The sequence below is a fragment of the Mobula birostris genome, chromosome 6 (genome assembly GCF_030028105.1).
Source record: "Mobula birostris isolate sMobBir1 chromosome 6, sMobBir1.hap1, whole genome shotgun sequence".
NCBI classification, from domain to species: Eukaryota; Metazoa; Chordata; class Chondrichthyes; order Myliobatiformes; family Myliobatidae; genus Mobula; species Mobula birostris.
In genome coordinates, this window is record NC_092375.1 from 38,680,410 (window position 1) to 38,953,066 (window position 272,657).

The 272,657-nt window shown below is 40.7% G+C and overlaps 3 protein-coding genes across 11 annotated transcripts; 1 reads left to right on the top strand and 2 right to left on the bottom strand.

Annotated features, from left to right (window-relative positions):
* Positions 1-817: 817 nt before the first annotated feature.
* On the bottom strand, positions 818-128,061 carry ildr2 (immunoglobulin-like domain containing receptor 2). Of its 5 annotated transcripts, none has more exons than XM_072260268.1 (10): positions 127,438-128,061; positions 67,910-68,248; positions 66,589-66,708; positions 43,331-43,387; positions 28,591-28,737; positions 20,836-21,000; positions 20,447-20,560; positions 18,518-18,713; positions 14,803-15,424; positions 818-10,439 (listed from the first exon to the last, which is right to left on the bottom strand). In XM_072260268.1, exons 1-10 carry the CDS (start codon positions 127,484-127,486, stop codon positions 10,404-10,406), a joined length of 1,845 nt encoding a protein of 614 aa, XP_072116369.1. In that variant the 5' UTR covers positions 127,487-128,061; the 3' UTR covers positions 818-10,403. The 5 variants fall into 5 exon arrangements, with proteins under 5 accessions (XP_072116369.1, XP_072116371.1, XP_072116370.1 ...); XM_072260270.1 differs by lacking the exon at positions 127,438-128,061 and adding an exon at positions 77,865-78,030; XM_072260267.1 differs by lacking the exons at positions 818-10,439; positions 127,438-128,061 and adding exons at positions 72,065-72,264; positions 74,022-74,074 and having other exon boundaries at positions 14,659-15,424.
* Positions 128,062-157,516: 29,455 nt separating this feature from the next.
* LOC140198963 (protein maelstrom homolog) lies at positions 157,517-214,314 on the top strand. Of its 5 annotated transcripts, none has more exons than XM_072260274.1 (12): positions 157,517-157,743; positions 160,563-160,664; positions 175,707-175,782; positions 183,230-183,385; positions 192,622-192,663; positions 194,079-194,209; positions 195,421-195,475; positions 198,188-198,332; positions 203,916-203,978; positions 205,420-205,549; positions 213,231-213,297; positions 213,934-214,314. In XM_072260274.1, exons 1-12 carry the CDS (start codon positions 157,612-157,614, stop codon positions 214,059-214,061), a joined length of 1,227 nt encoding a protein of 408 aa, XP_072116375.1. In that variant the 5' UTR covers positions 157,517-157,611; the 3' UTR covers positions 214,062-214,314. The 5 variants fall into 5 exon arrangements, with proteins under 5 accessions (XP_072116375.1, XP_072116376.1, XP_072116378.1 ...); XM_072260275.1 differs by having other exon boundaries at positions 175,710-175,782; XM_072260276.1 differs by having other exon boundaries at positions 157,668-157,743; positions 160,517-160,664.
* A 12,523-nt stretch (positions 214,315-226,837) lies between these two features.
* Positions 226,838-264,427, bottom strand: LOC140199759 (cell surface A33 antigen-like). Its single transcript, XM_072262240.1, has 7 exons — positions 264,268-264,427; positions 258,314-258,477; positions 248,970-249,183; positions 244,214-244,378; positions 243,299-243,415; positions 234,067-234,196; positions 226,838-228,388 (listed from the first exon to the last, which is right to left on the bottom strand). Exons 1-7 carry the CDS (start codon positions 264,299-264,301, stop codon positions 228,205-228,207), a joined length of 1,008 nt encoding a protein of 335 aa, XP_072118341.1. The 5' UTR covers positions 264,302-264,427; the 3' UTR covers positions 226,838-228,204.
* Between the last annotated feature and the right edge of the window lie 8,230 nt (positions 264,428-272,657).

The window sequence follows — 272,657 nt, forward strand, 5'->3', positions numbered from 1 at the left end:
AGAGCAATTCCACAAGCTACAAGATAAAAGAGTAGAGCTTTGGTTGAGATTTTTGACCCTTGGGGCCAGTTTAATACAGCACTAAGGCCCATCGATTGTTCTGTATGCTGGAGGCAAAATAGTTATGGATTTACTCGTTCTCATGAGATTTTGCACACAGAGATATGGCCAGGGGTAGAAAAGGGGTTTTGAAGTTAAGTATATCAATCTGCCTAGACAATAGGAGAGCTGAGGCAGGAGAAGGGAGAACAAATAATAAGAAAAGAAAGTGAAGAAGATGGTGGATTATGGATAAGAATGCAGACTGTGACAGGAAATGGAAGTAATGGATGGTGGAAAAGATGGACGAGAGAAGAGAGGGAAGAGGAATGGAAATAGCTGCCCAGTGGAATGAGGCTGGGTGGTGAGATAATAAGAGTGCCAGGTGATTATTTAGCTGAGAAAAAAAATAAAGGTAATCACTGTGGAGAGGAGACATTAGATGATATTTAGTAGAAAGATGACCCAAGACCTTTAAGAATGCTCAGTATTGGAGAAGGGAAGTGGGTGTTATAGAAAAAGGAATGCTTGGTGAAACAGCTGCTAAAAAGAATTGGGAATGAAGCTATGAACTGTTTAATGGTGAGAAATGGGCATGAGCTGTGCTGTGTCCAGTTAAATACAAACCAACGAGCTGAGAGGAGGTGTTGGAAGTTGGGCAAATGGCGTGGGAAGTACAAGCAAATGGAGGTGTGGGAAGTAGAGGCAAATGGCAATGAACAATCACACAGTGAGCTCAATGAGGAAAGGGGAGGCTGGCACAAGTAGTTGAAGACTTCTTTTTATTTAGAGATACAGCACAGTAACAGGCCCTTCTGGCCCAACAAGCCTGCATTACATAAATTACACCCATGTGACAAATTAACCTACTAACTCATACATCTTCGAAAGGGGGAAACCTCCATGGGTACAGGGAGAATGTATAAATTCCTTACAGAGAGCAGCAGAATTGAACCTGGGTCACTGGCGCTGTATAATGTTACACTAATCGCTATGCTACTGTGTTGCCTGTTGTAGGCTCCACCACTGTTTTCACAGATAATATTTGTTGATCATCCATAACTAGAAAGCAGGCAAGTGCCTGAAGTGCTTTGGAAATTTGGGGATGGGCATGGGAAGAGGATGGACTTGATTTACTTACTTAGGGATACAGATTGGTAACAGATCCTTCTGGCTCAATAAGCCTGGGACACCCTATCACACGACTATCCAATTAACCTATTATCCTGTATGTCTTTAGAATGTGGAAGGAAACCTGGATACCAGGAGGAAACACACACAGCCATGGAGACAATGTAAAAACTCCTTATGGATGGCAGCAGGAATTGAACCCAGGTTACTGGTGCTGTAAAGGCATGATGCTAACTGCTATGCTACTGTGCCACCCCACCATTTGATGGTGAGCAGGCTGCAGTTCTATATGTGTAATCAGCAAAAACAATGGTCTGTACTGGATGGTTGGGCTGCTAATGGATAAGACAGGCACATTGATCATTGGAAGAGGCTATTAGTATGATTCAAAGGATGTTCATAGTGGGTAAATGGAGTGAAGCCTAGGAGGCTTGTAAAAGGCCAAAACAATTGAATACTTAAAATCCTATTAATATTCTTTCTTTTCTTAGCTATGTCAAAACAAAAGCAGCTAGAAGAAGGTGGTTCTACAGTGACTCAGTCACCAGATCATGAAATTGGAATAAAACTGAACAAGTTTGAAATTGATTTTCAATATGGATAGTAGGAGCTTTTCTTTAAGGAGCTAATGATATGTGAAACTTAACACTGCAAGTTTCTATCACAGCATCATACACTGGCATATTTGGTGCTGGTAAACAGCAAAACCATAATTATAGTTCCTGTTTCAAAGAAATATATCTTTTCATTATGAATACATTTTGTGAAATAATATTTCTTTCTATTATTTATTAAGAATATTCAGGAGATATTTTGCCACAAGTAATAAGGCCCCTGGTATTGTCTTTGGCCACATTTTACATTATTCTATACAGACAGAAGGGGTAGAACTAATGTCCTTCCTAATGTAATACTGAGCTAACGAAAGTCTGCAAGCCTCTAAATTACTAAGCATATTTGTAGTTTCAGTTTTTCCCCAGAAATAATAACAAAGTGATTATGGTAAGACTTTAGTCTCCAACATCATAAGGTACAATAAAAAGAAGTATTCATAGAGAAATACTTATGTAAAATAGAAATCTTATTTTCATATCAGTATACAGGTCAAAGGTTCACAATGACTACCAATACAAGCTCTTTTAGCAATTACACTCTTATCACTAGTGTTCAGAAAATTATTAAAATTAAATACAGATTCAAAAAATTTAATATTTGACTACATAATAAGTACCCATAGAACTACACATTCACTACTACTGAGAGATGGATAATCTCACTGGTCATAGTAACTGCATTTTCAGATAACAACCACAGAAAATCACATCCATCTTTTAAAAATATCACTTTGATGATAAATTGGAAATTATATTAGACTGACGCTCCGACAATTCCATCATTGAATGTGTTAGTCTATAATATACATATAGATATCTACGTTAATATACGTTCTCTCCCAGGTTACATGGTGTTTGGCTGGGTTGGAGAATATATTGATTGTGGTGCACAAGACATTCCAGTCGTGTGGGACAGGTTGATTAGATGCTTGTTAGTTATTTTTCATACGGAATACATTTAGTCTTGAGAAAAAGATTGGCAAGCATGAACATGGAGAAGACATGTTTCATAGTCCATATTGCTATATTGATTCTCTTTTTTTGCTTCTCTAAGATTGTCATTGAGTTAAGCCCCTTTTTTTAATTCGAGTGTGGTTGCCATACCTCCAACTGTCCAATTTGAATTAAGATATATATTAGCTCATAGCACAGAAGAAAAGCAGCAGTGGATTTCAAAGTTAAAACAACTTAATGAGAAGGAGGTCAATTTTTGTAAATTGGCATTTTTTTATTTTGTGAAACTGAGACTGCAGAAATATTGTTTATAATGAAATCTGAGAATGTTTGCTCAATTAGAAAAAATCCTGAGGTGTGAGAGCTGCATTTGTGTAAAGGTTAAATAAGAAACTTCCTTTGCTGGTGTTTTATTTGATTAAAAATATAAGTGGAGATACAAGAGACTGCAACTACTGAAATAAGGTGCAAAAAGAAATCTGCAGGAGGAACTCGGTGGAAACAAAAGGATAGTCAACATTTCAGGTCAAGACCCTCATTATAGCCAAGTTGAGAAAAGGATGTAGAACTTGATATTCTAATGAGTTCCCAATCGAACACCAATCTCATGGCAAAGTAGAGCCTAGCCACTTGGCTACTGTGGTGAGGGGTTGGTGGACTGGGAGAAACTACAAAATCATTTGAGGGACTGAGGGATATTTTTGACACTCCTACACATCTCTCTGAAATTAAGCAACCATTATTGCTTCTAGACTGCAGGATAAACAAAATCCTGGAATGCAAGGCAAATCTAAGCATACCTCTGGCACATCAGTGAAGAATTCAAGTCAAGTGATCAAAACTTGAGGTGCAATTCAGTTGATAGTATTTGAGATCATGGTTTTCTTTTATAGATCAAAGGAGTAGAGAGTATGTGGAAGTGAGATTTAATGGGGTATATTTGTCGCAAAAATTTATGGAATTTGGTCAGACTAAGATATAAGAGGGGATGTGTTCAATAATGGTCTAACACGCAACTCCTTGATTACTTCTCATGTTAATAGAGTTAAGAAGATGGCTTTATTGATGAAAGACACCATGGCTGAAAGATCATACATGGCTTGAAAGTCAATAAATGGGAGGGAACCAATTACACTTAATATTGTACATGAACTATGAATAATATATCATCAGATACAGTGGATTCAGTAGGAAAGATCATACTTTAATAGACTTACCCAATATTGCGGAAGCAACAGCAAATCCAAATTTATTTAAGAATTTAGAACACCCCTATGGCTAACAAAGTCCATAAATGATTATAAAAGTATCAATTCTCATTGAGCCTTTATGCTTGCGCAAGCTTTTGGAAGTTTTATAATACCCTTTGAGCAATGGCAAAAAAGAGAAAACTTATGGAATTAGAAGAAAGTAGTTTGGGATTGGAACTGATATGTGAGAGGAGTGGTGAGTAGTGTATTCAGAAGGTGCAGGAAGATGAGAATTACATTTTAACAGTTGGGTTAGGACAGTACTGAATGAGGCTTAGGGGGTCTCGTCTGGAGGCAGAAGTATTGGAGATGAAGAACCTGGCCATGACTTTGCTGATATCTAGTTGAAGTTTTTGTTCATCCAGATATTTTGAATTTGATAGCAACTAATAAGAAGAAATGGAAAATTAATGTTGGACACCACTAGCACATACTAGTGAAAGTGATACCATGCATCAGTCTAGAATACAAGTGATGTGAATGAGGGCACATGAACCACTGGTGTTTGCTTAATTAACCATGCAGTGGCATAGTAGCTGTTGGGAGCAATAAATTTCCTATTACAGTTGGTTACAGCAATCTATAGGTAGGTTAAGAGGAACTAGTCTGCAGTATCAGAAGTGTTGGAGGTTAAGAAGGATCAAGAAAGATCATGATTCGTTGTTATGGATATACAAGGTATCAACTGAGATATTTATGTGAGATGCTGTGGGAACTCAGCAGGTTGAGCAGCATCAATTCTGTAGAGTTTTGACCCAAAACATCTAAAATCCCTTCCTCGCACAGATATTGCCCATCCTGCTAGGTTCTTCCAGTAGTTTATTATTTCTAAGTGAAGTATCAATACTTTGGTTAGTTAGCAACCAGGTTTGGAAAGAGTTGGATATGTAATTCCAAAAGGTAATTATTCTGAGTAGTTACAATACTTAAGGCAGTTTCTCAATCATGGCAAATCGATCCCTTTGGGATTCTATAGAAAATAATACAGGTAATTTCTTTGGCTACACAATTGTAATGAGTAATCTCTTAATTTATCATAAATATTATAAACTGCATATATCATCTGCCCCAGCGGATATGAATAAGAAATATGACAGAAAGAACCTACATTTAACATGATTGTAACCATACCAAAGGGAATAACATCCAGGTAAAAGAAAAACATAGTGCTAGGGCCAGGATTTCTCATCTCAATGTACACTAGTTAAAATATCTATCCTGGCATGAGCTGTGGCGTTAAGAACAAGGTAATCATTTTCTAAAATTGGAAAACTGTGATAGCGATATTGGTGGCACAAATATTAAAAATCAATTCCCTGAAAGAATGCAATTTAGGCGTGCTTTAAATGCATTGCAATTACTCCAACAGATTGAACATCTTTCGACCATCACAGCAGTAAAACATCCAACAGACATTTCCTAAAGTTATAGTAACTAAAAAGGAGAAATGGAAAATTGATGTTGAACACCACTATAACATAATGATGAAAGTGATACTGTGCATCCAGCACATCCCATCAGAGTGGCAAAGAGCTGTGGTGGTGTTCATCCCCAAAGACCAGAACTCCAGTTCTATCAACCAGTTTAGGAATATTGCACTGCTAAATGTCAAGGGGAAAACCTTCTTCTCTGTCGTGGCTAAGAGGATGACCAGCTACCTCATGGGAGTTCCAGGCTTCCTGGGATGTGTGGAGTATGCATCATTGATATGGGACCAGATCCAATGAGCCAAGCGTGAGAAAGGTAACCTACACATTGTGTGGCTGGATCTTGCAAATGCCTATGGATCTGTGCCACACCAGCTCATCAACTTTGCGATGGAGTTCTTTTACATTCCTGACTGCATTAGAGTCCTGGTTTCCGATTACCTGAGTGACCTGCTGACGGACTTCTCTTTTCGAGACTTTGCAATGGGGTGGCAGCAGCTTGAAGTAGGCATTGTAATGGGGTGTTCCATCTCTCCCATCCTGTTTGTGGTAGCCTTCAAGATTATCCTTATTGGAAAAAGGCAGAAAGTTGGAGGGATAAAGATATAGTTAGGGCAGAGGGTCCCTCCACTGAGAAGCTACATGGACGATGTCATCCATCAGAAAGCTCCATGCACAAGAAGGCTGCTGAAGAGGCTGGACAAGCTAACGACATGGGTAAGGATCAAGCCCAGCAAATTGCAAAGTCTGTCCCTCTGAAAAGGGGTCAGAAGTGACAACATCACCTTTATTGTAGGGGACAAGGAAATCCTATTGTTGGCCAGGCATCCCATCCAAAGCCTTGGAAGGCAGTACATCACAGAGCTCTCTGACAGGCAGGTGGGGAAAAGTAGCACAGAAGCAGCTTGCAGAGGGTCTGGCCAGAATTGACCAGACCCAACTTCCTGGAAAGTATAAAGCGTGCTGCTACCAGTTCACACTATATACCAAAGGGTGATGTGCAAGCAGGAGAAAACCCAACTGACCATTGAACTGAGGGAGTCCATTGGCCCGCTGGTGAGGAGCGCCAATGTCTCAATCCACACCAGCCATAAATGGAGAGCTCAAGACGATCAGTAGGCTGCAGCACCAAGAGGTTGTCGGCAGAGTCCAGGCTGGACCTGCAGGACTTGACTGGGGGAAGGCAGCATGCTTCTGGTCCAAGGCCTCAAAAAAAGAGAGGAAAGCCATGGTAGTGGAGGAGGTGACAAGGACAGAGCAGGAGTGCTGTAGGGTGAAGGCAGTGGCACAAGGCACCAGGGAAGTTGAACAACATTGAGGGCACCATCAACAGGTCATTCAATTGGTCTGACTTGTGGAAGACCCTGCAAGCCAGTCTCCGCTTCCTCATCCTGGCAACCTATGACACCTTGCCCTGCCCCCGAAATCTTCATCAGTGGTTTGGTAATGAAGATAGCTGTCTCCTGTGCGATACCACCAATGCCATCCTACAACATGGTGTGGCAGGATGCAAGACTGTGCTGTCCCAAGAGCACTATGGATGGGAGCACAACTAAGTCCTAAAGAAGCTGGGGAAGATCGTAGACAGCTGCATGTGGGATGTGAGAAGCAGCCTTTCTCCAGCGGGATGACAACTCATCCCATTTGTTAAGGCTGGTAAGAGCACTGAATGCACCTGCCCAAGAGCTCCTTCAGGACTCCTTTCCACAGGCAAGGCGTGTAACATGAGGGCAGATCTTGGCAGACAGCTGCAGTTCCCTACGGAAAACTCCATCACTTCCCTCTGCCCAGACATACCCACCAAGACAGTCCTCCTCATTGAGTTAACCATCCCATGGGAGGAAGGAGTTGAAGTGCGGGGCTGAAGTACTCATACCTGGCAGCTGAATGTAAGGAAACTGGCTGGAGGACCATCCTCCACCCCGTGGAGATAGGATGCCGGGGTTTTGGCGCATCGACGTTTACTCCATGATATGGCAGTGTTTGGAGCGAGGCTCAGGGGGGCCACTAGAGAGTTGGCTGAAGAGGCAGAAAAGGGCAGCTTTTGGCTGCAGCGAAAGAGGAAGGACAGAAATTGGGGGATCAACTATCCCCATTGGAAGCTGCAGTGGGTGCCATCAGGAGACATACCAGGGCTAGGGTCAATGAGCAGTGGGCCCTAGCTAATGACCTTGCACTGTTGGAGGTGTGGCAGGCAGAAATGCCAAGCAGGAAACAATATCTTCCTGTAAATCTTATAGCAAAACCTATTTCTAGGGCTGCTCTGTATTAATAGGATCTCATAGTGAAATGTGACTTCAAGTTTTTCCTCTAACCATTATCTCGGAAAAGCTTTAACAGGGAAGCAGCTAACTAACTTAATAATAGGCAATGTTATAGTAAACAAAAAGAGGCTATTATGTGACAGCATATTGCATAAGTTGTAAATTGAAACTATGGCAACACCAATAGAGATACTTTCCTGCAGACATGTTTCTGACAGCAGTGGATTATATGTGATAAAAAAAAGGGCTGATAAAACAAAACACAAAGAATCATGTTCAGTTTAATCTGATTCAAACAGAAGCTGTAAAGTGCAAATAAACTTAAAAGGACTAATGGCTAACAATTTTTGTTTAAAAAGAATCTGTTAACTTCAGAATAGTTACTTCATGACTGAGGATGCAGATCTAGATCTAGTTTGCATGGACTTATGAGAAGAAAGGAAGACAGAGATATAAAGTTAATATAAATCTAGAAAAGCAACTTCCTAATTTGTAGTGGAAAAATATTTATGGCAGTTCTAATTTGTCAGATTTAAGAGTCTTATGGCATTCTTGGGAAATAGACTGATACCTGAAGTGAATACTAACATTTTAAAGATAACTTTTAAAAGTTATACCCTGCAGCATGAATAGGAAGAGGAAGAATGTTAATGTTTCAGGTCAATGACGTCATCAATTTGAAGCATTGGCCTCTGGTCTTGTGAATGTACTAAGTGCTCATTTATTGTATAAACACAACGGGAATCTTTTAGTTATGCATTTATGCTCAACTGCATAACTAATAACTGCCAAAAATGAGAACCTGTTTTGAGCGATATCATTTATCTCCAGAGGGTGTGCTGTTTAGTCTTTTCAAAGTTTATGGGAAATCAATATTTTAATAATATTTTCAATATCCATGCCCTATTCTAAATGTAAATCCATTGAAAATATGAAACTTTTTGAATAAGATGTTGCATTTTAAAAAAGGCATGCCAGATAGTCTTTTTTCCACCTTTGAACACGCCTCCAGTTCTGAAAACTAATTTTATATTAATGGGGTCTCATTTGCTCAAATGGCCATCAAAAAGGAACATTAGAAGAATATTCTTTGTCTCCCAATTTGTTATAAATATTTTATAATCTGATTGGCTGATCAGCTGGCATTGATCATGGACACCAAAGATCCTCTTAAGGATTGTACCCAATTCAAAGTCATATTGAAATAGAAGAACTGCTGCATGAAAGCCCACTAAAAATTTCGCTGGTGCCTTTTATTCTGTTAAGTCACCAGAGATCACAGACCCTTTGAAATTGACTATAAAATCTGGGTTGTTAATTTTGTTTCTGCCCTCACGAATATTGTCCAACTTGCTGAGTCACATTTTCAATAAACTCCTATTACATGGATGAAAATGTATTTATAAAGTAATGTGTCAGGCATCTACTTCAAAAATTAGATATAGTGCATCTTAAAGATGTCAAAAAAATAGCTTTCTCATCACACTATAAAAATAAGAGTCATTCACTGTAGCATCTGTTATTGAAAGCAAACTGGACTGAGAAGCCGCATATTGAATTAGTTGGTTAGGTTTTGGCATGGCTCTTGTTAAATGTTTTTATAATTAACTCATTCTTCACTGTAGAACAAATAATTTATGTTCAATAGCGAGGGGTATAAATTTACTTTAAAAATGACATTCTTCATTTGTTTATTCACAAATCCATTATTTCCCTTAATTGAACAAACCTCCAATCCTGAGATAAGGTTCTTTAAACATTCTCTTGGGAATGAAAGTGTGAATTTACAGTTAATGTCCATCAGGGAAAATTAGAGTGGATTTCTTATCCTGAGGTATAAAGGTGGAAGGCATTGCTAACCAAAAATAAAGTGTTTAATATCAGAAAATATGCATGATCAGAAACTTTAAATTTATAAAGTAGTAGTTATCAGGAGAAACTTAAGAATAATGCCATTTTCATTCTAAGAATTCTAAAAGGTTTAAAAAAATTATTTTAAATGACAATAAAGTAAATGAGGAAACTGATCTAGGAAAGAATAACATTTTTTTTTTATTTAAGCCCTAAAAGAATTAATAGAGGCTGGTGTTTCATTTTTCTTAGGTAGTATATTGTTAAGATTGGGATTCCACACAAGAAAGTGAGGTGGAATTGTAACCCATAATGGCTTTTAGAAGTAAAGTAAGTAAATATTAGAAACATGAAAAATCTTAAAAATCCACATTTAGTGACAAATTGATTAGTTCCTTCAGAAAGCCAGCATAGGCAATAGTAAATGCATGACCTTTATTTGTGTCTGAATATTATGTGATTCTCTGGCTATAGTTTGATACTTTATCATGATATCAATCCCTGGGACAAATTGGCATAGTTATGGCCACACTCCAGTGAACTGAATCAGTCACCAGATACAAAAAAAACTATTCCTAAATTCCAGATTATAGCATAAAACATGGCATAAACTGTGTCATGTTTTAAAGCTATTTTATTGATACTGTGTACTGTACATGTAAACCAAAATGACAAATCTGCCAGATACTCATAATACTGCAGGTATTAAACTGTGCAGACAGCTCCCAGAGTTCTGAAACTTGTTTTTGCAAATGTTGTTGAGACCCACGTTGAAAATAAAACATGTCTCCAGCATTCTGACATCCTTGGCATTTCCCATTTGTCAAATATTACAACCTTAGAGGCTGAATCTTCCCTTCATCCCCTTTGTTTTTACACCACAAGAGCATCTCTGGCTGGGAAATGATTCTGCAAGATAAAAAACACAACGATTAACAATCTGTTACTTCAAATATTTTTGTTACATAGTGTCAGACAGAAATATCATACAGGCAACCCCTGAATTTCACTATTCAGATAATGGCAATTTGCCATTATGTCATTTTGTCACTACCCAAAATTTTGAGATACAAAATAAAATTCACTCTTACAGAATTTATGGGGGGGAAGATAAATAAACACAAAATATGAAAGAAATTACAAGTCTGGTCACTCAATACTGTGGGGCAATAAGATTTGAATATGTCGTCACAGTACCAATTGGGTTGGCAGTCACAGCTGAGTCTCTCCTTTGCCATGTGAGCAAATGTCTCATAGTGCGGCATTGTGGGAGCTGCTGTAGCCATGACCAGCTCCTTAAAGTAATACCTCAGCCTTTATTCCATTTCCACTAAATTACCGTGCTTTCACCCTTTACTCTTCTGAATTCTTCGTATGCCATTTTTTTCCAATGAACCCTGATTTTCAAATTCCATCACTTTTCCTGATATCTCCACTTCCTAGACCCTTCTCTAATCCAAGGCCATGCAGATGAAGAGAGTGGGAGTGATATACACTGAGACGTTTGTCAACATCCTCAGACTGGAGAAGGCATACCAAAGCAGAGACTTGGATGCGCCTGCCACTCAATCAACACAGTGATAACATCCAAAGCTTGTTGCCTCACAGTATTGAGTAAAACTAAAAAACCACAGAATTTTTTTTTTGCACAATCCTTGTCCATCTCCTGAATCCATTGTTGGCCTTGGTTGTTAGATAATGGTGATATGTCAATTTATCATTGGCAAAAGAATGGATTTATATTAGAGAAAAACAAACTGTAGAAATGTGTGTCCACTTATTACATTGAATTCACAGAGAAAAGGGGGCTTGATCACTGATGCACTATCAATTACTCCAAAAGACTGGAAGTACAGTAAATACTGAAAGGCTTTTATTAACAGTAAATGGTCCAACGTCCATGCTGAGTATCTGCCCTGGACTGAGAGGAGGAGCAATGGCACAATCGCCTTTATTCAGGGCTCTGTGGGAGGAGCCACAGGAGCAGTCAGCAGAGGAGCGTGTCCAGGCATATCCAGACAGGTAATTCAGTTACAACGTATATATATATGTGTGTGTGTGTGTGTGTGTGTGTATGTGTATATATGTATATGTATATATGTGTGTGTGTGTGTGTATGTATGTATATATATAGATTACCACAATCACCTGACAGGCAATTGTGACATGACATGGAAGATTGATCACGAATGTAGCCCCTCTGTAAAGAGTGGGCAGTCCGTATTAGAAACAAGGCCTTCAGCTAAACCATGTCCATGCCAACTATCCATAATAAGGTAAATTAGATACTGAATATTTATAATGCAATTTCTTTAATATTTCAAACTCTGGGTTATTTAAAACTCTGAAAAACATGAGTAAAAATTCTGCTCACATGTATAATAGAAAAACATAAGCAAGAATGACGACAGAAAAATGTGAAGATTTTGTAGAATTAATTAGTCATGCAGAGATACCGCACAGCGACAGGCCCTTCAGTCCAATAAGGAAGCACTGACTATTAAACATTCACTAACACAAACCCTAGAATAATTCTATTTTCTATTCTCACCATATTCTCAGTAATACCCCTAAGGCTCTACCACTCACCTATATTGGAGTCAAATTACAGTCAGTTAACTTACCACACTTGAATGTCTTTGGATTCTGGAAAGAAACTGTCACAAGGAGATTGTGCAAACTCCATGCAGATTTTTTTAAAATTTCAAAAATAGGTTTTATTCAAAATAAAAAAATATATACAATGCAGGAAACCTTTTGCATTTATAGTTGTTACATTCAGAAACTTATAGAGAGAAATAAACACAAACAGCACCTTTGCCACTTGTGTCTCCCTGAGGTTATACTGCTTTCATTGTTCACAGGTCTTCCACACTCAACTCCATTCCTCTATGTGCAGCAGTGAAAGCACTTTCCCCACAATGCCTTAACATTGGCTGCACTGAGTTCGAGGGAGTGAAGCACTCAACTCAGCATGTACTCCTACACCTGGACTGTGCCATTCTATAGTATTCCCTTACAGACATATCGCTGTGCTGGAAGACCAACAGGTTGTAGAACATAGAATAGTACAGCACAGTACAGGCCCTTCGGCCCACAATGTTGTGCCGACCCTAACAGCAGACCAAATGGCATCATTCACCGAGTTGATGACCTTCAGGCAGCAATTGATGTCTGTCTCAGTGTGTGCCTCTGGGAACAGCCCATGGATCATAGAGTCCTTTGATACATAGCTGCTGGAGATGAACCGGTAATCGAACTCTTACATTCATCTACACTCCATCTCCAAACCCACAGTCTGCAAAGAGGTTGGTGACCAACTCTTCTCCACTGTAGCCATCCCAAGTGCATTGGGGATGATATACAATCTGCAGAGGAAGGCTCTGATTAGCGGGCACATTTTAATGTCAGCCATGCAAGGTCTTGGTGCTTGTTGGTCAGATCTGGCAATGAGGCATGCTGCCATTTGGTTTGGACTGTTTACTCAGGGAACTAACCTACAGAATCCATAGTGCCCCAGTCCCTCAGTGTCTTTGGTACATTCAGCAGTGACCACTGCCTGATACACTTGTGGTAAAGGTTTTTTACTGGGAAGAACTTTTCCACAAAGGCCAGGTAGTGTGATAACATCCAGCTGATTGGGGTGTTGCATTGTAGAGGGGCCAGGCCTATTTTCCACAACGCTAGGGACAGGTAGAACCTCAGTACGTAGTGAAACTCGGTGTCCACATACTTTAGGTCCATCTATTGCCTGATACAAAAATGGTCATCAGGATGAGGGTAACATTGGGTACACTTTTGCCTCCATTCTCTGGTGATTTGTGGCCCTTTGAACCTGTTCCATCTCGAATACCGAGAAAAACTAAAAGACATTCCAGATGATTACCAAGGCAGAGGATAGGGAAAAGGACACACCTGGACTAAGTCCAGCAGCCCTGAGAGGATAATGTACTTGATAATCAGTGATTGACAGCAAACACTATTTCCACAAACATGATTTTTGTTTTCCCTTCCCAATCTGCTCCAGCCAGTTCTTGTTACACACAGATAGCACCCAAGCCCAGGAGTGAATTTAGGTGTGTGGTGCTTTCTTTCCTATGTGATGGGAAGAGCAGGAATGTCACATCTTTTCAGATAAGGATTGTTTGATTATGGTAAATTAAGCTCTAAGTACTAAATTGTTAAAGGAAGAGTTTTAACTGCTATGAAATTCATACATTCCTGAGGTAGACAATATTAAAGTATCATGAATATTTCAGGTAGTGCTCAATCTGCTAGTGACTACAGCAGGGCATTCAGTTATTCATAGTTGGTTTCTTGCCAGGGTCAGTGCTGTCTGTGGTCAAAGGCAGTGCTTAAATATACAACCTATAAGGCTGGAACTGTTTCTTTTGCTTCTTCAAGTAATTTTAATGATAAGCTTCTACAGAGACTGCAGGGGAATATTTTCATAGCTAGCATCACAGTTAGTTTATTCTAAAGTAAATAAAAATAACAATTTCAAAATTGTTACAATAACTATAAAATATAAAAATAGATCACTGCATAATTTTTACTGTTTCTAAATGTAACAGGCCACTTTTTTTTGTTTGGAAAAAACCTTAATAGTACATAATCATTGTTAAACACTGTCAAAAATGAAGATTCGTCTCACCATAATTTAACAGGTAAAACTTCAATGTTATTTTATCTTTCATATTGATGCCAATTACTAAAAAAGTTCCACAGTCTACCATGATTCCCATGCAAAGATAATTTCAAACTAACTTCACATTTTTACCCGTGCCACCAATGTGAAGAACCAAGCTGATAAATTTGTACTTTAGCACAGAGTGGAACATGGTTAAATGTATACACTATCAGTCACACTGAGGTACCTGACTTTAGATATTTTGCAATTCATTAAAGTTGGTAAAATATTGTTCATCAGAACTAACAGGCTACATCAGCACAAGATTCATAAACACAAAGCAATACCAAACCAAGTTTAAATTAAATGTATACATTTCAAAGAAGCTGTGCAAGCTCCTTAAAGGTATAATTTTATTTACACAAAAATTCTGCAAATGCTGGAAACTTTGAGCAAGATACACAAAATCCCAGAGGGACTGAGCAAGTTATACAACACCTATGTAGGGAAATGGTGAAGGGTCGCAGCCTGAAATGTTAACAGTTTATTTCCCTCCATAGATGCGGCCTGACTTGCTGAGCTCCTCCAGCATTTTATGTAGATTTTCTTTAACATTCTCCTGAAAGAAATCAAAGAACTTACGGCTTTCTTCTGTCTTGTTTGCTCTTTTCGCTCATGATAATAGATCCTTGCTGGCAGTTCTTCTGGCTTAACCTTTTGCAAATGCATTTCAGTGTACGGAGGCAATGTCTCTTCTTCTTCTGTCTTGTAACTTGGAGATTTCCCATAGTAGTGGTCATTTACTCGCTTAATACTAGTTTTGGAAGGCGTTTCACTGCTGTAACTTTCATTGTAAGGTTTACATTTGGCCTTTTTCTCCAGAATACTGTTCATGAAAGCATCATCATAGGTTCTACCACCATCGCTTGTACACCTTAATGGGCACTCATCCTGCTTATCTCTTTTCCTCTGACTGTTGTAAACATGTCCCTGGTCAGCTTCATATAGCTCATTCCTGCTTCGACTTCTTTTGTTGTAATAATCATCCAAGGAGCTCCCTTGATAGTGGTATCGATCTCTGAGTGCTCTGTAATACTGCCCTCTGTCAGCCTCTTTTCTCTCCCGTCGTTCTGGCTCAAGTGAATTACCTCTCCTCCCTCTGTAATGATAAGATTCTGCAAATTCTTCAAGTTCATCTAGTGAACTTGCTAGTTCTTTGTCGTGCAGTTCAATTCTTTGTCTGTCACAAGATCGAGAGCGTGACCTAGTGAATAATTAAAATAATCTTAGCATTTTTATAGCTCTTCAGAGTGAACTAAATTTTAATATACGGCTAATAAATAGCCAAATATTACTACTGAAATTCATGTGAATTTGTGAATTATATACATACTCTAAACTTATTCTGATTTTAGAGGTTTCACCATTCCTGGCAGATCTCATTTTAAACCTAGTCTTGGAGTAAGAAACTTTATTAGTGTGCTCAGAATTTGAAGTTACAGAATATAAATTAAATACATTGTTCTTGGAAATGAAACATGAAATGTTACAGATAAGTTCCATCTGTATTGAGAAGTGTGTGTAAAAATCAGAACTATTCAGACTAGAACTTGGACAAATAGCAACTTTCTTTCATTAGAACCAGTGTTCATTAGATTCACTTATATCCTTTCACATGTTAGGTAAAAATTGCAAAAAGCAATGATTTTAACGTTACCGTGGGTCTTCAGAATTTGTAAGTATATAAATTATACAATAGAAAATTACTTTCCAGCATAGTACTTAAGAGATTTAACCATGATCACATTTATTTATTGACTGTGGCACTGAATACAAGAGCTAGGACATCATATAACAACATCATAAAACATTGATTAGGCATTCTTGTAGTTTTGTGTGTAGTTTCAGTTACCACACTTCATGAAATATATGATTGCACTAGAGATGGTGCAGAGAAGTTTCACCAGGATGTTGCCTGGATTGGAGCATCTTAGTTATTAGGATGAATTGAATAAGCTGGCTTTGTTTTCCCCAGAACAAATTATTTAGAGAATAAATGGAGAAGACAGTAAGAATCATTACAGTAAGAATCATTTTCCTTTGGTGGGAGTGTCTAAGACAGTGGACCCCAACCACTGGGCCGCGGACCAGTACCGGGCCGCAAAGTATGGACTACCGGGCCGTGGCAAAACGATATGATTTGGCGATATGAGTCAGCTGCAACTTTCCTCATTCCCAGTCACGCCCACTGTTGAGCCATTACGCACGCGAGGTTATTACCCGCGCGTCATCCATGTCAGCGCGGGAAGGAGACCAACTCCTCGAGCTTGCAAATGACGGCGGGCTGAAAAGTGTGTGTGACATAACATCTCTGCCAGCATTCCAGATCAAAGTCAAGGCTGAATATCCTGAGATGGCCACAGAAGCTCTGAAAACATTGCTTCCATTTCCAACATATCACCGCGATGAATGCAACGAAAACTAAATTGCGGAATAGACTGGACATAAGGAACCCCCTTCGAGTATCGCTGTCTCCTATCACCCCTCGATGGGACCGTGTTGTTGCAGGGAAACAAGTATTCAGCCCAGGGCTCCCACTGATGCAGCGATATTGGCGCGTTGCAATGATTTTATATGTTCATACAAGGAAAATATGCGCTGTATGTTTAATATCCAAACGTTACTTAAAATGTTATGATGCTATTATAAGTGACTTATATAACCATATAATAATTACAGCATGGAAATAGGCAATCTCGGCCCTTCTAGTCCGTGCCGAAAGCTACTCTCACCTAGTCCCACTGACCTGCACTCAGCCCATAACCCTCCATTCCTTTCCTGTCCATATAGCTTTCCAATTTTTCTTTAAATGTTAATATCGAACCTGCTTCTACCACTTCTACTGGAAGTTCTTTCAACACATACTTCAAGCTCCCCGTCCTCCCCTGATGATTGACTTATCACTATATTCATGCAAGGAAAATAAGCGCTGTGTGTTTAATATTAAATTCGTTCGATAAACCCTTCTAGAAACGAAATTGAGTGTATTAGCCACTTATTACCAATATTCCGGTCGTGATTAACACCCCCCCACCCCCACCCCCGAACAGAATCGCCAAAAACGGTTTGCAGAGAATAATATAGGCAAGTCCACGCATGCGCACTGGTGCCCGCGCAAGGCTTCATGGTCATTGTAGTCTTTCTCAGGACTAACACTACTCTTGTCCGTTGGCAACCCTACCAACCCCCCCCCCCCTCCCCTTGGTCGGCCAGTCCGCAAGAATATTGTCAACATTAAACCGGTCTGCAGCACAAAAAGGGTTGGGGACCCCTGGTCTAAGACAAGAGGGTATAAGTTCAATGTGAGAGATCATTTTTAGAAGGGATCTGAGGAGAAATTCAATCACACAGAGGGTGGTAGGAAACTGGAAGGTTCTCAGATGGTGGAGCAGATGCTCTCTTAATGTTTAAGAAGCATCTGGACAAGCACCTGAGTCACCAAGACATTGAAGGCAACAGGCATAATGAGGGTAAATGGTACTAGCATTGATACATATAATGGCTGCCATGGACATGAGCACTGGTTGCATCATAGTCTGGTATAGCAATTCAAATGCACAGGAATGTAAGAAGCTGCAGAGAGTGATGGGCTTAGTCCAATACATCACTGGCACGTCCTTATCATTGGTAGTATCTAAAGACAGCAACAGCCATCATTAAAGATCCCCATTATCTGGCCCATGCTATCCTTTTGCAGCTACTACTGAGCAGGAGATACTGAAGCGCCCCACCACTAGGTTCAAGAACACCTATTTCCCATAATGCAACTGGCAAAACCCTTATCACTGCAGTTTATCAATACTATGGCCACTTAGGTTACTTTGCACTAAAATAAACCTTTTTCTTCTAATTGTGTTCTATCTTGAAAAAAATTCTGTTATGTTTCTTTTGTGAATGCTCCTTAAATAATGCTATGTGCCTGTAGTGATGCTGCTGCAAGGAAGATTTTCATTTCATTAGTGCACACACATACTTGTGCATATGACAATAAATTCAACTTTGACTTTGACCAAAGGGTTTGTTTCTACACTGTGCTGTTCTTTGACTCTAAAAGTATTAAGGTTAGTTTCAAATGTATTTGTAACTGTTTTCTACTTGTGTATTTTGTTTTGTTTAACTTACTTGCAGGAATGCTTATACACTCTTGGTCACATTTAAGACATGAATGCCAATTTTCAATTTTTGAAAGAAGGATATTTAAGAAAAAGCTGATGGGAATAATATGACCAAGAATAAAGATGGCTGCAAAAGTTATAGTGACAACTTTAACACAGATTGTAAATTGCTTTTATTGTACCTGCTACTGCAACGGTCATTGTCTCTCTTTGCTCTGCTCCTGAAATGTCCAGATCCTCTCATGAGCTGAGCCCTGAATGCCAAGTCAACATCCTGGTCAGTAACTGGAGATTGCATTTGTTTTCGAGCTTGGCAGAAGTTCTGGCAGAAATCGGCATTCTGATCATGCAGTGAACTTAACTCTGACATGTTGCTCGCTGTATAATATAAATACAGATAATTTATATTATCTTTCTAATACTTCTGTGATGGGTTAATGTTACAAACAAAACCAACATAGAACTTTTCAAGAACTAGTTCAAAATTCAAATCACTGATGCTGATTTGCATGTGAAAAGGGAAAGAGACACTGAGCTCAAATAAAAACAGTAAAGGCTGGGATTTCCCACAGAAGTGTTCTTTCAGTAAACGTGCAATGGCATCAATTTCATATAATATCATTCTGCTCTTTGTGAAACAGATACCTAGTGCCAGATCATTGTTCACAAGTTAGATCTTGAAATTATAAAGGCTGTGAAAAATCTAAAAAACTAATGTCCCAAGTGTAAACTAATAATCACATCAAATATTTTTAGAAGCATACAGATTTACACAGAAGTTCAAACAGCCACACATAAACCACAGCACATTAGTTTGAGATCCAGCACAAGTAGAGATTCCAACAATGAGGTTGGTGACTGTGGAATCAAATCTGTAAAACAAGCTATTTATACATTTTCCGAAGAACTGTACCAGTCGCCAGACCAAAATATCTCTGAAAGCAATAATGGCTACAAAAAGGACTAAGTGCTTATCATCAACTATAATTGTTCATGTATTGAAGTGCACAACACCCACACTGGTCATTCAGCCCATCCTGATCTTTCAATGATCACTTCAGCTAGTCCTAGTTCTTTCAACCTCTGTCACCACAGCTCTGACAACTTTCATCCTTCAATTTCCCAATTCTCTTTTTAAAAGCTACTGTTTGATCTATTTTCATCAAAATATGAGACAAAGCATTCCAAACTCTAATTACTTGTTTTGTAAAGAACTGTTTCTTCTGTCAGCCTCTCCTAAATTTTCACGACATCACTAAAGTTGACATGCCAGGTTTAGCATCATTCCCAACTCTTGTATTCAGTGTTTCTATTTATAAATGCCTGGATTCTATTTACTTTATTAATTGATTAATTAACCTGCCTTCTTCAAATATTTGTGTGACAAATATGTTTGGTTTCTCTGCACCCATGCCACTCCCCCTTAAAGTTACACCATTGCATATGAATATCCATTCTTCACATCAATTTGTTTCACCTCTTGGTTTCCTGCACTGAACTAAATTACCATATGCTGTGCAGTTCACCCACCTGTCAATTTCTTCTTCACCTCTATTGATTAAATCACTGATCATATACCTGCCAAGTTTTATCACATTAGGAAGCTTTGAAGTTGCCACTAGTAATTGGAATATTGCTGTTGTAATATTCAGTTTATTTTGTAGTATTAAGGATAGCTAAATTGTTCAGTACTTCTATCTTATATTTAAAACAACAGAGATATTGGTGAATAATTCACAGATGTATAATTATTAGGGAGACATTAAATGTTTCAATTGGTTTTTGAAGTAACTACAAACAAGTAACATTGATAGTAGTTGATTAATTATATCCTGAAATCCAGGTTGCCTGAAAGTCTGCATTTCAAATAAAATACTTCATAAACCACAAGGTTCCATAGAAAATTTTGGAATCAGGGAAAACATAAGGCAATTTAATTGTAAGACTTATTGAGAACTGAACCTTATTTGTTATGATGATTCAGACTGAAATAAGATAAGAGTGGCTGAAGGTTCTATGAAAACTAGTGTTTTGCTGAGGCAACAGATTTATACTTTGTACAAGAAATCAACCATGATCATCACTTAAATCTCAATACTTGTAACACGTACATTGTTCATACTTTCTCCGAGAGGGGTCAAACTGTGCCAGCTCCTTCTCCACATAGTAAAGGACTTTCATGGAGTCTTGCTCTTTGTTAGCTTGAATTCTGTATCCACTGCGTACTGAGGAGAAAATCGAAAAATTGATAAACCCTAGCCTCAAGTACGTTAATAGGCTAATTGTTTATAAAAACAAGTTATAGTACTATAAGTAGAAGTTTGCAGTTACTACTTTTTTTATATGTGTTTCTCTGTGACAGAACAAAACCACAATTTTAAAAAGGTTCAAGTAGCTGACTTGTATCATTGTGGCAGTTTAATATTATACACAGACAAATTGATAATGATGGTGTCTATGTCTTTAAGTTGATCTTTGTTTTGAGAGAAATTCTCCTTACCAGATTCCCCCATATCCGTGTCGACATGTGCTGGTGGAGGCAGAGACTTTGTATCAATTACACTTGGTGTGATTGGTATCCTAGAAACACTGGGAATGTAGTATGGTGGATAGTCTGCAACATTTGGAAGATGTCCAGCTTTTACTGCTTTTCCAGCTATATATACTGATAAAAAGAGGTTAAATGTATTAAAACTTAGAAAAAAATCATCTCGCCTACTTGTACATAGATATTTGCCTGTTGATTACCAGAATGAAGTATAACAGAACCCATTTCTGGAATATTTTGTCATTCAAGAAATACAACTGGCCATTTCCTGATATAAGTCACCAAAAGTTATTGATATGACTTTCAGACTGGGATCAAACAGGGTGACATTATTTCCCATATGATATTCCTTTTGGAGCACTACAGAAGAACTTGGACCACTCACAACACGCTGGAGGAACTCAGCAGGTTGGGCAGCATCCGTGGAAACACTGACTGATTGTTTCCACGGATGCTGCCTGAACTGCTGAGTTCCTCCAGCGTGTTTGAGTGTTGCTTTGACCCCAGCATCTGCAGAATATATTGTGTGTAGAAGAACTTGGACCATGTTTTCCTGGGAATAGTTGTCATTGGACACTCCAAGGACATTGTGGACTTCCTATCATAGCAGCAGACTAGAATGCAAGATTCAATGACCTGCTACTGTGCCCCAGTCCCACCCCTGATGCATTGACACTCCATTGTCTTCCCTTTGCATCGGCACGTTATCTGTTGTCTCCACAATTTCTCTCCTGACTGCGAGGCCAAGGTTCCTTTCTTCCCCCATTCCAAAATTTCCCCCCCCACCACCATCCAAGCCAGATATCATCATTAATATTCTGATGCTGCCAACGTCATTTCAATTTTAATACCAATATCCCAACTCCCTTCCAAATACACTCCAACCCCTGGCATAGCACAGACAGAGCCCGTGATCACCAACCATACTGAACTGGTGAGCAAACTGAGTGTTGAGGGACCTTAGACATTACTGATGCCATGTCAATCCAAAAACAATTATGATTAAATGTTGCATGGTTTGGTGTTTCAGTGCACACTCAGTGGACCTACTTTATTAGGTACACAGGTACATCTGTTCATTAATGCAAATATCTAATCAGCCAATCATGTGGCAGCAACTCAATGCATAAAATCATGCAGACATGGTCAAGAGGTTCAGTTGTTGTTCAGACCAAACATCAGAATGAGGAAGTAATGTGATTTATTGATTTTTCTATCTATCTATCCATCCATCTATTTATACAGCATAGAGTAGGCCCATCCGGCCCTTTCAGCCACACTGCCCAGGAATACCCCAATTTAATCATGGCCTAATCACTGGACAATTTACCATAACCAACTAACCTACCAACTGGTACACCTTTGGACTGTGGGAGGAAACCAAAGCACTCGGAGGAACCGACACGGTCATGGAAAAAACATGCAAATTCCTTACAGGCATTAGCGGGAATTGAACCCAGGTTGCCTGCATTGTAAACTATTTTGCTAACTACAGTGAAACCCCATTATAACGCGATTGTTTGGGTCCATAAAATGTCATCGCAGGAAATCAGGGTTGTTGTTACTGTAGAAATTAAACCAAATTAATTTTTAGTAAAGCTTTTTAATACACAAAACAACAAATAAAAACATTCAAGGTATTAGCAATCATCATTTACAGTTTATTTCTAAAAAAGTGATCAGGTGTTCCTTGCTTGAATGTAGCATGTCGCTGGCTGTGAGCAAAATCTGGAATGCTTCTGAGTTGGAGGTTTTTTTATGTGGTCCACCTCCTGGATCTCCAGCCAATGGAGACTAGCCTTGAGGTGTTCAATGGCTTCAGACACTTTTGGGGGTGGGGGAGGAGGCTCTTCATTATCATCTTCTTGTGGCTCGAGAACCGGTACACTTGCCTCCACTGGTGCTATAGTTACGTTACGGATGATCTCGGCGCCCGCCTGGTGCTCATATGTTGGGCATTCGTCATTGGCAGAGTACCACTGGTGTAGCTCTTCTTTGTTCCATTCAGACAGCTTCTCTGCCTCACGCATATCTTCCTCTGTGAAGCTGTACGAATCTGGCTCGTCATCATCATCTTCCGTGGTGGATTGGTGTGATGAAAAGGCTGGCCCCAGACTCTTCTCCCAGCATTTCTCTGCAAATGATGAGCTGACTGCTGCCCAGCCCTTCCCACCTAAGTGGCAAACCTCCTTCACGTTCAGGCTTTCCAGATAGGCTTCAAGCATTGTTAAGTCATCTATAATTCTACAAAATAATTCCCACCTGTAATTCTGCTTGAACACGGAGATGATCCCTTGATCTAGGGGCTGGATCTTGGATGTAGTGTTCTTGGGGAGGTAAGAAACTCAGATCTTTCCGTCACAGCTTACTAGGTTGGCAGCTGGCAGACGAGCGGGACAATTGTCAAGCAAAAGAAGAGCTTTGGGTTCTAGCTTTTGCTTACACAAATGAGCGCGGACGGCAGGGACAAAGGTTTTGTGAAACTAATCCTCAAAGATGACACTTGTCATCCAAGCATTGCTGCTGTGCGTGTACTCGAACGGTAACATCTTCATGTTGACATGGTGGAAACGGCGGGGCGAGTGAGATTTGCCAATCATGAGTGGTTTTAACTTATGTGTTCCAATCTTGTTTACACAAAACAACAACATCACGCGATCCTTGCGTTGTTTGAACTCACATTGGTGGGCGTCATCGTTGCTAGGCAGTGTACGGTCTGGGATCATCTTGTAGCAGAGGCCTGTTTCGTCACAGTTGTACACTTGTTCTTCCACGTAGCCACCTTCTTCTAAGAGAGTTTTTAGTTCAGCCGAGTATTCGCTGGTGGAGGCACTTGCAGCTGAGCAAATTTCTTCTGACACTAACACTTGAGAAATCCCGTGATGGCATTTAAATCGGTCTAGCCATCCATTGCTAGCTTTGAACTGTGAGGTTTCTCCGTTGATCTGCTTGTCAAACTTCTCGGCTTGAGCTTTGAGAATAGGACTGGAAATTGGAAGGCCTTCTGAGCGAGCTTGAATGAACCACTCGTACAGGAAGTCATCAAGGCTGACATCTTTGGCTGTCTTCAGGCGTTTGGCTTTTAGTCCTGCTTCTTCAACTTTGCAAAGCGATGCGCTGAACTTTTCTTCATGAGATTTCCAGCCACAAAGTGTTGATTCCGGTATCCCGAGGTCTCGTGCAACTTGAGTCTGACTTTTAGTCTTGATTGCATCAAGTGCGTGAAGCTTATCTTTCACAGAAAAAGATTTTCTTTTTCTAGCAGTTTGTTCCATTTTGAGCAAACAAAAAGGTCCAATGACTCACACAAAATGCTGGTGGAATGCAGCAGGCCAGGCAGCACCTGGTCGAGACCCTCCGTCAGGACTAACGGAAAAAAGAGATAGAAAGTGGGAGGGGGAGAGAGAGACCCAAAATGATAGGAGAAGACAGGAGGGGGAGGGATGAAGCCAAGAGCTGGGAAGTTGATCGGCAAAAGGGATACAAGGCTGGAGAAGGGGGAGTATGGATTGACATGTACATCATCGCATTATATCCGAATTCGCGTTAAATCGGGGTTTCACTGTACTACACCACCATGCCACCCTAAGTGACTTTGACCATGGAATAATTGTTGGTGCCAGATGGGGTGGTTTGAGTATCTCAGAAACAGCTGATCTCCTGGAATTTTCACACACGACATTCTTTAGAGTCTATAGAGAATGGTGCAAAAAACAAAATAAAATCTAGTGAGCTGCAGTTCTGTGGGAGAAAACGCCTTGTGAATGAGAGAGGTCACAGGAGAATGGTCAGACTGATTCAAGCTGACAGGAAGGCAACAGTAACTCAAATAACCATGCATTACAACAGTGACTTTTTAAAAAATTAATTTTAAGGCACAATTTTTGATTAGGGCACATGGATAACAGAGCGACTATCTACCGTCGCCAGATACTGCTACAATACAGAGATCACCCAAACACAAACCTTCATGAAGATCTGCCGGTTAAATTATGCGACCTTGGCTTGCTAAGGGGATCGGGCCCACAGTCCTCGGAGTTGTCTGATGCCGGTGGCCAGAGGTGGGGACGTTGTAAGCGGTGTGCGAGGAAGCGGAAGCGAGGCAAGCGGGCAGGAGTCCATGCCAGGCAAAAATCAAACTCTAGCCGGCCGGCTCTCCCGTCCATTCTGCTCTCCAATGTCGGCTCCCTGGACAATAAATTGGACTACATCCAACTCCAACGAAATACTCGGTGGGAGTACAGAGTCTGCTGTGCGTATGTTTTCACGGAAACATGGTTCATCGACAGAATCCCGGACGCCACCATTCAGCTGGACGGGCTCGTCTTGTTTCGAGTAGACAGAGATGCAGCTCTCTCCGGTAAGACTCGCGGTGGTGGCTTGTGTGTTTACATCAATACAGGATGGTGCAAGAACTCTGTGCTGGTTTCCAGATACTGCTCATCGCTCGTGGAGTTTGTGACTGTTAGATGCAGACCATTTTATTTACCACGGGAATTCACCACTGTCCTTATAGTCAGTGCCTACATTCCCTCCAGTACTAATGCTAAGGAGGTGCTCTGTGAACTGTATGGGGCTATTAGTGAACTGCAGAACACACACCCTGATGGACTGTTTATTGTCGCCGGAGATTTTAACCACGCGAACCTTAAGTCAGTGCTCCCCAGATTCCATCAGAACGTGGAATTTGCAACGAGAGGGGAGAATGCGTTGGACCTTGTTTACACAAACATTCTTGAGGCATACCGGGCAGAGCCCCACCCCCACCTCGGTTACTCAAACCACATCTCTGTTATGCTAATCCCAGCATACCGACCGCTCATCAGGCGCTCTAGACCAGTTCAGAAGCAGGTGAAAATCTGGCTAGCAGGAGCCATCTCTGCACTTCAAGACTGCTTTGGACACACTGACTGGCACATGTTCAGTGAGGCTGCAACGGATGGTGACTCTACCAACTTAGAGGAGTACATGGCATCAGTGACTAGCTACATCAGCAAGTGCATCGATGACCTCACTGTGGCCAAGACCATCACTACACCTGCTAACCAGAAGCCATGGATGACAGCGGAGGTGCGTGTGCTGCTGAGGACTCGTGACTCCGCCTTCAGAGCAGGCGACAAGGCAGCCCTAACAACAGTGAGGGCCAAACTGTCCCGGGCCATCAGAGAGGTAAAGCGTGCACACGCCCAGCAAATCCACAGCCACCTTCAGGACAGCGGCGACAAGCGGTGCATGTGGAAGGGCATTCAGGACATCACAAACTACAAGACAACACCACCTGCCTGTGCTGGTGATGCCTCCCTCCCAGATGCATTGAACAACTTCTACACTCGTTTTGAGGTGGAAAATGATGTGGCAGCAAGGAAGACCACCCCTCCTCCAAATGACAAGGTGCTGTGTCTTACTGTGGCCAATGTGAGGACAACCCTGTGCAGGGTCAACCCACAGAAGGCTGCTGGACCAGACAATATTCAAGGCAGAGTGCTTAGGAGATGTGCAGACCAGCTAGCTGAGATTCTCACTGACATCGTCAACATCTCCCTGAGCAGTGCCGTTGTTCCTACGTGCTTCAAGGCCGCCACCATCATCTCCATGCCAAAGAAGTCTTCAGTGTCCTGCCTCAATGACTACCATCTCGTTTGCTCTCACATCCATCATCATTAAGTGTTTCGAGAGGCTCGTCATGAGGCACATCAAGACCCTGCTGCCCCCCTCACTGGACCCCCTGTAGTTTGTGTACCATCCCAACCGTTCAACAGACGACACCATTGCCATCACCCTCCACCTGGCCCTAACCAACCTCGACAAAAAAGACACATACAATCGAATGCTGTTCATAGACTTCAGTTCAGCATTCAACACAATCATTCCTTAGAAACTAATTGGAAAGCTGGGCCTGAACACCTCCCTCTGCAATTGGATCCTAGACTTCCTGACTGAGAGACCTCAGTCAGTCCGGATTGGAAGCAGCATCTCTAACACCATCACACTGAGCACAGGTGCCCCCCAGGGCTGTGTGCTCAGTCCACTGCTGTTCACTCTGCTGACCCACGACTGTGCTGCAACACACAGCTCGAACCACATTATCAAGTTCGCCAATGACACAACCGTGGTGGGTCTCATCAGCAAGAACAATAAGTCAGCATACAGAGAGGAGGTGCAGCAGCTAATGGACTGGTGCAGAGCCAATATCCTGTCTCTGAATGTGAACAAAACAAAAGAGATGGTTGTTGACTTCAGGAGGACACAGAGCGACCACTCTCCACTGTACATCAATAACTCCTCCGTAGAGATCGTTAACAGCACCAAATTTCTTGGTGCTCACCTGGTCCCTCAACACCAGCTCCATAGCAAAGAAAGCCCAGCAGCGTCTTTACTTTCTGCGAAGGCTAAGAGAAGTCCATTTCCCACCCCCCATTCCTCACCACATTCTACAGAGGTTGTATTGAGAGCATCCTGAGCAGCTGCATCACTGCCTGGTTCAGAAATTGTACCATCTTGGATCACAAGACCCTGCAGCGGATAGTAAGGTCAGCTGAGAAGATCATTGGGGGTCTCTCTTCCCGCCATTACAGACATTTACACCGCATGCTGTATCCGTAAAGCAAACAGCATTATGAAGGACCCCACACACCCCTCATACAACCTCTTCTCCCTCCTGCCATCTGGCAAAAGGCACCAAAGTATTCGGGCTCTCACAAGCAGACTATGTAACAGTTTCTTCCCCCAAGTCATCAGACTCCTCAATACCCAGAGCCTGTACTGACACCAACCTACTGCCCTCTACTGTGCCTCAGGGTCTCGGCCCGAAACATCGACTGTACCTCTTCCTATAGATGCTGCCTGGCCTGCTGTGTTCACCAGCATTTTTTGTGTGTGTTGCTCTACTGTGCCTATTGTCCTGTTTATTATTTATTGTAAGGCCTGCACTGTTTTGTGCACTTCATGCAGTCTTGGGTAGGTCTGTAGTCTAGTGTAGTTTTTGTGCTGTTTTACATAGTTCAGTGTAGTTTTTGTATTGTTTCATGTAGCACCATGGTACTGAAAAACGTTGTCTCATTTTTACTGTGTACTGTACCAGCAGTTATGGTCGAAATGACAATAAAAAGTGACTTGACTTGACTTGAGATACGCATCTCCGAATGCACAACACGTTGAACCTTGAAATGGATGGACTACAGAAGACCATGAATGTATACTCAGTGGCTAATTTATTAGGTGACACCTAATAAAGTGGCCACTGAGTGCATCGTTCTTACAGTAGCATTTCTATTTCAGCTTTCATTAGCAGATAAAGCTTTTGGAAGTTTTTAAACTCACTTTTTGACCATCCTGCAAGCATGATTTTTATGGTGTCTTAAGATTTGTATTTTATTTTACGTGATTCAAAATGTTCCCATACATTTTTATTTTAGCATGTAACATCACATAAAGACATCTGCCTGATGAGATCCTTTTCAGCAGTTTCATTACTATATTCAATCGACAAAATTCCCACTCAGGTCGATGTATAGTTTATGGAAACTTTGGAAATTCACTGTATCAGTCACATTGCACGGCAGGTGTAAATATGGGAAAACATGGTCCTCCTTATAATGCATGTTAAACTAAATTAGAAAACCTTTAAAATACCAGAACACCAATGTAGAGAAAAATAAATAAGATAACAATCCTTTTAACAGTTGTAGGGTGGAAAGGTATACTTACAGGCTTGAGGGCAACAACAGGATTCTGGACAACAAGGGCAGCGAACATAACAGCAGCATGTGTGAGGGCAGCACTGACACCAACATACACCAAGAAGAATAAGGAGCAGAAAGGATCCGGAGAGCACTAAACCAACAAACGCCCATTCTGTAATACAAAATATTTCGCAATGCATTATACATCATGAATGGCTAAATAAAAACCATACTATTATGGCATGCTTTAAATAACTTTCTATCTGATTAATACACTATAAAATCTAATGATTATTCACTAACATTTTAAAAAATTGTGTTGCTCAGTATAGATTTTATTTCCTTTTTCTAAATTCCTATGTGTTTCCTAAAGTAATTAAATAAAAAACATTTCTAACATTTTGTATACCTGCAAGGTTGATTGTTCTTAAAATAAATTATGCTACATAATTCTGTAATCTGTTACTCTTACTAGAATATGGTTGGGAAATGATTCTACAAGGAACATTATTCAAAGTATTTTTTGTTTAGATTTTAGGGGAAAGGGTGACGCCACCCCAGATGTTTATTCAAAAGTAAATCCCAGAATCAATATGCTAGAGCTACATAGAAACAATGTTTGAATGATTTTCGTCCTACAGGTTTAATTAAGCTTATCTTTGCCCTTCCCCAGCATCTAGCTGATTTCCTTCTCTTTAAGCACTTGTCATGAGACCAATCACAGTAACCCATTGTATTGCTGGACAGCTACTTTGCGAGAACTCTGCAGACAATACTCACACAGGGAGCGCAAGTCTGAATCTGTTCAGCTCAATATCACAAGCTAAAATGCATGTATCTGCAAAGGCCTGGAAGAAAGCCTCCAATATGATTTTTATCACTTCTGTACCACACTGGCCTCTAATAATAAAAGATCACAGCAAAACTCTGAAAAATGTGGACACTTCCTATCTCTCATGAGTATCCTCTTGGGGAAAGCAAACATTGATAATAAAGTACAACATCACCTTCAATGATCTCATTGCCTTCATACTACCTCCTTGGTTTTATACTGTAGTCCTCTCAAAATGAATGCTAACACTGGATCTGCCTTGCTTACGACTGATTCAACCTGTAACTTAACCTTTAGTGAATCCTGCACTAGGGTTCCTGAGTGCTTTTGCATCTTGGATTTCTGAATTCACTCCCTGTTTAGAAAATAGTCCACACTTTTATTTTTTGTATCAAAGTGCATAACCACACACTTCCTTACATTGTGTTCTACACTGCCACTTCATTTGTCCGGTGTCCTAATCTGTCCAAACCCTTCTGTAGATTATCTCATTCCTCAAGTCTACCTATTCCTTCACCTATCCTTGTATCATCTGCAAACTTGGGCACAGGCCCTTCAATTAATCATCTAGATCATTAACATATAATGTGTAAAGGAGTGGACCCAACACCACCCCTGTGGAATATCACTCGTCACTGGCAGCCAACCACAAAAGGCCCCCTTTATTCCCACTCTTTGCTTCCTACCAGTCAGCTAATCTTATGTCCATGCTAATATCTTCCCTCTAATAATATCATGGACTCTTACCTTGTTTAGCAGCCTCTTGTGTGACATCTTGTCAAAGGTCTTCTGAAAATCCAAGTGAACAACTGACTCTCTTTTGTGTATCCTGCCTGTTATTTTCTCAAAATATTCCAACAGCTCTGTCAGGCAAGATTTCCCCTATAGGAAACCATGCTGACTTCAACCTTTTTTATTGTGCGTCCAAATATCCAAAAACCTCACCCTTAATAATGGACTCTAACATCTTGCCAACCACTGAAGTTAGGTTAACAGCCTTATAATTTTGTGTCTTTTGCCTCCCTCCCTTCTTAAAGACCGGAGAGATATTTGCAATTTTCCAGTCCTTTGGAAAATTCCAGAATCTAGTGATCACTACTAAAGCTGTGATTTTTCAGGAGGCAGTCACACCTAATACATTAACTGTTTCTGATTTGTTCCATGATCAGGGACAAGAGGGTATGACTGTGAATGAGGCAGGTATGAGGATCAAAGAGATAGTACTGCGGGAGCCTCAGCCCTTGAACTTGTCCAATATGTCTGAGATCCTTGCTCACTGTATGCACAACAGTAGGGACTGATGGGACAAGCTCCACTGAACCATGCTGGGACCAGATTCTTAGCGAATCACATAATTAGGGCTGTGTTCAGGTCTTTCAACTAATGAGTGGGGGTGGCTGGGGGGAATTCAGCAAATTGAAAAAGTAGTGTTAAAGTAAAAGGGAAATTAAAGCACAGGAGAAACTACTGAAGGCTCCAGAATGAAGCTCAAAATAAAATTCAGAAAGTGGTTAGAATCTAACTTCAAGTAATATGGAAAGAAGTTTGAGAAGAGGGGTGGCGAATACAGGAAGAGAGGTGTCACATTTGAATACACACAGTATATAAAATAAAGTGGATGAGCTTTAAGCAGTTAGAAATTGACAGGTGCAACATTGAAGGTATCACAGAATTATGGCTGAAAGAAGATCACAGCTGGGAACTAAACATCCAAGGACACACATCCCATCAAAAAGACAGACAGGTAGGCAGAGAGGATGTGGTAGCTCTGTTGGTAAAAATGAAATCAAATCTTTAGCAAAAAGTGACATAATCTCAGAAGGTGTAGAATCCTCGTTGTTGGAATTAAGAAACTATAAGAGTAAAAAGATCCTGATGGGAGTTATACAGGGGCCTTCAAATAGCCAGGATATAGTGTACAAATTACAACAGGAGATAGAAAAGACATGTAAGAAAGGCAATATTAAGGAAGTCATGAGGACTTCGATATGCAGGTAAACTGGGCAAATCAAATTGGTGTTGGATCCCAGGAGAAAGAAGTGTGTAGAATGCCTATGAAATGTCTTTTTAGAGCAGCTAGGGAAAAGGCAATTCTGAATTGAGTGAGGTGTGGTGAACCAGATTTAATTAAGGGGAAGGAACCCTCAGAAGGCAGTGATCATAATATGATAGCATTCACCCTGCATTTGGAGAGGGAGAAGCTAAAATCAGATGTATCAATATTACAGTTGAGTAAAGATGAAAGAGGAGCTGGTCAAAGTTGATTATAAGGGGACTGTTAGTAGGGATGACAATAGATCAGCAGTGCCAGGAATTTCTGGGAGAATTCAGAAGATGTAGGATCATTTCATCCCAAAGAGATAACAGCAAAAGAGAAGGCATAAATTGCTGCAAATACCGGCATGAAATTAGAAGATTGGGAAATTTCAAAAAACCAATAAAAGGCAATTAAAAATAGCAATAAAGAGAGAAAAGATTAAATGTGAAGTAAGCTAAGCAATAATATAAAAGAAGATACTAAAAGGTTTTTCAGATATATAAAAAGAGTGGCAGGAATGACATTGGACTTATAGCAAATGATGTGGAGAAGTAACAGGGAACAAAAGAAATGAGCAAATTGAATAAGTGCAAGAATCTTCACTGTGGAAGACATCAGCAATGTGCTAAAAATACAAAAGTGTCAGGGGCAGAAGTCAGTGCATTCACTATTGCTATGGAGAAGGTGTTTGGGAAGCTAAAAAGTCTTAAGGTGGACAAGGCACCTGGACCAGATGAACTAGACGCCAAGGTCCTGAAAGAGTTGGCTAAGGAGACTGCGGAGTGATCTTTCAAGAATCACTAGATTCTAGAATGGTTCTGGAGGATTGAAAAATTGTAAATGTCACAACACTATTTAAGAAATGAGGGAGATAAAGTACAGGGAATTATAAGTCGGTTATTCTTTGAATTATTAACAAGCAGGATAGACAAGGGACAGCCAGTGGATGTTGTTTACTTGGATTTTCAGAAGGCCCAAATGTGCTTCAGATGAGGCTAAATTAGATGGGAGCCTTTCAGAAAGGTACTCGCATGGATAGAAAATGGATTGACTGGAAGAAGATAAAGAATGGAAACAAAGGAAGCCTTTTCTGATTAGCTGTCAGTGATTAGTGGTGTTCCACAGGGGTTGGAGTTGGGTCTGCTACTTTTTAAGTTACAGTGCTTATAGAAAGTATTCACCGCACCCCGCCCCCAGAAGTTTTATTGGTTTACAACGTTGAATCACAGTGGATATAATTTTGCTTTTTTGACACTGATTAACAGAAAAAAAACTTTTGTGTCAAAGTGAAAAGAGATTTCTATGGAATTATCTAAATCAATTACAAATATAAAACACAAAATAATTGTGGAAGTATTCACCCCCCCCCTTTAATATAACACATCAAATCATCACTGTTGCAGCCAATTGGTTTTAAAAATCACATAATTAGTTAAATGGAAATCTGTTTTTGGAGACCACTGTGCAGTCAAAGTGTTTCAATTGATTGTAGTAAAAATAGACCTGTATCTGGAAGGTCCAACTGTTGGTGAGTCTACGCCATGAAGACAAAAGAACACTTCAAGCAACTCCATGAAAAGGTTATTGAAAAACATAAGTCAGGAGATGATAGAAGAAAATTTCTAAGTTACTGAATATCTCTTGGAGTATTGTTAAGTCAATCATCAAGAAATGGGAAGAATATTGCACAGCTGCAAATATGCCTAGAGCAAGCCAACCTCAAAAACTGAGTGACCATGCAAGAAGTGGACTAGTGAGGGAGGCCACCAAGAGACCTATGATAACTCTGGAGGGGTTACAAGCTTCAGTGGCTGAGATGTGAGAGTCTGCGCATACAGCTGATGCCCGGGTGCTTCACCAGTTGCAGCTTTCTGGGAGAGTGGCAAAGAGAAAGCCATCATTGAAAAAACTCACATGAAGTCCAGGCTAGACTTTGCCAGGAGGTATGTGGGAGACTCTGAAGTCTGCTGAAAGAAGGTTCTATGGTCTGATGAAGCCAAAATTGAGCTTTTTGGCCATCAGACTGAACACTATGTTTGGTATAAGCCAAACACCGTACATAATCAAAAACACACCATCCCTACTATGAAGCATGGTGGTGGCTGCATCATGCTGTGGGGTTGCTTCACTGCAGCAAGCCCTGGAAGACTTGTGAAGGTAGAGGGTAAAATGAAAGCAGCAAAATACAGGGAAATCCTGGAGGAAAACCTGATGCAGTCAGCAAAAGAACTGACTTGGAGAAGATTTGGGAGATCTGTTTTCCAACAAGAGAGTGAGCCAAAAGCTACAAAGGAATGGCTTAAAAACAAAAAAGTTAATGTCCTGGAGTGGCCAAGTCAGAGTTCAGTCCTCAATCCAATTGAGAATTTGTGGCTAGACTTGAAAAGGGCTGTTCACTCATGATCCCTATGCATTCTGACAGAGTTTTGTAAAGAAGAATGGGAGGAAATTGCGGTGTCCAGATGTGCACAGCTGATAGAGACCTAGCCACACAAACTCAAGGCTGTAATTACTGCCAAAGGTGCATCTGCTAAATACTGACGTGAAGGGGGTGAATACTTCTGCAAAAAAATTATTTTGTGTTTTATATTTGTAATTAATTTAGATCACTTTGTAGGAATCTGTTTTCATTTTGACACGAAAGAGTCTTTTTCTGTTGATCAGTTTCAAAAAAAACCCAAATTAAATCCATTGTGATTCAATGTTGTAAAACAATAAAACATGAAAACTTCCAAGAAGGTTGAATAATTTTTATAGGCACTGTATATGTTAATGCTCTGGATGATAGAATTGTTGGCTTTGTGGTCAAGTGTGCAGATGATACAAAGATAGGTTGAAGGACAGGGTGTGCTGAGGAAGCAGAGTCAACAGAAGGATGAAGACAGATTGGCGGAATGGGCAGAAAAGTGGTAGATGGCATACAACACAGTGAAGTGGATGGCCATCCACTTTAGTAGAAGGAATAAATAGAAGACTATTTTCCATATATGGACAGAACTGAGAAATTGGAGGTGCAAAGGTAATTATGCAGGGTTCTCTAAAGGATAACCTGTAGGTTGGTAGTTAGGAAGACAAATGCAATGTTAGTATTTGTTTATAGAAGACTAAAACAGAAAAACAAACTTGTAACGCTAAAGCAATGGTCAGACCACATTTGGAACATTGTGAGCAGTTTTGGGCCCCATATCTAAGGAAGGATGTACTAGGGTTGGAGAGGTCCAGAGGATTATGAGAATGACCCTGGGAATGAAAGGCTTAATGTACGAATGAAGAGTGTTTTATGGCTCTGTGCTCGTACTTGCTGGAGTTTAGAAGGATGAGAGGGCATCTCTTTGAAACCTATTGAATATTGGCACGTCTGAATAGGGTGGACATGGAGAGGATGTTTCCAACGGTGGGAGAGTCTAGGATCAGAGGGCACACCTCTGAATAAAAGGATGTTCCTTTAAAAGCAGAGATGAGGAGGAACTTTTTAGCCAGAGAGTGGTGAGTCTGTGGAATTCATTGCCACAGATGACTGAGAAGGCCATGTCATTGGGTATATTTAAAGTGGTGGTTGATAGTTCCTTGATTAGTAAAAGTATCAAAGGTTATGGATAGAAAGCAGGAGTTTGGGATTGACAGAGAAATATATATCAGCCATGATCAAAGGTAGAAAAGACTCCATGGGCTGAATAGCTTAATTCTGCTCCTATGCCTTATGGTCTTCCTATAGCAAAATGGTAATCCATCCATAAATAAGGGGAAAACAAACTCTATGGCCTCTTTTCCATCATCAATAGAGAGAATGAGGAAAAAGTAAATGCCTTCAATAGAAAAATTAAATTTGCACCTCTTACAATAGAGAGTATTGCAGTGGTATATTTGGATACTCTCCATATTCACCATGTCCATAGGTATTATAAGTCACACTGCACAGGAGTACAACATAGAAATAGTAGTCAGCCATAGTGAGGTTATTTTACTAATGACCTTTAGAAATAGAAATTCCTAAATAAGATACTTTGTTGATGCCAAATTTAGTATTTCTTTCTGAACCAAAATCAGTAAAAACATTGTTCATTACTTTTTGTCCTTTGTAAAATTCAAACTGTCAGTCAGTCACCTTTCCTGTATTACAGAAGTGACCATGTCAAAAGTGCTTAATTGGCTACAGGACATTTGGGGAGGTTTAGATGTTAGAACAGGCATATTCTTTCATATTATGTGTACGAAAAGCTCAAAAAATCCAGTCACATTTCAGCCAGCATAATGTTTATCAATCACACATTATAAATTCTACAGATTTTGGATCAGAAAAATATTGTGAATGCTCAGAGATTAGACAGAATAAGGAGACAGTTAAAATGAACTCACCAAAAATTCATATCCTAGAATGCTAACAATACTGCTGCTCTGTCCACATTTGAGCTGCTGTGTATTTCCAGCATTAAAATGTGAAAAAGTGTCAATCATTCCATTCTGTTTTCTTGTTCCCCAAAATTCAGAAATTTTTACCTTTTCAGAGAAAAATAACACCTTTTCCAAAGTAGATAACTGTAACAAATCAAACAGTGCCCAGTGATAAAAACCCTCTGGTATAAAATTGTATTCCTAACATTCATGGGAATCTTGATCAGCATGGATCATTGGGCTGAATGGCCTATTTCTATGCTGTAGACTCTATTTTTCACAGAGGGTATCTGAAGAGACTTTGAAAAGAGACTGACCAGATTAGCAGTGGGGGAAAAAATGCTTGTGATTCCTAATTGTTCACAAACACAATTTAAAATTAATATGTATACATAACGGAGTAGATTATCATTTATAAACTGAACACTATGATGTCAACTGACAACATTAATGGGAAGTTCAACTGAATTATCTCATCCAATTCCACTTGTTAATCATTGCATCATGTAATTGCTCATTTTCCATTATTGACATTGTAGCATGCTGTGAAAAAAATACATGCAGAAAATAGCTGGTATTTTTGTACTCTTTTTGTAACTATTTGTTTTGATCAGATCATTCTGATATAAATTACCACAATCTAGATGAGCAACATTAAAATAAAAACTGAAAATGCTAAATTACTCAACTGATCAGGCCACATCCATATGAGGAGAAACAATTATTGTTTCGAGTCAAAGATTCTTTCTCAGAACTAGAAAAGAAATAAAGGAAGCTTTATTTCAGCTTCTTTTGTCTTCCTCCCACTTCTGACAATGGGTCTTTAACCAGAAACATAAAACCTTGTTTTCTTCCCATAGATGTACTTATAAGTACTCCAAGGACTTTATGTTTTTATTGTACATTTCCAGAATGTGCAGTTTTTGTTCTAGTATTTTCATGAGTCACATTAAGAGAGATTTCTAGCTGGGAATATCAGGTATCGTACCACAAAATACACTTTCACCACTATCAATATAAAGCAGATCAAGAGGCCTGCATTCTTCTTTTCCCAGCTATCACTGGTTAGGATTTTTTTTTTGTTGCTTTCTGAGTATTCTTCAATGCACTGGTTTTTATTATCTCTAAAATAATCTTTACTTTCTCTATAGTGTAATCTTAGATTGTTGATGCTGCTTTTATCTCAGGATTCAAAAATTTATTTGAGGATTCTGGTCCATTATCTGAAATTTTAGCAAGTACTGAAGCAGTGTTCCTTATTGTAATTGTCATCATCAGATAAGATTCTATTAAATTGTAGCTCAGTCTCTCTGTTGCCACAATGTTGAGGATTGCATGTTAAGATTGGACCAACAGCTTTACCTCCAAACAACAGCTACAAAACCAGATTATGCTGTCAATCATTTCATTGTTGTCAGGGGCTAAATGCACAAGATAGGTTTCCATGTTTACCCGCAGAACAACAGTTACTACACTTCCAACAGCTATTTTAATGAGAGGTGTTTTGGGATATTTCAGAAGGATGTAAATAAGAATACTATATAAATGCACATTTTCAATCAACTTTGATTGTCTGCTGCTATAATTTATGTTATCCAGAAGTAATTATCTTTAGCAAAAGGTATTTCATAATAAGATCTTTTAAAGTAGCAATTCTGCATCCATGGTTGGCAAGTGTGTTTAGGGAAAGCAAAATTTTTTTTTCCTTGGAGCACATTAAATTATAAATCCATTTGCATTATCTTCCAGCATTCTAAGTAATAGTTGTAGCTTTGCTCCAATAATTATGCATTCAAGATTGCCTCATGGTGCTTTTAACACCAAATTGTTCTTACAGTACCGTGAACCTATTTAAAGTTTTGCTATTCAAACACACAGTCCTTGATCCTATGAAGTAAACAGCCAGACAAGACAATAACATTAAGTAGAATTGAAAGTATATAAACGTGACCAGTATTCCACTTTGTCAACAGTTGTGATCAATAGGAAATGCTCTGGCAGAGAATTAGTATTACTGCAGAAATCTGACTGCAGTAATTCTCAAGCTATGTGAACTAGAAGCAGGTGTAAGAGAAAGGAAAGCATCCAGAATTATAGTCACAGAACACCATAGCACAGAAATAGGCCCTCTGGCCATCCAGCCCGTGCCGAATCATTTAAACTGCCTAGTTCCCTCGAACTGCACCTGGCATAGCTCTTAATACCTCTTCCATTCATGTACCTATCCAACTTTCTCTTAATGTTGAAATCGAATCATTAACTACCACTTTTACTCGCAGCACATTCCACACTCTCACCCCTGAAATAAAAACATTCTCCCTCATGTTCCCCTTAAGATCACTTTTCACCCATAACCTATGACCTCTGTTGTGTTCTTTATATGTACCGTGGGTTACTAAGAACAAACCATATTCTGGAAGAATTAAAACTAGAACTTTTATTTACAACAGCAAACAGCAACCACGTTTTTAACATGCAGTTTCTCGATCATTCTGTCAGTTCTGCGCATGCTCTGAACTCTGTCCAATCACGTTCTTACACGTGACACGTGATATCACATCTTCCTTTCCTTAAAAAGAAAAACAATTAGCAACATTAATCAGAACAAATGCCTAATTTAACATGTCTCTATCAGTCTCTCTGAGGGTTTACGAACACGAGTAGACCTTCTAAGTGATTCACACAGTTCTTGTGTTTCGTTGTCATTTTCATGTGTTGTCTGGTCTGCATCAGTTAACTGAAACTCTGAAATTGACTCTTTCTTGAGGTCTTTGAGAAGAAATCGCAATTCATTCATTAACTGTGTAATCTCTTTTTTATGCTGAGACTTCATCATTTCAATAAAACTTCTCAATTCCTTCACTTGTGCGTTCACTTCTTCAATTGGATCCTGATTCTTGAAACTCTTTGGCTTCAGATCAGTATTGTACTGTACCGGCAAGTTTGGTCTCTGTATGACTTCATACTCTTTCGTCAATTCACTGTAATCTGACTCTGTGTCACTGTCCAGAACTAACTCTTTTCACCAAATTCAGTCTCTCACAGGCAGATAAACCCAGTATTTACTGTACATTCTTTGGCATCACCACAAATGAAAGCGTGTGCACCATATTTTTGTGTGATACTTTTGCCACACATGTTCCTTTAACTGGAATGTCTGCACCTGAATACCCAGTCACTTTTATATTTGTCTGATATAACTTTGGTCTAGGCTTTAATGCATTAAACTCAGATTCTGCAGGAACATTTACTTGTGCTCCAGTACCCAATTTAAACAGAATATTCTTTTGGTTCACTTGCAATGGAATAGTCCAGTCATTCTTACTTTGTTTGTTTTCACACAGCACATCTATATAAAACTCCTCACATTCATTTTCAAGCACTGCATTTACGTGTTTTATTTCCTTTCTACTTCTGCAACAGCGTGAAAAATGATTACTCTTATCGCAGGTGTTGCACATTCTCCGATACGCTGGACACTTCTTTAGATGATGTTGCCGCCCACAGCGATCACAAAATATTTTTTTCTTTCAGATGATGTCTTGCTCTGTTGTCACTGCATTAATTTTTCTAATATGTTCGCGCTTTACAGCGTCTACGCAGCCGTTCCTGATAAAAAGCTCTTTAGCCTGTGACATCACCGTCTCCAAAGCTTTGCAGAGTGCCACAGTTTTTGCCAAATTCAAATCTTGTTCTAACAGTCTTTCTCTCAGATCATTATCAAGAATGCTGCAAACAATTCTGTCTTTAAGGAGAGAGTCTGTAAGTTCTGCAAACTCGCATCTTTTCCTGTGATTTCTCAACTCCATAACAAATTGATCAATCGTTTGACCAGATCTCTGCTGACATTTGAAAAATCTATAGTGCTCATACGTCACATTATGCTTCGGTATACAAAATGCGTCAAATTTGTCGATTATCGCTTTTAGATTCAAATTATCTCCATTTTCAAAAGTAATATGGTTATATACCTCAATTGCATCATCACCTATAACGCGGAGTAGAATTGCAGCTTTAGTTTTTTCAGATTTTTTATCTGCTCCAATCGCCGATAAATAAATTTCAAAATACTGTTTAAATCTTTTCCAGTTTTCAGCTACGTTTCCAGTTAGCTGAAGTGTCGATGGGAGTTGCAAAACTTTCATTTTTAAAGCTGTTAGCAAACAATATAAAAGTTTGTGCTTTTTTTTTTCCGATTATCTTTGCTTCTCCTGTGTTAGTGAAACGTATTATTCTTCCAGACCAAGTTCTGACACCATGTTGTGTTCTTTATATGTACCGTGGGTTACTAAGAACAAACCATATTCTGGAAGAATTAAAACTAGAATTTTTATTTACAACAGCGAACAGCAACCATGTTTTTATCATACATTTTCTAGATCATTCTGTCATTTCTGCACATGCTCCAAACTCTGTCCAATCACGTTCCTGCAAGTGACAAGTGATATCACCACAATCTCTAATTCTAATTTCACCCAATTTCAGTGGAAAAAGCCTACTAGCATTTACCTTATGTATGCCATTCATGATTTTGTATACCTCTATCAAATCTTCCCTCATTCTCCTACGCTGTAGGAATAAAGTCCTAATCTATTCAACCTCTCCCAATAACTCAGATCCCCAAGTCCTGGCAACATCCTTGTAAATTTTCTCTGAACTCTTTCAATCTTATTGATATCTTTCCTGTAGGTGGGTGACCAGAACTACATTCAATACTCCAAATTAGGCCTCACCACCATCTTATACACTTTCAACATAACATACCAACTCCTGTACTCAATACTTGGATTTATGAAGGCCAATGTGCCAAAAGCTCCTTTTATGACCGTTTCCCAGTCACACCACTTTCAAGGAATTATAGATTTGTATTCCCAGATCCCTTTGTTCTACTGCACTCCTCATTGCTCTGCCGCTCACCATGCAAATCCTACCCTGCTTTTTCCTCCCAAAGACCAACACTTCACACTTGTTCGCATTAAATTTCATCTGCCATTTTTCAGCACGTTTTCCAGCTGCTCCAGATTCCGCTGCAAACTTCGATTGCCTTCCTCACTGTCCATTACACCCCAATCTTGGTGTCATCCGCAAATTTGCTGATCTACATTATCTGAAATAATTACACCAAAGGATTCCATAGAGATGAATGTGAAATAATGAATTGTTGGAACAGTGAATATTTATTAATTCACAATGGAGCACTGAAGTGGGGAATCTCAGGACTCCTACTTTTAATGTGCCAGCAGTCCAAGATCCTTAAGGCAGGCTGGTTGGCATGATCTGAGATCTGAATAGTTACTTACTATATTTACCAAATAAACTGGAGGTGAGGTTCCAAAAACAAATACAAAAAAGGAAAAGGACATTAATGATATTGCTAGACAGTCATTAAAATAAAAAGGACTTAAAATTAGTCTCAGCAAGTTTGGATTCATCTAAACAAAGTAGAATATTAGATTTACTTGATTGCAGTGCCCACAACATTCTGAATATTGCTGGAGGCATCAATATCCTGGCAAAGAAATATTTTTATGTGTATCTTCCAGAAAGAGATAGCAGAAACAGATTGAGAGCTTAGTCTATTTATTTGGTTCAAGATACAGTTTCTCAAGGATAGCCTATGGAAGTTTTCATCACAAGATTCAGCTATCAATATGCATGTTTTAAGCAAAGTCTTTGAATGACAACAATATCATATAGAATTTGCATCCTTAAGCTGTACATAGAATATTACACTCACTTAGACAAGAAACAGTAAGGATCTTCAACACAACTTGAAGCATGGTACCTATAGTACTGTGCAAAAGTCTTAGGCACATATATATATAGCTAGGTGCCTAAGACTTTTGCACAGTACTTGTCAACGTGGAGCAAAAAGCAAGTTCGTAAATCTGGCGCGAGCAAAGGATATTGGGAATGGTGAGGGCAGAGAAGGAGTGCCAGGCTGGGGGGTGGTGTGGGTGTAATCACACCCAGTCCTAAGACACCAGACAAGGTAATTTGATTCCAAACAATTGGTTTATCGATCATCACAGAATGTCTCTCTGGTGATTCCCACTCTCTCCCCTCTCCATTCCCCTTTTTCCAACTATGATTCCCCTCTCCCTGCCTCCTTCCCACTCTCAGTGCACAATAGAATCCCATATCAGAATCAAGTTTATCATCACTCACATATGTCATGAAATTTGTTTTTTATTTGCAGCAGTAGCAGCAGTACAGTGCAATACCTAAAATGACGACTGTACTGTGCAAAGTTGGAACAGTTCACCAAGTTGCAGAGTTCACTGAGTTAGTAGCTACAGCACCCTCCGCTCAAATCTTAAAGCAACTGTTGCAGTGAAGAACTACTATACATAAGCCACCAAATCAATAGAAATCAATGCGTTCTTGTTTCACTTTCTACATTTTAACATTTTTGTGATAACATTTTTGGGAGTTGATTCAAATGATAGCTAATCTAGTTGGTGAAAATGGCATTGACATCTGGATTCCATATTGTAAACTATCAGGTAAGATATATTAATTTCATCTTGAATAAGGTTAAGTTGAAGGCTAGTTTGCAACATGATTTAGTACAGTGTATGGCAGTCCTCAAATCATCTAGCCTACTAATCCAAAACACTTGATCCTTTCTTTTCTAAAATGTGCAAAAATGTTTAGGCCTTAAATGCTAACAAAATCCTGTCCCCTGCAAAACCTTTAAAGGTTTCTTTCTTATCTGTGCTGTGATCCATTCCACATATCACATTTTCAGTTTTAAAAAGGTTCTAACTGCATTTCCTGGTTACTTTATCTTAAATTTGTCCAAAGCATTTCATAAATAGAGTAAAGTCCCAGCCTGTATTATTTTATAAGTCAGTCCTTTCAGTTCAGAAATCAAACATACATGCAAAGAGTTCATACCCAGCCAGTAACTACATCGCATAGTAGCAACATGTACTGTATTTCAAAATTCATTTTGTTCCTTTGAAAGGAGAGTAAACATAAGACCACCACTAAACAACGTATTCAGTGTTGGTGATGATACATTTACAGAGGAGCTCCCTCTACCCCATCAATAATTGAAAATCATTGAAATGATAAAACTGCATGCAGAAGCCCAGATGGCCCCACGAAGTTAAAATGTAGATTGAAAGTGATCTTCTATGTTATGTATCTCAATATTTTGCTTCCTTATTTTAAACAGCCTGATAAAATTGGGATAATTTGCTAAGTCCTGTTTTTCAAAAATCTCTCTTCTAATTCAATACTGCAGATATTTTCAAAATTATGATATAATCTGCAGCAGCCGTTCCTCTGCCAGATCTCAAAATTTCCTGTGTTAATGCATCTGCCATGTCTGTCAGATTCATTTGGTGCATAAATCTCAATGCAGTTAGAAAAACATTAAGATAACAATTTGCTTTAAATGTCAGGTTTTGAGATACAAATAAACGGCATAATGATGACCACGGTTTGTTAGGAAGGGATGAGGCAGAGAATGGTCTTCATGAGAAATACCAGTACCTGGCATAATCTCTACATCAAAATTGGGTAACAGATCTGCAACCACTTCACTCCTACCTAGGAATTCAAAGAGAGAAGTAGAAAGAGAGAGAGAGAGAAAGAGAGAAGAAAGAAATATGATTACTATGCATGAAAAGAGTACAGCTTAATTTGTATCTGTGACAGATACATGTTCAGGCTTTGTAACTACTGCATGCTGGTAATTATAAACACAATAACACTAATGATTACATTAGTTCAAACCAATGTCATTCTCCATCCATTGTCTTCCATAAAATCAGCAGTTTTAGATCATCATACTGACAGAACAGCAAAACTAAATTCACCCAAAAGGCATATGGAAGAAATTGTCCACAATAAATTTGCCTTCTAGTTTAGTACAAAGGACACTAATAATTTTATTCCAAATTATTCAGAAATTTAGATTAGACTGTGTACTTTAATTAGTTTGTATATGCACCCAAGAATGGTCAAAGATATAAACTAATCTCTCCATTTTCCTTAACCAGTGGTCAGAATATGTATTCAGAGTTTCTTCTTTAAAATGGCTTAGAATGACAGAATGGACAACCCTCTCCAACCAAGAGAACAGTCACACTTTTGGCATTTCTCTAAATCCCAGGTATGTTCCTAATGTGTGGGGTCCATCAGTACTTCACTTTAGTCTTCACTTGTTACAGTTCTGCACCATTAACAGCTACTGCAAATTGTTGGAATTGCACCCTGATATGTAGTCAGGACCTGATGGATCATTCTGAGGAGAATTGGCTAGTGAGGTTATTGATGGAATGGATGGATCTTAATTGTCCAAAATTTGCTTGACCCATGCAGGGCTCCATTAGACTGGAAGAAAAAGCAAATTTTACGTTTAATTTTGATGAGTAACTCCAGCATTTTTTATGTGTTACTCTGGATTTTCAGCATCTGCAGAATCTCTTGTGTTTGTGACCAAGTTAGCAGAGTTGCTTGAAGTGGCACATGCTGTGGATTAAGGAGATCTCCAACACATAGTTTTACAGAAGGTATTTGATAATGCAGCAAGCATTATTATGCAAAATTTACAAGTCATGGGAGATAACATTTTGGTGTAGTTGAAAAATTGGCTGGCAAACCAGAAACAGAGACCAAGTCTAAAAGGGAATTTTTCTGATAATGCTTGGTTTTGGGGTCTGAACTTCATACAATTTATACAGTTGACTTGGCTGAATAAACTAATAAAAGAACAATGAGGAGGCTCCAGAAGGATACAGATAGGTTGAACAAGCAAGCAATAGTTCATATTTTTCACACTAGACTTCATTTGTCAGTTTTCTCCTTTGGCAGGAATTTGAAAAGAATGGTGCTCTCTCAATAATGCAAAATGAAGAGCTCTCAGATATCAGTTTCTAGATGCATGATTCAAGTTATTTCTTATTTATAATATAACTGTATGCACAAAACTGGGAGGTTACCCCTCAGTTATATAGTCTCCATCTGAAGTACACTGGTCATATTTTTTTGAAGTATGATGTAAATACACTGGAAGCAATTAAGAGATATACGAGCATTTGGAGAAGTGTTGTCTGATTAGGGATAATCAGCGTGACATTGTGAGGGGCAGGTTGTGCCTCATGAGCTTGACTGAATTTTTCAAGAAAGTGACAAAGCAAATTGATGCAGTTAGAGCATTGGATGTGGTATATATGGATTTTAGTAAGGTGCTTGACGGTAGGCTTATTCAGAACATCAGGAGGCATGGGATCCAGGGAATCCCAGCTGTGTGGATTCAGAATTGGGTTGTCCATGGAAGGTAGAGAGCAGTAGTTGATGAAGTGTGTTCTGCCTAGAGGTTGATGACCAGTGGAATTCCATGGGTATCTGTTCTGGCACCACTGGTACAGAAAGGGTTAATAAAGTTACAGTAGCATCAGCAGCATCACAAAAATCACTGCTTTTTGTGATTTTTGTGAGTAACTTGGATGAGGAAGTGGAAAAGTGGGTTGGGTGACATGAAGATAGGTGGTATTGTGGATAACGTTGAAGATTGTTGTAGGTTACGATAGGACATCAGGCCCTGATGGTGTTCCCGGTAGGTCACTGAAAACCTGTACCAACCAACTGAAGGGAGTCCCATCATGATAAATGACATAGATAGCGCAGACAGCCGGACACGTTTTCCCAGGACAGAAATGGAACATGAGGGGGGCATAATTTTAAGGTGATTGGAGGAAAGTATAGAGGGAATATCAGATGTAGGATTTTTTTTACACAGAGTGTTAAGTTTGTGGAACACACTGCTTGGGCTGGTGGTAAGGCAGAACATTAGGGTCATTTAAGAGTCTCTTAGTCACATGGATGAAATTAAATGGAGGGTAATGGGGAAAGGAAGGGTTAAGTTAATCTTGGAGTAGTTCGCCACAACATCATGGGCTGAAGGGACTGTACTCTGCTGAACTGTTCTAAGATAAACATGATTGCAAAGTAGAAATTAGAGTCAAATCTGCCATAATCTTATTAAATGGCAGAGAAACTCATGGGGTCAAATGAACTCCCTGTTTCCAATGCCTACATTCATAAAGGAAAGAACATATAATGAAAGAGCAGAGGTAATGGTCCAGAATTTATTTTGTATGTTTAGCTACTGATAAGCCTCATTTCTGCACCGCCATGTACTTATTTCTTTTTATTGGGATTGCTCCTCAGCCAAGAAGTGATCTACTAGTGCTCATGGTGTAGCCATTGTGGGTTGCCTATTATTAGCTGACTGGCCAATGTCATATTCAAGGATTTATTAACTACATCTTATAAATCCTCATCTGTTTTAATCAATGCTAATTTAATGAACTAAACTGAAATAAATGAAAAACAACTGTTAGGTTTATAGTACATTTCCTCTGAACATTCTAAGGATTTATTGAATTAAATCAAAGCAACACACACAAAATGCTGGAGGAACTCAGCAGGCTAGGCAGCACCTGTGGAAAAGAGTACAATCAACATTTCAGGCTGAGACCCTTCATCAGGAGGGTCTTAGACCAAATCATCGGCAATTAAATTAAATCATTTTGTTTTCAATGATTTGACTTAAAATACCTGAGCTAAAATGTTTTGAATAACTTTGTTTCATGGTTCTTTTTGGAATTTATTGAAATAGTAGGGGGCTGAGTAAGTGCTTGGGTATGTTAAAGGGCAAATTTCATTGAACCAAACTGGGCCAAATCACAAATGACACTAGAAATTGGAATTCACCCTCTCTTGTTATGATAAACATGTGCAGTACACCTGCTCACTGCCATTACCTAAAAATTTGAAAGGTTGATGATATAAATTTAGAACACAAATTCATTGACCAAAATGAGACCCCATCAGTCTCCACTGGGACCTGTATGTTTAGCTTACACCTGCCACATATTTGGCACGTTGGCTCCTGAGAAGCAAGTCAGCACTTAAGGAACTCTCTTGGCAACCAGAGCACAACAGGCAATTAGGCAAGGGAAAGCTCAAGAATTCAGAGAGAGACATTGTTCTTTTCTTTGTGTCTGCAACGTTTCCTGTACCACACAATCAATTGGCCTGGTACCAAGCCAATGATCACTGCTTGTAGGATATGTCATTACCAAAACAAAGGCTGGGATTAGTGAATGAAAGTTCAGTGAATTATTCAATAATACACAGAGATTGAAAACTATCCTGGGAGATATTATATGAACAATATCTATGTGATGGTGCAGATCCTTTAATTGAGGTCAAATATTCCCAGCCCCTACACAATGTATTACTAGATGTATTATGGGATAATAATGAAACTCAAAGGTTTCTCCAAAAGCTGCATTTTCTGCCAACAGTATATGAAATGTGCAGAGTGACCAGTGATATCAGGCACCCAATTGCCAGTGCTGCAAACCTTAGCCAGAGTTGGAGAAATCTTGCCCAAGCTAATCTCTTGATTGTCTATGATTAATCAAGAATGATTGGTGGTTTGATGTATGCAGAATTGCTTTTACTGTACATTAGATCAAACACAAACAGGTTCGGTTTCTAAATTGAAGAATGACAAAGTTGTTGGGAATATTATGGAATGTTCAAAACTTATTGGCATTTTCTATCATCCATGTCAGTAGATGGCAGTGCTGCATTAAAATGTGTTCATACCATGACCAAAACTTAAATGTTGCTTAAGATTTAAAAAATGGTTCAGCTTTTTCTTAGTCTGTTTGCAGTTGGTTTGATATATTGTGATTGTTTACAATAAGTTCTTCTTAAAATGGTTGATTAATTTTAATGGTCCACTATGGTGACTCTCTTCAAACTGATCAGAGTATTCTGAAGAGGCAAAATATAAAATATTATAAATGTGCAATTAAATCAAAGTCAACAATACTTATAAGAGGAAGCTTGCTTTACTTCTTACATAAATATAAAATGCAAAATCATCAATAATATATTAGAAAATCATGTTTACTACATGTAAACCATCAAAACTGGCAACCCCAAAAAGAATGATCTGCTTCTAAATTTATCTTACTACCTTTAAGGCTAACACAGCAATAATACAAACAAAATAGCAGATCTTGTGTCATGATCTCTCCGATATCTGATGAAGGGGCTTGTCGTGTTCATTCCAGGCAGCTCACTCACCTCTGGTTTCCACCAGACACTCAGCTCTCACCTGTGACAATGACCACACTCCGGTACATCGCTTCAACAGGTGGGCTAAACCAGGTGAGGGTAGCTGGCAGCCTCATATCCTGGTAAGATAGTGACATGCCGAGTGTGCAAATTCAGCTCCAGAGGTCTGGGCAGTGAGATCCAACGGCCAGGAAGGTGATACTGCAACACTCCGTGAAGAGCAAAGGGCAAGACTGGCACAGAAGACATCATGGTTATTCACTGCAACCACGGAGGTCCCCAGTTTTTGATGCTTGTTTGTACTGCTGGACCTGGACATCTGAGGTTAAGAGAGTGGAAATTCCCCAGTGCAACAGCTTTTCCAATTTAAAAATTCTCCCCACACAGGTTTCCTGTCATCATTGGACACGATGGATAACCAGTTTAACAGAATCTTCAAATGATTTCAACTGAAGTTACAACACATATTTGGCTCAATGATTCATGCTCATTTTTATTTTTCTCTGAACGCCTCCACCTATTCTGGTTGATCACTGAGAAAGCATCCAGCTGATGACTGAATGGGTTATAAAGTCTTCACAAACTACACCACAAAGAGTGGGAGTCTTATTGTGCATGATTGAATATAATGGGATGACATGTGTTTAAATATAGCCTCCTGCGAAGGATTAAAAACAGGCCTTCCTCATCTGTAATTCAACAGATTGTTTGCAAGAACTTGCTGTGTACAAATTGACTGCCATATTCCCTGTATCACAATCGTGGCCAGGATTAAACAAAGGTTCACTGGCTATAAACCGCTTTGAGATTTTATGAAGGGAGCATATATGGAGTTATCTGAATGCAATTCTTTGAGACTATTTGGGTTAAAATTATTTATAAGTGATTTCTATTTCCATCATGATTATAAAAGGTCATGTTAGGAAGTGTACATTTAGGCATGATACAAGCCATTTTTCTAAATAAATTCTATATAAAATTATACTTCAATCTTTAGCATACTAAAGCAGTATCTGTGTATTTCAGCTTCTTTTAATGGATTGGAAATTGTCACATTTTCCTATAGGACAGTATAATGGCACAGTTAATAGAGCTGATGCCTCAGTGGCAGAGACTCTAGTTCAATCCTGACTTTGGGAGCTGTCTGTGTGCCTCTCCTCACCCCAAAGATATGCAGTTTGGAAAATGAAATGGCCACTGAAAGTTGTCCCTGGTGGGTAGGTGATTGGTAGAAACTGAAGGGAGTTGATGAGGATATGGTGAGAATAAAATGCTTAATGTAGGATAGTATAAAATGGATGGTGACTGCCAGCATGGACTTGATAGATTATAGGACCCATTTCTGTGCTATATCTACATATCTATGAATCCTCTTTGCTTTTAATCTTGATTGCTCTTTTGCCATGAGCCATTCAATAATTGAAATGTTCCCCCTGAATTCAACAAATAAGCTAGGCTGATTTTTCCATTCAGTGACAAGTGGTGTTCTTAGCATAATGCATTAAGGCACCATGCTGGTTCAAGTGGATATATGAAGAGGAAGAAATGACTACCATTTTTATACGAGCCACAACCATAATTGAATAACAAACACCAAAGACTAATGATTGGTCATTAAGTTTGTCATAATGTAGTAGATGAGAGCATCCTGACTGGCTGCATCATTGCCTAGTATGGGAACTGTACCTCCCTTAATCGCAGGACTCTACAGAGAGTGGTGCAGACAGCCCAGCGCAACTGTAGTTGTGAATTTCCCACGATTCAAGACATTTACAAGGACAGGTGTGTAAAAAGGGCCCATAGGATCATAGGGGACCCAAGTCACCCCAACCACAATCTATTCCAGCTGCTACCCTCTGGGAAGCGGTACCACAGCATAAAAGCCAGGACCAACAGGCTCTGGGACAGCTTCTTCCACCAGGCCATCAGACTGATGAACTCACGCTGATTCGTGTGTACCCTATATTACATCAACTGTTCTATTACTCATTTGTAATTATAAATTACTGTGATTGCACATTAGATGGAGACGTAACATAAAGATTTTTACTCCTCATGTATGTGTAGGATGTAAGAAATAGTCAATTCAATTGACAGTACGGGCAACCCAGCTGCAGCCTGTAAATAGTTTGTACCCCTGACTGCATAGGTTTCCTCCAGGTGCTCTGGTTTCCTCACACAGTCCAAAGGCACACCAGCTGGTAGATTAAATTAGTCATTGTAAATTGTCCCATGATTAGGCTAGAATTACATCGGGGGAAATGCTGGGCAGCGTAGCTTAAAAGGCCAGATCATGCTATATCTCAATTTTTAAAAAATTAAAAAGAAAAAATTTCACTGCTTTTTTGAGTGCTCAGAAAGATGGCTGCATTTGTCTTCAGCGTACTTTATCAGTGGGTTATTTAACAAAGAAACTTTCAACTAGCTAGCTAAGGGAGCCAGATATAAAATGGAAAATGTCCTAATTTAAGTTAATTAAAGGCAATGAAAGAATATGAACTTCTACTATACGAGGGGTGATTGATAAGTTCGTGGCCTATGATAGGAGTCAATTTAGAAACCCCAGCACATTTATTTTTCAACATAGTCCCCTCCTACATTTACACACTTAGTCCAGCGGTCGTGGAGCACACAGATCTTGGACTTCCAGAAAGTGTCCACGGCAGAGGTGATTGATAAGTTCATGGCCTAAGGTAGAAGATGAGTTACACAGCTCTCGTTACATGCACATGCAGTTCAACTCTTTGAGTGATCATGCAGAAAGTTTGAAATTAATAACTTTAGGGGTGTTTGATAAGTTCGTGGCCTAAGATAGAAGGAGATGAGTTATTAACTCATCTCCTTCTACTTTAGGCCATGAACTTATCAATCACCCCTGCTGTGGACACTTTCTGGGGTGCAAAGATCCGTCTGCTCCACGACTGCTGGACTAAGTGTTTAAATGTAGGATTAGATTAGATTATGAGGACACGCAGTCCTCTTTTATTGGCATTTAGTAATGCATGCATTAAGAAATGATACAATTTGTTCCTCCAGAATGATATCACAGAAACACAAGACAAATCAAGATTAAAAACTGACAAAAACCACATAATTATAACATATAGTTACAACAGTGCAAAGCAATACCGTAACTTGATGAAGAACAGACCATGGGCACAGTAAAAAAAAGTCTCAAAGTCTCTCGAAAGTCCCATCATCTCACGCAGACGGTTGAAGGGAGAAACTCTCCCTGCCATGAACTTCCAGCGCCGCAAACTTGCCGATGCAGCATCCTGGAAGCACCAACCACAGTCCAACTCTGCGTTCATGGGAAAACTTCGAACTTCCGACCAGCCCTTCGACACCGAGCACCATCTCTGCCGAGCGCTTCAATCCCGGCCCCAGCAACAGGCAATAGGCAAAGCCGAGGATTTGGGGCCTTCCCCCTCCGGAGATTCTCGATCACACAGTAGCAGCGGCAGCGAAGCAGGTACTTCAGAAGTTTCTCCAGGTGTTCCTCCGTGCTTCTCAAGTTTGTCTCCATCAAATCAGGATTGTGCATGTCCCCTACTTAACAAATACGATATCAATTTTGAGCAGCCGCACGCACTGCGTCATGCCGCCATCTTCTCCAAGGGACTATGTTGAAAAATAAATGTGCTAGGTTTTCTAAGATTGACTCCTTCTACCTCAGGCCACGAACTTATCAATCACCCCACGTATAACACCTGTAAATTGTATGTAAGGGGTTTCTTCTTTTACGTTACTGCGCAGGCTAATTAAAATGGCTTCTTTGTTATGTTATGATTGAAATGGCTTCTTTGTTATGTTAAATGCTGAGAAAGTTCTCTTGCTAGCTGCTTGTTTGGGTTATATTACTGATAGAGCAAACGAACCAATTGGGATCGATGTTATTCTTTCTGTGTGTCTGTAAGTTATCGTGATGCATGGGTTTTTGGGCAGAAGGCGAGAGAAAGAGGATGGACAAGGTGCTGTGAGCCGGCAAACGGGGTCGGACCCCGTGCAGGAGTCCGAGGTCCAGGGTTTTCGGCGAGGAGAGGAGACAGAGACGGAGACGGACTCGTGTGGAGTGTCTGGTCGACCACCGTGGTTGGTCCCAGGCGGCAGGTCGAGGTGGTCAGAGGGGATCAAATGGTGAAGAGAGGATCGTTACTAGAGCTCCCACTGTTTGTGCACGAAGAGATTGAACTTTGATAAGTGTGATGCCTTTTATTTTCCTTTTATATTTATTTCTATTAATTATATAGTTCCAGTAATATCTATAAACTGTAATTCATTTAATCATATTTGGTGTATTGTCTGTTATTTGGCGGGGTGGGGTACATCACACAGCGTCCATGCAAACTTAATTAGCCAATTTGGCGGGGCTGAGGGCTGTTTCCCTAGACGATAGCGAGTTGAGCAACCCTGAGGCTTGCCGGGGGGCTACATGTATTTGTTAGGTTTTATATCATATTCATTTTGTAAATGGTGGAAGTGAAACAGACCCCTTCCTCCGTAGCAAGGAATTAATTATGATGAAACTCCAATAGTGATAGTTTATTGACATGAACTATTAACTTGTTTTCCTTCCAGAAATGCTGCCTAACCTACTGAATATTTTCAGTATCTTCTGTTATGTTTCAGATTACCTGCATCTGAAGACATTTAGCTTTGGATCTTAAATTCTTGTCTTCTTAATAATTATGCTTCTTATAAATGAAGCTTTATCAGAAATGCTGTCTTAAATATAGTTGTTTATATTGTAAATTTAGTAAAATAATTGCAGATATCTTGTTTACCCTAATTCTTGGACCTGGAAATTTATCAACGGCTATTTTTAAAACTGTTGGCTCATTGATCGACAATTCCAAAATGAGATTACTTGCAAATGCAACTTCAAATACATTTTAAAAATCTATATAAATTAATGCTTTACACATTCCTGCAGTGCTCTATAATGCAGCCAAGGATAAAAGTAGTTTAGGCATTCTTGAAATCACCAGTAGAGTTTGTGGATCAGAACAACTGGAGTCTATCACCATAGAAAATAAACAGCCTCTGGGACATTAAAGAGTGTGAAAGCAATTTGATGGATAGCCTAATTAAGACTTTCTATGGGAACAGGCCTAAATAGGATGGCTTAAATTGGAGGCGTGTCAATCCACCCCCACCGCTCCCCCTCACAAAGTCCTTGTCGCTAATTTAATTTGTAACAAAGGCCCATTGGATTCTTGAGGATGCAGAATGTTACAAATAGCTTATTTTAGCATGTCATTGCCTCACCTCTGCTGTCTAAATTCCTTTTCACACCTTATCTAATAATTTTATAACATGTCAGATTGGATATATTCTGATTTTGGGTTGTTATGTAAAGTGAATGATAACCATTCAGACAACTGTTACACATCTCATTTCCCCCGTGCAAATATGGTTCCTTAAGGTTGTTATACTGGGGTGGTAGTGGGAATACGGTCAAACTACCTATGAAACGCTCCCAATAGCATGTGTCTCAAATAGCCTCTGACAACTAAGTCCAGCTACTAAGCCTGGCAGAACCATTGCTACTGACAGAAGAAGGGGCAAAAAGCAGGTTACTGCTGCCTTAAAAGAAGTTGCTTCAGGCAGATGGGTCAGCCATGGTTGGCAGCTCATCTGAAGTTAAACTCTGATCTCAAAACTCCACTGTCTTGTGGCTATAGGGGAGGTTTCATGAATAAACCTCAAGGAAAAATCTGGAGCTGGAGTCCCTAAGGCAGTCCTATATTGAATTCAACACTGACTGGCAACTCCTGCCACTGGTGCCAAACTGTATCGGTTTCTGCCGTTTCTTTGCATTCATCAGCTGAATGGAGAGAGGGAGCCTGCTACATGGGCAACAGCTTGCTCTCCATATCATATTACCCTGGCTTGCATATCACATCGAGAGCTAGGAAGCAATATCCATGCTTGACCCCAACCAACAGGGGGCCTCTAGTGCAAATATGTCCTGGGCATTCAAATTCATAATTACCGGGTTTACTCCCTCTTCCGAACAAGATGACCCACGATGACAAAATAAAACTTAGCTGTTCTCAAAGTATGCACAGGCCAAATTTTTTAAAATCAGAATATGGGTGTATGCATTTCAGTTATCTGTATTATTCTGCAGAGTTGCAGTAAAGCCCTCTTGTTACCTTTAACAACAACAAGCTTATTTATCTGCTTGCTGTGTGCCACAGACATGGAGCAGTAAAACCAACAAGCAAAGAATAGCCCATGTCTGGAGGAGAGGCTGAAAGAATTCAACAACCTATGACAGCTCCTCTGCTCATCTAAGCATGTTAAGATAATGAAGACACTGTGTTATAAACAAAACTTTAATTTAATATAGGTTTAGATAGCTAATAGAGAGTTAGTGTGTGAAATGTTGCATGTATTTCTTAACCCAAAAAATTTAATTTTAGCTTAACTGCATTGATCTAATTTGTTTTACTAAAAAGTGAATTATTCACCAATAGCTGTTAACTTGGTTAGCTATTAAAGGTGCTTAATAATTGTTACTAATGCAAATCACCAGAAGAGCACAGAAAAGTATAATTTCTGCAATGGTTTCACAATGTAATCAGTTATATGTGTACTGATGTATTAGTCACACAGGAAATTCAAGCTACTGAACCATCTCATGACATCTCTGACCAACTGTGTATCCCAATACCCAGTTACACACGTGACATCATTGAAATAGAACCATGATATCCTTTGGTAGTTTTGGCAATCTGGGTCTGAGTAATGCTGATTAATGGACATGTTGATATAGCACTCCACTGAAAGGAATTATGTTGCCTACTGCACATTTACAAAATTAGAAAGCAAATGTCCATGTTAGGACAGAACAATTATTTAAAAACTTTTTATATTTTAATATGTGGCAACAGCAATTATTTGTTCCCAGATGTGGCAAAGAACTAATCACTCATTCTCTACCTGTTCCAAACAGTACAATTAGAAATGGTGCCAATGTTGGGATATGAAAGATGGCACAGGCAAACAGTTTACGAGTCACAGTTTACAAAAATGGGAATATTAAATATTGAGCTAGTAAATGTATATTCATATTAAGTATACTGCTGCCCTTATTCAGAAATTGAGGTGTCACAGCTAATTAATGTTAAAGTTCAATTCAAGGATTCGGTACTAATTTCTTTAACATGCCTTTGTGTATAGCAAAGTACATGCAACAATGTCATAAAGTGCTTATAATTAGCTAACTGAATGACTAAAGGAACATTATCTTAAAAACTTTATCAGAGACTGCAAATTGTACATTAATGGATGTATTTTTCATATTAGTTTTCTTATTTTATCACAGCAATCTGAATACAGGAGTCCAATTCATATTTGACCCTTGGCTCGAGCTGCTGCTTAACCCAACTGTCGTCATACCAACAGTAAATGTCTTTGAGAGGCACAAATGAATGAAAACTCCTTGATTGTAAATTGGATTTTCTTTGAACTCTTGAGCACAGCAGGTCACCACAGACACTGGTGTGTTTGTTTATCTAAGGAAACGTTCTCCACCGTATGATAGAAGATTGTTACAGATTTGTTGCCAGATATATGTTCAATTAATTTGTTTATTTCTATTTTCCTTATTTTGGTCCTCGGCAAGCTTTTGCAGCCTTCAATAAATCAGTAGAGGGAGGCAGGGACACAACAGAAATACTTTTGAAAAGATCAAAGGCCTAACAAGCAACAAGAGCCTTGCAAATGTGGTTGCCATGGAAACCCTGGAAGCAGAGACCTTAATCAACAAAACCTTCACTGCTTACAGCTTATATTTGTATTCTTAAGAATAAATCTGTGGCTGCTGTATCGTAGGATTACAGAATTTCTTCACATATTATTTTGAGAATTATTGGAGAGTGGTTGATGAGATGACCAAAACATTAGCCTTAATTGCTGTTTTAGGAAGGTCTGTACAATTGCTCCGTTCATGAAAATAACTTAACTGCCTTAAAATTGTATAACTGTATATTGGAGCTGCATTTTAAAATCCCATTATTCCAAAGGACTTTCCATTAATTGCTATACCTCGATACCAATTATACCTAAATTACTCAATACTAGTGACAGACCACTATAATTGATGAACATTAAGTAGACTTAATCCACTTTCAACCAAGATTTTACTTGGTTCTTTTGCTCATCTCATTTGGAAAAATGATTCCAGTCAACCTAATTTAGTATGGATGAAGCATTACAGAGAAGAAAGGTTTAGAAATTTAGGAGTGACTGGGGGAGGGGAGCAAGAGGGAAGCAAAGAAAAATTCTATGGAGACTGCCTCTCCTCAGCCCAGACACACACTCATCAACACCAGCTGCTATAGAGAACAATGCTGTAATGCTAGGCACTATTGCCTCGCAGCTTGTGGCCTGTCCAGAAAGGTTTTGAAATAAGATGGTGCAGAACAATAAAGAGATAAGCTATCAATTATAATTTTAAAATTTGCTGACATCCAGTTAATGAGTAGCAGATTGTGGTTAATTATCTCACTCTCAAATTTGGAGGCCAAAATCTGTATTTCAAGAGCTGGTAATTCATTACTGCCAATCCTAATAAATTTTGCATACATTTTTGATGGATAAATTGCTATAGTTCTATGCCAATTAACCCTAAATTATGACCCACCCAATACTAGTAACAGACTTCTATAACTGATGAACATTATCCACTTAATCCACTTTTGACCAAAACTGATTAGGAGTCATTATGGTTTGGTGCAGGAGAAATCATACCTCATAGATCTAATAGATATTTAAAGAGGTAGCCAAGAGAATTGATAAAGGCAAAGCTGTAACAATGACTTACATGGACTTGGGCGTGCGAAACTGATTTAGTTAAGGCACAAGGATCCAAGGTATGTTGGCAAACTGGATCCAAAACTGGCTTAGTGACAGGAGAAACAGGGTTGCATACATGGGTGCTATTTTTGAATGGAAAACTCTCACAAGTAGTGTACACAGTGATGAGGTCTTAGATGAGAACATAGGTGACATGACTAATAATTTGCAGCCAACATTAAAATTAGCGGAGTCACAGGTTGCAAAGGTGGTTGTTTAATACAATAAGGCATAGTTCAGTAGGAAAGCTGGATGAAGTGGTGGCAGTTGGAACTTAAAGACTACTATTTTGTAACATTATACCATAAGACCTAGGAGTAGAATTAGGTCTTTCAACCCATTGAGTCTGCTCTGCCATTTGATCATGGCTGATTTATTATCCCTCTCATCCCCATAACTTTTGACACCATTACTAATTGAGAACCCATCAACCACTGCTTTAAATATACCCAATGACTTGGCCTCCACAGCCATCTGTGGCAATGAATTCCACTGATTCACCACCCTTAGTTTAAGAAATTCTTCCTCATCTCAGTTCTTTACATCTATTTTAATGAAGTACTCTGAGAAGTTATGGCACGGATCACCTCCAGCCACAGAAATGACCTGGCCCCTCTTCAACTTGCTGAACAGCACAACAGATCAACAGCTATCTGACTAGCCCTCCACTCTGTTCTGGGTGATCTGGACAACAGTGATGTATACATCAAAATGCTGTTCATCACTATTGTGGTAGCAAGCACGACACTATTACAGCTTGGGGCATCAGAGTTCAGAGTTCAATTCCAACATCATCTGCAAGGAGACTGTATATCCTCTCTGTGGAATGCATGGGTTTTCTCCAGGTCCTTTGGTTTCCTCCCACAGTCCAAAGACGTACCAATTAATTGATCATTGTAAATTATCCTATGATTAGGCTAGGGTTAAATGGAAGGTTGTCAGTTGGTGCGGCTCAAAGGGCCTATTCTGCTCTGTATCTCTAAATAAAATTTAAAAACTACACTTCAGCATTTAGCACTATCATCCCTTCCGAAGCCCAAGCTCCAAAACCTGAGAATCTATACCTCTGGTTCCTCAATCCTCAATCAGTACACATCAATAACAATATTTCTTCCTCACTGACCATCAGCACATGTACACCACAAGGTTGCATGCTTAGCCCTTGCTCTACTCTCTCCAATGCTGCCTATAAATTTGCCATCACTGCTGTTGTCTGAATCACGGGTGGTGATGATTCAGTGCAAAGGAGCGAGTCTGAACATCTGCTCGAGTGGTGTCGCAATAACAACCTCACACTCAACATCAGTTTAATTGTCCATGATCATTTGCAGTTAGATATGCAGAGACTGCTGAGCTATTGTCTGATCAGTTGGTTGTGAAATTGCTGAGTTATACGATTGCAAAGATGTGTGTACTGCTTCAGCATGAAAAATAATCATGTATTGTGTTCATTAGGTCAGCACTCCATTATTAGGTCTGTCTGGTGTTGCTCCCAGCATGCCCTTCTGCACTTCTCATTGAATCAGGGTTGACTGTGGTGGTGTACACTTTCGCTGCTTTTCATTGTCCTCATTAACCATTGTTGAGAATAAGTGAGTACTCAGTTAAGTATTTAGAGCCAGATTTGCGTAAGCTTCAGATCCGACTGGCGATGTGTATTATAAATAAAACATAGGGAAGGTGTGGTTTTTTTTTAATTCCAGAAGTTCCATAAATCACTACTAACACTGGTACTTACCATTGTTAGTAGTTATTTGGGAAACTAAGAACAGAACTACAGTTTGTACATAATCATGTACAATTAATAATTAAAATTGGACAGGAACATAAGTAGCACAAGGAGCAGGGCTCATGGCTTTTTTGGCTCTGCCTGGCGCACATAGTTGATCTTCAAAATCAACTGCACTTCAATGTCCCCTTAGAAGGATGGGGGGGGGGGGAAGAGGGATCAAAATTGAAACTTCTCGAATGCAGACAGAGTAGATGTGGAAAGGATGTTTCCCATGGTGGGGGAGTCTAGGACAAGAGGGCAAAGTCTTAGGATAGAGGGGCATTCATTTAAAACAGAGATGCAGAGAAATTTCTTTAGCCAGAGGGTGGTGAATTGGTGGAATTTGTTACTACAGGCAGCTGTGGAGGCCAGGTCATTGGGTTTATTTAAGGCAGAGCCTGATAGGTTCTTAATTGGACATGGCATCAAAGGTTATGGGGGAAGGCCAGGGAACGGGGCTGAGGAAGGGAAAAAGGGATCAGCCATGATTGAATGGTGGAACAGACTCGATGGTCAAATGGCCTAATTCTGCTCCTATGTCTTGTCGTCTTATCCGCACCTGCTTTCATCCCAGGAACACATTCCTGCATTATTCCCACCTGCCTTGATCCTTCTTTATCCTCAACTTAACAGGTTTGGGATTCAAAATTCTACTGCCTCTCCTAAGCAGTTTCCGAAGTAATAGAGCTTAACATTGGCTTCAAGGCCAATAGATGCTTAGAAATTCTCTGGCCCAACGTTATTTACTGGGCCACAGGGACTTCTACATAGTTAAACTTTCAACCTTACCCTTGGGCACTAACCTTCACCAGTTGCTCATTTTGGTACACTGTTCGTATCAGCTGTATTATACACTCTCTGTGTGTGTGTGTGCCATATTTTGCTGTATATTACATTTCATGTGATGAAGTGCTGCAGTTGAGAAATTGATTGCTCCAAAAGCATCTTTATCATTGAATTCGTTCGGTGCCCCTGCCTCTGGGCTGGGGCAGCTGTAATTTCCTGAGCTTTAAGAGATGGATCACCTAAGGGTGCGTGGGGATTTAGGGCAGATTAAATGAGCTAGATGTTATTACTTTCCACTTCAGCAAACCTTCACAATGGCCTGGTGGTCCACAGAGGATCTGCAGACTGTAGGTTGTCAACATAGTTTTACAATTTGGTTTAAAGAAATCCCAGCAAAATGCAGAGTACCAAGTAAGGTCACAAAGCACTTTTAGTCAAATGAAAATTAATCCTTAAAACCATAAGACAAAGGAGCGGAATTAGGCCATTCAGCCCATCTAGCCTGCTCCGCCATTCCATCATGGCTGATTTATCATCCCTCTCAACTCCATTTTCCTGTCTTTACGTGCAACCTTCAACACCATTAGTAATCAAAATTATATCAACCTCCGCTTTAAATATATTCAATGACTTGGCCTCCACAGCTATCTGTGGCAATGAATTCTACAGATTCACCACCATCTGGCTAAAGAAATTCCTCCTCATCTCATTTCTATCTTGAGGCTAGCCCTCTGGTCCTAGCCTCCCCCACTATAAGAAATTTTGTCTTCACATCCACTCTGTCTAGGCCTTTGAATATTTGATAGGTTTCAATGAGATCCTCATCTCATTCTTCTAAACTCCAGTAAGTACAGGCTCACAGCAATCAAACGTTCCTCAAATATTAACCCTTTCATTCCCAGAATCATTCTCCAATGCCAGCACACCTTTTCCTCGAGAAGAAGCCAAAAACTGTTCACAATACTCCAGTGTGGTCTGACAAATGCCTTATAAAGCCTCAGCATTACATCCTTGTTCTTGTATTCTAGTCCTCTCAAAATGAATGCTAACATTTCATTTGCCTTCCTCAATTCAATTTGCAAATTAACTTTGAGGGAGTTCTACACAAGGACTCCCAAGTCCCTTTGCACCTCTGATTTTTGAATTTTCTCCCTCATTAGACAATAGTCTATGCCTTTATTCCTTCTACCAAGGCTTATGACCATACACTTTCTTACAACACACATCAAAGTTGCTGGTGAATGCAGCAGGCCAGGCAGCATCTCTAGGAAGAGGTACAGTCGACATTTCAGGCCGAGACCCTTCGTCAGGACTAACTGAAGGAACAGCTAGTAAGAAATTTGAAAGTGGGAGAGGGAGAGGGAGGGGGGAGATTCAAAATGATAGGAGAGGACAGGAGGGGGAGGGATGGAGCCAAGAGCTGGACAGGTGATTGGCGAAAGGGATATGAGAGGATCATGGGACAGGAGGCCCAGGGAGAAGGAAAAGGGGGAGGGGGGAACCCAGAGGATGGGCAAGGGGTATAGTGACAGGGACAGAAGGAGAAAAAGGAGAGACAGAAAAAGAATGTGTGTATGTAAATAAATAATGGATGGGGTACCAGGGGGAGGTGGGGCATTAGCCCCACTTCTTACCCTGTATTTTATCTGAAACTTCTTTGCCCATTCTCCTAAGCCAAGTCCTTCTGAAGACTTCCTACTTCCCTAATACTACCTGCCCATCCACCTATCTTCATATCATCCACAAACCTGGCCACAATGCCATCAATTCCATCCTCCAAATCATTGATATATAATGTGAAAAGAAGTGGTTCCAACACTGATCCCTGGGGAACATTACTAGTTATAGGCATTTAACCAGAATAGGCTCCCTTTATTCACACTCTTGCCTCCTGCCAGTCACCCCCTCTTCTAACCATGCTAGTTATCTTTCCTATAAGACCATCGGCTACTATCTTATTTAGCAGCCTCATGTACCATAAGTTGTCAAAGACCTTCTGAAAATACAAGTAAATAATATCCACCGACTCTCCTTCATCTATCCTGCCTGCTATTTCAACAAAGAATTCCACCAGATTTCTCAAGCAAGATTTTCCCTTAAGGAAATCATGCTGTCTTTGGCCGATTTTATTGTGTGCCCTCAAGTACTCTGAAACCTCATCCTTATTAATGAACTCCAACTACTGAAGTCAGGTTAACTAGCTCCTGGAAACCTACATGTTTTAGAACTTGTGATGGATAGAAATCTTTGATTTTTAATATGAGAATTAAAATGCTTATATAACAATGTGAGGTGTTTATAAAATTTAAAAAGCTCTATTTAGAAATGAATGGACACCCACAAGGACAGTTATTCTCTATGTATAATAATATTAGAGAATCCATTTCTCATCTTGCAGTGAGTGACAACTGTATTTTATGGGCATTTTATGACTGTTGATGTGACAGCATTTCAAATATTTCAACTGTTTGACTGTCCATGATATTCTGTTAGTAATTGCTTTCTCAGTCACTTGCATACTTCCTTCTGTCTTTTGAGGGAATACAAATGAGTTTATAGGGATCATGGGAACTGAGGCCCCACTGAGCTTTCAGAGACTGGCAGTGTGTGGAAGAGAGCGAGAGGAACTGGGATCCTGATATGCTAAAAGACAGTTCAGGAACTAGTGCCTCAGTTTGTTTAAGGGTTCTGCATAAGGATTAAGGATCAACTTTATTCACCATATACATTTAAATATATTAGATATCTGCTGTAGATCGTTGGCATCACATGCATAAAAACAACAAACAATTAAAAAGAATAATGAATTATATAAAAATTAAGTTAGAGATTGAAGAATGGATTTGGAATAAATGTGCATAAATATATAAATACCAGCATGCACTTACAAATTATAAGAAGTGCAGTGCAGTGACTGAGGTAATGGGTAGAGAAGGGTAAGGGGTATAGAATGTGTGGAGATCAGGTGAGCCAGATGCCAAACCATGGGAATTTCTGAACAACTGGAGTGGGTTATTGGTGTTTTACCTCAGTCATTTTTCAAAAGGCTCAGTCAGTGTCTGGACATGGAAAAATTATCCTCCATCCTTCAATCAGGCAGTAACATGGCACACAGTATCATATTAGTGACATTTAATCAATGTATTTAAAGTTCATCTGTTGTACCTTCTCTGGTGCTACGATTCATGGGAGACATTGGCAAAGGAAGAGAACTTCCTGTTCAAACGATACTCATTTTATAGATGACTTCACTAACGTTTTAATAGTTATGATCAGTAGTAAATTATTATCAAAATATTTAAAACATACACCCAAATCATACTCTGTATTGCAATGACATACATATGGACAATTTATAACTAGTCCAGCTCAAATAATTAAAAGAATACCTTACAGTAAAGGAATGATATGCGAAACATCAGCTTAGCTGCGTTGCTTGAGATATTCAAAGAATCAGCATGCACCTACAGTGTTTATCCTCATTATAATACTAGCTACAGTATGGTCTGATGGTATTTAAGTTAATGTTCAAACCAGAGGTACAGTTTTTTTTAAAGCTTGGAGTGAGATTGTTGTAATAGTGCACTTAACAACAAGTAGCACTTCAAATATTCGGCAGAAATTACCCCCATTCCTTATTTTAGTAATTCGGTAATTCTGACTAAAACAAGGAAAAGGGATTTTATGTGTAGTTCTCCGAGAAAGGCATGTTAAACTTCAAGTTTAATTGTCATTCAGTCATACATGAATATCCATGAATACAGCCAAACGAAACAGTGTTACTCCAGGGCCAAGGAGCAAAACACAGTACCAACAGTCACGCACAGCGCAAGGCATATATAGCACATATAAAATAGAAGTAAAATACAGTCACAGAAAACAAAATATAATCCAAGACTGAGTCCATGAATACTACAGAAATCTGCAGTCAAGCACAATATGGTTTGTCTTCTGCCGAGTAAGTACGGGGTGGGAGGAAGCATTGACTCCAGCCTGGAAACCACACCACACTGCATCCGGTAGAGCACCCTGACTACAACGTCACTCTCTTGGGCGGCTGTAAACAGGCAACATTGTGGCTTGAGGTCCAGCCCTCACTATGACCAAAGCCACACAGTTCCCCCACATCAGCCAATTAATCAGTGAATTGGACTTGCAGCATTCTACATTAACAATCTCCAACAGGGTCCTGTGATCGCAAGAAAAGCAACTAAGACGATCACTTGCTGTTAGACTGCATGCCGCCTTCGTGCACTGACTGCTCCGATGCTTTTCGACGCAGGCAGCAGCAACTCCAGCTCTTTCAGTTTCTCTGCCAGTAAGCAACTCGTTGATGGGGTAGATCTGCAGGACTTAAATTTCTAAATGCCCAGCAGGGTCTTGTCATCATAAAAAAATGTTTAAAAAGGACGATAACACCTTTGGTTGACCCTGTAGAAGCTGCTGTGTTTGAACATGCCACCATCTTACTGGAAGCCGCTATGTTAAATGATCTAATCTGGTTTCTGCTTGCATATAATCTTAATTTTGGCGCAACTGCATCCAAATTTGTGCCCATTTCTCAAATGTTTTTGTCCACCCAACTTTGAGCTCAAGCCTATTTCAGTATCAGCAAATAAATCTTGCTTGAACTAGTGGAAAGAGGATAGCAGAAGATGGTGGAAGTTACAGAGAATGTGGTGGTTGGATCTTGTTGAAGATGCTGAAGTTCTGACCATCTTCAATTGGATCCTCCACCAAACAATCTTTACCTCCTCCCCACTCTCTGCAGGAACTGCTCTCTCCATGCTTCTCTTGTCCGTTTCTTCCTCCCGGCACTTAATCCTGCAAGTGGAAAAGGTACTATACCTGCCCATTCACCTTCTCCCTCACCTCAATTTAGGGCCCCAAGTAGTCATTCCAGGTGTAGCAACACTTCACCTGCAAAACTGTTGGGGTCATCAATTGGCAAATGCCATTTTGAGAGGACTAGAATATAAACGCAAGGATGTAATGCTGAGGCTCTATAAGGCTCTGGTGAAGCCTCACTTGGAGTATTGAGAGCAGTTTTGGGCCCCTCATTTAGGAAAGGATGTGTTGACATTGGTGCGGGTTCAGAGTAGGTGCATGAGAATGATTCTAGGAATGCAAAGCTTATCGTGTGAGGAGTTATTGATGGCTCCGGAACTGTACTCACTGGAAGTTAGAAGAATAAGGGGATCTCATTGAAACCTATCAAATGTTGAATAGAATGGATGTGAAGAGAATGTTTCCTATGGTGGGAGAGTGTAGGACCAGAGGGCGTAGCCTCAGAATAGAAGGACGTCCATTTAGAACGGAGATGAGGTTGAACTTCTTTAGCCAAAGGAGTGAATTTGTAGAATCTGTTGCCACAGGCAGCTGTGGTACTGGGTCATTGGGTTTATTTAAAGGAGAGGTTGATAGATTCTTGTTTAGTCCGGGTGTGAAAGGAGAATGGGTTTGAGAGGGAAATGGATCAGCCACGATGAAATGTGGAACAGACTCTCGATGGGCCTTACGGTTAATCCAATGCTCCAGATGCATTGGTGAGACCCAATGTAGATTGGGGACCACTTTGTCAAGCATCTGTAACAAGTGGACAAACATTTTAATTCCAATCCCCACTCCCGTTCCAACATGTTGGTCCATGGCCTCCTCTACTCCCACAATGAGGCCACTCTCAGGTTGGAGCAGCAACACTTCATACTCTGTCTTGGTAGCCTCCAATTTGATGGCATGAACATTGCTTTCTCTAACATCTGGTACTTTTTCTCTCTCCCCCTTCTCTTTTCTTCCACTCTCCACTCTAGCTTCTCTTACCTCTTCTTTTCTCTTCATCTGCCTATAACCTCCCCCTGGTGGTACTCGTCCTTTCCTTTCTGTCATGATCCTCCCCAATCAGATTGCTTCTCAGTTTTGCCTTTTCCATCTATCATCTCTCATAGTGGCAGATGGAGTTCAATCTGGAAAAGTGTGAAGTGATTCATTTTGGAAGGTTGAACTTCCAGCAGAGAACAGGGTGAATGGCAATAGTCTTAGTGTGGAGGAATAGAGGGATCTTGGGGCCCAAGTCCATAGATGTCTCAAAGTAGCCACTCAAGTTGATAGGGTGGTTAAGAAGATGTGTAGGGTGGTTAAGAAGATGTGTAGGGTGGTTAAGAAGATGTGTGGTGTGTTGGCCTTCATTAAGTTAGGGGATTGAGTTCAAGAGAAATGAGGTAATGATGCAACTCGATAAAACTCTGGTTGGACGACATTTGGAGTGTTATGGTCAGTTCTGGTTGCTTCATTATAGGAAGTATTTGGAAGCTTTAGGGAGGGTAAAAAGGAGATTTACTAGGATGCTGCCTGGATTAGAGAGTATGTGTTAAGAGGAGCCACTGAGTGAGCTAGAGCTTCTCTCTTTAGAGTGAAGGATAATGAGAGGTGTCTTGATAGATGTGTTTAACATGATTAGAGGAAAGTATAGGAGGGATATTAGAGGTAGTGTTTTTTCACACACTGAGTGGCAGGTATGCAAATGCACTGTCAGGGATGGTGGTTGATGAACGAAAAATTGAGAGCAATGTGTTAGGCAAGCATTCGACTGATCTTGGAGAAAGTTAAAAGGTTGGCACAACCTTGTGGCCTGAAGGGCCTGCACTCCTTGTCTATGTTCTATGTCTATTAATGCCCTTGATACAAAACCAACTTTTAATTTTTGGAGTTTTGCCAAAGGCCCACAGAAGAATGCAATTAGCAGAAACAGCTGAGGGAAGTTAATTCAGCGAGGGTGTGCCGGTTTAGAATTGGAGAGAGTAGGTTGGTGGGGCCAGCTTTTATTATTTGTATTTCAAAACTTGCACAAATTGTTCTGGAGACTTAAAACACTCATTATTTGCACCTGCTATGCCAATGCCAGGGGGAATTACACTGGACTGAAAACAGTAAGTAAAATCGAATGGAAACTCCAGCCTTCTATTGAATTCCTAGGTAGTTTTTAATATTGTGAGCATAAATCCTATTTAATATATTATACAAAGCCAATTTTGTAATTAAATATCATATTTGGACCAATACTTTTTCAAAAGACTAATGCTAAATTACCATGGTTCCTATTTAATTCTCGGTAGTGGAAAAAATGCATGCACAAATTCAAAGCAAATGTCCAGGAGGTTATTCCAGTTTGCTTTTGGCTACACCTACATTTATGGCCAGCTTCTTAAATACACCAGCCATGTATACTTACCCAAGACAAGAAGTTCCATTCTTTCCTCACTGTTACCTACAATATCATCTGGAGTGATAACTGAGCAGTAATAAGCTCCACTGTCTCCCCAGTGTAACCTTCCAATCTGGAGATCTGCATCTATAAGACACCAAACCATTGCACATAATTGAACTAGACAGCATTGGAAAAAAAATCAAGGTTCAGTCTACAAACAAATATGTGCTCATTAGCATCCTTTTATCATCTATATTTCTAATTGGTGAGTAATTTCTGTTGAACATTCAATGCACAGCTATATTATAGTAGAGAGAAAATGTAATTCAGTAACACAATTGACAGTATGATGTTGTTCTTAGTAGACAATGGTGGGATTATTTTAAAATTTCAGATTGATACCAGTTACAAAATTATTACAATAGAGTGTAATTCATCTATGGCAATGGCACTATTCAAACAAAATACATTATGCTGATTTATTTTTATCTATTCTGCGTGACCGCTAAGGATTTTTATTTCCAATTTTTAATGAAAAAAATATTTTCATGGAATTTCAAGTAAGATTTAAGGACACTAATGTGGAGTCTTAATTACTTCAACTTAAATTTTGCGGTTCCTTTTGTATTGAGACCACCCAACCGATACAAGTATGTCCCAATTTACATGAATGATTATAACCATAAGATTTATATATTCAGTGTTGAAATAGGTTAAGTAAAATATTTTGGCCCTGCAAATTCACAGCTAAAATGTTAAGTGAACGAGCATGAGAGTTCTGGTGTCCCATCTATAAACTCATGGTATGCTGGGCCTTCTAAGAATTATAAGCATACATTTACTATCAGCAAGTTGTAAAGTATTGAACTCTTGGAATTCTGACTAGTGCAATGATGACAGAAGTTTGCCCCCAAACCTTTGAGCCACAGGTTAGACTTAATCAATGCTGAGAGGCTAAGTATGCTCTCTTATTCCTGAAAAATATTTGTGCTAAAGAGAGGGAAACAGAATACATATTCCCTTTCAGACATTAGATTTGTCACACAGTCTCAGATATCAGTTCTCACTTGATTTTTATTACACTAGTTGAAACAATAAAGGGCCACAAGAGAATTATATTAAATTATTTAAGTGCAAAAGAAAACACATCTTGCAAAATATATCTCAAATTCTGCAATTTGGATGCTTTGGGATTGTTACTGATCCAAGCTAAGAAATTCACTGTAATGTAAGATGGATATACATGCACAATTGCTCCAATGTTTAAATATCTTATTAGTAATTATACACCAAAATCAAATCTATCATCAAATACATAAAGTTACTGGGAAATAATAATCCTTACTGTTGATGATGGTTATTTCCCTTCCTTTGTAGTACTCTCCTAAGGTGACAGCAGATCCTTGACGGGAAGCCACAATTCGGACTGTGCGACTATTATCTGCGCAGTCTAGGTATGGATCCCACGTGGGTGCCTGTTCTTTCTGGCTGATAACATGTGTGGATGTGCTGTGGATACTGAATGCATCTATGGTACGGTCCTTGCAGTATGACTTAAATCGCCATTGCACAACAGGTTGTTGGACAGATGTGGTGGAATACTGACACTGCAGAACCACAGGCTGGAACAACATGGCTATCTTTTTGTATTCTGAAATGGTCACTTGAATACCAAAGGATGCACCTGTAAATATAATGAAAAATGATTTAGAATAAAAATGACTAAGATTACTTCATATGTACAATATTTTCTTCAGGAGCCTTAAATTTTATAATTCAGATAATAATTCCACATGCCATTATATGATCATATTATTATATCATCCTGATGTAATAAATACTACTTAATAATTCTGAAGAAAATTACCCCCTAGATTCTTCTATATTCTGCACTAACATACACAATACCAACAGAAAATAGCTTTTTGACAGTATAAAAACCTGGATGTTATACTTCAGTTGTTCTCATATAAGGTGTATTTTCAAGAGTGTTTTTTTTTTTAAAGAGAGTTGACTCACAGCAGTTTATATTTATACACTAGTGGCAATAGTAACCCACTTGAAACATTGGTATTTACATTGGATTCTGAGGAAAAACCACTTGACAGCATCATCAATGATTGCTTCTAGCATTTTGTAGGTGATCAAGAGTAGATTGTGCTAGTTTGTATGAACATGACATAAATGGACAACTTTCCACAATCATAGAAACCAGTGTTATAACTGTGCAAGAACATATTGGCTAGAGATGTATCTATTTGAGAAGCTCAAATCTTTAGTCCACCAGCTGAATTGTTGTCACATCCCATAGCCTTTATTGTACCCTGTATTCTCAGCCACATGGAATTGAACTGTCCAAAGATGGTTGGGACTTGCAACTAGACTGCAGAATTTCCACCTGAGCCGTTGGTTGCAAAATCATTTAGCTCTGTGTATTGCAAGATTTTTCTGGCATTTAATACATCATTTTATTTTATATTTAACACATGTGAAAGAAATGTATAAAGTATTAAAGATCTCAGTGCTCACAGTGCTAAGCACAGTTTGGAATTCCAGTAGGGTACAGATGCCTTGACCCATGGCTACTTGCCCAGAGTGGCTGGGGACCATACATACTGTAGGACAGCATGCAATCAGTCCCTTTCATGTGTCATGGTTTTTTTTACTCACTGATAGCCCTCTCCTCATACCTTTCACCCCTACACTTGAACTTGGAACTATTTTCCACAAATCCCTGCCACTGGATTTCATGGGGAAAGTCCATTAATAGCATTGACACACTTCTCATGAGTCACTGCAAAAATTATGCAACAGCAGCCACTTCAGGTTGGTTTTTACTGCTTACTGAAAAGTAGGAAACACAATAACAATTAAATTAAAGATGTTCTAATATTGGAATTTATTTTAGTGTCATCCTATTTGGCATTATGACAAAGTAATGCCCATTTAACACCTGAAAAGGGGTAGCACTGAATGCTTGAAACCACAGAGAGCAAAACAATTCTTATTTGTCTTACTGCTTATTTCTTGCCAACTATCAATGCTGTTTGAATACAAACACACTCAACTGATGCTATTTCAAAACTATTCACTCTAGGCATGGCATAGTGTCTAATGGCCACAGAGGTGCATGCAACTGATGCTGGTTAGAAACTGTTCAGCAGAAGTCTCTTCTCCCAATTAAATGGCATGATGTCCCAAGTATATGAAGGGAATCCGACTATTTTCTCAATTAGTTTTTTTTGTTCTTTTAGAGTTGTTCCACGTAAGTGGCTGTCCTAGTTAACTGATGGCCCAATTAACCAGAATGCTCTGTATATATTTTCTATTGAAACCTTTCCTTGACATCTCCAACTGTTCGACTGCCTTGAAAAGTCATTGTCAGCAACTGAAAAGTTACTAGTTTGGTAAGAAAACAATGTTTTAGAAGCAAAAACATTTATGAACAGTCAGGTTAAACAAAGCAGTGCACTTGTTGTAAAGAATTTGGATTTGGTGGGGAGAATATTGGTTATCAAAATAAAACAATGCATTTTTATTTTCTCTGTAAACTGCAGCCAAGGAAGATTGACCACCCAAGATCAAAGAATGGAGAAACTTACCCCACACATAGCTTTAATATAAGAAGAAAATGTTTAAAGGGTGTGTTCTCTAGTTTTTGACATGTCTCTCATAATTTTATAAACTTCTATCACAACTCCCCTCAGCCTCTGACACCCCAGACAAAACAATCTGAGTTTGTTCAACCTCTCTTTTCAGCTAATATGCTAAATCCAGGCAGCATCCTGGCAAATCACTTCTTCCATATCCTTACTATAAAGGGGCAATTGGAACTACATGCAAACTACATGCAATAGTGTGGCCTAACCAAAGTCTGATACAACACCATCATGACTTCCTGGCTCTTATATTCCATGCCCCAAGTGATGAAGACAAGAATGCCATATTCCTTCTTTCAAGTTCAATAAACTGGACTGGTCAAAGAACACTGAGGCTGTCTACAAGAAGGGCCAGAGCTGTCTCTATTTCCTGAGGAGACTGAGGTCCTTTACCATTTGTTAGACGATGCTGAGGATGTTCTACGAGTCTGTGGTGGCCAGTGCTATCATGTTTCTGTTGTGTGCTGGGGCAGCAGGCTGAGGGTGGCAGACACCAACAGAATCAACAAACTCATTCGTAAGGCTAGTGATGTTGTGGGGATGGAACTGGACTCTCTCATGGTGGTGTCTGAAAAGAGGATGCTGTCTAAGTTGCATGCCATCTTGGTCAATGTCTCCCATTCACTACATAATGTACTGGGTGGGCATAGGAGTACATTCAGCCAGAGACTCATTCCACTGAGATGCAGCACAGAGCGTCAAAGGAAGTCATTCCTGCCTGTGGCCATCAAGCTTTACAACTCCTCCCTTGGAGGGTCAGACACCCTGAGCCAATAGGCTGGTCCTGGACTTATTTCATAATTTACATATTACTATTTAACTATTTATGGTTCTATTACTAGTTATTATTTATGGAGCAACTGTAACAAAAACCAATTTCCCCAGGGATTAATAAAGTATGACTATGACTAAGTTTAATTGTCATTCAACCATACATGAATACAAACAAACTAAACTGTTACTCTGGAGCCAAGGTGCAAAACACAGGACCACAAGTCATACACAGCACAAGGCACATACAATATAGCAGTAAAATACAGTCACAGTCAGGCTATAGAAATATAGTCCAAGTCCCCGAATCCATGAACATTGCAGCAGTCTACAGTCGAACACAATAGAGCTCATCTTCTGCCACGCGAACACCAGAGAGCAGCACCGATGCCAGCCTGGATGCTGCACCACACCACCTCCGGCACCGACTCTCCTGGACGTCTGCAAACAGGTGACAGTGCAGGTTAACCACTCTATCTACTTACATTGCCACTTACAAGGAAGTATGACTCGGACTCCAAGATCACTTTGCACATCAGTACTGTTAATGGGTTCTGCCATTAACTGTATACATTGTCTTTATATTTGACCTCCCAAAGTCAAACACCTCATATTTGCCTGGATTAAACTTCATCTGTCATTTCTCTACCTATAACTGTAACTGATTTATATCCCGCTGTATCCTTTGACCTTCTGTAAATTGTATGATCAGATTTTGCTTGGAAAAAAAATGTAGTATTTATTATTTTTAAGAGGTATACTGGACTTCTTAGAACCACAGATGTATGGGCATCAAAAATCAGGATATCCCTAAGTAAGATATTTACTTCTCCAAGGAGTGTAGGACATGTGCCATTGAGATCCATGATTATGTATAAATGTGTATTAATTGTAGAAATGAATTGGCACAGTATACTGATTAGTTCCTCTTCTCAATGATTTACTCCTTTGAAACTCACCAAGAAAATACAATTATAATGTTTAAAAGACATTTAGATAGAGATATGGATAGGAAAAGTTTCACATGTCTGGCCCATATCTTATCAAGTGGTAATAGCTCAGCTAAGCACCTTGATGAGTGGGGCCAAAGGGTCCCATTTCCATGCTCTACAACTCCATGACTATGACTTCCCGCTTCAGATTTGCGTCATTCATTACTAATTCTTCAGTTTGATTGGTTAAGTAGAGTTGTGTTCACCAAGATCCCAGAGCTGCTGGAAAGCCAGCAGGCAACTGTAAACGCAATGAAAGTTTGGCAGTTTCTTCTCAGCTGAGGGAAACATGAGATTGTTTAATTATTACAAGAAATCTGATTTTAAGAGCAAATGCTGGAAATATTCTGCATGTCAAACAGCATCTGGAGGGAGAAAAATTGAGTTATTGTTTCAGATCAGTTTCCCCGCAGATTATCCTCTTCAAGCATTTGTGTGCATTTTGAATCTTCAGCACCTACAGCATTCTAGAAATCTTCACTTTTGTTGGAAGTTAAGCTTTTGAAACATGCCTGGTGATTTACACCCACACAGATTTCAAAAGGGAAAAGTAACATTTTGGTCTCCTTTCATTCAAAAGAAACAAAAATCACAACAGAGAAGGTCTTTTTTGTCTTTCAAAATCAGGTAACAAATATAAATTATTAATAATGATCTAAAATATTTCAGTTCAGAATCTGAATCAAATATGATGAATCCCCATTCATCATGCTAAATTAACTGCAAATAATACATGAAAACAGTTGTTTTTCACAAAGATAACAGTTATAATTAGTAGCCAATATTTAGAAAATTGCTTTGACTTTGATGTTGAACATGCCTCACTGAAAATAATCTATTGCACCTAATTATAATTAGATCCTCAGTTCCCATCAATTCATTGAGGATTATTCCATATGAAATTGTTTTATTTATTTAGAGATGTAGCACAGAAGAAGCCCTTCTAAGTCCATCGAGCTGCACCATCTAGCACCCCACCTTAGCCTAATCACAGGACAGTTTACAATGACTAATTCACCTACTAACTAATGTGGGAGGGAACTGGAGCACCTGGGGGAAACCCAAGCGCACGTGGGAAGAATGTACAAACTTTCTTACAGAGGGCACCGAAATTGAACTCCGAACTCTGACTGTAAAAGCATCATGCTAACTGCTATATTACCACAGTTCCCTGATTTTGTTGCTATGCTGGAGCATCCTGTCACCTGTTTAGATCCAGTAACAATTTCATTTTAAAGAACGTCCACTAAACTCCCTTAATAATTTTCTCAGATTTATTATAAATTAATTCATACGTCACAATAGAGCTTTTCATCATGTATTCAACAAAATTATTTCCGAACACTTGAACATGTTGTTTGGAACATTATAATACAGGAAGAAGTAAGTAGAGATAAGAAATAAGTGGAGGTCAGAATCACTGTAGTTGGAGTTCAGAGCTCAGTTCCAGTGCCACCTGTCAGAAGTTTGTTCATCCTTTCTGTGACCATGTGGGTTTCTCCTTCCCCTGCCCCCCACATGCTTCTGTTTCCTCCCACATTTCAAAGATGTACCAGTTAATAGGTTAATTGGTCATTGTAAATTGTCCAGTGATCATGTGAGGGTTAAATAGGCAGGTGTGACTTGTTAAGCCAAAAAGGCTATTCCATGCTGTCTCTCTAAATAAATAAATAAACAAACAAACAAGCTTCTTCAATCCATTTCAATGTATATAAATTAATCTTTAATTTATTATTTCTTCAACCTGTCTTTTTCATAAAGTTTAGAACAATTGCGAGAATTACATTAGAAATTTCATTTGTTTTGTTCCCCATTGACATGTTTAAAATACTTCTGATATGTGACTGCTTCTGAAAAAAAGTACATTTCTCTGCAGAATTATACAATCAGATCATTTATATTTTATGCATGCAGGACCAACGTTTATAGAAATTCAATAAATTTAGTAAACATTGGGGAATCAAATATTTTTCAACTTTATTTCAGTACTAGTTCATGACAAGAAAACTTTGATGGTGTAATAAAATGTACTCACATTGTTTTAGAATTGATTTGATTATTTTTACAAATCACAGAAGAATTTTCTCTCACTTGATGTAGGTTCCACCTAACAGTACAAGTTAGTCCAATCCTAGGAAGTCTGGATTTTGCAAGTGTTGCGCAAATCAGGTTTTTAAAAAAAAAACACAACAGTACTATTATAACAATAGCATCTCTGGCAATAATATGCCAGTAGCATGAGATCACACTCATTTAACTAATACTCAAGTCATTAACTTTTTTTTGCAAGTTAGATTTCCTGTGACAGCCAAAGACACTCCTTCCCTCTCAGACCCATAGTACCAAAGAGTACATTCATTTTAGTGGTGTGTTAACAAAAGTGCAGGTGATCAATGGAGATGTGGATGAGTACTCAGAGGTGAGAGAGAAGCAAACACAAGGGCGGTTCGTGTAGTAAATATAATAAGATCCTGGAGTTCAGTTTGAGATTGCAAAGAATACAGAGAATAACAAAAGGTGCATCATCCCAAAGCACAAAGAATAAAGCAGTATTGAGAGTCAAGACCACTGTGATTTTAGTTAGCGCCTAGCCTAGCATGATTTAGGTTTTCTCCAAGGACATGCCCTCTTCTCATTTTTACTGCCAGGAAGGAGGTACAGAAGCCTGAAGGTACACACTTAGTGATTCAGAAACGCTTCTTCCCGTCTGCCATCCTATTCCTAAATGGACATTGAACCTCCATCAACTCCAGGAGAAGTGCAGGGAACAACAGAAACCCTCTATGTTGCTTTCATCAACTTGACCAAGGCATTCGACCTTGTCAGCAGGGACGGGCTCTTTCAGATTCTCCTCAAGATCGGCTGTCCCCCGAATCTCCAAAGTATCATCAAGTCATTCCATGACGATATGAGGGCTACTGTTCAGTATGATGGCAGCTCATCAGAACCCTTCGCTATTCGTAGTGGAGTCAAACAAGGATGCGTGTTGGCCCCAACAATATTCGGCACCTTCTTCTCAATGCTATTGAAGCACACGTTTGGGATGTCAACAGAAGGCATCTACATGCACACCAGGCCTGATGGGCGGCTGTTCAACCCTGCGCGCCTGAGAGCAAGAACAAAGGTGCGAAAGATATTAATACGTGACATGCTCTTTGCTGATGATGCTGCTATAACCTGGCACACCAAACAGCAACTACAAACTCTCATGGATCGCTTCTCTAAGGCATGCAAGGACTTCGGGCTTACCATCAGCCTAAAGAAAACAAATGTCTTTTCCCAGAACGTAGTGGAAACACCAGTCATTACCATTGACAATTATGATCTAGAAGTGGTCCATGAGTTCGCATACTTGGGGTCGACCATTAGCGACACTCTCTCCCTCGATGCTGAAATCAATAGGCGTATCAGCAAAGCAATATCGATCCTTGCTCAACTCTCCTCACGGGTCTGGGAGAATCTGAAACTCGCTACAAAGACCAAGACTGCCGTGTACAACGCATGCGTTATCAGCGCCCTCCTGTATGGTAGCAAGACTTGGACCATCTACTCCAAACAGGAGAGGAAACTCAATAGTTTTCAACTGCGCAGACTTTGCCACATCCTCAGCATCACCTGGATAGAAAGTCTCAAACTCTGACATCCTCTCCCGTGCTGGACTTCCCACAATGTTCACACTTTTAAGACAACGCAGACTGCGCTGGCTGGGCCACGTCTGTCGTATGAAGGATGATAGACTGCCAAAGGACATCCTCTATGGAGAATTAGCAACAGGCAAGAGGAACGTTGGTAGACCCCAGCTTCGCCTCAAGGACCTCTGCAAACACAACATGAAAGCTTTAAAAACCAACACAGAGTGCTGAGAGGATACAGCAGATGACTGCAACAAATGGCAAGGTACTCTTCAGCAACACCCACAGCAAGGTGAAAGGGTGAGCCTGAGTCAGCTTGAGGAGCGGAGAGCTAAACGGAGGGCACAGCGGACAACAATTCCACGACGCCCTACACATGCAGCAACTGTGGCAGAGCCTACTGTTCCAGGATCGGCCTCAATAGCCACAGTCAACGCTGCTCGACAAACCAGTGACTACCAGAGGCGCAATTCCCATGGTCGACCATGACCAACGGAGGCCGGCCACACACACACACACACACACAGCCTAGCATGATTTAGGTTTTCTCCAAGGACATACCCCCTTCTCATTGTTACCGCCAGGAAGGAGGTACAGAAGCCTGAAGGCACACACTTCAGAAATGCTTCTTCCCGTCTGCCATCCTATTCCTAAAATGGACATTGAACCCATGAACACTACCTCACTTTTTTTTTATTATCTGTTTTTGCACTATTTTTAATTTACCTATTTAATATACATATACTTACTGTGATTGATTTAATAATTTTTTTTCTATATTATCATGTATTGCCTTGTACTGCTGCCAAGTTTACAAATTTCACAACATATGCTGATAATATTAAACCTGATTCTGAATGAATCACCAATAACTTAATTTCAGATAATCATGAAGTAGTAAAATGGTGTATTCTTCCCCTTTCCTTTCCAGTCCTGATGAAGTTTTATTCCTCTCCATAGATGCTGACTGCCCAGCTGAGCTCCCGCAGCATTTTGTGTGTGTTACTCTGGATTTCCAGCATCTGCAGAATCTCTTGTCTTTAAAATGATTAATAGACTGGGGGGTGCTGAGCACCACCATCTGATCAATGGATTCTATAGCTAGTTAAAATCTAACTATATTTACACATTGAACCAAAATGAGATTAATAACAGACTTAATTATGTTCTACATATCAATTAAAGCTGCTCAAAATGGAGAATGAACCTTTAACTCAAATTTTAGTTGTGATCTACAAGATCAGCCATTTTGTGGTTAAACTAAAATGGAATTTGATTGCCTGAAGTAATTACACTGTTCCAAGATAAATTCTAAAAAACTGAACAAATGGTTTTTTTGGAAATGTTGAGTTATATAGATAAACAATTGTTTCAATCTGAGAGTCTGTTCTTTTGTTCCACATATACTCCCAGGACCTAAATGACATGGCAGGACTGCAAAGCATTCCTCCCCCGTACACACTTCTTAGAAGGCCACAATGGTATCCTTGGAAACAAACTTTCTGAAATTCTCTTCTGTGCTGTATAATGAGAGCCATTTTAATCTCAAGTGGAAAGCCTCATTTGTGCTATTTTAACTTTTTGAAAGCTGCTCTTGACTCTGCACTAAAATAATAAACAAAATATCAACGCCTAATTAATTCTAAATTATGGGGATATTTATCAAATTATGTATAAATTATACAACCTTGAGATTCGTCTGCTTGCAGGCAGCCACAAAACAAGAAACCCAAAAGAACCCAATTAAAAATAAAAGACCAACACCCAATGCAGAGAGAGAAAAAAAACACACAAATCGTGCAATTAAAGCAAGCGACAGCACTAAGAAGGAAAGTGAGTCTCCCGCCTCAGTTCAATGAAGAGCAGAGTAAATGTCATGAAGCAGTGAGCAGAACCAGCCCCACCCTCACCTCCTGTCCCGACACCCTGCCCTTTCAGACCATCTGGTCCGCAGGTTAAATTGTCCAAGCAGCAGGTTGTCCCCTGCACTAGGACCCGGGCCCGCTGCATCGGTATACTCTGGGCCTGGACCCCACCGCCATGTTTCGCCCCATACACGATCTTTCCAAATTGGCCCAATACTTAGATCGATCAGACCTCACTCTTACTTTAGTTGGATGAGCTCCGAAACTGCTCTGCTCTGGTTTTTCTCCACTTCGTTCGCTCCAACTCCACCTTGAACATGCCTTGACCCCACTCCGACTTTGCATTGCACCCTCATGCTTTGACCCTCAAGTCAGCCTCACCTTTGCTTTCTTCTTCATTGTTTGTGGTAACTGTTTACCACAATTTTCCACAGAAAAAAGTATTATTAATATGGTATTTAGTTGTAAATCTTGCTTTATGAACCACCAGTAAGCTGTCACCCTTCTTTAGTAGCGCCATCTTAAACTGGAAATTTGGTCATCATTAAAAACGGCTGGTGAATGCAGTAGGCCAGGCAGCATCTATAGGAAGAGGTACAGATGATGTTTCGGGCCGAGACCCTTCGTCAGGACTAACTGAAAGAAGAAATAGTAAGAGATTTGAAAGTGGGAGGGGGAGGGGGAGGGGGAGATGCAAAATGATAGCAGAAGACAGGAGGGGGAGGGATGGAGCTAAGAGCTGGAAAGTTGCTCCTCACCTACCACCCCACCAGCCTCCGGGTCCAACATACAATTCTCCGTAACTTCCGTCACCTCCAACGGGATCCCACCACTAAGCACATCTTTCCCTCCCCCCTCCCCCACCTTCCGCAGGGATTGCCTCCCTAAGGGACTCCCTTGTCCATTCGTCCCCCGCATCCCTTCCCACCGATCTCCCTCCCGGCACTTATCCTTGTAAGCGGAACAAGTGCTACACATGCCCTTACACTTCCTCCCTCACCACCATTCAGGGCCCCAGACAGTCCTTCCAGGTGAGGCGACACTTCACCTGTGAGTCGGCTGGGGTGATATACTGTGTCCGGTGCTCCTGATGTGGCCTTCTATATACTGGCGAGACCCGTCGCAGGCTGGGAGACTGTTTCGCTGAACACCTACGCTCTGTCCGCCAGAGAAAGCAGGATCTCCCAGTGGCCACACATTTTAATTCCACATCCCATTCCCATTCTGATATGTCTATCCACGGCCTCCTCTACCGTAAAGATGAAGCCACACTCAGGTCGGAGGAACAACACCTTATATTCCGCCTGGGTAGCCTCCAACCTGATGGCATGAATTATTATTTTTTTTTCTCTCTCCTTTTTCTCCCTCTGTCCTTCTCACTATACCTCTTGCCCATCCTCTGGGCTTCCACCCTCCCCCTTTCTTTCTCCCTAGGTCTCCTGTCCCATGATCCTCTCCCTTCTCCAGCCTCATATCCCTTTTGCCAATCATCAACTTTCCAGCTCTTAGCTCCATCCCTCCCCCTCCTGTCTTCTCCTATCATTTCAGATCTCCCCCTCCCACTTTCAAATCTCTTACTATCTCTTCTTTCAGTTAGTCCTGACAAAGGGTCTCGGCCCAAAACATCGACTGTACCTCTTCCAATAGATGCTGCCTGGCCTGCTGTGATCACCAGCATTTTTTGTGTGTGTTGCTTGAAATTCCAGCATCTGCAGATTTCCTCGTGTTTGATCATTATTACTGTGTACACAAAGTAACAATGACCTATTAATAACATAATAAATTTATATAGCACCTTTCATACTTTAAGATACAGGCTCAAAGTGCTTTACATAGATTATAAACCGCAACAAAGTCCACAAAAGGTGTATGAAAGTAATCCCAGTAATAAAGCACACTAATTGCAATGAAAACTGGCAAAGTCTGGCACACAGCTTCACTGGCTGTCAAAAGTGTCAAGAGTATAATGAATATAATGTTTCTGAACAAAGTAAAAAAAAGTTAAAGCATATTTTAAAAAATTTTAAAAACTCCTTAATAAAGATCAGCTAACATACCAAACAACTTAAACATAACACAAACACCTTAAGTAATTTACTCCTTCATACCTTACTTTGTTGCAGTAATCAGTCTCATATTTTGATTATTAATCCATGAAGACACAATATAATGAAAGCAGTTTTAATTATCACAGAAGATTAACAAGGCTGGTTTGCTTGTTTAATCAAATGGAAGTTGAAACCAAATAATTCAATCAAAAAGTAAAGGATATTTGACATTCAGAAATGAGCTTTGTGTAGCTTCAACTGATTGTGAGAACTCAGAAATAACAGGCAAGGAAACTAGCATAGTATACTTTGCAAACTGATTACTCGAAATACACCAATTGTACAACAGGCCTGCACACCCCACACAGCTGGACATAATTTGTGATTTATACTATCACAGGCTCTCTCTTGCTGAGGCCTCTCCAGATCAGAAGCCTGGTCCTAGAGAGCACCCAGGACCGAGTCTTAATACCAAGGCTATCATAGCTGACCCTACTTACCTGCTGGGGCAGCACATTTCTCTAGAACCTTCAAACTTGTATGGGAACAATAACTTACTTTACAGGCCAGCTAAATCCATTTCAAGTCTTCCAAGCTGAACCCACAATACAGTCCAGGGCACCCACAGTCTGGGGCAGCAGATGGGAGCACTTCTGGTACACAGCATTGAGAAGGTGGTAGTCAACACAGAACCACCCCAACCTGTCTTCCTTCCTGACCAACAACGCTGGGGCAACCCAGAGGCTGTTGGAGGGCTCAATGATGCCAGCAGCTGCCATCACTTTGATCCATGGCTCCGCTGTCTGGCGTTTGGTGAGAGCCGGGCAATGGGACCAGATAGAGGGGCCACCTCTTCCCTCTTATCACTGCACAGTTGCCGGTGACCAGAACCAGCTGAACCACCATTGTTGGCCACCCAGGCAGGAATGGCTGGTCCATGTTGGGGAGGACACCCGGACAGATGATGGTGATGGTTGACCACATGTCCACCAATGCACGGCATCTGATGCCTTCCACCATGCAGTCCATGTATAAACCTTGCTGTTCCCCCAAATGGCCCACCAGGGGAGGTGACAGCAGATGGATTCTGCTGGAGGTCTCGGATGGCGCTGGAGTGCAGGGGGCTAAGATTGCTCCTGCCCTCTCTGCCTCTGCCAGTGATGACGGTGATGTCAGGCAAACATGCTGCTGAAGATGCTCTGGCATCAGCGCCTTTACAGAAGTGTGGAGGGCGAATTCTTCCTGGGTCACGGGAGAGAACTGGGGTTAATCCGTGCCGACCACAGTGGTGGAGATCTACCATGAATGCCCCCAGGCTTTCTCCCACATGGCCTGCTGCCCAGTTCTTTCCTCATTGCTTCCTCCAATGGGCTTTGCTCAAAACGTCACTGCAGCGCCACTACAAGGGTCCTGTATCCACACTGCTCAGCTGGCGTTAGGTTGAGGAGGGCATGCAGGGCATCCCCCTCCAGCACCAGGGCAAGGTACACCACTGTCTCAGAGGGGCTCCACCCTTTGTGCCATGCGGCAAGTTTAACTTCCAGGTGGTTGGTACCATTGTATCTGGGGGAGCTTCAGGGTGGATTGCTGGGCCTCATTAGTCCTCCTCTTTCTCTAGCGGCGTTGGTGGTGCCTGCCGCATTGCCTATCCTCCCATGACTGGGGTGTCTTGTGCTTCCCAGTGCAGGCTGCAAGGAAGGTGGGAAATGTGCTGCGCCGTCTGCCCCAGATGGGGAGCATGGGCACACTTGCCCCATTGGGGTTTTCCCCAGAAGGCATGATGCTCGGTTCCCAGGTTCTCCCTCTGGATCGGCATCCTTGCTTCGGGAGCTCAGCCTGGGGCTGTGGGGAGTACAAGGATGTTATTGTGGCATCACTCAGCCAGATTTTCCAATCTCCCTCCTACATGCTGATTCATCACCACTTTTGATTTGGCTAATGACAGTGGTGTTGTCTGTGAACTTGAATATGGTATTGGAGCTGTGCTTAGCCATACAGTCATAAGTACAAAATGAGTAGAGAAGAGGTTTAAGCACACAGCCTTGTGTTGCACTTTTGCTGATGGAGATTGTGAAGGAGACGTTGTTGCCAATCAAACTGACTGGTGTCTGCAAGTGAGGAAATTGAGAATCCAATTGCACAATGAAGTATTGAGGTCAAGTTCTTGGAGCTTATTGATTAGCTTTGTAGGGATGATGGTATTACCTCAATGCACTGTTGTAATAAGTTGATCTGTATGGACCAACTTCAGCATCAGATTTATTACTGTATCACTGTTTATATTATGTGTAATTTGTTGTTTTGCAGCAGCAGTAGAATGCAAGGATAAAAATTACTGGTTTTGTTCTTGAGAACTACCTTTAAGCCAATTTCTCTGTAAGTCAGAAATCTGTTTTCTATAGTAATCCATTGTATTGTTCTGCATACACTTACAATTTTTTCATTTCATCAAAATGTCACCCCAACACTATCCATAATTAATAGAGTATTCAGACATTAATGAATATCATGAAATATGTATCATTATTGCTGTTTTGAAGTATAGGTTAAAATTGTATGGAGCTGGATTTCAGTAGTCTGGTCATCCATAACACAGGAAACCCCTGTCTGTTCAAGCAGCACAACACTCAGCAGAAGTTGCACACAATGTCTCCATCAGCAGGAATGGGAATGAATGGGAACCACTAAAGAAGGGAACAACATTTCTAAAATGCACTCTGAAATTCTCAAAGAATGCCTTAGCATCAAATTACTATTTGCATTTCCAAGCCAATTTCCAAATGCAGCAATAATCCGTCTCTGCCACCTGAAAGCTGTTGTCATTTCTTTCTATTTACCGGAAATGTCGTTATCCAATGCAACTGTTGAAATTTCAACTTCCCCATTTGCTCAACCAAGTTTCACAAGTGATTTAATGGAAATCCGTTGCTGAGAGTGTTTAACAGTGCCTCGTAGCATCACGGCTGGTCAACCTTGTGACTTTAAGCAATCATTAGGATGATAGATGACAAAACTAGTAACGCTGTTGTCTCAAAGATCCAGAAATGTAGATTCAATCCTCACCTCCAGTGCTCTATGTATGGATTATGTTCTTCCTGCCATTCTGTTTACCCAAGTAGTTGGTTTCATCTCATGTCATATTACATGGAGACATTCACTCATATATTGTCTATGTCTTCCTGAGTTCTTTATCTCCTCACATGATAAGACTAAGTCAGGAATCAAAAGGTTGAGTATGGTGTGACTGGTGTCCTGAGCTGCATATATTTCAATGCAAGTAGTATCGCAGGAAAGGTGGATGAGCTCAGGGCATGGATCAAAACCTGGAATTATGACATTGTAGCCATTAGTGAGACTTGGTTACAGGAGGGACAGAACTGGCAGCTCAATACTCCAGGGTTCTGTTGTTCTACACGTGACAGAGTGGGAAGGATTAAAGGAGGAGGGTTAGTGTTACTGGTCAGTGAAAATATCAGGCTGTGCTCTATCAGGACAGACTGGAGAACTCAACTAATGAGGCATTATGGGTGGAACTGAGAAATAAGAAAGATATGACCAGGTTAATGGGGCTATATTGCAGACCACCCAACAGTACTAGGGATTAAGAGGACCAAATTTGTAAAGAGATCATAGACTGTTGCAAGAAACATAAGGTTATTATAGTAGGTGATTTTAAACTTTCCACATATTGACTGGGAACCTCATACTGTGAAAGGACTATATGGGATAGCGTTAGTCAAATGTGTTCAGGAAAGTTTCCTTCATCAGCATGTCGAAATGCCAACGAGAGAGCATGCGGTACTGGATCTGCTATTAGAAAATGAGACAGGGAAGTGTCAGAAGCTTGTGTAGGGGAACACTTTGCATCCAGTACCCAAGATGCCATTAGTTTTAAAGTAAATATCTGGAAAGATAGGTCTGGTCGGTGGGGTAAGATTCTAAATTGGAGAAAGGCCAATTTTGATGGTATCAGAAATTATCTGGCAAGATGTACTCGGAAAGTGAGAAGGCCTTCAAAAATGAAATTTCGAGAGTACAAAGCTTGTATGTGCCTGTCAGAATAAAAGGTAAAGATAACAAGTGTAGGGAACTTTGATTTTCAAGAGATTTTGAGGCCCCAGTTATGAGAAAAAAAAGGAAGTACATAGCAGGTGTAGGCAAGTAGGAATAATTGAGGTGCTTATGGAGTACAAGAAATACAAGAGAACACTTATGAAAGAAATGAGGAAGAACAAAAGGTGGCATGAAGTTTCTCCAGCAGACAAGGTGAAAGATAATCCTAAGGGATTCTACAGATACATTAAGTGCAAAAGGATTGCAAGCTACAAAATAGGTCATTTAGAAGACCAGAATGGTAATCCCTGTGTGGAACCAAAACAGATGTGGAAGATCTTAAATGCATTCTTTGCATCTTTTCTTACTCAGGAGATGAATACAGAGTCTATAGAAGTGAGGCAGAATAGCATCAACTTCATGAACCCCATACAGATTACAGAGGAGGAGATGTTCGGTTGCCTGTAGGAGATCAGGGTGGATAAATCCCCAGGGTCTGACAAAGTATTCCCTTGGCCCCTACAGGAGGTAAGTGCAGAAATTGCCAGGGCCCCAGCAGAGATATTTAAAACATCCTTCGCGACAGGATACTCAATGTTTAAAAAAGGTTCTAAACAGAAACCAAGAAATTATCAGCTAGTGAGTGACATCAGTTGTGGGAAAGTTATTGGAAGATATTCTAAGGGAACAGATATACGAGTATTTGGTTAGACATGGACTGATTAAGGATAGTCAGCATGGCTTCATGCATGGTAGGTCATGTCTAACGAATCTTAGAGAGTTTTTCAAGTAAAGTGGATGAAGGTAAGGCAGTGGATGTTGGCTACATGGACTTTAGTCAGGCATTTGACAAGGTCCCGCAAGGGAAGCTGGTCAAGAAGGTTCACATGCTCGTCATTCAGGATGAGGTAGTAAATTGGATTAGACGTTGGCTTTGTGGGAGAAGCCAGAGAGTGGTAGTAGATAGTTGTCTCTCTGACTGGAGGCCTGTGATCTGGATGATAATGTGTTTAACTGGATCAGCAAATTTGCGGATGACACCAAGATTGGGGGTGTAGTGAACACTGAGAAAGGCTATCATGGCTTGCAGAGGGATCTGCATCAGCTGGAGAAATGGGCTGCAAAACGGCAGATGAAATTTAATGCAGACAAGTGCGAGGTTTTGCACTTCAGCAGGACCAACCAGAGTAGGACTTACACAGTAAAGGGTAGGGCACTGAGTGAGGAGTGTGGGGGAACAAAGGGATCTTGGAATACAGGTCCATAATTCGATGAAAGTGGTGTCACAGGTAGATGGGGTCATAAAGAAAGCTTTTGGCTCATTGGCCTTCATAAATCAATGTATTGAGTACAGAAGATGGGATGTCATGTTGAAGTTGTATAAGACATGGTGATGCCTAATTTGGAGTACAGGTATTGTGTGCAGTTTTGGTCATCTACCTACAGGAAAGATATAATCAAGGTTAGAAGAGTACAGAGAAAATTTACAAGGATGTTAACAGGTCTGGAGGACTTGAGTTACAAGAAAAGATTGCAAACAAGATAAAATCTACAGATGCTGGAAATCAAAACAATACACACAAATGCTGGAGGAACTCAGCAGGCCAGGCAGCACCTATAGAAAAGAGTAATTAGTTGACCTTTTGGGCCAAGACCCTTCATCTGGACTGGAAAAAGATGAAGTCAGAGTAAGAAGGTGGGGGGTGGGGAGGGAGAAAGAAGTACAAGGTAGCAGGTGACCAGGAGAGGGGCAAGGGTAAAGAGCTAGGAAGTTGATTGGTGAAAGAGATAAAAGGGCTGGAGAAGGGGGAGTCTGGTATGAGAGGATAGGAGGTCATAAGAGAAAGGGAAGGTGGAGGAGCACCAGGAGGAGGTAATGGGCAGATAAGGAGATACGGTGAGAGAGGGAAATAGAATGGGAAAAGGTGTGGGGAGGGGGGAGGATTTACCAGAAGTTCGAGAAAACAATGTTCATGCCATCAGGTTGGAGGCTACCCAGATGAAATAGAAGGTGTTGCTCCTTCAACCTGAGGGTGGCTTCATCACAGCAGAGGTGGCCATGGACTGACTTGTGGGAATGGGAATGGGAAATGGAATTGAAATGGGTAGACACAGGGAGATCCAGCTTGTTCTGGCAGACGCAGCTTAGGTGCTTGGCGAAGCGGTCTCCCAATCTATGTCAGGTCTCACCGATGTACAGAAGGCCACACTGGTATCATCAGATACAGTAGATGACTCAGGCAGACTCACAGGTGAAGTGTTTCCTCACCTGGAAGGACTGCTTAGGGCCCTGAATGGCAGTAAGGGAGAAGGTGTAGGGGGCAGATGTAGCACTTGTTCTGTTTTCAAGGATAAGTGCCAGGAGGGAGATCAGTGGGGAGGGTCAAATTAACATGGGAGTCATGTAGAAAGCGATGCCTGTGGAAAGTGGAAAGCGGAAAGTGGGGGGAGAGGGAAAGATGTGCTTAGTGGTGGGATCCCGTTGGAGATGGAGGAAGTTATGGAGAATTATATGCTGGATGCAGAGGCTGGTTGGGTGGTAGGTGAGGACAAGAGGAATCCTGTCCCTGGTGGGGTGGCGGGTGGATGGGGTGAGGGCAGCTGTGCACAAAATGAAAGAGATGGGGGGTAGGGCAGCATTGATGGTGGAGAAGGGAAACCCCTTTCTTTGAAGGAGGAGGACATCTCATTAGTTCAGGAATGAAAAGCTTAATTCTGAGAGCAGGTGCAGCAAAGACAGAGGAATTGAGAGAAGGGGATGGCATTTTTACAAGTGACCGGGTTGGAATAGATATAGTCCAGATAGGTGTGAGAATCAGTGGGTTTATAAAAGATAGCAGTACACAAACTGTCTCCAGAGATAGAAACCGAAAGATCGAAAAAGGGGAGGAAGGTGTTGGAAATGGACCAGGTAAATTTGAGGACAGGGTGGAAGTTGGAGGCAAATTTGATAAAGTCGACAAGCTCAGCATGGGTGCAGAAAGCTGCACCAATGCAGCTGTCAGTGTAGCGTAGGAAAAGTTGGGGAGTGATACCAGTGCAGGCTTGGAGCAGGCAGTTCCACATAGCTGACAAAAAGGCAGGCATAGCTGGGACCCATGCAAGTGCCCATGGCTAAAGACTGAATAAGTTAGGACTGTATTCTTTAGAACATAGAAGATTGAGAGGAGATTTAATCGAGGTATGCAAAATTATGAGGGATATAGATAAGGTAAATGCAAGCAAAGTTTTTCCACTGAGGTTGGGTTGGATTACAACCAGAGGTTATGTGTTAAGGATGAAGGGTGAGAAGTTTAAGGGGAATATGAAGGGCAACTTCTTCACTCAGAGGGTTGTGAGAGTGTGGAATAAGCTGCCAGCACAAGTAATGCACGAGAGCTCAATTTCAACGTTTACGAGAGGATAATAGGGATATTGAAAGCTATGGTCCCACTGCAGGTCAATGAGAGTTGGCATTTTAAATGTCTCCGCATGGACTACATGGGCCGAAGCGCCTGTTTCTGTGCTGCACACTGGAACCTAGCTTTGCACCATCAACAAAGCTGCATGTATTACATCACCTTGTAAGGGGATCTTAAGGGCCCTTATCCAACTTCGATTCCTGTTGAGAAATTTTGTGCAACAATAATTTTGGTGAAAAATATTGGGTAAAATGCATCTGACATAGATTGTCCATCCCACTTGGGACATGTGTTGTTAAAATTCTCAGAGGAGAAATAAAGTATAGTGTTTTTTTTAAAAAAAAATGTTGCTTTGCTGATGATCCAGGATAGAACCACTCCCAATTAAGCCTATTATGTCAGCAAACAATCCTAGATCATCCATGGCACATTACTGTTTTTAAAATCAAATCCGTGCACTGCATTTCAGTAATCTCACTGCTGATATTCAGAAGAATCACAATTTTGTGCTGCTTCTTATCAATGTTATTCAAACTAATCCCAGCTCCTATGGCTTTACACAATTCTTCGTTTCAATTGCTAATCTATATTCTTTTTTTTTAGGATGCAATGGTTCTAACTTCAATTATTGCCTCAGCCCAATAATAACTCTTGCTGATTTTTTCTTCTAATTTTTCTCTTGCTCTCTTAATAACTATTTTATCTTGAACATTCGTGATCAGATTCTCCACAGGGAAAATATTATTTTTAAATTTAAATTTCAGGCATTAAAATTGGATTAGTGTCACTTGCTTTTTGGTAACTCAAAATGGCATTCTCCATTGCATGTGCAGACCTGAGGAGCAGCACTACTTAATGTGAAATCAGGAGTGAATTACTAAGCTGCTGGATGATCTCACTTGATATTGATTTGGTTTTACTGGAGATTTCCTGGTTTCCATAACTGTTTAAAGTTGCAAATGTTTGCAGGGAGTGTGTACAAAGTGCTAAAGGACATTTTGCAGATTTGAAGTTTTCTGCAGAAACTAATTGCTCCCTGAGGAGGTCAGATTAGTGGACATTCTCCGTGAACTGCAGGATGACCAAGAGAATGGGAGGTCAGCATGTGATAAATTACTGTAACAGTAAAAGAAATATCCACATTAACTTTTTTTTTAAGAAGTTAACTTGGATCAACAGTGTGGAGTGCAAAATGTTAGGAGTCAATGAGAAGACCACCGAGATGGAAACTGGAGTAAGAAAGGCACATCCACAAGCTTCAGGTTTAAAACAACTGAAACAGAGAGACAGCGGTGAGAGAAATCAGACTATGAATGAAAAGCAGCATTTGTAATGAGAAACTTTATCAAATGGAATTCAGCTCAGGTTCAAACTAAATATGGAGACTGCAAGTGATCTTAGAAAGTCCAAGAGTATAGCAATCTTAAACGGGCATGCTGTTACCAATAAAAATTAGTGAACAATACGATTTCCACTATTTAGCCGTATTTATTCCATTCGCTGTGAATGTGTGAATTTTTAATTAAATTTAATACCTATACTGTTACATTGGTTGACTTAGTTCTAGTTACTGATTAGACCCAAAACCTCTGCTTTCTGATCTCAGCGATACATGCAATGACAGGCAGGAGATCCAAGTCACCCAGCTGGAAAGACTTGGCAGGGTGCAGTCTGCAGCAAGCAGATATGGGAGAAGCAAGGAAAGCAAGATAGTTATTTCAGTCAAAAAATAAATAGGTTAATCCAGTGAAGTGTACCATAATTTAATGTTTTTTTACTTGTAATCTTTCTGTGGGCAATCCTGATTGAAGTATTCATCAGAATCAAGTGGATCTTCTCTTCATCAGCAGAATTCTGCTTCCATTTTCTCAAATAACATTTTACCCTCCAGCTAAAAGCCTATCTTATCTTTGGTCAGGACCATTTTTACTTTCAAATGCAGGCAATTTTACGGAAGACCGCACAGCAGTGAGGGCTGGGAGCGAATTCACTTAACAATTCTGGGAGATTTGTTCAAATTTGCAACCTTTCTCAAGTCCTCTTTGAAATTCCATTTAAAAATGCCTAAGAACAAAGATTCCTTGTTATTAAACTATCCTTGTCAGCAGAATAACAGTGTCTTTAATCCCAGAAGTTAATTTAAAGTATTTTCAAACACCATAGAATTTCCATAAATATTTAGTAATATCAGTTTAATGTCTATTTTTAAGTCCAGAAACTGATACTAGTCCTCTCTTGATAAAGTTTTCATCTTTTGAATACACTGCAATCCAAGAATAACAGCCTGAGCACAGCGCAAATGTTGTATGAATGTATCTTAAAAGCCACTGGAAAATTTCTAAGGAAAATGGTCAACAATCTGAAATGTTGATAGTTTCTCTTTCCACAGATGTTGCTTGGCCTGCTAAGTACCTCTAACCTCTTTTCAGTTCTTGTTTCAGGTTGTCATCATCTACTGTGTTTTGCTTTTCAATTAAATTAGGTTATGTTTGATTCCCAATGACTTTATGAGAGTAATACTGCAAGATTCTTCCATTAAAACTTCACTAATCCACAATAAAAAGATTTCAAATTGTCATTAAACTTAAGACATGTGAATAATATTAAACCTAAATAATGCATAACTAATTGAGAACATTATTATTTTTGTAATGTATGGATCTGTTTCTTTGAGAGCAATGACTCCCCTTAGCACTACATATTGATCTGCTGTCTATACATGCACATCGATCTATTGTCTATGCATGTGCATTGCTCTCTCTTTCTCACTGCCATGTGAACACACCAGTTAAAGCCATTCCTGTGTGTGTGCGCTTTTATTTAATTGATACGTAGTTGCACAACAAATTGGCGACAAGTACGACCTGAATGTCAGAAAATATCATGAACTGCATGGACAGTTACAGGATGAGACAGCAACAGTACAGAGAAGGCCGTCATGGATGCTAACAAAGGGATACGTGAGTAACTGCATAGTACACTGCGGAAGACACGACTAACAAAGTTAACGTGAAAATAATGAGGTGATCACTTTAGTCAGGAATGTTGACAAATTTGGTAGTACTAATGAAGGCTGGGAGTCGTATATCAAGAGGGTTGAACCATATTGGAAGGGGAACAACGTGGATGAGCAAAAGACAGTTCCCACGCTTCTAGCTTAATGGATGCTAGAACATACAGTCTCTTATGCGACCTAGTAACCCTTGAAAAGCCAGCAAAACATTTGACAAAATTGTTGCAATATACAAAATCACTTGAGCCCTAAAACCCCTAGTCATAGCTGAGAGATTCAGATTTTACAATAGGAACCAGTCAAAGGATGAAAGCATTTCTGAATACATTGCAGAACTGTGCAAAATTTCCCAGTACTGTAACTTTAGAGACGGACATACTGATGCATTCAGGGACAGGCTTGTATGTAGCATGCACAGTCAAATCACTCAGAAGAGGCTACTGTCATAAAGAGATCTAACCTTAGAACGGGCATTGACCATTAGAGCCAGCAGCAAAGGATGCAGCAGAACTACAGAAAGGGAGTTTAGAATATGAAATGCACAAAATGCCCCTGAATGGTGCAAAAAGCCAAAAATGTTATTGATGTGGCAAATGACTTGGTTCGAAGAAAAAGTATGCGGGAAGTGTCACAGATAAGGACACAGACAGAGAGAGTGCAAGGCGGACAAAAAGCTTGTCCAAAAAGAAAAACCACACCGACTGAAAAGTTCCAAACACAAAACTGAAAATGGAGCTGGATACAGGGTCAACTTTGTCTATAATTTCACAGGCTGACTACAACAGACTTCCAAGTACCATTAGAGGAGACCTCAGTGATGCTAAAGACCTGCACAGGAGAAAAGGTTTCTCCCAAAGGCAAAATAAAAGTGACTGTGACATATGGAGGCCAATCACAGCAGTTAGAGCTTCGTGCTGAAAAGTGGAGAGCCAGCACTTTTCAGACATGAATGGTTGAGAAAAATGCAACTAGGCTGACACTCAAAGCTCTCAATATGGCAATAACAGACAACTGCAGCCCAAATGGTAGCACTAACCAGAGACTGGAACAGCTGCTTAATGCTAATGAGAAGGTGTTTGAGCGGGGGATTTGTAAACTCAAAGGCATGAAGGCCAGAATTGAATTGAATGAAGCAGCAACACCAAGATTTCGTAAAGCGTGTCTAGTACCTTACATGATATGTCCTAAAGTGGAAGCTGAACTTCAGAGCTTAGAGGCATCTAGAATTCTCTCAAAGACTGAGTGGAGTGATTGGGCCATGCCCATTGTCCCAGTGATCAAGAAAGGTTAAGACTGGAGCCGTTCGCACATGTGAGGATTTCAAAGTGAGCATCAACCCTGTGCTGCGTATTGTGCAGTAGCCCCTGCCATGAATAAAATACATTTTTGCATCCTTAGCAAGTGGGGAGAAGTTTTCAAAGATTGACTTCTCACAAGGCTATCTGCAAATGGAGATCGAGGAGTCAAGCAGGAAGTTCTTCACAATCAGCACTCACAAGGGACTGTTCCAGTAAAATGGTCTCGTTTTTGGTGTCGCATCAGCTCCAGCAATTTGGCAAAGAACAATGGACCAAGTGCTCCAAGGTATCTTAGGAACAAAATGTTACCTTGATGACATCACTGTGACTGGCAAGGGTGATGAAGGGCACCTCCAGAACCTTGGTAAAGTGTTTACAGGCTGAATGAGTATGGTCCATGCGCAAGGAGAGAGAGAAATGTGAGTTTTTCAAGAATAAAATCTCATATTGTAGACATGTCATTGACAAGCATGCCTTACATAAGACACAAGAGAAGACTGAGTTGTAGCCGTAGTTATCCCCGTAAGCTTCAGTTTTTCAGCAATTTCCTGCACCTCACCCTTTTTCGCAGACACTAATGCCGCAGGGGGTGGTGATTCCAGAAAGTTCCCAACATCCATTGCTGCTGATTACCACACACAAACCAATCAAACAAAAAGGATTTTCCCTTTTCCAATCAGATCGAAAATTAAACAACCAATTAAGCTCTAATTTTGTTCAATCCCAGACGAGCCCCCACATATGTTATAAACCAGCAGCAACAGAGATGAATTTGAGTCGAGTTTTTATAAAACAAACAATGACATTTATTAACCTCTACTCAAATAAACATGGAACAGTAAATGAATGACTAACTTAAATGGATATTAACAGCAGTATGCAACAGATCTTATTGAAACACAGTCTTAAGATGGTAATTTAATAAGTCCAAATGATTCCTGAAATATTCGAGAGGAGAAACTTCTCAAACCAGCTTTGGACCAGTCCCCGAAGTAAAGACGTCACTGCTGACGCAGCTCCCAGCCAAAATGCCTTGTCCGAAGTTATGACGCAGAATACGACTTCTCAAGTAACTGACCTTTCAACAAAGTGATCATGCACATCCCAAACCGTGTCAGGGTTAACAAAACGTGCATGCCACGTACAGATGGTTCCAAGTGTCAGTCACACCTGTAACGCGCTGAATGCCGCTGGTTAACCCCAATCCTTTTGGGGTTCATTCGGAGCTGGAGATTCTTCACTCTTACCCTTTCTTCTTCTCCGATGGCATAACTGCCAATGGTGGACTCCCAACAAAATGAACTATGCAACAACTGCTTCCCCTTATATACCAGTTGGAACATGCCATCACGTGACATCACATCACCCCACGATCACAAGACAATTATATCGTTCCAAGGGCACGAGACCATTACATCATTTCAATAGCATAAGACAATTACATCATATTCACGAGATACTCACGGGACAGGTAACAACACCAATACCTCTATGGACAAAAGTTTACGCTAGTGACAGACCACCAGCCCCTGGTGTCCATTTTCAACCCCAGGAAGGGAATTCCAGTGATGATTGATACCCAGTTCCAACATTGGGCACTGTTTCTAGGAGCCCACTCTTTATGACATATAGTTCAAGGGTACGAAACAACACAGCAATGCTAATGGCTTGTCGTGTCTTCCACTGTTGGCAACAGAAGAAGAAAAGTCTTCATACTGTGATCCAGTAGAAGTGTTCCACACATCACTGGTGGACCAGTTGCTGGTAACACATTCTGAAACACAAAGGGAAGCAAGGAATGACCTGACATTGTTAAAAGTCTACAAAATCACCATGCAAGGATGGCCAGCTCATGGTAACCCTATGTATCCAGAGTTCTCAGTGAGATGAGACCAACTGTCAGTATGTCAAAGAGCGCTGATGTGTGGATGTCACGTTGTGGCTCCTTCTGAACTGTGCTAGAGTTAGAGAATCTGCATGAAGAACACCTGGGTATAGTCAAAATGAAGAGTCTCACATGGGGCTACGTGTCATGGCTGGGAATAGATAGACACATTGAAGACTTGGTCGAAAGCTGTCCGGGATGCCAACAAGTTTAAAATGCACACCACAGGCACCTTCACACCCATGGGAGTGATAGTCTTCATCATGGCAAAAAAAGCACATATTGACTTTGCTAAGCCATTCATGGACTCCATGTTTCTGATTGCTGTGGATGCTCATTCTAAGTGGCCAGAGGTTATACTAATGAAGTCAACCACCTTAACAAAGACTGTCTCTGCTCTACGGACCATCTTCACCAGAAACGGCTTACCAGAACAAGTTGTGAGTGACAACAGACCACGATACATGTCAGAAGAGTTCAGACTGTTCATGAAGGAAAATGGCATCAGACATTTCAAGTCAACTCCTCACCACCCAGCAACGAATGGGTTAGCCAAAAGGTTTATCCAAACCTTCAAGAAGTCAATTAATGCGATAGACAAGGAGGATATTTCTCTGCAGCACAAGATGAACAATTTCCTTTTTGTGTATCGGAACTCTGTTCATGCAATGACAAATCAAACAGCTGCAATGCTATTCATGAGCAGGAATGGAGATCTCACACAGACCTCCTGAAACTAGACCTCTGGAGGGAAGTACAGAATAAACAGCTCAGCCAGTTCAATCAGTAAGGAGCTTCGCGGTTGGATAGAAAGTCCTACCACGTGATTACCAGGAAAACAAGTGGACACCTGGTAGGATAGCTACAAGAACTGGACCACTAATATACACGGTGGATGTTGGAGATCATACATGGAGACATCATGTGGACCAGATACTGGATGCTCAGCCAAAAAACACACCCGAGTCCATTGTGTTCAAGAAGTCTGACACATTTCAGCAACCAGACTTACCTGTCAGTGATGATCATGCCACTGACAGCAACGTGACACTGGCAACTGAGAATGATGTCTTAAACAAGACACCTGATGCCACTCCACAGGTCCAGTGGCAGAATCCTGAAGGAAACAGAGCGCCACCCAAAGGACTGAATCTTTAGTATAGTGAAGTTAGTTACGGATGTTATTGAGAAAGCATTGTTTATTTGGTATATGGGTTTAAGAAAGGGAAATTAAATGTTTTGTACATGTACAGTGTTATGTTGCATTAATTTAAAGGGGGAGGAAGTGTAATGTATGGTTCTATTTCTTTTGGAACAATGACTCCGCTTAGTACTACACATTGATCTGTTGTCTATGCATGCGCATTGTGCTCCCTCTCTCTCTCTCTCTTTCACACAGCAATGTGAATACACCAGTTAAGGCTGATTTACACTTGTGTGTCAAATGTACGCCGTACGTATGGCGTAGCAGCGTACCCTACGCTGTATCTACGCCAAACCTATGCCATAGCCTAATGCGCACCTCTCCCAAAATGTAACTACGCGTCGCGGCAACACAGACCGCAACAACTGTGATTGGTCCACTTGGTAGCATCGCATTTCTACCTACGCTGTAATAGCTTGTCATTGGGTGACTGAAGGGCAGGGAAGGAACTCTGGCTGCAATGCTTTCCATAAAGCTCTACAGGCCTCCGAAATTATGGAGGACCCTGTGCTTGATGCCAGTTTGTAGCTAGCTGCTGCAGCCTGTTGACTTCCACCTGAAGCTAAAATTCGAATGGTGATTGCCAGTCTCTGAGTATACTGTGCGTACACTGATGTGAAATAAAATGGTTGGAGACGATGAACCAAATCGTCAAATCTACCTGCTGACATTCGAAAATATTTGAAATGCATTTCCTCGTCCATGTCTTTCAGTGGCCGAACAAACATAGAAAATTCACCCTCCTTCAGTTTCAGTCACCATTGTTTGAAGTTTAAGTTTCTCCATGTTGAGTTTCAACACGAAGAAACTCAACACAGTGGCATAGAAAACCCACCACCTACTAGTATTTTGGCAGTGAATTGCAGAGTGACACAGACACACCAATGCACAAGTGTAAATGCTCACAACAGCGTAGGCTACAGTGTAAGCTAGTATGCACAAGTATAATTCAGCCTTTAAAGCCACCTCGCTTGAACGTGCTTTTATTTCATTGTAGTTGTACAGACACAACAATTTTTGTCCATTTTTTTTTTAACAGAACAAAACAACAGATTTCTGAAATATTGACTTATGAATGAACACAACATACAAAACAATTTGTTAATAGTTTAATTAAAGTCTTATTTCTGTGTCAGGCCTTTAAGATAGATTGCACCTGATCTGCCCATACCCGAATGATTATCCAACTACAACTAGGCCTCAGAGGATGGATCCAGAGGCCCTGGAGCAGCTTGAAGGCCTTAGTCTGCCAAAGGGAATTTTAAATGTTTCTGAGCATTTAAAAAGCCAAAAGATATGTAAATAATAAAGATAAATCAGAATTTATTAGCTTATGAGAAAAAGTTGAACAAGCTAGGCGACACGGAGTACATTTATTTTAGTTGGCACAACATCGTGGGCTGAAGGGCCCATACTGTGTTGTATTGTTCTATGTTCTATAATTTAAAGCTAAACATCTGTGCAAATTATTTCAAAAGTAATAATATTATGATTAATATATGTAAATGATTTAGGCTGTCAAATAAGTTTGCAGACAGAACAGTTAATGGGAGGACCCTTGGCAGTATTGATGTACAGAGAATGTTGTGGTGCAGGGCCACAGCTCCCTACAATTGGCAAGTGGATGGAGTGGTAAAGAAGGCATAAGGTATGCTTGTCTTCCTCATTCAGAGCATTCAGAATAAAAGTTGGAATGTGACATTGCTGATATACAAAATTTTAATTAGGTTACATTTGCAGTACTGTGTGCAGTTCCAGTTACTGAATTACAGGAAGAACGCAGAGACTTTGGAGAGGGCACAGAAAAGGTTCACTAGGGTTTTGCCTGAATAAGAAAGCACTGCGGGTTATATGTAAAACTATATAAATAGCATTCATCATTACGCTGCCGCATTGTACAAGTTTCACTAAAAGTAAGAGCATACACGAGTTATCCCAGCTCCGTGTTGTTCTTTTAATTAGTGTAATGTTTTGGAGTTGCAAAATATAATACAGGTCAATGAGGAAAGTAGGCAGTCAGATAAGGTGCTAAACTAGACAAAACAGAAAATAAACGTTGACAATGGTAACGAGGAGAATGAAGAATTGTATAAATATTTAAGCCAGATGTAATTTCTACCTTTCACTTTTGCTGTCTCAGTACACATTTAAAGAGGTTCTCAGGATAGATCTTCAGATATCAAGAATATATTTTCAATGTTTACTAAAGAACCTCCTGAATCTCCTGAATATTAACTGCTTATAAGGGGGGCTGACAAACAATAATGAAGCTTTTCAAATACAAGTTCATATAATTATTAATATATTCTCAACAAGGGTATATTATCTAGAACAGTATAGTGCAGGAACAGGCCCTTTTGTGTCAAACTAATTAAATTAGTAATCAAATGCCCAACTAAACTAATCGCTCCGCCTACACAATGTCCATATCCTTCCACTGTCTACACATTTACATGTTTATCTAGGAGCCTCTTGTACACCTCTATAATATTACCTCCTCCACCAACACTCCAGGCAGTGCATTGCAGGCACCCACCACTTTTGCCCCACGCATCTTTGAAATTATCCTCCCTCACCTTAAATGCCTGCCATCTGGTATTAAACTTTTCAACCCAGAGAAAAAGATGCTGGCAGTCTATTCTATCTATGCATCTTATAAGGTTATCAGATCTCCCTTCAGCCTCTGCTGTTCCAGACAAAACAATCTAAAACTGTCCAGCCTCTCTTTACATGGCCTTTAATCCAGGCTTCTTTCTTTTGCACCCTCATGAAAGCTTTGGTATCCTTCCTACAATGGGTGACAAGAGCTAGATGTGGTCTAACTAGATTTTTATAAAGCTGCAACATAACTTTTGGATTTATGAACTCCATTCCCCTACTAATAAAAAGGTAAGCATGTCATATGCCTTCTACTACTGATTTTAACATCTGCCTTTGAGAAATTCTATTCTATTGATTATGAAGAACATATCCACTGATTAAAATTTCTCTGCTCTCTTAGTAATCATTTAACGTGATTTCAATGAGTTTCTGAACAACATAGACACGGAATCAGAATTAATATCACTGACATATGTCATGAAATTTGTTAACTTAAGCAGTATAATACAATAAATGATAAATATGGAAAAACAGTTAATCAATTACAGCAAGTATATATGTATATTGAATAGTTAAATTAAAAATAGTGCAAAAACAGAAATAATATTTTTTTAAGTGAGGTAGTGTTCATGGGTTCAATGTGCATTTCGGAATTGTATGACAGAGGGAAAGAAGCTGCTCCTGAATCGCTGAGTGTGTGCCTTCAAGCTTCTGTACCTCCTTCCTTATGGTAATGAGAAGGGGGCATGTCCTGGGTGATGGGGGTCCTTAAAAATGTACTCCACCTTTCTGAGGCAGCGCTTCTTGATGATGTCTTGAATATTACGGAGGTTAGTACCCAAGATGGAGCTGACTAGATTTACAACTTTCTGAAGCTTCTTTTTGATCCTGTGAAGTAGCCTGCGCCCTGCATACCGACAGTGGTGCAGCCTGTCAGAATGCTCTCCACGGTACATCTGTAGGCATTTGAGTGTTTTAGGTGACGATCCGAATCTCATCAGAATCCTCATGAAATATAGCCTGTCTTGCTTTCTTCATATCTGCATTGACATGTTGGACCAGGTTAGATCCTCAGAGAACTTGACACCCAGGAACCTGAAATTGCTCACTCTCTCCACTTCTGATCCATAAGACCATAAGAGAAAGGAGCAGAAGTCGGCTATTCGGCCCAACGAGTCTGCTCCACCATTTTATCTCTGGTCCTCTGAGGACTGGTTCATGTTCCCTCGTCTTACCGTTCCTGAAGTCCACAATCAGCTCTTTGGTCTTACTGACATTGCGTGCAAGGTTGTTGCTGCGACACCATGCAACTAGCTGGTATACCTTGCTCCTGTATGCCCTCATATCTCCATCTGAGATTCTATCAACAATGGTTGTATCATCAGCAAGTTTATAGATGGTATTTGAGCTACGCCTAGCCACACAGTCATGGGTATAGAGAGAGTAGAGCAGTGAGCTAAGTACGCATCCGAGGTGCGCCAGTGTTGTTTGTCAGCGAGGAGGAGATATTATTACCAATCCACACAGATTGGTAATTGGTAATGCAGCCACTGCAAAGGCATAAAATTAAGGTTTTGCACTGAGACACAGTGTTAATGAATTACAGCATTGGTAAACTAGATCGCATAGTTAAACCCTCTTGGTTTCTGATCAATCCCAATAATATTCTAGCAATATTTAATTCTGAAATCCTATCTTAACTGCTACTAACCTTGAAGAATATTTTCCAACCATCTCAAATGTAAGATTTGTCTCAGCTGTGGCAGTGTTCTTGATTTTTGTGCTGTGTAGGTGTTTTTCATTCAATTATTTTCTGGTGGTTAAGCTAATGCAATTCTAGTTAAGGAATAAATCTCAAACACGAGGAATTCTGCAGATGCTGGAAATTCAAGCGACATACATCAAAGTTGCTGGTGAACACAGCAGGCCAGGCAGCATCTCTAGGAAGAGGTACAGTCGATATTTCAGGCCGAGACCCTTCGTCAGGACTAACTGAAGGAAGAGTGAGTAAGAGATTTGAAAGTTGGAGGGGGAGGGGGAGATCCAAGATGATAGGAGAAGACAGGAGGGGGAGGGATAGAGCCAAGAGCTGGACAGGTGATTGGCAAAGGGGATATGAGAGGATCATGGGTCAGGAGGCCAAGGGAAAAGGAAAAGGGGGGAGGAACCCAGAGGATGGACAAGGGGTATAGTCAGAGGGACAGAGGGAGAAAAAGGAGAGTGAGAGAAAGAATGTGTGTATAAAAATAAATAACGGATGGGGTACGAGGGGGAGGTGGGGCATTAGCGGAAGTTAGAGAAGTCAATGTTCATGCTATCAGGTTGGAGGCTACCCAGACGGAATATAAGGTGTTGTTCCTCCAACATGAGTGTGGCTTCACCTTTACGGTAGAGGAGGCCGGGGATAGACATATCAGAATGGGAATGGGATGTGGAATTAAAATGTGTGGCCACTGGGACATCCTGCTTTCTCTGGCGGACAGAGCGTAGGTGTTCAGCAAAGCAGTCTCCCAGTCTGCGTCAGGTCTTGCCAATATATAGAAGGCCACATCGGGAGCACCGGACACAGTATATCACCCCAGCCAACTCACAGGTGAAGTGTCGCCTCACCTGGAAGGACTATCTGGGGCCCTGAATGGTGGTAAGGGAGGAAGTGTCAGGGCTGATATACTGCGTCCGGTGCTCCTGATGTTGCCATCTATATATTGGCGAAACTTGACGCAGACTGGGAGACCGCTTTGCTGAACACCTACGCTCTGACCGCCAGAGAAAGCAGGATCTCCCAGTGGCCACACATTTTAATTCCACATCTCATTCCCATTCTGACATGTCTATCCACGGCCTCCTCTATTGTAAAGATGAAGCCACACTCAGGTTGGAGGAACAACACCTTATATTCCGTCTGGGTAGCTTCCAACCTGATGGCATGAACATTGACTTCTCTAACTTCCGCTAATGCCCCACCTCCCCGTCGTACCCCATCTTTTATTTATATACACACATTCTTTCTCTCTCTCCCCTTTTTCTCTGTCTGTCCCTCTGACTATAACCCTTGCCCATCCTCTGGGTTCCCCCTCCTTGTCTTTCTCCCCGGACCTCCTGTCCCATGATCCTCTCATATCCCCTTTGCCAATCACCTGTCCAGCTCTTGGCTCCATCCCTCCCCCTCCTGTCTTCTCCTATCATTTTGGATCTCCCCCTCCCCCTCTCAATTCTCTTACTAGCTCTTCTTTCAGTTAGTCCTGACGAAGGGTCTCGGTCTGAAACGTCGACTGTACCTCTTCCTAGAGATGCTGCCTGGCCTGTTGCGTTCACCAGCAACTTCGATGTGCGTTGTAAGGAATAAATCTGTTGGGGAATTATTTAGATAGAAATTAATCCAATTTCATTAGATATTTGAGGAAGAACAATATGTGTAATTTGATAGCCATCAGTGTTCAGGTTTATACTGTAAACACGAGGTAAACACCTACGCTCTGTCCGCCAGAGAAAACAGGATCTCCCAGTGGCCACACATTTTAATTCCACGTCCCATTCCCATTCTGACATGTCTATCCACAGCCTCCTCTACTGTAAAGATGAAGCCACACTCAGGTTGGAGGAACAACACCTTATATTCCGTCTGGGTAGCCTCCAACCTGATGGCATGAGCACTGACTTCTCAAACTTCTGCTAATGCCCCACCTCCCCTTCTTATCCCATCCCTTATTTATTTATCTTTTCCTCTCTTTGTCCCTCTCGCAATTACTCCTTGCCTGCTCTCCATCTTCCTTTGTGCTCCCCTCCCCCTTTCATTCTCCCTAGGCCTCCCGTCCCATGATCCTCTCCCTTCTCCAGCCTTGTATCCCTTTTGCCAATCAACTTTTGAGCTCTTAGCTCCATCCCTCCCCCTCCTGTCTTCTCCTATCATTTCGGATCTCTTCCCCCCCCCCCCCACTTCCAAATCTCTTACTATCTCTTCTTTCAGTTAGTCCTGACGAAGGGTCTCGGCCCGAAACGTTGACTGTGCTTCTTTCTATGGACATTGTCTGGCCTACTGTGTTCCACCAGCATTTTGTCTGTGAGGTTTATATTGTGCTGGGTTTAATTAATCAGGACACCTGCAATATAAATTTACTTTCTGGTCCAGTTTTGTGCTGAGAACAAAGAGAGTTCAGGAATTGATTACAGTGGTATTACTGTGAGGTGCTGCTCTGCTGAAATCAGAGTGAAATCTACATGTACAATTTAACATTGAGCGTATTCAAGACAACTGTGATGATCACATGCCATCTCCACGTCTGCACACCAGAATCCAAAAGCAACACTTATTTTTCAGCCTCTCGATTAAGCCAATATCTTTGCAGCAATTCTGGGGCAAATGAATTAAAAAGTTTTTCTTTGTTTACCTAAGCTTTCAGATTCTGAGAGTTGGCTTGCAAACAGAAAGTGTGCAATCCAAGTCTACCCATCTTGAAAACCTTAAAACTGTTCTTAACCTTTTCTTTTCCCAACAATTAAGAGAGCAAAGCTCTCTCCCACAACTAAAAAAGCAAAGGTGAGGAAAGATTTTATGCTGTAGAATTTCTTCAAGCTTTTTCATACATTAGGCACGTAACAAAATAGTATGAGAATGTTTCAATAATAGCATTCAGTTGAATGAGTAGAAATATCAAGCTAAATAAAAAGCAGTTTTGTTCAGACCAATATTTTAAATAGTTTGAATATTATTAAAAAACATTTAAAGTATTATCACTCACTGTTACACAGAGAGAAACAATTCAAAGAGAAAACAATAAAAAAGAAAAGAAATCTCAAATACAGAATGAGCTACAAATAAAATCATAAGGCAAGATGAGTAACTACCAGCAGTGGAATGAGAGATATACATCTGACAGTTTTTCGTTTAAGCCATTGCTAAAACTTATATTCCAAGACAAGGTGAAACAACATCTTTTCCTTCTTTGATGAATTGGTGAACTTGTTGTTTAAACTGTTGATATAAAGTGGTTAAATTTTGTCTTTTATTGTGCTTGTTCCTCTTCCAAATACCCAAAGGTGTACTTAATGCTACTCCTATATTTCATTTTGCTACTGTCTGCCATTAATTCTTTCCTCAGCTATTAATTTAATGTTTTGTGAAAAATTACAGTAATTGTCCAAAGAATTCCTATGTACAATTTGCACTTTCCATTACAAAGTAATGTCATTAATCTATACAGTATACTGCAGTTAACAGAAAGAATGGCCCAAAGCAATTTTGCCTAATGTCCACAGAGGCACTTCTATCAGTGTTACTGTATTGTACCAAGGATAGTAACCCTAAGTAATTTTCCTTCCCTGACTAATTTTGCCGCCATATTCAGATTCCATCATCTGAGGCCTTTTTATCTCCTCCCATCACCTATCAGACTGTTACTAATTCCATCTGCCTATTACCCCTCCTTACCTAGATATAACTATCACGACAAGTCTTGCTCCATCACTTTCCCCTCACTCCTTTACAATGGCCATTCCCATTTTTCTTTCAGTCCAGGTAAAGGGTTGAGAGAAATACCTATGTCAGGGTGCTGTTCATTGACTACAGCTCACATTTAACATAACCATTCCTACAGTTCTGATGGAAAAGCTCCAGAACTTGGATCTCTGTACCTCCCTCTTCAACTGGATCCTCAGCTCCCTAACTGGAAGACCACAATTTGTGCGGATTGGAAACAACACCTCCACCTTGCTGACAATCAGCACTGGTGCACCTCAGGGAAATGTGCTTTGCCCACCGCTCTACCCTCTCCACACCCATGGTTGTGTGGCTAAGCACAGCTCAAATGCCATCCATAAATTTGCTGATGATACAACTACTGTTGTGTGTGTATGTATGTGTGTGTATATGTGTATATATATATATATATCTCCCCACACTCAGCACAGATGTTCCTGTACACAATTCCTGCAACTTGGTAGTGCCACTCAGTGTATGCTGTCTCTGTCTGCAACTTGCACCCTACGATGTGCTGGATAGTTTCAGCAGCTTCCTTACACAGTCTGCATCTTCTGTCTTGCCTGGTGTGATAGTCCCTGCTTCTATTGCTCTTGTGCTCAGCGCCAGTCCTTGTGCAGCCATGAGCGATGCCTCTCTGTGGTCCCTCAGCACTGCCATTTCCAGCCAATAGTAGGACTTCCTTATGTCAGCCACCTCTGATACCTGGCAACAAAATATCGCATGCAGTGGCTCGTTCTGCCTTGGCCTCTGGTCCTCTGGCTCTGCTTCACCAACTTCCATATCCCCTACCCACTGTCAGAGATATTCTCCTCGCAGATCGTCCTTGGGGGCCATCTTCCTGATATACTCGTGGCTGCTTCGTATTTCTTGCATGACTGTGCCGTTGACACTTCCAAGTCCCTCTCCTCCTCTTTTATTCCAGCTGATGTACAGTCACTCACCATTGGACTTTGGATGGAATTCTTCATGTATTGTTTGTAGTTTCTGGGTCTTGATGTCAGCGGCTTCCAGTTTGTTCCTTGGCCAACACACTATTGTGGCTGCATATCTGATGAATGGTAGGTCGATGGTATTGATGGCTCTGATCTTATTCTTCCCACTCAGCTGGCTTCTTAGGAGCTCTCTCATTCTTTGGAGGTACTTGGATGTTGCAGCCTTCCTTGTGTCCTCAATCATGCCTTCTATGTGCCTGCAGGATCCCCAGGAATTTGTAGCTGTCCTGTGCATCTGTTATGTGGCCTTCAGGTAACTCGACTCCTTCAGTCTTGATGAGTTTGCCTCTTTTCACTACCATCCAACTGCACTTTTCCAGTCCAAATGACATCACGATGTCTCTGCTGTGCACCCTTGTCAGGTGGATCGGGCGCATGGTACTGCTGCAGCAAATACAAAGAAAATTTCACAACATATCCGGTGATATTAAACTTGATCCTGAAACATTGATTTCCCTCCACGACTTTGGATAAAGGAATTGTTAACGGACTGGAAACAAAGTAAGAATTAATATGCCATTTTGAGGATGGCAAACGGCATGTTGTGGTGTCCCACAAGGACTGGTGTTCACTGCCAGCTGTTTACAATCTATATTAACGTTTGATGAAAAATAGTGTAATTGATCCAAATTTACTAATGCAAAGCTGTGATGAAGCAGCAAAAAGTTGACAACGAAAATGATGAGTGAATAGGCAAGACAGAAACAGTTGTGTATTTTAGTAGGAAGAAAAAAAAACTTAAAATGGTGAGTAATTAGTGAATATTGATGTAGAGATCATGATACACAGAATATAAACTGACAGACAATTAAGGAGACAACAATATCATAACTTTTATAGCAAGGGAATTGGAATATACAAGTAAAATTCTGAACTGGATAGTTAAGTAAGATGCTAAGAAGTTACAAATTTCTTGCTGGATAGTCTAGAGCTAGTTGGGTGTATGTCAGGGTAAGAAGTTACCCTGTTCTATACATTTGTTAAGTACGGCCACAGAAAAAGACTCTCAGGGTTTCATGTGGTGACATGTACGTACTCAGATAGGAACAGTGACTTTGACTTTGTTAGAGAGGTGGTTAGGAAAATATTTGTAATCAGTAGGTTAGAAGTCCTTGGAATTTTCTACATTGTTTCATACTTTCAAGGCTAAGAGACAGTGTTTTGGACACCAAGGATAGGATTAGTAAAAGCAGGTGGAAAAATGGACATACGTCAGCTGTAATCTTAATGATACTGGAGCAGGCTTGATGGGCCATGCGGTTTACCTCTACTTCTATGATTCCATGTTCTTCAACCACATTTAGTGTTGATTCCATATTAGGGAAAGGATACAAGGGGAATTTGTGGATATGCAAAAGAGATTTATTAGAATGAAGGGTTACACCCATCACGAAAGATTAAACAGGTTAGCCCTCTTATATAGAAGATACCAAAATGTTGTTATTGTAGAGGTCATCAAGGTCAATAGGATAAATGGCGTGGGAGAGCAGAGGAAGAGTCCATAATTCATTGATAAATCCTATACAGGATTCCAAAGAAACTTCTTCACTAGAGAATATCTAAAATACAGAATCTACTACCACAGAGAACAGTTGTGGAATTCAAGGGAACTCTTGTCAAATAGGACATGTTAATTAATTCAGAAAATAATGAGCAAGTGGTAATTCACGCTGAGTACAAACACTAGTGACAAATCTGTTAGGACAATGGCCTGTTTCTGTGTCACATTTGCAAACTGTGGATTGCAGCTTTTGTTATTAATTCCCAGTAATCCACCTAAAGAGTTAACGGGACTTTAGTGGTAATGCCAGAACTGAACTCAAAGCACCTCCATGAGGTTGCATCTCATGAACAGTAGTTTCATATGAAAAAACAATAAATCTTCATGATAGAGGAAAAAGATTCTTAAAAGATATGAACATTTCATTTTATCTAGATGTGTCTATTTGATCAACAAAATGCTCATTAAAACCAAAATGTAGTTTCAGGACCTGAACACCATTCAAAGGATGCAGAGTTTTAAATCTTTAATACCCAGCAAGACAGAGCTCATCCCACCACCCACAATGGGCAATTAAATAAAAATGATGTTATTTATTGGATAAAAATACATTGTCCATAATGCTGTTCATATTTTGTTCACATATAGAGAACTATTGATTTCATCTTTGGCAACACTCACTATTTTAAATATCATAGCAAGTAAGCAGCTATGATAACACTTAATGTTTGTTATGCACCAGTCCTAAACATTGGCATGCATTGCATTTATAAAGACAAAACTATTTTCACACTAACTTATTTGTTCCACATTGCTGCTTGATCATTTGGAGGAAACCAGTACTTTCAGGACCTAGATTCTTTCTTGACTCAGTGACTACAAAGATCTCAGGAATGGTAAAATGAATAAAATTATTACCAGTGGCTGACTAGAGAGGACATAAAAAATTCATCTCGCAAATATTAGATCTCCTCAGATGGCTTCATGGTTAAGATGAGTTATACTTAGAAAGGCCTCCTCTACACATACTCCCAAAACCCTGATCCCAAGTAAATATTCCCATAACTAGTGTCATATTTCACTCATGCCATCCACTTGTCTTCTCTCAGTGAAACTGGTAATTTAGTGCTATAAATTCAGAATTAGGATGAATTTTATCTTATGACCCCTGCCCCCAAAATGGGCAGTATTGCTGAAGCTTGCTTAATTTCAAACTCTTATGGAAAAAAGGAGACCTCCATCCTTCAGTTTTGAGTACAGATTCTGGAGGTGAATGAGCGCTGCTCTAAGCTAACTGTACCACCCAGTTTTCTTTGAGCCGGTGCTTTTTCCAAAACTCACTTATAAACCATAGAGTATTTGCTGTCTTGGTGGAATAACAAAAAGATACAACAATCTGAATGTATGGGAGAACGAAATTTTTAAGATTATCTGGTATTCAATTTTGGTATTATTCCTGCAAAGATGTTGTAAGAAATTACAGTGATAAACATAAGCTTTGTGAACATACTGCTGAATTATAATATTCTTGATAATTTAATGAGTTTGTTATTCAAGCATTACACAAGTTTCAGTTATCGTTAAACTGGTTATAAACAAATTTAAAAGCAGTGGAACCACATTTCCATTGACACCTGGCTGAGGATGTTTGTACCTGCTACATTCCCTGCTGTGAAAGGACATTCTACCTTTATGACCAAAACAACAGACATTGTGTTTTATTAGGCCGAACATGCTGAAGTAGAATGGAATGCAGGACTGAAATGAATGTTTGCGCTCCCTAATAACTGAATTAATGAAAACTCAAACTTGAAGAAAGGCCATGCTGCAGTTACATAACCATAAAAACATTAGAAATTAATCATTTCTTTTATCCTGATTAGTGAACACATAATTTGTTAGAGTGAAATGCAGTTTTACCAAAGCAGTGAAACTCCTAGTTCAGATGTCCCTTGTGATTTCACCCATACAAGCACCAAGAAGCAACAATGATTTTTCTCCAAAAATAAACAGGCAGACTATTATTTATATGGGGAAAGAATTCAAAGTTCTGAGATGCAACGGGACTTGGGAGTCCTCATACAGGATACCCTTAAGGTTAACCTCCAGGTTGAGTCGGTAGTGAAGAAGGCGAATGCAATGTTGGCATTCATTTCTAGAGGAATAGAATATAGGAGCAGGGATGTGATGTTGAGGCTCTATAAGGCACTGGTGAGACCTCACTTGGAGTACTGTGGGCAGTTTTGGTCTCCTTATTTAAGAAAGGATGTGCTGACGTTGGAGAGGGTACAGAGAAGATTCACTAGAATGATTCTGGGAATTAGAGGGTTAACATATGAGGAACATTTGTCCGCTCTTGGACTGTATTCCTTGGAGTTTAGAAGAATGAGGGGAGACCTCATAGAAACATTTCGAATGTTGAAAGGCATGGACAAAGTGGATGTGGCAAAGTTGTTTCCCATGATGGGGGAGTCTAGTACGAGAGGGCATGACTTAAGGATTGAAGGGCACCCATTCAGAACAGAAATGCGAAGAAATTTTTTTTAGTCAGAGGGTGATGAATCTATGGAATTTGTTGCCACGGGCAGCAGTGGAGACCAAGTCATTGGGTGTATTTAAGGCAGAGATTGATAGGTATCTGAGTAGCCAGGGCATCAAAGGTTATGGTGAGAAGGTGGGGGAGTGGGACTAAATAGGGGAATGGATCAGCTCATGATAAAATGGCAGAGCAGAGTCAATGGGCCGAATGGCCGACTTCTGCTCCTTTGTCTTATGGTCTAAGTCACATTTAAGGTAACCATTAGAAATAATGAGATGGACATGGGATGATTTATTCTGTATCCTCCACATTGGAAATGGCAGCACACAAGATTATTTTACCATTGTCTCACAAATTGACTTCTGGAGACCTAAAACCCTATATTTACACTCAGTGGCCACTTTATTAGGCACCTCCTGTATCTAACAAAGTGGCCACCGAGTGCATGTTCATGGTCTTCTGCTGCTGTAGCCCATCCGTTTCAAGGTTCAATGTGTTGTGCCTTCACACAACACTGTTCTACACACCACTTTTTAATGTGTGGTTATTTGAGTTATTGTTGTCTTCCTATAGTCTTGACTAGTTTGGCCATTCTCCTCTGACTTCTCTCATTAACAAGGCTATTTGGCCACAGAACTGGTGCCCACTGGATGCTTTTTGATTTGTTTTGCACCGTTCTCTATAAACTCTAGAGACTACCGTGTGTGAAACTCCCAAGAGATCTGCGGTTTCTGAGATACTCAAACCACCCTGTCTGACACCAGCAATCACTCCATGGTCAAAATCACCTAGATCATGTTTCTTCCCCTTCCTGATAGTTGGTCTGAACAACAACTGAACTTCTTAAACATGCCTGTGTGCTTTTATGCAGTGAATCGTGCCACATGTGCTGATTAGATATTTGCATCAACAAGCAGGCAAATAGGTGTACCTAATAAAGACCATAGACCAGAAGGACCAGGAGCAGAATTAGGCCATTTGGCCCATTGAGTCTGCTCCGCCATTCAATCATGGCTGATTCTTTATTCCCGTTCCTCAGCCACACTCCCACTGAAGTGGCCACTGAATGTGATGTTATTCAGTCTGTTCCTTCTACTTGGTTATCAATCAGTGTGAAAAGAACATTTCAGCTACTTTCCATGCAACACATAGTATGTACTGTGCTATTTGTTTAAAAATCATCTCTTACATTTTAATCACTGCCTCAAAAGAGGAAGGTTAAATAAATCATGCTTACCAAACAGACGAGGAGAAATATTCTGCTTAAAATTCTGAAAATGGTGCAAAAAATGCAACTATATATAAACTATATACAAATTAAGTATTATGACATGCTTAAACAAACTGATGTTGTAAATACATTACACTTGGGGCAGTGCTGGAAAGACCAAAGTATAAATTTTTCAGAAAAATCTGTGTCTCAGACCCTGTATATAAATGTTACAGAAGTGCTTAGCATTTATTTTGTATTGTTAATTTTAAATTGAAAAGTGATCAATATATTTTATACTTGTTAAGATATACGCATTGCCAGAATTTATTGTTCAACTCTCGTTACCCTGAGAATGGCTATGACCCGCCTACTTGAACTGCTGTTGTCCTGGCAGAAAAAAGTATTCCACAGTGCTGTTGGAGAGGGTGTTCCAGGATTTAGACCTAGCAACAATAAAGGACCAGTGATATAAATCAGGAATATGTAGGAGATAGTGTTTCCAAGCACCCGCTACTCTTTTCTTATTGGAGATTTCGGGTCAAAACCCTGTATCAGAACACTCCCCAATTTTGATGTTGTGATGAAGGAAAGGCCAATGTTGAAGCAGCCAAAGCTGGTTGGCCTAGAACACTGCTCTGATGAACCCTTGCAGAGGTGTATAAAGTAAAGAAAACTTTCCCCCTTTCTACAATTCCTGCCATTGAAATGTTTTGTTTGATGCCCCTTGCTGCTGTATCAGATCAAATCCTGCCTTGATACAAGGACAGTCATTCATACCTCACTACAAATTGGAAATTCAGTGCTTTGGAGGATTTGATGAATTCTGAACACAGGTAATCGTGAAAAGAAAAGCAAACTGTATGAATGAATAAGTACCACTTGAACATGTCTTCCATCACTTTATTGATGATTGAGGGTGTAACATGCTGTAAGGTTTCACTGCTGTGTAACATGCTGTAAGGTTTCACTGATAATGTAATGGTTTCTCTGTAGCAGCAATGTTTGGGTTATGACTAGGGATAGCAGGGTTTGGAATGCTGTTGTTCTTTCTTGACAGCTGGAAGAGAGATTTTCATGGTCATTTGGTGGGGAGAGATGAGGTGAGAAGACGCGAATGGAGAGAGTTGGTAGACCGCCAGACGGGATGGACTTGGAGCGAGGGTCCAAAGGGCAGCGACAATCAGAGGAGGCCAATGGTGTACAATCGGCTTATCTGTGAACTCCAACATTGCGCAACAGACTGTTTAATAAGATTGGGCCCTTTTTTTTTTGTTTCTTTACTAATCATAGTCAAAGTAAGAATGATAAAGCCTAATCATTAATCGCATATTGTGTACTGTTTGTTGTTTCGGGGTACTGATTTGTAACAGGGGACACATCATGCAGCATCCACCCAAACGAGATTTCTCGTTTGGCCAGGTCGGGGGCCATCGCCCCCTATATTAAGCCACTAGCCAAAGCAAGAGTTGCAAGGGTACACCGAATGGATTATACTGAGATGGATTAGATTTGCCCTATTTTTGTGAACAGGGCATTAGAGGGTTATTTTCCACCAATATCCTGTTAGATACCAGTTCTGTTCAGACATCTTGCTCGGGAACAGCTAGTTCTTGACTGCAGGTTTTGAGTACTGTGGCCCTACAGCCGTTGAAATCCCGAGAGCGATGCCGTCTGGAGTTATGCTCCCTGTAGGGTCACCCATGGCGGTAAGGTCAAGGGTGAGGTTCCTGACAAAGAACAAACCAACCAAGACCTCAATGGTGGAATAGGTGGACGAAGTTACTTCGAACTCAATGGCTGTGAAGGCGGATGAAGGCTGCAACAAATCCATCAGCTCCAATCATCGTGGTTTCCATGCCACTGGAATGAGTTGGTTGATTTGTGAAGTATCGTGTGCTTCTTGGAGTGCATCATCAAGTACATGTTAAACAAATACACGCACAGGCGTCTTCACTCTGTGGGCCACTTCTTCAAATCTTTCGGCGATCGGGGGAGGGCGACAGGAGCAATAGACCATCATCCTCGACCTCGAGGGATAGCCACGACGACGATGACAGCCTTTGTTGTATCAAGTCATCTCCACTATTTCTTCATTACACGTGGAGTAATTGAAAATGACCAGTGACTGGATTCTGCAATGGGTGGGATCTCCGGAGAAGTAGAAGTCAATTACCCATTTGGTATTTCTGGCTGAACATTGCTGACTCACCCTGTATGTTCAGTAGTATTTTAAATTACCAATTAAAACAAATATAAATACACCACTACCAAAGGCTTGTCTACCAAGCAGCCAGACAAAGAGGATCTAAATTTGGTCACCAGGCTGGATTGAATTAGTGGATATTAACCAGGGCACAGGGAGATTAGTGCTGAAGCAATTGGATTTAGCAAGGGCAGATTAGTAAAGGAGAGAGAACGGGATGAGAATTATTAGCTCACTGTTGGTAAAGAAATGAGTAGAAAATAAAGTTGGAAAGTCACTCCTCATGCTGTGGTGTCACCTGTATGCAGCCGCTCAGGACAGAGGCAGACTTACTGCTCTATGCTGGCATTGGTGCTACCCTCCAGATTTCTCAACAAGCTGGGCTATGTTCGTCTGCAGACTGCTGTGGGCTTGCTCTTGCTGACAATAATCATGGACTTGAGACTTGGGCTATGTTGTTTATTTTTTGTATGACTAAATGTTTACTGCTATCATATGCTAGAACTGCAAGTGCCATGGGGCAGAAGAGACTGTCGTTGCTATTACTAAGGAGAAGGTGCTTAGGAAGCTGAAAAGTCTGAAGGTAGATACCTGGACCAGGTGAACTACAACACAGGGTTCTGAAAGAGGTAGCTGAAGAGATTGTAGAGGCATTTAATAATGGAATCACTAGATTCTGGAATGGTTCTGGAGGACTGGAAAATTGCAAATGTAACTCCACTTTTTAAGAAGGCAGGGAGGCAGAAGAAAGGAAATTATAGACCAGTTAGCCTGACTTCGGTGGTTGGAAAGACGTTGGGGTTTATCAACAATGAAGTTTCAAGGTACTTGGAGGCATATGATAAAATAGACAAAAGTCAGCATGGTTTCCTTGAGGGGAAATCTTACCTTATAAATCTGCTGGAATACTTGGAGGAAATAACAGGCAGGATTGACGAGGAATGTCAGTGGATGTTGTTTATTTGGGTTTTCAGAAGGTCTCTGACAAGGTGTCACACATGAGGCTGTTTAAACATGAAAAGAGCCCATGATATTACAGCAAGATAGAAGATTGGCTGTTTGGCAGGAGGTAAAGAGATAGAATAAAGGGGGCCTTTTCTGGTTGGCTGCCAGTGACTAGTGGTGTGCCACAGAGGTTCTTTTCACATTATATATCAAGAGATTTTGATTAAGGAATTAATAGATTTGTGGCCAAGTTTGCAGACGATACAAATACAGGTGGTGGGGCAGGGATTCGTGAGGAAGCAGGGATCCGCCCAAGGATTAGGACAGATTGGGAGAACAGGCAAAGAAGTGGCAGATAGAATATATAGTCAGGAAGTGTATGGTCATGCACTTTGGTAGAAGGAATAAAAGCGTGGGCTATTTTCCAAATGGGGAGAAAATTCAGAAATCAAAGGTGCAAAACAGACTTGGAAGCCCTAGTGCAGGATTCACTAAAGGTTCACTTGTAGGTTGAGTCTGCAGTAAGGAAGGAAATGCAATGTAGACATTCATTTCAGGAGGACTAGAATATATAGGCAAGAATGTAATGTTGAGGCTTTAAAAGATATTGGTCAGAACTCACTTGAAGTATTGAGAGCAGTTTTGGGGCCTATATCTAAGAAAAGATATGCTAGCATTGGAGAAGGTCCAGAGGAGGTTCACAAGAATGATTCCAGTTTCTAAGATATTCAAACCTCCTCGTCTGGTACCAACAATTATTCCACGGTCAAAGTCACTTAGATTACATTACTTCCCCATTCTGAAGTTTGGTCTGAACAACTGAACCTTTTGACCATGCCTGCATGCTTTTATGCACTGCGTTGTTGCCACATGACTGGCTGATTAGATATTTGCATTAATGAACCGATGTACCTGTGTACCTAATAAAGTAGGTCCACTGAGTGTGCACTGAAACACCAAACCATGCAACTTAGAGCATTGTTAAAGTAAGAACAAGACAGTCATTTATGAGCAGTAACAGATTATCTAACAATTGTTTATATGCAAGGAATTCCCACTAGTTATCGATTGTTGTCAATTAAGCTCAATTGCACAGAAAACCTAACAGACCTTTATTTTTGGATTGTCATGGCATCAGTAATATCCAAGGTCCCTCAACACTCAGTTTGGATACAAGTTCAGGATGGTTGGTGACTAGTCTGCATCATGTCAGGGGTTTGGGGACTGAGGGTATCAAAGCCTGGCACAAATGAATGGTTGACAGTATGAGAATACTGGGTCTGCATTTTGATGGAGTTGGGATACTGGTATCAGTTCTCAACAAGACTTACAATTAAATTGCTTCAGGTTTCCCCCAAATCCAAAATCTTCTATGGAATCTTCTGGATTTTGAAGTACTGTATTTAATTTGGAATGTATTCCATTTTTCTATCAATCATGTGCCCATCTAAGAGTTTCTTAAAAGTCCCTGATGTATCTGCCTGTATTGCCAACCCTGGCAGTGTGTGCCATGCATGCACACACTGTATAAAAAAACCTCTGGCAACCTCCCCTATACTTTCCTCCCAATACCCTAACATCAAGACATCCTAGCAGTGTTTTCCCACTTATGCCATTCAGTTAGCAGCTCTCTGCTTCTAAGTAAGCAAAGGTTTATTTGTCCCCAAGGACATTGCTTCCACCAGGAATAAAGAGCTTACTTTAAAATAAAATTAAGACTTTAAATTAGATTCTGGAAAAAGGATTATAATTTCCAAATGTAAGTATTTAGAAGCTTTAATATAATTAAAAATAAAGTGCAGAGAAATTGTTACTAATTTTATGTGCAGAGAATCTTGAAATTCAGAGAATAAGATTCAATAAAAAGGAAAGCAAAAATTATACGCTGTTTAAAAACTTGGGCGCTACCTTCAATAACATTTCAGGGTTTTACTGCCTTTCAAGAAGGGTGGAGTGGGATCCGGGATCAGCCATGATGGTGGAGCAGTCTCAGTGGATTGAATGGCCTAATTCTGCTCCTCTTTCTTATGTAGACAATTAGGCAACATGGACTTCAGGATCTAATTCATCAACTACTAACAAAGTCACTTGTTTGTAGTTACTGCAAAAAGCAATTGAACTACTTAATGTCTCCCTGATAGTTGTACAACTGTAAATTGTTCACCAATATCTGTTGTTTTATATATATTTTATATAAAAAAGTACTGAACAATTTAGCCATCCCTAATACTAAAAGATGAACTGATTATTGCAACAGCAATATTCCATTTACTGGAGGCAACTTCAAAGCTTTCTATTGGAATAAAACTTGGCAGGGTTACAATCAGTAATTGAATCAACAGAGATGAAAAAGATAAAACATGAGAAAATCTGCAGATGCTGGAAATCCGAGCAACACACACAAAATGCTGGAGGAACTCAGCAGGGTTCAGACAAGACCCTTCATCAAGACTGGAAGAAAAGATGAGAAGTCAGCGTAAGAAAGCGGGGGAGGGAAAGCAAGAAGCCGTTGACAGGTGAGTGAACTGTACAGCATGTGGCAATTTAGTTTGTGCAGGAAACCAGGACGGGAAGAATGGATACTTCACATGCTATGATATAATTTTAAGGGAGAATGGCACAGCTATTCAGAAACCAAACACATTTGTCACAGGAACATGCAAATGTGTCAGGTTTATCAGTCCATTTAATACACAAATACGATCCATGCATTTATACAATGCTTTGTAAAAGTATTCACCCCCAATACTTTGTTCGCATAAATGAGTAGTATTACAACCAAGGATTTGGATCAATTTAACTGAGTATTTTTATTTGAGAATCATATGCTTATTTTTACACAGCAGAGCCCAAAAATGGAAAAAATTTTGTGAAGTATGAAAAACTAATAATTAAAAAACTGGATGTCAGCCAGTTGAAAAGTATTCATACAGCCCTTACTCAGTAATTAGTTGAGCCGCCTCTCACAGCTATTACAGCCTGTGGTCTTTTTGGGCAAGTCTCTATTAGCTTTTAACGACGTGAAGGAGCAAGATTTGCACATTCCTCCTTTCAAAGTTGTTCAAGGTGTGCAGATTAGTTAGGGAGCAGTATTGGACAGTAATCTTGAGGTCTTGTCAGAGATGTTTGATCAGGTTAAGGCCAGGACTCTGACTGGGCCACGCAAGGACATCAATTTTCTTCATTTGAAGCCACTCAGTGGTTGCTGTGGCAGTGTGATTTGGGCAGTTGTCCTGATGAAAGATGAACTTCCTCCCCAGTTTAAGCTTTCTGAAAGAGGCCATCAAGTTTTTGCCCAGGATCTCCATTTAGCAGCATTAATCTTTCCATTAATCCTGACAAGACCTCCAGTCCCTGCTGCTAAAAAGCTTCCCCACAGCGTGATGCTGCTTTCCTATACTTTACAGAAGGATAATATTACCTGGCTGATGCGCAGTATTAGATTTACACCACACATATCGCTTAGTGTTGAGGTGAAAAAGTTCCACTTCAGTCTTATGCGACTACAAGACCTTCTTCCACATCTTTACCGCATCTTCTAAGTGATTGCAAGGTCTTTATGGGGAAAGAAATGTTTTTTTTATAAAATCAGGGTATCTTCCTTGTCACTCTTCCAGACATACCCTTTTGGTACAAGGCACTAAATTTGTAAAGTCACGAACTTCATCTCCAGTTGCAGCCTTTGACTTCTACAGCTCATTCAGAGTGACTGTTGGTGTCACAGTAACCTCTCTTACAAATGCCATTCACCTCCGGTGACCAACTTTAGAGGGCAGTCTGACCTGGGCAGTTAGACTGTGGTTTCATATTTTTCCACTTTTTCCTCAACCGACTACACTGAGTCCAAGATTTGTTCAGTGCCTTTGAGATTGTATTGTACCCTTACCCAGATTTGAGATTCTCTATTATCATTTTCCGGACTTCCATTGAACGCTCATCTTCATTTTGGTTTAGTCTGTTGAAAATCTACCATACTATTGGACCTTACAGAGAGAGGGAATATTTATTCATGTGACCCTCCAATTTTCTACATCAACAAATTGGGTGAGTTGATATGTATATTACACCTGAAGAAAGTTAGTGTAGATGACACACAGGGGATGAATACTTTTTAAGTATCAATTTTTTGAAAAAAAATTTAATAGATTGTTGACAGATTTTAGAATTTTTCTTTTGATTTGACATGATTCACAATGTTTTGTAGGATAGCTCAAAATCTCATTTCAGTGTATTTGAAATTTAGAAAATGAGAGAATAAAATGTGAACACGAGAAAATCTGCAGTTGCTGGAAATTCAAGCAACACACAAAATGCTGGTGGAACGCAACAGGCCAGGCAGTATTTATAGGAAAATGTGAAATTAGTTGTAGGGGCAGAATACCTTTTCAAGGCACAGTATAGTATCTCTTAGCAAGTCATAGTAGGATATCAGATTCTTCTGCAATCTCTCAACAATTAGATGTTCTCTTTTTATTTTATCCTGATAACTTCACATTTTCCTATGTTGTACCCATTTTACTTGATCCTTACTCACTCACATATGCTACATACATCCTTGTGTCCTCTTAATTCCTACACTTTGTGTCAGTGGCAAATTTAACAATCATACCTGTTGTGCCTTCTTCCATCTTTATAGTTCATTAAAAAGAGGCATCATCTCTCTTACATCTTGCCAACCAGAATAAAACCCATTCATGCCCACCTTCCATTTCTTGTTAGCCAGAAACATGTCAATATGCAATTCCATAATATTATATTTTTCTACAATAATCTCTGATTGAGCACCTTATCAAATGCCTTCTGGAAATCAAAGTACACTGAATGTCACTTTATCAAAAGAATTCCAATAAATTGGTCAAGCACCATTTCCTTTTCACATAACCATGTTGATTTTGTCCAATGACCTGGATATAGTTTTTTTTGTATATCTTGTTACAACAGTTTTTAAAAAGTTTTCCTTCTGACAGATGAGTAGCCACCTAGCCTTAGTTCCCTGCTTTCCAGAGAGCAAGAGAGCTTAAATTTATAATTTGCCAATCTTGTGGAACCTTCCCCATGTCAAGAAAAATCATGTGGGTGGGGTGCACTGAAGCTGATGCTGGGCTTCTCTAAAGATCTAGCTGAACAGATTATAACTTTCCCAGTCTTGACTAACAGAAACATATTTTAAGTGCATTCAACTTGTCAAGCACACAATAAGTGGGGGAAGATGCAGGAAAATGAATCTGAATAACCCTTTGTGATCAAATCCCCAGTGAGATTACTCATAATCAACATTTTATTGAACATAAAGAGATGGAATAAAAGGGTTTTGGAATTTAACCATATTTATTTTTAAATGCTTGCAGTACTAACACTGAGCTCCAACTCAAAGATTGGAAATCATCAGTGGGGAAGATATTTTTACAATAAAAGAACTTGAATCTAATGAGATTTTTGGCAAATTGGAATTATAAAAATACATGTATTAGGATTTTAGAAGCAAATCTTTCAAATATCATCAAAATTAAGAATCAGCTCCTTGAACATGAAATTGCTAGCAGTGCTTGGTATCTCTTTTATGTGAGTAGAATGATGTTCTAATTATTAATGACATATCAACATCAGGATAATGATATCATAGGATACAAAGGAAACTAAAAGATTGTTGTGGATTGATAGGAAAGTGATCAGCAATTTAACTCATTTTAATTCAATTTAACTCAATTTAATCAATTTTCTTATGCCATCTCATCCCCCCACAGTTGAAAGTACAGCAGGCAACTAGGAATACAAAAATTGTGTTGGTCATAAGAGAATTTGAGTGCAGGAGGAAATAAATCTTATTACAGGCCACCGCTGGAGTACATTATATAATTTAACCTCCTTACCTAAAAAGGATAGCCCCAGATGTTAAAAAGTGGGAATGTTGTAAAGATTCATGAGTCTGGTGGATTTGTTGTACAAGAAGTGGTTGGTTCAATTGACAAAGATGTTGCTTGTTGTGTATTGAACAGATCAAAGAGGATTTAATATTAGTTCTCTGGAGTATGCTTAGAAAACATGAGCCAGGTTCAGTGGATAGCAGTAAATAAACAGCACCAGCCATCATTATACTGAAACCTACTCAGTTTGTGAAGTTTTGCACTGGAATTTGTTCTGCTTTGAAAACCATTGCAGTACTGAACCCTATAAAAGGGCCCTGAAATGTCAAAAGTTGAGAAAATACATAATAACTTGATCAGAAGATTGGTACAGAATACAGAACTTAGGTTACCTAGGATAAACAAATGATGCAGAAAGAAGCAGTAAGAAGCAGTTGGTTCTCACTGCCAAAAGAAAAAAGTCTTTTTCAGGCTGGAAGGATGAAACAATTGGAGTTTCCAAGGAACAGTTCTTGGTCCTCAATTATTTACTACTTACAGTGCCTATAAAAAGTATTTACCACCCCCTCCCCTTGGAAGTTTTCATGTTTTATTGTTTTACAACATTGAATCACAGTGGATTTAATTTGCCTTTTTTGACACTGATCAACAGAAAAAGACTCTTTCATGTCAAAGTGAAAACAAAGTGATATAAATTACAAATACATAACACAAGATAATTGATTACATAAGTATTCATCCCCTTTAATACCGCACACCAAATCATCACTGGTGCAGCCAATTAGTTTTAGAAGTCACATACTTAGTTAAGGTGTCCAAAATGCATATAAACCTGTGTGCAGTCAAGGAGTTGATAGTAAAAATACACCTGTATCTGGAAGGTCCAACTGCTGGTGAGTTGGTATCCTGACAAAAACACTAAAAGGTTATTGAAAAGCACAAGTCAGAAGATGGATACAAGGAAATTTCTAAGTCACTGAATATCCCTTGGAGTACAGTCAAATCAATTATCAAAAAATGGTAAGAATACACCATAGCTGTAAATCTGCCTAGAGCAGGCTGTCCTCAAAACCTGGGTGACCATGCAAGAAGGGGACTAGTGAGGGAGGCCACCAAGAGACCTATGACAACTCTAGAGGAGTTACAAACTTCAGTGGCTGAGATGGGAGAGACTGTGCGTGCAACAACGTTGCCCAGGTGCTTCACCAGTTGTTGCTTTACAGGAGTGTGGCAAAGAGAAAGCACTATTGAAAAGACTCACATGAAATCTCAGGTAGAGTTTGCCAGAAGGCACATGGGAGACTCTGAAGTCAGCTGGAAGGAGGTTCTATAGTCTGATGAAGCCAAAATTGAGCTTTTTTGCAACCAGACTAAACCTTTTGACATCAGCCAAAAACCTCACTTCGTCAAAAACACACCATCCCTACCATGAAGCATGGTGGTGGCTGCATCATGCTGTGGGGTTGCTTCACTGCAGCAGGCCCTGGAAGGCTTGTGACAATCGAGGGTAAAATGAATAGCAGCAAAATACAGGGAAATCCTGAAGGAAAACCTGACAAAGTCTGCAAGAGGACTGTGACCTGGTAGAAGATTTGTTTTCCAGCAAGACAATGACCCCAAGCATAAAACCAAAGCTATGCAGGAATGGCTTAAAAACAACTAAGTTAATGTCCTGGAGTGGCCAGGTTAGAGTACAGACCTCAATCCAATTGAGAATTTGTGGCTGGAGTTGACGAGGGCTGTTCACTCACAACCCCCATGCAAACTGACAGAGTTTGAGCTATTTTGTAAAGAAGAAGGGGAAAAAATTGAAGTGTCCCAATATACAAAGCTGATAGAGACCTACCCACATAGACTCAAGGCTGTAATTGCTGCCAAAGGTGCATCAACTAAATACCGACTTGAAGGGGGTGAGTAATTATGCAATCAATTATTTTGTGTTTTATATTTGTAATTAATTTAGATCACTTTGTAGAGATATGCTTTCACTTTGACACTAAAGAGTCTTTTTCTGTTGATCAGTGTCAAAAAAAAAGCCAAATTAAATCCACTGTGATTCAATGTTGTAAAACAATAAAACACAAAAACTTCCAGGGAAGGGTGAATACTTTTTATAGGCACTGTATATTAATGAGCTGGAGAAGAAAGCAAAATATCATGTATCCAAGTTTGCCGATTCTCACAAATAGATGTGAGGGCACATTGAACATAAACAAAGGAAAAGAATTTGGCCATTTTGCCGTTCAGCCCATCGAGTCTACTCTGCCATTCCATTATAGCTGATTTATTACCCTCCCAAACATATTCTCTTGCCTTCTCCCAATAACCTTTGATGCACTTACTAGTCAAGCTATCAACCTTTGCTTTAAATATAACCGCTGTCTTGGCCTCCACAGCAACCAGTGGCAATGAATTCCACAGATTCACCACTCACTGGCTAAAAGAATTGCACATCTGTTGTCAGGGGACGTTCTCTATGCTGAGGCTGCACCCTCTGGTCCTACAGTATCCCTGTACAGGAAACATCCTCTCCACCTCCACTATCTAGTCCTTTCAATATTCGATAGGTTTCAATGAGATCCCACATCATTTTTCTAAACTTCATTGTATCCAGGCCCGGAGCCATCAAATACTCATATGTTAACCCTTTCATTCTCAGGATAATTCCCATGAACCTCCTCTGGATCCACCCTACTGCCAGCACATCCTTTCTTGGACAAGAAGCCGAAAACTGCTCATAATACTCCAAGTGCTTTGTGACTGCCTGTAAGCAAACAGATCTCAAGGTTGTATAATTTATACATTCTTTGATAATAAATGCATTTTGAATCTTTGAAGTGTGATCTGACCAATGCCATAAAGCTTCACCATTACATCCTTGCTCTTATATTCTGTCCTCTTGAAATTAATGCTAACATTGCATTTGCCTTCCTTACCATTGACTCAACCCACAAGTTAACTTTCAGGGCATCCTGCACAAGGACTCCCAAGCCCCTTTGCGCCTCAGTTTTTTGTACTTTCTTTCCATTTAGAAAATAGTCTACACCTTTATTCCTTCTAGCAAAGTACATGACCATGCACTTTCCTTATTCCACTTGCCACTTCTTTGCCCATTCTCCTAATCTGTCTAAGTCCTTCCGCAGACCCCCTGCTTCCTTAACACTAACTTCTCCTCCATCTATCTTCATATCACCTGCAAACTTGGCCACAAAGCCAACAACTCCATCATCCAAATCACTGACATTTAATGTGAAAAGCAGTCCCAACAATGACCCCTGTGGAACCCCAGCAGCCGACCAGAAAAGGACCCCTTTATTCCCACTCTTTGCCTCCTGCTAGTCAGCCAGTTTTCTATTCATGCTCACATCTTTCAATCCTGCATGTTAGTTCCTCAAAGAATTCCAATAGATTTGTCAGGCAAGATTTCTCCTCAAGGAAACCAAACTGACTTCAACCTATTTTATCATGTGCCTCCAAGTATGTACCACAAAACCTCATCCTTAATAATAGACTCCAGCAGGAGTCCAGAAAAGCAGCATCCATCATCTGCCACCCAGATCATGCTCTTTTCTCACTCTTGATCACTCCAGTTCATGCTCTTTTCTCACTCCCACCATCTGAACGGAGGTACGGGAGCCTCAGGACTTACACCACCAGCTTCAGGAACCATTAATAACCATCACACTCTTGAACCAAAGTGAATTACTTCACTCACCCCAGCATTGAACTGTTCCCACAACCTATGGATTCACTTTCAAGGATTCTTCCTCTCATGTTTTCAATACTTATTGCTTATTTACTATTTATTTAATAATTTTGTGTTTGCACAGTTTGTTGTCGTTTGCACAATGGTTGAATGCCCAAGTTGGTGCGGTCTTTCATTGATTCTATTATGGTTATTACTCTATTATAGACTTATTGAGTATGCTCACAAGAAAATGAATCTCAGGGTTGTATGTGGTGACATATATGTACCTTGATAATAAATTTACTTTGAACATCTTCCCAAACAATGAAGTCAGGTTAACGGCCTGTAATTTCCCATTTTTTTGCCTCCCTCCCTTCTTAATAAGTGGAGCGAGGACATTGCAATGATGGTATTTGGATAGTATTAAAGCGGAAAAAAAACGTGACAAATGTGGAAAGTGCAAGGTCATGCACTTTGGTGAGAAGAGTTCAAAGGCAGACTATTACTTAAAGGAAGAAAAATAGTACAGAAGGATCTTGGTGTTCTTGCACATGAACCACAAAACTTTAGTAGGAAAGCAAATGGTATATTGACCTTTATTGTAAGATGCTTGGAGTTTAGAAATAGGCAAGTATGTTACAGTTGTACAGATAACCAGTGAGGTCACTCAGGTCTGTGTAGTTTTGGTCCCCTTATTTAAGAAAAAAATTGCCAGAGTAACATAAAAACAGGCCCTTTGGCTCAATTAGTCCACGCTAACCATGATGCTAGTCCAATGCTAGTCTGATATGCCCACATTTGCCCCATATCTCTGAACCCCCCCCATTAATTTTGTGTTGTTAATGACATTGAAAGACATGCACTAGGTTAATTCCTGGGATGAAAGGGTTGACCTTTCAAAATTAGCTCTGTATTCTTTGAAGTTTAGAAGAATGAGGTGTGATCTTAATCAAACATACAAGTTCGTAATGAGTATGATGGGATAATGTTGAGATTTTTCGAACAGGAAAATCTTTAAAAAAACGTTACACAATAAGGGAGCAGTAATTTAAAACTGAAGTACAAACAAACTAGCTTGCAGAGGATGGTTTCTAATATGGAGGATTATAGGGACCAAATCATTGGAGAGATTAAAGAATATAAATAAATCTTTTGAGGGAAGTTTGAGGAATTGAGAGCACAGAAATGGAACTGGTGGGCAGACTTGAGGAGATGGGACCCGTGCTTTAATTTTCTTAACTCCAATAATGAAACCTGATGAAATTGGGCTCAAATTTCCATTCTGGGATGGCTGTTAGCAGAAGTTAAGACAAATCATAATGTTAAAAATTTACTTATTCTATATTTTCTTACTATGCTTCATGAGTATACAAAATTGGAACCTGAACTTATTGTGATTGCACATGTTTGAATGGCACATTTCACAGTGGAACACATTATTTTGCTTATGGAGGATGGAGAGGCAGACATTCCCTGATTTCCTTGTTTAATTTCACTAATACAGCTGCCACAGGTTCATTCAACTCATACTTTAAAGAATATATACTGATTAACAATATTGCCATGAAAATCTGGATTGATTGTTATTGACTTTAGCCACACCATGCTGGATGGACGGAACTCTAAACAGTGATTGCTTGGAAATGTTTGCTGCAGCAATGTTCACATTAATAGAATTATCAGTTGACTATCTCTGCTAAGGATCATACTTAAGAAATGGAACCTGATTAAAATAATGGTGTTATCCTGTTATTTGAGCCGTGTCCCAGAAAGTGAGTCTCTTCAGGAAATAACAAAATAAATAATGCAACAATTTCATCAAAACATCTGAAAACTTTCCAGACCTTGAATTACTTAGTTTCAGTACTTTATTTTTGTTCCACCCTTTCAGTCTTCATATCCTGCTACTCTAGAAAATAATGGCGACTGGAGATGATAATTCAACATGTGGCAGTGTCCCTCCCTACCCCTTACTTACGCAACATAACACAAACTACAATGATAGGGCCAAACATCTATTTAACATTGAGGTTTGGTTGCTCCAGAAAGCCCCATTGTACCATAAGTTTGAATATTAAGGCAACACCAAACATGACATGGAGAAATGTCAGTGTTTGAACCTACAGAAAAAATATTTTAAAAATTTTATTATTGTTTCAACTGGGGAAAAACTGGCAAAGAACCATGCAGAAATCCTGATGGAAATATTGCAAGTGAAAAAAAACCCATCTAGGATGAAGTTCATATACATAAACACTAAGAATAAGTGCAATATTTTAGTTTGACACACAAGCATTTCAGGATGTATATTGTACACATTTCTCTGACATTAAATTGTACCTTTGAAGCTGTACAGAACAAACTCGAGGAAAACATGATTCCAAAACAAGAAGGGAGAAGGTGAATATGAAACATTAATATGCTACAGAATATTCAAATTAAATTTTTAGAGATGCTACTGTCATAATTATTCACAAAGTGAAAGCCTAAGGACACAATACAAACTTTACCCAAGCCAAATTACACAGTTCCATTTCATCTCCTCACAAAAAGCCCTGAGTCTTAAACATGTATTTTATACAAGCTATTGTGCTAAATAAAATCTTCTTTCTCGTGCACTTTTATTTGGTTCTATGCTGGTGTATGTGCTCAAAGAGTACTTTGTCATCTCAGTAATACAGCTAGTCAAACCACAGCCTTATAGCGCAAGATACTTAGATTCAGTCCTGACCTCCAATAGTATCTGTGCTGTCATTCTCCATGTTTCTGTGCCTGCTTCTTCTGGGTGCTCCTGTTTCCTACCACATTTCCAAAGTGTGTTGGTTGGAGAATTAATTGGCTACTGTATTATTGCCCGAGTGTAGGTGAGTGGCAGAACCTGGGAAGAGTTGATGGGAATGTAGGAAGAATAAAAATTGGATTGATACAGGATTGGGGAAAATGGGTGGGTAATAGTCAGCATGGGCTTGGTGGGTCCCAAGAGACTGTTTTGTGCTGCATCTCTGTGACTCAGACCACCAGCGAAAAAGCCTAGTCAACTCAATAGTTGATTACAGGAGCAGTACAAAGGCTAGATATTCTGCAACAAGTAGGTCACCAACTAATCACCATTCACAGAGCACAATGCAGGACAATATATTTATTGTATTTGATGGTGACTGATTCTGTGCTTATATAAATTGCATACTCATATATAATTACATCCATAATACTGGCAACTCTAAGTAGTTAGTATTGATCTGATAGTACATCAAAATTAGTGGCCTAATACATTAATGGAAATATTCAGCAACTTTGTTAAAACAACCCAACCACATTTTAGCTGATCTCCTCAGTGAACCACAATGGTCTTCAACTATATACCCAGAAATAGCTCTGCTCATTAACACTCACCTCTCCAGCACATTTATACTACTGGCCAATTGTCTTTTTTCAAAAATAATTTGCTCAAGGTTGTTACAAAATCATGGAAAATTAAAGACATGAAAGGAGATCTCTGGGGCTCATCATATCCAGACATCCCACCTCTCCCGGAAGTTCCGGGAGTCTCCTGCGTATTGATAGTGGCTCCCTGATGCCCGCAAATTATATACAATATCCCGGAAATCGATTTTTCCGAGGGCGAGCGAGAGAGAGAGTGAGCGAACGAGCCATGGCAAAGTGTTCCAAAAAAAAATAATTAAAACGTACGTCACTCCAGACTACACTAAAGTGTACCCCTGCCTAATAGGGGTCAAAATAATGAGAGGGTTGCTGCACTGTTTGCAACAGTGACTTTTCTATTGCCCATGGTGGGTTAAGACATGTTGAGGTGAGTTTAACAGGTTATTTACACTAGCTGGCTAGCTGCTCAGGAGCTACTCTATTGCAGACGTCCCACCTCTCCTGGAGGTTCCAGGAGTCTCCTGCAAATTGACGGTGCTACCTCCCTGAAATGAGTTTTTGCAGGGTGGGTTGTCTGCATATCTGATCAGTTCAAAAACAGCCACCCAACCTAACCCTGCCTCTTCCTGTACACAGGTGTTTAAATATGATGAGGGCCTCTTTCTCTGCCACTCATTTACAGTCTGAATTCCAAGTATCTACTAGTCTCTGGTTGGACAGACCTTCCTTCATTACTATCCTAACTTCTCTACCAATTACTTTAAATTTATACACCCTGGTTTTTGACCTGTCTGCCAAGGGAAACAGCAAATGGGAAGAACTTACCTAGGGCCCTCCATTTTCTATACCTTAGTTTTCCATTCAATCACTGCTTTATAGAGAGAGAAAAAAAAACAACCCCAGCCTATATATAGTGCCTAATTCTGCTCCTGTCTTATGGTCTAAACGTTTCAGTTGTAGTGACATTACATAAACCTCCTCTGATTCCTCCAGTTCAGTTGCATCTCACTGTACACACAAGTCAAGTTCTGGTCTACCATCATACACTGTTCTAACATAATTATTGCCTGCAGTGCAAATTGTTACTCACGTTTGGACTGCTCTTGGTCTAACTAGTATTACTTACTTTTTATAGTATTACTAAATAGTATTACCAAAGAATTTAATCTCCATCTGAAATTTTATGAAATATTAGCATAGCAAAACTATAACTGGTCATCCAATTAAAAGTTTTGTTTTGAAAGATGGTATCTTCCACAGAAATAGAATCCGCAGCCCATATACAATAAACTACAAAACTCAGTTAATCATAGAGCATATTGAATGTGCTGTTTTCTAAACGCAGTTCCATGGTGTCCCCTCCCCTACCCCCGCCCCCACACACGAAAGCTTGTTACGTTATGAGTGATGCCTTTTAAAGTTTGACCTTTAATCCACTCAATTTCACTTTAACAAGCTTATTTCCACACTTCCAACATTTTGGTTTAACTCATTTCACTGCACTGATCACACATTTTCTTACTGATATGTTCGCACAAAAGTAAGCGCAAAACGAGACGGCTCCATGGTCTACATCATTTTTTTATATATACTGTATACTGTTCACCGGAGGACCAATAATTCTGTTGGTTGAAGTAGGTCGGTAAGTAAAGAAATAAAATTCCCGTTAATGTTCTACAAAATCTATCAAGGAAGCTGTATGCAGGAGTGCCTCCATTTTAACAACTAGTTGCACTTGCGTCCAGCTCTCCGGGAACTGCAGTAAAATATCGGCAGTCCTTCTTAAGTTTTGTTCCAACCAGTTCAGAGGATAAACAACTAAACATTTTCGGGGATTGGAGCCAATCATTGTTTTTGCTGCATCCCCTGGCACAAATTGAGCCTAACAGCATATGTATTGCAAACTACAAAGCGTTGGTTCGCTTACTGCAAAAGATTGAAGAATAGACTGGAAAAACGTGGTGTTCGGTTCAGACGCAAGCATGAAACAGAATTCCTATTAGTCGTGTTCATTTACATTCACGATTCTCCAAGCAAACATACAATTTATTTGGAGAAACGAGTTCGTGTAATACTCCTGCAACAGACCGAGTCTATGCATGTGTGATTAACTGCATCATGCGACTCGGAGCAAAGGATGAATCACGGATCGTCTAGCATTCCAGTGACGAGGATTTTAACGAACCGAATCACTGAAATACAGAATTTTCAATTTAACATGAATAGTTTAATATTCTGTTGTTTAGAAATACTAAGATCATAGCGATCTTTTGGTAAGGCATTCTGCTACTAAAACATAATACATGTTTTTATTTGCTTCCGGTGCGTCTAACGGTTTCACCAATATTACTAAATGAAAAACTTTGAAACACTTCAGCGATTAAATATCAATTTTCAAATGACAGATTAATCACACGGGGACCAAGATACACCTAGTATAATTATTAGTGATGCAGCACGTCCACAGGGGGTTAAATAGAGAATTGCGAACCATCTCGAAAATAGCAGGTGATTTAGCACACAAGATACGAAAAGAACGATAAACTCGCCTTTGGACAGCCATGTTCATTCATCGATTTTTTTTTGCGGGAGCTAGCGGTACCATCGCATTTACTACAAAGTTAAACATAGTTTAACTCTTACCTGCCAGGCAGAGAAGAGCCATCCACCATGAGAATGCAGATTGCCACATTTTGAATGTCCTTTACATCCCAGATTTTCTGTTATGACTTGATATCACGTAATCTTGGATTGTGAATTAAATTCCTGTTTCCCATTGAAATCTCTCTCTCCCGTCTCTCTCAATACTGGCAGACACTAAACTATCGGGCAAGCTTTATCTGGCACCTGTTACTCGTCTACCCTGTAAGGGCTGTGCACTCGCCCGAGCCCGACAGAAAGAAGTCTGCAGGAAGGAACGTCGCCTCGGAAGTTCAGATAACAGCTTTACAGCATAAAATATTTTATTGCTTTGTACATCGGCAAAAGCATTGTCTGACACAAATTAATTCACGCCAGAAGTGTCCTGGATCCCCCCCTCTGCCGATGAGCTTTTCCAATCACATGGCTTCATTGATGCTGTTTTGGGCTCCGCTGTGGTTGAAATTGATTGCGTTCGTGACGCTGCTATGTGTTAAACGAATAAAGTACAAATTATTTAATTCGTTGTTTATATTTTTACAGAATTTCTACCGCCATCGGTTTTTTTTTCGTATTTCATTTGGGAATAAGATCAGAATTCTAATTAACTGTACCAAACGCATGAACTTTCGACTGCATGGATGATGCTCGTTGTTTCTATGCAGCTGTGTGCATTAACAGAAAGCCGTCATGCCGAAGTTAATGAATTTAGTTAAAAATTCCAGCAACGGAAGTCGTCTTGAAATGAAAAGATGACGCTTGTTTGTTTTATGTGATGTATCTGTACACTTCATGTAGCACAATTTTGCTGCAACAATGTAATCAACTTGCGGTATTCAGACATTTATTGGAGGCAGCGCCGAGCGGAGGCATGACCGGAATTGATAACCTTCTCGGGAAAATGAAGCAATCGTCCTGATTCCAAACGTCACATTTCAACTGAGTGGATTCCAGAACAACCTGAGCAAAATTTTAAAAAAATGAATTGTGAACACATTTGGCAGGTCAAGACAGAATGGTTGGAAAGTTAACCTTCCAGGCCGATTATCCTTCGAAAGAAGCAAGTTAAAACAAAACTAGGTGGTTATTCTGTCTAATTTGTTCACCCATTCAGCTAACAATTCCACCCCCGCTCGATGCGTTATGCAACTCCATCTTGAGCTGAGATTTTAACCTTTACTTCCCTTCTACAAGTGATTGCTTTTTAAGCACAGATATCATTTCTCCTTTTCAATTGTCATTTGACTTTTTGCCACTCAAGACATGTATAATTTTTCTCCAGAAAAAGCCTCACGCTGAAAATCTTCCGACATTCAGTTCTGATGTTGTTTTAAAAACGCTGGATTTGAGTGCGCCAGCCTTGTTTCAAACGTGAGCCCAAATTTTGAAAGCCACAGGAAAAGTGCAAGCATCTGCTCGAGTAGGAAACAAATAAAACTGCCTTGGCAAATAGTGATTAAAGGAGAAACAATACCTTTCGTGGATTCTTAGCTGATTACAGGGAAGATCTTGTGGGATGTGACCCCGGCTGGCAAGGCCAGCATTTAATACTCATCACTTCCTGCCAGTGAGAAGATGGGATGAGACATTCCTGAATTGTTGCAGTCCATCTGTTGAAAGTTCTCCCACTGTGCTGTCCATGAATTTGACAACAGAGGGTGGTGCAAGCATGGAACCAGTAGTGGGTGAGGGTTCAATTGCAACATTTAAGAAGAGTGTAGACAAGTACATGAAGGGGAGGGGGCGGTATGGAGGGTGATGGTTCAAGTGAGGGCCTGTTTCAGTGCTGTAGAGCTCCTTGACCATAATAATGCCAGACAGTTGACATATTTCTGAGTCAAGATGGTACACGACTTGGAGAGAACAGGTTGTGGTAGAGATCACAGGTTTGGACTTACTTGTAGAAGTATTGGGTGAGTAAATGGATTTCATGACAACCAAGTTGGAAAGAATGTATTCATAGTGTTGGGTGCCAACCCGCAGGACTGCTTTGGCCCGAATACTATTAAAATTTCTTGAGTTGCTGGTACTACGTTCATCAACCCAAATGATCAGGTTCTTCAGACTCAGAATTATTTATCCAGTACTCAAAAGTGTTGTACCTAGATGCACAGAGTATAAGAAATAAGGTGGGAGTGCTTGTTGCCAGGTATGAATTTGTGGCCATCACTGAACTGTGGCTGAAGGATGGTTGTAGTTGGGAACTGAATGTCTAAGGTTACACATTGTATCAGAGGGATAGGAAGGTGGGCTCTGCTGGTAAAGAATGGCATCAAATACCAAGCAGCAATAAGTCAAGGCAACTGGACTTTCTGTGCTGTCTGGATGCTTCACCACTCATCTGAGAGGCTTCTTCATTTCTGATCCATAGTGGGTAGTTTTCCAGCTTAGAAACTGTGAGTTGTTTAAAGGTACAGCAATTAAATGAGGGTCATTAAGAGTTGTAGAGATAACAAGAGGGTCTTTAGTCTCATCTTTGCATGAATGAAGGGGGTGAACTGTTGTGGAGGTGCCGGGGTAGGGATGTTAGAACTACTTTGTAAATAGCTAATCGTTGGTATCGTACCCCACCCCTTCTATTCAGGGATGGGCTTTCCAGCTTGAAAACGATGGCTTCTTTAAACCCTCATTCAAACTACCTGTCCTCCCTGTTCAAAATATGCACATTGCTATCAATGGAGTGTCCCCGTAACTGCACAGATCTGTATATTGGCGAGACAAAACAACCACTTCACAGACGGATGGGGCAACATAGCAGGTCTAATGCCTCAGGTCAAGACTCGGCTGTATATCTACCCTGAAAGGACAAGCCTGACCTCAGTGGCTGGGAAGATGTTGGAGTCAATTGTTAAGGATGAGGTTATGGAGTACTTGGTGACACAGGACAAGATAGGACAAAGTCAGCATGGTTTCCTTAAGGAAAATTCATACTTGACAAATCTGTTGGAATTCTTTGAGGAGATTACAAGTACAATAAAGAGGATACAGTGGGATGTTGTATATTTGGACTTTCAGAAGGCCGTTGACAAGATGCCACACATGAGGCTTCTTACCAAGTTAAGAGCCCATGGTATTACAGGAAAGTTACTGGCATGGTTAGAGCAGTGGCTGATTGGTAGGAGACAGCAAGTGGAAATAAAAGGATCCTTGTCTGATTGGCTGCCAGTGACTAGAGGTCTGTGTTGGGATAGTTTCTCTTTATGCTCTATATGAATGATTTAGATGCTGGAATAGATGGCTTTGTTGCCAAGTTTGCGGATGATACGAAGATTGGTGTTGGGGCAGGTATTGTTGAGGAAACAGGTAGGATACAGAAGGACTTAGACAGATTAGGAGAATGAGCAAGAATGTGGCAAATGAAATACAATATTGGAAAATGCATGGTCATGCAGTTTGGTAGAAGAAATAGATGTCCAGACTATTTTCTAAATGGAAAGAAAATCCAAAAATCTGAGTTGCAAAGGGTCTTGGGAGTCCTTGTGCAGAACACCCCAAAGGTTAACTTGCAGGTTGAATTGGTGAGGAAGGCAAATGCAATATTAGCATTCATTTCAAGAGGTCTAGAATACAAGAGCAGGGATATGATGTGGATGCTTTATAAGGCACTGGTGGGGCTTCACCTTGAGTATTGTGAACAATTTTGGGCTCCTTATCTGAGAAAAGATGTACTGGCATTGGAGAGGGTTCAGAGGAAGTTCACAAGGATGATTCCAGGAATGAAAGGGGAACATTTGATGGCTCTGGTCCGTACTCACTGGAGTTTAGATTGATTGGTGGTTGGGGGGGGGCGGGATCTCATTGAAACCTTTCAAATGTTGAAAGGCCTAGACAGAGTAGATATGGAAAGGATGTTTCCCATGATGGGGTAAGTCTTGGACAAGAAGGGTACATCCTCAGGATAGGGCCGTCCATTTAAAACAGATACAGAGAATTTTTTTTAGCCAGAGGGTGGTGAATTTGTGACCACAGGCAGCTGTGGAGGCCAGATCGTTGGGTGTATTGAAGGCAGAGATTGATAGGTTCTTGATTGGACCCAGCTTCAAAGATTACAGATAGAAGGGGAAAAAGGATCAGCAATGATTGAATGGCGGAGCAGACTCTATGGGCCAAATGGCCTAATCCTGCTCTTAAATCTTATGCTATTATGTACATCGAAACATACAGTAAAATGCATTGTTTTGTGTTAACAACCACATATGTGCTAGGACAAACTGCACATGTTGCCACATATTCCATGCCTTCGATATTCAGCAGAACCACACAAGCAGCAGCAACAACAAAAGCAAGCCAACTCCCTTTCCCACAATCCCAGCCACTCACACACCCGGATGGGCCTCCAATCTGAGGAGAAACTGCCTCCGGAGTTCTACAGTCTTTGGCCCCAACCTCTCGAACATCAGCCCTAGGGTGTACACCATATCTAACTTTGGACCTTTCAGTTTCTCAAGAACCTTCTTTTTAGTTATGGTAACCATACACTTCATGCCCCCTGACACCTGGAACTTCCATCATTCAGCTAGTGCCTTCCACAGTGAAGACTGACGCAAAATACTTAATCAGTTCATCTGCTATTTCGTTGTCCCTATTACTACCTCTCCAGCATAGTTTTACAGAGGCCAGATATCCTCTCTCTCCTCTGTTATATTTTACATATCTGAAGAAACTTTTGGTAACCTGTAATATTATTGTGTAACTTACTTTAATATTCTGTCTTCACCTTCTTAATGACTTTAAGTTGCCTTCTGTTGGTTTTTAAAAGCTTCCCAATCCTCCATGTTGGCTTTAAATTGTCTTGTTAGCCATGGTTGTGTCGCCTTTCCTTTAGAATACTCCATCCTCTTTAGGATGTATATACTTGTGCATTCCAAATTGCTTCCAGAAATTCCAGCCATTGCTGCTCTGCTGTCATCCTTGCCAGTGTTCTTTTCCAATCAATTCTGGCAACTCTGCTCTCATGCCTCTGTAATTCCCTTTATTCCACTGTAATACTACAACATCTGACTTTAGCTTCTTCTCAAATTTCAGGGTGAATTCATCATATTATGATCACTAAGGTTTCTTTTACCTTAAGCTCTCTAACCAGTTCTGGTTCACTGTATAACACCCAATTCAGAATAGCGGGTCTACCTGCATATTGAAGTCCCCCATGACTATTGTAATATTGCCCTTTAGGCATGAATTTTCTATCTCCTGTTATAATTTGTAGGCCACAACCTTACTACTGTTTAGGGGTCTGAATACAACTCCCATCTTTCTACCCTTGGAGTTCCTTAGCTCTATTCACAATGATTCAACGCCATCCTGACCCTATGTCACCCCTTTCTAATTTCACTTTTTACCAACAGAGCAACACTGTCCCCTCTGCCTTCCTGCCTGTCTTTTCGATACAATGTGTACGCTTGGATATTAAGCTCGCAGCTATAATCTTCTTTCAGCCGTGATACCTGCCAATCTGCAACTGTACTGCAAGTTCATCTACCTTATTCTGTATACTGCACACATTCAAATACAACAGCTTCAAATATAACACCTCAAACCACTGTTATTCTTCTGATGAGATTCTCAAAGTAGAGTTAGGTATGGTATTCCAGAAATTAGACTTATTGACATATAGTTCCATGCCTGGGTGTTGAACAAATTAAAGGGGAATTTGGAGACAGTGACAATCTTTTGTAGTTGTCTTTGTCAGTAGTGGAGGTTTGTCAAATACTGTTAGTCATCCAAAAGCCATGAATAAACATAAAACATATAATCTGTTAAGTGCTGGGTCCATCATTTTCCAATCAGTTGCCATTTGACCCTTCACCACATTTTTTCCGACTCTCAATTGCAAAAAAAAAACTACATGAAATTGAATTCTTACATCATTGTTGAACATTGTGCATCACCCTTCCTCTGCAAATGTGATTTGCTTGATTTCCAAAGTGCAGTACTTCCCAATTGCCCATATTGTTTCATTTACCACAAATTAGTGCAAGCACCTTTTGAAAGACAGTGCCAGTTCTTTACGTTCACATTCTTTCATATCATGGGGTAAATTTGCAAAAAATGCATTAATTTTCTGAATTAGTAATTGCTATAACCTACAAACAACTATTCTAGCAATTACTGTTGGGCCACTCCACTCAAGGTATCTACCATCCTCACCCCTTTCCTTTTGCATATCTGTTTTTTCTCTTTCAAATGATTTCACGTTAACATTCCTACCACTTTCAACTCCTGTAAGCTTATTTAAGAAGCTTTCTGGGCTAACCAAATAATTCTGTTATTAACTGAAAAAAGCTAAAGAAAGTTAGTCAGGAAAGAATTTTTGTAACTTGTTTTTTTTCTTCAACACGCTAATTTTCAATTTTTTTTTCAATGAATTAATGTCAAGTTATCAATAGTGTAAGAACTGAGACACAAGGCATTGGAATTGGAATCTGAAGCAAAAACCTGCTGCTCGAGGAACTTGGCAGGTCCAAGCAACATCTGTGGAGGCAAAGGAATGCTTAAAGTGTTGGATCATGACTCTTGCACCTGACTGAGAAGATAGCCAGTATAAAGAGGAGAGATAGGAATAGCAGGTGGTAGGTAGAACCAGGGGAGGTTGGGAATGGATAGATGGAGCCAGGTCAGGGAAGGGGGGGGAGATGAAAGACACAGACTGGTGATGATAAGTTGAAACACCAGGTTAAAAAATTGAGCAGGTTCAGTCTAGTGGGGAGAGGGGAGAGGGGAAAGGGGAGGCAGAAGGTATAGACAGAGGCTATCAGGTGATAAGTGGAGGGATGATAGACAGATAGAACCAAATGGTGGAGAGGATAGGATGAGCAGGCCAGGGAGATGAGAAACAGGAGAATAGGTGTATGGGTGATGGGCAGACGGAAATGGGGAAGTTGAACAAAGAAAAAGACAACCTAGGTGGACCGGTAGGTGAGGAAAAAGGACACTGAAATGTGGGATACCTTCAATTGAAAATTCAGTATTCATACCATTGGGTTGTATGTTACCCAAATGGAATGTGAGGTGTTGTTCTTCTGATGCAAGGCTAGTAGATTTCTAGTTTCAGGATTAGATTTTTTTTTATTATAGCAACAACATTATCTGAAAACAAATTCACCAGAACTCTTCAGCATTATAGCTTTCTCACAACTATCAACAGATCATGAATCTCATTTAGTACCCTATCATGAATTTGCATCCGATCAAAGGCTTGGTGTTCCTTCTTTTAACCCATCTGCCATATCCATTTTATTAATACTTAGGTCCTTAAACATAATTACATCGTTCCTATCACAAACACAAGAAAAGCTATAGATGCTGGAAAACCAAGCAACACACAAAATGTGAAGGATCTCAGCAGGCCAGGCAGCATCCATGGAAAAAGAGTAAACAGTTGACGTTTCAGGCCGGGACCCTTCAGTAGTACTGTTATAAAAAGACGAGAAGTCAGAGTAAGAAGGTGGGAGGAAGGGAGGAAGAAGTATAAGGTGGTAGGTGATAGGTGAAACCAGGGTGGGGGGGGCAGAGGGGGAGTGAAGGTGTAAAGAGCTTGGAAGTAGATTGGTGAAAGGGACAAAGAGCTCGAGAAGGGGGAATCTGATAGGAGAGGGTAGAAGACCATGGAAGAAAGGGAAAGGGCGATGCATCAGAGGGAGGGGTTGGCCAAGTAAGGAGATAAGGTGAGAGGGCAAAACAGGAATGGGGAATAGTGGGGGGGAGCGGCAATTACCAGAAGTTAGAGAAGTGGATGTTCATGCCATCAGTTTGAAGGCTACCTGGGCAGAAAATAAGGTGTTGCTCCTCCAACCTGAGTGTGGCCTCATCACGGCAATAGTGGAGGCCATGCAGTGACATATCGGAATGGGAACAGAGAGTCGAATTGAAAAAGGTGGCCACTGGGAAATCACGCTTTTTCTGGCAGGCAGAGTGTAGGTGCTCGGTGAAGCAGTCTCCAATCTATGTCAAGTCTCACCGACACACAGGAGGCCAGACTGGGAGCACTGGACACAGTATATAACCCCAACAGACTCACAGGTGAAGTGTTGTCTCACCTGGAAGGACTGTTTGGGGCTCTGAATAACAGTGAGGGAGGTAGTGTAGGGGCAGGTGTGGCACCTGTTCTGCTTGTAAGGATAAGTATCAGAAGGGAGATCAGTTGGGAAGGATGAATGGACAAGGGAGTCATGAAGGGAATGATCCCCACTGAAAGCAGAAAGTGGGTGGGGGAGAGGGAAATATGTGCTTGGTGGTGGGATCCCATTGGAAATGGCAGAAGTTGTGTAGAATTACATGCTGGATGCAGAGGCTAATGGGGTAGTAGGTAAGGACAAGAGGAACCCTATCCCAGGTAGGGTGGCGGGAGGATAGGGTGAGGGCAGACATACGCAAAATTGAGGAGATGTGGGTGAGGGCAGCTTTGATGGTGGAGGAAGGAAGGCCCCTTTCTTTGAAGAAAGAGTTCTGGAATGAAAAGCCTCACCCTGAGAGCAGATGCAGCAGAGGGGTAGGAAAGGGATGACATTTTTACAAGTGACAGGGTGAGAAAGGCTATAGTCCAAATAACTGTGACAATCTGATGGCACGAACACCGATTTCTCTAACTTCCGGTAATTGCCCCTCCCTTCACCATTTCCCTCTCTCTCCTCATCTCCTTGCCCATCATCTCCCTCTGGTGCACCTTCCCCTTCCCTTTCTTCCATGGTCTTCTACCCTCTCCTGTCAGATTCCCCCCCCCCCTCCAGCTCTTTATCTCTTTCACCCATCAAATTCCCAGCTCCTTACTTCAACCCCCTCTACACCTTGTACTTCATCATCCCTTCCCCCCACCTTCTTACTCTGACTCCCCCACCTCCTCTCCAGTACTGATGAAGGGTCTCAGCCTGAAACGTTAACTGCTTACTCTTTTCCATAGATGCTGCCTGACCTGCTGAGTTCCTCCAGCATTTTGTGTGTGTTGCCTACATTATTCCTATACTTTGTGGGAATATTGCATCGTAAATTTCCTCCAGGTTTTGACGGAATTGATAGAGCTCTGGGTTAGTTTATGACAAATTATTCACAATGATTTAATTTATATTTATCCAATTATGGATCATGCCATCAAAGCTGGAATCTATTGCCAACTCTGGAATTTATTGGGTAGTGGGGTGGAGATACATCTCTCCCAAAGGTGGTGTAGGGCACTCCTTCCCTCCACTAGCCTGCCGGTCACCCTTGGACAAGGTGTAGCACCTGCTTAGCCCCTCCCCGATCTGGGTCATGTGAACACATGGGAGCAGGTGGTGGATGGTCATCTGAGCACCTGGTGCACATAAAAAGGTCTGGTTATGTGACCACTGATGTCAGGCAGTCTCTGAAGAGTATTGATAATGGCAAAGATAACCCATCTTGTAAAGACATTGCCCAGAAACAAGTGGCAAACCACTTCTGTAGAAAAATTTGCCAAGAGCAATTGTTTTAGCAAATTTCATGACATATGCCGGTGATATTAAACCAGGTTTTGATTCATGGAAAGACCACGATCGCCTACATCATAGAACATGGCCAATAAGAAACGAATAGTAGCCTTTCAGAAAGTGGTGGTAAACTTCTGTAATCCACGTGGAGAAAATACTTAGTATATTAACCTAAGGAAGGGATTCCAGGATTTTACCCACCGATGATTTAGGATTTTCTTAATTTTCCAGATCTATAATGGTAAGGTGCCAGGGTTATAGTAATTTTCTTAAACATCTTTTGCTTATTGGTGATGGAGCTGTGATTTAAGCTAAGCCAAGTAATGTTGTGTTTCTTGCAGATTATGCACCATAGCAACTTTGTGGCGGCAGAGACAGTGTGAATTTAATATGGTGGATGGGGTGCCATTGAAATAGTTAGTAGAGTTAGCAATAATTTCCCGAATAATGAGTGATGTAGGAGCTGCATTCATTTAACTAATGGTGAGCAGTCCACCTAATTCTTATTTGTCTCTTAATTGATTCAATAGCTTTCAAAGTCTTTTATCGAAGAACACCCAACCTGGTCCTTTTGCAACATGATTTATATAGGTGATCCAATTAAATTTAGGCTAAGTGTCACCCTAGGATGTTAATGAGTAATTTAAGAATATAGTATGAATACTACTTGGTACATCAGTCCAAGTCTTAGTGTTGCTTGGGACCATGTCATTTACGGAATGACTGTTAAGCCCCTGGCCCGATGCATTGTAGTATTCTAACTGAAAATTCTGATCCTACCAAGATAGTGAATGTTTTAATCTTCCAAAAAACCTTAGAATTTGAAGTAGTACCAGAAGACTGGAAAACTGCAATTGTAACACTGCTTTCAAAAAGAAAAGAAGCAAAAAGCAGGTAACAAAAGCCTGAACAGCTGAACATCAAAGTTGCTGGTGAACGCAGCAGGCCAGGCAGCATCTCTAGGAAGAGGTACGGTCGACGTTTCAGGCCGAGACCCTTCGTCACGACTAACTGAAGGAAGAGCTAGTAAGAGATTTGAAAGTGGGAGGGGGAGGGAGAGAGCCGAAATGATAGGAGAAGACAGGAGGGGGAGGGATCCCTCCTGAACAGCTGAACATCAATTGTTTATAAATATTACAAATATCTTAGAATGGAAGTCATAGAACACTTGAGAATCATAACCTAATGAAGCAGAGTCAGCATAGTTTCCTGAAGGGGAAACTGTGGCTGACAAGTTCTTTAAAGTTTTTGAGGAAGTCTCAAGCAGAGTTGAGAAGAACCAATGGATTTATTGATTTTTGTTGCTCTAGTTGTTCAATTAGGTGCCTCACAGAAGGTTAAATCATAAGCGCCCATGGTGTTAGAACAAATATGGCAATGGTATAGTATTGGCTAACGGGCAGGAAGCAGCTAATCAGAGTGAAAGGGCCATTTTCAGGTTGGCAATTGGTTACTCGTGGTGCCAGTTGCCTACCATAACAGCTTATAATATACATTAATGACTTGGAAGAAGGAAGTGAATATACAGTGTAAATAAAAATAGGTGAGAAGGCAAGTTGTGAGGATCTTAGAGTTTACAGGGAGAGTTGATAAGTTAAATGAGTGGGCAAAATAAATGAAGATGGAGTACGGTATGGAAAATGCAGGTTGTTCATGTCAAAGCTCAAAGTAAGTTTCTTATCAAAGTACATATATATTACCATGCACTATCCTGGGATTTATTTCCTTACAGGCATTTACAGGAAAAAAATACAACAGAATTTTAAAAGAACTATTGTGTTGCCCTTAAGGCATTTATTTGACTTTGTTGGGTCTACGTTTTAAATGATTTGTTTGTAACTATTTTCTAGTTAAAGGTTGATAATTAAGTTACAGTATAACAAAGGTAAATTCATTGTCTATGATATATCGCGGCATGTGATGACGTCACCTCCAGTTTCGCCACGTCTTGTGTGTAACCTCCGGTTCGGAGAAGGTGAGAAGGTGGGTGCCATGCGTGTGGCATGATCGTGAAGAGCTCCATTTCTACCCACAAAGGAACATTATAGAAGCAACGCCTTTTCACCATACGATGTTAATGTGGAAGAGTGAACAGTAAATGGTTAACCTTACTACGACACTGTCTTCAATGGCTCCGGTTTAACTTGGTGTTTAGTCAGAGTTTCAACACACTGCACGAGAACACTACAACTATACATAAATAAAGTGTCAACAACTAATGTGCACATAAATATATAACATCAAGAACATGTCTTGCAAAGAGTCCTTGAACGCGAGTTGTAGAATCAGTTCAGAGTAGTGGTGAGGTAAGTTATCCACACCGATTCAGGAGTCTCATGGTTGTAAAGTAATAGCTGTTCCTGAAGCTTGTACCTCCTGCCCAATGGTAGTAGCAAGAAAAGATCATGGCCTGGATGGTGGGGTCTTAGAAAATGGATGCTGCTTTCTTGCTCATGTATATGCAATCAATGGTGGGAAGAGCTTTGCTTGTGATGGACTGAGATGCATCCACAACTTTCTGTAGCCTTTTAGTTCTTGGGTATTGGCGTTTCCAGACCAGGCCATGATGCAGCCAGTTAAGATACTCTCTACCTTGCACCTATACAAGTTGTCAGAGTTTTTAGTACATACCAAACTCTATGTAAACGTCAAAGAAAGCAGATGCACTGTTATGCTTCTTTGTGATGGCTCTTATGTGTTGGTCCCAGGATGGATCCAATGATACGTTTTTTTTGAAGATAATAAAATAAGAGTATAGTGTAAATGCTTGGGTGTTAGGGTGGAGATACGTCTCTACCAAAGGAGATGCAAGGCAGGCGCTCCTTTTCTCCACAAGCCTGCTGATCACCCTTAGGAAAGGTGTAGCACCTGCTTATTCCCCAATCAGGGTCATGTGAAACCTAGGGAGCAGGTCCTGGTCAGGCAGACAGCTCTGAAGGGCATTGGTAATGGTTAGAGTCAACTGTCTTGTGAAGACATGCCCCAAAGGTGGCAATGGCAAACCACTTCTGTAGAAAACTTTGCCAAGGACAATCATGGTCATGGATAGTCCATGACTGTCCACATCATACAACATGGCAAATAATGATGATGGATGTAAATGGATAAAAAAACTGTAGGAAGTTGCAACACAAATGGATTCAGGAGTACTTGTGCAAAAAACACTGAAAACTGTCTTACAAGTGCAGTCGGTCATGGAGAATGGTAATGGAAAGTTGACCCACATTTTATGAGGGTTGGAGTATAAAATATGGGGAAGACTCCACAATACACGATTGAGACCACCCTTAGAGTACTGTAAACAATTTTTTGACACCCATTTGAGATCTTATTTCATTTGAGGCAGTTTAAAGGATGTTCTCTTGGATGATGCTAGATGTGAACAGTTTGTACAAAGAAAAGAGGTGAAGTAGATCAGGAGTACATTCACTGGAGTTTAGAAGAATGAGAAATAAACATATCAAAATATACCTGAAGGGATACACAGCACAAATGCTGATGGGATATTTTCTTTATGAGAGAGTAAAAACCATTTATTTAGGGGGCACAACTTTAACACTTTGATCAGAAAAGAAGTACTTCACTCAGATGATGTTGAGCCTTTGGAAATCTTTGCTGGAGAAAACAATGGAGACAAAGTCCTTGGATGTATTTAAGACTCAGATAGATTTCTAATCAGTGAGTGAATCAAACAATTTGGAGAAACAGCAGGAAAATGAACTTGAGGGCGGTGAGACCTATTATGGTCTTAGCAGCAAAGTTCCTTCTTTCCATTTTCAAAGATGGCAAACTTCAATGACGTTTTATATTAATGTTTTCATCCAATTGTCTTTCCTCTGAAACATTCTCTTTCAAATTGCATCTCCTTTGCGGTTTCTAACCTCCTTTCAGAACTGTCCCTCTCTAATCCTGAAGTGTGTCATTTTGATGCTGTGGCAGCAGCTGAAAACTAACTGGTCATATTCAAGCTAATGGGGACCAACTTGAGAGGGCATTGGTTGCTGAAGTACTCTGAGAGGAAAGGGATGTCTTTAAGATGGTGATAGTTTGAAGGAATGAAATGAACAGCAGTTGACCTTAAAGCAAGTGATCATAACAGATGAAAGGGGAATAGTACCCAGCAGAGAAAACATTTAACATATCTAGCTTGGGGCTGGAGGGTTAGGAAGGGAAACTTGGTGGTCATAAGTTAGTGAAAATTCTGCTGAGTTGAAAAGCAAAATAAAATAGATGTAGGATATATGAAATAAAGCAGAAAATACTTTCTCCCTCCAGAGATACTGCCTACACTGCTGAGTACTTCCAGTAACCTTTGAGCCAAAATGAATTTGAAAGAGCAGAGGGAAAATAGGAGAGAAAGGCGAAAGTTCACAGGTAGGGCTAGGAGAAACCTTAGCTTGTCTGTCTGGACTGGTGAGAGAGAAGTGCAAGGGCAGAGACAGCAGTATGGATTGTTATTGGGGGTGACAATGAAAAGAAGCTCTGCATTAAAGAAATGAAGTTGGGGTTTATTGTTGCATCCTAGGATCGTTTCAATATAAATGGGCTTGGTAGATTTGGTACGCAATGCAAATATCACTGAAGGATTAATTCAGTTATGTACTATGACCATTCATTTCAATGTCCCAGGTCTTAAGGAAGCAGATACAAGGGTTGCAGCCAGGTCTGCCGAAATAGTTTTAATAGGGCCAAGTACATCATAGGTCAATGTGTGGGTGTGGCTCCACAGACCAGCACCAGCATAAATACCACATTAAATATTTTGAATGGTATTAAGTTCTGTGTGTAGTTCCAGATATATTTTTCTGTATTTTCTTTACATTTCCCATATTCTGTGAGTAATAGCTTAATTCCTCCATATGGCAGTAGTTTTTTTTTGTCTGTAATAATGAAAGTGACCTAGTTTTCTAAGGTAGCCCAATGTTTTAAATCAGTTTAAATATGCAAAACAGTGATTTAAGTTTTTTTATTTTGTAATGCTGTTAATCATAATCTCTTGAAGCCTAGGCAGCCTGACAATCCCTAAATACCATATGTACTTCAGGAGAGATTAACATACCACAGGTAAGGGGCAAATCTAAACAGAAAGGAAGAAAAGAGAATCTTCAAGTGGCCTCCCACCCCCAATGAAATACAGCGATCAAAACATTAAAAATCATAACCATGCCTCCTGAAACAGAAGGAAAACTGAATAATCTTCCAGTATTTTTCATAGTTTATATGTATTTGTAATCCTATTTCCTTCAAAGTTTCCTGAATCTCGCCATTTTTAAATATAGTTAAGTGCTCAAGGACACCTTCAATCTCACTGCAGATTCCCTCCTGCTTCAAAAGCATGACAATCATACCTGTGCTCAAGAACAGCAAGGTATCTGCCTCAATAATGGTTAAAAACGTGGATTATGGCATGGAGTTGCTTAGCAATTTAGTGCACTTGAGGTGTGTCAAAAATCAAACTCAAAAGTTAGTGAAAATAGTGAAAAAACACTAATATTAACAAAATGATGCCTATAAGAAAACAATAGCTCCTTATTTATTCTTGTCCAAAGTGAACTCCTGGCAGCCTCCATCTCCCTCTCCCATACTGAGGGTGATGAGCTCCTTTTATAGGTACAAAGACATATCACCTTTAATTACCAAAGTTAACTTAAAACTACACATGAATTAGAATATGGTGCACTTCACAATGTAATTACAAAATAAAGTATCTGCGCTAAACTTGTGAAAATCAGGTCGGTGCTGGATTACAGGAGGGGGAGTTTCTTGAGTACCTGCTCATGGTTGAGCCCACTAGAGGATCAGCTATTCTGAATCGGGTGTTGTGTATCAAACCAGAAATGATTAGAGAGCTTAAGATAAAACAACCCTTAGGGCAAGTGATCATATGTTCAAATTCATCCCGAAATTTGAGAAGGAGAAGCTAAAATTAGATGCATCAGTATTACAGTGGAGTAAAGGGCATTACAGAGGCATAAGAGAGGAGTTGGCCAGAATTGATTGGAAAAGAACACAGGCAGGGATGACGGCAGAGCAGCAATGGCTGGAATTTCTGGAAGCTACTCACAAGGCATGGGATATACAGTATGCATCCCAAAGAGGAAGAAGTATTCTAAAGGAAAGATGGCACAATCGTGGCTATCAAGTGAATTCAAAGCCAACATAAAAGTCAATGAGAGGGCATATAGTAGAGCTAAAACTAGTGGGAAGTTTGGGGTTTGGGAACCTTTTAAAAACCAACAAAAGGCAACTAAAAAGTCAATAAAGATGGAATACTAAAGTAAGCTAGCTGGTAATATTAAAGGGGATACATTAAGTGTAAAAGAGAGGCGAGAGTGAATATGGGACCACTGGAAAACTATGCTGGAGAGGTAGTAATTGGCGGTGGGGGGGGGGGAGAAGGAAATGGTGGATGAACTGAATAAGTATTTTGCATCAGTCTTCACTGTGGAAGACACTAACAGTATGGTGGAAGTTCCAGGTGTCAGGGGGCATGAAGTGTGTGAAGTTACCACAACTAGAGAGAAGGGTCTTTGGAAGCAAAGGTCTGAAAGTAGATAAGTCACTTGGACCAGATGGTCTACACCTTAGGGTTCTGAAAGAGGTGGCTGAAGAGATCATGGAGGCATTGGTAATGATCTCTCAAGAATCACCAGATTCTGGAATGGTACTGAAAGACTGGAAAATTTCAAATGTCACTCCACTCTTCAAAAAGGGAGAGAGGCAGAAGAAAGGAAACTATAGGCCAGTTAGTCTGACCTCAGTGGTTGGGAAGATGTTGGAGTTGATTATTAAAGGATGAGATCTCGGTGTACTGGGAGGCTTATGATAAAATAGGCTATAGTCAGCATGGTTTCCTCAAGAGGAAATCTTGCCTAACAAATCTGTTGGAATTCTTTGAAGAAATAACAAACAGGATAGACAAAGGAGGATCGGTTGATGTTGTGTACTTGGATTTTCAGAAGGCCTTTGACAAGATGCCACATGTGAGACTGCTTAACAAGTTACAAGTCCATGGTATTACAGGAAAGATTAGAGCATGGATAAAGCAGTGGCTGATTGACAGGAGGCAAATAGTAGGAATAAAGGGAGACTTTTCTGGTTGGCTGTTGGAGACTAGTGATGTTCCGCAGGGGTCTGTGTTGGAACTGATTCTTTTTACATTATATGTCAATGATTCAGATGGTGGAATTGATGGCTTTTTGCAAAGTTTGCAGACAATATGAAGATGGTGGTGGGGCAGGTAGTTTTGAGGAAGTAGAGAGGCTACAGAAGGACAGATTAAGAGAAGGGGCAAAAAAATGACAGATGGAATACAGTGTCAGGAAGTACATGCACCTTAGTAGAAGAAATGAAAGGACTGACTATTTTCTAAATGGAGAAAAAAATATAAAAAAATGAGGTGCAAAGGGACTTTGGGGTCCTTGTGCAGAATTCCCTAAAGGTTAGTTTGCAGGTTGAGTCTGTGTTGAGGAGTGCAAATGTGATGTTAGTATTCATTTCAGGAGGACTAGAATATAAAAGCAAGGATATATTGCTGAGACTTTATAAAGCACTGGCGTGTATCGTGGGCAGTTTTGGGCCCCTTATCTTAAAAAGGATGTGCTGAAACTGGAGAAAGTTCAAAGGAGGTTCACAAAAATAATTACAAGATTGAATGGCTTGTTATATGAAGAGCGTTTGATGGTTCTAGGGCTGTATTCACTAGAATGGGGAAAAATGAGGGGTGACCTCATTGAAACCTATCAAATGGTGAAATGCCTTGATAGAGTGGATTTGTTTCCTATGGTGGAGGAGTCTAAGACCAGAGGACACAGCCTCAGAATACAGGGGTGTCCTTTTCAAGCAGATGAGGAGGAATTTCTTTAGCCACAGAGTGGTGAATTTGTGGAATTCTTTGCCACAGGCAGCTGTGGAGGCCAAACCTTTATGTATACTTAAGGCAAAGTATGATAGATTCTTGATTGGTCAGGGCATGAAGGGATATGAGGAGAAGTCAGGAGATTAGGGCAGAGAGGGAAATTAGAACAGCCATAATGAAATGGGGGAGCAGTCTCAAATGGCCAAAAGGTCCAATTCTATTCCTATATCATATGATCTTAAGTACAGTATACAAACATATACAGATTCTTATTACTAAAGAAACTGTGTATGGTGGGAAAGGCATCATAAAGCCAGCCTGACTGCATCACAAACTAGAGAAAATCTGCTTCTGAGCAACACACACACAAGATGCTGGAGGAACTCAGCAGGCCAGGCAGCATCTATGGAAAAAAAGTACAGTCGATGTTTCGGGCTGAAACCCTTTAGCAGGACTGAAAAAAACGCTGAGGAGTAGATTTGAAAGATGGCGGCAGGGAGAGAGAAACACCAGGCAACAGGTGAAACTTGGAGGGGAAGGGATGAAGCAAAGAGCTAGGAGGTTGATTCGTGAAAGAGGCCGAAGGCCATGGAAGAGAAAAAAGAGGGGAGGAGCACCAGAGGAAGGCTATGGACGGGCAGAGATTACATGAGAGAGGGACAAGGGGATGGGAGATGGTGGGGGGGGGTGGAAGCATTACTGGAAGTTTGAGATATTGATGTTCATGCCATCAGGTTGGAGGCTACCCAAACAGAATATAAGCTGTTGTTCTTCCTACCTGTGTGGCCTTATCCCGACAGTGGAGGAGGCCATGGATGAACATATCGGAATGGGAATAGGAAGTGGAAGTAAAATGGGTGGCCACTGGGAGATCCCGCTTGTTCTGGTGGATGGAGCATAGGTGCTCATTGAAGAAGTCTCCCAATCAACGTCGGGTCACACCAATATATGAGGCCACACCAGGAGCACTGAGCACGGTACATGACCACAACAGACTCGCAGGTGAAGTGTCACCTCACCTGGAAGGACTGTTTGGGGCCCTGAATGGTAGTGAGGGAGGAGGTGTAGGGAGGCAGGTGTAGCACTTGTTCTGCTTGCAAGGATAAGTGCCAGGAGAAAGATCAGTGGGGAGGGATGAATGGACAAGGGAGTCGTGCAGGGAGCGACCCCTGTGGAAAGCAGAAAATGGCGGGGAGGGAAAGATGTGTTTGATGGTGGGATCCAGTTGGAGGTGGCAGAAGTTTCGGAGAATTATGTGCTGGACGTGGACGTTGGTGTGGTGGTAGGTGAGGACAAGAGGAACCTTATCCCTGGTAGCGTGACAGGAGGATGGGGTAAGAGCAGAAGTGCGTGAAATCCAAGAGATGCAGTTGAGGTCAGTGTCGATGGTGGAAGAAGGGAAGCCCCTTTCTTTGAAAAAGGAGGACATTTCCTTCGTTCTAGAATGAAGAGCCTCATCCCAAGAGCAGATACAGCAGAGACGGAGGAACTGAGAGAACGGGGGTGGCATTTTTACAAGTGGCAGGATGGGACGAGGTATAATCCAGGTAGCTGCGAGAGTCTGTCGGTTTATAATAGACATCACTGGATAAGTTGTCTCTGGAGATAGAGACAGTGAGATTGAGAAAGGAAAGGGAAGTGTTGGAAATGGACCACATGAATTTGAGGGCAGGGTGGAAGTTGGAGGCAAAGTGGATGAAATCGACGAGTTCAGCACAGGTGCAGAAAGCATCAGGTTGGTTTAGGATCCAGCAGACACCAGGGAACCGCCGGGAGACAACAGTATGAAAAAGCACAATGCTCAACACAATCGCACACTTAAAGTACAAGAATGAAATTAAACTAAACTTTGGTGCCTGACTCAATGTATATAGCAATGCGGGGGAAACAGTGAGTTAATTATGAGAATGTACCGGGGAAGACATTGAAGTGCTCTCAATGACAGCAGGTGTGTGTGTGTGTGTGTGTGTGTGCACAAGGAATGTGTTTGCTGTGTGTTCTCAGTTATGACCATCATTCAGTGGCACTCATATCTACTGTAATGAAGTGTTTTTAGAATCTGCCCCGCCTAAGCAAGGACCTGGACCTGCTGCAATTTGCCTGTCACCACAATAGTTCTACTGTGGTTGTAATCTCACTGACTTTGGGTCACCTGGACAATAGTAGTATCTACATCAGGCTGCTGTTATTGATCACAGCTCTGTGTCGAATACAATCATACCCTCAATTCCAATCAACAAGCTCCAAAACCTGGGCCCCTGCACCTCCCTCTGCCCCGGATCTTTGACTTCCACCCCAGGAAACCAGTCTGTGCATATAGGAAGTACCATCTCCCTCTCGCTGACAATCAACACTGGCACACCTCAAGGATATGCGCTAGCTGACTGCTCTACTCTCTCTACACCCACAATTGTGTGGCTAGGCACAGCACAGATGCCACCTACAAATTTGCCAACGACACAGTATTGTTGGTGGAATTTCAGACGGTGGCGAGGAGGCGGACAAGATCAAGATAGATCAGCTGGTTAAGTGGTGTCACAGCAACAACCTTCCATTCAACGTCAATAAAGGCTGATTTATACTTCTGCATCAAATCGACACTGTAGGTACGGCGTAGCCGCGAACCCTACACAGATCCCTACGCCGTAGCCTGATGCGCACCGCTCCCAAAATGTAACTACGCGTCGCGGCAACACAGCATCGCATCGCATTGGTAGCATCGCATTTCCTCCTACACTGCAATAGCTTCCCATTGGGCGACTGAAGGACAGGGAAGGAACTCTGGCTGCAATGCTTTCCATAAAGCTTTACAGACCTCCGAAATTATGGAGGACATATTTTGCTTTTATGCAAAAAGCCACTGGCTTTAAACTTGTTTACCCCAAGAAAGACTACCATGACCATGAAGCCTTGCACGGGCAGGTGTGTGCGCATGCGTGACGTGCCCGAATTACTGAGCGATGCAGACACACCAACGCACAAGTATAAATGCTCACAACGGCATTGCCCATGTGCGTAGGCTACGGCGCAAGCTTGTCGCACAAGTATAAATCAGCCTTAAGACCGATGAATTGACTGTGGACTTCAGGAAGGGGACGTTGAGGAAAAATACACCAGTCCTCATCAAGTGATAAGTGGAAAGGGTGAGCAGCTTCAACTTCCTGGGTGTCAGTCTCTCTGAGGATCCATCTTGGGCCAAACATACTGATGCACTTACAAAGGCGGCACAACAGTGGCTATATTTCATTAAGAGTTTGGGGAGAATTGGTACATCACTAAAGACACCCCAAAATGTGTACAGAGAGCATTCTAACTAGTTTCATCATCATCTGGTATGGAGGGGCCACTGCACAGGATCAGAAAAAGCTGCATGAAAATTATAAACTCAGCCAGCTCCATTAGGGCACTACCTTCCCCAGCATCCAAGACCCCTTCAAAAAGCAATGCCTCAAAAAGTTGGCATCCATCATTTAGGACCCCCATTACAGAGGATGTGTCCTCTTCCCATTATTACCATCAAAGAGTAGGTACAGGAGCCTGAAGATACGCACTCAATATTTCAGGAGAAGCATCGTCCCTTCCACCATCAGATTTCTGAATGGACAATAAACCCACAAACACTACCTCAGTATTTTCTTTCTCTTTTTGCACTACTTATTTCATTTATCTTTATATATACTTGTTAACGTTTGTAACTCCAAAACATAAAAACTATCTGAAAGGAAAACAAGAGAACTCTGAATGCGAGTCATACTTCGCATTTACATTAAGTGAGGCGAACATGTATCATGTGGTAGTGTCAGGACGTATGCAAACCATGTATTTTTATGTATAACCTGTACTGAATTAGACAAGAATGTTTCATCAACATATTTATATTACTGAAATATAAAATACACAACACTCCTCCTTACCTGGCTATAAACTCCAACTCAATATAGAATGCATCTCAACTTACTATACCAGCCCTTCTCAACCATTTTGCGCTGGAGGAACCTTTGAAATAATTTTCAAGTTTGAGGGAAACCCTGCATAAAAATTATTATATCTACAGCTCATGTTACATTAGCGTGATAAGTTGTAGATACAGGGTATAATAATCCAAAAATAATTGTCGATGCTGATTTGAGTAGAGAATGAATTTTTTAGCCAACCTTTCCTGAAAAAAAAAGATAGTTAAGCTTAGCTTACCTTTCTTGAAAATAACATCTCTTTCCCTTTCATAAATTTTAACAACTCATCAGGCAAATAGAATAAATTTCTTAATTCTGGGTTGAACTTGAGATAAGCACACATGGATTTCACCTTCAATGATCCAATTTCTATCCCTGCTCTTGATGCTTGTTAAACAAGAAAAAGCTTGTTCACACATGTAAGAAGTTGAAAACTGCAACAAAATGTTCATTGCTTTCCTATGAATGCCAGGATACTCTTCTTTTACTGAAATCCAGAACTTGTCCAGGGTCAGCTCAGTATGTCTCATCTTGGGTGCAGCTCACAAAGTTCTTCCTCTTCTCTCAAATAGAAGTTCTAAACCTGAGTAGAACATACAGTCATACACTTGTGTTGAAAAAAAGGAAAAATATTGTTCAATTTTATTCTGCTGTTCTTCCAGGTGGTTTTCAGTAAGACTCGAGACTTTCTGATATTCTTCCTCACTCTCAAGCCCAAGAAGCAGTGGAAATGTTTTAAGATTTCCTTTTGCTGTCATGGTTCAGTTCACGGTCCGGTCCATCGTCCCTTATTCCAGGTTTTCCAGTTTTCCCTTGTTCTGTTGGGTGCTCTAATTGAGGCACCTGATTCTCATTTTGGGCTGGCTCCATAAATAGCTCCTGGGTTCAGCTACATTGGCTGAACTGTTCCCTTCCCTTCATCTTCCTCCTGTAGCCTTTGCCTGAAGCCTTGCCTGCGGCCTCACCTGTATCGCTGTCAAGTTCTACCGTCCGAGCAAGACCAGGGCCTTGCTGTATCTAGATAAGGAACTGTCTTTCATTGTTTGGAACTGTCTCTTTGTGTCCTCGCCTTCACTAGGTAGGTCTGGCCGTTTGCTGTTACCTTGTGTTGGTAACTGTCTCTTATTGTGCCTTCGCCTCCGCTGGGTAGGTCCTGCCATTTGCCGCTACCTTGAGTGGAGGACTATCTCTCAGTGTTCTATGTACGTCCTGCTCCCTAGGAGGGGTCCCTGACTCTGTGTAGAGCCCTGGCCCCAAGTTCTGTTCCCAAGGAGGGGTCCATGCACTGTGTGGCCATGTCTCTGTGTTCCTGTTCTGCCAAGACCAAGGCTTTGTGTTCTTGTTCTACCAAGACCAAGTCAAGGCTTCCGGTTCTCATCCTGTCCATGTGCCTCGTCCTGTGCAGGAATTCAACGTCCAGTCCTGTAGCCACATCCGGTCTTGTAGTTACATCTTGTGCTCGCCTAGATCCAGGGTCTGAGCCAGAGTCAAGATCCAGGTTCTGGGTCCCTGTCCAGTCTCCGGCTCAGAGTCCTAGCCCAGGCTCCTAGTTCCTAATTCCTTGTCCTGGTTCCGCTTTCCTAGTCAAGTCCTAGCCCAGGCCCTGTATGCTAGTCTCGTCCAGGGCCTGTGTCAATGTCCAGTGTCATTTCTTCCCTCCTTCCCTTGCTTTCTTGACAAACCTAGTCCTGTTCCTTGTACTTCAGGGTCCGTGTCTTGCATTTGGGTCCAATCCCAGCGCCCCCGTTATGACATTTGCAACATGATTTTCCCAAAGATTCAGTTTTAAATCCAACAATCTTGTCAATTGAAGTCAAATCATTTTCTCCAGGGCCTTACAACGTCTTCAACTGGTTCATATGATAAACAATGGCTGTTAAATAGGCTAGTTTCTCCAACCTTCTTTATCTTTAAAGAAATTAGCAAAATCTGACCGACTGTTTTCTTGAAAGTACTCCTGCAATTCGCCTTTCAGCTCAGACACCCTGTTGTGAACTGCTCCTCTGCTAAGCCACTAGATTTCTGTATGTGGCTGGAGATTGGTGTGCTTTTTGTCACCTTTTTTTTAAACATTCTCAAGTGAACTGGTCTTAAAGCTACTAAATAACTTTCTTCCTAAGTCTTTTTACTGACTGACTATTTTCAAAAGCTTTAATCTGTTTGTTTTGAGATTTCAAAAGTTATTTAAAATAATCAGCACTTTTACATGACATATGACTATGATTTGTAGTTAAGTGTCTCTTCAATTTTGCTGGAGCCATTGCTACATTCACAAGTCATTTGCCACAGACGAGGCACAATGGAATAGGACAACTTGGATCACCAGTCCATGCAAAACCCATTGATAAGTAGCTTTTATTGTATCTGTTGTGGCACCAGTGCAGTGAAATGACTCAGAAGATTTAATTCATCATTAGCCTTATCAGAATTGTGCGTAGGCATAGGCCTAGAAATCATCCTCTTCTATCTCACACCTCCCCTTCAGAAATCACCACTTTGGACCATCTTTAGAAAGAAAATTTCCCTTCAATTTTCTACTACAGTAGTAGAGTTTGCTTCCATAAGTCAGTCAGTGGCATGTCAAGGGAACTTGGGGGAGGTTATTCAGGAGAGAGAGGCTGACATCACAGCCCAAGTAGGGAGAGTCCATTCAATGCTCGGAAAATGCACTTCACACTCATCAGCCTACCATCCTCCCCTCCACTGCAATACAGCGCTCACCAATTATCAATGGCCTCCTCTATCTCACATCAAAAACTGAGAATGGACTCAACCAAATAAGTATGGACCTACTGCACACTGCCATACTGGTCTAAGAGACCTCTAACGAGATTGCTAATGGGATTGCCCGGTCCCTGCCCACCACTGCGAGCGCTAGCATCGTGCATTGCATAAAGTTCAAAAAACACTGCTTATTTTTTTTTAAATCACGATCTCTCGCAGAACCCCAGTTGAGAAACCCTGCACCTTGGGAAAGGTTTCACTGCTAATGCAATGGTCTTTCTGTAGGAGCAGTGTTTGGGTACTGTTTAGAGATAATGGGTGCTTGGAATGTGAGCTGGGTACTTAGTTCAGCGGGAAATGGAGAGAAGACGCTGGAGAGAACCAGTCATAGGATTTGACCTGGTGGGGGACCCTGATTCGATGAAACCAGGCACAGAGATTGACTGAGGATTGGTGATTATGAATTTTGGGAAGAGTTGAGCTCCAACTTGTTCACATTTGACTTTTCAATTATAAAGGGTCCTTATTGTTTTTTTTCCTCTTTCTTTTCTTTATTAACCCTTTGGTTAAGATTCATAAATATAATTCCTTTAATCGTATGCAGTGTGCTGTCTGTTATTTTTTGGCACTGATTTGTAACAGGTAGGGTAGGTTACAGCATCCACACAAACCGGGTTTGGGGTAGGAGAGTCATCACAATCTCAAGGGTTTGGTGGGACCGTAGCGTGCATTCCCTAGACTTAAGCAGCCAAGGAAACCAGGGAATTCTCGTTTAATAATACAAATACTGCATGGCCATCACAGAATAGTACATTCCAAATTGTTCCATTTGGTCTAATAATTTGATTGCTGTGGAGGATTTCTTATTCATGGGATAACGTCTTTACTGTCAAGGGGGCTCACTTTGCTTGGCAGGCGAGACCGGTGGCTGTGAAACAATCTCAGGTTCTGGGACCTCCTCAGTGGTGGTTGTAGGAGTTGACTCTGGGAGACTGCAGGAAGTGGTTCTGACAGCTCTAACCACTTCTCTAACAATTGACTCTGCTCTCCTTAACTGATCGACGTGTTATCCCAAGATGATATCAGATACAATCTTCACTGTGTAGGACAGTGGACCAGTTCTGGCCTTAATCTTTCCAAGTACCCACTTTTAATCACCTCTGTAGTCCCTCACCAGGACTGTGTCCTGGAATGAAACATTGAATCTCCTTGTTTGAGGAGCCCTTAATTTGTCTCAGCTGTTTGTCCTGCATACTCCTCCTGAGACTGAGTTTGAGGAGATCCTAACATGAAACCAAGGGACAACCCAGGAACAGCATAGTTGGTGAATAGTTGGTTTAGGTGCATGCTGCATTACAAAATACGTAAGGAGGAAATTGGCGAGCTGCTGATTCAGTTTCAGTGTAGAGTGTTCTTGCTAACATTCGAAACACTTCTGGCCACTTTGTATGTAGCTACATCCACTACTACTAAGAAGTTTGTGTCTATGAATGGTCTGACAAATTCCACGTGAATCCTCTGCCAGGGCAATGTAAACTATTCCCAGGAATGGGGAGGTGCTGCTCCTGGCATCCTCTGGACATGTTGGCATCCTGCTTCATCTGCTGATTTATCCGAAGCCACCAGAAAATGCTTTGAGCCAACGTTTTCATTTTAACCATGCCTAGGTGACTGGCGTATAGCAACACTTTAGTTCTCACCTTCTATGGTAGAACAACTCTCAATCCGCACATAAGGCAACCTTTGTCAAGGGCAAGTTCATCCTGGTCCTAGGAAAAATGAGGGAACTGAAATGTCTGCTCCACACTCCAGCCATTTTGAGTTATCATGTAGACCTGGGACAGTGTGGGGTCTTTTCTGCTTTCCCTTTGGATCATCTCTGCCACAGTAGGGAGACTTTCAATTTGCATTAGGAAGAATAAGTCGAGGACTGCATTTTCTGGAAAATTTTTCAGGAATTTCCTTTTCCCAAGGGGAGAGGGGACAATCCATCAACATTTCCATGATTAGTCATCCTCTTGTAATCGTGTCTTCATAGAAACAGAGCCCATCTTTGCATTCATGCTGCTGCTGTTAGCATAGTGATCTGTGGATTGAAAATGGACACTAATGGTTGACGATCTGTAATGAGGCTAAACTCTCATCCATACAGGTACTGGTTGAAACGTTTTACAACTGCAAACTGGACTCAAGGCCTCTGTCAGTCTGTGTATAATTTTTCTCTGCAGCAGTAATGTGATGTAAAAGCTATAGGGTTTTCACTTCCATCACTCATAACATGTGACATGACTGCACCTATTCCATGAGGCGACGTGAGACATCGCAGCAGGCTTAACTCAACAATGTGAATCATAATGTGTGAGTACCATTTCTGTGTTACTACTATTCCTTGGCCTTTTGAAGGGTTGCAGATGTTGTTCCCTTATTCAAGAAAGGGAGTAGAGATAGCCCAGGAAATTATAGACCAGTGAGTCTTACTTCAGTTGATGGAAAATATCCTGAAAGGCAGGATTTATGAACATTTGGAGAGGCATAATATGATTAGGAATAGTCAGCATAGCTTTGTCAAAGGCAGGTCATGCCTTACGAGCCTGATTGAATTTTTCGAGGATGTGACTAAACACATTGATGAAGGTAGAGCAGTAGATGTAGTGTATATAGATTTCAGCAAGGCATTTGATAAGGTACCCCATGCAAGCCTTATTGAGAATGTAAGGAGGCATTGGATCCAAGGGGACCTTGCTTTGTGGATCCAGAATTGGCCTGCCCACAGAAGGTAAAGAGTGGTTGTAGATGGTCATATTTTGCATGGAGGTCGGTGACCCATGGTGTGCCTCAGAGATCTGTTCTGGGACTCCTTCTCTTTGTGACCTTTATAAATGACTTGGATGAGGAAGTGGAGGGATGGGTTAGTAAATTTGCTGATGACACAAAGGTTGGGGGTGTTGTGGATAGTGTAGAGGGGTGTTAGAGGTTACAGCAGAACATCAATAGGATGCAAAACTGGGCTGAGAAGTGGCAGATGGAGTTCAACCCAGATAAGTGTGAGGTGGTTCATTTTGGTAGGTCAAATATGATGGCAGAATATAGTATTAAAGGCAAGACTCTTGGCAGTGTGGAGGGCCAGAGGGATCTTGGGGTCTGTCCATAGGACACTCAAAGCTGCTGCACAGGTTGACTGTGTGGTTAAGAAGACATACAGTACATTGGCCTTCAACAACCATGGGATTGAGTTTAAGAGCAGAGGGGTAATGTTACAGCTTTATAGGACCCTGGTCTGACCCCACTTCAGAGTACTGTGCTCAGTTCTGGTCACCTCACTACAGGAAACTATAGAAAGGGTGCAGAGGAGATTTAAAAGGATGTTGCCTGGATTGGGGAGCATGCCCTCTGAAAATAGGTTGAATGAACTTGGTCTTTTCTCTTTGGAGCAACGGAGGATGAGAGGTGATCTGGTAGAGGTGTATAAGATGATGAGAGGCATTGATCATGTGGATAGTCAGAGGCTTTTTCCCAGGTCTGAAATGGCTAACACAAGAGAGCACAGTTTTAAGGTGCCTGGAAGTAGGTACAGAGAAGATATCAGGGGCAAGTTTTTTTTTTTACGTAGAGGGTGGTGTGTGCATGGAATGGGCCGCCGGTGACAGTGGTGGCAGCGGATACAATAGGGTCTGTTAAGCAACTCCTGGATAGGTACATGGAGCTTTGAAAACTTGAGGGCTATGGGTAACCCGAGGTAATTTCTAAAGTAAGTACATGTTTGGCACAGCATTGTGGGCCAAAGGGCCTGTATTGTGCTGTAGGTTTTCTATGTTTCTACTTTGTCCACTACATTAATGAGTTCAAATAATTGACAAATCCTACAAAAGACTGCAACTGTACCACATCCTTTGGCTTTAGTCATCCAGCACTGCTTGAAAATCTTCTCAGCGCACTTGTGTCTTGATAGTGTGACCACATTGTAATACTTGGTTTAAAGACATCACACTTGCTGTGTTGTGCTCTGAGCCCATAATCTTTTTAACACTGTCTTGTTTTGGAGATGTTCCTCAGCGTCCATACTGTTAACACTGGGTGCCTGGACAACCTTGCAGCACCTAGCCCCATAGTTTTCTGCCAGAATGCACATGCAGATACTAATCCAAAAATAAGCCTATTATTGTGATAAAACCTTTTGTGAGTGTTTATGGTGGGAACAACTTTAGACACTTCTTCCATCTCAATCTGTAGCTAGGCCTCATTTAAGTCCATTTTACTGAAGTACTTTCCTCTCGAAAGGTTAGTAAAGACATCCTTTTTTTTGCCAGAGGGTACTGATCTACTTTTAGTGCTGAGTTCATGCTGACCTTAAAATCACCAGAGATCCTGACAGACCCATTCTTCTTGACTATTGAGACCACTGGTGTTGCCCATTGTTTCCACTCAACATAGAAAATAATTCCTTCAGTCTCCATGTGATCTAGCTCATTGGCAACTTTACCACGGATCCTATAAGGAGCTTTCTAAAACTTGGGTGTGGCATTTTCATTTAACACAATTTTACCCTTTATGTTCAAGTTTTCTAGTGCCATCATCTTAATTCACCTTTCTTAAATCACTTTCAATTGACTCATTTGCAGGGGATGTGGCATGCAAATAGTGGAAGATCTCCAAACAAGTCATAATTGTCTCAGCCGATCATTACCCTATAGTTGCCCCCCACCCTGTTGTTTAACCACATACAAACCTAATGTGGCTTGTTGGTTGTACATTTCACTTGATATCATTTCCACAGGAATCATTTTTTCCTCCAGTACATGTTCTTAATTGAACGTTTGCAGGCTTCAGTTCAGTATCTTTGAAATGCTGTTCAGACTCATTTTGTGCGAAGAGCCAGTGTCCAATTCCATTTCAATTAATCTGCTGTTTACTTGTGGTGCAGAACAGATTGCTTGTCTCTTGTTAGCTTAAACCTTATAAATCTCAAGGCTGCCCAGTGCTGTGTCACTCTCATTATTACTTTTTTTTTACCCAACTGTGTGCAGTTTAGTGCTTTCAGAAACTTCAACATGACTCTTCCCTGTGCAATCCATTTACTTGTCTGTCCAACATACTTTTTGTACGTGTCCTACTTTTTTACATTTTTTGCAAGTTTTACCTTTAAATCTACATTAGTTTGGTGCAAGTGAGCATCTGCCACAACAGTAGCATCATTTGTTCAGCCATATAGGTCCCATATACAGCAGTTTTTTTGTGCCATCAAACACATCAGTCTTTCTGATGCAGCTTTATGATTATCACCCAGTACAGAGTTTATGAACCCGTGAATTCTTCGGTTTTCTGCCTTTAGAAAATCTCAACCACGTTTCCTGTTGCGAAGAAAAGGTGTTGTTCCAAACAAAAACATTTTTTGTTACTCAATTTCTTGCAGCACTTTTTAAACCCGGAAGTCTCGCTGCATTTGAACAGATAGTTAGACATCTCGTGTTCATTTTAAAAATACCTCATTATTAGTGTTATGTTTTGTAACTCCAAACCATTAAAAACTAATTGCAAGGAAAACAAGAGGCAGGAAGGCAACTCTAACTTGGTTAGCATTTTAAGTTTAGCGTGCATGTATCATGTGGTAGCGTCATGACGTAACCAATTTGCACAGTTTAAATATAAACCGTAATAAATTATTTAAACTAAGAATACTTAACGACATTTACAATATTACTCAAATATGACTGAAACATTAAATACATAATAGCTATTGCGATTTATAATTTTATTATACATTGCGGTGTACTGCTCCGTAAGACAAATTCCACGACATATGGCAGTGACATTAAATCTGATTCTGATCCAGCCACGAAAAACAATGAGTGATACGCATACGTTTCATCTTTCAAACTTTTACAAACAATAGACTGTAAATCATTCATTTCAAACGAAGTTAGCTTCGAAGTACAATGTTTCCTCAAACCTTGCCAGAAATCTAAACAATGCTGACGATAAACATTAAAAACCATAAACACGTTATGGGAAAATGAAGCCTCATTCTTAGAGTGTGAGGTAACTCGCATTACCTCACAAGCGCCCCCTGCCTGTGAAGCTGCCCGTCCTCCCGCTCCCTCCATTCCCGCCTCTCCGGCCTCGTGATTCGGGCGCAGGCCGTTCACGGAGTGAGTCGGCGTGCGGCCTGACTTTCGACGCTGTGAGTGAGGCACGGTTCGCGGAAATGCCGCGGAAAAAGCCAGTGAGAAACGCGTATTATTTCTTCATGCTGGAGAAGATCCCAGAGCTGAAGCAGAAAGGGATCGAAGTGAAAGGACTCAAGGATGCCGTTCCGCTCTGCAGCTCGGATTGGGAGGTAAGGGCGTCCGGCCCAGGGTGTCGGACATGTTGTGAAGCGCGTGGAGTGCGAGCTCATTTCCAGCAGGGACCAATTACTCAGACCGCCTGGCTGTAGCTGGAGCGTTAATTTGTTTAACTGGGAGTGGACCATGGACTAGAGGGCTGTAAACAATGGTGTGTTGGGGAAACTAGTGCTAGGTTCTGTTGTCTCATAATGGGTTTAGATACAAATGATAATTGTAGCAGGCACCAACATTGATGGTGCATCGTGAGTACCTACGACAAGATGCGTTTTAATAAGTTAAGCCAAGGTTCCTGCATACATAATGAATAGCACGGAACTGGGTTGTGTTGTAGCAGAGAGACACCCCGGGTACAAGTACTGTACAGAGATCCCCTCTAAAGTAGCGACGCAGTTGTTGGCGTGGAAGAAGGAAGGATATCGGACGCTTGACTTCATTGGTTGACGCATTAACTATGAGAGTTGGGACATTATGTTCGGGTTGTTTTCTTTCTTTTTAAACCTTTTTATTGAATTAGTACAGAAAAGATAAAACATATAGAAACTAATACACTGATGCAATATAAATTTACAAGAGATATTAATACATAAAGTACAAACAGTGCAGTTTAGTTATAAAATAACGAGGTAATATACTAACTTTCCATATAAACCAATAAAGAGAAGAAAAAAACCCACCGTGCAACTAACCTAAAAAGCAAAGCAAAGCAATGGGCTAACTAGGTACCAAGTAGACTTAAACAACTTAAACAATCACGTCCTCAAACCCGACCTCCATTAATAACAATTAAAAACCAAGAAGGGAATGTAAATATGGTCAAAGAGAAGAAAAAAGTTACATTAAATGAAAATGTTGAATAAAAGATCTCCAGGTCTGTTCAAATTTAACTGAAGTATCATAAAGGTTACTTCTGATTTTTTCCAAATTTAAACATAGTAACGTTTGAGAAAACCAAAAAAACGTAGTTAGGGCATTAATCTCCTTCCAGTGTTGTAAAATACATCTTTTTGCCATTACAGTAAGAAATGCAATCATTCTACGGGCTGAAGAGGAAAGATTACTGGAAGTTTTAGGTAATCCAAAGATAGCAGAAATAGGGTGGGGAGAAATATCTGTATTCAATACCTTTGGGATAATATTAAAAATGTCTTTCCAAAAAGTTTCCAGAGTAGGACAGAACCAAAACATATGAGTTAAGGAAGCTACCTCCCCATGACATCTATCACAAAGAGGGTTAATATGAGAATAAAAACGAGCTAATTTATCTTTAGACATATGCGCTCTATGAACAACTTTAAATTGAATTAGGGAATGTTTGGAACAGATAGAGGAAGTATTGACTAGTTGTAAAATATGTGTCCAATCATCCGCCAAAATAGTAAAGCCCAATTCCTTTTCCCAATCGGACCTAATCTTATCGAATGGAGCTGTCCTAAGTTTCATGATAGTATTATAAATAATAGCCATTACACCTTTCTGACAGACTATGTGCACAGCGTAGTCATCTTTCTTGAATACTTCTCTGATCTTGCATTCTTCCTCCTTTGCATCTCTAAGAACAAATATCTTGTGCACAATTAAAGCAGTTCAGATCTGGCCAATCAGGATTGAGCATTAAGCCCTGCCCATGCCCTGCTTGTTTCAGAGAACATATAATAAGGTATCTCTAGGAGAACTTGTCATTTGCTGGGCATGGGTGAGAGAGCACAGGTCAAGGTATTTTTAGCTTTCTTAAGGGGCACAAGGTTTTTTTAATAGGATATGATGGATAAGCAGGAGTAGGGTACTAGGGTGGCCAAACATGGGAGGATAAAGTGTGGGTTAGGGTGCATGTGTGTGATTGGGTGAAGGGATTTAGAATGCAAGTCTATTGCACACTCCGGAGCAGAAGGTGGCAGTAATGCACCATTAAGCTGGGTGCCAACCATCGTAAAACAAGATGAAGAAAAACTTGCTTTTTAATTAACTTGTGCTTGAGGAAGACTGTAGAGTTTACCATTGAAACAGGTCAATTGTTATGTGTACATATGTGACTGTTAAGGCCAAAGGGTAGTATAGATAGATATGATAGCAGTATAGATTAGGTTCAACTGCAGGCTGTGCTGGCTAGATTTGTTAACTCCTGCCCAGGCACTACACAGTTCTTGAGGAACCAACAATTGAACAGGCTGAGCAACTGTTTCAGAGTCATTGACTGCTTGCAATAAAAGCACTACTTCAAAGATCAATGATCTATTCCCTACCTTAGCTGTTTGTATTTCATTGAATTTCACATTTTTCTTACTGTGCAGGATCATCTTCTTGTTTTGTCTAGAATTTTAAAAAAATGCTTGATGTGATAAACGATTGCAATTTTAAATGCATTGATATATCTAATGTCCCATCATGAATAACCATCTGAAAACAAATGTAATTACTGAAATTTAAAGAAAAACATTGAAACATAATCTTTATGAATGTACAATCTTTGAAAATGCATATCATTCTGTAAAACTAGTGGATCTTCTCTTTTATTATCTTGGGTCATCTGAAACTCTCCCTGGTTCTACACAACCCATTAGGTCCTGTTGATCTGAAGGCAGTGTGTACATCACACATGCTAATTTAAAATATTTTAGATCCCAGTGATCAGAGTTACTCCACCCTTTTGACTTAGAGGTGGGAAACAAAATTCTAATTTCACAGTCATAAAAATTCAAGCTTATAGTAAGCTTTTTTTAAACAGACAAGCTCAATTAGATACTTTATCAATATTTTAAAATATAGAATATAGAAGTGTGGATGGTTACAATCTCTACAATCTTTATTGAAGTCACTGAATGAATCGGAGAAGGGGAAGTATGTACAGATGGCACATCAATGGAAAGCTGAGAGAAAAAACAAGACAGTGAACAAATTTGAAAAAAATGAACAGGTCAGTGTATTTTCATTTTCCATTGAAGAGTGTACTTGTCCTCTCTCTGTAATGGTTCTGATCCTATCTAGTAGAGTAGGGGTCCCCAACCTTTTTTGCACTGTGGGCCGGTTTAATATTGACAATATTCTTGCGAACCGGCTGACCGGGGGTTGGGGTGGGGTAGGGTTGCCAATGGACAAAAGTAGCAGTCAAATACGTTGGGTTTACCCAGAGAAAGACTACAATGACCATGAAGCCTTGCGTGGGCACCATAGTCATCATAGTCATAGTCATACTTCATTGATCCCGGGGGAAATTGGTTTTCATTACAGTTGCACCATAAATAATAAATAGTAATAGAACCATAAATAGCTAAATAGTAATATGTAAATTATGCCAGGAAATAAGTCCAGGACCAGCCTATTGGCTCAGGGTGTCTGACCCTCCAAGGGAGGAGTTGTAAAGTTTGATGGCCACAGGCAGGAATGACTTCCCATGATGCTCTGTGTTGCATCTCGGTGGAATGAGTCTCCGGCTGAATGTACTCCTGTGCTCAACCAGTACATTATGTAGTGGATGGGAGACATTGTCCAAGATGGCATGTAACTTGGATAGCATCCTCTTTTCAGACACCACCCTGAGAGAGTCCAGTTCCATCCCCACAACATCACTGGCCTTATGAATGAGTTTGTTGATTCTGTTGGTGTCTGCTACCCTCAGCCTGCTGCCCCAGCACACAACAGCAAACATGATAGCACTGGCCACCATAGACTCGTAGAACATCCTCAGCATCGTCCGGCAGATGTTAAAGGACTTCAGTCTCCTCAGGAAATAGAGACTGCTCTGATCCTTCTTGTAGACAGCCTCAGTGTTCTTTGACCAGTCCAGTTTATTGTCAATTCATATCCCCAGGTATTTGTAATCCTCCACCATGTCCACACTGACCCCCTGATGAAACAGGGGTCACTGGTACCTTAGCTCTCGTCAGGTCTACCACCAACTCCGTAGTCTTTTTCACATTAAGCTACAGATAATTCTGCTCACACCACGTGACAAAGTTTTCTACCGTAGTCCTGTACTCAGCCTCATCTCCCTTGCTGATGCATCCAACTATGGCAGAGTCATCCAAAAACTTCTGAAGATGACAAGACTCTGTGCAGTAGTTGAAGTCCGAGGTGTAAATGGTGAAGAGAAAGGGAGACAAGACAGTCCCCTGTGGAGCCCCAGTGCTGCTGATCACTCTGTCGGACACACAGTGTTGCAAGCACACGTACTGTGGTCTGCCAGTCAGGTAATCAAGAATCCATGACACCAGGGAAGCATCCACCTGCATCGCTGTCAGCTTCTCCCCCAGCAGAGCAGGGCGGATGGTGTTGAACGCACTGGAGAAGTCAGAAAACATGACCCTCACAGTGCTCGCTGGCTTGTCCAGGTGGGAGTAGACACGGTTCAGCAGGTAGACGATGGCATCCTCAACTCCTAGTCGGGGCTGGTAGGCGAACTGGAGGGGATCTAAGTGTGGCCTGACCATAGGCCGGAGCAGCTCCAGAATAAGTCTCTCTAGGGTCTTCATGATGTGGGAGGTCAATGCCACCGGTCTATAGTCATTGAGGCTGCTGGGGCGCGGCGTCTTCGGCACGGACGAGGCAGGACGTCTTCCACAGTACAGGAACCCTGCGGAGCCTCAGACTCATGTTGAATACATGGCGAAGTACTCCACATAGCTGAGGGGCACAGGCTTTGAGCACCTTGGTACTGACACCATCCGGTCCTGCAGCCTTGCTTGGGTTGAGACATTTCAGCTGTCTTCTCACCTGTTCACTGTGGTGGCTTCATGTGGGGAAGGGGTATAGTCATGAGAGCAGGGTGGGGAACTGTGAGGGGTAGGAGGGGAGAGTGGAATATGTGTTGGTTGGGGGCCAACAACAGATGGCTCATGTGGGGGATGGGCAGGGGCCACAATGTCAAATCTGTTAAAGAACAGTTTAAGTTCATTGGCCCTGTCCCCACTGCCTTCAGCTCCTCTGTTGCTAGTTTGCCGGAGCCCAGTGATGGACCTCATCCCCCTCCAGACCTCTCTCATGTTGTTCTGCTGGAGTTTCCACTCAAGCTTCTTCCTGTACCTGTCTTTAGCCTCCCTGATCCTGGCTATCAAGTCCCTCTGTATTGCCCTCAGCTCCTCTCTATTTCTATCTCTAAACGCCCGTGCGCATGCATGTACATGCCGCTTTTTTTCTACAAATTGTTTTTGGCAATTCTGTTCGGGGGCGGGGTGTTAATCACGACCAGAATATGTGTGATAAGTGGCTAATATACTCTATTTCATTTCTAAAAGGGTTTATCTAACAAATTTAATATTAAACACACAGCGCATATTTTCCTCGCGTGAATATAGTGATAAGTCAATTATCAGGGGAGCTTGAAGTAAGTGTTGAATGAACTTCCAGTAGAAGTGGTAGAGGCAGGTTCGATATTATCATTGAAAGAAAAATTGGATAGGTATATGGACAGGAAAGGAATGGAGGGTTGTGGGCTGATTGCAGGTCGGTGGGACTAGGTGAGAGTAGTGTTCGGCACAGACTAGAAGGGCAGAGATGGCCTGTTTCCTGCTGTAATTGTTATATGGTTATATAAGTCACGTATAAGTCAATAGCATCATAACATTTTAAGTAACGTTTGGATATTAAACTCACAGCACATATTTTTCCTGTATGAACATATAAAATCATTGCAACACACCAATATCACTGAATCGGTGGGAGCCCTGGGCTTGTTTTCCTGAAACAAGACGGTTCCATCGAGGGGTGATGGGAGACAGCGATACTCGAAAGGGGTTCCTTGTGTCCAGTCTATTCCACAGCTTAGTTTTTGTTGCATTCATTGTAGAGATATGTCGGAAATGGAAGCAACATTTTCAGTGCTTTCATGGCTATCTCAGGATATTCAGCTTGACTTTGATCCGGAATATTGGCAGAGATGTTATGTCAAACATACTTTTCAGCCCGCCATCATTGGCAAGCTCGAGGAGTTGATCTCCTTCCCACGCTGACATGGATGACGCGTGGGTAATGACCTCGCGTGCGTTCAGCTGAACAGTGGGTGTGACAGGGAATGAGGAAAGGTGCAGGTCATATCATTTCCTCACGGCCCGGTAGCGCATGCTTTGCGGCCCAGTACCGGTCCACGGCCCGGTGGTTGGGGACCGCTGTAGTAGAGTGCTAAACCAAATAGAATGGAAAGTACTATGTTGAGCTTCTAGCAGATGTAGTCTGGCCTTGTCTGATTTTAATTGTGACATTGAAGATGGTTCAGAATTATGGAGGGGAAAATTAACTTGGCTTTCCAATTTGTCATTGCAATATGCCTGAAATTATGCTTTTTCTGGGAATTTAGTAAAGTGAGGATTACTGCATACTGTATTTGTACCATTTGTGTTATTTATTATCCAGAAGGTGTAGCTGATTATATTGCAGATGTAAAATCTGCTCACTTGTGGAAAAAATGATCAATTGGGCAAAGTATCTGCAATCCCTACTCATCCTCTCCTTATAACTCCCCCCCCCCCACCTTATTCCTGCCATCCACTGCCTGCAGAGATTAGTTTCATCATCTCCCACCTATTATCCCAGATTGACCTGACATTCAAATTAATCTTGATTTCCTCTTTGTATTCAAAGGTAGCATGGTAGCATAGTGGTTAGCACATCACTTTACGGTTCTAGCGACCCTGGGTTCATTTCCCGCCACTGCCTGTAAGGAGTTTATATGTTCGCCCCATGACTCCGGATGCTGTAGTTCCCTCCCACAGTCCAAAGATGTACCAGTTGGTAGGTTAATTAGTCATTGTAAATTGTCCCATGATTAGGTTAGCATTAAATTGGGGGTTTGCTGGGTGGCGTGGCTTAAAGGCCCTAATCTGCACTGTATCTCAATAAATTAAATAAAAGATTGATCAGTTTTTACCAAAAACCTTGCTAGATTTTAATTTTCTAGCCAAAGTCCTTGAATCAGAAGCAATCAAATATCCATTGTTCCACATTTTCAATCTGCTCTTTTGTGATCTGTTGTAAGTTTTTAACTGCTTTATTTCATAGTTTTATTTGCAGCATTCTTGAAATTCTTCTTTAAAATATTAATCAAAATCTGACTTAATTGTGAGGCTTAGTGCCAGTTTTGTTTGATGTTACCATGATACCCCAGGGGAAGTTTTACTACACAAGTGTGAATACAAATTTTTAAAATATTTTTATTTTCACTTGTATTATTGAAGTGAAACTATTTCAAGAGGAATTTTGATTACAGTTGAATTTAAAGTTCTGATATGATTCGTATTCTTGTAAGTTGTTTACTTTCATAGAACATAGAATAGGATAGAACATACAATGTTGTGCCGACCCTCAAACCCTGCCTCCCATATAAGCCCCCACCTTAAATTCCTCCATATACCTGTCTAGTAGTCTCTTAAACTGCACTAGTGTATCTGCCTCCACCACTGACTCAGGCACTGCATTCCACACACCCACCACCCTCTGAGTAAAAAACCTTCCTCTAATATCCCCCTTGAACTTCCCACCCCTTACCTTAAAGCCATGTCCTCTTGTATTGAGCAGTGGTGCCCTGGGGAAGAGGCGCTGGCTATCCACTCTTATCTATTCCTCTTATTATCCTGTACACTTCTATCATGTCTCATCTCATCCTCCTTCTCTCCAAAGAGTAAAGCCCTAGCTCCCTTAATCTCTGATCATAATGCATACTCTCTAAACCAGGCAGCATCCTGGTAAATCTCCTCTGTACCCTTTCCAATGCTTCCACATCCTTCCTATAGTGAGGTGACCAGAACTGGACACAGTACTCCCAAGTGTGGCCTAACCAGAGTTTTATAGAGCTGCATTATTACATCGCGACTCTTGAACTCTATCCCTCGACTTATGAAAGCTAACACCCCATGAGCTTTCTTAACTACCCTATCCACCTGTGAGGCAACTTTCAGGGATCTGTGGACATGTACCCCCAGATCCCTCTGCTCCTCTGCACTACCAAGTATCCTGCCATTTACTTTGTACTCTGCCTTGGAGTTTGTCCTTCCAAAGTGTACCACCTCACACTTCTCCGGGTTGAACTCCATCTGCCACTTCTCAGCCCACTTCTGCATCCTATCAATGTCTCTCTGCAATCTTCGACAATCCTCTACACTATCTACAACACCACCAACCTTTGTGTCGTCTGCAAACTTGCCAACCCACCCTTCTACCCCCACATCCAGGTGGTTAATAAAAATCACGAAAAGTAGAGGTCCTAGAACAGATCCTTGTGGGACACCACTAGTCACAATCCTCCAATCTGAGTGTACTCCCTCCACCATGACCCTCTGCCTTCTGCAGGCAAACCAATTCTGAATCCACCTGGCCAAACTTCCCTGGATCCCATGCCTTCTAACTTTCTGAATAAGCCTACCGTGTGGAACCTTGTCAAATGCCTTACTAAAATCCATATAAATCACATCCACTGCACTACCCTCATCTATATGCCTGGTCACCTCCTCAAAGAACTCTTATCAGGCTTGTTGGACACGATCTGCCCTTCACAAAGCCATGCTGACTGTCCCTGATCAGACCATGATTCTCTAAATGCCTATAGATCCTATCTCTAAGAATCTTTTCCAACAGCTTTCCCACCACAGATGTAAGGCTCACTGGTCTATAATTACCCGGACTATCCCTACTACCTTTTTTGAACAAAGGGACAACATTCGCCTCCCTCCAGTCCTCTGGTACCATTCCTGTGGACAACGAGGACATAAAGATCCTAGCCAGAGACTCAAAAATCTCTTCTCGCCTCGTGGAGCAGCCTGGGGAACATTCCGTCAGGCCCCGGGGACTTATCTGTCCTAATGTATTTTAACAACTCCAACACCTCCTCTCCCTTAATATCAACATGCTCCAGAACATCATAGAACCATAGAAACTACAGCACAGAAACAGGCCCTTTGGCCCTTCTTGGCTGTGCTGAACCATTTTCTGCCTAGTCCCACTGACCTGCACATGGACTATATCCCTCCATACACCTCCCATCCATGTATCTGTCCAATTTATTCTTAAATGTAAAAAAGAACCCGCATTTACCACCCTCGTCTGGCAGCTCATTCCATACTCCCACCACTCTCTGTGTGAAGAAGCCCCCCCTAATGTTCCCTTTAAACTTTTCCCCCCTCACCCTTAACCCATTTTCTCTGGGTTTTTTTCTCCCCTTGCCTCAGTGGAAAAAGCCTGCTTGCATTCACTCTATCTATACCCATCATAATTTTATATACCTCTATCAAATCTCCCCTCATTCTTCTACGCTCCAGGGAATAAAGTCCTAACCTATTCAACCCTTCTCTGTAACTGAGTTTCTCAAGTCCCGGCAACATCCTTGTAAACCTTTTCTGCACTCTTTCAACCTTATTTATATTCTTCCTGTAATTTGGTGACCAAAACTGAACACAATACTCCAGATTTGGCCTCACCAATGCCTTATACAACCTCATCATAACATTCCAGCTCTTATACTGAATACTTCGATTAATAAAGGCCAATGTACCAAAAGCTCTCTTTACGACCCTATCTACCTGTGACGACACTTTTAGGGAATTTTGTATCTGTATTCCCAGATCCCTCTGTTCCACTGCACTCCTCAGTGCCTTACCATTAACCCTGTATGTTCTACGTTGGTTTGTCCTTCCAACGTGCAATACCTCACACTTGTCAGTATTAAATTCCATCTGCCATTTTTCAGCCCATTTTTCCAGCTGGTCCAAGTCCCTCTGCAGGCTCTGAAAACCTTCCTCACTGTCTACTACACCTCCAATCTTTGTATCATCAGCAAACTCGCTGATCCAATTTACCACATTATCATCCAGATCATTGATATAGATGACAAATAACAATGGACCCAGCACTGATCCCTGTGGCACACCACTAGTCACAGGCCTCCACTCAGAGAAGCAATTCTCTACCACCACTCTCTGGCTTCTTCCATCGAGCCAATGTCTAATCCAGTTTACCACCTCTCCATGTATACCTAGCGACTGAATTTTCCTAACTAACCTCCCATGCGGGACCTTGTCAAAGGCCTTACTGAAGTCCATGTAGACAATATCCACTGCCTTCCCTTCATCCACTTTCCTGGTAACCTCCTCGAAAAACTCCAACAGATTGGTCAAACATGACCTACCACGCACAAAGCCATGTTGACTCTCCCTAATAAGCCCCTGTCTATCCAAATGCTTGTAGATTCTGTCTCTTAGTACTCCCTCCAATAACTTACCTACTACTGACGTTAAACTCACCGGCCTATAATTTCCCGGATTACTTTTTGATCCTTTTTTTAAACAATGGAACAACATGAGCCACTCTCCAATCCTCCAGCACTTCACCCGTGGACAGCGACATTTTAAATATTTCTGCCAGGGCCCCCGCAATTTCAACACTAGTCTCCTTCAAGGTCCGAGGGAACACTCTGTCAGGTCCCGGGGATTTATCCACTTTAATTTTCCTCAAGACAGCAAGCACCTCCTCCTTTTCAATCTGTACAGTTTCCATGGTCTCACTACTTGATTCCCTCAATTCCATAGATTTCATTCCAGCTTCCTTAGTAAATACAGACGCAAAAAACCTATTGAAGATCTCCCCCATTTTCTTTGGTTCCGCACAAAGCCGACCACTCTGATCTTCAAGAGGACCAATTTTATCCCTTACAATCCTTTTGCTCTTAATATACTTGTAAAAGCTCTTTGGATTATCCTTCACTTTGACTGCCAAGGCAACCTCATGTCTTCTTTTAGCCCTCCTGATTTCTTTCTTAAGTATTTTCTTGCACTTCTTATACTCCTCAAGCACCTGATTTACCCCCTGTTTCCTATACATTTCATACAACTCCCTCTTCTTTATCAGAGTTGCAATATCCCTTGAGAACCAAGGTTCCTTATTCCTATTCAATTTGCCTTTCATCCTGACAGGAACATACAAACTCTGCACTCTCAAAATTTCCCCTTTGAAGGCTTCCCACCTACCAATCACATCTTTGCCAGAGAACATCCTGTCCCAATCCACGCTTTTTAGATTCTTTCTCATTTCTTCAGATTTGGCCTTCTTCCAGTTCAGAACCTCAACCCTAGGACCAGATCTATCCTTGTCCATGATCAAATTGAAACTAATGGTGTTATGATCACTGGAACCAAAGTGCTCCCCTACACAGACTTCTGTCACTTGCCCTAATTCGTTTCCTAACAGGAGATCCAATATTGCATCCCCTCTAGTTGGTCCCTCTATATATTGATTTAGAAAACTTTCCTGAACACATTTTACAAACTCTAAACCATCTAGACCCCTAACAGTATGGGAATTCCAATCAATGTATGGAAAATTAAAATCCCCTACCACCACAACTTTGTTTCCTGCAGTTGCCTGCTACCTCTCTGCAGATTTGCTCTTCCAAGTATCATTGACTATTGGGTGGTCTGTAATACAATCCCACTAATGTGGCCACACCTTTCCTGTTTCTCAGCTCCACCCCTAAGGGTTCAGTAGACAAGCCCTCTAATCTGTCCTGCCTGAGCACTGCTGTAATATTTTCCCTAACAAGCAATGCTACTCCCCCACCTTTCATTCCTCTGCCTCGATCACATCTGAAACATCGGAACCCTGGAATATTAAGCTACCAGTCCGGCCCCTCCTGTAGCCAAGTTTCACTAATTGCTACAACATCATAATTCCAACCTCACTCATATTGTCCTCACCATCATCAAGTTCCCTCTCATTGGTGAATAGTGAAGAAAAGTATTCATTAAGGACCTCGCTCACTTCCACAGCCTCCAGGAACATCTTCCTATCTTTATCTCTAATTGGTCCTACCTTCACTCCTGTCATCCTCTTTTTCTTCACATAATAGAAGAATGCCTTGGGGTTTTCCTTTACCCTACTCGCCAAAGCCTTCTCATGCCCCCTTCTTGCTCTTCTCAGCCCCTTCTTAAGCTCCTTTCTTGCTTCCCTATATTCCTCAATAGACCCATCTGATCCGTGCTTCCTAAACCTCATGTATGCTGCTGCCTTCTTCCACCTGACTAGATTTTCCACCTCACTTGTTACCCATGGTTCCTTCACCCTACCATTCTTTGTCTTCCTCACTGGGTCAAATTTATCCCTAACATCCCGCAAGAGATCTCTAAACATTGACCACATGTCCATAGTATATTTCCCTGCAAAAACATCATCCCAATTCACACCCGCAAGTTCTAGCCTTATAGCCTCATAATTTGCCTTTCCCCAATTAAAAATTTTCCTGTCCCCTCTGATTCTATCCTTTTCCATGATAATGCTAAAGGCCAGGGAGCGGTGGTCACTGTCCCCCAGATGCACACCCACTGAGAGATCTGTGACCTGACCCGGTTCATTACCTAGTACTAGATCTAGTTTGACATTCCCCCTGGTCGGCCTGTCCACATACTGTGACAGGAATCTGTCCTGGACACACTTAACAAACTCTGCCCCATCTAAACCCTTGGAACTAATCAGGTGCCAATCAATATTAGAGAAGTTAAAGTCACCCATGATAACAACCCTGTAATTTTTGCACCTTTCCAAAATCTGCCTCCCAATCTGCTCCTCTGTATCTCTGCTGCTACCAGGGGGCCTATAGAATACCCCCAATAGAGTAACTGCTCCCTTCCTGTTCCTGACTTCCACCCATACTGACTCAAAATTTTTCCTTTGAGGAAAAATTAATTATTCTGTTTCTGATGAGAAGGAAGGCAACAGGAATAGTTTTTAGGCCGCAGAGTTGGGCCTCTCTTCATAGGGCGAGGCATTAATGGGAAATATCTTGACATATTTGAAGGAAAATGCAATTGGTATGAGAGATTTTAATCTACATATTAATTAAACAAAGCAACTGTAAGGGTATTGAAGAAGAAATATTTGTGGAGTGCACCAGGGACTGCTTCTTAGAGCAGTTTGTTACAGAAGCAAACTTAATTTTGATCATGAATGGCGAGGAAGGATTAACAAGGGATTTTGTGGTTAAAGATCCTGTGGGAGGTAGTGAGTGCAATATGATAGAATTCCCAATGCAATTTGATGATGAACACCACTATCTCAACTTGAATAAGGGTAGTTATAATGCTATAACAGACTTGTCTAAGGTTTACTGGGAATATTAGCTAAGAGACAAGTCAGTAGTTGAACTGTCACATATATTCAAACAGCTGACCCATAGTGTTCAGCAGGAATTTATCCCAGTGAGTAATGTAGCGTGGAAACAGGCCTTTTGGCCAACCAAGTTTCCTACCTGAGTTCGGCCTTTTTGCCTCCAATTTGCCCATATTCTTTGAAACCTTTCCTCTCCGCGTACTTGGCCGAATCTTTTTTTTTTGTGTTGAAACTGTACCAACCTCTACCACTTCCTTTTGTAGCTCGATCCATCCTCCTCTGTATGGTGGAAATGGTACCTCTTAAATTTTTCCTCTGTCACCTTAAACCTATGCCTTCAAGTTTTAGACTCCTCTACACTGGTAAAAAGACTGCAACTATTAACTTAACCTATCAACATACAAAATGCTGAAGGAACTCAGCAGGTCAGGCAACATCTATGGAAAAGAGTAAACGGTAGGCGTTTTGGGGCGAGACCCTTCATCAGGACATTGAGTGTGTTGCTTGGATTTCCAGCATCTGCAGATTCTCTCTTGTTTGTATCTTAATCTAGCTCCTATTTCAGAAAAAAATCCAATGGGATCAAGGATTATGTTAAATTGGAGAAATAAGGCGGATGGTAGGCCAAAGGAGCAAGATGATTTAGGGAGCCAGCAGTGAAAGTCAAAAAAACCCAAAAACTTGTACATAATATCAAAATTAGAGGTTTCTACGGATAAATAAATATGGGACAAACTATCTCATATCTAAATATGGGAAGTAAGTGGCAGATGTGTGAAGTCAGTATTTTACATTTTCTTCACCATGAAAGACACTGCAGATATCTCAAAGATAGCAGATGGGCAGATTTCAAATGGCGTGGAGGAACCTATAAAGTTCAGTCACAAATATTTGAGCAACATGTGGGACTGAAGGTGGACAAATCATTGGGACCTAATTGACTGCATCCAAGGGTTGTAGAGAAAGTAGCTGTGGAGATAGTGGACCTATTTGGTAACGAATATTAAAGTGGGAGTATCGATTTTTGATAAATCCAGTCTGATCATCAGAAATAATAGATGGCAAAATATTTTCAGTCCTACGAGCCAAAAGTTTAGATAAAATTTTAGTATCAACATTAAGTAAGGAAATTGGTCTATAAGAAAAACGTTCAGTTGGATCCTTATTCTTTTTAAGAATAAGCGAAATAGAGGCTTCATAAAAAGATTGTGGCAACCTACCTAATTTAAGAGTCTGAAAGTGAGCAAAAAGGAAAAAGCCTTATAAAACTCTCCAGAATATCCATCAGGACCTGGAGCCTTCCCCGAGTGCAAAGAGTGAACAACCTCGGCAATTTCCTCATAAGAAATGGGTTGATCCAGCAATTTTCAATTATCCTCAAAGTATAGGAATGTTTAATCGATCTAAGAAATTATTCATTACAATATTATCTTTAGGAGGATCAGAACTATTCAGTTTAGAATTCTCTAAAAGTATCATTTATTTCTAAATGATCGGATGTTTTATCACCATTAGCTTTACAAATTTCTGTAATTTGGCATTTAACTATAAAGGTCTTTAATTGGTTAGCCAATAGTTTACCTGTTTTACTTCCATGAACACTAAACTGACTTTTATCTTTTAAAAGTTGAGTTTCAATTGGATAAGTTAAAAGCAGATCGTATTTATTTTTAATTTCAATGCGTTTTTTATATAAAGCAGGATCTGGAGCCAAAACATATTTTTGGTCTAATTGTTTCAACGATTGGCTAATTCAATTCTCTCCTTATTAGCTTTTCTCTTAACACTTGTGGTAAAAGAAATAATTTGTCCTCTAATATAAGCCTTAAAATCATCCCATAAAATAAGACTAGAAGTCTCTTCTAGCTTATTTGCTTCAAAAAAAAAAGTAATTTGTCTCTCCAAAATATTTAAAAAATCCTTATCAGATAACAAAGTTGGATTAAAATGCCAGAATCTGTTTATTCAGGAGACACCCGGAAGATTTAAAGATAAAAACGCAGGAGCATGATCTGAAAGAGCAATTTCTTTATATTCACAGGATTGAACCAAAGGAATCAATTGACTATCAACAAAAAAAAATCAATTCTAGAACACGTATGATGAACATGAGAAAAAAAATGAGTACTCTCTATCTGTTGGATACCAAAAGCGCCAAACATCAACAATATCACATTTCATTAAAAAAGATTGGATAAAGGAGGCAGGTCTACTAAAAGTCAATCGTTTAAAAGATGAGCTGTCTAAATCAGGGTCTAAACAACAGTTGAAGTCTCCTCCTAAAACCAGAGAATACAGACTTAAATCTGGTAAATGTGGAAAAAAAGCGTTCAAAAAAACCTGGATAATCTATATTCAGGGCATACAAATTAGCAAAAAACATTAACTTATTATCTAATTTCCCTGACACTATAACAAAATGCCCATTGGTGTCAGACACTACATTATATTGAACGAAAGAAACTGAATTGTCTATAAGAATCTAAACTCCTCTAGCCTTAGCCTGAAAGGAGGAGTGAAACAAGGGATCCTTCCAACGGCTGAAAAGGCGTAAATTATCACATTTATGTACATGTGTTTCTTGTAAAAAAAAAAATTGAGACATTCAATTTCTTAATATTAAATATCTTATTACGCTTCACAGGATGGTTTAATCCTTTCACATTAAAACTAAGTAAATTAATAGTATGGTCCATTTGAAATATTGCTTAAGAGAGAACTTAGAATAAAAACAGCTGAAATGTATATTCCAAACAATGAACTTTAAGATAAAGTAACCAAGCAACAAATGAAGCTAAGAGAACCAAACAGCTGATAGAAAAGAAAAATCCCACCCCCCCCCCCCCCAAAAAGGAAAAAAGTTGACCAAAGGGCAGTCGACAGCTAAACCTACCAACGTTACCCACCCAAAACAATTTACTGGCTGAGCTCCAAAAAATTTCCAAGGCTAACTGCATTCCAACAAGACATAACATGAAACAGAGCAAAATTAAACTTAATTAAAAAACCTCATGAAAAAATAGAGTATAAAATATTAAAAAGAACTAAGAAAAATCAGAACATATTAATTTGGAATGTATTAACTCAATGAAAACTTAGTAATGTTAAATCCTTAATTTTCTAAGCAAAGAAATAAAAGTACAAAAAAAATTAGATACGAAGGTATACCAAAAGTAAAAAAAAAATGTTCATAAAAGAAAGTAATGAATATTTAGACTGCTGATTCTGAAAAAAAGGTCCATCAGGCAGACACAGCATAGATTTATGTGGGGAATTATTAAACAATTAAACTTCTGATACTGATTCGGAAATTAAGAAATCCTGCACCTCTTGAGTAGAACGGAACCATTTCTGAGAGCCATTTTTCAAAATGATTCTAAGATGAGCAGGGTAATGAAGAGAGAGTTTAAAACTTTTATTATTCATCTCCAACGTAACTTTTTAAAACTTGAAGTGTTCATTCAACACGTCAGATGAAAAATCCTCCACAATTCTGATCTTCTGGCCTTCATAATCAGTCGTATGTTTCTGACGAGATTCACGAATTAAAAGTTCCTTTGAAAGTCATGAACACAAATTATCACTGAACCGGGTCATTCTCCTGAAAGGGATCTTGATACTGGTGATCTATGAGCTCGGTCTATTTTAGGTGGAGATTTTAAAATATTCGGAAATAATTTAGCCAAAAGGTTTGCAAAAAATTCCGAAGGCTGATTGCCTTCCATTAACTCTTTAAGACCCAGAATACTTAAGTTATTTCTTCTGCTTCTATTTTCTAAGTGGATAATCTTCTGTCTTAATGTTTCATTAACCTTTGACTGTTTCACAGATCTTTTCCAGGTCATCAATCTTCACATCCAAGATCGTCAATGTGTCTTCATTCTCTTTTATCCGTTTATCGTGTTCACTTAAAGTTTTTTGAATAGAATCCAATTTTACATCCATTCGTTTAAATTTAGTGCTGAGTTGCTGGAATTCCTCCAAAAGTTCATTTTTATGCTTTCGGTGTGTCTCCAAAATAGATTCCGAAGTTACGGGAGGGCCCTCTATTTTAGTAGCTTTGGCACGACTCTTCGTAAAGCAATATTGCATTTAGAAGTAAGTTTTCAAAACAAGTTGGAAACAATAAATTAAGTAGAGTAAGAGCAATTATAAAAACGCTGCTACTCCAACAGCCAGTAGGTTCTGAATTTAAGAGTGAAATATATATTACATTTCTGATATACCAAATATATATTATTTCTTTGCCTTTTCAAATTATGGAAATACAGCAGATAATTTCACAGCTTCGAATTGATGGTCTTAACTGGCATTTGTTTCTCCCTGGAATGGTGATGTTAGCCCTTAAGACCTTGTCACAAAAGTATTGATTTGTATTGGCTTTGCACCTTTTCCATTTGGAGTATGTGATCAAAAAGTATTTTTAGGGTAGGGGAGAAAGAAGGCTTAGCTGGTTACTAGTGCAGTGTGTGATGATAAGATGAATTTCATCTACTGCCACAAATAGGTATAGGTCTTAAAATTCATATTTCAAGAAATAATGAATATATTCTATATCTACCTGTATATCTTCAGTGGCAAAGTATCCAACATTTTCTGAATGTGTTTCTTTAAGCCCCAATGTTTGATCTGTTTTGCATTAAAAGTAAACCTTGGAACCTTGCTCCCTATCCAGATATGTGGCTCTCTGGATTATTTCTGCCCCTTATGCTTAGAGCATTAATTTTTGCCTTTGTTAAGAATCTTGAATGCCTTTTTTAGATTGAGGAATTTCTTACATCTACTGTGTTATGTATGACAATACCTACTTAAACTGTGAATATAATCATTGATTTATTCAATTTCTTTGATAATACTCACTTGTTATATTCTCTAGCAGTTGCAGAACCCTGTGCACCTTGTAGCAACAAGAGAAATGAATAGTCCTCCCATGATCTGGTTTAGTGATAAAGGTATTTAATGTTTACTGTATCTAAAGCTTCTACTGTAGCATTAAAACTATTGACTTTACAGTTATATTGCCCAAATACTGTATACTTTTTTGATAATATTATAATGCTGGGGTTTCACCCAGAGGTAGAAGTTACTATGTGACATTTCATGGATAATCATGCTGAACTCTTGTTGAATAGTTGAAGACTGTGTATCATATTCCATAAAGTGAAACAGACCCATCGCTATTGTTCTTAAATTCCAGTGGGTGTTGAGGCAAGGAAGGAGATTTGGAAACCTTTTAGGAAATAATTTCTACAGGGAAATGGGCAAATAAAGTTCCACTTTTCATGGACAGCTGAATCTTTCCAACAACTACAGGCACAATCGCTTAACTTTTGTGGACTTCTGGTGAGGCGCGAGGCAAGATGGCAGCACAGCACTGAGCGCTGACATACAACCCTCCTTTTTCAAGTTCTTCAGGGCTCATAGACGGTGTTAATACAAGGTTGAGTTGAAGGAAGATCTAACTAAAGACATGGCTTCAAAAAAAGATACAAATTCAACCAGGAAACAAGATACCAGCAGACGACACCAAGCTAGCGATTCATCCGGAGAAATAGCTATGCTAATTAAACAAATAATGGCAATGGAGATGGAATCGCTGCAAGATATGGTAGCACACATGCTAAAGGAGTCGCTGGAAAAGGCTCTCGACCCCATACGGAAGCATATGGCAGAGAATGGCAATATTCTCCGGTCGTTAAAGGAGCAAGCGGACATTCATGCTAAAAAATTTAACACGGTCTTCAACAAAATAGGGAACTTTCAGGTTTGCTTACGCAAGAATGAGAAAGTTACTAACTCCTGTCTTGCGGAGGTGTCTAAGATATGGAAGAAGTTAAACGACTTGGAGGACAGATCCAGGAGAAACAACATGCGGCTGGTCAACTTACCGACAGGCGCTGAGGGTGACGATCCAAGAGGTTACCTCCAGAAGATGCTGCCTAATTGGATTCCAGCACTCAAGAATTCATGCAGCACTCCTTTGGAGTTCAATAGAGCTCATAGGATCTTTTCCAACAACTCCTCAAGACTGCGGACCATGATTTTTAAGCTTCTACAATACTCCAACTGGCAGGCTATCCTGGAGGGTGCGAGGAAAGCCAAACCTACTCTCCCTGATGGCACCCAGCTGCAGTTCTTCGCTGACTACAGCCCCGGCATGATGCAGGAACGGCAGGAATACAAGGAGATCCGCGCTAAGCTTCGACAGAAGGGGATCAATTCGTTCCTCATATACCCAGCGATCTTGAAAGTGAATATCAAGGGCATGAAGATGTCGTTTAACTCGGCAGAGGAAGCGAAAGAAGTTCTGAAATTATCGGTGCTGGGAGATGTGGAAGAAGACCCTGGGCAAAGTCCACACGCCACTCAGGAAGAGATAGAACAGCATTAAGAGCTCGGACTAGCCTGTATGCGCAATCTATCAGGCACGGGCAAGCTAACATTCTAAGTGTGAAGTTTTCTGGTTATTCTTTTATCAGAAAATCATTCGTTGCACCCTTGTATTTAGTTAATTAAGGGGGCAATTTGTCTCTGACTATTGCAGGTCAGAGTTTTAAGGTAATATTCAATATATCCAGACGTAATACTTCATCAGGAATGAAGCTGAGAAACAGCTGTTTGTTCTGACTAACTTTAGAACGTTAGGTCTCCAGTATACTTGTTTATATTTCTGGGCACCAGATAAGACGTCATTAGCGCCATCGCTAAGCGACGGTCTATTGAAGCGACAGTTTCTTGCAAGATAGCTGTTGGGATCTTGATCATGTGCTATAATATATGTGAGACGGAAACTATTTTACTTATATAGGTTAACGGGTTTGCCCAGGTTTCTTTTTCTTGTCACTTTGATGTGATTGTCTATGAGAACTGCTTTGCCTTTCTAATTTGTTGGTGCTGGAAGGGGGGGCGGTTGATGTCAGTGTTCAGTGTCTGACATTGCTAAGTGACACTCACAGATGTTACAAAGTAAAGGGTTGAATGAGAGGGGTGATGGGGGAGTGGGAAGGGGGTAACTCAGGGCTCCACCACCAACTTACAACAACAGATCCAGGGGAAGATGAGCAACACAGATAAATTAGAAAATCTTACTATTGTATCATTTACTGTTAGAGGATTAAACTCTCCCTACAAGCGTTCAAAGGTTTTAGATTTCTTACGTAGAAAGAAAATAGATATTGCGCTGTTACAGGAAACACATCTTAAACCTAATGACATTCCCAGGGTTCAAAACCGTTTTTATAAACCAGTTGTGGCATCAGCTGATGGTACTCGTACGAAAGGAGTTATGATAGTAATGAGACGTAATATTAATGTATCAATTGAAAGGACGGGTGCTGACAATAAAGGACGTCTAGCCTTTTGCTGCACATCCATTCAAGGTTAAAAAAAAAAGTTGCATTCATTAGCCTATATGCCCCAACTATATTCAAGGTTGAATTTTTTCCCTCAATTACCTCACAATTACTGAAGTTAAGTGACTGCCAACTATATGTTGGTTGGACATGAATGCTTTGGTAAATATTAACCTCGATAAATCTTCCTCAACTATAGCAAGCTCTCAAGAATCTGCTTCCAAAGCACTTAACCTTTTTCTAACGGATTTAGATTTAACTGATGTGTGGAGGGTGCATAATCCATCTGCTAAAGACTATACCTTCTTCTCCACAAGACATAAAACTTTCTCTCGGATAGATTACATTCTTATATCTTCCGGTCTGCTGTCTTTAGTACACTCAATAGAATTTTTGCCCAGACATGTATCTGATCACAACCCAGTCATATCTACTTTTAATTATGGAAAAATTAAAAATAAGGCTACTAGGTGGAGGTTTAACTCCACCCTTCTAAAAAAAAACGACGAATTTCTATCACAATTGAGAACAAAACTGACAGAATTTATAAATTTAAATAAAAATAGTGTCTCAGATGTGACAGTGATTTGGGCCTCCATCAAGGGTTTCTTACGAAATAACACCATATCGTTCAGTTCTCACCTACGTAAAAGCCGACTTCAAAAGATTTCCACCTTAGAAGATGAATGTAAGGTTTTGGAAAATGATCTCAAAGGGATATCCACCATAACAAAAGAAAACGAGCTCAAAACAAAACGAGCAGAATTAAATGATTTATTAAGAAGCAGGGCAGAATATATGATCCATATAACCAAACATAAGTATTACGCAGAAGGCAGCAGACCGAGACATCTTTTAGCTCTAACACTCAAACAACAGGAAACTAAAAGGTTTATACCAGCGATTAGATGTGCTAAACGTAGAGTAGTATATTCAACAGAGGAAATAAACGAGACATTCAAGAATTACTTTAAAGAATTGTATACAAGTGGCTCAGTTCCTGAGAATGACTTCACAGATTTTTTTAGTGGATTAGACCTCCCTACGTTATCCTTAGAGGACACCAAAACTCTAGACTCTCCTATTACACTGGATGAGCTACTCAAAGCAGTTAAAGCTACAAATAAGGGCCGTATGCCAGGCATAGATGGCATACCTGTAGAACTTTACCTAGTACTCTGGGATATTCTTGGACCAGTATGGTTAGAAACATTAAATTATGCTTTTGGAAATGGCGCTTTCCATAGAGATCTAAACACAGCCCTGATCACAGTTATACCCAAGCCTGGTAAGGACCCCTTGGAGTGTGCCAATTACCGTCCAATCTCCTTGATAAATGCCGATGACACTTTCCAAAGTCTTAGCCAGTAGACTTGAGACAGTAGTTGGGAAAATAATTAGCCCAGATCAAACGGGCTTTATCAAGGGGCGTCTTGCATCTGATAATATTCGCCGGCTCTTACACATACTGAGTGCAACTCCTAAAATCCCGCCTGCCTGTGGCCTGCTATTTCTAGATCCTGAAAAAGCGTTCGATGGCCTTGAATGGCCATATCTTTGGAGAGTTCTAAAAGAATTTAAGTTCGGCGATAAATTTATCAATATGATTAAAACACTGTATGCTAATCATTCAGCCCGGGTATGTGTGGGAGGAGGTTTCTCAGAGTTATTTGACATAAGACGGGGCACACGTCAAAGGGATCCTTTGTCTCCTTTAATTTTTAATATATCTATTGAACCGCTTGCACACTTAATTAGAAACTCTCCTCAGATCTCCCCTATTACAATAGGTACAACATCGCATTCAATATCACTTTACGCGGACGACACGCTAGTTTATATGGCGAATGTTCAACAAACTCTTCCCTATGTTTTAAAAGCACTGGAGCAATTTGGATTTCTTATCCAGGATACAAAGTTAATTTGTTAAAATCAGCATTGATGCTGATTAATACAGGTAAAAGTAAGGTGTCTCTTCCTCCCCAGATTAATGTTACAAATGAAGTCCTCTACTTGGGTATTAAAGTTAATACTTCCCTATCATCTGTGGCTAAAACAAATTACTCTTTAATTCTGAGAAAAAAAGAAGATATTGATAGATGGAGACACCTGCCAGCATCAGTCCCAGCCCGTATATCAGTCATTAAAATGAACATCTTACCCCGCATTAATTTTATCAGCTCAATGATCCCACTTGCACCTCCAGCAGGATATTGGCAAAAACTGGACTCCTTACTATGATACTATGTTTGGAATGGTAAAAGACCCAATATAAAATGGTCAGCTTTACAATTCAAAAAGTCGAATGGGGGATTGGCATGTCCAAATTTTAAATTGTATCACTGGGCATTTGTATTAAAAAGTCTTAGCTATTGGATGGAGGAGGATAAAGTTTTGTCCTGGAAAAATATAGAACAAGAGCTAATAGCACCAATAAGGTTGAAGGACTTTCTCCTTATGGGTATGTCTACCAAAAAATGTGATTTGTATTACGGTCCAATTTTAACCTATACACTACAAGTGTTTAGAGCAGCAGAAAAATTCCTAAAATTTAAAAGCGTATGGTGTGAATCATCTCCATTATGGAACAATAATCATTTTCTATCTGGGGGGAAATCACTCATTAACAGAACTTGAGAGGATAAAGGTATTACTACTCTTTAAGATATTAATGGGGCAAGTACTATCCTTAGCTTTCAAGAACTGATATCTCGATATAATATTGATAAACATTCTCTTCTACTTTCGAGTAAGATCAGCTTGTAGAGCCTACGGCGTTCCCTGGGGGTCAGATTTAAAGGACCATCCCATTTTAAGTTGGATACAGAGTGCTCCAGGACAGATAGTGTCATATATCTATGATAAATTAAATTCCCGGAATTATATACCCACATCGGGAATGGAAGCTTGGGATAGGGACATATCTGAATTGGGACAAGACTTAGACTGGGATGCGATTTGGGATAACGCTGCTGGTGCTTCAAAAAACCCAAATCATCGGTATATACACTTGAAATTTTGTCATAGAATATATTTAACACTGAGAATTATACATCAAATGGGACTGGTTCCTGACTCTTATTGCTCATTTTGCCCCCATGGAGCCATTGGCTCTTTTATGCATGTTGTATGGGAATGTCCAGGGGTACAATTACCAATGGTCCCCGCTGTACATCTAAATGATGACTCCCACCTTTCCCTTACGGAAAAAACACGCAAAATCTGGCTGGCAGGCCTGACTGCAGCTAAGAAGATAGTAGTCCAGCATTGGAAACCTCCCCATGATATTTCAAATACTCACTGGCTTCGGAGCTTTTTGGACATTTCTTACCTGGAACTTTCATCAGCAAGAGTAAATGATGCACGACCAAACACAATTATAATGTGGACAAATTTGATATCTAACTTAAAAGATCTTCTGTTAAAATAGGAATGCTTTGTCTGTGTATGTACTACTATTCAGTTGATTGGTGGAGGGGAGAGGAATGGGGGGAGAAAAGGGTGGAGGGGATGGTTATGAAGGTTGGGGGTTTGCTGGGTTAAACAGTCAAATGTAATTGGCAACTGGTTGTATTGAATGTAATTTGTTGGTGTTGCAATAAATAATTAATAATAAAAAACTTTTGTGTCTAAAATCAACTATGAGAAATATTTTAATGTATTAAAATAACTGAAGCAATTACAGCTAGTGGGCTTTTGAGGTAGAACTTGTCCAGATTTATTGGTTGGTCAGAAGGAAAAGAATCAGTTCAGTAGTCCCAAAGGCCCTTAGATTAAGTTGTTGCATGTTAAACTCTTTGTTACAAGTTATGTCAATTAATACTTAGATAAAGACTTGGATGTAAGATCATTAGTAGCTAATGGAAGGAGGATAAAGCAGACTGAGTTGAAGGAGAGTGAGAATGGGAAAATTCATTCTATGGTTAAATTGTTTATTTTATTGTGAGTGTGAGAGAGAGTGAGTGTGTGTGTGTGTGTGCTTTTTTTTTTGCTTCTTCGGATCCAGAGTAACAGTCATTTCCTATACACTTGTTTCATGAAGAATGAGGAAAAAAAACAATCGTGAATCTAAATGGCATGAAATAATAATAAATGGTAAACAGGATGCCAACTTTTACTCCCCAAGTCAAGAGTCTAATCATTTAAATTTTTTTTAGATTATTGGGACACACAGTCCTCTTTTATTGTCATTTAGTAATGCATACATTAAGAAATGATACAATATTCCTCCGGTGTGATATCACAGAAACACAGGACAGACCAAGACTGAAAAACTAACAAAACCAACATAATTATAACTTATAGTTACAACAGTGCAACAATACCATAACTTGATGAAGAACAGGCCATGGCACAATAAAAAAGTTCAGAGTCTCTCGAAAGTCCCACAAATCCACGCAGACGGGAGAAGGAAGGAAACTCTCCCTGCTATGCCTGACCACAGTCCGACTCTGAGTCGTCGGAAAACTTTGAGCTCTGGTCAGCCCCCGACACTGAGTACCGAGCACCATCTCTGCCGAGCGCTTTGACCTCAGCCTCGGTCGCCAGCAGCAGGCAAAGCCAGGGATTTTGGGGCCTTCCGTCTGGAGATTCTGGATTGCACAGTAGCACTGGCAGTGAACCAGGCATTTCAGAAATTTCTCCAGATGTTCCTCTGCTTCTCACGTCTGTCTCCATCAAATCAGAATTGTGCATGGTACCCTATTTAACAAATACGATATCATTTCACCGGAGAGCTGCGCGCGCTGCGTTGCACTGCCATCTTCTCCTCCTGCTTTAAAAGAATCTTTAAAGCTGCAGAGATTCCTTGTCAGATTGGTTTAAAAAAAGACTTTGTACTCTAAAAGCTGGTATGCTTGAATTTGGTGGTTCTCAATTAAATTAACATATAGTATGCATTACTAAAGATGGATAATTTAGCAATTCTAGATTTTAAACATTCTTTATACTCAAAAACATTCTTCATGTTCTTATCAAAGTAACTAATTGTTCATGTGCTGACTAGCAAGTTTTCATGCTAGCTCATGGTTTTTTTTTCTCTCTTCAGAGATTTGTGATGAAGTTTTCCATTTTATCAGCTTCCTTAGTTTGGCAGATCTTCCTTCAAACTGTGAACAACGTTTCCTGCCTTGTGAAATGGCTTGTGTGAAATATTCAATGAAGAAAGGCATAATAGATGAATTTCATTGCTTCATTGATCCAGGTGAACATTAGTGCATTTTAGTTTCCACACTACTGTAATAGATTGAGAGTCTTGTTCTCTGGAACAGTTTGGAATGGAAAAACAGTATTTATTATAGATTGCTTTATAAAAGTGGTCATCAGAGAGAATAAAATATTGCGGGAGGTTACTGTGTTTCTAAAATAAAAGCAGAAAATGTTAGAAAGTTCAAGCAGCAACAATAAGGAGAAATAGAATTAACATTTCAGCAAAACAGGCTCAGAAAACTTTAATGATGAAAGGACATCAACCAGAAATTTATATTCTTTATTTTCTATCCAAGGGTGCTCTTTGAACTACTGAATATTTTTACCATTTTCTACAGTTGTGTTATTATTTAATAAAGGTAGACAACGAGTTTGTAGAACTAAAATGGAGCACTGATATACCTTGGGCTTGATTATCCTGACGGCCATTTGATGGCTATGTAGTTAATTGCTGAATAGCTGCCAAATGCATGTTAGTATATATTTGGAGTTCTGCACTTGAACAAAGCAATACTAAGTATAGAAAGGAACAGTGGTCAGATTTGAGATGGTTTCATGAAGTATTGAACTGAAGAGTTGAATTTGTTTTGTATCTGCCCCCTTGGGGTTAGGTCAGTCTTTAACTGATCAGAGCTGCTGGTATGTTAACCTACGTGACAAGTAAAATACAGTTTTGCTTTTACTTAAATTTTCAAAAAATAAAAACATTTAAGAGACATGGGCAATTCAACTTTCTCACATTTTGTTAATTTTAAAACTTTTTTTCAACTCTTTCTAAATTAGTGGGGGTAGGGTCTGTTAATAGGTGGTTCTTGGACACCTCTCGATTTCCATCACCTTTGGTCTAATTGCAGAGAGACTAGGAGAACACCGGAAGCGGTGTGGCTGCAGGTATTCTGCCAGAGGCAATTGTAAGATGCAGACAGGGTCCATGAGACTTGGCTCAGTGTTTTCCCCAACATTCTTCTGTCAAGTACTGGAAATAGGGGAGGTTTACCAAGAAGGTGACTGAGGAAAGTGCAATATTATGTAACAATGTATTGCTCACCCATAAAAACACCTAAAACCTTCTCCAAACTCCTCATTCAGATAGGATGAAGTGGTATGAAGCCTGAGCCATCTTCCTTTAGACCACTTATGTTAAACCACTATTGGACTTACACAGTGAATGGTAGGGCACTGAGGTGTGTGGTAGGAAAAAGGACCTGAGAATACAGATTCATAATTCCTTGGAAGTGGCACCACTGGTAGATAAAGTCGTAGAAAGAGTTTCTGGCCTTCATAAATAAGAGCATTGAGTACAGGACCTAGGATGTTATGTTGAAGTTCTTCAAGACTTTGGTGAGGCTGAATTCAGAGTGTGGTGTGCAGTTCTGGCCATCCATGGGAAAGATATCAATAAGCTTGAAAAAGTGCAAAAAACAATTACAAGGATGTTGCTAGAACTTGTAGGGAAAAGTGATGACTTTATTCTCTGGAGTGCAGGAGAATGAGGAGAGATCTTATACGGGTATACAAAACTGAGGTGTATAGATAGGGTGAATGTATGGAAGCTTTTCCTGCTTGAGTTGGGTGAAATTAGAACTAGTGATCATAGGTTTAGGGTGAAAGGTGAAATATTCAAAGGGAATCTGAGGGGGTGCTTCTTCACTCAGGGTGCGGTGAGTGTGAAATGAGTTGTTAGTGGAAGTAGTAGATACAGGCTCAATTGTAATACCTGAAGTTTAGATAGATATGTGGGTGAGAGAGATATGGAGGGCTATGGACTGAGTGCAGGTAGATGGAACTAGGCAGAAGAGCAGGTTGGCACAGACTATATCAGCCAAAGTACCAGTATCTGTACCTTAGTTATCTAACTTTTTGACTCTAGTTTTCTTTCTGATTAGCATATTGGCTCTCCTCTCCCAGTCACTCCTCCTGAGCAACATTCACACAAACATGTCACAGCTCAGTTGCTGGTAACAAGTCCTATCACTTGCATTGACCTTCCCCAGTCTACCCTTTGTAAATTAGTCCCCAAGAGATGATAAGGCTCAAGATTTCCCATCACATTTTTGGAGGAAATTATTCATTTTTGACTTGGGGGAAAATACAGTTTATGTCTGTCCTCAAGGAATGGGATCCATGGATAACTCGGGAATCGGTGTATTGTTGAGAAGTTTTCTGAGGTAGTAGGGAGGAAAAGATCTTTGCTTGAATTCTGTTGTTCTGTAAGTTTGTACATCATAACATTGAACATATGTAAAATGAAGTGAAAAGATTGAGAGGAAACATTAACATGACATTCTAAAGGAGGAGGGTGAGCATCCAGAAACCTTGGTACATATTGGCACCACTGACATAGGAAAGAAAAGGGAGGAGGTCCTGAAGTGAGAATTTAGGGAGGTAGATAGACTACCGAAAAGCAGGACCTCCAGGGTAGTAATCTGTGAATTGCTGCCTGTGCCACATGCCAGTGAGGGCAAGAATAGAATTATTTGGCAGATAAATGCAGGACTGAGGAAGTGGTACAGGAGGCAGGGTTTCAGATTTTATGTTTCATTGGCATCTCTTCTGGTGAAGATATGACCTGTACAAAAGGGAAGAAAAGGTACACCTGAACCCAAGGGGTACCAATATCCCTGCAGCAGGTTTGCTAGAACTGTTGGGGAGGGTTTAAACTAATTTGGCAGGAGGATGAGAAACTAAGTGATAGGGCTGAGGATGGGACTGTTGGTATACAAGCAGAAGCAGTTGTAGTGAGACAGACAGATGATACGACAAAGATTCAGTCAGTGGATGAGTCACAGTGTAATGGCAACAAAATCAGAAAGAGTGATGAATATAGGACTGAAGGTGCTATATTTGAATGCATACAGTATATGGAATAAGATAGATGATCTTAAAGCGCAGTTAGAGATCGGCTGGTATGACATTGTGGTCATCCCCCAAGTCGTGAATAAGTTGGGAGTTTAACATCCAAAGATACTTAGAGTATGAAAAGGACAGGCAGGTAGGCAGAAGGGATGAGGTGGCTCTGTTGATAAAAAAAAAATTAAATCAAATCCTTCGAGGTGGCATAGGATCAGAAGATGTAAAATCAACGTGGGTAGAGTTAAGGAACTACAGGTGCTAAAAAGACCTGATGGGAGTTGTATACATGCCTCTGAAAAGTAGCCAAGATGTGGGCACAAATTACAATGGGAGATAGAAAATGCTATCAAAAGTGCAATATTATGTTAGTCATGGGGGATTTCAATATGCAAGTAGTTTGGGAAAATTAAGTTGGTGCTGATTTTGGATCCCAAGAAAGAGAATTTCTAGAATGCCCAGGAGATAGCTTTTTTAGAGCAGCTTATGGTTGAGCTCATTAAAGGATCAGCTTTTTTGGATTGGGTGTTGTGTAATGAACAGGATTTGATAAGGGAGCTTGAGGTAAAGGAATGATTAGGAGACAGTGATCATAATATAGGACCATAAGAGATTGGAGCAGGATTAGGCCATTCAGCCCATCGAGTCTGCTCTACCATTCAATCATGGCAGATCCTGGAATCCACTTAACGACATACACATGCCTTCTCACCGTATCCTTTGATGCTCTGACCAATCAAGAAATGATCAACTTCCGCCTTAAATATACAGATTGACTTGGCCTCCACCACAGCCTGTGGCAGAGCATTCCACAAATTTACCAATATCTGGCTAAAAAAAAATTCCTCCTTACCTCTGTTCTAAAGGGTCACCGCTCAATTTTGAGGCTGTGCCCTCTAGTTCTTGATACCTCCACCATAGAAAACATTCTCTCCATATCCACCCTATCTAGTCTTTCCAACATTGAATAGGTTTCAATGAGATCCCCATGCATTCTTCTAAATTCCAGTGAGTACTAGCTGAAAAATGTCTATAGTTGTACCGTGGGGAGCATCCTGACAGGCTACATCACTGTCTGGTACGGAGGGGCTTCTTCACAGGACCGAAAGAAGCTGCAAAAGGTGGTGAATCTAGTCAGCTCCATCTTGGACACTAGCCTACAAAGTACCCAGGATATCTTCAGGGAGCGGTGCCTAAGAACGGCAGCGTCCATTATTAAGGACCTCCAGCACCCAGGGCATGCCCTTTTCTCACTGTTGCCATCAGGTAGGAGATACATAAGCCTGAAAGCACACACTGAACGATTCGGGATCAGCTCCTTCCCCTCTGCCACCTGGTTCCTAAATGGACATTGAAGCTTTGGGCACGACCTCACTTTTTTTTAATACATAGTATTTCTGTTTTTGCACATTTTTTAATCTATTCAATATACGTAATTGATTTACTTGTTTGTTTTTTTTTCTCTCTGCTAGATTGCGTATTGCATTGAACTGCTGCTGCTAAGTTAACAAATTTCACGTCACGTGCCGGTGATAATAAACCTGATTCTGATTCATATGTTAACCCCTTCATTCCTGGAAACATCCTCGTGAACCTCCTCTGGACTCTCTCAAATGACAATGCATCCTTTCTGAGATATGGTGCCCAAAACTGTTGACAGTACTCTTTTAAGTGCAGCCTGACTAGTGTCTTATAAAGGCTCAGTATTATCTCCTTGCTTTTATATATTATTCCCCTTGAAATATATGCCAACATTGTCGTTGCCTTCTTTCCCACAGACTCAATCTGCAAATTAACCTTCCGGGAGTCTTACACGAGAACTCCCGAATGTCTCTGTACCTCTAATGTTTGAACCTTTTTCCCGTTTAGATAATAGTCCGCACTATTGTTCCTTTTACCAAAATGCATTATCATATATTTCCCAACGTTGTATTCTATCTGCCACTTCTTTACCCATTCTTCCAATTTGTCTAAGTCCTGCTGCAATCACATTGCTTCCTCAGCACTACCTATCCCTCCACCTATCTTCGTATCAAATGCAAACTTTGCCACAAGGCCAACAATTCCATTTTCTAAATCATTGACAAACAATATGAAAAGTCTCAATACTGACCACTGAGGAATACCACTAGTCACCAGCCTCCAACTAGAAAAGGCCCCTTTTATTCCCACTTGCTGCCTCCTGCTGTTCTGCTATCCATCCCTGTATGTCTCCTGTAACGCCATAGGATATTATCTTGTTAAGCAGTTTCATGTGTGGCACCTTATCAAGTGCCTTCTGAAAATCCAAGTAAATGACATCCACTGCCTCCCCTTTGTCCACCCTGCTTATTACTTCCTTGAAGAACTCTAACAGACTTGTCAGGCAAGATTTCCCTTTACAGAAACTGTGCTGACTTTGACTTATTTTATCATTAGTCTCCAAGTACCTGGAAACCTCATCCTTAATGATCGACTCCAACACTTCCCCAACCTCTGAGACCTGTAATTTTTCTTTTGCCTTCCTCCCTTCTTAAAGAGTGGAGTAATATTTGCAATCTTCCAGTCCTCTGGGACCATGCCAGAATCAAGTGATTCTTGAAAGATCATGACCAATGCATCCATTATCTCTTCAACAACCTCTCTCAGAACTCTGGGATGTAGTCCATCTGGGCCGGGCGACTTATCCACCTTAAGACCTTTTAGTTTGCCTGGCACTTTTTTCTTTAGTAAAATGGCACTCCTCCTGCTTCCTGGCACTCACGGACCACTGGCATACTGCTAGTGTCTTCTACAGTGAAGACCGACACAAATAACTAATTAAATTCATTTGCCATTTCTTTGTTTCCCCCATTACTACCTCACCAGCATCATTTTCCAGTGGTCCAATATCAACTCTCACCTGCTTTATATTATTGGCTAGTCTGTCATCATATTTAATCTTATCCCTTCTTATAGCTTTTTTAGTTGCCTTTTGTTGGATTTGAAAGCTTCCCAATCATCCAACTTCCCACTCACTTTTGCTACTTTGTATGCCCTTTCCTTGGTTTTTATGCAGTCCTTCACTTCCTTTGTCAGCCACATTTGCCTATCCCTGCCATTTGAGAACAACTTCCTCTGTGGGACATATCTATCCTGCGCTTTGTGAACTGTTCACAGAAACTTAAGCCATCTCTGCTCTGCTATCATCTTCTCGCCAGTATCCTCCTCCAATCCACCTGGGCAAGCTCCTCTCCCATGCCTTTTTAATTCCCTTTATTCCATTGTGATACTGATAAATGTGACTTGTGCTTCTCACTCTCAAATTGCACTATGAATTCAATCATATTATTATCACTGCCTCCTTAGGGTTCCTTTAAGTTAAGCTTCTCAATATGATCTGCGTTATTGCACAACTCCCAATCTAAAATAGCCTTTCCCCGAGTAGGCTCAAGCACAAACTGATAGATTTCACCTTGCAATTTGAGGGGGAGAAGCTGAAGTCAAGTGTATCAGTATTGCCATGAAGGGAATTACAGAGGCACAAGAGGGAAGCTGGCAAAAGATATTTGGAGGGGGATACTAGCAGGGCTGAGGGCAGAGCAGCAATGGTGGAGTTTTTAGGAGCAATTCCGAAGGCGCAGTATAGATACATCCCAAAGAAGTAGTTGTATTCTAAAGGAAAGATGGCATAATCAAAGCGGAAGAGGGAAGTCAAAGCTGGAAAGTGACACTGGAGCATTAGTAATGAGGGACAAGGAAATGGTGGAGGAACTGACTATTTTGTATCAATCTTCACTGTGGCAGACACTAGCAGTATGCTGGAAATTTGAGAGTATCAAGTGGCAGAAGTGAGTGTAGTTCCAATTAATAGGGAGAAGATGCTTGGGAAACTAAAGGTCTGAAGGTAGATAAGTCACCTGGATCAGGTGGACTACATCAGAGTTCTGAAAGAGGTAGCTGAAGAGATTGTGGAGACATTAGTAATGATCTTTCATGAAGCATTAAATTCTGGCATGGGTATGGAGGACTGGAAAATTGCAATTGTCACTCCATTCTTCAAGAAGGAAGGGAGACAGAAGAAAGGAAAATATAGGCTAGTTAGCCTGACCTCAGTGGTTGGGAAGATGCTGGAGTTGATTGTCAGGGATGAAGTTTTGGGGTACTTGGAGGCACATGATAAAATAGGCCAAAGTCAGCATGTTTTCTTTGAGGGAAGATCTTTCCTGACACATCTGTTGGAATTCTTTGAGGGAAATAGCAAGCAGGATAGACAAAGGAGAATGGGTGGATATGTGTACTCTTCAGAAGGCCTTTGACAAGGTGCTGCCCTTGAGGTTGCTTAGTAAGATAAGAGTCCATGATATTACAGCAACCATGCTAGCATGGATCAAGTATTGGCTGATTGCCAGAAGATAGAGTGGGAATAAATGGAGCCTTTTTCGATTGGCTGTCGCTGACTAGTAGTGTTCTGCAGTGATTGGTGTTATGATCCCTTCTTTTTTACATTGTATGTTAATGATGTGGATGATGGCATTGATGGCTTTGTGGCCAAATTTGTGGATGATATGAAGATAACTGGAGGGGCAGGTACTGTTTAAGGAAGTAGGGAGGTACAGAAGGACTTAGACAGAATAGAAGAATAGGCAAAGAAGTGGCAAATAGAACACAGTGTTGGGAAGTGTATGGTCATGCACTTTGTTAGAAGGAATAAAAGCAGACTATTTTCTAAACGGAAAAAAACTTCAAAAATCTGAGGTGCAAAGGGACTTGGGAGTCCTCATGCAAAATTCCATAAAGGTTAACTGGCAGATTGAGTTGGTAGTGAGGAAGCAAAACGTTCATGTTGAGAGGACTAGAATATAAAAAGAGGCTTTATAAGGCAGTGGTGAGGCTTCATTTGGAGTATCGTGAGCAGTTTTAAGCCACTTAACTAAGAAAGGATGTGCTAACATTGGAGAGTGTTTGGAGGAAGTTCATGAAAGTGATTCCAGGTTGAAAGGCTTTTAATATGAGGAACATTTCATGGCTCCAGGCCTGTACTTCTGGAATTTAGAAGAATGAGAGGAGATCTAATTGAAACCTGTCAAATGTTGGAAGGATGTGGAGAGGATGTTTTCTGTCGAGGGGGAGTCTAGCATCGGAGGGCACAAGCTCAGAATAGAGGAATGTCCTTTTAGAATGGAGATGAGGAGGAATTTCTTTAGCCAGAGAATGGTGAATCTGGGATTTGCATCTGTGGAGGCCAGGTCATCAGGTGTATTTAAGACTGAGATGTTTGACTGCTGATTAGTCAGGGTGTTAAAGATTATGGGGAGAAGGCAGGAGGGTGGGGTTGAGAGGGAACTAAATGAGCAATGATAAAATGGCGAAGCAGACTCAATGGGCTCTGTGGTCTAATTCAGCTCCTATGTCTTGTGGTCTTAAGTGTGCCTAGAGGGGAAATGTCTGTAGATAATTTCTAACTCAGCATGTTAAGAAGCAGTTTTAAGCTGGGAGAGATGATCAGGAATGGGTTTGCATCATGAATGTTCTTGGAGTTTGCACGTTTTGTCAGATATTTAGAACATTGAACAAACATAGAACATAATTGAATGTGGCAGTTAAGTGAGTAGAATCAATATCAACTTTTTTGCTGATAAATATGTTGTTTTAAAATGGAATCTCAATTTTGTGTAATGCAAGTAAAAGCCAAGCTCGTCTTGGACATCAAGGTGTATTTTGAATGCGGTTCAATTTTACCAAAATGCACTTAACAGCTGGAATTTCTTTTATATTCTGAATTATTTCAAAAGTTACTTGATGGTGAGATATGGAGAATTCCTTCATTAAAATAAAAATGATTGTTTTATGAAGTATGGTGGCCAGAGAACATTTTCCCTGAATGGTTGGAATAAAAATCGCAATGTAGCTGAAGTTACTGGAATTGAAAGTGTGCTTGCAATGTATAATGTGACTCTTTGTCATTCTTCTGCACATTGTTCTTCACTTGAACATAGGAGTATCTGAGCTTACCTGCATGATGTGGTACTGATTTAACTGACATATTACTTGTTACTAGGGTAAAGATTTTGCATTCATTTTAAGTTTTTTCTGCTTGTTTGTATTAGTAGGTTTGGTAAACTGTATAAATCTTGCGATTTTTAAAATCCTTCAATTCACGGGAAAATGCTGATTTTACTTTTATATATTTTAATGTTTTAAAATGAAAATTAAAACCATTTATTCCTGATTTTCTGTTACTCTTGCATTTATTTATGTTTTAAAAGCATAATTTAAATGGAAGAACCTAATAATAGCAGAAGAAAATTTTAACTTAACACCTTTACCTCACTATCTCTAGTCTTAACGTTTTGCGAAAGTGGTGTGTGTACTTATAAATAATGTTAATTTTTATTTTTCTCTCCCTCCTTCATGACCTAGGCATGATCCCCTATGGTTTTCGATATCATTGCCAACTTTCAAGTATGTAATTGAATATTCTTACTTGAAATAATTACCATTTATGTAAATGTCTGTGGAAAATTGCAATGGGGTAGATATTACCAGAGTTCTGATAGATAAAAGAAACCCATGTTGTTTGAAGGTTGTGAATGCGCAATGCTGTCAGTAGATTTTACTTTTATTCTATTTTTAGAGTAGCACTTCACTTAATTTATTATATAGATTTTTCTGGAGAAGCAGAACAGCACAGGAAGGAAATAAAATGCATTTAATGGAAGAATGTGTTAATTTCATATTGCTGAGTACATAACTTCATTCTGGCCAGAGAAATGTTGATGTATCCCCTACTAATGAAACCTATTGAGGGCTTAAAGTCTCCTGAGTGATAAGAATTTGGCTACTTTGCAATATGGTGTATTATACTTGGCAGCGATTACAAATGTTGCCCAATCTGAGTGTGTCCTGATCTTGTATCAGTTTTCCAGCATTATCCTTTTTTGTTCTTCTCTTCTAATCCTTTTAACTATTTTTTTCAGTGATAAGGAGTTAATATGCCTTGTATAAAAAAGAATATATTCTGATTACTCAGTATCTTTTTCAAAGCTTGCAAATGCTTGGGTGTTTTTCTGCCTCTTTGTCCACTTTAGAGATGGGACTGCCATTAAGATGTTTGGCCTTTGAATGTAAACAGTCTCCAAAGATAATTTTTTCTACTTCTGTGCAAGAAAATATTTGAATATATTCATATTGTATTGTTCAAGTATTTAGTTCATTACAGTACTGTGCAAAAGTCTTAGGCACAAATATAGCTAAAATGCCTTAGACTACTGCGAGGTACTGTAGTAATTTTATGTATGGCATTGTACTGCTGCAAAAAAAAATCATGACATATGTGAGTGATAAACCTGATTCTGATATGAGTCTCTGTTGTGGTCTGAGTGGGTGAAGTGGGCAGGGAAAGAAGAGGCATGGTTGGGGAAAAGGATAAAGGAGAGGGCAGAGAGTGGGAAGCACGAAAGAGACATTCTGTAATGATCAATAAACCAATTGTTTGGATTAAGTTACCTTGCCTGGTGTCTCAGTACTGGGTGTGTCTGTATCCATGCAACCCTCCCCTCCCCCCCACCCCTGGCACTTGTCCTTTTCTGCCACCTGTCCCATGCCTCTTATGCAGTGCTTCATGCTAGCCATTCCCAACATCCTTTGATCCTGCAAGATTTACAAACTCGCTCTCCACTCCACATTGACAAATACAGTACATATGACTTGGGCTCCCTAGCTCTATATATGTGCCCAAGGCTTTTGCACAGCATGGTATGTCGCGGACTATGTAATAGTTTAAAAAATCATGGTGTGAACCTTTGTCACTGTTGATACTAACAGTCTGATTTTATTTACATTAAGTTGATGCAATTTAAAAATATTCCCTTTGCTAGGTGACAGTACTCATAAAATTCCACTTTCAAACTTTGAAATCGCCAGTTCCAATTATTGTGAGATATTTCAACAGTTCCTTGCTTTTCTGAAACCAGTAAGAAGCAATGATTTCATCCCAGTTTACAGTAAGGTAATGTTGATTATAATCCTGAATGAAGAAATTCCATAGATATATTGAAGAAACGTTGTCATATGGAATGAGGAGAGAGTTATAATTCAGCTTTATAAAGCAAAAATTAGATTGGCATTCATAAATCTCATTGCTAAAGTGTTTCAGTAATCCTTATTCAAAGATAAAGTATTAATTGCAATTTTGTGTATTTGTATATTATTACATGGAAAGTTTGCTTTTAAATTAACAACATCCTGAAAGGTAACAGTTGTTAAACATTTACTCAGTATTCAAATAAATCGGTCAGATTATTCCGCTGTGTAATATTTTACACAGTGCAAAAACAGTACACTAGTCTGTCATTGATGCAAAACACAGGCTAATTTATCATCTTTGGTCATGCTGCATCTCCCTGGAATATTTACATTTGAAGCACTTCTGGATAAGGTTACTTGACATTTTTCCTTTGACAACTAGAGTGAAGTTTTCTTCAAGAAATTCAGAAGGATTTTTAAAATGATTTTAAAAAAGTGAAATTTAGCCTTTATGTCCTTGTATAGTTATTACCAAACACTACACATCCAAGGTTCTTTAAGATACAGAGCATTGATGTGACAATTTTGAGTACTCATTCCATTTCAAATGCTTTTCAGTTTGTCAATGCTGTGGTGAAAATGATGTAGCCTATCTATCTTGAAGCTTAGCTTCCTTAATCCCAAAAGGCTGGTATCAACAAATATTAGTCACCAGCTCTACACTCATTGCTGAGGTAGTATCTAGACAGTGAAGATGAAGTTTGTATTGTACAATTATTTACCTGCATATTTCACTGCATTTCATTTGTATGCAAACCATTTAGGAATTGTTTATGGCATGCTGCATATATACAAATGTTTTCACATTGAAATTATTTTTACCAAAGAAATATCATTTACAAAGAGTTAGTCTCAGTAGTTTATTGTTGAATAACTGATTAAATTTGCCTTTGTTTACTTTTCATCTGATTCTTTAATCTAATTTTACTTTTCAATTTTTATTTTTCAGTAGAATTTAGTTGTCACGCTCTTAGTTCTAATTGAAAATATAATTTCTGTTCAGTTTATTCCTTTTTGTCTCTGTACTTTCTATTGATCTGGATGTTTTAGAGATTTTTTTTCTTATCTGAATATACCTGTGCATGTTAGAAGTACAGCTCTTCAAAACTGAAAGTGATCTTTTTCATATTCTAGTTGGCTGAATGCGTCAGAGTAAATTGGTGCCTGAACTGGTTAGCCCGCAAATCAGGTACTTAATTAATACTTATTAGTATTTTCTTGATTTGCAAGGATCGCTGGTACTAGATTTATAATTTAATTTAAATTTTGTTTGAAAGCTATTACAATAAAATTGATAAAAGTTTGTATTTGGTTCCTGTGAATTAGATATTAAGGCAATATTTAAATTAGAATATAAACTATTTCATCATACAAAAGGGATAAATATTACTGAATTCCAGTTACTTTGCAGATGGGGCAGGGGTGGGGTGGCACTACCACTACCTAATGATCCCAATGGTGTGCATCTCAAATATCCTTTGGCAACCAGGTCCACCTCCAGGCCTTCACATGTGGTTTAGCTACTAAGCCCAGCAGAACCATTTCTACTGATAGAAGGACCAGAGGCAGGTTACTGGCAGGTGGGGCTTATCAGTTATGATTGGCATTTTATATAACAGAAGGAAAACTCTGATCTCAAACTTCCATTGCCTTGAGGCCATACCCACTCATGAGGATGCCTTTGGGAGTAAACCCCAAATTGGAACTGAAGTCGCTAAGGCAGTCCAACTTTGAGTTCAGCACTGACTGGCAACTCCTGTGATGCTGCTGGTGCCAAACTGTGTTGGTCTCTGCCATTCCTTTGGATTCATCAGCTGTGATGGGGGGTGGGGAGCCTGATGCATGGACAACAGCTTGCTCTCCATATCATACTGGCCTGGCTTGTATATCGACTGAATGTCGATGGCTAGAGTGCAACATCATGGCTGACCCCGACCAGCAGAGGGTCTCTCTCTCTCTCTCTCTCTCTCTCTCCCCATTCCTATGCATTCAGGTACTTACAATATATTCTTTCAACAAGCTGATGCACGGATCATATTATGCTGCAGTTTGTGTCATTGCAAGTAACCTTTTTTTGGTGTGGTTTGTTATCTGCAAGAGACTTGACAACTGACATCAGTGTGTGCAGATCCATTTCTGAACTTTAATTCATGTAAGATCCAAGGATGCTCCAAATTGCTCATTGCTGATATTTCAAAAGTGTGACATTCTTTGAATTATGGCAGTTATGGCAAGGATAGCAGTGTACAAAATATGAAAACACTTTGAGAGATCTGATGAAAGATTTATTGTGCCATATTCAAATTTGCTGATGACATCTCTGTTGTAGGCTGAATCAAAGGTGGTGATGAGTCAGTATATAGGAGAGAGACTGAAAATCTGGCTGAGTGGTGTCATAACAACAAATTCAATGTTAGCAAGACCAAGAAATTGATTATTACCTTCAGGAGAAGGAAACCAGACATCCATGAGCCAGTCCTCATTGGAGGATCAGATGTGGAGAGTGTATTCAACTTTAAATTCCTCAGTGTTGTTATTTCAAAGGACTTCTTGTTTGCCCAGCACGTAACTGCATTTAGTCATAGTCACAGTCATACTTTATAGATCCCGAGGGAAATTGGGTTTCGTTACAGTTGCACCAACCAAGAATAGAGTATAAATATTGCAATATAAAACTATGAAGGAAGCATGGCAGCACTTCTGCTTCCTTAGGAGTTTCAAAGATTTGGCATGACATCTGAAACTTTAACAAACTTCTATAGATGTGTAATGAAGAGTATATTGACTGGCTGCATCACAGCCTGGTATGGAAACACCTTGGGTAAAACCCTCCCCACTATTGAGCACATCTACACAAAACGCTATTGCAGACAAGCAGCATCCATCATTTGGGAACCCTACCACCCTGGACATGCTCTCTTCTCACCGATGCCATCAGGAAAAAGGTACAGGAGCCTCAGAACTCACACCACCAGGTTGAGGAACAGTTATTACTCCTCAACCATCAAGCACTTGAACCACAAAGAATAACTCTACTTCACTTACCCCATCATTGAAATGCTCCCACAACCTATGGACTCAGTTTCAATCACTGTTTTCGATATTTATTGCTTATATATTATTTCATTTTATTTGTATTTGCAGTTTGTTGTCTTGCACACTGGGTGAATACCCAAGTTGGTGCAGTCTTTCATTGATTTCATTACAGTTATTATTCTATGGATTTATTGAGTATGACCACAAGACAATGAATTTCAGGGTTGTACATGGTAACATATACATTTCTACTTTGATAATAAATTTACATTGAAATTTGTCATTTTCATTGATATCATGCCTCTGAAGCAACATAAAGCATAGAACTGGAATTTGTGGTATTTTGAAATTGTATATCAGAGTATCAGCATTCCAACCATATTTCCTGACCTTCCTTTAATGAATGCAATGGGGAACATTCCTTTTGTTTAAAAAGATTCAGTTTCAATGGAAAGAAATATTAGCAGCCTTTGATTTTTTTTTAATTGTGTACCTGGCCATCAACTTGCCACTCTGTGATGGAAAACAAGCAAGAATGTTCATTTAGCACTCATGGCAAGGGAAAACAAATGTAATCCTGATGCTGTGGTAGAATGAATGATAAGTTAAAGGAAGAATGATTGAGACCTCTTCTGTAAAGTGGTCATGAGGCAAAGTTGCATGGAAAGATATGCCAAACTGTGGGACTGGGGTGAATGATAGGAGTTGACTTCCATGTCATTTTGTTGATATTGCAAAAGGCAGTGTGTTCAGAAATTCATCATGATGTATAGCTACTCTCCAACATGATTGTTGCACACAATGAAAATAATTTGACACGAAGTTTAGTTGTCAATTTTATTATTTTATATACTTTTTACAACAGGCGGTAGCAGCATTCCAGTGAATGTTTTTGAGATAGAAGAACTCATAATAAAACTTCATGAGCACAAGCTTAAAAAAAAGCCTTCAAAGGATAGTGTTGAAAGAATGCTGAATGTTATAGTTTGGGATTATGCCATGAATACCAGGTACGTCCATAAAAAATGTTGTCCTTTTAAATTAATGTAAGAAATCATAAAATGAGGAAAAGTCAGTTTTAAGAAAAAAAGCTCTTAATCTTTGTCTTAAAGAATGTTGCTTTTGTGTGATTATTGTGCTATGCCACTGTCTTAATATTGGGCTTGTGCCAGGTACTGGGTAAGAAACAAATTAAACTACTCACAAACAACAACTACTCACAAGTCAGCTATGGAATGAAATTTGCAAGATGTAATTGCTTCAATATTTTATGAAAATGAAAAATGTGAAGTGAAATTGCTAAACTTCACGCATTGCCACAATTAACCTGGTTACCAGTCTTCACATTTTTTTTGTATTTACCCTTAATTTAGTGAAACATAAATTGCACATAGGTGTGCTATCCTAGGTGATGTGAGAATCAGGTTTATTGTCACTGTCATCACTCGTGAAATCTCCAGTAAATTACATATGGTAATTCCACCTCTCCTCCCCCCCGCCCCCCACCTCACCATTTCCCATCACCCTTTTCCTCTCACCTTATCTCCTTGCCCGCCCATCACCATGTTGTGGTTTGTACAGCACTTTGGTCAACATGGAAACATGAGGAAATCTGCAGATGCTGGAATTTCAGGCAACACGCATAAAAGTTGCTGGTGAACTCAGCAGGCCAGGCAGCATCTCTAGGAAGAGGTACAGTCGACGTTTCGGGCCGAGACCCTTTGTCAGGATTAACTGAAAGAAGAGCTACTAAGAGCTCTTACTAGCTCTTCTTTCAGTTAGTCCTGATGAAGGGTCTCGGCCCGAAACATCGACTGTACCTCTTCCTAGCGATGCTGCCAGGCCTGCTGCGTTCACCAGCAACTTTTGTGTGTGTTACTTGGTCAACATGGGTTGTTTTTAAATGTGCTTTATAAATAAATTTGACTTGACTTTGATCTCCTTCTGGTGCTCCTTCCCCTTTTCTTTCTTCCATGACTTCTGTCTCTTTCACTAATCAGCCTACCAGCTTTTTACTTCATCCCTCCTCCTCCAGGTTTCATCTATCACCTGGTGTTTCTCTCTTCCCTCCCCCCACCTTTTAAATCTACTCAGCTTTTTTTTCTCCAGTCCTGCCAAAGGGTCCTGGCCCAAAACGTCGACTGTACTCTTCTCCATAGATGCTGCCTGGCCTGCTGAGTTCCTCCAGCATTTTGTGTATGTTGTTTGGGTTTTCAGCATCTGCAGATTTTCGCTTGTTTCATATGTGAAATCTGTCCTTTAGTGCCAGCGGTACAGTGTAGGCATAATAAGTTGCCCTAAGCTACAATAAATAAATAAATGAATTGTGTAATAGGGTTATAGTGAAGTCGTCTTCATGGACTGTTAGAAATCTGATGACTGAGGAGAAGAAGCTTTTCTAAAATGTTGGATGTCTTTTCCCTGATAGTAGTAATGAGACGAGGGCATATCCTGGATGGTGAGCATCCTTAACGATGGATGCTGCCTTCCTTAGGTACTGCCTTTTCAACATGTCCTCAGTGGTGGGAAGGCCTGTGCCTGTGACAATGTTGGCTGGGTGAAAAAAATTCTAACTTCCTTTGTTCTTATTCAGACATTTAATTGCTTAAGATTGCATTTAATATTACATCTTGCTAGTTGTCCTTTGGTACCTCATTAGCTTCATAAAAAAAACATTAATGTTGGTAGAACTGTGTTGTAGTTATTACCATATTAATGGAATTAAGCGAGCTTGTTTTTTTATTGTAAACCACTAGCATTTTTCAAAGTTGCAAAATCATCACTTCAATTTGATGTACCAACTAATGCATGGTGGACTTCAGCTGTACAATTTACTGAGTTGTAGGGATTTCAATAAGTCTATTTTCAAAACAAAAACTTTCATCAGTAAGACCAGACTGAAGTGTCATTTGAGTATTTAAAATTGTGAAGCGGACAGGGAATGTTTGGGTCACTTTAACATGCATACGTGTCCTGTTGGTTCCTTCCAGTCAAATTTCAACATTGATTGCTAGCATTCTAGTCTGCCTCAGAAAACAGGCAATATCAGTGCCTTCAAGAAGAATTTGGCAATAAAAGATATCTGTCAGGAAGCAACAACTAAGCAGGAAGCTATGATTACAAGGCTTCACATATGCTCGGACTGATTATTCAGTTTGAGGAAATTTCCAATTTCAGTGTCTTGTGTTTTCAGGAAGTTGTCCAGACTATTTAAAGCATGCTTCAGAAATTAATTTGGCCTTGGTAACTCCATGGAGATTGGCAGCTCTAATGCAGGGTTATTAATCTCTATTACCAATAAAATTAGTGGACTTTTTAAGTTGCTTTCTTATTCAGCCACCATCATTCAAAGTGGATTTTTTTTTTCTAATTTCAGCTAATCCATGCCCCACCCCTGTGTTCTTGTCCCTTTCTCACTATTCACCTAGGTTCTCTTCTTTTCCAGGGCAGTGGTACACTTTGCTGTCATATCTCTTCTTTTCTTTCTGGGTCTTTGCGGGCCATCTTGCATTCCAGCATTGCAGCCTTTGCTGCAGTATCTTTGATACTGATATTGTTAAATGTGCTGCTGGATTAGTTAGTTCCATGCTCATAGGTGTGTGCTATGGTATATGCCTAGCAAAGATAGCAGCACCTCTTCATTCCAACCAACAAATATTAATTAAAAACCATTCATTCAGTTTTTCTAAAGACAAGAAAAGCTGCAGATGCTGGAAATCTAAAGCAACACGCACAAATTGCTCAGCAGGCCTGGCAGCATCTATGAAAAAGAGTAAACAGTTGACATTTCAATGTCGACTTGGCAATTTTCCTAGACCTTTTGAGACTTAAAAATCCATTCAGGAAATTGAGTACTTCTGTCTCAAATTGTCATCAATTTACCCATTTCAACAGGCATTTTTTTTAGATTATGAGAACACTCAGTCCTCTTTTATCGTCATTTAGAAATGCATACATGCATTAGGAAATGATACAATGTTCCTCTAGAGTGATAGCACAGAAAACAGGACAAACCAAAAACTAACACTGACAGAACCACATAATTACATATAGTTACAGCAGTGCAAAACAATACCGTAATTTGATAAAGAACAGACCATGGGCACTATTTAAAAAAAACCTCAAGTCCCGATCAACTCACGAGTCTCCGATAGCAGGCGGCAAAAGGGAGAAACTCTCCGGCCATAAACCTTCAAGGCACCAACAACTGCTGATGCCTTGGAAGCAGCCAACTGCAGCCGACACAGAGTCCGTCCATCCGAAAACTTCGAGCCTCCGACCACCCCCTCCGATACAGCCTCCCGAGTGCCATCCTCTGCTGAGCGCCTTTGACCTATCCCTGGCCACTGACACAAACAAAGCTGAGGATTCGGGACCTTCTGCTCCGGAGACTCCGGTTACCACATAGTAGCAGCGACAGCGAAGCAGGCATTTCAGAAGTTTCTCCATATGTTCCTCCGTACTCTCACGTTTGTCTCCATCAAATCAGAATTGTGCACAGTCCCCTACTTGACAGATTACAGGTATCATTCACCGGAGAGGCTGCGCTGCCATCTTCTCCTCCTCCTCTTTAATTAAGAGTCAAACATTTATTATGGCTTGGTGTCGCACAGGCCAACCCACACGAATAAAAAGAAAAGGCTTCTTTCCTTGAAGGTTATTGGATTTCCTAGGTCAGATTTAAATTAATTTTGCTGGTTCATTAGTCCTGGTCTGTATTCCATATAAACAGCCATAATGCTACTGTGCAGTGATTGGATGTACATTATCTTTCATTTTACGTGTCGCATCAAAGAAAAATCTCTCTTACTTTACATAAAACAGTTGCATTTATTGGAAGAGCTAGAGCATCCTAATTAGATTAGTTGTGATTTTGTGTTCCTCACTTTCCTGATTTAGACAATAAGACATAGGAGCAGAATTAGGCCATCTGGCCCATCCAATCTGCTCCACCATTCAATCATGGCTGATCCTTTTTTTTGTTCTCCTCAACCCCCAGTTTCCGGCCTTTTCCCTGTAACCTTTGGTGCCATGTCCAAACAAGAATCTATCAATCCCTGCCTTAAATACACCCAGTGACCTGGCCTCCACAGCTGTATGTGGCAACAAATTCCACAAATTCGCGGCCTTTTGGCTAAAGAAATTTCTCCGCATCTTTATCTTGAAGGGGCGCCCCTCTATCCTGAGGCTGTGCCCTCTTGCCCTCGATCTCCCACCATAGTAAACACCTTTACCACATCTACTCTGTCTAGGCCTTTCAACATTCATAAGGTTCATCCTTCTGAATTTCAGCGAGTACAGATCCAGAGCCATCAAACGTTCCTCGTATGATAACCCTTTCATTCCTGGAATCATCCTTGTGAACCTCCTCTGGACCCACTCCAATGCCAGCACACCTTTTCTAAGATGAGGGCCCCAAAGCTGTACAAAATACTCAAGGTGAGGCCTCCTCACCAGTGCCTTATGAAACCTCAGCACCATGTCCTTGCTCCTGTATTCTAGACCTCTTGAAATGAATGCTAACATGGCATTTGCCTTCCTTACCACCGACTCGACCTGCAAGTTAACCTTCGGGTGTGCTGCACAAGGACTCCTAAGTCCCTTTGCATCTCAGATTTCTGGATTTTCTCCCCGTTTAGAAAATAGTCTGCACATTTATTTCTACTACCAAAGTGCATGACCATGCATTTTCCAACATTGTATTTCATTTGCCACTTCCTTGCCCATTCTCCTAATCAGTCTAAGTACTTCTGCATCCTACCTATTTCCTCAACGCTATCTGCCCCTTCACCAATCTTCGTATCATGTGCAAACTTGGCAACAAAGCCATCTGTTCCATCATCTAAATCATTTATATACAGCATAAAAAGAAGTGGTCCCAACACTGACTGCTGTGGAACGTCACTGGCAGCCAACTAGAAAAGGATCCTTTTATTTCCACTTACTGCCTCCTACAAATCAGCCAATGCTCTAACCATGTTAGTAACTTTCCTGTAATACTGTGGGCTCTTAACTTGGTAAGCAGCCTCATATGTGGCACCTTGTCAAAGGCCTTCTGAAAGTCCAAATATACAACATCCACTGCATCCCCTTTAACTATCCTACTTGTAATCTCAAAGAATTCCAACAGGTTCGTCAGGCAGGATTTTCCCTGAAGGAAACCATGCTGACTTTGTCCTATCTTGTCCTGTGTCACCAAGTAATCCACCTCCTCATCTTTAACAATTGACTCCAACATCTTCCCAACCACTGAGGTCAGGCTAACTGGTCCATAATTTCCTTTCTGCTGTCTTCCTCCTTTCTTAAATAGTGGAGTGACATTTGCAGTTTTCCAGTCCTCTGGCACCATGTCAAAGTCCAATGATTTTTGAAAGATCATTTCTAATGCTACAATTAGTGATGTGGAAAATTTCAGCACCTACCTTGCAACTGATTTGTTAGATATAGAAATACAGGTGTTTTGGAACACAAGTTATTTAAGATCCTATAGCATATTATTGGATTCTGTGTGAAGTATTGTTACACAAAATATTCTGGAAATGATGCTAAAGAACTTGCTTTTCCAAAAAATATTTATCTTCTTTCCTCTAAAGGTGTAAATGGCATGATGAGCGTGACATAGTGTATTGTGCATTAGCAACAACCAAGAAATGTGCGTAAGTTAACATTTTCCAGTAAAATCGCTCAATGTACTTTTGGAACGTGGATAAGGTAGTCAATAGCAGTATATCTTACTGAAAATGTATTCAATATTTATTTCCGTGTCCTGTAGAAATGGAATTGTTTGGTTTTATTTCTTGGTTTCTGTTATTAAAATATTATACTGTCTATGATAACCCAGCTACCAAATTGCTAATTGTGTCCATTATCTGTGTATCATGATACCCAGGAAACAGCAATAATATCAAGTGCCACATATGGGAAAATGTGAAGTTTTGCACTTTTGGGGGACAAACCAGGGTGGGTAGGACATACACAGTGAACAGTAGGGAACTGAGGGTTGTTATACTCTATTCTTGGTTGGTGCAACTGTAACAAAACTCAATTTCTCTCGGGATCAATAAAGTATCTCTCTCTGTCTGTCTGAAAGAACAGTGGGGTCTGGGATTATAGATCCATAATTCTTTGGAAGTGTCATAGATAAATAGGGTTATAAGGAAATCTTGTGGCATATTGGCCTTCATAAATCAAAGTATTGAGTGCAAGAGTTGGGATGTTATGTTGGAGTTGTATAAGATGTTGTTATGTATAAATTTGGAGTATTGTGTGCAGTCCTACTCACCTACCTACTGGAAAGATATCAGTATGAAAATGTACAACAATGTTGCCTGGACTTGAGGACCCGAATTACAAGGAAAGTTTGAATAGGTTAGGACTTTATTCCTTGGAGCATAGGGGAATGAGGGGTGATTTGATAGAGGTATTACGAAGTTATCAGTGGTGTATTTTTTTTTCCGCTAAGGTTGGTTGATGCTAGGACTAGAAGTTAGAGTGAAAGGTGAAATATTTAAGAGTGAACTTCATTCAAAGGATGGTTTGAATGTGGAATGAGCTGCCAGCAGCAGTGGTGAATACAATATTTAAGAGAAATTTGGGTACGTACATGAATGGGATGGGTATGGAGGGCTATTATCCAAATGCAGATTGATGATATTAGACAGAATAGTGCAGCACAGTCCAGATTGGCTGAAAAGCCTGTTTCTGTGCTGTAGTGCTTTGTAACTCTATGTCCAGTTTTTCAAAATCACAGAAGTATGAAGTCTAGAAATGTTCACCTGTTAAGGAATCCAGCATTCTTTGTTGTATTACATAATTGCAATTGTTTCAAAAGACTTTCCATTTATATACCCTTCTTGTGACAATTGTTGCAGGTGAGAGCAACATGCTTTAATAACCAATTTCAGTGAACTATTTGCACTGTGGTGTCATTATATTAAACTGTTTCCTATGCTCTGTCCACAGTGCATTGAAGCCTTTTTAATTAATGCATAGGAATATGATTTTCCAATTAAGCATCTTATATAATCTATTTCAGTAAACATAAGTTAGTGCCCACAAATTGTAGAAATCTGAAGTTTGATTTGATGTTTATTTCAGATACTGCATCAGTGATTCATTGTCTTCCATTTATAAATTTGAGATAACAGCAGCACACATTCCAAAAAGAGAGTTCACCTATGGCACCATATTGAATCCTAAAGTATTGGTATTGGACCATTTTAGCCAGGTAATAGGCTTTAGCATTATATTTTCCTTTTGGGTGATCAAGGATTTGATCAAATTTGTTCTTCTTTGAGAGTGAATGTTTAAATGACTTTGCCAACAAATCTGTAACAGATGCATGTGAATTATAGAGAATTGTAAATGTTTTCATTTTAAAGTGAGACGTCTTTTCCATTAGTGAAGGCTTTTGAATGTTAGATATTCCACTTGGAATCTTAACCTGGGGTTAGTAGGTAACTACTTAGCATGCAGCTGACCAACAGTCATATTTTCAAGATTGGTGCTTTAGAACGAAAGATGTGTTGAACAATTAGTGTGCAATTATTTGCTACCATTTCAACTATAATGGTTACTGTTATTGGCATTAACTTGTCTCTACCTAACTTGCCTGAGTTGTTTTCTAAAATACTCGCTTCTGAGATTCAGCATTTTGCTAGTATAAAATCTGCATTTGTTTTTGCATGATGAAAGAAATATATATAATTACATTATCAAGAAGTTCCTTCTATAATTAATAGCTAAAAGAAATCAATCTGGATGATGATTAGTAGAACTACAAATTAAAACTTTTAAAAAATCATTAAACTTATTAAGCAATTACTTCAATCCCATTAGATAAAATAGATCCTTTATATTAATGCTGACAAACAAGGCTGTCAATTCTGTCAAATCAGCCTGTCCTCTGGATTGAGCAAGCAGATATGTTTGGATAGGATTGTTTGCTAGAGGGAACAGTCATGTGGAATTTCATATATCTCCATAGTTGTCAGTTGAAACAAACTTAATAAATCCATCTTGAGCAGATTGCCAGGAATCATCTAATAGTGTTATAATGGCAGAAAACAGAAATGCTGGTAAAATACAGGCCAAGTAGGATCTGTAGAAGGAGAAACAGTTAACTTTTCTGATTAAGATTATTCAAGGATTGAGTTTTAACTAGCATTTTCTGTTTTCATTTCAGATTTCCAATCTCTGCACTTGAATTTTTTACTTATTGCAGTAAACAAAGTTGGGGGTTTCCATAGATTAGAGAAGTATGTTAGATTTCAATAACTTCTCCAAAGCTCTCCTTTCTTGATACTTTATCAGGAAAAGAGAGCTTAGGAGAAGTTATTAAGTCTCCAGAATGAAAAAAGACAAACTTTAAAAAGGATTAAGAGTTTAACTTCAGGTAAAATACACACAAATTTGAAAAGTCGTGGCAAATACAGGTTTAAATGTGTTATTTTAAATTACACAGCATACAATGCAAAGTAGATGAGCTTACAACACAGAAATTAACAGGTGCAACATTGAAGGCTTAACAGAGTTGTGGTTGAGAGAAGATCACAACTGAGAGTTAAACATCCAAGATACACATGCTGTTGAAAAAACGGGTAGGTGGGCAGAGGGGATGGGATGGTTCTGTTTAAAAAATGAAATTAAATCCTTAGCAAGTAATGGCATAAGATCAGAAGAGGTAGGATCATTATGAATTACAAGGGTAAAATCTCACTTATGGGAGTTATTTACAGGTCTCCAAATGCTAGCCAGGATGTAGTGTATAAATTACAACTCGAGATGGAAAAGGCATTTCAGAAGGACAATTTTACTATAGTAATAGGGTATTTCAATATACAGGTAGATTGGGAAAATCAGTTTGGCACTTGATCCCAAGTGAAGGAATTTGTAGAGAACCTATAAGGCAACTTTTTAGAGCAGCTTATGGTTGAGTCCACGAGGGAAAAGGCAAATCTGGATTTGATGTTGTGCAATAAACCAGATTTGATAGAGGGACTTAAGGTAAAGGAACCCTGAGGAAGCAATGATCATAATATGATAGAATTCATCCTACAGTTTGAGCGAAAGAAGCTAAAGTTGGATGTATCAGTATTACAGTTGAGTAAAGCTAACTAGGAAGACATGGGAGAGGAGCTGGCCAGAGTTGATTGGAATGATACTGTGGCAGGGATGACAATAGAGCAGCAATGGCAGGAGTTTCTGGGAGTAATTAAGAAGCCACAGGATAATTTCATCCCAACGAAGAAGCAGCACTCTTAAGGGAGGATGAAGCAATCATGGCTAATGAGAGAAGTCAATGACAGCATAAAAGCAAAAGAAAGAGCATACAGTTTTTAAAAAATACGCAGGAAACTTTTGGATTGAAAGACTAAAAACAGGCAATAAAAAAGCTATAAGGGAAGAAAAAAATTGAAGATAGCTAGCCAATAATATAAAAGAGGATACCAAAAGTTTTCTTCAGGTGAGTATGAAAGACAGGAGTGAGTATCAAACTGCTGGAAAGCGACACTGGAGACTGGCAAATGAACTGAGTACATACTTTATGCCAGTGTACACTATGGAAGACACCAGCAACATGCCAGAAATTTGAGAGAGTTGTGGGCAGAAGTGGGTGTAGCCACTATTACTAAGGAAAAACTGCTTGGAAAACTGAAAGGTCTGAAGGTAGATGCACTACACCCCAGGGTCTGAAAGAGGTAGCTGAAGAAATTGTGGAGTCATTAGTAGTGATCTTTAAAGCAATTTTAGTCTATTATTAAGGGTGAGGTGTCAGGGTACTTGGAAGCACATGATAAATTAGGCCAAAATCAGCATTGTTTCCTTGAGTGAAAATCTTTCCTGACAAGTCTGTTGGAATTCTTTGAGGACATAACAAGCAGGATACACAGAAAATCAGAGGATGTTATTCTCTTGGATTTTCTGAAGGCCTCTGTCAAGGTGCTGCACATGATGCTGCTGAGCAAAATAGGAACCTGTGGTATTAGAGGAAAGGTACTAGCAAGGATAAAAGATTGGCTGACAGGCAGAAGGCAGAGTGGGAATAAAGGCAATCTTTTCTAGTTGGCTGCTGGTGATTAGTGAAGTTCCATGGGGGTCAGTGTTGGGTCTGCCACTTAGCGTGTTATATGTTAGTGATCTGGATGGATTTGTGACTATGTCTGTGGTTGATATGAAGGTAGGTGGAAGAGCAGGTATTCTGCAGAAGGACTTGAATAGATTGGGAGAATAAACAAAGAAGTGGTAGTTGGCATACAGCCTTGGGAAGTAAATGGTCATGCATTTTGGTAGAAAGAGTAATGAGTTTTCAAAATAGGCAGAAAACTCATAAATTGCAGTTGCAAAGGGACTTGGTAGTCCTAGTGCATGAATCCCTAAATATTACCTCTCAGGTTAACTCAGTGAGGAAAACAAATACAATGTTAGCTTTCATTTTGAGAAGACTGGAATGTAAAAGCAAGGCTGTAATGCTGAGGCTTTATAAGGCATTGGTCATTCTAAGCTTGGAATATTTTGAACTATTTAAAGGCCCATGTCTGAGGAAGAATGTGCTGGCATTGGAGAGGTTCCAAAGGAGGTTCACAAGAATGATCCTAGATGATGTATGAAGAGAGTTTGATGGTTCTGTGCTTGTACTAGCTGGATTTTAGAAGAATGAGGGAGAATCTCATTAAAACCTACCAAATATTGAACACAAGCTGTCTGGCCTGCTGAGTTTCTCCAGCATTTTGTGTGTGTTGCAAATATTGAAAGGTCTGGATAGAGTGGACATGAAGATGGTGTTTCCAGCACTGGGAGAATAGGATCTGAAGGCGCAGCCTCAGAATAAAACAATATTCCTTTGGAAACGAGAAAATCTGCAGATGTTGGAAATACAAGCAACACACACAAAATACTGGAGGAACTTAGCAGGCCAGGTAGCATCAATGGAAAAGAGTACAATTGACGATGTGGGCCAAGACCCTTCAGCAGGACTGGTGGGGGGGGGGGGGGGGAGATGAGTTAGAGTAAGAAAGTGGGGGGGGGGAGGAAGAAACATGAGGTGATAAGTGAAACTGGGAGGGAGGGGTGAATTAAAGAGCTGGGAAGTTGATTGGTGAAAGATACAGGGCTGGAGAAGGGAATGTAAGAGGAGAGGACAGAAGAACATGGAGAAAAGGAGGAGGAGCACCAGAGGGAGGTGATGGGCAAGTAATGAGGTAAGGTAAGTGAGGGGAATGGGGAATGGTGAAGAGGGGGTTGGAGCATCATCTGGAGTTCGAGAAATTGATGTTCATTCCATCAGGTTGGACACTACCCAGATGGAGTATTAGGTGCTTCTCCAACCTGAGTGTGGCCTCATCATAACAGTAGAGGCGGCCATAGACTGACATATGAGAATGGGAAGTGGAATTAAAATGGGTAGCTACTGGGAGTTCCAACTTGTTCGGACAGAGCGTAGGTGTTTGGCAAAATGATCTCCCAGTATGCGTTGGAGCTCAACAGTATACTGGAGGCTGCTTTGGAAGTACCAGATACAGTAGGTGACCCCCAACAGACTCACAGATGAAGTGTCACCTCACCTGGAAGGACCGTTTGGGGTCCTGAATGGTAGTGAGAGAGGAGGGGTGGGCGCTACATCAATGACTGCGTTCGTGCTGCTTCCTACACCTGTGCGGAACTCAACACCTTCATCAACTTTGCCTCCAGCTTCCACTCTGCGCTCAAATTTACCTGGTCCATTTGCGACACCTCCCTCCCCTTTCTCAATCTTTCTGTCTCTATCTCTGGAGACAGCTGATCTACTGATGTCTTTTATAAACCCACTGACTCTCACAGCTACCTCTTCCCACCCTGTTCTCGTAAAAGTGCTCTCAATTCCTCCATCTCTGCCGCTTCTACACTCAGGATGAGGCTTTTCATCCCAGAACTAAAGAGATGTCCTCCTCCTTTAAAGAAGGAGGCTTCCCTTCCTCCACCATTAGTGTTGCCCTGATCCACTTCTCTTCCGTTTCACACAGGTCTGCCCTCACTCAGACCTCCTGCTGCCACACTAGGGATTGAGTTCCTCTTGTCCTTACCTACCACCCCACCAGCCTCCATACCCAATACATAATTCTCCGTAACTTCCGCCATTTCCAATGGGATCCCCCCACCAGGCACATCTTTCCCTCCTCCCCCAGCATGCTTTCTGCAGGGATCTCTCCCTATGCGACTCCCTTGTCCATTCGGTCCTCCCCATTGATCTCCCTCCTGGCACTTATCCTTGCAAGTGGAGTGAGTGCTACACCTGTCCCTACACCACCTCCCTCACTACCATTCAGGGCCCCAGACAGTCCTTCTAGGTGAGGCGACACTTCATCTGGGCAAGTTGTTGGAGAAGATCCTGAGGGACAGGATTTATGAGCATTTGGAGAGACATCATCTGATTAGGGATAGTCAGCATGGTTTTGTCAAGGGCAGCTCATGCCCTTTGAGCCTGATTGAATTCTTTGAGGATGTAACAAAATGCATTGATGAAGGCAGAGCAGTGGATGTAGTGTATGTGGATTTCAGTAAGGCATTTGATAAGGTTCCCCATGCCAAGCTCATTCAGAAAGTAAGGATGCATAGGATCTGCTTTGTGGATCCAGAATTGGCTTGCCCATGGAAGGCAAAGGGTGTTTGTAGATGGTTTGCATTCTGCATGGAGGACGGTGACCAGTGGTGGTCCGCAGGGATCTGTTCTAGGACCCCTCTTCTTTGTGATTTTTATAAATGATCTGGATAAGGAGTAGAGGGGTGGGTTAGTAAATTTGCTGATGACACAGAAGTTGGCGGTGTTCCAGATAGTCTGGAGGGTTGTCAAAGGTTACAGCGGGACATTGATAGGATGCAGAACTAGGTTGAGAATTGGCAGGTGGAGTTCAACCCAGGTAAGTGTGAAGTGGTTCATTTCGGTTAGGTCAAATTTGAAGACAATATAATATTAATGGTAAGACTGTTGGCAGTGTGGAGGACCAGCAAAATCTTGGGGTCCGTGTCCATAGGATACTCAAAACTGCTGTGCAGGTTGACTGTTGTTAAGGCGTATAGTGTGATGGCCTTCATCAGCTGTGGTATTGAGTTCAAGAGCCATGAGGTAATGTTGCAGCTGTATAAGACTTAGACCCCACTTGGAGTACTGTGTTCAGTCTAGTCACCTTAATACAGGAAGGATGTGGATATTGTAGAGAGCGTGCAGGGGAGCTTTACGAGGATGTTGTCTGGATTGGAGAGCGTGCCTTATGAGAATGGGTTGAGTGACTTGGCCGTTTTTCCTTGGAATGACAGAGGAGAAGAGGTGACCTGATTGAAGTGTATAAGATGATGAGAGGCATTACAATCGAGTGGATAGCCAAAGGCTTTTTCCCTGGGCTGAAATGGCTAACAAGACGGCATTGTTTTAAGGTGCTTGGAAGTAGGTACAGAGGGGATGTCAGTGGTAAGTTTTTCACACAGTTAATGGTGGGTGCCTAGAATGCACTGGCAGAGACAGTTGTAGAGGTGGACACAATTGGGTCTTTTAAGAGACTCTTAGATAGGTACATGGAGCTTAGAAAAATAGATGACTCTGGAGGGAAATTCTAGGCAGTTTCTAGAGTAGATTATATGGTCGGCGTAACATTGTGGGCTGAAGGGCCTGGAATGTGCTGTAGATTTATATGTTCTTTGTTCTGTTTAGACCATAAGACCATATGACAAAGGAGCAGAAGTCGGCCATTCGGCCCATTGAGTCTGCTCCGCTATTTTATCATGAGCTGATCCATTCACCCATTTAGTCCCACTCCCCTGCCTTCTCAGCATAACCTTTGATGCCCTGGCTACTTTCCAACATTGTATTTCACTTGCCACTTCTATTTACTCTATCTGGTGCTCCCAGTGTAGCCTCCTGCATATTGGTGAGACCCGACGCACATTGGGAGACTGCTTTACCAAATACCTGCGCTTTCTCCACCAGGAAAAGTGGGATCTCCCAGTGACCACCCGTTTCAATTCCACTTCCCATTCCCATTCTGACATGTCAGTTCACAACCTTCTACTGGTTTGAGGAGCGGCACTTTATATTCCGCCTGGGTAGTTCCAAACCTGATGGCATGAATATCTATTTCTCAAACTTCTGGTGATTTCCTAGCTCCCGCAACCCCCCCTTCACCATTCCCCATTCCCATTCCCCTCTCACCTTTTCTCTTTATTCCTCTCATCACCTCCCTCTGGTGCCTCTCCCCTTCTCTTTCTTCCATGGCCTTCTGCCCTTCTCCAGCCTTGTATCTCTTTAACCAAACAACTTCCCAGCTCTTTACTTCACCACTCCCTCCTTCCCAGTTTCACCTATTGCCTTGTAGTTCTTCCCCTTCTCTACCACGTTTTAACTCAACTCATCGTTTTTCTGTCTAGTCCTGCTGAAGAGTCTCTGCCTGAAACGCTAACTGTATTCTTTTCCATATATGCTGCCTGGCCTGCCAAGTTCCTCCAGCATCTTCAGCATTTTGTGTGTGTTTGAACATCCCTTTAGAACAAAAATGAGGAGGAATTTCTTTAGACAGAAGGTAGTGAGTGTTGGCAGTTCATTGCCACAGACAACTTTGGAAGCCAAGTTACTGCGTATATTTAAAGAAAAGGTTGATAGTTAAAGGGAAGAAGGCTGGAGAATGGGAAGAAAGGGAATATTGGATCAGCCATGATTGAATAGTGAAGCTGACTCAATCAGTGAAATAGCTTAGTTCTACTGCTGTGAATATGATCTTAGGATCAAACGTTTATGAGATGGTCACTGGATTTTCTCTCTTGAAGAGAGAATAATTTAGGAGGGGGTAAAAATCATAAACAACCTGGAAGGAAGTTTTAACTGATTTTGTTTAATAAAGCAAAAGTCATAGTTGCAAATAACTTTCTGATTTTGTTAAAAGCAAGCAAAAGCCACAGAGAATTTGACCAGACATTGTTTTCGCTCACCCTCTGAACGCACTTCCAGTGGTAAGTGAAATTATTTATTTTGAAATGTTCTCATTTATCATGCATCATTGTCTTACAAAACCTACTGCATACTTCAACAAAATATACATATTTCCATTTGATTAGAACTTCTACCCGGTTCATTTTTTGGAAAAAGAAAATTTCAGTACATCGTGGCCATTAATCACTGAAAAGTGTCAGCTCTAGAATAGCGTGGGATCTGCAACTTATTTAAAACACTAAAGTTATTTTGTTTTTAGCTAACTTTTCATATTTTTATTCTTTAATTATTTTTCAATGCCTCTTTAAATTCTGGTAACTAGAGCAAAGCTAAGTATTTGTGTTTACTCCCTATCAACACATCAGGGTTGTATTGGAGGTAGAACTGCTTCACTGTACTATAGTTAACCCAAGTGTGCTATGTCCTAGTGCCAGCAGAATAAGTCCTCAGCAGCAAACGCATGTAATTTTGCATTTGAGCTTACCCTTCCATTAACTACAGGCAGCTATTCACTACTACTAGTACTAATAAAGGGTATGGTAGTGAAAATTAATTCCATAATGATAACATGCATTTCCCAATAATTTGTTGGGAAGTAATTTTGATATTTTTATGAGCATTAGGATTCAAAAAGATTCTCTTCTTTTACAATGTAGGTAAAAACAGTGCTTTGGCATCCAATTTGATGGATTACCCCCTTGCAGCTCAGTTTGGGAGAGGGAGAGGTGCTGTTGCAGCATGGCTGAATTTTCCATCCCACTCACCATCAGGATTTCAGCAATAAAAACGTTTAATTATTGAATCTGTTAAAGACAAAGCCATTTGGTGTTCAGCTCTAACTTTGTGTGTATGCACAAGAACATACACAATACTAGAATAAAAATATAAAACAGAATGTGAAACCTAGTAATGGATCACTCTGCATAGAAAAGAGTTTTTTTGCAAATGGCATGTTCAATTTAAGATTTTCACATTATATTAATAGTAGAAGAATTTCTTTTACTGGAGTAATGCACGGAGTGATATTCTTAATTTGTTTTGTGTTTTATTGATCAAATTCCTGAATTTGTTCCTGTAAAAGTTGTTAAATAAAATATTTGACAACAGTGTGCTTTGGTGATAATTTATAGAGGATTACTTTAAGTTTTAAGGATCTACTTTATAAAGGAAAACCTTATGGTTAAATGATGCTATACCAATTGGCAGATGGAAACTTGTGTTTGCGCACTTTATCAAATGAGCTGAACTGAATTTAACTAACTAGCCAGAAGTGTAGTGTGGGATGTTTGTAGTGTGGTAGTGAGAAGGGGATTGAAAAGGACAGACCTTTTACTGTGTGTTTTAGGAATTAGATTTTCAAGATAGTTTTCAATTTTTAAGTGTTATGTTGTCCATATATAGAGAAATATTTGGCACTATGTAGGGGAACTTCAGGAAAGAGCTGTATTTGGAATTCAAGTTTGTTTAATATCATTTCCAATACACAAGTACAAAGGAGAAAGAAATAATTGTTACTCCTGATCGAATGCAGCACAAAAACACAGTAAGATAAAGAACAATACATAAATATATAGCTTGCATACACTGATTGTATGTCCATAAAGTGATGCTAGACTCAGTATCAGTACCTAACTGACAGGAAATGAAGAAGTAGTGGTGTTAAGAGGTGTGGAGGGTGGGTGCATTGATCAGCCTTACTGCCTGGAGAAAGTAACTTTGAGTCTGGTGGTCCTGGCATGGATGCTGCCTAGCTGCCTCCATGATGGGAGTAGGACAAAGAGTCCATGAACAGGGTGGGTGGGATCCTTCATGATGTTACTGTCCCTTTTCCTGTCCCTTTCTGTATGTACATCCTTAATGGTAGGTAGGCTGGTGCTGGTGATGCATTGGGCAATTTTGACTGCCAATTATAGAGCCTTCCTGTCCGCTGCAGTGCTGTTTCTATACCATGCATTGATGCAGCATGTTGGAATTCTCTGAACTGTGCATCTGTAGAAGGATGTGAGTATTGATGTGCATTCTCCAGCTCTCTTAAGCCTTCTCTGAAGGTAGAGGCATTGGTAAGCTTTCCTGATTGTGTGGGATGTATTCTTTGACAATGAAGAGTTGTGCAAGATGTATGCTCCCAAGAAATTGAAACTACTCGCGGTTTCCACTGCTACACAGTCAAAGTAGAAATTGGTGTGAGTGGTGCCAGTTCTGAAGTCCTGATGCAAAGTTATGGTAAATTATCAATGCAAAGAAGGAAGCGGTAGGTGAGGGTGAGTCGAGGATTGAAGTGCGCAGGTGCGAGGCAAAGTCGGAGCAAGGTCGAGACATGTTTGAGATGGAGACGAGTCGGACTGAGGTCAAGGCATGTTTGAGATGGAGTCAGAGCGAGCCAATAAAGGAGAGGTAGATTCAGAGCCCATCCATCTAAGTTGAGAGTGAGGTTGGAACGATTTAAGGGCCAGGCCGATATGCAAAGGTCGGGTACAGGCCAAAACGTGGTGGCAGGGTCCAGGACCCAGTGCGAGGAATGACCCAATGTTTAGACAATTTAAATGCCAGGCTGGATGGATTGAAAAGACAGGATGTCAGAACCGGAGGTGAAGCTTGGGCCGGTTCTGCTTGCTGCTGCACAACTTTTTCCCTGCTCTTCGAGGTGCTGAGGTGCTTAGTTTTAAAATGGTTGCCAAGAAAGATGGAACATGTGCACAGGTTAAAGTCCTAAACTGGGGCAGGGCCAACTTTGAGAGCATTAGGCTGGATCTAGCTAGGAAAGACTACATAACCCTTTAAAAGCAGAGGAACAGTTGGTAAGTGGGAGGCTTTTAAAAGGATCATATCAAGAGTCCAAGGTCTACATATCAAGAGTCCAAGGTCTTTATGTTCCTGTTAGGGTGAATAGTGGATAGACTAAGTTCACTGAACCCTGGCTGATGAAAGATTTTGAGGCCTTGGGCAGGAAATAAAAGGAAGTGTATATCGCTTTTAGATAGCTGGATACAAATGAACCCCTTGAATATAAAAAAAAGTTTATGTGGGGATCAGGAGGACAAAAAGAGGATGTGACAGGCAGGGTTAATGATTCCAAGAGATTCTTAAATCATGTTAACAGTAAAAGAGTTACTAGGAGAGACTACGTAGAACTCACTTTACCGCTGAGGATGTGTTCCTTGGAGGTGGAGCGCTATGTAAATCAGTGTTACGCGGGGTCATTATAACATTACGTAAATGGACGTGTGTCTGATTTTTAAAAAATTAAACCAGAGATATATAATATTTTATGTATACACAGTAATTCATGGAGTAACAAACACCTAACCTGTACATCATTGGCTCAGCAACACATCGCAGCAGCAGCGGAGGGAAGCAGGTGGTGGCTATATCTTAGAGGAGGGACCAGGATGTGGCTCCTCAAACTCTGGTGGTTTCTTCAAGTAGGCATTGATTTGACTGCCTTTTCTTAATTTTCTTCTCATGAAGCAGTTCTCGGTAGCAGGAAATTATGTCTGCGTTTTTGCGTGAAATTGTCCCATTCCCATTCTGATATATCTATCCACGGCCTCCTCTACTGTAAAGATGAAGCCACACTCAGGTTGGAGGAACACCACCTTATATTCTGTATGGGTAGCCTCCAACCTGATGGCATGAACATTGACTTCTCAAACTTCCGCTAATGCCTCACCTCCTCCTCGTACCCCATCTGTTATTTATTTGTATACACACATTCTTTTTCTCCCTCTGTCCCTCTCACTATACCCCTTGCCCATACTCTGGTTTCCCCCCCTCCCCCTTCTCTTTCTTCCTAGGCCTCCCGTCCCATGATCCTCTCCCTTCTCCAGCCTCGTATCCCTTTTGCCAATCAACTGTCCAGCTCTTGGCTCCATCCCTCCCCCTCCTACTTTCTTATCTCTTACTAGCTCTTTCTTCAGTTAGTCCTGACGAAGGGTCTCGGCCCGAAACGTCGACTGTACCTCTTCCTAGAGATGCTGCCTGGCCTGCTGCGTTCACCAGCAACTTTTGCATTATTGATGAAATTGTCCATGATTTGTGTGACTGTGGTGATGCTAGTGCAGAGGAATTTTGTGGTGAAGTTTCTTGCTGGTGTCATCTCTTCTCCATCCGTGTCCTCAGATTGACCCAGGATGTGTTGCTCTGCCAAATCTCTAAGCTCTTCCTTATTAAAGTTCTTGCTGTCTGCACTAGTGGCTTCACCAGAGATATGTATGCTATGAAGGTTACTGCTCTGTTTAGATCCCTCAAACCAACCTTTGCTGGCTGTGTATGTTACCAACATATCTTGCTCTTGAATATGATTGAAGATGCTTCTTTCCTTTTCCATTATTATCAGTTGGCTTAGGGGCATGTTCAATTTTTTGGCCATCCACCCTTATATTTAGTCTATTTTCCATTTTTTTCCCCAAGTAAATGGCTCCCTGAACGAGTCACCTTCATTGATAACTTTGAGGTCATCATTGCAGAAGCTTTTATCTTGTCAGCATTTTGTTTTATAATTGTTTTGATCGTTGACATACCCAATTGCAGGGAGGCACCAACATCAACCTAACTCACCGGCTTCCAAACGCTGTATCACTTGCAGTTTCACATCCATGCTAATGCTTTACCTAGACATCTTGAATGTACCCTCACTGGAGGTTGCAGGCTGTTTTCCAGACATTATTATTGGTGAAGCAAATGGAATAATTTGGCAAGGGAGCAAGAATGTTTACACACGTGGGGGAGGCAGAGCATTAATATGCGAGTGGCTCAGCATATGCAAAGCTGATCAAATGTTTACTGTAATGGCAGCCACTCTTGAAAAGTTTCAAGTGTTGTTTAGAATGAATTTTTGTCATTTAAAAAAAATTTAATAAAGAATTGAATAACTATTATTGAACCAGTGTTATGTAAGGTCTGAGTGTAATAAATACCATCAGGACTGCTTAAGTGTGGAGATGCAAGAGATGGCCAAAATTTTTTATGTTTATTTCTTCTTGTTATTTACTAAGGAGAATACCATGGATGCTGAAGAATTGAGGCTGATAAGTGAAAGTGTCTTGGAACATATGCATATTACAAGGAAGGAGGTATTTGAAGCCTTGAAGTGCATTAAGGTGGACAAATCCCCAGGGCCCAAGTGCACCTCTCCCACTCCCACAGATCTTATGGGAGTTCAGGGAAATTACAGATGCCATTGTATAGTTATTTGCTTTATCAATAGCCACAGCTAAAGTTCAAAAGACTGGAGAGTGGCTAATGCTGTTCCATTGATCAAAAAGACTAGCAAAGAAAGCCCAAGGAACTAGAGGCCCATGAGCCTGACTTCAGTTGTAAGGAAATTACTGAGGGGATTCTGAGGAATGAGGTCTGCCATCGGTTGGATAGACATGGCCTGATAAAGAATGGTCAGCATGATCTTGATGGTGGGAGGTCATATCTGATTATTCTCATGAGTTTTTTTAAAGAGATCCCTAAGGGGTTTCTGGCTTCTGCCCCTTCCTTTCCAGCCCCGATAAAGGATCTTGGCCTGAGATGTTAGCTGGTTTCCATACATGCTGTCTGACTTGCTGAGTTCCTCCAGCAATTTGTGTTCTGAATGAAGATAAGGCACTGGATGTTATCTGTATGAGCCTGAGTAGGGCTTTTAACAAGGTCCTGCACGGGAAGCTGATGCACGGGATGACTAGGTTGCGTGGGATTCAGAATTGAGTTAATAGGAAATAGTGATAATTGAAAGTTGATTTTCTGACTAGAGGTCTGTGACTAGTGGAGCGCTAGTCTTATTTAATTATGTAAATAATTTGGATGTGAATGTATATGGCACGATTACCAATTTTGCTGATGATACGAAATTTGGGTCTTGTTCATTGTGAAGCAGATTACAATGAATCCCAAAAAGATCTTGATCATTTAGAGAGATGGGCTGAGGAATGGCAAATGGATTTCAACTTGGATGACTATGAGGTGCTGCATTTCGGATATCAATATTCCGGTAAGATGGTGGAGCATTCAATTGAAACAGCTTCTATGGAGTCAGCAAAAGATGTTATTGTTCTTTTTAAACATTTTTTATGATCTCAAAACCCTGCTGGATATTAAGAATTTAAACTACTACAGGTCTACCCCATCAGTGAGTTGCTGATTGTTCATCAGCTGAAGGAGCTGGACTTGGTGTAGATCATGTAGTTGCCTGTGACAGAAAGGTGGTGTGCAGTCGAACTGAGTGATTTATCTTGGTCACTTTTCTTGTCATTGCAAGACCATGTTGGACCTTATTAATGTGAAATGCTCCAAGTCCGATTCACTGATTTATTGGCGATGGCAAGGGAGCTGTGTGGCCTCTGTTGGAGCGAGGACTAGCTGCATTTTCACCTTTTTACAGCTGCCCAGGAGAAAGTGTCAGAGTCGGTGTGCTTCACCAGTGGCAATGTGGTGCAGCTTCCGAGCTGGAGGTGGTGCTGCCCTCGAGTGTTCACTTGGCAGAAGACAAGCTGTATTGTGTTCAACTGCAGACTGCTGCAACATTCATGGGCTCGGGGTCTTGGACCATGTTTTTTTTCTGCAACTTGTCATGTGTGATGCTAAGCAGAGCTACCGGACGGATGATCTTAATGAGAGAGATAACGGAAGACAATGGAGAAACATTCAAAATGCTAATAAGAGAGAAGAGAGAGATTAACGAGAAAGAAACACAATTCAGATATTGACAGACCGTTTGCTTTGAACCTGAACTGTTTGAAATCTGATGGACAGGTGATAGCCCAGCAGGGGGATAAAAGGAGCAGGTTTGCTAAGGCATGACATGCCACGAGACCCTGGAAAGAGCAGTGTGCCCCCACAAGTTGGTGGGAGTTTGGAGGACAGGTTCACGGGAATCAGTCAGAGGCTCACAGGGTGTAAAGGTACGATCGGTGGGAACCTGGGGTGTGTGTCCGCCCTTGCCTGGGTGCCGGGTTCACCGCGGAAGAACAATCGTATCCGGAACGGAGGGGTCACAGTCGGTGACCACAGCGGGATCAGAAGACATCAAAAGGTCTGCCCGAAACCAACAGTATCTCTCCCCCTCTCCCCCCCTCTGTCCATCTCTCCTTCTCTCCCCCCCCCCCCCAACGGTATAACAACAGCGATTACTTTGAACTGCACTAAACTGAACTGAACTCTGCTTCACTTAAGACTGATCATTTTACCCCTAGACTGCGATAGAGCTTGGTTGATTCCTATTACCCTATTTCTGTGTATATGTGTGTATTATCATTGCTAACCTGTTACATTTATATCCTTGCAATTAGTGTGCTGTATTACTTATTTCTTTAATAAAATTTTATTAGTTCCTAGTAATCACAGACCTCAACAAGCGTTCCATTTCTGCTGGTTTGGCAACTGAGTTACGTGGTACGTAACAAACTGTATTTTACAAATATCTTATATGTACCTTGTGCTACATGACTATTGGCACTGTGTTTTGCACCTTGGCCCCGGAGTAACACTATAACCAAGGATATTCATGTATGGTTGAATGACAATTAAACCTGAATTTAAACAACCAATGTAGTATTTGTACAGTGATTGGAAGGGCACTGAAGAGTGTTGTGGAACAGAGACACATTTTACACATGTAGACAGAGTGGTGAAAAATCTAGCCTTCACTCAGGGCATCAAATTTAGGAGTAGGAACATTATGTTGCAGTTACATAGACATTGGTGAGGCTGCAGTTGGAGTACTGTGTACAGTTTTGGTCTTCCTGTTATAGGAAAGACATTGTCAAGCTGGGGAAGGCAAGAGGAGATTTACAAGGATGCTGCCTGATCGAGGACGCTTTGTAGGAGTTTAGAAAATCATTTGAGGGATTTGGTTAAACTCATGGTCTTATCCCAGGATTGGAAGCCCTAAACTAGAAGGCACAGATGCAGGATAAGAGACCTGAGAGGTAAACTCTTTACATAGGAATGAGCTGCCAGTGGAGTTGGTTTTTATACTGTTTACTCATCTGACTTTTAAATCTATAAAGGAATTAATACATTCTTGATCAAAAAGTTTGGGTATAAATTTTTATTGTAACTGCATTAATTAATAACTGAGGAGTAATCTAAAATCATTATTTACTGTCAGTGTCCATGATCTTAGTCATTATTGATAGACAATGCCATGGAATCATTGGACATTTGGTCTCCAGTGTACCTAATAGGGAGTGCATATTTATGAGAACACTTGTACATTATAACAACACTAAGTAGGAGTAGAAGTAGGCCGCTAGCACTGCCCCTCGCAAGTCTGCCCTGCAATTCAACATTGTAGGAGCCATGCATCAGTTCCCTATCTGCGTTGTGTTGTGTTATGCATTTATTATTGTAGCTAGTCACGTGTGAGGGCATGGTAAAAGCGAAGGGAATAAATTGTGTGTGTGCTTTGTTCATGGCACTTTGTGGCTGTGGATGTCTTGTCTTTTGTTGACTGCTCAATTATGGGTACGCTTAATTTTCATCGCTTCTAGGTTGTATGTTTGCTAATAAAGGATCATATACATATAATTGACTTTGGAACAATCATTATTGGAGCTGAGGGTGTGTCATACAAGAATAACAAATCCATGGGGGTCACCAGCAGCAGCAATTGATTTGGTTAGAATTGATTGCTATAAACATGATCACGGCATATCTGCTGGAATCAATAGTGCCAGTTCCTTGTCTTCAATTCCTGAATCTTCAAAATATTTATCTCTCTACGTTGAATGCTTGTGCAGAGAATGCCAGAGAACTCCTTTGTGAAAGGGATTTGCATTTTCTGGAGTTTTTACATGTCTTCAGGCTAGTTTGCAGCAGATACGTACTCTTGCTTGCTATGTACATGGAATATGTTGCTGTATTATGCCTTTTAAAGATTAGGCCTATACATGTCCTCCTGAGCTTACACAGGCTAGACATACAAAAATAAGCATTTGGAAGACCAGCAATTTGGATTTGCCAGCTGCTGTGAGGCTGCAGGCTTTTACTGCCATGAAGAAACATGAATCACAGCTGCATTTCCAAATTCTGGGCTCTTCAAGTTACAATTGTTCACAGGAACAGAACCCTCGTGTAGCCTGGAGAGGACCTGGATATTGAAGCATCACTTGCTGCTTTATGGTATATTCTGAAAGAGCAGATAAAGCATGTGATTACATTGTATTGCTTATGATGAGCCAGACGATTTCCTGTCCAATTGAAATTGTTAGAACACAATTGCAGTCAAACAGCAACCCAGATTATGGGTGTACCATTTTCAATTAAAGATGTGTGTTGGAAATGTTGCATTAGATACAGAGGCTTTAATTCTTCTGAATTTGGTGTGCCTTATGCAATCTGTACTTGCAGTGTCAAAGATGCAGGCCCATAACAGGGCAGTGTAAGTTCTAGTGATCTACTTTAACCTAATATGCTATAGTTAATGGAAGACACTGAAGGAGGGAGAGGCAAATCAAGATGCAAACAAGTCATATCGTTAGCAGTAGGCAAATGCTAGAATCTATTGGAGAAGCAGAAAATAGATGCTTGGGGAAAAATAGGATTGGGCACAATCAGCATGCATTAATAAAATGCTGCTTTCTTCTTGGTAGTTTTAATTGGTAGAATAGAATAAGGTTAATCATAATCATAAGTGATCATAACATGATTGAGTTCACTGTGAAATTTGAAAAAGAGAAGCTGAAATCTGATGTGTCGGTATTTCAGTGGAGTAAAGGAAATTACAGTGGCGTGAGAGAGGAACTGGCCAAAGTTGACTGGAAAGAGACACTGGCAGGAAAGACAGCAGAGCAGCAGTGGCTGGAGTTTATGCAAGAAATGAGGAATGTGCAAGACAGGTATATTCCAAAAAAGAAGAAATTTTCGAGTGGAAAAAGGATGCAACCGTGGTTGACAAGAGAAGTCAAAGCCTAAGTTAAAGCAAAAGAGAGGGCATACAAGGAAGCAAAAATTAGTGGCAAGAGAGAGGATTGGGAAGTTTTTAAAACCTTACAAAAAGAAACCAAGAAGGTCATTAAGAGAGAAAAGATTAACTATGAAAGGAAGCTAGCAAGTAATATCGAAGAGGATACTAAAAGCTTTTTCAAGTATATAAAGAGTAAAAGACAGGTGAGAGTAGATATAGGACCGATAGAAAATGATGCTGGAGAAATTGTAATGGGAGATGAGGAGATGGCAGAGGAACTGAACAAGTATTTTGCATCAGTCTTCACTGAGGAAGACAGCAGTATACCGGACGCTCAAGGGTGGCAGGGAAGAGAAGTGTGCGCAGTCACAATTACGACAGAGAAAGTACTCAGGAAGCTGAATAGGCTAAAGGTAGATAAATCTCCTGGACCAGATGGAATGCACCCTCGTGTTCTGAAGGAAGTAGCTGTGGAGCTTGCGGAGGCATTGGCGATGATCTTTCAAAAGTCGATAGATTCTGGCATGGTTCTGGAGGACTGGAAGATTGCAAATGTCACTCTGCTATTTAAGAAGGGGGCAAGGAAGCAAAAAGGAAATTATAGATCTGTTAGCTTGACATCCGTGGTTGGGAAGTTGTTGGAGTCGATTGTCAAGGATGAGGTTGCAGAGTACCTGGAGGCATATGACAAGATAGGCAGAACTCAGCATGGATTCCTTAAAGGAAAATCCTGCCTGACAAACCTATTACAATTTTTTGAGGAAATTACCAGTAGGCTAGACAAGGGAGATGCAGTGGATGTTGTATATTTGGATTTTCAGAAGGCCTTTGACAAGGTGCCACACATGAGGCTACTTAACAAGATAAGAGCCCATGGAATTACAGGAAAATTACATACGTGGATAGAGTGTTGGCTGATTGGCAGGAAACAGAGAGTGGGAATAAAGGGATCCTATTCTGGTTGGCTGCTGGTTACCAGTGGTGTTCCACAGAGATCAGTGTTGGGGCCGCTTCTTTTTACATTGTACATCAACCATTTAGATTATGGAATAGATGGCTTTGTGGCTAAGTTTGCTGACGATACGAAGATAGGTGGAGGGGCCGGTAGTGCTGAGGAAACGGAGAGTCTGCAGACAGACTTGGATAGATTGGAAGAATGGGCAGAGAAGTGGCAAATGAAGTACAATGTTGGAAAGTGTATAGTTATGCACTTTGGCAGAAAAAATAAACGGGCAGACTATTATTTAAATGGGGAAAGAATTCAAAGTTCTGAGATGCAACGGGACTTGGGAGTCCTCGCACAGGATACCCTTAAAGTTAACCTCCAGGTTGAGTCAGTAGTGGAGAAGGCGAATGTAATGTTGGCATTCATTTCTAGAGGAATAGAGTATAGGAGCAGGGATGTGATGTTGAGGCTCTATAAGGCGCTGGTGAGACCTCACTTGGAGTACTGTGGGCAGTTTTGGTCTCCTTATTTAAGAAAGGATGTGCTGACGTTGGAGAGGGTACAGAGAAGATTCACTAGAATGATTCCGGGAATGAGAGGGTTAACATATGAGGAACGTTTGTCCGCTCTTGGACTGTATTCCTTGGAGTTTAGAAGAATGAGGGGTGACCTCATAGAAACATTTCGAATGTTAAAAGGCATGGACAGAGTGGATGTGGCAAAGTTGTTCCCCATGATGGGGGAGTCTAGTACGAGAGGGCATGACTTCAGGATTGAAGGGCGCCCTTTCAGAACAGAAATGTGAAGAAATTTTTTTAGTCAGAGGGTGGTGAATCTATGGAATTTGTTGCCACGGGCAGCAGTGGAGGCCAAGTCATTGGGTGTATTTAAGGCAGAGATTGATAGGTATCTGAGTAGCCAGGGCATCAAAGGTTATGGTGAGAAGGCAGGGGAGTGGGACTAAATAGGAGAAAATGGATCAGCTCATGATAAAATGGCGGAGCAGACTCAATGGGCCGAATGGCCTGCTTCTGCTCCTTTGTCTTATGGTCTTAATCAGTGAATGTTTAGAAGGAGTTGTAAGTGTGCCACTTAAAGAATTTCTAAATGAAGTTGGGCTACATGGGTCTGGAGATAATATACTTGTGGATATTGAAGATGGTTTTCTATCCATTAACCAATCAGAATATATGGTCCAATTTTTTTTGAATTGGTAGCCTGGAACTGGAGAGTGGATAATCATAATGGTTGGAGTCACAGCTTTTCAATGAGCATTATTGGTTTAGAGTCATAGTTATACAACTTGGAAACAGGCCCTTCAACCCAAGTTGTCAATGCCCACCATGCTGGTCTCTACCTGAACTAGCCCCATTTGCCAGCGTTTAGCCTTTTCGTGTAATAATAACTGTCTCTACTACTTCTTCTGACATTCCACCCTCTGTGAGGCTACTCTCAAGTTGGAGGATCAGCACCTCATATTCCGTCTGGGTACCCGCCATCCTAATCTTGAACATCAAGTCCTCTACCTTCAGGTAAACTTCGCCTCCCCCCCCACCCCGTTCCCTCTTCTTCCACTTCCCACTCTAGCTCTCCTCTTGCCTTTTCTCCTCACCTGCCTTTCATCTCCCTCAGTGCCTCTCCTTCCCTTTCTCCCGTGGTCCAGTCTCCTATCAGATTACTCCTTCGGCCCTTTGCCTTTTCCACCTATCACCTCCCAGCTTCTCCCTCCCCCATCCACCTACCTTCCCCCTCACTTAGCTTCACCTATCACCTTTTAGCTTGTATTCTAGCTTCTTCCATTTCCAGTCCTGATGAAGGGTCTCGGCCCAAAGTATCGACTGTTTAATAATTTCCATAGATGGCGCCTGACCCGCTGAGCTCCACCAACATCTTGGATGTGTTACTCTGGATTTCCAGCATCTGCAGAATCTCATGTGTTTAGTTGTATTTTCTTATTTTCTCCACCCTTGTTGCTACTTCTCTTGCACGTAGGCCCATCAACATCCCCTTAATTATTTTTGCTATTAACCTACACTAAGGTGTAATTTATAGTGACCAATTAACCTGTATGACTTTAGGATGTGGATGGAAACTGGAGCATCTACACGATGACCCTAGAGGAATGGACAGAACATACAAACAGTGCACTTCCAGCACCTAAGGTCAGGATCATATCAGGGCCTGCGGAACTGAAGTCCGGCAGCAGACGTGGTTGGGGAATTGTCCCAGTGGCACAGCATCAATCTGCCTGCAGTTAATGTCAATGCATAATTTACAGAATAAAGCACATCTTTTATTTAGAATATTTAATACTGTACTATCAAATATTGCTGCATACATCATCAATTCTCAGTTTTCCCTGTTTAGCTTTCCCTGCTTTGTATAAGATGCTTTCAAATTGCTTTAACTGTTTTCTCAATAATTAAGTTAGCTGCATCTGGACAGCGCGATTACACACAGTGCTGGAGGAACTCAGCAAGTGAGGCAGCATCTATACAGGGGAATAAACTTGATGTGGGTCCAGATCCTTCATCCGTCCTGTACTTTGTGTATGTTGCACAAGATTTCCGGTATCTGAAATCTTCTGTGTTTGGCATAAACACAAAATGTGTACAAAAGTTCAAAATTCAACAGTAATTAATGGCATTTGGAACATTGCCACTGATATTACAGTCACAGTTGACTTGTAAAAGCAGTACACACAATGCAAAGATATTTCACCCACAATCTTTTTAATACATGATAGAAAAACCATTTAAAAATTACATTATATTGTCAATATAAAAGTTTCATTCTTGCTTACTGTTACAGAATATCAAATCAATATTTCAGTGCTGGTAAGCAAGTCAAACTAATTTTAATTTTTTTTAGAAAGCACTAATGTAGACAGCACAGACAGTAATAGAAATAGTGCCTCAGTCAAAATACATCCTAAATTTTTCTCATAGTTGAGATAACCTTTCTTTTCAACTTCATACAACACTCCTTATAACCTTATGACTGAAGTCTAACCTAGTCATTCTAACGAAATTACAGTTGCATTCATGAAATGTAATACTTTGAGCATAGTCAAGCCATTTGAACAGTACAGCTCCAAAACTTAAAACTCCCTAAGGTTTTGTGCTACTTTCCTCTGCCGTGCTAAAATTTATTAAAAGTAATTGGCAATTACCTAGGCTATAACTAAATTGGCATTTATAATTATCTGTATAATGTGACCATTACAGTTTGTCTGGTAATTAAAAGGATTATTTTAATGAAGGAATAATCCAAATCAATAATACCACTAGTTAAGAGAACAAATTAACATACATTTTATCTTGACATTTACTTTGTTAGTACTGCAGGGAGAATATTCATCAGCAGTTTCAGAATGATTCCTTTAGCCTTTACCCCAGCTCTTCCATATTTCCCTTCATATATTTTTTTTCATTCAAGCATTTATCGAGACCTCTTTTGACGTAATTGTAGAATCTGTTTCTTAATATTTTTGGGTCTGCTTGAAAGTCCTTTACCTTCATGCTAGCCTTGAGTTCTTTGATTAATTTGAATTTGTGACTTGAGATTTTTCACCCATGTGATAAGGTTCTCTCTACATTTATTGAGCACATTTGCTGCTCTACTTTTATTTAACTAAACTGTTAAAGCATTTCTTTGCTGTGTTTTACAAACTCTTATACAGAGAAACAATTTCTATTACAATGAAACTTGAAAGGCAACATGTCTTTGATAGTTTTTCCTGTTGCATATTATTTTTACATAATGGGTAAAAATATTCATCAGGTCACATCTGTGTAATTCTTAAAAAGGAAAGTACTTAATTTTAAATGAAATGCCAAGATATACTGTTATATTTGTCATAATAAAAATGGAATTTGGAGCCAGCATGTTCAAGAACATATCAAATTCTGAAGCAATACTTAGAAGCTGACAGAAAACCCTGTACAAAAGGCACTTAAAAAAATTATTTTCGTCTAAATGTAATACACTTATTATTAAAATAATACAATCTCATAACTCAATTTGTAATTTCAAGCCCCTATAATTTCACCCATTGAACTAAAGATAACTGAAGAATAGCCTCTGTATCTACACTTCGTAATTTTCTGGGCTATATCTCGGTTTGTTGGGAGGTGCCAATGGAGCTCTTGTAGAAGAATGTGGAGAACTCCTGCCCTCATGCTCACTCAGGTCATCATCATGGTAGGCTCCTCGGTAATCATTTTTTCTGGAATCTCGCTCTGATAGCTCCTTTTCCTCGTGCTGTGGATCGCTATAAAAACAGAAAATTAACCTTTAAGTCACAGTAAGAAATGTGCAGAATGTGAAAAGCTTGTTCACTGAGTTATTTATATTGGCAAGCTTCACATCTAGAGGGGAAAGGTCTTTTTTTCAGGTGATAGCATCAATATTTGGATTCAAAGTATGTTCCCCTTTTTTGCTAATGAATCTACCACTTCCCATCTTGGTAAATTATAGGTCAGTTTAAAGACTGAATGAGTTGGTCTCCCCTGCAACAATGAACCAGTAAAGGGCTCGAGAAGAATATTAAAAGCCTTTCAGTAACTTGAAATTCTGAAGCTTGTCTTTCCAATTGACTGCTGTGAGCTCCTGCTAGAAGCAAAACAATTAACTAATTCAACCTAAACTGGTGCAGATGAGAAAGCTACAGCAAAATAAAAGAATGAAACTATGCAAAACCAAAGCTGATTTGTTTTTCTTAAAGTATAGGGTAAAATGAGAAAAGCTGTCATCAAACCACCCACATCACTGACCCATGCATAAAGAATGTAAATGAGAGCAAAGTCAAAATAAATTTATTATTAAAATACATATGTCACTCTATACTACCTTGAGGTTCATTTTCTTGCATGCATTTACATGAAAATAAAATACAATAGAATTTATGAAAGCTACATAAACTGACAAATAACCAATGTGCAAATTAGAAAATAAATAATACTAAGAACATGAGTTGTAGAGTCCTTGAAACTGAGTCTGTAGGTTATGGAATCAGTTCAAAGTTGAGGTGAATGAAGATTTCCATGCTGGCTCAGGAGCCTGATAGTTGTACGGTAATAACTTCCCGAACCTGGTGGTGTGGGACTGAAGGCTCCTGTACCTCCTGCCCAATGATAGTAGTGCTTTTTTCTACTACCTTCACTCTATGTCGAAAGACCTGAGCATGACATGCAAAGTTTAGCTCTCTTCAACCTTCTCAGAAAATAGAGGCTTTGGTAAGCTTTCTTGAAAGGTGTATCTTCTGTCACTATGTGCTCTCCCATAAGTTTGAAAATGCTGGCAGTTTCCACTGCTGTGTCACCAATGTAAAGGGTGGGTGTGAGCATTGCAAGTTCTCCTGAAGTCGTCGACCATCTCCTTAGCCTTGTTGACATTGAACAAGAGGTTATTTGCTTTGCACCAGGCCTCGAGCTCTTTCACCTCTTCGCTTTAGGCCATCTCATCATTGTTGGTGATGAGCTCCACCACTGTCATGTCATCAGCAAACTTGGCGATGTGATTGCTGGGTGTTTTGCCATGCAGTCATGTGTGAGCTAAGTGTACAGCAGTGAAAACTCAGCACACAATCAGGGTGGGGGGGAGGGGGAATGACACTTGTGTTGTGGATGATGGGGAGGGAGGAGTTGTTGTGCATCTTGACTATGAGGTCTATTTGTTAGAAGTCCAACACAGAGTTTCACAGTGATGTATTTAGACCGAGCAGGATTTTGTTCACCAACATCTGTGGGACAATAATCACCATATACAACCCTGAGATTAATTTTCTTCCAGGCAATAAATCCAATAATCATAACGAAATCAATGAAAGACAGGGTGGACATTCAGTGTAAAAAAGACAACAAACTGCAAATCCAAAAAGGAGAAAAAAATTAAAGAATAAGCAAACAAACAAGCATTAAATATTGAGAACATGAGATGAAGAGTCCTTGAAAGTAAGTCTTGGGTTGAGGGAACAGTTCAATAATGGGTCATTTTGAAGTTATACCCTCTGGTTCAGGAGCCTGATGTTTAAGAGGTATCCTCATCATGGCAGTAGAGGAGGCCATGTATGGACATATCTGAATGGGAATGGGAAGCAGAGTTGAAGTGGGTGGCTACCGGGAGATCCTGTCTATTGTGGCGGATGGAGTGGAGGTGCTCGACGAAGCGGTCCCCCAACCTGCATCGGGTTTCACCGATGTAGAGGAGGCCACACCAGGAGCATCGGATGCAATAGATGACCCCAACAGACTCGCAAGTGAAGTGTTGTCTCACCTGGAAGGACTGTTTGGGGCCCCGAATGGTTGCAAGAGATGAGGTGTAGGGGCAGGTGTAGCACTTACGCTTACAGGGTTAAGTGCCGGGTGGGAGACCAGTGGGGATGGACGTGCAGATAAGGGAGTCGCGGAGGGACCGATCCCTGCAGAAAGTGGAGAGGGAAAGATGTGCTTAGTGGTGGGGTCCTGATCTCCATCCCCACTGATCTCCCACCTGGCCCTTATCCCTGTAAGCGTAAGTGCTACACCTGTCCCTACATCTCATCTCTTGCAACCATTCAGGGCCCCAAACAGTCCTTCCAGGTGAGGCAACACTTGTGAGTTTGTTGGGGTCATCTATTGCATCCGGTGCTCCTGGTGCAGCCTCCTCTACACCGGTGAAACCCGACACAGATTGGGGGACCGCTTCGTCGAGCACCTCCATTCTGTCCGCCACACAGACAGGATCTCCCGGTAGCCACCCACTTCAACTCTACTTCCCATTCCCATTCAGATATGTCCATACATGGCCTCCTCTACTGCCATGATGAGGCTAAACTCAGGTTGGAGGTGCAACACCTCATATTCCGTCTAGGTAGTCTCCAGCCCCTTGGTATGAACATAGAATTCTCCAACTTCCGGTAGTTCCTTCCCCCTCCCCCTCCCTTCCTCTATCCCTATTTCACTCTACCCTCTCCCCCAGCTCCCTCATGGTTCCGCCTCCTTCTTCTACTACCCATTGTTTTCAAGGGCTATGACATCAATGCTTCCCCTGCCCCACCCCTTTGTCTTTCAAATTACTGGTCTTTCAACTGAAGCTACAAGCATTCTTCAAATCCTTCCCCATCTTTCATTCTTCAGTCCTGATGAAGGGTTCCAGCCCAAAACGTCGACTCATCGTTTCTAACTGATGCTGCCCGACCTGCTGAGTTCATCCAGTGTACTGAAAGTGTTGCTTTGATCACAGCATCTGCAGATTATTTTGTGTTTAAATGCCTCTGATCTGGCCCTCAGCAGATTGTAGGTCTTCTAGTTCATCCAGGTTTCTGATATGGTATATATGGATTTCTAGAGGGCCTTTGATACACACAGGAACTTGTTTAGAGACACAAAACATTCTGCGGCTGCTGGAAATCTAAAGTAATACATGCAAAATGTTGAACAAACTCAGCAGGTCAGGCAGCATCTATGGAGGAAAATAAATAGTTGATGTTTCGGGCCAAGAACCTTCGTCAGGAATTTGTCTAACCAGGTTAGAGCACTAGGGCTTGTGGAATGGGTATTGGGGGTTCAGCTACTAGTTTACAGGACCAAATGTGGTATTTCTAAATTTGCTGACAGTATTGTAAATTGGGTGGAATTATGAGTTATGGAGAAAGTTGTAAAGAAACTTCAAAGGAAGTTATTGTGCATATAACAGAAAGGTGGAGTTTTTGTTAAATGGTGATGAAGACTAAGTAACGTTGATATTCAAACAGACCTTGGTGTGTTTGTACACAAGCTGCCAATGAACAGATGCAGCAAGTAATTGAAAGGGGAGATGTAATAAAGACCAACTTAATACTATTTGAATACAGGAATATTGAAATCTTACTGCAATGGTATAGATCTTTGCTGAGACTGCACTTAGAGTATTATGTATCCTTTCAATTTCTTTCCTTAAGGGCTGGACAGAGTAGATGTTTCCTGATTTAAAGTCTAGGACGGGGTCACAGTTTCAGCGTTAGGGGTATGCTACTTAGGACAAAGATAAGGAAAATAGCTTGTTTGTAAGTGAACCTTTGCAATTTCATTCAAAACAATGGGCAATATATTTCAAGTTGTGATCTCTGTCAGTCTCTCTAATGATGCTGAGTTGGATCAGTTAAGATCTCAGTGAAAGATGGAGTAGTTTGAAGGGTCAAATGGCCAAGTTCTGCTCCTATTTATGTAGCAGTATGCTATTTGTTCTGTTCTGTAGGTGTGAGCATGTCTTATCTTCTGCAGGAAAATCCTGATACAATAAAAATGTATTTTGTCTACTAAACATGTTAAATGCACTGTTTGGCACACAACTGATAATGCATGACAAAAAATCCAAGTGAAAATCAATGTTGTACCACCGTTAGCTGAATCCTTCTGGAGGGAATTTCAGCTATTTGACCCCAGGAGTCAAACCAGGACCAAAGAATGCAAGTTGTATAGTTCATTGAAAGCACTGTCACAGGCAGACGGGATGGTGAAAACATGTTTAGCACATTGACTTTCTGTTGTGTCCTAACAAAGCCAAAGAAAGCAGAGAAACTAACTGCACCTTCCACAGGCCATAGACTTTTTTGTACAAATTGCTTGTTGCAATACACTGAAATTAATTTCTAGAGAATACAAGACAAAACCTGGAGCTTTTGGCCAATCTGAAAGAAACCATGCTCATACTCTCCTTTTTACACAAATGAAAAAGAAATGATCTATTCACTAACTTTGTTCCTCTGGCTCCTTTCATTGAAAGTTGGTGAGATCTGGAAGGTAAAGGAGAGAGGTCCTGAAGCTGTGAACAACATTTAAGTCAGGATAAAACCAAAAGATGCTGTATCATTCAGTGTGTAAAACAGCAGCCAAAGAGGGAGAAACAGGTAACTTAGTGGGCCAGTGACCTTTCCTTTCTGATTTGCTGTACCATGATATTTTGTTTATGATCAAGGGATGTATATAGCTGAGGACCACAGCAATACCAACAACAGGATTCCTGCTAAAACTTAACAGGGTCCACATTGTAGGGGCTCTGGGTGTAATTTGAACACACATCACTACCTAGAAACAGGACTTGCTACAGGCTCTCCAAATCTATCCAGCCATTCAGTAATTTATGCAAGATTTGCAATACAAAGTCATCCTAGTTCTGCCATTCAAATAAAGTTTGAAAATTTCAAAGTAAATTTATTGTATTGTCAAAGTATTGTCAAAGTATACTACCTTGAGGTAAATCTTCTTGGAGGCATTTGCAGAAAAAAATACAATAGAATTTTATGAAAAACTATATACTGAAATGATACTGAAAACATAAGCTGTAAAGAGCCCTTGAAAGTGAGTCTGTAAGTTGCAGGATCAGTTCAGAGAAGAGATAAATGAAGTTATCCGCACCAGGCCAGGAGCCTGATGGTTGTAGGGTAATAACTGTTCCATAAGCCAGTGGTGTAGGACCCAAGTCTTCTGTACGTTCTGCCAGATGATGTTAGCAGGAAGAGATCATGGCCTGCGTGATGGGGCTTTGATGATGGATGCTCCTGTCTTGCAGCAGTGCTCCATGTAAATGTACTCACTGGTGAGCTTTGTCTATGATGCACTGGGCTATGTCTACATTCTGTAGCTTTTTTCCATTCTTGGGCATTGGTGTTTCCATACCAGGTCATAATGCAGCCAGTGAATAAACTCTCCACTGGATCTATAGCAGTTGTCAAAGTTTTTGGTGACATGCTAAATCTAGGCAAACCACTAACAAAGTAGAGGTGCTGTACTGCCTTATTTGTGATAATACTAATGTCCTGGTCCCAGGATAGATCCTCTGATATGATAATGCCAAGGAATTTAAAGCTACTGACTCGCTAAGCATGAAGAATATAAACAACAGTGTCATCTGCCTGTCCAGGAAGATGTTCAAATTTCCATTGCATTTATTATAAAGAATATTATATTGTCAGCATTCAGTTGTACTTACTCCATCTCATAATCTTCAGGCATTTTTTCTTCAGAACGGCAACAACAACAATAAACAATAATACCAAGGATAATCAAGGCAACAACTGCACCCCCAATAATTCCACCATAAAGTCCAATCTTCATTGATGCTAAAAATCAGAAGGAAAACTGTCAATTAAATACACTGTAACTTCAGTAAAGGCCTGTCAAAGAAACATTGCTTGGCTAACTTGAATCTCTTTTTAAGGATGTACCAAGGAGGGTCAGTAAAAGTACTGCACTTGATAAAGTGCACATGGATTAATAGATCAAGGAAGTAGAACCCCAATGGATAAAGGGAAAGTGGCAATAGACTTCTAAAAAAATGGTTCAGTTGACACAGCAGTGGTAAAGGTTGATGGGAGATGTGAGGATTGGAGGAGGATGAGAATGGCTCAGTATCAGCTTCCTTAGTGTTTGTGGTTTAAAACAAACAAGTCAGGCAAATGTAGGCAAACATGATACCAAAAGTGGTAATGTTGTCAAGAGAAAAAAGAATAAACCTTAGATGGTAAGTGTGGAGGATCTTGGAGTGTGTGTCTAGCGTAATGCTACTACAGCACCAGTGACCCGGGTTTAAGTTGCGGGTTTAACTTTTCGAAAACTTTTCGATGATTTTAAGTTCCCTGGCCCCCACCGCTTTATTTTCACCATGGATGTCCAGTCCTTATATACTTCCATCCCCCATCAGGAAGGTCTCAAAGCTCTACGCTTCTTTTTGGATTCCAGACCTAATCAGTTCCCTTCTACCACCACTCTGCTCCGTCTAGCGGAATTAGTCCTTACTCTTAATAATTTCTCCTTTGGCTCCTCCCACTTCCTCCAAACTAAAGGTGTAGCTATGGGCACCCGTATGGGTCCTAGCTATGCCTGCCTTTTTGTTGGCTTTGTGGAACAATCTATGTTCCGTGCCTATTCTGGTATCTGTCCCCCACTTTTCCTTCGCTACATAGACAACTGCATTGGCGCTGCTTCCTGCACGCATGCAGAACTCGTTGACTTTATTAACTTTGCCTCCAACTTTCACCCTGCCCTCAAGTTTACCTGGTCCATTTCCGACACCTCCCTCCCCTTTCTAGATCTTTCTGTCTCTGTCTCTGGAGACAGCTTATCCACTGATGTCTACTATAAGTCTACTGACTCTCTCAGCTATCTGGACTATTCCTCTTCTCACCCTGTCCCTTGCAAAAACGCTATCCCCTTCTCGCAATTCCTCCGTCTCTGCTGCATCTGCTCTCAGGATGAGGCTTTTCATTCTAGGACGAGGGAGATGTCTTCCTTTTTTAAAGAAAGGGGCTTCCCTTCCTCCACTATCAACTCTGCTCTTAAACGCATCTCCCCCATTTCACGTACATCTGCTCTCACTCCATCCTCCCGCCACCCCACTAGGAATAGGGTTCCCCTGGTCCTCACCTACCACCCCACCAGCCTCCGGGTCCAACATATTATTCTCCGTAACTTCCGCCACCTCCAACGGGATCCCACCACTAAGCACATCTTTTCCCACCACTAAGCACATCTTTCCCTCCCCCCCTCTCTCTGCATTCCGCAGGGATCGCTCCCTACACAACTCCCTTGTCCATTCGTCCCCCCCCATCCCTCCCCACTGATCTCCCTCCTGGCACTTATCCGTGTAAGCGGAACAAGTGCTACACATGCCCTTACACTTCCTCCCTTACCACCATTCAGGGCCCCAAACAGTCCTTCCAGGTGAGGCAACACTTCACCTGTGAGTCGACTGGGGTGATATACTGCGTCCGGTGCTCCCCATGTGGCCTTTTATATATTGGCGAGACCCGACGCAGACTGGGAGACCGCTTTGCTGAACATCTACGCTCTGTCCGCCAGAGAAAGCAGGATCTCCCAGTGGCCACACATTTTAATTCCACATCCCATTCCCATTCTGACATGTCTATCCACGGCCTCCTCTACTGTAAAGATGAAGCCACACTCAGGTTGGAGGAACAACACCTTATATTCCGTCTGGGTAGCCTCCAACCTGATGGCATGAACATCGACTTCTCTAACTTCCACTAGGCCCCACCTCCCCCTTGTACCCCATCTGTTACTTATTTTTATACACACATTCTTTCTCTCACTCTCCTTTTTCTCCCTCTGTCCCTCTGAATATACCTCTTACCCATCCTCTGGGTCCCCCCCCCCCTGTCTTTCTTCCCGGACCTCCTGTCCCATGATCCTCTCGTATCCCCTTTTGCCTATCACCTGTCCAGCTCTTGGCTCTATCCCTCCCCCTCCTGTCTTCTCCTATCTTTTTGGATCTCCCCCTCCCCCTCCAACTTTCAAATCCCTTACTCATTCTTCCTTCAGTTAGTCCTGACGAAGGGTCTTGGCCTGAAACGTCGACTGCACCTCTTCCTACAGATGCTGCTTGGCCTGCTGCGTTCACCAGCAACTTTGATGTGTGTTGCTTGAATTTCCAGCATCTGCAGAATTCCTGTTGTTTAAGTTCCATGTCTGTCTGTGAGGAGTTTGTACGTTCTCCCCGTGACTACATGGGTTTCCTCCAGGTGCTCCTCCCACATTGCAAAGATGTACAGGTTAGTAGGTTAAATGGTCACATGGGTGTAATTGGGTAGCGTAGGATTGTTGGCCCAGAAGGACCTGTTGGTATGCTGTTTCTCTAAATAAAAATTTAAAAAACCCCTTGGGGGATTAAAGCAACAATTAGGATATTTGGCTTTGTTGACAAAAGAGAAGGGAAAGAGTTGAATAGCACAAAGGCAGGCTCTCTGGCCTACCTAATTTGTGCCAGTCTCTCTGCCACGTGCACCCCATTTTCCTGCAATAAGTCATAGAAAAGTACAACACAGAAACAGACCCTTTGTCCCATCTAGTCTGTGCTGAACCATTTAAACTGCCTAGTCTCATTGACCTGCACCTGGACCATAATAACCATCCATATCCACCATTCCGGTATCTATCCAAACTTTTCTTAAATGTTGAAATAGAGCTTGCACGCACCACCTACACTGGCAGCTCATTCCACACCCTCACGACCTCTTAAGTAAAGACGTTTACCCTCGTTTTCATTTTAAACTTTTCACCTTTCACCCTTAACTCATGACCTCTAGTTGTAGTCCCACCCAACCTCAGTGGTAAAAAGCCTACTTGCATTTACCCTATCTATATCCCTTATAATTTTGTACACCTCTATCAAATCTCCCTTCAATCTTTTATGTTCCAAGAAATAAAGTCCTAACCTATTTAAGCAACACACATCAAAGTTGCTGGTGAACGCAGCAGGCCAGGCAGCATCTGTAGGAAGAGGTACAGTCGACGTTTCAGGCTGAGACCCTTCGTCAGGACTAACTGAAGGAAGAGTGAGTAAGGGATTTGAAAGTTGGAGGGGGAGGGGGAGATCCAGAATGATAGAAGACAGGAGGGGGAGGGATGGAGCCAAGAGCTGGACAGGGGATAGGCAAAAGGGGATACGAGAGGATCATGGGACAGGAGGTCCGGGAAGAAAGACAAGGGGGGGGGGGGACCCAGAGGATGGGTAAGAGGTATATTCAGAGGGACAGAGGGAGAAAAAGGAGAGTGAGAGAAAGAATGTGTGCATAAAATAAGTAACAGATGGGGTACGAGGGGGAGGTGGGGCCTAGTGGAAGTTAGAGAAGTCGATGTTCATGCCATCAGGTTGGAGGCTACCCAGACGGAATATAAGGTGTTGTTCTTCCAACCTGAGTGTGGCTTCATCTTTAAAGTAGAGGAGGCCGTGGATAGACATGTCAGAATGGGAATGGGATGTGGAATTAAAATGTGTGGCCACTGGAAGATCCTGCTTTCTCTGGCGGACAGAGCGTAGATGTTCAGCAAAGCGGTCTCCCAGTCTGTGTCAGGTCTCGCCAATATATAAAAGGCCACATCGGGAGCACCGGACGCAGTATATCACCCCAGCCGACTCACAGGTGAAGTGTTGCCTCACCTGGAAGGACTGTTTGGGGCCCTGAATGGTGGTAAGGGAGGAAGTGTAAGGGCATGTGTAGCACTTGTTCCGCTTACACGGATAAGTGCCAGGAGGGAGATCAGTGGGGAGGGATGGGGGGGACGAATGGACAAGGGAGTTGCGTAGGGAGCGATACCTGCGGAATGCAGGGGGGGGGGGGAGGGAAAGATGTGCTTAGTGGTGGGATCCCGTTGGAGGTGGCGGAAGTTATGGAGAATAATATGTTGGACCCAGAGGCTGGTGGGGTGGTAGGTATAACTCAGGTCCACCATCCCAACAATATCCCTGTAAATTTTCGCTGTAGTCTTTCAAACTTATTTACCTTTCTGCTGTAGGTAGGGAACCAAACCTGCACACAACACTCCAAATTAAGTCTCACCAACATCTTTTACAACTTCAAAAGAACATCAAATCTCCTGTACTCAGCACCTCGATTTATGAAAGCCCATGTGCATCAAGATCTCTTTATGACCCATTCTATCTGTGACACCACTTTCAATGAATTATGGACCTGTATTCTCAGATCCCTTTGTTCCACCACACTTCTCAGTGCCCTACTGTTCATTGTGTTAGACCTACCCTGGTTGGTCCTACCGAAGTGCAAAACCTCGCACTTGTCTGCATTAAGTTGCATCTGCCGCATCTGCCATTTCTCAGCCCATTGTTCCAGCTGGTCCAGATCCTGCTGCAACCTCTGATCGTCTTCCTTGCTGTTTACTACACCTACAATCTTGGTGTCATCCACAAATTTACTGATCCAGCTAACATTATCATCCGGACCCTTGATGTAGATGACAAACAACAGACCCAGCACCGATCCCTGCGGTACTCTGCTAGTCACAGGCCTCCAGTCAGAGAGGCAATCGTCTACTACCACTCTCTGGCTTCTCCCACAAAACCAATGTCTAATTCTATTTAGATTATAAGAACACTCAGCCCTCTTTTATTGTCATTTAGAAATGCATACATGCATTAAGAAATGATACAATGTTTCTCCGGAGTGATATCATAGAAAACAGGACAAACTAAAGACTAACACTGACAGAACTACATAATTATAACATATAGTCACAGCAGTGCAAAGCAATACCATAATTTGATGAAGAACAAACCATGGGCACGGTAAATAAAGTCTCAAAAGTCCCCCAGTTGATCGACTCCTGAGTCCCCGATAGTAGGCGGCAAAAGGGAGAAACTGCCTGCCATAAACCTCCAGGCACCGTCAACTTGCCAATGCCTTGGAAGCAGCCGACACTGAGTCCATCCGTCCGAAAACTTCGAGCTTCCGACCAGCCTCCCGAGCGCCTTCGACATCGCCCTGGCCGCTGAAACACGCAAAGAGGATTTCGGGGCCTTCTGCTCCGGAGATTCCAGTTACCACACAGTAGCAGCAGCGAAGCAGGCATTTCAGAAGTTTTCCAGATGTTCCTCTGTACTCTCACGTCCGTCTCCATCAAATCGGAACTGTACACGGTCCCCTACTTGACAGATAACAGAAATCACCACCGGTGGCCGCGCACGCTGCCGTCCCGTCGCCATCTTCTCCTCCTCCATCTTCTACTACCTTATCTTGAATGCCAAGCAACTGAACCTTCCTGACTAACCTCCTTGTGAGACCTTGTCAAATGCCCTGCTAAAATCCATGTAGACAACATCCACTGCCTTGCTTTCATCCACTTTCCCAGTAAATTCCTCAAAAAGCTCCATAAGATTGGTTTGACATGACCTACCACACAAAAAGCCATGCTGGCTAGCTCTGATCAGTCCCTGTCTATCCAAATACACATATATCTTTTTAGATTAGATTAGATTATGAGGACACTCAGTCCTTGTCTATTGTCATTTAGAAATGTATGCATTAAAAAAATGATACAATGTTCCTCCAGAATGATATCACAAAAAAAGGACAAACTAAGAGTAAATCTAACAAAACCACATAATTATAACATGTAGTTACAACAGTGCAAAGCAAACCATAACTTGATAAAGAGCAGACCATGGGCACGGTAAAAAAAAGTCTCAAAGTCCCAATCGACTCCCAATAATCCTGGTAGCAGGCAGCAGAAGGGAGGAACTCCCCCTGCCATGAACCTTCAAGCGCCGACAACTTGCCGATGCATTGGAAGCACCCGACCACAGCTGATTCTGAGTCCATTCAAAAACTTCGAGCCTCCGATACAGCCTCCCGAGCACCATCCTCTGCCAAGCGCTCGACTCCACCCCGGCCGCTGAGCAACAAGCAAATCTGAGGACTCGGGGCCTTCTCCTCCAGAGATTCTAGACCACACAGTAACAGCAGCAGCGAAGCAGACATTTCAGAAGTTTCTCCCAATGTTCCTCCGTGCTCTCACGTCTGTCTCCATCAAATCAGGATTGTGCACGGCACCCTACTTGACAGAAAACAGACATCACCACCGGAGTGGCCGCTGCGAGCTGCGTCGCGCCGTCATCTTCTTCTCCCGCCTCTGATTTCTTAGAATATCTTACAATAACTTTCCCACTGCTGACGTCAGGCTCATGGACCTATAATTTTCTGATTTATTTTTAGAGTCTTTCTTAAACAGCAGAACAATGGTGGCTATCCTCCAGTACCTCTCCTTTCGCTAAGGATGATTTAAGTATCTGTTAGAACCCCCGCAGTTTCTGCACTAGCTTCCCACGGGGTCCGAGGGAACACCTTGTCAGGCCCTGGGGATTTATCCACCCTGATTTGCCTCAGGACAGCAAACACCTCCTCCTCTATAATCTGTAAAGGATCCATGAAGTTGATGCCGCTTTGCCTCACTTCTATAGACTCTGTATCTGTCTCCTGAGTAAATACAGATGCAAAGAATGTATTTAAGATCTCCCCAATTTCTTTTGACTTCACACATGGATTATCATTCAGATCTTCCTTTAGGATTCTCCTTCATATTGTTTGCTTGGGCAACCTCATGCCTTCTTTTAGCCTTCCTGATTTCTTTCTTAAGTGTTCTCTTATATTTTATATACTCCATAAGCACCTCATTTGTTCCTTCTTGCCTACATCTGCTATACACCTTTATTTTCTTAACCAGGGCCTCAATATGTCATGAAAACTAGGGTCCCCTACACCTGTTATCTTTACCTTTTATTCTGACAGCCACATCCAAGCTTTGTAGTCTCAAAATTTCACTTTTGAAGGCCTCCTACTTACCAAGTGCACCTTTGCAAGATAACAGACTGTTGTGTGTTCTATAATATAGTCCCATTAATGTGGCCATACTTTTCTTATTCTTCCGTTCCACCCATAAAGCCTCACTAGTTGAGTTCTCCAGCCTGATCTGATGGAGCACAAGTGTGACATTTTCCCTGACAAGTAACACCACCCCTCCCCTTTTAATCCCTCCCGTTCTGTTGTGTCTAAAACAGTGGAACCCCGGAATACTGAGCTGCCGGTCCTGCCCCTCCTGCAACCAGTATCACTAATGGCTACAATGTCATAATTCCACATGTTGATCCGTGCCCTGAGCTCATCCGCCTTTCCTACAATACTTATTGCATTGAAATATACGCGGCTCAGAACATTAGATCCACCCTTTTGATTCCTGACTTTGAAGTCTTAACAACATCTGCCTCCACACCTACTCCACTATGCACTCTGGTTCCCATACCCCTACAACTCCATTTAACCCCACCCCACCCCACCCAGTGCAGCACCAGCAAACCTTCCCGCTAGGATGTTAGGCCCGTTCCAGTTCAGGTGCAACCTGTTTCTTCTGTACAGATCCCACTTTTGCTGGAAAAGAGCCCAATCATGCAAAAGTCTGACAACGTCCTTCCTACACCAACTCCTTGGCAATATGATAAGCTGTATGATCTTATTCCTGGCCTCACTTGTACATGGCACAGATAGCAGTGTTGAGATCACAACCCTAGAGCTCCTGTCCTTTGACTCCCTGAGCTCACTTTGCAGAACCTTGTCACTCTTCCTACCCATGTCATTGGTACCTACATGGACTACGACCTCTGGTTGCTCACCCTCCAGCTTAAGAATATTGAAGACTCCATCCGAGATGATTCGGACCCTGCCACCTAGGAGACAACATACCATCTGGGAATCTCGTTCTCGTCCATCGAACCTCTTTTCTGTTCCCCTAACTTACAAATCCCCTATCACCACAGCTCACCTCTTCACCCCCTTTCCCTTCTGAATCACAGAGTCAGACTCAGTGCCAGAGACCTGACCGCTGTGACTTCCCTCTACTATGTCATCCCTCCCACCGGTGATATACCTGTTATTGAGGGGGATGGCTATGGGGGTACGCTGCAAGACCCATTTCATTTACCCCCTTTCCCCTTCCCCCTTCCTGACTATCACCTTGGCTGTAACGACCTCTCTATATATCCTATCACCCCCTCAGCCTACCAAATGATCCAGAGTTCATCCAGTTCCAGCTCCAACTCCTTAACGCAGAGTGTTAGAAGCTGCAGCTGGATGCACTTCTTGCAACTGTAGTCATCAGGGACGGTGGAGGTCTCCCTGCCTTCCCCCATCCACAAGAGAAGCATTCAATTATCCTGCCTGGTATCCCTGCTTGGGATCACTTCCTTCTATCTCTTGCCTGTTTTAAGAGTCATGTTAGAACTGCTTAAAGCACTATCTGTGTCACAGCTAGAGCACTGTGTACAGTTTTGGTCACTAGACAATAGGATGGATAAGGCAGTATAAACGGTGCAGAGGAACTTTAAGGGTGTTATTAGCCTTTAGAAATTGTAGCTCTGAGGCAAGTCTAGCTAGGCCAGAATTATTTGGAACAAGGGAGTCTGAGGGAAGATGCAAATGGGAAGCCAAGACAACGTAAATAGGGAGATCTGATCTGCGTCAGCTGGGAGGTGAATGACTGTTTAACACAGATAGAAAATAGTTAGTAGTAGGATTAAAAGGCATCTGGAATTTACTGCCAACAGGGATAATGGAGGTGGAAACCTTCAGGATATTTTTAAAAAAATGCCTGGCTGAGCCCTTGAGGAGCTAGGACAAATAAGACTAAGGAATGACCACTGGGAACTGGGACCAACTAAAATCATACTTGGGCTGAATGGCTGCCTTAAGTGTCTACCATTCAATGGTTGGTTCATCCCAGTAGCTTTGTTGAATGCATATCAGTATTAGAAATAAAAACTTTGAAAATAAAAGAGCTATACTTAACCTTGCATAATAAAATGTTCAAGCCAAATGTAGAACAAATAAAATTAAGCATACTTACTTCAGTCAGATACTTACGTGGCATTACTGCTAAGGTTATATTGCAGGTTGATTCTCTGATTTTATTTTTCGAGGTACAAACGAAGAAACCCGACGATGTGGCTGAAATATTTTTTAGTACTAAGCCATCTGCTTCTGAGGAATAAAATGAATACTTTTAAAATATGTAATTTATTAAAGTTAAGTACTTATCCCTCAATCACCTGGTTTCCTCCAATTATGTGAATTTGCTGACCACCTGACCATGAATCTCTTAAAATAAACCTGTGCTTAAAAATTAAAAGGCAAGTACATTTTCAAATGGTTTACTTGCTTAAATTATTAAATGCAACACACAATTAAATTATCAGATTGTCTTAGTTCATTTTCAGTTATTGCTGAATTCATATTCATAATTTGGAGCTTACTTTTGGAGATGAGCCAAATTTCAGTTGTATTGATTTAACAACACCAAGCTGCTATGCTTATATACATACAGGAACTTTGTTTAAGATCACTATCTGATTTTGCTGATTAATGGCAGCTTTTACAGAGTAAACTGCAACTAGTTGTTAGCAGAAAATAAAGAAAACTGACTGTAAAAGTGGAAGTACTATTTCTTCATGTTAAACAATTCAATTCAAGTAGAGGTATGTACCTCTACTGTTAAAAAGAGAAGTTTTAGAAGGGAGCAAGCCAGTTTTTCTACCAATTTACTAATGCCTAGGGGCTGAAGTGTAAATAGCAGAAATGAAGGAACCCATCAGTATAGGAAACTAATCCGCAGCCAAATTGAATTGATGTTATCTGTGAGCTCATTATTACTCAGATTGATTACTCTCATTGTGTTGCTATTGAAATAAAAATCACACACTCTGGTAAGGACAGAACCAACATCTGTCAATTAGTCTGAATATATCCCACTTCCCATGAATGTTTACAAGTGCTACTAACCCTGGACGGATGTTTGAGGCAACTGCCTTAACTGATTCTGAGGACTGTAACTCTTCCAAGAGTAAACTGGTGCTGGTGATCCTTCCTTGGAGTGACAGGTCAGTTTAACTGTTTGCCCATATTCAGCTGTTCCCTCTATGGAACAAACGGGTGGCGATGGTGGTACTGCAAATCAAAGTCAGTAGGAGTCATTAAATTTCCCTTTTCAGAGGAATGAGGTCATGACAGTGTTAATATTCATACAGGATCATGGGAATGTGAAATTGCTGTCAATTTTTTGTGGAACAATATAGAACCGTTTACATTTTTACTGTGCCCTTAATGTAGTAAACTGTCCCAACTTGTTTCACAAGAGTGTTCCAAAACAAATTTTGACACAAAACTTGTATGCTACAGTAGGACAGGTGATAAAGAGAAGAGAGGGAGGGAGGGAGAAACGGAAAGGACAGAAAAGCATGGGGATTGAGTATTCTCTCCGGTTTATTCAGCCACAGACATAACTGCCAATGACTGAGGCTGGAATGGTGATGCACAATGCAAGGAATGCACATTTCTTGGAGTCTGGAAAGGCTGGCTGATGTTACAAGCGTAGGGAATGCCAATGCCAAAGACAGATTTAAATATCATCTGTATTTGCAAATTTTACTGTCTTATCACTGTAGTTGCAATGGACATTTTTGCAGCATTTTCATATTTTTGTACGTATAATTTGTATTTGAAAGGATTTCAAAGTAGCCAGCATTTTGTTGTGTATATTTCAGATAATTTTAAATGTTCATGACTAACTATTGGAAGGAAATTTGCTAGTTTAGAGGCTAGCAGAAAGACAGAAAACATTATTTAGAATTTTATTCAGTTTTTAAAATAGATATGGTTTGCTTACAAGTATCACACTAATAAAAACACACAACATCTGAAGACAGAAAGTATTAAATTACACAGTAAGGCTTTGATTATAGCAAGGTAAAATTTTAACTTTTAGTATTCTATGACTATACTAACATCCCATACTAATAGAGTAGGAATTCTTATGGATGAAAACATGGCTAAAAGTGTTTTAGGACATTGGGCAATATCAGAAAGAGTGTTCCTTGTTCGATTCAGAAGACAACCATTTGATTTAGCAATTATACAGGTATATGCACCAACAACAGATGGAACAAATGAGGATAGAGATAAATTCTATGAACAGCTTGAACAAGCAAAGAATGGATGCAAATCTCAAGATATTGTTATTGTCATGGGAGATCTAAATGCTAAGGTAGGACAAGATGCTGATGGAAATACCATAGGAAAATTTGGACTAGGGGAAAGAAATGAAAGAGGTGAGAAATGGGTAGAATGGTGCAAGATGAATAATCAGGTCATTATGAATACCTACTTTAAAAACTATTCAAGATACCTGTGGACCTGGAAAAGTCCAGGTGATAACACTAGAAATTAAATTGACTTTATTGCTATAAACCAAAGATTTAGAAACTCAGTGACTCAATGCAAAACATATCCAGGTGCAGACTGTAATAGTGACCATAACCCAGTAGTATGTCATGTAAAAGTAAAACTTAAAAAACTAAAGAAGAAAACACCTGAACAATCCCTTGACTACTCGCAATTAATTAAAGAAGAAAACTTAAGGCAAAAATTTACAATTGAAGTAAGGAATAGATTTCAAAGTCTAAAAATAGAATCTGTTGAAGATGATAGCAATCATGTAGAAATGAAATTTAACTCTTTAAAGGATGCCTTGGTAGAATCACCAAAGTCAGTGATTCATAAAAAAGAAAAAAGCACAAAGAATAAATGGATGACAGATGAAATCAAAAATCTAATGGAAGAAAGCAAATCCTATAGAATATAAGTCCTTAGATAAAAAAGTTAAAAGCTTATGTCAAAAAGCCAAAGAAGAATGGTTAAACTAGGAATGTGAGCAACCAGAAAGAATCCCTATTACTGATCCAAAAAAGGGTACATCAACAAATCAAGAATATCATTGGTAAAAAGCCCCTCTGTTCTTCAGGTGGATGTTTGAAAGCAAAGAACGGTACCATTATCATGGAAAAAGATGAGATTATGAACAGATGGACTGAGTATATTCAGGAATTGTTTGAAGACAATCGAGGCGAAAAACCAGAAATTAAGAAAAACATTGAAGGTCCAAGTATTTTAAAATTTGAAGTTTGTAATGCAATAAATAAGATAAAGAAAGGAAAGGCAGCAGGTCCTGATGAATTAGTAATAGAACAAATTATCGCCCTTGAAGATTATGGAATTGAAAAACTTACTGATATAATCAATGACGTTTATGAGACTGAAATAATACCAGAAGAGATGAAAAAATCAGTATTTATCACTCTGGAGCAATAGAATGTGAATTACATAAGTTTAATGAGTCATATCACCAAGATACTTCTAAGAATTTTGATGACAAGAGCTAAAAGTAAGATACAAGCTGAAATAGGTAAAGAACAATGTGGTTTTGTGAAAGACAAAGGAAAAAGAAGCGTAATATTGATGTTAAAGATACTATCAGAACGAGCTATTCAAGTGTTTTGTTTGTTTTATTGACTACACAAAAGCATTTGATAAAGTGAAGCACAATAAGTTATTTGAAATATTACAGAAAACTCTAGATCTAGATTCAAAAGACCTTCACCTAATCAGAAATCTGTACTGGGAACAAACTGCCACTGTAAGAATAGATGGAGAAGTGAGTCAGTTCACGAAAATCAAGAGAGGCGTTGGACAAGGGTGTGTTTTCTCCCCTGATTTATTTAATGTGTACAGTGAAACAATATTACAAAAGAGACATCTTGGGAATCAAAGTTGGTGGTGAAAACATCAATAATTTCAGGTATGCAGATGACACTGTGTTAATTGCAAGTACGGAGGAAGAACTATAAAACTTAATTGATATAGTTGTTGAAGAAAGTGCAAACATGGGTCTATCTATCAATTGCAAAAAGACAGAATGTATGGTGATGTCCAAAAAGAAGGAGAATCCTATCTGCAGGCTGAGAATAAACGGGGAAGACATAAAACAAGTACAGAACTTTTTGCTACTTAGGAAGCTGGGTGACATCAGATGGCAGGTGCGACTTGGACATCAAAAGAAGAATAGGGATGGCAAAAGACACCTTTATGAGAAAGAAGAGTATACTGACCAATACTAAACTAGGCATGACAACCCGCCTCAGAGTACTGAAATGTTACGTTTACCCAGTTATGTTATATGGCTCAGAATGTTGGACAATATCTAGTAACATGAGGAAACAAATTGAAGCAGCAGAGATGTGGTTTTTGAGGAGGATGCAAAGAATATCATGGACGAAACAAATATCTAACAAAGATGTCATGAACAGAGCAAACACAAAAAGAGAACTAACGTATGAGATCATGAAGAGGCAATGTAACTTCATTGGACACGTGATTAGGGAAGAGGAGTTAGAATGCATGGTAATTATGGGAAAGATTGAAGGGAAGAAAGCAAGAGGAAGACAAAGACAAATGATGATGGGGACAGCAGCCAGAGAACTGGAAATGAATACCAGTGAATTGGTCCACTTGGCCCGAAACAGGAGTGTGTGGGCCATGGTAGTCAAAGCTCAAACTGGGCACGGCACATGATGATAATGATACTATGACTGAAAGTCTTCCTCGTTCCATTAATACTTTTAAAAAACTGAAAATGTTTGTACTGCATATGATTTACAGAAATGATTATGGTAATATAGTTGTCATTGGACCATCAGACGTAAGTACAGGTTTCAGGTGGGAATCAATCTGAGAGAGACCAGATTATAGTGAAATAAGTGGGGAAATGAGGCTTAGCTTCATGGGCTGAATAGCCTCTCGCGTCATGAGAAATATGAGATATAGCAGCTAGAGAATTTGCATTCAAGTAATTAACCTTTTATTTTAAAATGTGTACTTCATGAAATCATTTGTCGTGAAAATTCACTTTGTTTCCTAATGCCTTCTAGGGAAAGAAATTGGCAATAGCTCACAGGAAAATTTAGATGCACCAATGACATTTGACTCTTAATTCCTTCCCTGGTAGTTAAGGTTGTAAACTGCATGCTGCATACCAGAAGTAAGTAGTTACAAACAGCAATCTGCAGTAGGCTCATTGCCTGGAAATAGAGGCCAGACAGTGAATTGCACACCTGTGTTACCTCGTGATAATGCACCAGTTACAAGCATCATTCATTTCTAGATCAGAGATTTCTGAAAGTTGCCATTGAAGACAACAATAATGCACAACTAGCTCAGAAGCATATGACTAGCCAACCAGGAATCCACAGAATGGGACTAAATGGGTATTATTAAAAAGGAAGAACAAATTATGTAACAGTGCTTCAAACAATCTAGATTCTGCTAGTGAAAGGTTGTCCATTTTGTGGTGTTGCAACCATTTAAGTTGCTGTCAAGTGAGATGGGTCATGCAGAGTCTAACTAGACACATTTTCCAATCTTTGCAGTTTAGCTACACACAAGGTCACAAAACAGCATTTCTAAAACATAAAAATTGTCCAGCAATAATGATTCTCATTCTGAATTTAAAGATCTTCAGCACACTTAGCGAAATTACCTTAAAAAAAGTGCCAACATTAGTGACAAATGGCAACCTATGTTTCAGAACATAACCTTGATATGTTATTTCAAAAGGACACTAAAAGTGTAGAACATAAAGCTAGTAATGTCACATTAATACAAAGAAAACTGAACTTTGAATAGAAATTTTCTTAAACACCCTTACCCAAAACAATCACTTCTATTGTCTCTTTCCGGTTGCCTTCCAAGTCGAAAGGTGTTTTAACTTCAATCACGTAGGGGCCACTGTCAGCCACTTGGACCTTCTTGATAATGATTGAACAATCATCTGTCTCGACATTCCCTGTAAAATTTGCTCTGCCCGTGTACAGCTTTCCAATGCTGTACAAACCACCGGAGAAGTATTGGACTACATCAATCTTAAAGAGAAGCACAATGCAACTTAGAATTGGCAATGTTCTGCATATTATTGCTAAAGTGGCAAATGCAGGATACTTGCTGTCATTTCAAACTGTAAGGATTGCTTTCCTCTTCAGTACCTTTTTAGTGCTCTCCCTTCGGCAACTGAAGATTACCAATTATTCTATCACAGTAACATGTGGGGATTTACGTACATCTCATCCTGTACTAACACAATCTTCTAACAGGTTTACCTTAAACACAGGTCACAGTTTCAGGGTGAAATTAATAGGCTGGGTCTTGCTGACCAGGGGCTGGTAGTACACAAGCTGCCAGTGATCTCCTGCTCAAACGTCAGTTGGTCTCCAACTATTTTGTGCCTGCACAATGAAAAGCAGAAGGTGCTGGTGTGCTAGAACTCTTACTCCACTGCAGGAATCAGTCTAAACGCAGGCACAAATGTCCTGAGCGTAGGGGCAGATGCAGAAATCTTGAATCAGAACCAGGGTTAATATCACAGGCATAAGTCGTGAAATTTGTTAACTTTACAGCAGCAGTACAATGCAATACATGATAAATATAGAGGAAAAACTGAATTTTAGATTATGAGGACATGCAGTCCTCTTTTATTGTCATTTAGTAATGCATGCATTAAGAAATGATACAATGTTTTTCCAGAATGATATCATGGAAACACATGACAAACCGACTCAAAAACCACATAATTATAACATATAGTTACAACAGTGCAAAGCAATACCGTAATTTGATAAGAACAGACTATAGGCACGGTACAGTCTCAAAGTCTCTCGAAAGTCCCATCATCTCACGCAGACGGAAAACCTCCAGCGCCGCCAACTTGCCGATGCAGCATCCTGGAAGCATCCGACCACAGTCCGACTCTGAGTCCGTCCGAAAACTCCGAGCCTCCGACCAGCTCTTCGACACCGAGCACCGAGCACCATCTCTGCCAAGCGCTTCGACCCCGGCCCTGGCAACAGGCAATAAGCAAAGCTGAGGACTTGGGGCCCTCCCCTCCAAAGATTCTCGATCACGCAGTAGCAGCAGCAGCGAAGCAGGCATTTCAGAAGTTACTCCAGGTGTTCCTCCGTGCCTCTCACGGCTGTCTCCATCAAATCCGGATTGTGCACGGCCCCCTAGTTACACATAATCGATATCATTCGGAACGGCTGCGCAAGCTGCGTCGTACCGCCATCTTCTCCTCCCGCCTCATAATTATGGTAATTATAAATATGTCTATTAAATAGTTAAGTTAAAATAACTTGTGCAAAAATAACAGGTTAAAAAGGTAGTGAGGTAGTGTTCATGGGTTCAATGTCCACATAGAAATCAGATGGCACAGGGAAGAAGCTGTTTCTGAATCGCTGATTGTGTGCCTTCAGGCTTCTGTATCTCCTTCCTGACGGTAACAGTGAGAAGAGGGCATGTACTGGGTGCTGGAGGTCCTTAGGGAGAAAACCTAATTGTTTTATTTTTCTTAAATTTCAATATACTAGTATGTTCTGATTAATTATTAGTAATTGCAATGTATGTATTTTTTCATTTTGAAATAACTATTTACAAATTAACTATATCTGCTTGAACTGCTTTTTAAACATCTCAGATAATCAGACACTTAAGAACAATTTAAAAGGCTTTTTGACAACAGCTACTCATCAAAAGGTATTCAGCATCTTTTGGGATTGGAGCCTAAGGCTTACTTGCCACTCAAGAATGGCCCTACCTTTTGGGGTGCCAGACTGGCCTGCATGTGTATTGGCACCCAGAGTCCCAGATGGTAGGAGCAGTGACGGGTACACGGCAAGGTGGCGAGTATACACAGTGAGCACAACCTGGCCCATGTTTGTGTACAGTTTGAGATACAAAATATAAAGCCTTTGGAACATAACAGACTGTTTATACAAAATAAATACAACCAGGAAAATCCATAACAATTAAAAGCAATTGATATGAGGATTAATTAAAGCTAATTATAGAATAGTTTGTACTTAAAAGCATTCATGCCTTATGAATACAAATAAATATTCGGAAAAACGTGAAATGGCTGATTGGAGTTGAAAGAGAATCATAGCAGCATAAAAAGTGCTACCCATTTCCTGACACCTTTTCTGCCTAAAATTACTTTCATCACTAAATACAATAGTCAGTCCTCAACTCCTCATGGTAACATTGCAGCTGACATATCACCTACAATTAAAATGGGTCAAATATTTCAATCATATTTAATTTTTTTATTTTGGTGATACAGCATGGTGACAGGCCCTCACAGCCCAATGAGCCGGCTCCACCCCATTGCACCCATGTGACTACTTAACCTGTACAGCTTTGCATTGTGGGAAGAAACCAAATCACCTGGAAGAAACCCACAGTCACAGTAGAACAGCCTTCCCACAAGCACAAAAGGCACATATAAGATAGCATTAAACATGCAGTCACACAATAACTAATATATATATATATATATATACACACACACACACATATACATTTATATATATAAATGAATAAATGTATAAGAAGAAGCAGTTCTCAGCAACCCGCAGATGCACACAATCCAGCTTGTCTTCCACCAAGCAAACACTGGAGAGCAGCACCAACAGCAAGGGCCAGTGCCAACCGAACATCACTGTGCCATCTCCTCTCCTGGGCTGCTGCAACAGGCATGCCTGTGGCTTGAGGCCTACAACCGAGGCCACGCTGCCCCCCTGCTGTCCGCCTCACCAATAAACATGAGAAATGGACTTGCAATATTTTACATTACCAATGTCCAACAGAGTTTTGCCATCACGAGGGACATGCTTATACCACGAGCATTGTTAAGAATTCTGACAAAGCACAGCAGATGTTCCTGTTCACTAAACATATGGGAGCTTTCACTATGGAGCTGCTGGAAGGGCAGCAAGAGAGGGTCCTAGAGCAAGGAAGAGGGCTCCTAATGGAGAAGCAACCCACCCAGAGGCAATAGTCATTAAGTTCTGCTACCTACCATGAACAGAGATACAGTCTCAAATTGCTCAGACTGTGGCAATGAAGATCCCAGTACCCTGAGTTTCCAGATCATTTTAGGCAGTGGCAGAAACAGACAACTTCATAGAGAGGAATTCATCTTGTTAAGTAGATAGCAACAGCTGGCACAGGCCCCTGATTTGGCCAGATAATGGGCTTTCTGATGGTTCAGGGAGTGGCAGACAACAATTATCTCCATGTGTACTCAATAAAGGAACCCCAACATATTCATAGACAGGAAGGGGCATCACTTTCTGTGTGTAGTTTATGCCGGTTCCCTAAGGTTGTTAATAGTCAGGGTGGTAATGGGGACAAGCTCCCACTACTTGTTAAATGCTCCCAATGGCGTGCATCTCAAATAGCCTCTGTCAACCAAGTTCAGCTCCTGGCCCTCACATGTGTCTTAGGTACTAAGCCCGCCAGATCGTTTCTACTGACAGGAGAAGGGGCAAAGGTGGGTTACAGGCACCTTAAGACCAGTCCCTTCAGGTAGATGGGGCTTGTCAGCCATGGTTGGCAGCTCACCTAGGAGAAGGACAAGTCTGATCTCAAACCTCTGCTGCCTTCATGAGCAAGGCTTTCAGGAGTAAATCCTGAGGAAAAATCCGGAGCTGGAGTCCCTGAAGCAGTCCTACGTTGAGTTCAGTGCTGACTGGCAACTCCTGTGACGCTGTTGGTGCCGAACTGTGCTGGTCTCTGCTGTTCCTTTGGATTCATCAGCTGCGTGGAGAGGGGGAGCCTGTTGCGTGGGCAACAGCTTGCTCCTCATATCGAGGGGCCTGGCTTGGGTATCTCAATATCCACGGTTAACCCTGACCAACGGATGGCCTCAATTTATGCCTGAGAAGTTCAAGGCCATGCGCTTAGGATAACCAATTTGTCAGCTTCATTCAGCCGCCATGCTGGACTAATGGATGAGTTTTGTGGTACAGGGATTATCACTCTGCCGTCTGCCTCCCTTAAAAGCTGACGAGTCCATGTATGGTAAGAGGCATGAAGCTACAAGGAACAGAGTGTGAACCAAGGATTGTCAGTGGAGTGAAGGTAGGAAGGCAGATGAACATAACTTCCTCAAACCATATGCTCAGAACCTACCATGCACATACACCACAGAGCTCCAGTGTTAACCATGACTCGTGTTATTGTTCTATTTGTAAATAGTAAGTGAATAAGTTTCAGTGCTCTAATGTGGCATCTGTGGTAATTTAGTGCACTTTTTGTTTGCATATGGAATGTACAGATGTATGTTATATGCTACAAAAACCCAATACAGTGCTGTGCAAAAGTCTGAGGCACATGTAAAGAGGTTCTGTAAAACGAAGAGGCTTTCAATAATAATGAAATGAAAAGTTTCTAAATATCAAAAAAAATTACTTTAAAGAGCAGTAAACAGTAAAAAAAAACTAAAATCAATATTTGGTGAAACCACCCTTTGCCTTTAAAACTGCATCAATTCTCTGAGGTATATTTTTTCGTGAAGTTTTATAAGAAACTCGGCTGTTAAGTTATTCAAGCATCTTGGAGAATTTGCCACAGTTGTTCTGCAGGTTTTGGCTGTATCGCTTGCTTCTATCTCTCTAGGTAATCCCAGACAGCCTCAAGCCTCAATGCTGTGATCAGGGCTTTGTGGAGGCCATACCATCTGAAACCATACAAAAATCTAGAGTGGCCCAGACTTTTACACAGTACTATATTACAACATAGTCCAACTTCTATTGTCCATGCTGACCACTGTTGTGGTTATACCTTCTGCCTTCCTAGATTTAGTCTGGAAAATAAATTGACTATAACCTAGGGCGATGGGCATTTGATTTAGGGTTTGAGTTGAATAGTTAGAATAATGGTTAATTCAAAGAAAAATCTGGAAGTCACAAGAGACTTTAGGTGCTGTTATCTGAAGCAAAAAATTAAACAGCCATAGAAACTCTTCTGTAGAGGGAAAGGAATTGACAGTGTTTTCAGAAACACAAGAGATTCTGCAGATGCTGGAAATCCAAAGCAGCACGCACAAAATTGCTGCAGGAACTCAGCAGGTCGGGCAGTGTCTATGGGAATGAATAAACAATCGACTTCTCAGGCTGAGACCCTCCATCAGAACTGAAAAGGAAGGGGAAGGTACCAAAATAAAAAGATGGGGGAGGGGAAGGAGGGCAAGCTAGAAGGTGATTGGCGATGCCAGGTGGGTGAGGGAAGGGAGATGAAGTAAGAAGCTGGGAGCTGATCGATAGAAAAAGCAAAAGGCTAGAAAAGAAGGAATTTGATGGGAGAGGAGACTGGACCAGGGGAGAAAGGGAAGAGAGGAGGGACAGTGGGGGAGGTGACAGGCAGGTGAGGAGAACAGGCGCGAGGCCAGAGTGGGAAATAGAAGAAGAGGGAAGGGGGAGGGGGGAAATAAACTACTGGAATGAGAAATCATGTTTGTGCTGGAGGCTACCTAGACTGAATATGAGATGTTGTGCTTCCACCCTGAGAGTGGCCTCATTGTGGCAGAAGAGGATGCCATAGACCGACATGTTGGAACAGGAAGAGGGATAGGAATTAAAATGGTTGCCCACCAGGAAATGTTTCATGGTGACCCTGCATCGGGACTGAGAGTGGAGAGGGAAGGTAGCATATGAAAAGGGTAGGGGGTGGGTCAGTCAGGGACCAGCAGATAACAGGTGGGCCGAAGAAATATGATAGGCAACTAGAACTGGGGAAAAGGGGGACACAGAGGATACAAGCGCTGGAATCTGATAAGCAAGGAATGTGATAATGGGAACATTTAGGAAAGAGATTAGCAGATGGAGCAAGATGAGGGAGAGGAGTCAGTGTGTGAAGCATGTAGGTTGTAAGTAGATGAAACCAGGATGGGGGAAGGGGTGAGAAAGGGTACTGGGGTAACTTGCTGCCCTCAATTACATTGGTTTGCTGACGTTACATTAATTACTATTAATTCTCAGTGCATGAAATTGGAAGATGAGTTCAACAACGGAGATGGGGAACAGGGAATGAGCCCACCTGGGCAGCTGCCTGATATATTTTCCTGCAGCCAACAGAAGCTACTAACAAGTGGGTTTTTGAGTGGATTCCAATGATAGCTCTACAACACATGTTCCCAACCTTTTTTATGCCATGGACCAATACCATGTCAAGTCAAGTTTATCGTCATTTAACTATGTCATGTATACTGTCAAATGAGACGTTTTTCCGAACCAGGGTGTAAAGCGCTGTAGTACACATAACACAGAATAACTTATAAAATTAAGGATGAAATCTACAGATGGATTACACATACCTGTAAATAAATAAACTAAGGTGCATAAATTAAATATTGTAAGGTACAGAGCAGATTAACCAGCAACACTTTGAATGCAATATGGCAGGGAGTTCAGAAACCTCATGGCCTGAGGGAAGAAACTATTTCTTATCCTGGCCATTGTTTTTTTTTATGGATTGCAGTCTCTGCCTGATGGTAGAAAGTCAAAGGAGATGCTGGATGGGTGGCAGGGATTCTTGATAATACTGAGGGCTTAGTATATGCAGCGCTCCTGATAAATGTCCCTGATGGATTCTAGGGACTTTCAGCCTGACACTTGTCTGCTCCCACACCAGATGGAGGTGCAACTTCTCAGGATGCTCTCAATAGTGCTCATATAAATTGCATTTAAGATAGGGGGAAGGTAGGGTCACCAACTTTCTCACTCCCAAATAAGGGACAAAAGTAGCAGTCAAATACGGGACAGTGTTTACCCCAAGAAAGACTACCGTGACCATAAAGCCTTGTGCGGGCACCTATGCACGCATGCAAGACGTGCGCATGCGCGAGCGTGCCGATTTTTTTCTACAAATCAGTTTTGGCTTAATCTTCCCGATTCTGATACACTGTACATACATTATTTCTGCTTTATATAGGCTGTGTATTTATCATATCACTCCTGCTTTTACTATATGTTAGTGTTATTTTAGGTTTTATGTGTTATTGGTATGATTTGGTAGGTTATTTTTTGGGTCTGGGAACGCTCAAAAATTTTTCCCATATAAATTAATAGTAATTGCTTCTGCGCTTTACGCCATTTTGGCTTATGAACGGTTTCATAGGAATGCTCTACCTTACTGGGGGAAATACGGGACAAGGGCGGTCCCGTCTGGGACAAACCAATTTAGCCCAATATACGGGATGTCCTGGCTAATACAGGACAATTGACAACCCTAGGGGAAGGCCTCACTTTCCGGAATCTCCTTAAAAGTGGAGACTTTGCTGTTTCTTCTTGTTCAGGGAGGTGATATTAAGGGACCAGATGAGGTCATCCATGATGTGAACTCCCAGGAACTCTCTCTAAGGAGGAGCCATGTATTCGCAGAGGGGGATGGTTCATCTGCACCTTCCTGAAGTCCACAATGATTTTCTTTGTCTTCTCCATGTTCAGGCTGAGGCTATTCTCACACCAGCCCACCAGTCACTCCACTTCCTCTCTGGACTCTGACTCACCATTGTTGTTGATGAAGCCAACTACTGTTGCGTCGTCTGCAAACTTGACGACACAGTTTGAGTTCATTTCTGAGACACACGCATACGTCAGCAATGTGAACAGCAGTGGGCTGAGCACACAGCCTTGGGGAGAGCCAGTGCTCAGGGTAATGAGATTAGAGAATTTGCTGCCCACACATACTGACTGTGGCCTTTGTGTTACAAAGTCCAGGATCCAGTTGCCCAGCAAGGACAGTTTCCCAACCACTAAGCAAGGGGTCCATGGACCATAGGTTGGAAAGCCCTGCTCTACGAGCTGCTACTGTTAGACAGATTACCCATTTCTACCTGAATTTTGCACCAACATTTCAGCCTAATATTTTGTCAGGTAACCCTCTTCAAACCTAAAATGAACAGTATTTTCTAAATGGTAAATAATCTAAAAGCAGTTGTTCCAGAGTTATGCCTCCATAAATATAAATGATTAAAAGACAGGGACAGGTACAGAGCATTATTAAAATGTTAGAATGCTGGTCTTTGTATATGGAGAATGGGAGGTCAAGAGCCACAAGTTAGGCAAAATTTACACTAAACAGTGGTTAGACCACTCGGAGTACTGTGAAAAACATTGTGCACTACAGCTTAGGTAGGCTATGTATTGTCCTCACTCTACTTGTCAGCATGATTTACCAATACGAGACCTGGACTCTCTATTAAATTACAGGGTGTGGTCACCTAAGACAGTGCTTTATCCCCTGGAATTTATAAATTATCGATGACTGAATTGAAGATCAATGGGGAGCTGATAGAGAAGATAATTTACAGGGTTACAGTAAAATAAGAGGGGGAGTGACACTGATGGAACGGCTTGGATGGGAGCTGATGTTGACTGAATGCCCTTTGATGGTGCAATAAACATGTTAAAATTTTAAGATGTGAAGAGGAACTCAAGGCAGATAAAAATAACTTATTTCACTGGTTACAGAGTCTTAAACTGATGGGTGAGAGTTTGTGGCCACAGGTTGTGGAAACAGGTCTTTCCACAGTGTTCAGAAACTACTTCTGCATGTGGAGAGTAGTGGTGACTTGAAGCCTTTCACAAATGGCACATAGTGCCAGGCAGTTTATTAATTTCAAGTCTGAGATGATGGATTTTCATCAGCAAAGATATTTGAAAAACAACGTTCCCTTAAAATTTGTAATGGCCAGCGTACGCAAAAGTCTTGTGCTGTGCGTTTTTTTTGCCCAGAGACAACAACAATATGTGTGCACTGAATAATTTCTTCAATAAAAACAGTATAAGTAAGCCAGTTCTTCAATCTGCAGACAAATCATCACAAACTCCACGTTGTCAACACCGTCTGCATCAGAAACCGGAAAAGGAAATGTGATTGTGTACGATTGTGAAATATACTTAACATGCCAACGAGGTAGAGTGACAACCTCTTGTGTGCAGTTTAAATTCCTTTGTGTGCTATTACCAAAAGATGTGTGTGTACACATACCTTAGAGGGAACATTGCTGAAAAATAAGACATGGGCTGGGTATACAAGTTAGGCCACAGACCCACCACAGTCTCACTAAGTGACGAAATAGGCTGTTGCCAATTCCTTTAAATGGAGGTAATAACTACCATTTTCGTGAGTAATTAATTTCAAAAACGACATGCTTACCAAGTTCTCGTTTGATTCTTCTATTCGAATCCATTCGATGTTAAAATTCTCTCTCCTTGTTGTTATGCTTGTATATTTACATTCTAAATTTAAATCATCACCTTGAGCAATTTCCATTTGAGTCTGTGAAACACGAACTGTCATCGCATTTAAGGTTGGCAACACTGTAAATTAAAAAAAGAATAAAAATCTTAGCAAACATTTTTAAGCAAACTGAATCTCTAAAACAACATCTGCCATTTTTCCAAATCATCTCCAGTTCACACAGAACACCCACAGCACAATCCTGATTAAAAATGGCTTCCATTAATGCTGAACTTCATGTAGCAAGAATGAGGGTTCCTCTCCATGAGAAAGGCAACTCTTTTGAAAAACAATTGCATCTGAAATGGCAGACTTTCTCCAGCCAAGTGAAAATAAAGGAATTTCAGTGGAGCTTGAGAGTTGAAAGACGCGATGTGATTTTGTCATTGCACCAATAGCTTGAGAGGTGAAAGTGGCCCCAAAATGATGAAGTGTGCAAAATGAAAGAGCAAGAGGATTTTAGGCAATCATTAATCCAGTGACTAGGTTTTTGCAGTGGTAGCCATTCAGATTAGCTGCTAATTAGAATGAATGTCTAGCTTAAATTTGGTTTTAAAGGAGATTTACTGCTTATTTCGTTATTCTAACACAAGCTTAGTCCAGCGAACAATACCAAACAGAGGTGATTGTGCCCGCCAGCTCTACTTGTCATCAAGAGAATATTTTTGTTTTTAAGGAGTACATGAAAACACAGTCTGCAAAGAACATTTGGTACCTTTAATATGACAAATAAATAAAATTGCCTTGAAATTCCTCACATATTTCTTTTTTTTTACAAAGAAATCAAATTGCCTGATACTCTCTTTCCTCTTAAACTCAGAATTTCAAGTAAACAATACAATACTTTTTTTTTTTGCATTACTATTCCCATCCCTCTGCTCAAGGGCATCACTTCTTACATTGTTGGGCTGTGATTTCAATGGTGATGGTATCTAATCCAAAAGGCAATTCTTTGTGAGCAGTGACTGAACTGAATCGTAGCTTTGTTTGAAACTCTCTTTTTTCTGCATCAATGTAGGGGTAATGAAAGATGAGCAGAATTAGAAACCTGGTTGATTCCATCTTCCCTGCCCTAACAGACAGCAGGTCTCAAAGAGACAAAATCCTAACGTTTCAAATGAAAAGCAGCTCCCGACTGGGCTAAATTTCTGTGACTCAAGGAAAATTTTGAATGGATAAGGCAAGTTTTATGTCACAGTGAATGGTTTATGTTGTTACGGAATATGGATGTCATTCTTATCCTGGGAAGTAGTTATCACATAAAAAGCTGGTAAAGAAAGCAAATAGTAGAAAGATCAAATTCAGAAAATCTCGAGGAAGACCAAGAGTCAAAACTTTCTGATTTTCTGTAAAAAAACAATTATTTAGGTTGACTCCAAGACATCGGAATCATTTAAGGAGCTATGCTGCTTCTGACTGTTAACTTGATGCAAGGGTTTATTTTGATATCAGAAGATGATTTGATATAAACAGTTTTGCTGTCATAAACCTTTTAAACATCCTCTCACTGTTGACAGGATCTGAAAAAAAAATCACAAGAATAGAATGGTTTAAAGGTTTATTTAATTTAAAGTATTGCACATTCTGAGAATTAAAATTTTATTTTAATAACCTCTAATGTAAATTGCAGCTAACTGACCTTGGTTTATATGCAATACTTTGGAAAGCAGCTCATGGTGGAGGTCCCTTTACCATGCAATAAACGCTTTCTTCTTTGGCCAAAGAAATGCGAGCAGTGATATTTAATGATCAAGCAAGAGGACATTTTATGACAAACCTCAACGTGAAGTCATCAGTGATGCCCTCTCAAAAGCATAAAATTTAGCATGACCTGTATTCCTACAAAACATTTCCCTGCCCTCCACCTACCCTCTACCAAAAAATCTCACTACAATATCTTTAATCAATACAATGATTTTTTTTTTAATAAATTATCATTGATATGCTTAATAGATGACTTTCCCGCGTTGTACTTAATAGTCAGAATTTGAAGGTGATTCCTTTTATGAATATCAGCTTTTTTGTTTTTTTCTGTGACATTAAATCATTGTTGAATCAACAAAACTTTTATTTCCCACCATCCCACCTCCCAAAATACATCACTCAGAATCTTGTGGTTCCATCACCACTCATTGCTCCTGCTGAATGCCTCCATCAGTTTAATAAAAGGGTTCAGTTCTCCAATTCACAAATCGATTAAGGTCAACAGAATTAAAGTACATGAACAGAGTAACAGACACAAAGTGCTGGAGGAACACAGCAGCTCCGGCAGCATCTATGGAGGGGAATAAAGAGTCAATGTTTCAGGCCTAGACCCTTCATCAGGAGGGCCTTGTGTTAAAGTACGTGAAGCTGGTTGAAGGTTCCCAAACATCCTTTATCTTAAAGTACTTGTCCCATAAAGACCTGGTAATTGAAAAAAAAATTAGGATTGTATTCTTTTAAAGAGAAAATTAAATGGGAGATTTGGAAACGTTTTTAAAACCATTAATATTTACATCGAGTGCTTCAGTTAGTGAGCTGTGATAGAGGAAAACCCTTACCAACAGACTGATACAAGTGAGTCATTAACAACTTTCAAAAGGGAAATGGAGAAAAACCTGGAAGATTTATTTTAAAGATGACTTTGGAGAATGAGCAAGGGACAAAGAAAAATGGACAGTTCTTACAAAGGAGTGAACCCATGCACAATCAATTATTCTTGGAGTAAAGAAGTTTGTGAGAGATTTGAAAGGACAAGGACAGGATCATGGCTGATTAAGGGAAATGTTTTTACTCCAAGACTTCAAAGACCAATTATTTATCTCATGTAACACACATAAAAGTTGCTGCTGAACGCAGCAGGCCAGGCAGCATCTCTAGGAAGAGGTACAGTTGATGTTTCAGGCTGAGACCCTTCGTCAGGACTAAATGAAAGAAAAGCTAGTAAAAGATTTGAAAGTGGGAGGGCTCCAATGAGTCAGTGTTACCAAATGTCCTCCCTCTTTTCCATAACAATTCTATAAATAACTTTTCACTGTACTGTATCATTTTTGATTGTAAAATCTAACTTGCAAACCATAAAAAAACACACCAATGTTGACAAAGTGATGATAAAGAAGTTGCATTTTAATGCCATGTTCCTCATTTCTTGAAATAAAATTATAGCAATAAGGCTTGTTTGTATCTTACAAAATGCTATTACATAATCTTTCCACAGGTATCAGTCACGCCCAGTTTCTGGCATCATATACTCCTCTGACACTGAATTGTCCAAGTCAGAAGCAACAATAAGAAAATAGTAAAGAACTGTGGGAGTTCTGCAGTTGCACTACCTATGCAAGGAAAAAGACACAATCCTTTACTCTTTTGTGAAGGGAGACAGGATTGTTCTTACGTCCACCCATGGACACAAAAAATACAATCTTATTATTAATCATTTATCCCTTTGTTCTTCATGGGATCTTGGTGAAAGGAAACAGCTGTGTAGTATGCTCCTATGACAAAACAATCACAATACTATTTGACCATATAATTTTAGGGTATATTGTGGTGGTGAATGATGCCATTTAAGTGCAAGTTTTATTGGTATTTTACTTGCAGGTTCTGCTTCTTTTTTCTCAATTTTTTTGTGAACAAGATGGATTAAGAAGACAGTTACTGACTTTATAAATCATGTTTAAGCCTTTGAATTATTAAATAATTTTAAATTACGCGATTAATTCTTGCAACACACAGTCCAGATTTAACACAGAGACCCTTCAACGGGACTCCTGAAGGATCTAGGCCTTAAACCTGGACTGTACTCTTTTCCATAGATGCTGTCTGGCCTGCTGAATTCCTCCAGCAATTTGTGTGTGTTGCTTGGACTTCCAGCATCTGTAGATTCTCTCTTGTTTTTGATTAATTCTTAGCCAATTAAGGAAATAGATGTTGTTAATTAATCAAAGCTTGTTTCTTCTAATGATAGCTGTGGTCAAGAATTGAGCTTTTTACACAAATTCAAGAGTATGGAGACAAGAATGAACGTAAAGGGGAACGATTTATCCATACATTCCTTTCAGAGGAAACGGGTCAGATAGCGTTTGATCTAGACTTCCACATTTATTTAAATAGGGATTTTTAAGTAACTGGGAACTACTGTTGGACGTGCATTCTGCAGAGTACCCGGTCCAATCAAATTCCACGTCCATCCCACGAAGTGCTGTGGTAATTGAAGGAAGCTCACTTATGGCAAAGGATTTTGAACTGCTACTAAATGTCTCCGATGACCTGATGTACTTAACAATTCAAAATAATTTTAATACATTTTCAAAAAGTTGAATAAGAAACTACTATAAATGCTGCGTGTTGGTTTAAAACATGAGGGAAATTTCGGAAGTCGTTTGTCTTGAACGTAGATTGTAGTTGCTGGAGTCTGGTGCAACAGACAATGCTAGAGGAACTGATGTGGCTTTTCGATCCAAAATGTGGAAATTTTCCTTTTCTCCCACACATGCTGCTCGACCCCCGAGTTCCTCCAGCAGATTGTTTGTTGCGTCATTTACCTACACTCGCTTCTTCAAACAAATTGGTCAAGATCGATGCAGATATTCGGGGTCGTGCTGAGCGGGAGGATGACAGCGGCGGCATCCGACTGCCTGGATGACTCTGACTCCGCGGTACAACACACACACACACGCAACACCTAGGCGGACAGAGTTCGGATTTATGGGTACAACAAAACACACAATTTACATGAGGTAAATTATTCAGATGTCAAATTGAATACCATCTGAGTTAATTAAATGCAAGAATTTTCGAAGGCAATGACCTTTCAGTGCCCGGGGAACAGTTGAATGTTTAGTAAACATAAGGACAAAACATTACCAAATAGAAATAAAAACAGGAAGAGAACTAAGCCGCTTAGCCGCTCGAGCCTGTTCTGCTACAGTGAGATAAGGCTGAGCCAACTCCATATACCCACTTTTGCTAACATCAGTTAAATAAGATCAGCTTCCCAAGCATTAAAGGCATTCGTGCACATTACTCCAATCTAGGAAACACTGACGAGCGTAGATTGAACCAAGTTCCCATCTGAAATATCCAGCTTAATTTGTTTTTATTGATTGTAGACTTTCCAACCTTCCAACTGCTCCCATACTAGTTAGTCACCCCTAACTTTCTAAGTTTCTATGATGTGAAGAAGCCGGGTTTGTACTCTCTAACTTATGAGAATGGCCTGGTATGGAAAGGTCCAACAATGGGAGGCAAGACTGAGTGGCTAGAAATTGATATAAATATCGTGTGGCGTCTTGCCACTTTGAATGTTCTCTATAACCTGCTGAACTTCTCCAACAGCTCTCGAATTAGATTTGGGTCGCACTGGAGGGCAGGGAGAATGTCAACGAAATGTAATCTTAAACTATGGCATTAAAAACGAAACCTTTCTTTAGTTAACTTTTAAAGCGTCCTCAATAGTGCCTTTTTTTTCCCATTCTAACCAGCGCAGCAAATTAGAGCTTTCATGATGCGCGATTTCCTGATTCTTGATAAATTTAAGTCTTAGGTGCAGATGAACACACATACACCTTTCTCTCTCTCACCCACACACATACCAGGTGTGCTCCAGGGAAGAATTACACAATGGCAGCTTGCCGAAGGAGGAAGTAGTGTAGTCGAGTAGGCCAAATATTGTGTACAAGTAAAATAAGGGATCATTTTTTAAATTGCGGGACGCGAAGGGGTCAAACTCACATCCGACAAGGTAATAAGAAAAAGCTGGGAGTGCATTGATAATTGTGCCGCGTAACGAAGGAATGCGGTTCAAGCTACCGGAGAGTCTGCTTTCAGGTATCGACGTGTGAGGTGTGTCCACCAGCGATTAGCCCTATGCGTTAGCCACAACTTACCAGACACCAACGATAGGACAACTGCAACTAGCATTCTTCAACTGACTCGTTGGGATCCAAAGAAATTTGTTTAAAAAAGCGACCTTTCCAAAGGCGAACGTAAACCTGCGCCGTTCGTCAGATAACCTTGCGCCGGTACGGTGTTCCGCTCCAAACAGTTTTCCCCGGAAGACTGAATCACTCAAGCACCTCAACCCTCCCTTATTGTGATTGGGCTCAATGCCGCAGAGGAAAACACAGTTTAGCATATGTTACTTTCTCCGTGGTTCTTACTATAACCACCGTTCTAGCCACAACTCCCATCTGTCAAGAATTGAAAATAAACTGAAATGTTTTGGTCTTGGTGGTGTGAGCTCTGAGGTTTATATAAATTTATTAGTAAACGAATAAAGCAGGAAAATATTTTCATTTGGTTAGATCCACGAGAAGGATAGGAGCCTACCTGTAAAGTAGATGTTGTGATCAGGAAAGTGCATCAGTATATAGAAACATAGAAAACCTACAGCACAATACAGGCCCTTTGGCCCACAAAGCTGTGCAGAGCATGTCGTGACCTTAGAACGGCCCGGGCTTACCATAGCCCTCTATTTTTCTAAGCTTCATGTACCTATCCAGGAACCTCTTAAAAGACCCTATCGTTTCCGCCTCCACCACCGCCGCCGGTAGCCCATTCCATGCACTCACCATTCTCTGCGTAAAAAACTTACCCCTGACATCTCCTCTGTACCTACTTCCAAGCACCTTAAAACTCTTCCCTCTCGTGTTATCCATTTCATCTCTGGGAAAAAGCCTCTGACTATCCACAAGATCAATGCCACTCATCATTTTATATGCCTGTTATCAGATCACCTTTCATTCTCCATCGCTCCAAGGAAAAAAGGCCAAGTTCACTCAACCAATTCTCATAGGGCATGCTCCCCAATCCAGGCAACATCCTTGTAAATCTCCTCTGCACCCTTTCTATAGTTTCCACATCCTTCCTGTAGTGAGGTGACCAGAACTGAGCACAGTACTCCAAGTGGGGTTTGACCAGGGTCCTATATAGCTGCAACATTACCTCTCAGCTCTTAAACTCAATCCCACGATTGATGAAGGCCAATGCACCGTATGCCTTCTTAACCACAGAGTCAACCTGCGTAGCAGTTTTGAGTGTCCTATGGACTCGGACCCCAAGATCCCTCTGATCATCCACACTGTCAAGAGTCTTACCTTTAATACTATATTCTTTCATCATATTTGACCTACCAAAATGAACCACCTCACACTTATCTGGATTGAACTCCATCTGCCACTTCTCAGCCCAGTTTTGCATCCTATCAATGTCCCGCTGTAACTTCTGACAGCCCTCCACTTTATCCACAACACCCCAACCTTTGTGTCATCAGCAAATTTACTAACTCATCTGTCCACTTCCTCATCCAGGTCATTTATAAAAATCACAAAGAGTAGGGGTCCCAGAACAGATCCCTGAGGCACACCACTGGTTATCAGCCTCCATGCAGAATATGACCCATCTACAACCACTCTTTGCCTTTTGTGGGCAAGCCATTTCTGGATCCACAAAGCAATGTCCCCTTGGATCCCATGCCTCCTTACTTTCTCAATAACCCTTGCATTGGGTACCTTATCAAATGCCTTGGTGAAATCCATGTACACTACATCTACGGCTCTACCTTCATCAATGTGCTTAGTCACATCCTCAAAAAATTCAATCAGGCTCGTAAGGCACGACCTGCCTTTGACAAAGCCATGCTGACTATTCCTAATCATATTATGCCTCTCCAAATGTTCATAAGTCCTGCCTCTCAGGATCTCCTCCATCAACTTACCAACCACTGAAGTAAGACACACTGGTCTATAATTTCCTGGGTTATCTCTACTCCCTTTCTTGAATAAGGGAACAACATCCCCAACCCTCCAATCCTCTGGAATCTCTCCCATCCTTATAGATGATGCGAAGATCATTGCCAGATGCTCAGCAATCTCCTCCCTCGGTTCCCACAGTAGCCTGGGGTACATCCCGTCTGGTCCCGGTGACTTATCCAACTTGGTGCTTTCCAAAAGCTCCAGCACATCCTCTTCCTGAATATCTACATGCTCAAGCTTTTCAGTCGACTGCAAATCATCTCTACAATCACCAAGATCCTTTTCCATAGTGAAGCAAAGTATTCATTAAGTATCTTTGCTATCTCCTCCAGTTCCATATACACTCTCTCCACTGTCATACTTGATTGGTCCTATTCTCTCACATCTTATCCTCTTGCTCTTCACTTACTTGTAGAATGCCTTAGGGTTTTCCTTAATCCTGCCCGCCAAGGCCTTCTCATGGCCCCTTCTGGCCTCCTAGTTTCATTCTTAAGCTCCTTCCTGCTAGCCTTATAATTTTCTAGATCTCTATCATTACCTAGTTTTTTGAACCTTTTGTAAGCTCTTCTTTTCTTCTTGACTAGATTTACAACACCATGGATCATGTACCCTACCATCCTTTCCATGTCTCATTGGAACGTACCTACTCAGAACCTCATGAAAACATCCCCTGAACATTTGCCACATTTCTTCTGTACGTTTCCCTGAGAAGATATGTACTAAGGCATCTCTCGAATTTTTACAGATATGCTTTAGAATACATCTCAGCCTGATATGGCAACATCTCTGCTCTGGACTGATGGAACATGTAGATACTAATTACCTTAAGAGTAGGTAATGGAGGTAGCAGTTAGGGCAGTTGAGTGCACCGTTTGCAGTATATGGGAAGTCAGGGTAAGCACAATCGTCCCTGATGACTACACCTGTGAAATGTGCATCCAGCTGCAGCTCCTAACAAACCGAGTTAGGGAACTGGAGCTGGAGCTGGATGAACTTCGGATCATTCGGGAGGCAGAGGCAGAAATAAACAGGAGTTACAGGGAGATAGTCGCCCCTAAGAGTCAGGAGACAGGTAGCAGGGTGACTGTCAGGAGAGGGAAGGGGAATAGACAGAATGAGCAGAGCACCCCTGTGGCTGTTCCCACCAATAATAAGTACATCGTTTTGGATACTGTTGATGGGGACGACCTACCAGGGACAAGTTGCAGAGGTTGCGCCTCTGGCACCAAGATGGGACCCTCAACTCAGAAGGGAAGGAGGGAAAAGAGGAGAGCAGTAGTGATAGGGGACTCAATAGTTAGGGGGACAGATAAGAGGTTCTGTGGAAGAGATCGAGAATCCCGGATGGTCTGTTGCCTCCCTGCTGCCAAGGTCACAATATCTCGGATCGAGTTCTCAGTATTCTCAAGAGGGAGGGTGAGCAGCCGGATGTCGTGGTCCAAGTAGGGACCAATGACGTGGGTAGGAAGAGTGAGGAGGTCCTGAAAGGTGAGATTAGGGAGTTAGGCGCCAAGTTAAAGGACAGGACCTCCAGGATGGCAATCTCAGGATTGCTACCAGTGCCATGTGCAGGTGGGTTTAGAAATAGTAAGATAGTGCAGATCAACACATGGCTGAAGACATGGTGCAGGAGGGAGGGCTTCAGATTTATAGATAATTGGGCAGTTTTCCAGGGAAGGTGGGACCTGTTCAGGCTGGACAGTTTACACCTGAACTGGAGGGGGACAAATATTCTTGCAGGTAGGTTTGCTAGAGAGGATCTGGTGGATTTAAACTAGATACAAGGGGGTAGGGGAACCAAAGTGTAGGAACAGATGTAGGGGAGAAGGAAGAAAAAGAAAATAGTAAAGTTGTTTGCACCATTAGTGATAAACCGAGAGTAAGAGGTGGAAAATTTCTTAAATGCATTTATTTTAATGCTAGGAGCATTATAAGAAAGGTGGATGAGCTTAAAGCATGGATTGATACCTGGAAGTATGATGTGGTAGCTAATTGTGAAACATGGTTACAGGAGGGGTGTGATGGCAACTAAATTTTCCTGGATTTAATTGCTTCAGGTGTGATAGAATCAGAGGGACAAGAGGGGGAGGTGTTGCATTGCTTGTCAGAGAAAATATTACAGCAGTGGTCTGGCAGGATAGATTAGAGGGCTCGTCTAGGGAGGCTATTTGGGTGGAATTGAGGAATGGGAAAGGTGTAGTAACACTTATGGGGGTGTATTATAGACCACCAAATGGAGAGCGAGAATTGGCGGTACAAATTTGTAAGGAGATAGCAGATATTTTTAGTAAGTACAAGGTTATGATTGTGGGAGATTTTAATTTTCCACACACAGACTGGAGAGCCCATACTGTAAAAGGGATGGGTGGTTTGGAGTTTGTAAAATGTGTGCAGGATAGTTTTTTGCAGCAATACATAGAGGTACCAACTAGAGAAGGGTAAGTATTGGATCTCCTGTTAGGGAATGAGATAGGTCAGGTGACAGAGGTTTGGTTTGGGGAGCACTTCGGGTCCAGTGATCACAATGCCATTAGTTTCAATATAATTATGGAGAAGGATAGGTCTGGACCCAGGGTTGAGATTTTTGATTGGAGAAAGGCTAACTTAATGGAGACATGAAAGGATTTAGAAGGAGTGGATTGGGACAATTTGTTTTATGGGAAGAATGTAATAGAGAAATGGAGGTCATTTAAAGGTGAAATTTTGAAGGTACAGAATCTTTATGTTCCTGTTAGGTTGAAAGGAAAGGTTAAAAGTTTGAGAGAGCCATGGTTTTCAAGGGATACTGGAAACTTGGTTCAGAAAAAGAGAGATACCTACAATAAATATAGGCAGCATGGAGTAAATGAGGTGCTCGAGGAATATAAAGAATGTAAAAAGAATCTTAGGAAAGAAATTAGAAAAGCTAAAAGAAGATATGAGGTTGCTTTGGCCAGTAAGGTGAAAATAAATCCCAAGGGTTTCTACAGTTATATTAATAGCAAAAGGATAGTGAGGGATAAAATTGGTCCCTTAGAGAATCAGAGTGGACAGCTATGTGTGGAGCCAAAAGAGATGGGGGAGATTCTGAACAATTTCTTTTCTTCGGTATTCACTAAGGAGAAGGATATTGAATTGTGTAAGATAAGGGAAACAGGTAGGGAAGTTATGGAAACTATGACGATTAAAGAAGAGGAAGTACTGGAGTTTTTAAAGAATATAAAAGTGGATAAGTCTCCGGGTCCTGACAGGATATTCCCTAGGACCTTGAGGGAAGTTAGTGTGGAAATAGCAGGGGCTCTGACAGAAATATTTCAAATGTCATTAGAAACGGGGATGGTGCCAGAGTATTGGCGCATTGCTCATGTTGTTCCATTGTTTAAAAATGGTTCTCAGAGTAAACCTAGCAATTATCGGCCTGTGAGTTTGACGTCAGTGATGGAAAGTATTCTTAGAGATGGTATATATAATTATCTGGTAGACAGGGTCTGATTAGGAACAGCCAACATGGATTTGTGCGTGGAAGGTCATGTTTGACAAATCTTATTGAATTTTTTGAAGAGGTTGCTAGGAAAGTTGATGAGGGTAAAGCGGCGGATGATTTCTATATGGACTTCAGTAAGGCCTTTGACAAGGTTCCGCACAGAAGGTTAGTTAGGAAGGTTCATTCGTTAGGAATTAATATTGAAGTAGTAAAATGGATTCAGCAGTGGCTGGATGGGAGACGCCAGAGAGTGGTGGTGGATAACTGTTTGGAGTCCAGTGACTAGTGGTGTGCCTCAGGGATCTGTACTGGGTCCAGTGTTGTTTGTCTTATACATTAATGATCTGTATGATGGGGTGGTAAATTGGATGAGTAAGTATGCAGATGATACTAATATAGGTGGAGTTGTGGATAATGAAGTTGGTTTTTAAAGCTTGCAGAGAGATTTAGGCCAGTTAGGAGAGTGGGCTGAAAGATGGCAGATGGAGTTTAATGCTGATAAACATGAGGTGCTACATTTTGGTAGGACTAATCAAAATAGGACATTCATGGTAAATGCTAGGGCATTTAAAAATGCAGTAGAACAGAGGGATCTAGGAATAATGGTGCATAGTTCCCTGAAGGTGGAATCTCATGTGGATAGGGTGGCGAAGAAAGCTTTTGGTTTGCTGGCCTTTATAAATCAGAGCATTGAGTATAGGAGTCGGGATGTAATGTTGAAATTGTACAAGGCATTGGTGAGGCCAAATTTGGAGTATTGTGTACAGTTTTGGTCACCAAATTATAGGAAAGATGTCAACAACATAGAGAGAGTACAGAGAAGATTTACTAGAATGTTACCTGGGTTTTATCTCCTAAGTTACAGAGAAAGATTGAACAAGTTGGGTCTTTATTCTTTGGAATGTAGAAGGTTGAGGGGGGACTTGATAGAGGTATTTAAGATTATGAGGGGTATAGACAGAGTTGACGTGGATAGGCTGTTTCCATTGAGAGCGGGGGAGATACAAACAAGGGGACATGAGTTGAGAGTTAAAGGGCAAAAGTTTAGGGGTAACATGAGGGGGAACTTCTTTACTCAGAGAGTGGTAGCTGTGTGTTACGAGCTTCCAGCAGAAGTGGTTGAGGCAGGTTCAATGTTGTCGTTTAAAGTTAAACTGGATAGCTATATGGACAGGAAAGGAATGGAGGGTTATGGGCTGAGTGCAGGTCGGTGGGACTAGGTAAGAGTAAGAGTTCGGCACGGACTAGAAGGGCCGAGATGGCCTGTTTCTGTGCTGTAATTGTTATATGGTTATATGGTTATACTGGTAAACACAGCCCAGTCTGTCATAGGCTCATCACTTCCTTCCACCTCGTCCAAGGATGCCTGCCACCCTGGCCATTCCTGTGCTCTCTTCTACCTTCTAGGAAAAATTACAGAAGTTTGAAAGTTTGGGTGACCTGACTGAGGAACAGCTTCTTCCCCACTGCTATCAGACTTATAAATCAGACACCTCTTTCACATTTCCCTTAAAATGGTGATGCTGCCATATCCTCAATTCTAACTTTCTCAGCAACTCCATTATTGACACTTCAGCATTATTTTATATAATACTTCAGATTGCACTGCTGCCCTCACACCATTCCATTGGTTTGCAGGTATTTATTATTACCATGTGATTGTTTATTCTTTAAGTTTCATACAAGTTTTGTTGCACTCTGATGTATATGACAATAAATTAATCTCATCTAGGCCTGGCCAGTTCACCTAACATGGGTACTATTTAAATCTAGGCCTCAAGGCTTGTAATTTGGTATGAGTGAAACAACAGTGAATGAAATGTAGAAATAGTGGAAATTAATTGTACGCTAACATGTCTTAAGTAATGACTAATAAAGACTGTGTTGTGCTAAACCTTAGTTTGAGAGTTTCTTTGATCAACATGTCAGCTGATCAATGGGTGGGACCAGGGTTGTTGCAGTGATGATTTGTAGATGATTGTCAATACTGTATGTTATTGAGGGAAATTCCCTGTAGGCAGACATAAACAAAGGGACACAGAATGCTGAGAAATATGGAGGTGTATGCGATGACCAGCTGGTGAGGGGGAGATTGTGGAGATTTGTGTAATATTGTTGATGGCTAATGAGAACAAAACTGATCAGTTCTGAATCAACAGCGAGATACCTATTGACTCCAGAAGCCGGTAACTCACCCAGATAGAGGAAAAAATCTTATACATGGCCTAGTAATAACAACGTAAAGGCCACATTCAGATGGGTTGGGTTGGGTTGGGATAGGATGGAGAATTACAGTGACAGGCACAGGAAGCTCAAGTGTGCCTCTGCAGACTACAAGCAATAGCTTAACGGACAGTCACTAAATTTGTATGTGGAAGTGAGACCACATTGTCAGCACTGAATGCAATCTACTAGTTTGGAAGAAGTGCAAGAAAGATTTTCCAGCTTTTTTTGATTTTATTTTTTTGATTTCCAGCGGCTGCAATTTCTCTGATTCCTTGCCTAGCTAATCTCACTTTATAACTTTAATTCTCCAGTCCTGACAATAACCTTCTATATCTCCCCCATATCCCCCATGTGCTCCCATATCCTTCCTGTTGTGTAGGATCAGAACCATGTGCTTCCCTCCAGCTATTGATTCCTAATGCTTTATGCCATTCTACTTTAATGGCCCAGCTTTTACATGCTTTGTTTCAGCCAATAAAGATAAGTAGCCAACATTCCTTTGCAGCTAACATAAGCACTTGAAGTGCTACCTTCAGACATTCCAAGAAACATCATGCTTCCCAAGAAAACTGCTCCTCTAAAGTTCTTAGCACCTTGCTATTTATTAATATTTCCTCATCCTGTTCACCTTAATCAAATGCCCTACCTTGCAATCCTCCTGGCTGGGCTCTGTTTACTACCTTTGTGAGCAGTTTCACGTGGCCTAGGAAATATATAACGTTTTTAATGGTTTCCCATTTCATTACTTCTATCTATCTGAACTACTTTTAAATATTTCACTCTCAGCTTTGAACATAGCCATGTGATCAGAAACGGGCGACTTGTATCAGAATAA

What these genes read in the sequence shown, in the direction of transcription:
- ildr2 (XM_072260266.1), bottom strand. Translation starts at nt 127,486, where the DNA reads ATGTGGCAATCTGCATTCTCATGGTGGATGGCTCTTCTCTGCCTGGCA. An exon ending in AATGGAACTTCTTGTCTTGG is followed by an intron (nt 43,388 to 66,588) that starts GTAAGTATACAT and finishes TTGAATTCCTAG; the next exon opens with GTAGGAGTGAAGTGGTTGCA. An exon ending in CTGTTGTTGCCCTCAAGCCT is followed by an intron (nt 21,001 to 28,590) that starts GTAAGTATACCT and finishes TCTTTTTATCAG; the next exon opens with TATATATAGCTGGAAAAGCA.
- LOC140198963 (XM_072260274.1), top strand. Translation starts at nt 157,612, where the DNA reads ATGCCGCGGAAAAAGCCAGTGAGAAACGCGTATTATTTCTTCATGCTG. An exon ending in ATATCATTGCCAACTTTCAA is followed by an intron (nt 192,664 to 194,078) that starts GTATGTAATTGA and finishes TCCCTTTGCTAG; the next exon opens with GTGACAGTACTCATAAAATT. An exon ending in CTCTGAACGCACTTCCAGTG is followed by an intron (nt 213,298 to 213,933) that starts GTAAGTGAAATT and finishes TTTACAATGTAG; the next exon opens with GTAAAAACAGTGCTTTGGCA.
- LOC140199759 (XM_072262240.1), bottom strand. Translation starts at nt 264,301, where the DNA reads ATGCTAGTTGCAGTTGTCCTATCGTTGGTGTCTG. An exon ending in TGTCCTATCGTTGGTGTCTG is followed by an intron (nt 258,478 to 264,267) that starts GTAAGTTGTGGC and finishes TTTAATTTACAG; the next exon opens with TGTTGCCAACCTTAAATGCG. An exon ending in CCTGAAGATTATGAGATGGA is followed by an intron (nt 228,389 to 234,066) that starts GTAAGTACAACT and finishes CTGTTTTTATAG; the next exon opens with CGATCCACAGCACGAGGAAA.